At 38.1% G+C, this 228,161-nt stretch overlaps 2 protein-coding genes across 2 annotated transcripts; one reads left to right on the plus strand and one right to left on the minus strand.

Moving 5' to 3' along the window:
• The first annotated feature begins 29,815 nt into the window (after positions 1-29,815).
• PKN2 (protein kinase N2) lies at positions 29,816-205,870 on the plus strand. Its single transcript, XM_020988764.2, has 23 exons — positions 29,816-29,965; positions 88,339-88,388; positions 96,657-96,957; positions 115,058-115,212; positions 122,461-122,578; positions 123,143-123,288; positions 123,392-123,605; positions 138,115-138,300; positions 145,928-146,037; positions 160,797-160,940; positions 161,272-161,347; positions 161,655-161,829; positions 162,072-162,198; positions 162,937-163,067; positions 163,167-163,242; positions 163,389-163,480; positions 180,606-180,782; positions 182,717-182,779; positions 183,765-183,841; positions 189,088-189,230; positions 202,184-202,291; positions 203,030-203,110; positions 203,201-205,870. Exons 3-23 carry the CDS (start codon positions 96,726-96,728, stop codon positions 203,402-203,404), a joined length of 2,835 nt encoding a protein of 944 aa, XP_020844423.1. The 5' UTR covers positions 29,816-29,965; positions 88,339-88,388; positions 96,657-96,725; the 3' UTR covers positions 203,405-205,870.
• On the minus strand, positions 129,372-130,088 carry LOC144457846 (uncharacterized). The gene has a single exon (XM_078156556.1). It carries the CDS (start codon positions 130,086-130,088, stop codon positions 129,372-129,374), a length of 717 nt encoding a protein of 238 aa, XP_078012682.1.
• Positions 205,871-228,161: the final 22,291 nt, after the last annotated feature.

Here is a 228,161-nt window from a genome sequence, read left to right on the forward strand (position 1 = left end):
ATTTGTAGACTTTGCAATATATATTAAGATGTATATTTTACTTATCTAGTTCTAGATTGTTAGGAACATGAATTTTCACTAAATTACAAATTTAATTTTGGTTTTTGTAGATATCAAGAAACATTATTACAGCAGGAACAGTTGCAGTAATAGTAGAAATAATAATAAACTACAAGAAGTTTTTATGAGCAGACTCAATACAGAGAATTCTTTTTTTTAAATGTGTCTCTGGCCCAAATGACAGGAAAACTTATTTCTAAGGTGTATAATTCCAATGTAATCTTTACCAGAATGAGAAAATGAGATGTACAGAAAGGAAATACTTAAGAGAAGAAACAGGTTTGGTGACACTTACGAAGACAGTATTTGAAGCAAGAAGATATGGTAGGAAAATTTTAATGCAAAGCAGATAAAAACCATTTACTAGGATTAAGTTAAAAAAGACATCTTTAATTTATCTCTATCTGTGTAGCGACCAGTAGTGTGGCCTGTTTATTAAATACTCAGAAATGATCATGTTGATGATTTTCTCTCTCTCTTTTTTTTAATTTTAATTTAAATCAGTCCCAACTTTCCGTTCTTAACGTGGAAAGTATCTTTCTCTCCGCCAAGTGAAATCATGTGAAAATTCTTGAATAGCTTCTCCCCCTCCCCCCATTTCAAGTCAATAGATTAAGTGTCTACATTGTTTGGGACTAAGTCACAGCTGTCTAAATTGCTTCAGAAATGTGTAGCAGATCTCTTTATACCAGGATAACACAGTTCGAATCATAGTTTCTTGAATATATCTTGCTGAGAGCTTATCTCATTCAAATGATGAAGGCAGCTGAAGCATAGTATTTGAATCATCTACATTTTGCTCTAATAAAAGAGGACTTTAGGAAGCTGTATTTGAGATAGGGGGAAAAGAAATGAAGCAATTGAAATGCAGATCTGATATTTTCGACCACTCATTTGCTTGTGTGTATGAACACGTGCAAGTGAGTGCCGTGATAAGACACTTTAAAAATAAAATTTCATTTGGTGGGAACTCGTACTTAAACTGTGAAAGCAATACACAGATCATATGAATTACTAGCAATAAAAATAAAAATGCAAATGAATGTTAATAGTCCCTTCCAAAATAGTAACATTAATAGGAAGCCCTTCATAAGACTCTTTATAAAGTAACATGATTTTAACTAGATAGTTTTATATTTTGTAAGTACTTAAAACTAGCAGTGTTTATTTTCAACTAAAGGATATATGCTTCCCGAGTGTCTAGAGGAAGCTAGATGGTGCAGGGAAGTCAGGAAGACCTGAGATCAAATTCTGACTCCAACACTTATCAGCTGTGACCCTGGACAACTCACCTAAGCTCTATCTGCCTCAGTTTCTCACCTATAGAATGAGGATAATAATACAGAACCTACCTACCTGGGTCAACAAGCATTTCTTAAGTACCTACTATATATGGGGCATTGTGCTAAGTTTGGGGAGATAGAAAGGCAAAAAGCAGTCCCTGCTCTCGAGAAGCTTACCATCTATCAGGGAGACAACATGTAAACAGCTATGTACAATCAAGGTATAGACAGAATAAATGGGAGATAATCTCTAGGGTAAGGCTCCAAGACTTAAAGAGGATTGGGAAATACTTCTTACGGTTTATCTGAGACTTGAAGGAAGCCAGGGAGGGCAGCTAGGTGGTGCCATGGTGCACAGAGCACCAGGCCTGAAGTCCGCAAGACTGGTCTTCCTGAGTTCAAATCTGGCCTCAGACACTTACCGCGTTACCTTAGGCAAGTCACTGAATCCTTTTTGCCTCAGTTACTTATTTGTTTTGAAATGAGCTGGAGAGGGAAATGGCAACAACAGGGAGGGCAGAAGGTGGAGATGATAAGGAAGAGCATTACAGGCTTGGAGGACAGCCAGTGAAAATGCATAGTCTAAAGGTGGAGTGTCTTGTGCCAGGAAAAGCAAGGCTATTGTCACTGGATCAAAGAATATAGAGATAAGAGAAAGGTATAAGAAGAGTGGAAATGTAGGCAGGGGCTAGGTTGCAAAGGTCTATGAAAGTCAAATACAGAATTTTATATTTGGTCCCAAAGGTGATAGGGAGCCACTGAAGTTTATTAAAGAGGGTGGTGACATGATCAGACCTACACTTCAGAGACTGCAATTTGAAAGTTAATAGGAAGATGGACAGGAATGGAGAGAGACTTGAGGCAGGGAGGCTAACCGGAAGGCTTTTGCAATAGTTCTAGGCATGAGGGGATGAGAGCAAACTTCTTATCTCCACCTCCTATTTTCCCCCAAAACTTCTACATGGTCATGCCTTGATATCTCATCAATAGTCAAAACTGTTCTCTCTGAAATTTTCCCAAGACAAGACAACCTATCCCTAAATCACCTCTGCTTTTAGTCATTCCTACTAATGGAGAAGAGACAATAAATATTTATTAAGCATCTATTCTGTGCCAGGCACTATATTAAGTGCTGGGGATACAAAAAAAAGCTCAAAGAACTCACAGTAGAATGGGGAAGGCGAAAGATAAAAAAAAGCAAGTGGGGAGGTTACCAGCAGGGGAGTTATGACAACATCCTGCAGCTGAAATGACCTGAGGAAATGAGAGTTTCAGCATTCATTTCGTCTTGCAGAATGATGTTTCTAGAGATGATGAAATCCCGGAAAGCAGCCAATGTGAAAGGATGAAGAGAATTCCCTGGCTTCCCTCCATAAATGGCAAAGGATTTGAGAGGATCTTTCCAATGTTCAATCAGAGGGAGGAAGGAGCCCCAAGAGCAGGGGGTGCTGAGGAGGTGAGAGTTTCCAAGAAAATTTCAAAGAAATCAAAGAATCCCAGAGAAAGAAGGGATCTCAGAAGTTATTTAGTCCAACTCCTATTATTCTATGTGTTATACTCTGCTACACTTTCCTTTTCTTCTGTACCATGAATTGTAAGAGTAATTTACAAAATTAGCAATAACTGAACAAAAAAATCTACCCTGCGATATGTCTGAAAAGTTGTCTTTCAGCCTCCACTTGAAAACTCTCAATAAAAAAAAGAACCCACTCCCTCCTGAATCATCCCCTTTCACCTGTGGACAGCCTAAACTGTATGAAAGTTTTTCCTCCCCTCAAACTTAAATCTTCCTCTCTGCCTCTTCTACCCACCCCTTTTAGTTCTGCCCCATGGAGACAATTAGAACAAACATAATTCCTCTTCCACACTACAATTCTTCAAATACTTAAAGGCAGCTATCATATCTGTCTTAAATTTAGTCTTCTTGAGGTTAAATTTTCCAAATCCTTTAACAGACACTTACATGGCATGATCTAAAGGTCCCTCATTATCCTGGTTGCCCTCTCCTAGATGTGCCCCAGCTTTTCAATCCTCCCTAAAATGGGGCAGCTAGGTGGTGCAGTGAATAGAAATATATATATGGAAATATGTTTCACATGAGTATACATGTATAACCTTTATCAAATTGCTTACCTTCTCAATGAGGGGAAAGAGGAAGGAGGGTAGGAGAGAACTTGTAACTCAAAACTATTTTTTTAAAAAGGTGGAAAATTGTTTTTACGTGTAATTGGGGAAAAATAAATATTAAAACTTTTTAAAATATTTGTTATATTTAATGAAATGCTAAATGATTTGCTCAAATCTAGATATACTATGTCAATAGTATTTCTTGATCTACCAGTTTCTCAATCCTGACAAAAGAGGAAATGAGTTTAGTTTGGCATTGCTTTGTGAAGCTACCCCTGACCCATAAAGTGATCACCACTTTCCTCTCAAGATATGCATAAACCATCCCTTTAATAATACAACCTAGAATCTTGCCAGGAATAAAAGTTAGACTCACTAGCCTAAAGTTTGGAGAATGCGTTCATCCTCTTCCCCTTCAGAAATCAACTCATTTGGAGTCCTTTAGCACTCTCAATTTCCACAGGTTTTTGAAGATCAAGTCTTTTTTGTTTGGTTTTTTTAGGCAATTGGGGTAAGTGACTTGCCCATGGTCACACAGCAAGTAAATGCCAAGTGTTTGGTCTGAGGCCAGATTTGAACTCAGGTCCTCCTGGCTTCAGGGCCAGTACTGTATCCACTATACTGCCTAGCTGCCCCTCAAAGATCAACTCTACAAATACTTCCACCATTCTTTCAGGACCCTGGAGCCTGATGATTTGAACTCATTAAAGGTAGATAGGTGCTTTCTATCACTTTTTTTCTATCATTGATTTTATCTCTTCATTAATGATTTTTTAATCTACATTGAGTCAGAAGGTCATTTTCCTTGTTAGAGAAAAAGACTCAAAATAAGAGTTTGATGGGTCTTCCTTGAGTTTCACATCCTTCTTGGACTGATTTGCCCTGAAGAGAAAGATCCACATGCAGAAATTTAGATGATGTGAAAACAAAAGATATCAACAAAAATTTAAGTTTAAAAAAGATCTCCAGCTCATTTTATTACCCATACTTTTAACATTTATATGTAGATGACTGAGGTCATAGGTTTTATTTGTGGCTTTCCATGAATATTGTTTCCTCCTATAAATTAATGATTCTCCATACTGATATTTTTCTTCCTGTACTGTGGCTACTACTTTTTGTAGTGTCTGGTTTCATAGACAAGAGTGTCCTATTTTCTTCCTCCTTTTCAGTTTAAAGTCCTTTTGACAGATTTACAAGAATGCGTCCAAATATATTTTTCTGATCCTTATTACTTACAATTCAATTCTACTTTGGAAGCACTCATATTCTGAATAAATTCATACTAGCTATTTATAATTAATGCTAGATGTTCACCAAGCATAACCAGAAAGATCAGGTGCATCAATACCATCAATTATGGCAAGAATTTTTTATATATTTTAAATCATTTTTAAATAATTGTACTACAATGACTCTAATCTGTGCAAATACACTTAGATACAAATGATTACAAGGAGTTACTATAATTTTACTTTGAAATAAAGATTTTCACACCATAATTCCAGTATCCTTTGAGGTAGTCTTCAATTACAGTCTTCTTTATTTGCACTAGAATTTTCCTTGGAATCAAATTCAAGCTCATTAATCTATTTTTCTTTTGAAGAACCCGTTCTCTTTCCTCTTTTTGAAAACCAGGACATCATTTGTCCTTCTCCAACCTTGTGGTACCTTTCTTGTTTTCCCCAATCCTTCAAATATTCCTGATATTGAGCTCCTCAAACACATCTACTGGTTCTTTCAGTAACCAAAGGTGTATTTTATCGGGCCAAGTGGCTTAAATTCAACCAGGATAACTAGAAGTTTTTTAATATTCCCAAACATATTTGAATGGGGCAGCTAGGTGGCACAGTACAGAGTGTAGGACCTAGAGTCAAGAAGACCTGAGTTCAAATCCAGCCTTGGGTGCTTGATGTGTGACCTTGGGCAAGCAACTTAACTAGTTTGCCTCAATGTTCTCATCTGTAAAAATGGGTATAATGAAAACCCCTCCCAGGATTGTTGTGAGGATCAAATGAGATAATAACTATAAAGTGCTTAGCACAGTGCCTGGCACATAGTAAGCACAATATAAATGCTGGCTATTACTTTTATGTTTCCTTTCTCTCCCCACTTCCTTGGAACTCAATAAGCTGCTTTTTGGTGAGGCCATTGGAGTTAGGTGACTTGCCTAGAGTCACACAGCTAGTATTATGTGTCTGAAGCTGGATTTGAACTCAGGTCCTCCTGACTCCAGGGCTGGTGCTCTATCCACTGTGCCACCTACCTGCCCCCATGCTGCTCTTTTCTTAAAGAGTTCACCTGAACCCTTCTATGGCAATGATTCCTAACCTGGAGTCAGTAAATTTGTTGGGTTTTTTATTTAATACATTTTAATAACTGGATTTGTAGAGAATTGATTTCCTTTGTATTCCTGTGTATTTTACTTTATACATTTAAAAACATTATTCCAAGAAGGGGCCCCACACGCTTTATCAGAACTCCAAAAGGGTCTATGATGTTAATAAAGTTAAGAAGGTGATCAATAGGAAAGGTCACATATTGACTACAGTTACAAATACTCTACGTTACTTCTTTTTTCTTTCTCTTCTCTACTTTAAAATTCTTCCATTCTGCCAACTCCAGACGCAGGTTTGGATTTCTCTCTGCCTTTCCAGATTGTTTTTCATTTTTTTGTTTTTCCTTTGAAGCACTTCTTCCATCATTTCAAGGAACTATTCATTCTCTTTGATAACCTAGAGTGACACATTCCTCCAGGCCCTTTATTTAGAAGAGAGAACCACCTGAACTTTAAACATATATAGCTGTTATTCGTCCCTGGCAAAAACACAAAATTAGAACATTCTCTTCAGGCCTTTGTAAAATAATGTTTGCCCTCCATATTTGCTGAATGCAAGATTCTTTGTCTTTTTACATTCATATTGGTTGCCCTTGTGAGTAATTAACATGGCAAACTGTCATAGCGAACTGCCTGTTTGCTTCATTTGTTCATCCCACTGGGAGCCCAGTAGCTAATGGCTCTTCAGTAAGATCTCATTTATGGAAGACTTGCTGTCTTTTTTAAAAATATGATGCTAGCTTGCTCAACTGCCTTTGATCATTAATAATCAGACTCCAATTAAGGGTCTGATATAAAGAGAAGCTGCCTTTAGGGGCTGTCTGTAAGGAACTATAGCTTTCCAAACCCAGTTGGGAAATTATGAAAATTCGTTTATGCCTTTCAGGTTAGCTAACACACCTACAACCTTTACTATCTCTCAGCAACTGAATCTGATAACATGATCTAGGACTTCTGTGAACTTGGAAGATTCAATCAGTCTTTCATATTTCATCAATACATCAGTAAGTAGGTATATAAGCTCCTCCATGACTATTTTTTCAGGCTCTAGAGATACAAAGACAAAAAAGAACCTACCCTTAAGAAGCTTACATTCTATTAGTGGGAGACAATAAATGACCTTGAGGAACTGCTTGCCTGAAACAGTAGTGCCTGGGGCACTCACCCCTCTGTCCTTTTCCAGCCAGGTTTAGTCTTGGGAAGCCTAGCCTCTCGTGGTGGGAGAGGGGATGGTGCAGTTACCTTTTCTCAAGCCCATTGGTTGTAAAGTCCTCTACTCCAGAATCCTGGGGATTTTTTCAACTCTAGTAAGATTATGATTCACATAAAGGCTTGCCTCAAAAAGAAGCAGTAAAAAAAAAAAAGTATTCAAGTTAAAAAAAATGTTAAGTATGGGACAGGGAATTTATTCTTACGCATAATGCTAAATACCTTTTAAAAAAAATACATAACAAGCACATATTAATGAAACAAGATTTAGGAACTTAATTTATAACTACTGCTATAATCTTCTGAGACATTAATATTTAAATCTAATGAAATTTTTAAGCATAATGAAATTTTTGCAAAACTTCTAACCAGACATTTTACATTTTAGTCATTCTGTTAATAAATTAGCATTTATTAAGTTAATAAGGACAACTAGGTGGCATAATGGATAGAGCACTAACTAGGCCTGGAGTCAGGAGGAACTGAGTTCAAATCTGGTCTAAAATACTTACTAGCTCTGTGACCCTGGGAGAATAGACAGATTTCTTTTGTATATCCACTCAGCTCAATGGAAAAGAGTGTTGGACTTGGAATCAGGAGGGCCTGAGTTCAAATCTCAAATTAGAAACTGATAGCTGTGCAACAAGATAAGTTATTTAACATCTCTCAGCCTTAGTTTTCCCAATCCATAGAATAAGAATGATTATAATAGCACCTACCCCAAGGGTTTGTGAGGATCAATGAAACAAAATATGTACAGCACAAAGCAAAACTTAAAGCAGCTAGGTGGTGCAGTAGATAGAGTACTGGCCCTGGAGTCAGGAGGACCTGACTTCAAATCCAGCCTCAGACACTCACTAGCTGTGTGACTCTGGGCAAGTCACCTAACCATAATTGCCTCATAAAAAACAACAACCTTAAAGCATGACATAAGTGTCATTATAGTTATTAGCTCCTCTAGCTCAATAGTCAGAGAATTCTTCATCATTTAAGAGTGTGAACCCTGGATTACTAAGCCATACATGACTAGAAGTGATCCCCAAAGTTCCCAAAGGTCCCAGTTGGCCAGGACCAATAAGAATGACACTGATCATACTTTGGGCAGGGTACAAAGGGGGAATGAGCCCCACTACATAAAGATATGCAAAACATATAAAAAGTAAATATACAGGATTTTGGAGAAAGGAAGCTGGCAACTGGAATGATCAAGAAATGCCACATGGAGGAGGAGTATTTGAGCTGATCTTTTCAGGAAACTAGGGTTTCTCTAAGGTAGCAGTAAGGAGGGTACATACGTTAAGACAGGGACCAGTCATTGTAAAGGCACAGAGATGACAGATGGACAGCTCTGTATGAGAAACTATAGTGTAGCTAGTAAAGTGTAGAGTATGTGAAGCAGAGGAATGTGTAATAAGACTGGAAAGGTAAATCATTGTTAGCTTGTAAAGGGCTTTAAAAACCAAACAGAGCAGTCAGTATTTGATCCTAGAAGTAATAGGGAACCACTGGAGTTTATTGAGGAGAGTGGAGATACAGTTACACTTACATTTTAAGAATATCATTTTGGCAGCTGTGTGGATGATAGATGGGTGTGGGGAAAGATTGGAGGCAGGGAAAACCAACTTAGGAGGCTATTTCAATAGTCTGGGTTAGAGGTGATAAGGACTTGTACCAGGGTGGCATCCATGTGAACAGAAATAAGGAGGCAGTTGTAAAAGATATTGTAGAGGTCCACAAGACTTGGCAATTGAGTGCAATTTTGGAGGGGGAATGGGTTAATATGATTGCACATTATGAAGCTGGTTGGTGCTGCAAGGATGGTGGTGCCCTTGACAGAAATTGGGAAGTTCATGGGGCAGCTAGGTGGTGCAGTGGATAGAACATCGGCCCTGAAGTCAGGAGGACCTGAGTTCAAATCCGGTCTCAGACCAAACACTTGACACTTACTAGCTGTGTGACCCTGGGCAAGTCACTTAACCCCAATTGCCTCACCAAAAAAAAAAGGAAGAAAGAAAGAAAGAAAGAAAGAAAGAAAGAAAGAGAGAAAGAGAGAAAGAGAGAAAGAGAGAAAGAGAGAAAGAGAGAAAGAGAGAAAGAGAGAAAGAGAGAAAGAAAGAAAGAAAGAAAGAAAGAAAGAAAGAAAGAAAGAAAGAAAGAAAGAAAGAAAGAAAGAAAGAAAGAAAGAAAGAAAGAAAGAAAGAAATTGGGAAGTTCAGAAAAGGGGTAGACTTAGGGTGAGGACAGGTTCATGTTTTAGACTGTTGAGCTTACATTCTATGGGTTATCCATTTCCAAATGTCCAGTAGGCAGTTGGTAATATGGTCCTAGAACTCAGAAAGAGAATACAGCTGGTTATATGGATCTAGGAGTCTTTCCTACTTCACAGCAGTATATTCCCTTTAATTCTGATTGTGATGATAGAAACAACCCACTAATGGGTGGAGAGATCTAGAGACAAAAATGAAGAAAGAGAAATTGTGGATTGCTAATGGAAACAGAGGCAGTTGGGGCTATTTGGTTGATTGGAAAGGGGTAAGGCCTTAAAGAAGGCAGTTGGTATAATTTGATTTATTGACCCAGAAGACAGCCTAGGAGGCACCCATCCTGACCTGAAGTTTTTTCCAGAGGTATCCAGAAATCCCTTCAACCAACTCCAATAGAGGACAGAGATAAGAGTAGATCAAGCAATAAGGGAAGACCCTCAGCATCACAGCTAGAGATGGGTGCAGAGCCAGAGTTAAGCTTGGTCAGCACCATGCCTATGGAAAGCAATAGAACTAGGTATGTCTAAACTTCACTCTGAGCAGCTGAGAGATTTAGGCAGTAGAAAAGTAACCAGCCACAACTGTAAAATCTCTTAGCACATTTGGTTATTGGCAAAGCCAGAGAGCCAGGCAGGCTTCTAGGGCTCAGAAAAGGCATGGCTGCATTTTATTGACTCCACTAGAAACCTCTCCATTGTGGTTACGACTGAGTATATCTTCCCTAGCATTCTGAGACATAAAAAGCTGGCTGGAGGAACACTGTTTGGTGTATGTAATTTCCATCCCCCTTCAACATCTTATACATCATAAAGGTAGGTTGTGTTAGTTTTAGTTGTTTTTCAGTCATGTCTGGCTCTTCATGACCCCATTTGGGGATTTCTTGGTGAAGATATGGGAGTTTGCCATTTCCTTCTCCAGCTCATTTTATAGATAAGGAAACTGAGGCAAATGGGGTTAAGTGACTCACCCAGGGTCACACAGCTAGTAATTATCCAAGGATGGATTTGAACTCAGGTCTTCCATCAATGAGTTTATATTTGATCCTGGAGATAATAGGGAGCACTAGAGTATGGAGCAGGAAAGGTAACACTCCTGTGCTTTTTACTTTCCCTGGTGGCTGCAGGCCATAATGAAACAATGTAAACTGGGTTTCTGCTAAGGGCTTCTATGCTATAATTCTTGGGACGTGTGATTTTTTTTCATCAATCAATAAGCATTTATTAAGTGTCTACTATGTGCCAGTTACTGAAGTTACAGAGGAAAAAATGGAATATTTCCTGTCCTCAAGGAGCTTACATTCTAGCAGGGGAGAAAACTCATACACTTGTAAGTATATGTGAAAAAGAATCTAAAAGTTGGCACGGTATGGTGAATATCTTGGGGCATGTTTAAGAGCCCCATATGTAACAGAGAAGAGATTATATTTAGGAGTCATCACTTGCCAAGAGGCAATAATGGAAACTACCAGGACTGATTTCAGATTGCCAAGAGAAGTAGTGTTAAAAAATAGAAAAAAGCCAGGTACTCAGCCTTAGGGGCAGCCCACATTTGGAATGGGCCAGAGAGGTGGAAAGATAAGCTTATGGTCGTGAAGCCTATGAAGTTATAGAAGGAGAAACAGATTTAGGAGAATGAAAAGAATTCACTGTTATGGAATCCCAAGGAGGACAGAATATCAAAAAAGGAAGCAGTGGTTGACAATATCAAATGCAGCAGAAAAAAAGGAAAAGTCAAGGAGAATGAGGATTGAAAAAGGTGTTAAGGTGATAAGGAGAGAGCAACAAGCAACTTGGGGGTAAATCTATATCCAGCTTGGGGTGTGAGGGGTGTTCAGGGAGGACTGCACCTGTGGTATGAGAGCTTGCTGAGCCCTTTTCAGGGCTGCGCATCCTCCTTTGGGGTCCACCTGATTCATCCAACTCTCACCTGTGGTTCCAAGAAGTTATAGCATGAGCAGTGGCTAAATCACAATAAACCGTCTCGGCAGATGAGCTAAACCAGGACGAGGGTAATCGAGGGGCCTCATACTTGTCAGCGAGTTAGGAGGATGTCAACCCCAAGCATGTGAAGGCTTCCCCCGCCAGAATGCGCAGATGAGAACAATTTGTTCCGACAGCCACGAAGGCTCTTAAAGTTTGGTCAGGCATCAAAGATGCCAAAGTCATCTACTGCATCCTGGGCCATTTCCCAGTTGTCTTGACTTTGTCTTGCCACTATACTTCAATGACTCTGGAAGAGAGAGTGAGGCCAATGACTTTGTGCAACTCTGCCTCATTTAAATCCAATTCACACACAAATCAACATCACCCATGACTTCATTGATCCTCTTTGAAAATGAATGGCGAAGTCCCTGCTGCACCTCCTTCCGTATCTCTTGTGTGTGACCCATTTCCACACTCACAGTGCCGTTATTCTGCTTCAGACTCTTATGACTTCTCCTGTGCTACTATAATAGATGGCGAGCATTACTATAGCCCGTTGAAAGTTTGCAAAGGGCGCTGCATATGTTATCTCATTGGATCCTCACAACAACACTGGAAGCTAGGTGCTACCACCCCTATTTTACAGGTGGGGAAATTAAGGCAAACTGTGATTTGCCCAGGGTCACACAGGTAGTAAGTGCCCAAGGCAGGATTTAAACTTGAATCTTTGAGACTGCAAGTTCCATGCTCTATCTACTGTGGCATTTAGGCACCTAATTGCCTTTTGACTGATTTTTCTGCTTTTTAGACCCTCCCCTCTCAAGTCCATCATTTACACAGTCTGACCATGTCAGTCCAGTTGAATGAATGAATGAAAAGTGAAAAGTGCATTATTATGTACAAAGCATTGTGTTAGTCACTGAGGTTAAAAAATAGAAAAGTGAGACAGTTCTGGCTGTCAAGGAACTCACCCTCTAATAATGAGACAACACACATCGATACAGATTTTTTCTACGGTACCCACTGAAGGACAAAGCTGTTATATTTGGTCCCTCTCCCCATGGTTTCCCGGTACCCTGAGGAAATTGGGGGGTCCTCTCCTCTCTGCCATTGACTAGAAACCCACTGATTGGGTTTTCCCCTTTTCTCATTTTTATGAGGCATAGTGATTAGCAAACACAGATTGGCTTTTACAAAGAAATATCTATTTCAAAGTTGTAACAGAAGTAAACAAACATTTACTCCAGTACCTGAGTGCCATAATCCACATCTCCACCACAGGACTCTGGGGAGGGAAGGGGATTAGACTCACAGCTTAACTCATTTCCTATATAGCATTAGTCCCACCAAGTTCAAGTCCAAAGTCTCATTGAGCTGGCAGCCTCAATTATTGCTCCTCAAAGCTTCTCTGCTGACCTTGCTGCAACATCCAGCCTGAAATCCTAGCCTCCGTGATTCCCATATCTTTGAGATCAAGATACCAATCATTACTAAGAGGTTACTTTATAGAACTTGGTAAAATAATAACAAAATTCATTTGTAGGAGCAAACAATCTAGAATATCAAGGGAAATGAAGAAAAGAAGTAGAGATAGAAGGGGAATAGTATTTCTTGACTTCAAACTATATTATAAAGCAACAGTCATCAAAACTATCTGGTATTGGTGAAAAAAATAGATGGATTAATGGAACAGACTAGACAAGGAAGAATCAGAAATATTAGACTTCAATAATTCAATGTTTGATAAAGTAGAAAACATAAATTACCTGGGAAAACATTATTTGGCAAAAATTTCTGGGAAAACTGGAAAGCCATCTGGCAGAAATTAGGCTTAGACCAACAATTTATACCATACTTCATAACATATCCTAAAGGAATGTGTAACCTTAATGTTAATGATCATACTAAAAAAAAATTTGCAAGAGAAACAAATCATATACCTCTCATCACTGTATATAGAAGATATATTCTCAACCAAACAAGAGATAGAGGTAGTGACAGCAAGATAAAATAGACAACTTTGATTACTTGAAACTGAAAAACTTCTTCACAGAAAACATTAATGCATCTAGGATAAGAATAAAGTGCTTACAAGGGGAAAAATTTTGATGACAAATTTCTCTGATAAAGGTTTGGTATCCAGAGCCATTCTTCAATAAATAAGTGATCAAAGGATATGAACAAAAAGTTCTCAAATGAAAAATTGCAAAATATTCACACCACATAAAAAATGTTCCAAATCATTAAGAGAAATTCAAATTAAAAACAACCTTGACCTTTCACCTCACATCTTGAAAACTGGGAAAAATGACAAAAAATGGCAATAGTCAATGTTGGAGGCCTGGGGAATAATAGACACACTAATACATTGCTGGTGGAACTGTGACATGGTATCACCATTTTGGAAAGTAATTTGGAATTATGCAAAGAAAGTAACTAAAATGTCCAGATCCTTTGAACCAGAGACTCTATTCCCAGGGTTATGCCCCAAAGAAGCCAGTGCCCTAGTGCTTAATTTCCCTGTACAGTTTTACTAGTACCACACAAGTTGGCCATTAATTGCTTTCTTTCCATCTCCAGGTTTCAGGAGCCACACCCAAACTTCATTTCTGGGGATAGTATTGTCTCCCTCCACCCACCTAGCCCAGCAGAGATAATCTCTGGGCCCCCCTGACCCCCCTTACCAGAAATTCTATTTTCATTGACAATGGTTTTTAGCCAAGCCACGACTGTCTTTGCCTGCTGCTCAAATTTTGCCAATTGATCAGCCCATAGCTGTATGGTTATGTGGTACGGCAGACCCACAGCTAAAGTCTGAAGCTATTCAGGTGGGGCTCCACCTAGGAGTGGGGCTCCATCCAGAAAGTATGATTGAATTGCCCCCAAAACCGCCTGGGCTTAGCCTGTGGCAAGACTTGGGGGTAGGAGAAGGCAATAATCACATATCCAATCTATCAAACCCATTTGCTTTAGAAACTTTACCCCCTCTCTTGCAGATCCAACCTGTAAACTGGTTTCTAGAAGAGTACAAGGTAGAGTTTGAGTAACTCAGCCATCTAAAAAGGAGCAAAAGCATACCCACCCTGGAGGCTCTGACAAATTTAGATTGATCTGAAAAAGCTGGCTTTCAGAAAGTCACTCAGACTATGGAAGTCCAAAGCAGAAACCCCTCAGCATTGGTTCTTTTGTATCAAACTTTCAGAAGTCATTGGTCCAGGGACTCTTCTGGTTTCTTTTTGAACTTCTGCAACCATCTCAGCTCCTTGGTGAAAAGTGTCCACTCATGGCTTACTCCCTCTAGGCAGGGAGTTACCCCCCTCCTCCTGTGAAAAGTGGTAGGAGGAAGTCTAGGGACTTAATCCACACCTGCGGGAGTTCCCCGAGTCTCTGTCCCTAGTCTTCTCTCCTTCTCCAGTCTCTTGACTCCTATCTCAGCAGGAATCAGAACCTCTGAGTCAGAGATCATACTGTGTGTTTCTAGCTGCAGTCCTTTAATCTTTACCCCTAATAGAAGAAGTCTCATCATTTGCAGCTTCATCAGCAGTCCTTTGGTTTTTATTGTATGGTCCCTGAAAGTTAAGAACTCTTTCTCTAGCTGCTGAATATGCTGTTCCAGTTTTCTTTCAGTCTGACTATGATGGCAGCCAAATTTATGCAACACAGTCAACAGCAGGTGAGGAATTTTGGCCTCAGGGGCAGCCTCCCCCAGAACCAACGGAGCTATTCCGCCTGTCTGAGATGGAGGCCCATGCTTATGAGATGGTTCCCCCGTACAAGATCAGGAAGTTACTGTCAATACAGAGCCAGACAAAGTCTCACATGAGACTAGGTTAACCTCCTCTTCTGTATTTACAGAACTATCCCTCTAACTTAACCATGATGTGAGCCATAAGGTCATGTTGTCCCAGATTGCTGACTCTGCCAAATGTTATAGGCATGGCTTAGCTAGTACCTTTTAGGCTCGATATTGAGAAAAAATGAGGCACTTGCAATTCACCAAACATTTAACAACGGAAGTTTACTTTGCCCTTGAAGAGCAAAAACATGTGCTTAGTTTCTCTGGATGCAGCCCTCCTTGTCTTCATCTGGAAACACATCTGATCAGCAAGTTCTCAGGGTTTGGCGACTTGAGACACTGCCAATATGGGACTGGGACCTATGTCAGGAAAACCCTGGTCCTTCCACAAAAGGGGTCTAAGCACCAGAGCACAGCTGAAGTAACAATAGCTCAAAGATGCCAAAGTGGACAGGAGTTTTGAATCTCTCCACAGCTAATCAGAGAGCTTTGGTTCATCACATGGTCATCTGGTGAGAACCAATTACAGAATTTCATCTATACATGCTTCATAGCCTCACCAAAGCATTTACTTTTTATGTCATCCTGATTCTTTAGGAAGTGGCCACCCATCCTCTCCACAGGGAGAGACACCATCTGAGGCACCCTGAGCATGAGCTAGACCCCACTTCCCCCCATTACATATATATTACATAATCTTGCCCACAATTCTCCCACCTACACCAATAGAGGCCTTCCTCTTCTTGAAATGCACTACTTCCACATCTCTACCTATTGATAACTTTCTTCCTTCAATGTCCTTTTCAGATGCAACCTGTTCTGTGAAGCTTCCATAATTCTAACCATCTGAAAGTGATCTCCCCCTCTTCAAATTTTCCTATAGCACTTTGCCTTGATCTCTTCATCACCTTTATCACATTCTACCTTTATTACACTTGTTTAGTCTATAAGACTCTTTTTTGTTTTGTTTTGTTTTTTAGGCAATTGGGGTTAAGTAACTTGTCCAGGATCACACAGCTAGTGTTTGGTCTGAGGTCAGATTTGAACTCAGGTCCTCCTGACTTCAGGGCCTGTACTCTATCCACTAGTCTGTAAGACTCTTGAGGACAGGGGCCATTATTTTTCATTTTTGCTAGACACTTGCATAGTCCCTTGAGAATTTTTGTTGCTGTTGAGTACGACCAGTCATGTTTAACTCTCTGTGACTCCATTTGGGGTTTTCTTGGTGAAGATACTGGAGTGGTTTGCCATTTCCTTTTTCAGCTCATTTTACAGATAAGGAACTCAAGCAAACAGAGTTAAGTGACTTGCCCAGGGTCACATAGCTAGCAAGTATCTTCCGCTGGATTTAAACTCAAGTCTTCCTGACTCCGGGCCCGCTGCTTTATCTGCTGTGTCCCCTAGCTGCCCTGCTTGAGAATAGTAGATTCCTAAAGTTTGCTGAATGCTCATCTTGGTGTATCTCATAGCAAGTACCACTTGCCTCACATATAGAATGTAATTATGGTATCCTGGAGATATCTTCTTGTTGTCAAAATATAATACATGGACCTCGCCCTATAGTAGCTTACAAACCTAGTTAGAAAAACAAAAAGGAGAGACATAAAATATCAGCAAATTTTACAAGGTAGTACAGATTTAAGAGCTAAGTCATATAGTATGGATTCTAAGCTACAGAGGTAACTAGATAGCACAGTGCCAGGTCTGGAGTCAGGAAGACTTGAATTCAAATGTGGCCTCAGTTACCTACTGTCTGCCTCTGTTTCCTCATCTATAAAATGAGGAAATTGTACTACATGACACTGATATCCTCTCTATCTCTATGATTCCTTATCTATTGGAGAACGGCTATTAGTCAGATAACCACTTTCTAGGCCTCAATTCCATTACTTGTAAAATTATGGAGGTGGACCAGATGATCCTTCTTGCTCTAAATCTATGACCCAATGGCAAATGTTAAAAATAAAAACTGGGAAGGCATACAGAAGCCCAGGAGTCAAGTTTCCGCTATTCATGTCATAAAGCCTTACTAATTCAGAATACTCAGGGCAATATAAATTTATGAAAAGTCTGAATTATGGAAAATGTTTCTTCAACAAAGATTTATCATCAAAGAAGATACAATTAATGCATTGCCAAGCAGAGCTTCCTGCTGGATTTAACTTTCCTGTGATTTCATAATGGAGCTATGCCATCCCTCAAGGCAAATCACACTTTTTGTAGTTGCATTCATTAGTTGCAAGTGGCCAAAAAATTTCACCACTGGGTGGCCACCATTTCTGCTCTCTCAGCTCACAGTAACAGCATGATGTAGACTTTTTTTTTTATTTTTAGGCAATTGGGGTTAAGTGACTTGCCCCAGGGTCACACAGCTAGTAAGTGTTAAGTATTTGGTCCCGAGGCCAGATTTGGACTCAGGTCCTCCCAACTCCAAGGCTGGTGCTCTATCCACTGCACCACCTACCTGCCCCATGATGTAGACTTTTAAAAAAACATTGACCTTTGTTAGAAGACCTGGATGGCTACCTTTTCTAACATCTTGGATAACTCATTCACCTCTCTTAGTTTCCTCATTGGCAAAATAGGGATGACATAGTATTTGTACCACTCACCTCCAAGGACTGTAGTCTGAGGACTGTGCTTGAGAAATCTTTAAAATCTATATGAATTATTTATTAAGCAAATCACAGATTCCATACTTATTTCCAGCTTCATATGCCTACCAGACCTAGTATTCCGCTAGCCCAGCTCCAAAAGCTTAAGGTCAGGGCCAAAAGATGAATAAATCAGACATCAGAATAACTTTTAAGTACTATGCAAATAAATGAAAAGGCATTTGTTAAGAACCTACTACTACTACTACTACTACTACTACTACTACTACTACTACTACTACTGCAAAGCTAGGTGACGAGATAAAGTGCTGGGCCTGGAGTCTGGAAGACTCCTTTTCCTGAGTTTAAATCCAGCCTCAGATACTTACTAGCTGTGTGATCCTGATCAAGTCACTGAACCCTGTTTACCTCAGTTTCCTCATCTGTAAAATGATCTGGAGAAGGAAATGGCAAACCACTCTAGCATCTTTGCCATGAAAACCCAAATGGGGTCACGAGGAGTCGAACATGACCAAAATAACTGAACAACAACAACTGCTATCATCATCACCATCACCACGCACACTGGCTGTCCCAAAGGTTGTAATGTGGTTTTAAACTTTAATGATTTTTTTAAAAATAGCTTTGATACCTTGAAACTGCACTTCCATTTTCAGGACACCCTTTATAATGCTTTAAAGTTTGCAAAGTGTTTTGATGTGTTATCTCATTTTATTCTCACAGCAACCCTGGGAGGTAGTTGCTATGGTTATACTGAGGAAACTGGAGCTGAGAGAGGTTAATGACTTGCCCAGGATTACACAATACCTGAAGCAGGATTTGAACTCAGGTCTTCCTGACTGAAAGGCCAGCACTCTACTGTACCGTATCACTCAAAGTTCTGTGCTGAGCCCTGCAGATACAAATAGAAAAGTAATAAGGTCTTCCTCTAAAGGCACTTACAATTCTAGTGGAGGAGACACAACACACAGAAGTCTCAGCTGCAGGTCAAATGGAAGGGGACACTGGCAAAGCAAATATAATGCATCTTTTAAAACATAGTTTCCATGAATAAAACCACATCATCTGTGATACTAAACCATTTGCAGTGCTAAGAAATTTGGAGTAAAGAACAGACTTTTCTAGGTCTTTAGTAGCTGTGGCTCCTGAGGAGTTGGGAGTGGGAAGGGATGCTGCAGCATCTACAGAGGCAATGTCCAGCTCTCACCCCCATAGAAGGTTGCTTCCCAGGACTCCAGCTACGGAGGCCAGGCTGGGAGTGGATGCAGTGGTCCAAGAAGTGCTGCTGTTGCTGGGGATCTTGGCCTTACGTGCCTATCAGTGGCAGTTCATTGGAGGTTGGTGGTAGGGGAGATGGCCTACAGTTTATAAACAGCATATTTGTAAGGACTTTATGTAGAAACAGATGGGTTGAACAGAGTCACAGATTCTCAGATTTGGAAAAGATTTCAGAGGCCATCTAGTTCAATCTATATCTGTGTTCCATAGACAATCCCCTTGACAAATGGTTGTCCCAACCTCTGTGATTGTGTGAGTTTGGGCAACACATTTAACTTCTGTTTGCCTCAGTTTCCTCAATCTTAAAATGGAGAGAATAATAGCCTCTGCCTCCCAGGGTGGTTGTGAGGATCAAATGAGAATATTTGTACAGTTCTTAGCACAGTGCCTAGCACAGAGTAATGCACAAATGCAAGCTATTATTATTTTTTCACTTGATGACCTCCAATATAGAGGAGCCCACTACCTCCTGAGATAGCCCATTTGAATAGCTAACATTTCTATTGCCCTTACTATCGAGGCTAAACATCCCTATTTCCTTTAACTGACCACATTATATGGCATAGTCCACAATTCCCTCACTATCCTGGTTGCCTTGTTTTCCATATATATGCTCCAGTTTGTCAATGTTCTCTGTAAAATGCAACACATGGATCTTAACACGGATCTAAACAAGACAGACCATAATACACCTCAGCTTCTTAACATGGTCCCTTTCTGATAGTCCAAGATCAGATAACCTTTCAGTACACCATGTCCCACTATTGCCTCATGCCAAGTTTGTGGTGGACTCAGTTTCCTAGGTGCTTGTCTATGAAAACTGTCCTCTAGCCAAGGCTTCCACATTCCTGTCCAGTGGAAAGGGAAATTACCACCAAATGGAGTTAGTGTCCCAGTCATTTTCTCACTTACTGGTGATGAGACTCTCTCGTTCTATTCTATGAGCCTGGATCAAAGTTTCTGATACCTCTTCCAGCTTGGAATTCTGGTATTTATACTACTGGATTTAACACCCCGATTCTAACTTATTATATTTCCAATTTTGGCTTCATAACATAATTCTCAGGATCATTTTGGAAGCAGAAGAAGTGCAAAGCCTTTATAGTCCTACTCCTTTTCTAATTTTTTCTCATATGAACTTTTATGTCCCCCAGGGCCAAGGAATATTCCTCCTATATGCAATAGGCATTTAATAAATGTTCATGTTATTATTAGAGATGCTTTTTTGATAGAGATGGAAGGTAGAAAGAAATTGTGGCTGTGGGAGGGAAGGGGTGTCATTTTATCGAGAAACATGGCACTGGGTTTCTATCTTAGTGACTATCTCAATAGATGGGAGCCTGGGTTTAGAACAGTAGGTGCAATTTTCTAGGGATGGTCTGGCTAATTTCATCTTTTGCATTCCTGATGCTGGTCTCTTTCATTGACATCCTCTTCAAATGCCTCATCATGGCACAGAGATGATCCCAAGTTATCAAAGGCTTAGTCAATAGAATGTGAGCTTTAACTGGTCCTATGAAGCTGGAATGTGAGCCTTGGGTGTGAGCCTGGTGGCTGGCTAAGGATGAGCCTAGTTAAGTTCATAGAGGTTAATTACCACATGGTCTGTAATTGCTCTTAGATTCACTAGCAAGTTATAAGAGCTTGCACTGGTGAAATGACTCCCCTCCGCACCAGTGACATCACAGATACCTAAAATATTGAAGCCATGTTTCTGCATTTGGGCTTAGCAACCTGACTCTGCCTTCTCCTGCGTTGTTGGCCTTTCTCCCAATCTTTGCTGTCTTACCCTGATCTCATTGTTCCTATCTCAAGGCTGGTGAATAGGCTTGGATTATGGATTATTTCCTTTGCATGATGATTTTGTTCAGCATTCTGAACCCTTGACTGCACCCAAGTTCTGACTAGTTCTGTCATAGCAGTCCAGCAGGAAAAACTTGAGTCCCTTCTCTTGACAGTTGGCATGCAAATGATGCTGCCATTCATGTAAGGTATTATTACTGTCAATAATCATTTTTGATCATAATAATATTATGATGACCAAACTTTGACCTCTTATTAGATAAAATGTTTGGAAAAAATTTGACCTTTCATTAAGCTAAACCTTCCCTTTTGCACTCTTGTTTATGCTATTAATTTACTTAGAATTTTTTTCAGAAAGAAATATTGCCAAAACATAGCCCACAGACTTATCATCCTACATTCAGTTAGTGGGGGGGGGGACATCACAAACATGAATAAGTACATAGAAAACGTATGCAAAGTAAAGACAGAGTAGTTTCCAGGAAGAAGATATCTTTCAATAATCAAGAATTCTAAAGTAGAAATGTCCTAGTTGCTCCATAGTTATTGTATATGTGATTTCATCAAAACTTTCTCACACTTGAGAAAAAAAAATGCCCTGAGTACTACATTTTCAGTTATCTGAATATGGGTTAGTGTGGATTAGCTACACAAATATTAATCAGAGGTGGTTTTCACCCTGCCCCCTAGGCAACTCCTGGCTCACCTTCCAATGGAGTTGGGGGGAATATGTCAGCACTGGATTTGCCAGCTCGTTCCAATATTAATCTGCTGTCAAAAAATACATTATGCATGTCAAAGACAAAAAGGGATGTTTGTATTATTTGCCTGTCTGGTCCCCTTCATTTTGCAAATAATTAAAAAGGCAGCTCCAAGTTAAGCCCTATGAATATATTTTCCTGCAACTTTTAGTATTAGCCTGGGAAAAAAAATAAAAGCCTTCATTCATTACTGATTACAATCTAAGTAACTGCTCTGTTATTCACCTTTCCTGTCTCCTAAAAGTTTCCCCAATAGCCAGGAAAACAAGTTGATAAAGTCTAATCTTTTCAAGGTTTTTAGTCAATAAATCAGTCAATAAAAACTTGAAAATTATCTAATATGTGCCAGGCACTGTGCTGAGCTCTAAAGATACAAAAAAAGGGCAAAAGACAGTCTTTGCCCTCAAAGAACTTGCCTTCTTCAACTCCTAGAAGAATGACTCCTAGAAGAAACCTTGTAACTTTTGGAACTTGGTTGTGGATTCATCAAAGTTGGTAGTTAACACAACTAATCTAGGTGAACACAACATGGGTTTTCCTAGAAAGTTCTACAAGGATGCCTGGAACTGATAAGCATGCTCCACATCCTTCCTCTGCTAGTCACATTTTTCCCCCTAAACAGAGATGACAAGCAAGGTGGGGCTTTCACCTAAACTGTCTGGATTGTATGTTCAAAATACTCCGTATTTGCAGTTATTGCCTCTATATTACTTGGATTGTTAATATGGCTTTTGGACAATGCTTCATCTCAGCATCATTAGAATGATTTATCCATGATTATGTTTACAGTTATAAAACCTGGAAAGTTCTTTACTATTTTTATGTTTATGTATGACTTATGTTCATATGTGATGGCATGGAAAATAAAACTATCATAAAATTTGGTGGGATTTTGTGCTAGAAAGGACCTTAGAAATAATGTAACCTAGTCCCTTAATTTTACAGAAGAAATAACAGACGCAGAAAGGCTAAACAATCTCTCTAAGACATCACAGGAATTAGTGGCAAAGGTCAGTTTCAAACTCAGGTCCTGTGAGCTCAACACCAATAGCCTTCTGTATGTGCTGCGTAGTCTTGTTCTATGGGAGGCAAAAATATATGGAGAGACTATTACATTTGAAATGCAAATTAAATATTAATTGTTTTATAAATTGGTATGAGGCAGTAGGGGAAAGTGAAGAGGGAGTATAAGTTGGCACCATCACTAATTAGCTGTGTCCTCGGTCCATGTTTAACCTCTCTGGCATCATTTTCCTCCTCTAAATTGAGGGGTCGAACTGGATGGTTTTTAAGTTTCCTTCCAATAGTGAAATTTCTGGCCGTCTCCTGAGCCTGGAACTCTCTCCTCGTCTCCATCTCCTGGCTTCACTGGCTTCCTTTAAGTCGCAACTAAAATCTTGGCTTCTGCAATAAGCTTCGCCCCCCTCCCAAGTGGTAATGCCTTCCTTCCTTTTGCTGATAATCTCTCATTTCTCGTGTGTGTGTGTGTGTGTGTGTGTGTGTGTGTGTGTATCCTGTTTGTACATAGTTGTTTGCACATTGTCTCTTCCCACCCCCTCCCCAATTAAACTAAGAACTTGAGGGCAGGAACTGTCTTTTGCCTCTTTTTGTATCCCCAAGGCACAGTGCCTGGTACATAGTAAGTGCTTAACAAAGGTTTATTGATTGACTGGTACATAGAAGGCACTTAAATGTCAGTTGACTGACTACAATTCTAGAATCTATATATATTTCAAAATTTTAAGTCTATTTTTAAAAGATACCATCTCACCAAACATCTTCCTTGTATAATGGGGGACTAGGCCCAATGAGGGCCTAGTGTTTGGAGAATGCTTGGATTTACTCTTCTTGGTAGGTTTCACAGAGTATGCCTAGATATTCCAATTCCAATCCACGTGGAATTTTGGAAGCCACTTTCCAGCCATTAATGTCTCAGGGACTGGAATGGTGTGATGATGAAAAGTCTTTGGACAATTCCATCTCTGGAAATTCTTCTCTTTCATGGTGGGGAGGTAAGAACTTCTGTGTACTGATAGGATGGGATAAAGGCAACGGACCTTATTAACTATGAAAGGTCCGAAGAGCTACCTGAGGTCCTTAGGGGAACCTGATTCCGTAGCAGAATCCAATACTGGCTGAAATAGGAAAGCATCTGTAGGCCTCTAATTGTCATCGTGACTTGTGATTTCTCTGATGGAACTTCAGGATCTCCTAAACTTGCAAGTTTACTGCTTCATCTCAGGATGATCTTTATCCTAAGATCAAGAAAGAGTAAACAAAAGAGTGAACAAATATGCACTCACAGGTACATAGCGGACGGGTAGGACATGGAGTGGCCACCCTTTCCACCATCATGCAGCACCCACCAGTTCTTGACACACTCCAGACCAGAAAGAAGAAGAGACTAAGAGATCAACAGGTCATCCCTTTAGTATGAGAACTCAATTTTAACTAAGCACTTCGTGAGTCAATGAGAAGACTTCCTTATCACACCCTAGCAACTCATCAATCACTCATAGCTGGAAACCAGCTCCCAAAGTTCCACTTGTAAGATTGGATCCAGGCAGGGAATATCTCCATATGCTCTGTATAACCTACCAAGAAGGGCAAATGCATGTATATTCTACAGCCTGGGCCCTCATTGGCCAATTCCCCTTTGAACAAGAATGCATTCGCATTTGTGCAACATTAAAATGTTTTCACGTAAATTATCTCATTTGATCACCACAAAAGCCTTGTAATATAGGCAGAATAGGCATTATTGTTCCTATTTAACTGATGGGAAAAATGAGACAGTTAAATAATTTGCCCAGGGTCACAGTTGGTAATAACAATAATACTTATAATTGACATTTTATATAGTGTTTTAAAGTTTGCAAAGCACTTTAAATTCATAATCTAATTTGATTAGCAGCAAAGCCAGATCCCTGGTTTTCTACCTTCCAGTGGTAAACTCTGAAACTTATGGCAAACAAATTAGATAATACATTTTTCTCAGTGAATCTCTACTCAAATAGCATTTACTACCACTATCACAAATACCTTTCCTTAACAAATCAGACCTTTTTATTGTGCTGTCACCTAATTATAAATGCCTGTATTTATTCTACAGTAAAGTTACTAGCTGTGTGACTGTGGGCAAGTCACTTTAACGCTTTGCCTTAATCCACCAAAGGAGGAAATGACAAACCACTCCAGCATCTTTGCCAAGAAAACCCCAAGAGCAAGTATTGGCATGCTGTGGCTCATGGGATTATGAAGAGTAGGACACTATTGAACAACTCAACAACAACAACAAAAATTACCACTGCCTCCCACTAGCCTTTCATGTAAATAGCCTGGTGTAGTAGATAAAGATTTATATTCAAATGTTGCCTCTAACATATACCTAGTCAAGACGAATTTCTGTGTCCCAGGAAACTTTCTAGGATTGTAAATTGCAGACAAGTTGCTCTTTGTAGAGAAGATCTTTAAATTTGCTTTTATGATTTTGGGGGGTTTTTTCTATATCACTTTCATTTCCCAATATATCCCTTTTGTTGGGCAACCCAGAGAGCCATCCCTTGTAACAAACAAGTTTAAAGGGGGGTGGCAGTGGGGAAGGGAACAATTTTACAAAAATAGTGTTTCACATCCATCCACCCACTTCTGCAAAGAAGGCAGGGATCACCATTCTTTTATCTCTTCTTTGGGGCCAGGCTTCTTCATTACGATTACACATGGGTTCTGTTGATCTTTCCCTCTACATTGTTGTGTTCAGTGAGTATACTATTTCCAGTTCTGTTTATTTCATTTGGCATCAGCTCATGTCTTCCTATGCTTCTCTGTATTCTTGTTTTAAACTAAACCCATTAAAAGCACATATGCCATAGTTTCACCATGTCCTAATGGATGCATATTTTTGTTTCCAGTTCTTTGCTACTACAAAAATATTTCTACTTATGTGTGTGTGTGTGTGTGTGTGTGTGTGTGTAAAATCTTTGATCTTCTTGGGGTATGTGCCTAACAATGGAATTTCTAGGTCAAAGGGTATGCACATTTGTCACTTTCTTAGCATAATTCCAAATTCCTTCCTAAGGTGCTTGGACTAGTTCACAGATCCATCAAGAGCTCCCTTCCCAGTGAAATAATAGGTTCTGACTGAGGGGAAAAAAAAAAAAAGAATGCAAGCACTTTGTGAACAGTGACTTTTTCTCCTTTAGTTATTTTATTCCTGGTGCCTAGCAAAGTGGCTGGCCCATAGTAGAGACTTATTAATTAATTTACATGCTTATTGAACACACAATATATCACTGAAACAAAAGAATTAACTAAAGACTGACCAACAATGGGTAGTGGATTTAGCACCACAGGATATGGGTTCCAGTTTTGCCTGTTATTTTTGGGGGGAGCAGGGGAAGTCACTTTACCCCTATGGGCCTCAGTTTCCTCCTATATAGAATGTTCTAGTAAATCAGGGGTCAGCAAACTCTGCCCTAGGGCCAAATAGGGCCTGCCCCATTTGAGACAAGAATGGTTTTTACATGTTTAAATAAATGCAGGGGCAGCTAGGTGGTGCAGTGAATAGAGCTTTGGCCCAGGAGCCAGCAGGACCCAAGCTCAAATCCGGCCTCAGACACTTGGACACTTCCTAGCTGTGTGACTCCAGGCAAGTCACTTAATCCCAATTGCCTCACACACACACACACACACACACACACACACACACACACACACACACACACAAATGTAAACTGGCCCAGTATTAGATGACTTCTAAGATCCCCAAACTGAACGTGGAACCAAAGCAAATGAGTTTGAATCCTAGGGCATTGGGATTGATTCCCTGTGCGTCTTTGAGCAAGTCAGTTCATCTTTCTAAGACGTCAGTTTCCTCATCTGTAAAATGAAGGGGCTTTGACTAGATGGCCTATAAAAGTCTTAGTTCATAATCTATGATCCTATGAAAGCAAACTATCACTTTTAAATGTGAGAACTCATGACATTTAATTTGCTTTTTTTTTAAAAAAAGCTGTCAAATAGAAACTGTTTACAATTCAAAGAAAACTTGTTTTTCTGCTATTTGCCGTTTCTGACATCTTTTTCTTCTATAATTCAAAAACACAAAGGCAAGCAATTATTAAGTACTATGTGCAAGCAAAGACAAAAATGAAACCATCCCTGCTCTCAAGGAGCTTACGTTCTTTGATGGGGAGACGTGCAAACACCAAAAACAGTTATCATTTCTAGAGCGCTTTGCAAAGTTCTGCAAAGGTTTGCAAAGCACTTCACATGTTTATCTCAGTTGAGCTTTTCATCAACCCATCGAGGCAGGGGCTATTATTTTCTCCACTTTACAGATGAGGCTGACAGTGCTCAAAGAACTTGCTCAGAATTTGAACTTAAGGTTTCCTGACTCCAAATCCAGCACTTTACCCACTGTGCACCTGGCTGCCAAATACATAAACACACGCACCCCATAGAGGTGTCTCAAAAGTCCTAACAGTTTTAAACTGCATTAAGACTTCTGGAATATTATGTGTGTCTATCTGTGTATCAAATACATATACAAAATGAATATAAATATCATATATATGTATGCATGTATTTTAAATAGATCTATAAAATGAATATAAATGCCTTATATATGTACATGTATATATATGCCATATACATATAAAATAAACACAAATACCCTATATATGTTTACCAAATATATATAAATGAATAAAACACCTTATATATAAAATACCCTATATAAAACACATATAAATATATATGAGTACAAATACCTTGTTATGGATCCCATATTTTACAGTGTTATATATGTATATACATGCATAAAACACAAAATGAATACAAAGTAATACCACATATGCAGTGAACAAATACTCTATATTTACCAATTACATATACCAAATATGCAATGAATACAAAAATCCTGTCATAGATGCTATTTCATATAAACACAGTAGCATATATGCATATATGTACATGCATATAGAGAGCTATGTATAAAAATACAAAGTGAATACAAAGCAAAACCACATATACCAGAGCAAATATCCTATATATGCTATATATACACAGTCTGACATATACATATGTGTAATAAATATAAGTACCATCATATATGCTGTATTATATTTATATAAACATGATGCTATTCTGTGCATAAATGCATAGTTACATATAGCATGTATATGAAATATATAAAAATACTATATATACACACAATATATAGAGAGAACAAATATCCTGTGCATGTCACACATATTAAACATACATGCATGAATACAAACACCCTGTGTTATATATGCCATGTTTTATATACACAAAATGTTATATATATATATATATTTATGTATAAAAATACAAAATGCCTATAAATAGCATATATACAGAGTGAACAAATACACTATGTATGCCATACATAACATATAACAAATACCCTCTTGAATATGCCATTTTTCATTTTTGAAGACAATGTCATATTTGCATATATGTACATGAGTATAAAATATAAAACTAAGAAAAAGTAATGCCCTACATATACCACATGTATAAAGAAATACTCTATACACTACATATACAATGAATAAAATGCCACCATGTATGTCATTTCATAAACAAGATTTTACATATGCTTATGTGTATATGCCTATATACATATAGCTATATACAAAACACTAAATGAGCACCAAAGTAATAATACCACATATATGCCATATAGTGAACAAATACCCTATATATTCTAAACATATATGTATATGTGTCAACACATAGAAATGAATAAAATGTCCTGTCATGTATGCAATGTTTCATATATATAAACAAGATAGCCATATTTATATAGCCTTATTTGCACATGCATATATACATGATATGCATAAAAACAGAAAATGAATACAACGTAATACCACATATATACAAGCCATAGTGTTAACACATAACTTATATACCATATATAATAAATATAAACACCCCATTATATATGTCATGTTCCACACATATATAAACAAGATATATAGGTGTATAAACACACACACACATATACATATAGCTGGGTAAAAAATTAATAAATACCATATAATCCACTATACAGTGAACAAATAGCCTATACATACTGTGCATATATACACACATAATGAATACAAATACTCTGTCATATATGAATGATTCATATTTGTTGTTGGTCAGTCAGGTCTGACCCTTCATGATCCCATTTGGGAGTTTCTTGGCTGAGATACTGGAGTGGTTTGCCGTTTCTTCTCTGCCTCATTTTACAGACGAAGAAACTGAGGCAAACAGGGTGAAGGGACTTGCCCTGGGTCACACAGCTAGGAAGTGTCTGAGGCCACATCCGAACCTGGGTCTTCCAGACTCCAGGCCCTAAGCTCTATCCTAAACACAACGTTGCTTAGGCATACCTGTTAAGTACGTGCACATATACATATTACTTTGTATACAATCACAAAATGAATACAAAGTAACTTCGGCAGGCACCAGCAGCAGTAGTTAGGGGCGGGGGGCAAGGCCTCTAGCGGGCCGTGGACGTTCTTTGCTTTACGCCCCGGCATCCAGAGGCGGAGGGAGCGCCAGGGTCTGTACGCGCTCATAGGCCGCGCCAGGCTGGTGGCACGATCTCATCTGTAAAATGGGCCCAAGCGCAGGCTGTCCCGGAGAGGGTGACGCGGGTGAAGCGCTTCGCAGCCCTCTAAGCGCTACATGGACGCTAACTGCAGCCGCTGCGGGCTCTCTCCCGGCCCCGCCCTCGACCCTCCAGCTCCCCGGCTCGCCACGCTACAGGCCGTTAAAGGCGGAGACGAGGGGGGCGTGCCGTCCCCAGCCGTCTCTTCCTCCTCCCGCCTCCCTCCGGAAGCCCCGCCTTCTCGGTCCCGCCCCACTCTGCGTCCCGTCCCAGCCGGCCTGGAGGCTTCGGCCCCGCGGCCCCGTCACGTGCCCCAGCAGCCGCCAAGCGAGGGCGCTTTTGCGACGCGCTGACAGCCAAATGGTGCGACAGGAGGAGCGGCAGCCGCGGCCGTAGCGCCCCGCACCGAGAGACCTGAGGCGCCTCCTGCCTTCGCTCTGAGGAGGAGGAGGAGGAGGAGGAGGAGGAGGTGGTGGAGGTGGGGGAGCAGCAGCAGCAGCAATAGCAGCAGCAGCAATAGCAGCAGCAGCTGCTACAGGAGCGGCGGCGGCGGCGGGGCCGAGCCGAGCCCAGCTTCGGCAGCGGCCGCCACCCCGACTGAACCCCCCTCCCCCCAGCAGGCGCAGCCGCAGCCGCCGCCGGGCCCGTGGTGCCCGGCCGGGGCTGCCCCTCCGATGCAGCGGGCGGAATAAGCGCCTCGAGTCGGGGCCCCCCTCCATGAAGCCTTCCTCGCCTTAGCCCGCCGGCCGCCTCTCCTCGCCCTCCTCCCTCCGCGAGCGGCGGCGGCGGCGACGGCGGCGGCGACGGCGTCCGGGCCCCGAGCCGAGCGCCATGGCGTCCAACACGGAGCGGGGGGAGATCCTGCTCACCGAGCTGCAGGTAAGCGAGGCCGCGCCCGCCCGCCCCGGCCTCTGCTCGGCCCCGCTCCCCGCCCCCCGCCGGGCACAAAGGGCGCCCCCCGCCCTCGCAGCCCCGCGGGGGGCCGGAGGGGTGCCGCTCGTTTCTGGCGCCAGGCCCTCGGAGGACGTGCGATCCCAGCCCCACTGCCTGCTCTGGCGGGCGGGAGACGGCTCCGGAGCAGGAGGACAAGGAGGAAGAGGAGGATTGTTTTCCCTGAGCAACATCTTCCCATCCCCTCCGGCCCGGCCCGATCCGATCCGATCCGGAAGCTCGGGTGCTGGTGCTGGTGCTGCTCAGACTTTCGTTTTCCCTTGCGTTTGTCTGAGCCCTGGGGAGAAAGGGGGACACTCAGGGGCTGTTTACTAACCGGGAAGGGGGAACCCCCAGTCACTGCAAAGGGTGCGAGCAAAAGCTGGAGCCTGGCTCAGGAAGCCATTCCCAGATCCCACAATTTGTTCTCTCCATCGCTTGTTTGTCTGCTGTCTCCCACTGGAGACTGGGAGCTCCTCCAGGGCAGGAACAGTGTTTAGCCTTTCTTTGTGCACCCGTCTCTTAGCACCTAGTAGGCGCTCGATAAATGCTTATTGACTGAAAAAAGAAGTCAACAGGCCTTTATCCAACGTCTGCTTAAATCGGTCAATCAGCTAGCATGGATAAGCACCCTGGGTGTCAATCAACTGGCATTTATTAAAGCGCCTATTTTTTGTGTTTAAGTGTGCTGGGAAAGCATACCTGATTAAGCCCCGGTGTTCTTTCTCATTCCCAATTAACTAGTTGGTGGTGGAGGTGTGACTTTGGATTTTTAGACCTTATTAACAAGGGCTCCCCTTTTTCGTGTCCTGGTCCCCTTTGGCAGTCTGGTGAAGCCAATGGGATACCTTCTCAGGGTAATTAAATTCATTCATTTATTTGTTTTAAACATTCATATCTTATAATTTTGAGTTCCAAATTCTCTCACTCCCTACTGCTTCTCCCCTACCCGGTGAGAGGACAAGCAATATGATAGGATAATATTTTTAAATGCATAAAATAAAATACAGAAGATTATAAAGAAAACAAAACCTCTTGGCAGTCTGGTAAAACCAGTGGAACTCTTTCTCAGGATACTGTCTTTAAATTTATTTATTTTTAATGCTCATTTTAAAAAATTGAGTTCCAAATTCTCTCCCTTCAGCCCCTCCTGCCCCACCCATTGAGAAAGCAAGCAGTATGATAGGATCTTTTTAAATGCATAAAATAAAATACAGAAGATTATAAAGGAAAGTAAACCCTTTGGCAGTCTAGTGAAATCAATGGGACCACTTCTCAGGATAACTTCTTAAAAATCCATTCCTTATTTTTAGCATTCTTTTTTTTTTATTTTGAGTTCCAAATTCTCTCTCCTTTCACTCCCTCCCCCACCCCTTGAGAAAGCAAGCAGTATGATAGGATATTTTAAATTTCTTAAAATATAATACAGAGGATTATAAAAGAAACTAAACATTAGTGAAAGTAAAAATGCAATTTTTTTCTTCCTTCAAGTTCATGACCCCCTGATAACTCTCTTCAGTGGTATGTAAACCAAACTTCTGGGTTCACTTCTACATCGTTCCAGTGTTCTTAACTTGTTTGCATCTAGATTGAAAAGTATGTTGCGTTTTTGTTATAAGGTGACTCTTCATTTGAACCTCTCATTAGGTTACTCAGAGGATTGGGGGTGGGAATGTAGAGGAGAGAAAAGATGTGCAGCCTGTGTATAAGGTTAAATTTGTATACATAATCAATAACTGACTTAAGAAGCAAATAAGAAGTATTAACTATTTTGATGCTATTAGGATCTTACATTTTTAGAATTAAGAACTACAGAAGTGGGTATAAATTCTGACTAAGCTTAAACAAATGTGCTCTTTTCCACATTTCTCATATACCATGTACCAGGATGAAAACTTAAAAGATATTGATCTACTACTTGGATGCTTGCGTGCTCGCTCTCTCTCTCTCTCTCTCTCTCTCTCTCTCTCTCTCTCTCTCTCTCTCTCTCTCTTGCTCTCTCTCAACGACTGAAAGAGGAAATACAACAAAATACTTTAAGGCAATTTTGCTGTAGTTTAGACTTTGTAACTGATAATGTTTCTGCATGGTAAATATTGAGTTTTTAAAAGCTACCTCTTGTATATCTTGAGTGCATTCTGGCTACACTGAACTGATAGACATTCTTGCATATAAAATTCCATATAAAATAAAAAGAAATGGCAAATGCAGGAAATTTCAAAGATAGAAATGGGTTGAAGAATAAGCAGTGAAGAAGATATGGAATAAATGAGCTAATTTAGCATTAATGTTTAAAGTTTTGAAACCTTAAGAAAAGTTAATACTTTTCGGTGCTGAGTGAAAAAGGTATGAAAATATCATAGGAAAATATCTTTTATAAATAAGAGGACTAAAGTGTTTTTATTTTATTATTAGGAAAATGTCATGAATTTACGTTCATACACTACTGCTAATTAGAAAGTCTTTATAAATATAAAAAACTTGAAAAATGAAGCCAAAGGGAAAATCCAGTACTTTGTCTTGAAGTTTTATATACACAATATGTATGTGTGTATGTATATACATATGTATAAAATATGCATTGCACTTAATGTAATGCTCTTCTTTCTAATTAAACATTGTCTCCAAAAGAGACAAGATTGATGAATGGCATCGTTATTTTCTTGGTTGTGTCCGTGTGTATCAGGTATGCTTTTTATTGAATATTTTGCTTTAATACAGAATTGCAGTTTACTAGTCTTTATCAGAGTTAGAATGTGGGAACACTGATTTGGTGTTGTGTCTAAATTTGGTAGCAGTAAGATGTCTTAATTTTTACCAAAATTTTACCATGTCAGTAAGATGTTATAAATTTTACCACTTAATTTTACCATCCTCTTTTCATGTTTTTTTAAATTATTATTTGTTTACAAATTGTATTATAACTAGAAGTTTACTGGATTTTGTTCTACATCAAATTATTTTAATTTGTTCGATTAATTTTAATTGGAATTGGAAAAATTTTGATTTTTAAGGGACCCAGATACAAAATACTGAAGGAGACTGATGGGTTAGGTACCAGAGCAGTAATGTGAAGTTATACTGAAAAGGACATAGGATCGGACTGGACCAGTGGTTTCATTGGTGTAGGGAACTCCCAGATCAAGAAACTCCCTTTAGCAAGGCAAGTTAGCATCTTTTCTGCGTCTTAGAGTCATAGAGAGCTGCTTGGAGCACTCAGGGGTTCATTGGCTTGCCCAGTCACACAGCCCTGGTGTGTGTGTGGGGGGGGAAGGCAGGGTGTCAGAGACAGGACTTAACCTGGCACTTCCTGGCTCCAAGGTTAGCCCTACTGTCCACTGTGCCGTGATTCTTCTCATCATAACAATAGCTAATGTTTATAATCACACTTTAAAGTTTGAGAAATGTTTTATGTACATTCTTGGATTTGATATTCAAAGCAACCCTGATTTAGGATACTATATTATTAGTATTAGTATTAATTATTACATTATTAGTATTAGTCCCATTTTACTGCTATGGAAACTGAGGCACATAGTGGTTGCAACTCATACATCTAGCTAGTAAATGTTAAAAGTCAGGATTAAACTCAGGTCCATCATTTTTTTCTAATACAAGATGCTGCTGTTGTTATTATTTCTTTGCCATTTGGGAGGTAAATGTTTAATGCATAAGTTGCATGGCAAAGTTAAAAGCACTTTTTAAAAGACAAGATTTTTGTTACGTTAGGAAATGTGATTTACTCTTTGACATATCCCATCTCAAGTATACTTGGGTTCATCTGTATCACGTATGAAATAGCAAGTGTTGCTGTTACCTCATTTCAAAGTTAACATGTTTTATATTTAGAAACATTGAAGGTTTTTGTGGTTAGTAGCCTTCAAGATCAAACTATAAGTTTTTAGCTGTAGGAACCTAGTCATTCTTTAGTCTCTGAGTATGAATTGATTTTGTTAGAAAATGTAAGAATATGTTGGCATTGGTTATGGAAAGAAAGACTTGAGAAAATCTGTGATGGTAGTATTTCCTGTGTTACCAGTTGCAATCATAGACAGAATAAACCAATATATCTAACTTTGCTTGAAATACTGGAAACCTACTTAGCTGACCAGGAAGTAGGAATAAAGAAACAAATTCATTAGTTAATGATTCAGACTTTGAGGCAGAACCTTTGCTTCAGTAAAAAGGGTCATAATCAATTTTAGTCTATAAGATTAATTTCTTATTCATTGTACATTGCTCTTGTTTATGTAAAGTATGGTCATGACACTTGTTTGTAAGATCAGTGACATTAAGGATCATTTCTAGGTACACTGAATTGGTAAAAGTTGATGAATCATTAAATCAAAGTGTGTGCTGTTTGTAATTTTGTAGGCAAAGAGACTAAATATTGAACAGCTTGCTAACAAGGTTGTAGGTTTTGGTCACTGTAACTTTGTTTTCTATTCACATGCCTAATAAAGCCTTTGCCTTGTTATTGTTCAGTCATTCACTTGTGTTTAATTCTATGTGATCCCTTGGACTTTGTCCATGGGGTTTTCTTGGCAAAGAGACTGGAGTGGTTTGTCATTTCCTTCTTTATTGTGTCCCCATTTTATAGATGAAGAGCTGAAGCAAATGGGGGTTAAGTGGCTTGCCCAGCCAAGGGTCATGCAGTAAACGTACAGTCTGAGGTTGGATTTGAACTCAGATCTTGCTGAATCCAGGCCTGGTGCTCTATCCATCACACCTCCCAGTTGCCTCAAACTTTTGCCATAGAAGTCCTAATTTCAGTTTCCAGTCTAGTTTGCTTTGGGCAAGACTTCATGCAAAATCAAAGACTGATGCTGATTTCTTTCTTTCTTGAACTACAGAGATGATTCTTTAAGCTTCCCAAAATATGTGGACTGATAAATGATTTTTCACTATAGCCTCCATATTTTATAGAATATGTAAAATATCTTTCCCAAAAAGTTTAACCCTGAATTAAATAGTAATATACATATTAAAATGTATGTAATTCCTTGACAGAAATAAGTTTACAACAGATTATTGTCATAAGAAATGTTTCTAATTCTAGATTGTTAGCTGTGTTAACGGTGATTTGTTGCTCTGGTTATAGTGAACTTTTCTTAATGAAATAATCTAATACATCTAATACAATCTAATTTTTCTTCAGTCCTTGTCCATATTGGAGTTATTCCCACAAATGAAGGATGAAGAGTACCAATTCTGAAACCACTGGCTAAATCACTAAGAACTACAATGTTTCTTTAAAGCAGATTTGTAGACTAGTCTCCATTTAAAATAGAAAAACACTTATCAATACTCTTAGAGAGCTCTTGGGCTTACTCAGTATTGAAGAGCTACAATATTCTTTACTGTGTCTTTTCAGAAGATAGACTTCTTAGATCCTTCACATTGCATGTTTGCGTGATTTCTAGGGTTACTATTTTACTTTATTTTAAGCTTGTTTTAGGATTGTAATTCAAATATGACAAATACGTTACATTATTTCCCTCAATCTACACTATGCTTACTAGTTTCTTCCCCCCTTTACACTCCCAAATCCCCAAAGTTATCTTCTTTTTTTCACACTTTTCCAGAGTTTGCAATCATTACAAAATAACTCATTTAGTGTTTTGATCATTTGATTGGAAGTTGTTGGGGTGGCAAATAGAAGTGTCGAAAGGGTTTTTGGAATGTGATAGTAGGATAGGAGTTAGTTTTGGCAGTTTAGAATTATGTGAAGTCTCTTTGCCTCTCCCCTCTCCTCTTTCCTTCCCCACCCCACTCTCTTTCCCAAGGTGGAACTATCCATGGGTGAGGATGCTGGATCTTCAGGTAGTATTGGGTGAGTGGTCTCCTTTAGAACAGTAGTGTCAAACTCAGCGTAAAAGGGGATCCCTCTGGCCACTGTATATTGACTTTAAAAAACACACATTTACATTATATATGTTGTATTATGTTATCATTTATTTTATTAAACATTTGCCAATTATTGGTTGCACTTAGGAGTTTTACTGTGAGCTTACACAGTGGTAGTGAGTGGGTAAGGTGATATCTCTGTTCCATAACATTTGACTTTTCTGTACAGGATTTGTTGGGGGGTTTTTTTCCCTTTGGTAGTGGAACAATGGCTTGAGATGGTCAGAAATAAAATGAGAGTATAGTATATAAAATTACAAACCAAGCAGGCTGTTGCCTGGCAGTCAGAGCTTTTCATGACCTGCCTTCTCCTTCCCTGTCCATCCTTTCTCATTTCACTGCTCTCTGTAATTTACACCACAGCCAGACTGGACAACTGTGCGCTCTCGCATCTCCGCGCCCTTGATTGGTGTTGTGCAGTTGTGTCTGACTCTTTGTGACCCTATGGACCGTAACATACCAGGTTCTTCTTTCCTTGATTATCCTGTTCTTTATGTCTTAAAGTTTCTCCTTTCCCATCTATCTTTATTAGGCATTGTGAATGCAAAGATAAAAACAAAACTTTCTGTTGTCTAGGATCTTATTAATACCTGTTTCTCCAGGACGCTTGTCCTGTTTCTGCCTGGGTGGGAAAATCTTTTCCTTCTCCCCCTTACATTACCTGATATTTGTTTTGTTACATTGTGCTTCTCATAATGTAAATGCTTTTGATGGCAGAAGCTCATCTTTTATACGTTCTCTGGTACCTAAAAGTCCTCTGTGTACAGTAGGCATTTAATACATGTTTATGGATTGACAGTAATGCCAATAGTAAGTCTTTGGTACCCTTTTAACTGTGAGTACTTGATAATGTTATTCTGAAGTATGGTTGATTATTAAGATGGCTTATAAAATATATTTTATCAAACAAAAGCACATCAGTAAACACCATATTTTGAGTGCTTGTTATGTATGCTTTAACTCAGGGATTCTTAACTGTTTTTTGTAATGGGGATACCTTTGGTAGTCTAGTGAAGTTTACAGACCCATTTTCAGAATAATGCCTTTAAATGAATAAAATATATGAATATAAAGGAAATTGAAAGTTCATGAAAATAAAAATGTAAATTTCCCCCTCATTCAAGCCCATAGACCCCCCTGAAGTCTGTCGCTGGCCCTAGGGTCTCTAACCTAACTTTCCAAAAACTTGAATAGAAAAAGGAATAACTTTTTTTCCCCTATAACACTAAAAATGTTTCAGTCACAGTACTCCTGTTTCTGCCTTTCAGTCATGATAGCACAAGTCCAGGGAGTAGGGCAGGTAGGAGCTCCTTAGTGTCTACGTCAAGCGTTGGCATAGGATTCCTTGAAGCCTGCCTTGACTTTTTTTCTAATTTTCTTGGGATGATTTTTATACAGTGAATTGTAGAAATTACTTAGGCACAAAGATCATTGTAAAGATCAATGTCACATACAGTACGTTATTGTGGTAAGCATAAATGGCATTTGTTTATAGAGAATTAATGTTGCATCACTTCCTAGTAAAATGTACTGTCTCAAACAGTTGTCATATGTCTGGTCTTTTGCAAAAACATCTTTAATTCCACTACTGTATAACAGAACTATATGACACTTAATATAATTAACTTTAATTACACAATCGAATCCAAACCTGGCAGCAAAGTTAGAAGGCAGTAAATGCTACTCAAGTCTGTTCTTTAAAAAAAAAATAAACTTAAAAACTTTTTCAAATGAGAAAAGGTTATGCTGTTAAGAAAACCATGTTAATACTTTGAAAGCAGAACTATGTATCTTCATCTCACTAAAGTTGTAAGCTAATGAAACATCATTTGAAGTTAACTCAATTATATTGTTTTATAGTCTTCATAAAAATGAATGTGTACAAGATTATATATTAAGCATTTCATAGCTTAATATTTTTTAAAGAGAGTAATAAACAAGGACTTCTGAGAGCCTATTTGTTGAATATACCTTTGAAATTAAATGTTGCCTTTTTTCCATTGTAACAGTAGAGTTATTGGATGGGAAGTACTTAATAAATTTCATGTTTGTATTTTTAATGAAATGGCTTTCAATTAGCTGTCTAAAAAGCTCAAGATTTCTTCAAAATCTTGTTTATTTCTAAAACAATTTAATGGGCTGGAAAGTATTTTTTTTTAACTTTGGCCACATGCTTTTGGGAGATACAGGACTTAACTCAAATAGCACATTCTTCAGGAGGCTTTTCATGGTCCCTCTGGCTGCTAGCTCTTTTCCCTCTAAGGTTCACTTCCTTCAAATTTCTTGAGGGCAAGAACTATTTTTTGTTTTTCTTTGTATTCCCAGCACAGTGTCTGGTACAGAGTAGGTCCTTGTCAATGTATTTTTTCCTTAATTATATATCAATAAAATTTTTAGCATTCATTTTTTACAAGATTTTGAGTTCTAAATTTTTTTCTCTCTCCTCTTCTGAAAATGGTAGGCATTTTGATATAGTATTATACATGTGCTATCATGTAAACTTATTTCCATATTTGTTACAGTTATGGAAGAAGAAACAGATCAAATGAACAAAAAACCATGAGAATAAAGTGAGTCAAGAAAATATGCTTCTATCAGCATTCAGAGTCCATTAGTTCTTTATCTGGATGTGGATAGCATTTTCCTTTATGAGTCCTTTGTGTTTGTTGTAGATGATTGTGTCGCTGTAAAGAGCTGAGTCATTCATAGTTGATCATCACATAGTGAGCTGATACTGTGTATTATGTTTTCCTGGTTCTGTACTTTTCACTTTGTATCAGTTCATACAAATCTTTCCAGGTAAATCTGCCTGTTCAGTTCTTATTGCCCAATAGTATTCTGTTATATTCATATGCCACAGCTTGTTCAGTCATTCCCAAATTTCTAGTATTTTGCCACCACGAATGGGGCTGCTATAAATTGTGCGTGTAGGTCCTTTTTCCTTTTTTATGATCTCTTTGAGATAAAGACCTAGCAGTGGGTATGCACTGTTTGGTTGCCCTTTGGCCATAGTTGCAAATTGCTCTCCAGAATGGTTGGATCAGTTCACAACTCCACCAACAGTGCATTAGTGTCTCAATTTTTCCACATCCTTTCCAACATTTGTAATTTTCCTTTTTTGTCATATTAACCAATTTGATTGGTGTGAGGTGGTATTTCAGAGTTGTTTTAATTTGCATTTCTCTATTCAAATGATTTTGCGATTTGAAAACAAAATAAATCACATTCTTAAAATGTCACTTATTGGCCAGTTACCTATAGAAAGAGAAAGCTTCCTTCAGAGGTCACTTTTGCAGTGATCTAATCACTGATGATCAGATTTCTCCATTACTATTTTTCTGGACCTATTGCAATATATGATACTACTGACTTAACCTTTAATTAGGATTATTGATTCAGAGCTAGAAAGGACCTTAAGGGCCCTCTAATTACAGCAAAGGAAACTGGCCCCGGGGAGATTTAAGATTTGCTCAAGCTCACAAACGTGACAAATGGAAAAACAGAGATTTGAACCCAATTCCTTTAACTCTAGCCTTCTTTCTTTTTGCCTTTGACTTCTGTGGCACTGTACTGTGCTGAATCTCCTTAGTCTCCATTTGTTCTTTTTTAATATATTGCCTAAGAATAGACATCACTCAGATTTTTTTCCCCATAAATCTTTGTCTATGTGTTCACATTATCACCTTGATCTCATCTACTTTCACAGCTTCTACTATTATTTCTTTGCACATTACTCTCAAAATCCTTATTGGAAGCCCTAAATTTTATCCTGAGGTCCACTCCTGTATTTTCAACTACCCAATAGATTTCTATACTTGAATGTCTTGCTATTATCTCTAACTTAAACTATTTCTAAAACCAAGCTTATTATGATTCCTTCCCAAAGGAAAAAAGATCCTCTTTTTCCCGCTGAGTGACCTGTTTCAAGTAATATCACATTCTCTTAGATATTCAGCCTCAAAATATCAGTGATCTTTGACTCTTCTCCTCACAACCCCACCTCCAAACACAAATACAGTCAGTTGCCAGATCTTGTTAATTCTACTACTACTTCTACTTCTCTGTCCTCTCCCTTTATATTTAATATTACCCTAGTTTAGATCCTCATTATCTCTTTCTTTATTTGTTTTGTTAAAATGTTTTTATGTCTTTGTATCAATTTTTATGTACACCAGTCTAAACCCTCTTGTGATAAAGAAAAAGAATTATACAAATACATCTGATACAAAAACTTGGGCTGTGTATTTATATTAATCATATGTGATATTCTATCCTGGTAACCCTCTACCTCTCTCCTGTGAAAAAGTCCCGTTTCATTATCTTTTATCCAGAATGTTTATTCATTGATTTTTCCATTAGAGTTCAACTTCATTAATTATCTTTTAATTTACATTGTTTTAAGAATTATTTATGCTCTCTTGGCTTCTTATTTCACTCTGTCTACAGCTCATACAAACCTTCCTATGTTTTTTTGTATTCTTCATTTTTATTTCCCAATCAGTTATTTCATTTCTTATTTCTAACTCAACAACAATATTCTGTTGCATTTATGTATCATAGTTTTTTCAGCCATTCTTCATCAATGGGTGTTGCTCCCACAAAGAATGCTACTATGAAAATTTGTGTATTGGACCTTTATTTCTATATGTTAACTCCATTAAGTATATGCCTAGTAGCTGGATTGCAAGGTCAGTGGGTAGTTTTTTTTTTAATTCATAATTCCAAATTGAAATTCAATAATTAGACTACCTTGCATTTCCACATACCAGTATGCCTGTCTTCCCACAGCCCCTTTCATACTGATTGTTCTTATTTATTTTTCATCTTTGCCATTTTGCACAGAATGAGGTGAAAGCTGAATGAGGTTAGAGCTGTTTTCATTTGCATTTCTGGAGTATAATTTGGAGCAGATAGTCACTCATAGTTAATCTTATTTTAAAAGTCACTCTTATCCTTTGACCACTTAGCCATGAGAATGGCTTCTTGTTATATACTTGGTGTCAACTCTCTGTATGGTTTTATGATATTATACTGTAAATATTTCCTTCCATTTTACTATTTCTTCTCTAATTTCATCTTCATTGATTTTATTCGTGCAAAAGCTTTTTAATTTTATGTGTTTAAAATGTCTGTTTTATCTTTTATGATTTCCTCTTTTCCTTTGTAAGAATTCTTTCTTAGCCATAATTGTGAAAGGTTCCTGATCTTGTTATCTTCTGATTTTTTAATGATGATATTTGGCTCATCCATTTTTATTCTCTTTTGGTATTTGGTGTAAGAAATTGGTTTAACCTTAATTTCTGCCAAAAACATTTTCCCTAGCAGTTCTCGTCAGAAAAGGGTGTCTTTTCTCACTAATTTATGGTCTTGGGTTTATCCGGCAGTGGACCGTTGCTTCTTGTATCTCTAATTTGTTCCACTGGTCTACTTTAAAAAATTTTTTTAATCACTATCATATAGTTTTGATGCCTACTGCTTTATAATCTAGTTTGAGGTCTGTTAATGTTTTCCATCCTTAATTCATACTTTTATCTCATTATTTTCTTTGACATTGTAGATATTTTGTTCTTACAAATTTTGTTTCCTTGTTATTCTTTTAGTTCTAATTCCATAGATTAATTTAGATAGCAATATCATATTTATTATGATAGTACAGCCTATGAACAGGAGTGTGCACATAGGAATATATGTGTGTATATATTTAAGTATGTCTTTATTTCTATCAGGAGTGTTTTGTAATCGTATTTATATAAACCATGTCTGTGTCTTGCTTGGTTAACACATAGTTTGTAATATTTTGAATGGATTTTAATAGTTGTTTCCTCATTTATCTTTGTACTGTATGGAAATGCTGATAATTTTTTGTCAGTTTGTTTTGAATCATGCAACCTTGCTATTATCTTAACGAGTTTTTCCACTGATTCTCTGGGATTTTCTTTGTTCATCATTATGTTCTGAATGTACATCCCATGAAGATAGTGAGTGTTTTGTCTTTACTAATGTTTATGCTTTTGATTTTGTTCTCATCTTTAGGCTACAGCTAACATTTCTAGAACTATGCTAAATAATAGAGAGAAGTGGTGCATTCTTGATTTACTCTTGTTTATACTAGAGTACAAAACTTCTAATCTTTCTCCATTGCAAGCAATGCTAGCTATTAGTTTTAAATATACTTCTTATTATATCTTAAAAGAGCCTTTCCGTTGTCTATGGTATCTTTAATTCTTGCCTTAATTTTTACAATGGATTCCTAACTGGTTTTCCATTTCTGCTCTATCTTATGCAGCTGCTAGCAAAATCATGCCATGTGTAATCTAAAATAGTGGTGTCAAACTCAAATTGAAGGGGCCACTAAACCATACATTAGGATCCCTGTAGGGTTCCGTATTGACTTGGAAAACCGTGTAATAGCATGATCTCTGGACTGCTGTATTTTTATTCTGTTAAGTATTTACAAGTCACATTTTAATCTGTTTGGGCCTCAAGTGGCCATGTGTTTGTCACCTCATGGTCTAGACTATGTTATCCCTGTTCAAAACTTCAGTTGTTCTACCATTGCTTGATTAGTGAGGTCTTCAGTTGGTCATTCTATGCTCTTCGCAGTCTGGCTTCAAACTGTCTTTCCAGCTTTTACCTCTGTTTATTTCTCTTTATTATTATTGTTATTATTATTATTATTTTGGTCTCTACCTATCATTCCATAGACTTATATGGGTAAACTTCTACTACGGATCTGCTTAGGTACTGAAAATTCAAGTGACTTGCCAATTGCCACACATCTCCTATGTATCAGAGTCAGGACTTGAACCCAGGATTTCCTGATTTCAAAACTATCCCTCTGTCAACAAATGTTCTGCTGTTTCATTTATTTTAACTAAGGTACAAATTAGGACACATGAATTAACCCATAAAACAATGTTGTTGGGACTATGACCTGCTTCCCCCACCCCCAGCCTTTCTAGTCATTTTATGCCTTACACCTCTTCCACTCTCTTCAAGCTCCTCTGACATTGGCCTCCTTCCTTGTTCCTTGACCATAGCACACCATCTCTCAACTACAGGCATTTTCACTGCCCATCACTCAGACATGAAATGCTGTCCTTCCTCATTTTTGCTTCTTAGCTTCCTTGCATTTTTATTTACTTCATGAAATATTGCCAGTCCCAACTAATGTTTCATCTTCTACAGGAACCCTTTCACATTCCCTCTTTATTCTACTGCTTTCCCTCTGTTGATTATTTTCAATTTGTCCTTTATTTAATTTGTTCATCTATAGTTTTTTGCGTGTTCTCTTCCCTATTAGCTTGTGAACTCCTTGAGAATAGGAAATGTCTTTTACAAACTTTCTTTGTATCCTTAGCACTTAGCACAGTGCCTGCCTGGCACATAGAATATGTATACAAAGTAGAAGGAAAGTAATATGAGTGAGTAATATTCTGTTAGCTAGGAGTGTTGGGAGTCAAGGAAAAGCTTCCTGCAGAAAATGGGACTTGAGCTGAGAGTCTTAAAAGAAGCCATGAAAACCAAAAATGTATAGTGGTGCCATATATGAAATCTTGATATGACATTTTAGATTCTTCCCTCCCACCTCTCAACCAATTGGTTACCAAGTCCTTTTGGTTCTACCTTTGTAATATCTCACATACAACTTCTCTGTTCTCACTGTTACCTCCCTCATATGGAAGGTCACACCCATCCTCTTGACTTTGTTTTTAAAATTTTTTATTTTATTAATATATTTTTAGTTTTCAACATTCACTTCCATAAGCTTGTGAGTTTTAAAATCCCCCCCCCAAGAGGGCGTGCAATCTGAGATAGGCTCTACATATATGTTCCTATTAAATATTTTCACATTAGTCATGTTGTAAAGAAGAATTAGAACCAATAGGAGGAACCACAAGAAAGAATAAACAAAACAAAAGAAAAAAAAAGAGCAAATAGTATGCTTCGATATGCATTCAGACTCCATAGTTCTTTCTCTGGGTGTAGATAGCATTTTCCATCATGAGACTTCTGGAGATGTCTTAGATCCTTGCATCACTCCATACTAGTCTTTACAGGTTTTCCTGAAGTCTGCCTGCTCATCATTTCTTATGGCACAATAGTATTCCATTACATTCATATACCACAACTTTTTCAGCCATTCCCCAATTGATGGGCATCCCTTCAATTTCCAATTCTTGGCCACCACAGAAAGAACTGCTATAAATATTTTTGTACATGTGGGTCCTTTTCTCATTTTTATGATCTCTTTGGGATAGATCCCTAGAAGTGTTGTTGCTGGGTCAAAGGGTATGCATATTTTTATAGCCCTTTGGGCATAGTTCCACCTTGCTCTCCAAAATGGTTGGATCATTTCACAACTCGACCAACAATGCATTAATGTTCCAATTTTCCCACATCATCTCCAACATTTATCATTTTCCTTTTTTGTCATGTTAGCTCATCTGATAGGTGTGATGTGGTACCTCAAAGTTGTTTTGATTTGCATTTCTCTAATCAATAGTGATTTGGAGCATTTTTTTCATATGACTATAGATAGCTTTAATTTCTTCATCTGAAAATTGCCTGTTCCTATCCTTTCATCATTTATCAATTGGGGAATGACTTGTATTCTTATAAATTTGACTTAGCTCTCTATATATTTTAGAAATGAGGCCCTTATCGGAGACACTGGTTGTAAAAATTCTTTCCCACTTTTCTGCTTCCCTCTTAATCTTGGTTGCATTGGCTTTGTTTGTGTAAAAACTTTTCAATTTAATGTAGTCAGAATTTTGCATTTCATAATGTTCTCTATCTCTTGTTTGGCCATAAATCATCCTCCTGACTATTGTAAAAGCTTTCTAACAGCTGCTTCTTTTTTTACTGTCTCACTTCCAGTCTTTCTTCTCACCATCATAAGATTCATCTTATGTGGATGTCTTCCACTTTACTGCCTACTGCATAAAGATCAGTCCCTTTTGCCTGACATCCAGGGGACTCCACCATCTAATACCACGTACAGCCAGCAGCAGTGAGATATAATAAAAATATTTCTTGATTTAGAGTAGGGAGATTTTGGCTTGATTCCTGGTTGAGATATATGATCTGTGGGATCTTGGACAAGTCACTTGACTTCAGGCTCTATTCCCTATCTGTAAAATGGGAATGATGATTCATGTTGTAAGGAAAGCAAAGAGATAAATGAGTTTACATGGTTGATAAGGAATAATAAGTAAAATCACTCAGGTTCACAGCCTTTTCTCTCACACTAAGACTCTACCTATTGTCAATCAGTTGCCAAGTTTTGTTTGTTTTTATCTCAACATTTATTGAATTCATCCTTTTTCCTCTAATCACCCAGCCATCACCCCAGTTCGGTACTTCATCACTCCTCACCTAACCACAGATTCCCACTTGACTTCTCTACTTCCATTCTAGTCTCTCCTACCCCACCCCACTCCGACCCCCAACTCATCCTACATAGTTATGCCAAATTGATGTTCCTAAATGACAGGTCTAATCATGTCATCCTCCTACTCAAGAATTATCATTAATAGCAGTAATGGCTTGTCCACTCATCTTCATCTTTTGTAATTTTAAAAAATTTATAGTGTAGAGAGTGCTCTTCTATTTTCTCTACTTTCCTTGTCATTCCATATGTCTATTCATTCACCATTTTTAAAAGGGCGGCTAAGTGGTACAGTAGGTAGAGCAACTGGGCCTGGAGTTAGGAAGATGAAAGTTCAAACCTGACCACAGACGTTAGCTGTGTGACCCTGGACGAGTCACTTAACCCTGTTTACGTCAGTTCCCTCATCTGTAAAATGAACTAGAGAAGGAAATGGAAAACCACTCCAACATCTTTGCCAAGAAAATTCCAAATGGGGTCAAAAACTGTCAGGATTCACTGAACAACAACAAAAAAAGCTATTTTTAATGGCAAGGTGCTATTCTATTACATTGATATCACAGTTCAACTTTTCATTAACTGTTGAATATGTGATATGTTCATTTATATTACAAAATGTTGGGGGCGGGGAGCACGTGATCGAGCTTGGCTAACTTTAAGGAAAAATGTCCTAGCTGCTATCTAGAAGTAGAATGGGATGATACATAAGGAAGTATAGCTGTGGCGGGAAGTCTTAAAGTAGAGACTTTTGTGTTATGATTGTTATTGAAGAGACTAAAAGATATCAGAAGAGTGATCAAAATGAGCGCGCTAGTCAGTCAACATATGCTTCATATGTTTCACTAGTATCCTCAGGGTGTAGGAAAAAAATTAAAGAAGGGCCCCTATTATGTTGGGGCAAGCTCCTGTAGTGAACTTCAAGAAGGACTGGAGCAGAGATGGATGGCCCACAATCTGTCTTTAAAGAGAACATCCACATGAGTCAGTCAGTAAGGATTTATTAAGTGCTTACTCTGTGCCAGGCAAGGCACTGTGCTAAGGTAGCATCGCTGAAATCATCGCCTCTGGTGATTAAAGTACAATTTTTACATATTTTATGATTATATCAAGTTCTGTGAAATGACCCACAACTCTTAAGTTGATGTATAGAAGTATTGGTATTTATACTGTATTGGCTCATCCTTGTCATGTGTAGGATTTATAGTCCTCCAGCTGTTGCATCCCTTCTTTATTTCTGTATAATCTTTATGAAGGTTCACGTGTGTGTCAGGATATGTTCATGATTGGTGAACATTTCCATGATATCCATAACTAAGAGTTGTATATAGATTTTTAAAAACACATGTTAGAGTTGTGAGGTTTTTCTTGTTGTGCTACCTGCAATATGTATATATAATGTAATAAAAATATGTGCATTCTAATGAGATTTTGATTTTTAATCACTGTCAGTGTTCGGATTAATCTGCTTTAACAGTTTGTACTAGTTTTAAGTTTGATCAGTGGCACTTCACTTTTGTCTGGAGGCCTTTGGGCGCCTTACTAATGGGGTTAATGAATATGACTTGAAAAGACAAAATGAACAATGCATTTCCCTACTAGAGAAACAAATTTGTGGAAATGCACCACTTGAGAATTAATGAGCTAGAGCATTTATTAAGCAATTAATATATGCCAGGCCCTATACTAGGTGCTGGGAGTACAGAAACAAAAAAATAAGATGGTCGCTGTTCTGAAAGAGCCTTATTCTCTTGGGGGAAGATAATACATACAGGCGCTGGGGTGGAGAAAGTAATCAGGAAGTATCAAAGCAAGTGGTCTGCAGAGGTAGCTGGGTGATTAAAATATCACTGGCAAATTGTTTTACTCCTTTTTGATATAATAAGAATTACCTATTTTGTTGTCTTGGTAACTTTTTCTCTGAATTCCCTCTAAAAATCAGGAGAATAATCATTTTTACCATTGTGTTATATGTTATTTTGTATTTTGAATGTAGACTGTTATTGTGTTGAAAGTAAGTGTAGAACCAGTTTTAAATCTGTGCTGCATAAAAGCTCTCTTGTACCTTGTAAATCTGCATCTAATAGAGTTGCTTGTATGTGTGTTTGTATGTACACACAAAAGACAAGTTTGGTGATAAATTTCACTTTCCCAGAATGTCCTTAACTACCATGTATTATACGTAGTACAATATATTGAATTATTACATAGCCCTAATTTGAGGTCTTTTTGAAAGGGAAAAAAATAAGCCCTGATAAACCACATTCAGATTTATTCCAGATAAGTTAAGGTAGGGCAAGAGGTGTAATTTAACCTAATGTTTGGATTAATGTTATATGCAGTTTTTATCTGTGTCTTGTATAGAGTGGCATATACCTGTGTTTGCCACCTAACATCATATAACAACATACATTTAATGGATTTTAGACATTACACTAGTGACTAACAATAGAATTAATCCAACACTTCATGGAATAGTAGATAGCCTCTGTCACTGCACCTTTCAGTAGGAATTTTGTGCATCATCATTGTAACACTGTAGTGTTAGATAGGAGGTCCACTTTTTGGTTTATATCTCAAGGGAAAATGCTGCTGAAAAATGATAAATACAGTTAAGTCTCATTACCTATTTTTGGATTATTACATCATTAAAGGTCGTTCTTGCTTGGCTTGGGATCTATCTGCTGCCATTAAAGAGGAGGCAGTAGCCTTGTCCTAATAGTGACTCTCTGTATCCAGTTTTTTCCCCCTTCAATCCATTCTGCACACGGCTGTCAAATTGATATTCCTAAAGCATAGGCCTCACCAAGTAGCTCTCTTACTCAGATCTCTTCAGTGGTTCCTGATTGCCCCAGGATGAAACACAAACTCCTAAATCTTATGTTAAAACCCTCCACAAATTGACTCCCACCTGTTTTTATAGTATTTTTTGTATTACTCCTCTGTTGCCATGCATTCACCATGTGGGTGACACTGGCCTGCTAGCTATTTCCTGTAAATGAAATTCTATTCCCTCCCTCCCACCTATGAGAATGCCATCTCTCAACTTGCACAAGTGGTTCACCCCTGTTTAAAATTCACTCTTTCTTTATTTCTACAATGTAGAATCCTAGGCTTCTTTCAGAGCACAGCTCAAGTGCCACCTGCTGTGTGGAGGCCTCTTATCATTCTTCATTTTCCCCAGTTAATAACATTTTTTTAAAAAAATTAATTTATTTACTTTTAGTTTTCAGCATTCACTTCCATAAGATTTTGAATTTTAAATTTTCCCTCCCTCCCTAAGACAGTGTGCAATCTGATATAGGCTCTGTATAGCCATTCATATTTAACATTTTCACATGAGTCATGTTGTAAAGAAGAATTAGAACCAATGGAAGGAACCACGAGAAAGAAGAAACAAAACAAAACAACAGCAACAAAAAAGAGAGGGCAAATAGTATGCTTCCATCTGCATTCAGACTCCAGAGTTCTTTCTTTGGATGTGGATGTCATTTTCCATTAATAGCATTTTCTTCTTGAAATTCTCTGTGTTTATGCAGTTGGTATTTGTGTACACGTGTATTTCTCTTCTAGGTGCTTCAGCCCCCAGTAGAATTTAAAATCGTTGAGAGCAAGACATAGTAGACCTTTATTGTTTGGGTTGAATTGAATTGTTGAAGTTGATGCTCAGATAGTCTTGTGGGATTATTTTTGGCATAACTACTTTTCTTTGGAAGTAATTAATCCAGATTCCAGTCAAGAACTGACTACACTTTTTTAATTTATTCATTAACAATTCAAATGATTTGGCACTTGGAGGCCAAATTATGTTTTTTAAACTACTATGCTTATAGGGTGTTTTGTTTTGAATTTCTGAAGATATGGAAAATATATGAACTATTTTATTGGTAATTAAGTTGTTGATTTAAGTTAAGTGAAGGAAAAAGTTAAGATGAACTCTAAGTAAAAAGCTTATCTTTTTCACAGTATAATCTGTCATTGCTCAGTGAATGTTTAAAAAACATTTAGCTGTGTTACATAGCAAAATATTTTGTATATTCTGTGTGTGTGTGTATACATATATATGCCATATATACATAATGCATTTGACAGCAGTATACCATTATACTTGGAATAATTGTTCCCTAATTCCCAAAATATTTCAAGTTTGGCTTAAAAAGCATATTTTTGTATTTTTATAATAAGAAACACAGGAAGAACAGCTAAACTGGACCAAGTATGTGTAAAAGAAATCCAAGATGATGGCAAAACAAATTTTGAAAGCATTGTAGGATTGATTCTTTTTTTTGTCTTTTTATTCTAAACTTAATGAACAATAAATGAGTATTAAATAAAATTAGTATTTAAATATACACTGTGGATCATAAGGAGAGGATTATACATGAAACTATGAGTCTAATGTAGTTTGCTTTTCTTTTTAAGTAAAGTTCAAACATGTAATTTTCAAGGCTATGTTATTTGTGATTTCCTTCTTTTATCATATTTTGGGGGAAGGGGAACCCCCTACTACTTCATCTCCCGTTAAGAAGGGAAAAAAAAGGAAAATAAAACCCTTATAATAATGCAGGCAAACAAAACAGATTCCTATATTGACCATGCCAAAATGCATATGTCTTATTCTGCACCTTGATTCAATTGCTTCTGTCAGGTATTAAATAGCATGCTTCATCATTGGTCTTCTGGAATCATAGTTGATCATTTCATCAATCAGAGTTGAAGGACTGATTCTTGAAATGTCTAAAAGAGGTTTAAGATAATACCTGACTGTAAAAATCAGAGTTTAACTGCCCCCCCCGAAATTGAGACTATATCAATAAACTGTCAGTTTATATACCTACTTTCTCATCTCAGTAAAATCTTTGTTAGAATGAGCTTTGCATATATTATGATGACCTTAATGAAAATATGAGAAGAAAAAAGCAGGCATTTGTGAATTATTTTCTGTAATAGTCTGTATCTTAGTCACAAGGTTAATTGAAATGTATAAAACATACAACATCCAATGGTTTTAGTGTTGTGGTTATTTTTTTTTAAGTGGGCATTTTCTATGTCTGTGACAAACACTGTTAAATGAAGTGATTTCTTGTTGGTTTTATCAGGGGAAACTCTTGATTTTAACAGATATGTGTTGCAGGAGAACCTTTGTCTACTGAGTTAAAACTGTTTTAATATTCAGAATATCATCCCTGGGCACCCGTGGCAATTTATGGGAAAATTTGGATAAAGAGTTGGATGTGGATGGGTTTCAATGTATATTGGTAGAGGGAGCACCTATACGTTGATGAAATTGTGGACTGATTTCATTCTGGTTTGCTTTAGCAGAAAATGAGTAGAGAGGCACGTCTACTTTTATGTTGTATGAATATTTTCTTTCAGTTTGGGGATATGGGAAAGATGGGGAAAAAAACCAACATGTAATTTGGATGACTTGCTTTTTTAAAAGTATATAATAATTTTAACTTGTAACTTAAAAGGTTATCTTCTTGTCTTGATTCCCTAACCTCTAACTCATTAAAGTCTTCTTATTTTTTCCCCTCTACTTTGCTGTAATAATATGATTCCTATGTCTTCTTTGTATTGGGGAACCGTTAATGATTAAGTCAAGTATGACACTTTGTCTAAAGTTTGCTGATGCTTTGTAGACCTTGGACACATTCTTGCTTGTGAATCCATGATAATGAAAGACTATTAAAAAAATAGTACTATATATTAGTATTATAAAAAATAATTTAATCTTCAGTCCCTTCCACTCTTAATTCCCCAAACCCTTCAATTCCAAGGAATCTGTCTGTGGTAGAAGGAACTTCAGAGAACATTTACTTCAGCCCTTCTTGAATAAGAGTAAACCACTATGGTATTTTTAAAAAATGATCCAATAGCCTCTGCTTAAAAAATTGCAATGATGGGGAATCCACTTTTGAAGCAGCTCATTACACTTTTGGAAAATTCAACAAATATTTAAGGAGCAGGGGCTGGTAGGTGGCACAGTGGATGAAGCACCAGCCCTGGATTCAGGAAGACCTGAGTTCAAATCTGGCCTCAGACACTTGACACTTACTAGCTGTGTGACCCTGGCCAAGTCACTTAACCCCATTGCCTAGCCAAACACTACTCCTAGTTTTGTTCTCTGGAGCCAAGTAGAATAAATTTAAAATTGCTTTCATAGCTAATGTTGCAGCCCTCATACATTGTTCGCTAGAATGGCTTCTCTGGCATGGCTTTTTCTGTCTTAGCCACCAAGGAGTGATTGTTGCAATATGAAGCAGCTGTGATGGCAGTCTATTTCACATCAAAGGACCTGAGTTTCAATTCTAACTCCACTATTAATTAATTTTGAAAAGGCTGAAAATTCACCTAACCTTATAGTATTGGTCCTAGTCACAATGTTGTGTGAGGGTCATACGAAAAAGCATTTGGGGATGCTTTTTACTGCTGTCTGTAAAAATGTCAGTTATTGCCATTCTGGATGAATGCTCTCATTTGTTATGGAACATTCTATTAGGATTTCCAGTGCTTTTAGTAAAAGATGGCATGTTAAAAGTAGCACACTAATAAAGTTATGTCTGTAGGTAGTATTTCCAAACTTCACATCAAGTTTATAATGGCTTAAAATTAATATTTGAAATTGGTGTGAATGTTGATAGCTGATTTTTCTGATATTGGAGATGTTATAATCCTTTTGAGAATTATTCATGTCCAACATGTTATATACCATGCAAAAGTTGATTCTTAGTTATAGAGGCTGTTTTTACAATATTGTAGAATAGAAAACATTAATCTTGTAATAAAATCATTCTAAACCTAGCTTTTTTGTGTATTTCCAGTTTTCTCATCAGAATGCTGGCTATCAGGTGACAAATTTTTCTGACCATAGCAATTTATAAAGATATTTAATTAAGATGTGGAAGTGTTGTGATCTGTGTCTGTGCAAAGGAGTTACCCCACATCAGTTGATTGGATCTTTTGAATTATTAACGTATTTTGATTTTGGGGGGGAAGATAAATAACGTCTTGGCTTGCCTTAATGATAATTTTATCCTTCCAAAAGTGGAGGAACCAACAAGGGGAAATTTTATTCTGAATATAATTCTGAATAACAGGGAAGTACTGTAGGAAAGTGATTTTTTCCTAGTGTTCGTGATAGTGAAGGAGAAGAGATCTAAATAGTATAATGTACACCCTAGATTTGGGGTAAATAGATTTGAAAGGGTTCAAAAAAATGATAGGAAAGATCCCATGGAGTAAAACTTGAGGGTAACTTAGGGAGATGCTCAAAAATGAAACTTTGAAGAAACAATTGCAGTGGGGAGGAAAAAGGGGAATTGTCTGAGATGACAGTGGATTCATAACTAACTTAGATATTAAAAAAATGTATAGAAGATGAAGCAAGGACAAGTAGCAGAACAAACACACTAGTGTGGCATGATCCTATGAAAATAGTGTCAGAAATGCTAAAACTCAGAATAAATTGAGGCTGGCAAAGGAAGGGAAAGACAACAAAGAGAGCTTTGTTAGTTATATTGGTAGAAAAGGGAAGATCAAAGAAGAAATAGTACCTTTGTCAACTTGGGACAATAATTACTGACAGCAGAGAGAAGTCGAAGCTGTTCAGTTCTCTCTTTTTTTTCTGGAAAGGAAAACAACCTTTACATTGGAAGTGACAGAAAAAAGTAGTACCAACAGGGAGTTTGATATCCAAGATGTTTAAAGAGATAGTAAGAGAGCCCTAAGCTGCCCTTGAATTCAAATCACCTCGATGAAATAACTGGCGTGCTGTAGTCCTGAAAGAACTGGCAGATGGGATTGTAGGGCCATTGTCAAAGATATTTGAAAGATCATGGAAAATAGAGGCAGTACTACAAGAATGAAGAAGTGGAAATCTCCTGATTTTCGGAAAAGAAAACCGTCTGCTAACTGTAGCTAGTGAATCCGACTTTAATGATCTGTTCTAGAATTTTCCCAGGAATTGTATTGTTCTTGAATATTTTGTATGCCAAACTTAACCTCACTTATTTTTTGGAAGACTTACTAAGGGGCAGCTAGGTGGTGCAGTGGATAGAGCACCAGCCCTGGATTCAGGAGAACCTGAGTTCAAATTTGGCCTCAGACACATAACGCTTACTAGCTGTGTGACCCTGGCCAAGTCACTTAACCCCATTCCCTAACCAAAAACAAAACAAAGCAAAGAAAGACTTACTAAGCCAATAAATGAAGGGAATGCTATGGATGTAGTTTGTTTAGATTTTAGCAAAGCTTTTGATAAAATATCTCGTATGTTATTCTTGCGAAGAGAAAGGAGATATATGGATTAGATTAGAATTCAGTCAGGTGGCTTCAGAATTGGTTGGATGGGAGCCTTAAAGCTATTACTAGTTCATTGTCAGTGTTGCAGGAGGTCTTCAGTCTGGCTGGATTAAAAAATGCAGGAGAGGTAATAGTGACCACTGGGGCCAGGTTGTGAAAGGGCTTTAAAAGCTAAACAAGGAGGTTCCAGAGGAGCAAACCTGAGTTTGAATCCTAATACACTTATTGGCTGTTCGCCATTTAACCTCGCTGGGCCTCAGTTTTCCCAAGTGTAAAATGTGGATAATAACAGCACTTCTTTCACAGGGTTGTTGTGAGGATCAAATGAGACAAATATGTAAAGCATTTTGCAGAATTTTAAGGGCTGCATAACTGCTGCTATTATTATTATTGTTATCATTATTATTTACAATCTTCAACAAAACTGTACCACACAGCAAATGACTAAATGCTCTTAATAATATGATTATTTTCCTGAAATGTAATTTCAGACATCTCCTAATGAGACAAATTTTACTATATTGTGACAGATATTTTATTACTGGATGTCATAATACTAAGGAAAAAAGATATACATTATTACAAATTTTCTAAAAGCCATGATACTAAACAATGTTGTAACTAGCTTGTATAATGAAATGGCAACACAGCTGGCCTTGAATATATTACATATTGAGAAATTTGAAACAAGAAGCAAATGTATTCAGTTACAAGAAAAAGAGAAGGGTAACTGTTCAGTCTACTGGGAGGACTGAATCAAAGCGTAACTCTCAGGTTGCTAAATTATAGAACAAAGAAAAAAGGAGGAGAGTACAAGAACACTAAAACAAATGCTTGCAATGAAAGAGTGTCTACAGATGTAATGCAAAAGACAATGATTCTTCCTCACAAATTTGAAAATAAGATACATAAAGCTTTAATATACTCAACAATAGTTCAGTAAAATACTGCTTCGCAAAGTGTTAGATTTTTAAGATACAGAACAACTCTTTTAAAAAAGCTTAAAATAGGGGCAGCTAGTTGGCGCAGTGGATAGAATGGTGGCCCTGGAGTCAGGAGGACCTGAATTCAAATCCAGCCTCAGAGAGATGACACTTATTAGCTGTGTGACTTTGGGCAAGTCACTTAACCCAATTGCCTCATCCAAAAAAACCCCCCAAAACTTACAACACTGTAGATTCAGCATGCATTGACAATACTTAAAAACGTGAAAGAGTAAGCCATCACTCCAGAGGTAAAGATTTCCTGGAAAAAAGGTTAAATTTTAGAGTTGGAAAATATTTAAAATACATTTTATTCTGTTATTTTTATTAAAGCTCTGTCACTTTATTTTCACAGAATTTGAGAACTAGAAGGGAGCTCAGGGTTCATCTAGTCCAACCTGGACACAGAAAGAATTCCTCAACTATAACATATACCTGAAAAGTAGTAATCCAGCCTTTGTTTAAATACTTCCAAGGAAGGAAAATCGCCCCACGATCTCTCAGGTCAGCCCATCCCACTTTTGGACAGCTATAATTATTTGAAATTTTCTGCTGACACAAAACCTTTTTACAGCTTCTACTCATACTTCCATGTCCTGCCTTCTGGAGCCAAACAGAACACTTTAATCCCTCCTCCACTTGACAGGCTTTAAATACCTGAAGACAGTTATGTCCCCCCTAAGTCTTCTTTTCTCCAGGCTAAATATCCCTAGTTCCTTCAACTTAACCCTCTTTGCTTCAGTTTCTTCATCTGTAAAATGAGTTGGAAAAGGAGATAGCAAACCACTCTAATATCTTTGCCAAGAAAACCCCAAAACCTAATGGAGAGTCAGACATTACTGAAAAAAAGATTGAACAGCATAAATTACTTGGTAGCTCCATTTGGGAATTCTGTGGCCATTTTAAGAACATTAGAAGAATTGTGTGAATTTGAATACAGGCTTTTTGAAAATTATCATAGCTTGGAAGAAGGCTGGGTCAAAGGATCTTTCTGGCCAGTCATTTATTTGGGTTGTAAAGCAGTTACATGGTAGTACTAAGTGGCTTCTTTAAAGAATGTACTTGGCAATTAGTACTGAGAATTTTGTTCCAGCTTGGCAGTTGTTAACACTAGTTTGAATTTTGAAAATTCTTGATATTCAGAAAACTTGGAGGATGAGATGTGATAGGCATTTAGTGGAAGTTTAATGCAGGGAAAATACTACAGGCATACCTGGCTTTATTGTGCTTCACAGATAGTTTTTGCTTCCATTGTGTCTCTGTGTCACATTTTGGTAATTCTCAACATTATTTCAAACTTTTTCATTATTCTTATATTTATTGTGATCTGTGATCAGTGATCTTTGATGTTACTATTGTAATTTTTTGGGGTGCTGCCAACTGAAGGCAAACTTAATGTATGTGTTCTAAATCTCCACTGACATTCCCCCATCTCTTGCCCTCTCTTCAGGGCTCCCTTTTCCTTGAGACCCAACAGTATTGAAATGAGCCCAATTAATAACCCTGCAGTGGCTTCTAAGTGTTCAAGTGAAAGGAAGAATCAATTGATGGGGCAAACTTCATTCTTGTCATATTGTGTGAAATTGCTACAGCTACCCCAGTCTTTAGCAACCACCACCCCAGCATCCAGGCAAGACCCTTCCTCCAACAAAAAGATTACAACTTGCTGACGGCTCAGATGATGGTTAGCATTTCTTATTGGTAAAATATTTCTTAAAGTATGTATATATTTTTTAGACACAATGTTATATACTGAATAGACTATAATGTAAACATAACTTTTATATGCACTGGGAAACTGAAAAACTCACGTGACTTGCTTTATTGTGTCATTTGCTTTATTGTGGTGTTCTGGAACCAAAACTGCAGTATCTCCAAGGTATACTTGTATATCCCCTACCTTAACCAGTTCTTAGATCTCATTCTCTTCTGTGTACTCTGTGACCTGGTAACATTGGCCTCCTGTCTGTTTCTCATTTCCTTATGCTCTCCCTTTTTACTGGCTTTTCCCCATTTATGGAATGTTCTTGCTCTTCATCATTGTCTCCTGGTTTCTCTGGCTTCCTTCAGGACTCAGTTCAAATCCTGTCTTCTGCAAGAGGCTTTTCCCAGTTCACTGGTAGTACCTTCCTCTCTGAGAGGTACATGGTTGTTTGCATGTTGTTTCCCTCGTTAGAATGTGAGCTTGAGGACAGGGATAGTGTTTTTGTCTTTCTTTGTATCCCCAGTGCTTAGCCTGGCACCTAGTATTTAATACATACTTGGTGGTGGTGGTCATGATGAAGCGCTTAAAGATTAAGTTCCTTGTCTAGGCTTGCCATCTGTTTGGTGTCGGGTGAGATTTGAACCTGTTTTCTTGACACTACTCCCAGCAGTCTTTCCACTCTCGCTCTGCCTTTTATCTGTAAAGTGTTTTTAAAAAGTATTTTGGTGGCCTTTTGATTTTAAAGATACTTTTTCAATTAGCAAAAATTCACCTTCTTTCTTGCCTACTCTCCCTCTCAAATTGAGAAAGAAAAAAAGAAACAAAACCCTTGTTAAAAGCACATATAGTCAAGCAAAACATTTACTATCCAAAAAAAAAAAGGTTTTTTTACTCTGAATCTTTTACCTTTCTGTCAGGAGGTAGGCAGCATGTTTCATCATTATGGTTAATAATCATGTTGATCAGAATTCCCAAGTGTTTCGAAGTTGTTTGTGCAGTATTGTCTTGGTATAAATAGTTCTCCTCGTTCTGTTAACTTCATTGTGCTTCAGTTCATACAGGTCTTCAAGGTTTCTCTGAAACCACCACCTTCATCATTTCCTACAGCACAATAATGCTGTGTCACGTTTCTGTACCATAACTTGTTCAGCCATTTCTCAGCTGATGGGCACCCCCTCAGTTTCAAATTCCTCGTCACCGCAGAAAGACTGTAAACATTTTTGTACTTCAGTTTGTTTTACTTAGTGCTGATCCCTCCCTTAAAATGCCATTCCTCCCAGTCAGTGAACATTTATTAAATGCCTGCTATGTGCCATAGCCTGTGCTAAGAACTGTGGATACAAAGGTAAAAGATAATCCCTGCTCCCAAGGAGTTCACAGTCTAATGAGGAGTCAACATACAAACAACTATGTATAAATTGGGAATAATCAATAGAGAGAAGGCATTAGAATTAAGAGGGATTATGAAAGGCTTTCTGTGTAGGGTAGAATTTTAGATGGGGCTTGAAAAATTTTGTCAGAGAAACCAGGAGGTAGAGATGAGGAGGAAAAGTTATTCCACACGTAGGTGACAGTCAGTGAAAATACCTGGAGTTGGGAGATGGAAGTGTCTTCTTTGAGGAATAGCAGAGAAATTAATGTTTCTGGATTGAAGAGTACATGAGGGGTAAAGAGACCCGAAAATTGGGAGAGGGAAGTTACAAAGGGATTTGAACACCAAAGAGAGGATTTAGGAGGTAATAGAAAGCCACTGGAGTTCAAGTGGGGGGAGCAGGCAAATTGGTCAGACAGTCACTTTAGTAAGATCACTTTGACAGCTGAGGATGTACTGGAGCAGAGACAGACTTGGCAGTCAACAAGCTGTTGAAGTAATCCAGGTGTGAGGCATGAGGACTTGTACCAGGGTCAGAGGGGAGAAGGGGCATGTGTACCTGTTATATGCTAGGCACTGTCTGGTGCATTGGTGATACAAAAAAAAAAAAAAGATTGTCTCTGTCCTCATGGAGATGTTACAAAGGCAAAATCAACCGAAGTTGGCTGTACTCCCCCATCTGGCTCTGCCTCTATTTCCAGATAATCTTCTGCCACTCTCATTGAGTACTGCCTTCCAGAAAAACAATGTAGTAGCTCTGTCTTGGGAGATATTGTATAATGATATTGTTTTATAGGTTTTTATAATTTATTAAATATTTATCCTTATGCCCAAGAATTATAATGGATGCGTCTTTTTTTTATTTATGAGGTTATATGAATTCTTCAAGAATGATTTCTGTGCAATGGTTTTGTATTCTTGTTAGTAGTATGTATTTCATTGTGTTATACTACATTGAGATCCATTAGAACAAAGACTAAAATTTCTTTGTTTCCTCTGCAGTACATACATAAGTGCTGTATAAATGTTTGAACAATTGTGGTAGAATTCTTTACCACAGGCTATGTAAGTCCTATAGTTCAAGATGTATAGGTTTATTTTATGTGTTGTTTTTTTTCCCCCTAGGGGAAGAGGGCAGTTTTGTTCCTTACCTATATCCTTCTACTTGGATACTTGAATGACCCTTGATCTCATCACCTCCACTTCACTTTGCAATCCTTTCCCACCATGCATTTTATATTCATGAGATTATGGAGCTGGAATTTAGAAGTCATCTAATCTAGTCCCCTCATTTTGGAGATGAGATAACTGAGGCCCAGATAAGTAATATAACTAGCAGCACAGGTCCTCTGAATCAAAATGAGGTGTTTTTTCATATTACTATGTTGCCTCTCCCACCTCCTTATTTTACTGTTCCGGAACCTGAGACCCCATGGAAGGGCAGCAGCATGCTGAAGGTTATAGAGCAAATTAATGACAAAGTGGGGACTAAATTGAGGTCTCTGAACTCTCAGGCTAGAGCTTTTTCCATGATACCACCCAATCTCTCTATTACACCTACTATCAGACATAGGAGGAGGAGGTACAAAGCGGAAAGGATGATCTGTATATACATATATACTGAGGTGAGAGGACCTTAGAGAGTCCACCCAAAATACTGGAGTCCTTCCTCTGGACTCTAATATCTTAGGGATGCTGCTTAACATTCCAGCTTTAAGTCTTTTATCTCTTGTTCTCATTTGGGAAAAACGTGTGTGTGTGTGTGTGTGTGTGTGTGTGTGTGTGTGTGTGTGTGTGTGTGTGTTGTAATTAAATAAGCACCTACACACAAATGTAATGCATAACAGTAAGTTTAAGAAAACTCAGGAGGAATGTAAGGGAATTAAGAATGTTAAACATAGGAAGTTGGAGTTGGAGGAAACTAAGGAAGAGGCAAAACCTAGGTTGTTCCCTCATTTAAATTCCATTTCTCTACTTTCTTCGTTTTCTAAAGAGAATAGGTTCAGACCTGGAAAGGGGCCTTATAAGGCATCTAGTCCAGCCAACCCTTCTATTTCTAAGGAAACCGAGTCTCAGAGAAGTCATATGACTCACCCTTGGTCACACAGTAAGCCAGGTAGTATCCAGGTCCTCTGACTCCAGATCTATTGTGCTTTCTGTTGTAGCAAACCACCTCTCAAGGATAACCCTTCATCCATTCTTCACTTACAGAACTGTAAATCCTACCTCTCTGTGGGATGCACCACACCCATATCCCTTGCCACAGACTTTTATGTACAATGATACTGACTTTGAGGATCCTTTATGGACAAATTGGACACAGAGCAGAATAGAAATCTTAACAAGTACAAATTCCTGCTCACTTGACCCTTGACATTCCTTTACCCCTATTCACTCATAATGATATTCTCTAGCCTTGGGATGAGCAGCAGGGAGGCTTTCATTCTGTACTGAAAGCCAATGAGAAAACTGCTGTTTGGAAGACTTGGAAAACTTAAGCTAAGGACAAAATGTGTAGGCTGAGATTTTACATATGTGAAATTTAATGGGGAAAATATGACCTGAATTCAGATCAATACAATTCAGAAACAGATTAAAGTTGAAAGTGAAGTTCTTCCAAGTGTATATTGATTCTGAAAAATTCCATAATGATGAACAATAATTTAGTAAAAGTGAGTAAGAAGGAAATTGTTCTGATAATTGTTTGATTAGTGTAAATAAAACATACAGTAAGTAACACATTTAGTTTAAGGGAAAGTCACCAAATAAAAATTTTAGGATTCATTGTTGATATCATCTATAAGAACAAAATTTTTCTTTTCTGTGTAGCAGTGCAGTCAGACCTTAAACATAGAGAAACTGACTAAAAATTGGTGAACAAGCATTTATTAAGCCCCTAGTACGTGTCAGACCCAAACCAGACACTGAAGCTTGCCAAACTCAGACCAGGAGGGTGGCAGTCAGGTTTCACTGTAAATGATACCATTTGGGCATGCAGTACAAGTTTGCAGGTGCTTGTCCTGAACCACTAGCAGAACCCCAGATAGTACAGATCAGGACCAAACAAGATTGATTCTTCCTCCAGAGGCACAAAGGCTTAATTCAGGTTGTATGGCTGGAAAAATGTATAAACAACAAAAAAAGTGACAGAGATGATAGAATCAGGGATGCCCAAGATACAAATCCAGAAGTAGGGGAAATACTCCCCAACATCTGTAAGAAAAGTCTTGAACAAAAAGATTTTGCCCACAAATTGAACTAGAATTTCAGAGCACGGATGGAGGGGAAATTAAGCAAGAATTTTTAAAAGATATCATTAGGGTCAGGTATGGAGGTACAAACCTGTGATCCTTGTTAATGGAAAGGCTAAAAGACAGAGACTCCCAAAGTCTCTGAAATAAAGCGTGCAGCAAAATCTGCATACTTAAAAGCAGAGTTATGACAGTGGAATCACAAAAATAGACTTGGTCAAAAAAAAAACAGGGAGACTACATTTTGTTGAAAGGTGTCAAGAGTTAACATATGTCTACCAAGTGACATAGCATTTAAACACTTACAGGAAAAGTTAAACAAATTAAAGGCAGAAGTACCTTAACGTTGAGAACCTCAGTATATTCCCTTTTAAACATAGACAAGTATAATGAAAAATGAACTAGAAAGAAGTTGAAGATTTGAATAAAATTTTTAAAAAGTTATAGGCAACAGATATCTGATGATTACTGAATCTTAGTGGAAAGGAGTTTCTAACCACTGTGGCACCTCTACAAAAAATGACTATGTAAAGCAGAAAATTAAACACATCCCTTTATTGATGATGATGACAGAATTAAAAATTAACTAAAGATGCTTAAGCAGTCAGTCAATTTATCAGTCAATAAACATTAAGCATCTACTGTGTGCCAAGAATTGTTCTAAGCACTGGGGATACAAAAAGGGACAGAAGACAATCCCATCCTCAAGGAGCTTACAACCTAAGGGGAAAATGGCATACACACACACACACACACACACACACACACACACATATATACATATATATGTATATATATAAAGCAAGATATATACAAGGTAAATAGGAAGTAATTAACAGAGGGAAGGCACTAGAATTGAGAGGTTGAAGAAGCCTTCCAGTAAAAGAAAAGATTTTAATTGAGATTTAGAGGAAGCCAGGGAGATCAGTAGTTAGAGCAGAGAAGGGAGAGCATGTTCCAGGTGTAGAAGGCTACCAGAGAAAATGGAGTGGAGAGATAGTGTCTTATTCATGGAACAGCCAGGAGGCCAGTGTCACTGAATCAAAGAATAGGTATCTAGGAGTAAGGTGTAAGAAGACTGGAAAGCTAGGAGAGGGCTAGGTTATTAGGGGCTTTTAATGCCAAGAAGGACATTTTGTATTTGCTCCTAGAGGCAATAAGTAGCTACAGGAGGTTAGTGACTGACATGATCAGATCTGTGCTTTAGGAAAATCACTTTAGTGGCTGAATGGAGGATGGATTGGAGTGGAGAAAAGACTGAAAGCAGGTAGATCCACCATCAGGTAATAGCACTAGAGTTGTGGCAGTGTCAGCAGAGAGAAGGAGGAATGTTCAAGAGAAGTTGCAAAGAATTATCTCAGTAGAAATAATGGGGGGGAGGGAGAAGGAAGGGGGTCTAACAGTACTAGATATCAAACTATACAACAAAGATATAGCCATAATGATTTAGTATTAGTTAAGAGGTTGGTCAATGAAACAAATTAAGCATACAATGTACAATAGCACTCAAACCTATTATTGTAGTGTTCAGTATTTCAGAGACCCAGACTGTGAGGTGAGGGCATGGAGTCATATCATAAACATATTAGGGAGCGTAGAACAAATTGCTTTTCAGATCTGTGGATAGGGAAAGAGTTCATGACCAAATAAAATAAAAAGGGTAACAGAAGATAAAATGGGCCGTTTTGATCATATAAAATTAAAATCAGTACAACTAAGATTAGAATGGAAAGAATTCACTGGGAAAAATATTTGCAGCTTATTTCTCTGACAAAGATCTCATATCCAAGATATATGAAGAATTAATCCATATGTATTAGAACAAAAGCCATTTCCCAACAATCAAATGGTCCAAGGACCAAACAGGCTCTTCTTGAAGGAAGAAATCTAAACTATCCACAATCATGTGAAAAAATGTTCTGAATAGAGAAATGCACTTAATAAAGTAGTTCTGAAATTCTACCTCACACCCATCAGATTTTGCAAAATTGACCAAAAAAGGAAAAGAAGACATGAATTGGGCCAAGGCTTCTAAAAAGCAATTTGAACTATGCTCATCATTTCATTAAACTATATATTCCCATTGGTGTAGCAATATGACTTCCGGGTCCGTACCCCAAAGACATTAATGAAAGAGGAAAAACAGCCATATCAATCAATTAGTAAATATTTATTCAGCATCTACTACATGCCAGGCACTGTGCTAAGTCACGAGGATGCAAAGATAGACATGACATTCACTCCCCTCAAGGAACTCACAGTCTAATATGGTTAAAACAACACAGCTTTTTATAAAAGCAAAAGAGATGGAAGGAGAATAATGAAGTTCTGTAGACTCTTGGTAAGTGATGAGATGGCTGCTCTGGGCTCTCTCCTTTGGAACCCTGATGTTTACCCTTCACCCTCTCCAGTTAGAGGGAGGGGGATGCTGAGGTATGAATTTCAGAGTTGATGTGATTGACCTTGAACGACGATGAGTTTCTGGAGACACTGATGAAGTCCAGGTGAACAGTGATGATATATACATATGTATATCAAAAATGTTCTTACCTAGTTAAGATATCCTGGCTAAAATGAGGTGGTTTCAATTCCACCCTTAAATGTACAAATATATTCATAATATTTCCTTTTGTAGTGGCAAAGAACTGGAAACTGGAAATTAATGGAGTGTCCATTAATTGGGGAATAGCTAAACAAATAGGCCATATTAATGTAATGGAATATTATTGTGTTGAAGAAATAATGAAGGTAGTGGTTTCAAAGTTTCAAATGGGAAACTTACATGTGCTGATACTGAGAAAAGTGAGAACTAGAATAATTTTTATAATACAATAATGTAAAGATAAACAATTTTTAAAAAAACTTTAAAAAGCTGGTCAGTGAAATGACTAGTCACTGTTGTAGAGTACTGACCATGAAGCATCCTTCCCCCCCCCCCACCAAAGAAGCGGTGGACTTATGATACAGAACGAAACAATCATTTTTGGACATGGCCAGTGTGGAGTTGTGGGGGGTTTTTATTGTTGTTTGTTTTTTCTCCTTGATGGTGTATATTTGTTACAATATATACATACACACACACACACACACACACACACACACACACACACACACATATTTTAATCATAGTTGACTGGGAAAGTAGGCAAAGATGGACTGAAAACAGGAGAAGGAAGATAGTCCAGAAGGACTTTTAGGCAGGATAGCTTCTAACATTATATGTTAAATTTGTTATGTACTTAAAAATGCAAGCAAGCTCTATGTAAGAGAATTTTGGTTTCATGTATAATCCTCTCCTATTCTCTAGTGTACATAAAAATACTAATTTTATTTTGTCCTTAGTTCAAAATAAAAAATACAATTGAAAAATAAAGTGGAGGGAAGGGGGACCATGCCACATGGCTCTGAAGCTTGTATATTTTTTCCCCTGATTCTGCCTCTTGAGATCCAAGGAAAATGATTATTCCCTCTTCTCCAAGAGAATTTTCAAATACTTAAAGACAATTACTCTATCTTTATTTCTCCAGGTTAAACATTCCTAGTTCCTTCAGCCACATCCTCATAGGAACATTAAGGCCTTTCACCACCCTAGTTGCCTTCCTCTGGACAATTTCCATTTTATCAGAATCCTTCCTAAAATTTGGCTTTTAGAACTGCACATAAGACTTATGATAGGGTGATGGGGATTCTCTCAGTCACCTAATTCTGTAAGGCTCGAAGTTATCCTTGATTCTTCCTTCACTAGTATTATCCTAATAATCTAATCAGTTGCCAAGGGGGTTCAGCTCCACATCTTTGATCTGTTCCTTTTCTTTCTTTGTTACAGTGTCACAGCCTGATTATCAAGTCTCTCATCACCTCCCAAATAGACTGTAATCATAATTCGTTTGAGTCTCCCTGCCTGTTGTTTCTGTAATCTGCCCTCCATAGGTGCCTAAGTAACCCTTATAGCAGAAGTCAATCACATCAGCCCCCATTTAAAAACTTTCAGTAGCTCACTACTAGATCATAGGGCAGTAGAGTTAGGGTTGGAAGGGACATCACAGGACGTCTAGTTAGAGTTCTTCATTTTTCAGATGAGCAGACTGAGTCCCAGAGAGGTTAAGAGACTTATCTGAGATTACTCAAGTAGCCAGAGCCAGGATTCAAACTCAGATCTGAATAAAAATCTACTCACTTCTACTTGCCACACTGCCTCTAAGGGGCGAGGGTTGGATGAAGCAGCTCCTTAGCTTTACATTCAAGGTCTTCCATAATCTGGTATTTATCTACATTTCTAACTTTATTTTACATTATTTATCTTTATACACTCCCAGTAGTGGCCGCTTGGATTACCGTTTCCTGAAATTTTCATTCTGTCTTGTCTCAGTGCATTTATACATACTTATACCCTTTGCCTCTAATGCATTCCTTCATCTTCACTTCTCACAATGTTATTTTACTTAAATGTTACCTCTGGTGCCACTTGTAAAGTCTCCCCAGTTGCTAATGTTCTGTGCCTCCTTAAATTACCTGCCCTTATTCTTGGCTATATTTGGATTGTATTCTCCAGTAGAATATAAGCTATTTGAGGGCAGGTACTATTTCCTTTTTTTTTAAAATCTTTTTTGCCCTGTCTATTGTTATATTATCAAATGAGATAATATTTGTAAAGCACTTGGGGCAGTGCCTGGTACATAGTAAGCACTTATTTTGCTTGTTTCCTTCCTGCCTACTGCCTTGTAAGTGCTATAGGTGCTTATTCATTTGTTTTTCTTTTGTCTTTATTGAACTTGAAGAGTTTGGAAGATCTGGGAAACTTTTTCTTATTCACCTTGGATTTCTTCCTACTAAAAGCTATTCTATGAATTATTTAGCACTGTAGGAGATAAGAACAAAGATTGTTTAATATTCAATAGTTTCTTAGTACCTAAGGAAAGAGTTTGCTATTAACCAGTTGTGGTTTTTTTTTTTTACAGTAACATTTTATTTTTTAGGTTTTATTGATATCTTTTGTTTTCTACCATTTACTTCCTGACATAACCCTCTTTTCCCCACCCACATAGAAGTCTTACTTGGAACCCACCATTTGCCTGACTGTGCAACAGTACATCCACTAAGTTATCAGTTTAGACTTAATAGCATGACTAACATTTTTCCCCTAGTATGGCAGATAGCATTAAAGTTAAATTGTTTTTTATTAATTGCCCCTCTCATAAAAGGTGTCTTAGTGATAGTTTATTGAACAGCAACTGCAAAACACATGTTGTCCTCTAACTAGTTTAGTTGAACCAGAAGAACCAGTAGTTGCTGTTATGTGAATAGAACAAAGGTACCTAGTTATAGGTATTAACTGATTCTTTGTTGGATTTTCTTCTAACCCTGACCTTCTTGTGGATATTTCATTTTATAAATTTCATTTTGCTTAGCCTATGTTATCTTAAGTTTTTGAATGCATTATAAGTATTACTTCAGGATTTTTTTTTACATTGACTGAAGTTGGCTTATATGAACTGATAGGTTTCAGTAAAAATGACCTTTTCTTAAATCTATGTGCAAAGTTATTTTTTTACTTTTTTTTTTATCACTGAATATGCAGTGGTATTATAATATTTAATTCTTGGGGCGTGAGATGTCTTTTGTCCATAAATTATCCAAATAAACTGATGGCTAGCCTACCTTTTTAAATACTAACTTTTAAAAACCTTTTTAAAAAAAATTGAAATCTTTAAATATGTATTGCTGCTTTACTGCTTATATAATTTAGCTTTTTTTCTTGATTTATCAACATTATACACCAAATGACCCAGAGTAATAACAATAATAGTAGCTAATACTTACATAATGCTTTAAGGTTTGCAAAGCACTTTACATATATTAATTTGATCTGTTGTCCTCTGTGTGTATTATTATGTAATATACTCAATATTTTTATGCATCTGACTTATCTCTGAGATGGTTCCTTCATTATGCAAAAATAGTGCTATTTGCTTATTTTAGAGATATAAATATTAGAATTTGTTGTACCGATTTCTGAGTGATTGAATTTCACAGTCTACTATCCCAGTCTACCTCTGAAAAGAACAAATCTGTAGTACTGATCTTATGGAATGTAATCTGTCTTGCAATATGGCATTTCACAAACTAACCTGAGTACTTGTTATTTGAGACGCTTACAGCTTTAGACAAATTTGTCTATGGAAGGGATGTAGAGAGCACCAGTATATGTTGATATATCATGGCAGTTTTTTGAATAGTGAATTTCCATATTATAGTTTGAAGCTCCAAACTGCTGTTGAAATGGTAAGCCATTCTAGTGTCTTTGCCAAGAAAATCCCAAATGGGATCACATAGAGTCCAACAGGACTGAAAATGCCTTAACAGCAACAAGTATTTTGTGACACTTATCTCTTCTGCTTCTGTCTGAAGCATCTTTCTCAGTTTTATTCACTTGTTCTTCATCCAGGACACATCCACTAACTATGGATGTTTCCCAAGGTTTTATCATGGACACTAATCACTTTTTGCACTATGCTATCTTAGTGGTCTCATCAGTTCCTTTGGATTCAGTTATGTCTATGTAAATGATTCCTAAATCTCTCACTCCTAACCTTTTCCCTGAGCTTCAGTCCTATATCATCTGAACATTTTGAATTGGATATCCCTTAGACATCTCAGATTCAGTGTGTCTAAACTATAATTTTTGGGCAGCTAGGTGGCACAGTGAATAGAGTGCTGGACTTAGAGTCAGGAAGACTCATCTTTTTGAATTCAAATCTGGCCTCAGATACTCACTATCTGTGTGACCCTGGGCAAGCCACTTGACCCTGTTTATCTCAGTTCCTCATCTGTAATATGAACTGGAAAAGGAAACCACTCTAGTATCTTTGCCAAGAAAGTCCCAAATGAGGTCATGAAGAATTGGACACAATTGAACAACAAAAATAACTCATTGTCTTTCATCACAAATTCTCCTATTAAAGAGCTCTTGCAAGATCCCTTCACTGTTTAAGGATGCCACCCAGAGGCTTCCCCTCACCATTTCCTACTCAGATACTTTCCTAGACTTCATCATCTCCAGAAATTCATCCTTTTACAAGATGAAATCAATTCAGAAACATACCTCCCAGCTCTCCCTGCCTTTTGGGTCCTTCTCTCCAATTAGAGGAGGTGGAGCATGGTCATTGGAGAGTTTCTCTCAGATCCTGCACTATTTAACAAGAGCACCCAGGAAATTCCCATGATCATTTCCCACCTGGCTGCTTTCCTAGATTTCATCATCTGCAGAAACTGATCATTCTTCGAGATGAAAGCAGCTCAGAAAACTCACACTTCTCATATCATCTTCCACCTGGGTTACATGACTCCATCATTCTCCCTTCACCCCCCTGCTTTTTGGCTTCTTTTAATGTATTGTCTTCCCCATTAGGTTATGAGCTCTTTGAGGGCAGGGGATATCTTAGGCCTTACTTTGCATGCAGTCCCTGGAACGTAGACACTTAATAAATGTTTATTAACTCTGATTCTGACTCTCTTCTAAACTTCATTACTAAAGTGGGCACCCCCATCCTTCCAGCCACCTAGGCTTGCAACCTTGGTGTCATATCACCCTTGACTCTTCATTCCCAGCCTATATGTCCAATCCATTGCCAAAATTTTGTCATTTCTGTCTTCATAGAATTTATCACATACTAACATGGTTTGAAGAGAGGAGAGATTTGAGACAGAATGACCACTGAGTAGGCTGTTGCAGTAGTCTCAGTGATGAGGTCCCAACTAGGGCAGTGTCCCTTATGTGGAGAAGAAGGATGTGTGTGTGAAAGATGCTGTGGAGTTGGAATCAAGAAGAGAGCAGCTCTTTTACCCAAACTTCATACTAGATGTATGCACACAGTCTTCTATTTACAGTAGGCATTTAGTAAATATATTGAATTTGCTTATATTGTTGAATTTCTACCAAGGAGTTGTTAAAGATAATAGCAGATATAAAGATTATGTTAATCTCACTGTGAAATTTTTATTTTATTATGATAATTTCAGTTCCTTTTTATTCATGGATTAGTTTTTAGTAAAATGTGATTTTATAAAACATTTGCAAACATAGGTAGAATATTATGCTAGTTTATAAAAAAAAAAGAGATGTAAAATTTGGAAGTTTTGAAGAGGTGGAAAGCCAGTTTGCAGGGGGAAGAATTTCATTTCTTTGCAAATTTGTAATACTTTTATGCCCCTACTCATAATTTTTGGTTTAGTTAAATGCAGAGTTCAAGAAAATAGTTTTTGCTTCTTCCTACTACCTCTTTTTTTTGCTCTTTGGAAAACCAAAAAATTCTTGGAAAAAGAACCCCCCCTCCTTCACCTATGAGCTTCTGTGGTCCCTGGCCCTTCTAACATCGAACGATTTGATTTTGTTTGTGCAGTAGCTTTTCAGTTTCAGGTAATCAAAATTACCTATTTTATCTTTTGTAATTTCCTCCATCTCCTGTTTGGTTAAGAATACATCTCCTACCCAGAACTGTAAGACATATGTGATCTACTTTTCTTCTGTTGTTGTTGTTGTTTTGTTGTTTGTTTGTTTTTTATAGTGTGGGCTTTGATATTAAGGTTGTATATCCATTTAAATATATTCTGGAATGTTATGTAAAGTTTAGTGTAAGCCTAATTTTTGCCACACTGCTTTCCAGTTTTCCTACCAGTTTTTATGAAATAAGTGGTGTTTTCTACTTTATCAGACATTGAATTACTGAGTTCCATTGTTTCTGATTCACCCTTGTCTAGTTTGTGCCATTGACCTATCTCTATATTTTTTAAATCAACAATCACTTCCATATACTTTTGAGTTTAAAGTTTTTCTCTCCCTTCCTTCTGACCACCCTCCCCAAGATGGCACACAGTCTGATATAGGTTATACATATACATTCCTATTAAACATATTTTCACACTAGTGATGTTGTAAGTAAGAATTAGAACCAATAGGAGGAACCACCAGCAAGAGAAAACAAAACTCAACAGGAGAAAAAAAAATAGCAAATAGTATGCTTCTATCTGCATTCAAACTCCATAGTTATTTCTTTGGACGTGGATAGCCTTTGGAGATGTCTTAGATCCTTGTATTGCTGGGAAGGGTTAAGTTTATCAATATTAGTCATCGAACATCGTGGCTGTTATTATGTACAATATTCACTTGGTTCTGCTCACTTCACTCAGCATCAGATCATACAAGTCTTTCCAGGTTTTTGTAAGTCATCCAGTTCATCATTTCTTACAGCACAATAGTATTCCATTACATTTATATACCACAACTTGTTCAGCCATTCCCCAGTTGATGGGCATCCTCTCAATTTCCAATTCTTTGCCACCACAAAAAGAGCTACTGTAAATATTTTTGTACATGTGGGTCCTTTTCCCATTTGTATGATCTCTCTGGGATACAGACCTAGAAGTGCTATTGCTGGGTCAAAGGGTATGCACATTTTTATAGCCCTTTGGGCATAGTTCCAAATTGCTTTCCAAAATGGTTGGTTGATTTCACAACTCCACCAACACTGCATTAGTGTTCCAGTTTTCCCACATCTTCTCCAACATTTATCGTTTTCTTATTTTGTCATCTTGGCCAATTTGATAGGTGTGATGTGATACCTCAGACTTGTTTTGATTTGCATTTCTCTAATCAATACTAATTTAGAGTATTTTTTTTCATATGACTATAGATGGCTTTAATTTCTTCATCTGAGAACTTCCTGTTCATATCCTTTATCTCTCTATTTTTTTAACCAGTTTTTATCAGAATATTGCAGCCTGTCCCACAGTTAGACACGTGTTCTCACTGTCCTTCAACTTAAAGATAGAGAGTAGGACTTTCTTATCCTTGACATAAAGATGTTTTTGCATTTTTGTACTTTTCTTTAATCTATCATACATTTTGAGCACAGCATTTTCAAGTTAGAATAGTTTGTATATGTGAGCCTTTCATGTGAGGGAGGAGCCAGGATATGTGTAAATACTTACATGTAGAGAAATGAAGATTATTTGTTAAGTGACTTTGAAGAGATCATTAGCTTCCTTCAGCAACTCAATCCAATACGTTTCCTGCTCTCTAGGGAATTACTTTTCCCTGAATTACTTGAGCTATACTTATAGCAATGGAGAATATCTGGTTGCGTATTTGGCATAATCTGTCATGCCACATAACATTAACTACTATTTCTCTAGTGTTTTAGGGTTTATAAAGTACTTTCCTCAATAGCTTTGTTAGGTAAATAGTACAAGAATTGCCATTCTCACTTTATAGATAAAGAATGTCCAAATGCAAATACCAAATATCAGAACTGGGACTTGCACAGTTTTCTTGATTTCTTGTCCAGCCCTCTTTCCTCTATCAGAATGCTTTTCATATAGAATATTAGACCATAGCCCTTAGAGGGTTGGAATGGAAAAGGATTCCAGAACTCATTTTAGTTCAATCTTTATCTCCTCACTTGACAGAAAAGAAAGCTAAGACTCACTTGAGTATTGCATCATAGTATCCAGTAAAATCTTAAGTTCTTTGGTGAAACATTCCCCAGCCATGTGGTGCTTGTCCTTGACACTTGAGTGTTCTGCTGATAAAAGAGCCCCTTGCTAATCAGCTTTTAATAATGGTATTAGTAGGGCCACTCACAATTGAGAAAACCAAGGCAGAGATGAAGTAATTGGCTTGTCCTTTGCTACATAAGCTTATATATGTCAGAGGTGGAACTTAACCTACAGAATCACAAAAATTTGAGTGTTGAATCCCAGCAACCCTAGAATCCAACTGTGGACGAAAGAGTCCATACATATTGTGATACTCCATAAGTGGTCACACAACATTCTTTAGAAGACCCATTCCACTTTTGGACAGCTCCTATTAGGAAGTTTTTTCCTAACATCAAGGCTATCTTGGATTCTTTGCAGCTTCCACCCCGTTCTTCTTTTGGGGCCCTCTGGGGCTAAACAGAACAAGTCTCATCTCTCCTTCACATGACACACCTTTAGATACTTGATCATAGCTATCGAGTCCCCCCTTAGTCTTTTCTTCTCTAGGCTGAACATGTTCAAGTCCTTCAGCTGATGATTCTCATAGTTCATAAACTCCCGTTTCCTGATCTTGTGGTACTTCTCCCATTCAACTTGACATTAATGTGGCTAAGTGTAAAGTGCTTATTAGCACAGTGCCTAGCACATGCTATATACATGTTAGCTGCTATTATGATTATTATTATTATTTCTCTTACTTTTCAGACTCAAAGATAGAATTCCTTTCTTACAAATTTTGCCATGTTTGGGGCTGCTGCTAGTTGTCTTCAGTGATGGAAGTTTCAGTTTGATAAGAGTAGTTAAAGTGTAGAAAAATTATTAACCATGTCCTGGGTTCAATTAATGGAGCCATCTGGGAATCAAAGTAAAGGTACCTTTCTAGGATAAAGTGGTCAGTGCACCAATGAGATCTCTGCTCTTATGCCCTACTCTAATATTCCTGGCATTTATTAGAATAAGCAGAAACATTATATCTTGTGTTTTAAAATGTAAAGGGGGGAAAACTATACCTTTTTTGTCATTGTTCTGGGAATATGGCCTGCTGTGGAATAAATATATTTTTCTGTTTCTAAGTAAAGAATATGGGCTCTAGTAACAAGCTATTGTCCATACTTTAAAAAAAAATCTGTTATCAGTCATTTTTTCTTTTTTTCTTAACTTCACTATGAATTTGTTAGAAGTATATTAGGAATAGTATGGCTGTAATCTCTTAGAAAATGTTAATAATGGTTGCACTAGAAATTAGTTTTCATTTGGGAATTAGATGATTTCTTCATAAGATAGAAATGGTAATTTCATCATGTACATATTAACACATTGATATATTCAGAATATTTGGCTGCCAAACATAGTGGTTTAATTAGAGTGGAATGTGTATTCTCATATCTTTCAGTAAAATTTGCTTGGCTAAAAATAGGTTAGTTAGATAGCAAAAGTATTGTAGCCCACAAATGATGTCATTTTAAAACTTTTACATTTGCCAGAATTAAAATTGAGCTCTAATGTGCTTTTAATAGTCATACATGTTGCTTTTCTTCTTCAAAGTACAGATTTAACAAACACCTACAATGTGCAAAGTACTAGGGATTCAAAGGTAAAAAGAATTCTTGCCCTTAAGGAGCTTAGAAAATTATTCTGTTCTTAAGTTGAGAAAATCAAGTGCTACTATGCTTTGCTGTTTTTATCAGATTTTTAACCAGCACGAATTTAGGGTGTGTTTGACTTTAATGTGGCATCAGTCTTTGGATATATTGTGACATTTACGTTGTAGAAGCTCAGTCATTTGAAAGAATCATGAGATTTGATATAAATAAGACTGATAGTTTTTCTAAAATTCTTGCCTTGGCAGTGGGTGGATTTGAACTGTTAAATGATCATACCTCTTTAGAACAGGGATTGTTATTCTTCACCATTTTTTAGTGACATAACACCATTTGGGAGTCTCTTGAATGAATCCCGTCAGCCCTTTCCTGGATAATTTTTTTAGATGCATAGAATAAAATACATAGGATTACAAAGGAAACCAAGGGATAGTAAAAATAAAAATGCAGTTTTTCCCTATACAAGTTCACAGACTCCTAGAATCCAGGTTAGGAACCCTTGCTTTAGAGAAAATGGCGATCTATACCCAATTTTTAAACATGAAAAAAAGGAAATTTTAAGGACTCAGTATAGGTCTAAAAATCTGAACTTCCCATCTAAACTTTTTGTTGTGATTTTTATTTTAAAAAGCTTTTTTTTATCCTTTTTTTCTCTTATCCCACTGACTCCTCTTCCCCTTCCACACCAAAGAAACCCCCTTTTAATAAAATCTAGCAAAACAAGTCAACACATTAGTAATGAATACCTCATTCCACACCCTACTTTACCATTTCTCTACAGAGTGGTGGGAGGCATGCCTCACTCTCCATCTTCTGAAGTCATGATTCCCCACCTAAACTTCTTTTCCCCTTGGCTAAGTTATTTCTGCCAATGGTACCACTGTATCACCTTGTCTTCTGTGGTTTTTAGCCTTAGGCTTCTTACTTGACTTTTTTCCTCCCTAACTGCTCATATACAATCAATTCCTGTCTGTTTCACCTCTTTGATATTGTTCTCTTTTTTGTTTCCAAAGCCTCATGATCCTGGTATAGGTCCTACTGAAATCTAATGATATATGACATTTGTATAGCTCTTTAAAGTACATTTGAGCTTCTAACAGGTCTCTTCCCTTACATTCTTTACTACTGCCAAAATAAGCTTCTTTTGTCTGTGATCTGGTGATGATCACTCTTCAGAATCTTCTGTAGTTTCCTGTTGAATACATTAAGTAAAGTTTAAACTCCTTTGCCTGGCATTCAGAACTCTACACAGTCTGTTGCTATCCTTTTCTTATATTGCTTACACGTCTTTTGTGCCCTAACCGAACTATACTGGTAGTGTGCATTGTAAACACAGCCAATCCTTTGTTCACACTTTTCAGGTTTGAACAGTTTCTCTAGAAACTCATCATTCTTTAAGATCACATCAGCTCTGAAACTCACTCCCACTCTTTGGACCCCTCCCTCCCTCTGATCAGAGGTGGTGGAAAGTGGACATTCATTGGGAACTCGTAGATTTTCTGTTTAAGGAGGGGATCTAGGGCAGTCACCTCTTCATTTCCCACCTGGCTGTAGGACTCTGGCATTGAGTATACTTCCTCTCCCCCTCCCCTTTTCCTTATATGAATCCATACCAAGAAGTAGGTAAACCTCTTCCCTTTTGTGCAATGGGATATATACATAAGAAGGAAGCTGCTTTCCAGTAAAAAGAGCACAGTAGGCCATGGAAAGCAGAGACAGATGGGAACCAGAGCAAAATGGAGATGCCAAGTTAAATGTGGACATGGAGGGAGGCCTACATTGCTGGATTTCTCAGGCCCCTAGAGGAAAGAAATTTATGCCATATGGGGACACTGAAACAGCAGGAAGATGGAGAGCTGATACTGAAAGAAACACATCAGGGAACTGAGGAGCAAGTGGCATAAAGCTGTGATATGAAAGAGCAAACCCAGATGTTGACGTTCTCTAATACTTCAAGCCATGAGAGCTCTGATTGGTCCAAGACAGGGTTGAAGTGGAGTCTGTGGTTAGCAACGTGAGAAAGGGCAGCGCTCTGGGAACTCCAAACTTCATAAGTAATAAACACTACAAGCTAGAAGGATTCTAAGGATCCTGTAGGAAGTATGAGAGGATTTTTTTCCCGTTGACTGGCTGTAGACTCGACTCTGAATCCTTTCTGTATTTTTATTGTGTAACTTAAATGTTTACTATATTTAATGCTCATATTAGCCTGAATGTTTGCAGGGTAACTGAAGGCATTTGGAAGGAAGCAAAATGAGCTAGATACTAAAGTTCCTAGGATTTCCTCAGTGGGGGCATAATAGGCACCCAGAAAATGATTCTCATGTCAAGAGGAATAGTCTGATATTAGAGTTATAACCTGAAATTTTTTCTCTCTCTACCTAATTTTGAATTCCTAGTTCTAATGTCATCTCTTTTCATAAAAACCTTCCCTGTTTGGTAATGATTTAAATCCTCAATTTTCACAGTGCTATTTTGCAACTCTCTAATGAATTTATTATATATTGTGTATTATAGTTAACTGTATTTATCTCATTTTACTACTAGACCATAGATTCTGTGAAAAGGGACTGAATATTAAGGAAAAATTTTTACCTCCTCCTGCATCCAGCTTAGTGTGACACCGGCCTCCGTACTGTTCCTTCCACATGACATTGCATATCTTAACCCTGAAAATTTTAAGGTGACTGCGACTCTCTTCCTCTTCATCTCTACATTCTAGTTTGCCTGGCTTCATTCAAGTCTCAGCTAATGCCCCACCTTCAGCAAGAAGCCTTCTTAGTCATTCTTACTCTGAGTACTTTCCTCTCCAAGACTACTTCCAGTTTATTCTTTATATATCTTGCTTGCACATATTTTGCATGTTGTGTCCTGCATTAGACAGTGATCTCCATGAGGGCAGAGACTTTATTTTACCTTTCTTCGTATGCTCAGTGCTTCACACAATGCCTGGCACATAGTAATGCTTAGTAAATGTTAGTTGACTAACTTAATAAATGTTTGAATGAGTGGATGTTGCCTAGGCTCTGGAAGGTCAGCTTTGAAATTCTTTCCTGAAACTGAAAGAAAATTCTACCAGTCTTTTGGGGTCATCGCTGTTATCCATTGTGTCAAATATCACATCTTTGTGTCATCTGCAAATTTTGATAAATATACTATTCCATACTTTTATCTAGGTCATTGACAGAAAATATGTGCAGATTGCCAGAGGCACTCCGCTAGAGATATTCTTTAGTAAGGTGACCTTGAACCAGTATAGTCTGTATTTCTCCCATCTTTTCCAAAAAGATAGAATGAGAGACATTAAAAAAAAGGTTTTGTTAAAATCTATGTAAATAATACCTACATTTTCGTTAGCTACTAGTTTAGTAACCCTGGGGGAGGAGGGAGAAATGGAAATGAGATTGATCTGGCAAAGCTGTGCTAGTGCTTCACAATCATTTCCTTTTCTAGATGTTCACTAGTGATGTCTTTTTTTTTTTGCAAAAAGTGTTTAGTTTTAATATTCTTTTGAAATTTTTAGTTCCAAATTCTCTCACCCTTCCACTCCTCCCCCCTCACTGAGAAGGCAAACAATATGATATCAGTTATATTTGTGAAATCAGACAAAACGTTTCTATATTAGCCATATCACCAAAATAAAAAAAGAAAGCAAGAAAATTATACTTCAGTTTACACTCAGAGTTCATCATTCCTCTCTCTGTGGAGGTGGATGGCATTTTTTCATCATGAGTCCTTTGGAATTGTCTTAAATCATTGTATTGATCAGAGTAACCATATCTTTCACAGTTGATCATCACAACATTGCTGCTACAGTATGATCTCCTGGTTTTTCTTCGCGTAGGATGAGTTCATATGTCTTGCCATGTTTTTCTGAAAGTACCTCACTTGTCATTTCTTATAGCACATGGTACTCCATTACACTCACAGGACACAACTTTGTGAGCCGTTTCTCAATTGATGAGCATCACCTCAATTTCCAGTTCTTTGCCATGACAAAAAGAGCTGTTATAAATATTTTTGTACATATAGGTCTTTTTTCTTTGATCTCTTTGGGGTACAGATCTAATAGTGGTGTTGCTGGGCCAAGAGGTATGCACAGTTTTATAGCCCTTTGGGCATAGTTCCAAATTGTTGTCCAGAATGGTTGGACCAGTTCACAACCCCACTTACAGTTTATTAGTGTACCTGTTTTCCCTCATCCCCCTCCATCATTTGTCATTTCTGATAAGTGTGAGGTGGTACCTCAGAGTTGATTTAATTTTCATTTCTTTAATTAATAATGATTTAGAGCATTTTTTCATATGGCTTTAGGTAGCTTTGATTGCTTCTTCTGAAAATTGCCTGTTTATATCCTTTGACCATTAATCAATGTGGAATGGCTTATTTTTATAAATTTTACTTCATTCCTTGTATAAGAAATGAGACCTTTGATAGAGAAACTTGGCGTAAAATTTGTTGGTAATTACTTCATTGTCTATGGTGCCTTTTTTTTTTAAAGCAAAATGTAGTTTCTCTGATTATGTCTTTTAATTAGGTTTGTTTTTGCTTTTGCTTTGTCTGAGATCGTGATTGCTGCCCTTGCCTTTTTTACTTCGGCTGAAGCATATTAGATTCTGCCCCAGCCCTTTATTTTAACTGTGTGTGTGTGTGTGTGTGTGTGTGTGTGTGTGTGTGTGTGTGTGTGTGTGTGTGTCTTTGTAAACAACATGTTGTTGGATTCTGGTTTCTAATCCATTCTGCTGTCTGCTTCTAGTTTATGGGTATTCATGCCATTCACATTTACAGTTATGATTACTAATGTATTTCCCTCTATCCTGTTTTCTTCTGTTTATCATTTTCTCTCTCTTTATCCTGTTCCTCTTCAAAAGTCTGTTTTACTTTTGATCACTTCCTCTCTTAAGCCACCCTCCCTTTTATTCCCCCCATATCTTTATACCCGAGTGTGTTTATATATATATATTCTTCCCTTTTTTGAATCATTTTCTATGACAATGAAGTTCAAGCATTGCCTGTCACCCCTACCCACTCATTTTCTCCTCCACTATAAAAGCTCTTCCTTATCTGTCTCTTTCGGTGAGAAATTTCCCCCTACTATCTCTCCCTTCCCCTTCTCCCAGTGGATCCCTCTTTCTGACTTTATTTATTTTTTTTTTGGAGATTGTCCCAACATAATTCACACTTATGCCCTCTGTATAGGCTTCTAACTGCCTTAGTGATGAAAAAGTTCTTAGGAGTTATCTGTATCATCTTCCCATAGTAAGAATGTAAATAGTTTAACTTTATTGAGTCCCTTATGATTACTCTTTCTTGTTTACCTTTTTGTGCTTCTCTCAAGTCTTCTGTTGGAATGTCAGATTTTCTATTCAGGTCTAGTCTTTTCATCAGGAATGCTTGAAAGTCCTCTATTTCATTAAATGTCTGTTTTTCCAGCTGAAGGAATACAATCAGTTTTGCTGCTTAGGTTTGTTTGTTTGTTTTGTTTTGTTTTTTCTTTTGCTTTTTGGTGAGGCAGTCCGGGTTAAGTGACTTGCCCAGGGTCACACAGCTAGTATGTGTCAAGTGTCTGAGGCCAGATTTGAATTCAGGTTCTCCTGAGTCCAAGACCAATGCTCCATCCTCTGCGCTTAGGTTATTTTTGCTCATAATCCTAACTCTTTTGCCTTCTGGAATATCATATTCGAAGCCCTCTGCTTCTTTCATGTGGAAGCTGCTAAATCTTGTGTGATCCTGACTGTAGCTTCATGATATTTGAATTTTTTCTTTCTGGATACTTGAGAACTCTGGAATTTGGCTATAATATTCCTGGAGCTTTTCATTTGGAGATCTCTTTTCAGGAGTTGAACAGTGGATTTAAAAAAAATTTTCTGTTTTATCTTCTGAATCAAAGATTGGATCATAGTTTTCCTTGATAATTTCTTGAAATGATACCTATTCTCCTTTTTTGGTAATGGCTTTCAGGTAGACCAATAAATCTTAAATTATCGCTCCTTGATCTGTTTTCCAGGTCAATTGTTTTTCCAATGAGATAACTCAATTTTCTGGGTTTTTTTTTCATTCTTTTGACTTTGTTTTATTGTTTCTTGAAGTCTCATGGAGTCATTAGCTTCCACTTGCCCAATTTTAATTTTTAAGGAATTATTTTCTTCAGTGAGCTTTTATACTTCTTTTTCTGATTGGCCAATTCAGCTTTTTAAGGAGTTCTTTTCTTCAGTGAATTTTTGTGCCTCCTTTTCCTTTTGGCCAATTGTATTTTTTAAGGATTTGTTTTCTTCAGTCAGTTTTTGTCCTTCCTTTTCCAAACTGTTGAAATATAGTTTTTTACAACATAACTATTATGGAAGTGTTTTGCATGACTACACGTGTATAACCTATCTCGAATTGCTTGCTCTCTTAATGAAGGTGGGTGGGGAGGGAGAGAATTTGGAACTCAAAGTTTTAAAAACAAATGTTGGAAGTTGTTTTTGCATGCAACTGGGAAATAAGATACACAGGCAATGGGGTATAGAAATCTATCTTACCCTATAGGAAAATAGAAGGAGAAGGGGATGGGGGGAGGGTGATAGAAGGGAGAGCAGATTGGGGGAAGGGGTAATCAGAATGCTTGCTGTCGTGGGGAGGGGAGAGATGGAGAGAAAATTTGGAACTCAAACTCTTGTGGAAGTGAATGTTTAAAACTAAAAATAAATAAATTGGGAAAATGAAAAAAAAAAAAAGAAAGAAAATTGAGGATGAACAAGAACTAGGTGCCAGACTCTAGAATAAATGTTTGAAAATTTTTTTTTAAAAAAGGACATAGATAAATTGGAGCTTGTCCAAAAAGAGCAGGTCTGGTAAGAAGACTGTAGATAATGTCGTGAAAAGATTGTTTGAAGGAATTGGAGATACTGATTAACTCATTCAAGAGAAGAGGCCTGGACTGAAGGGAGTATAATAAATGCCATCAAGTATTTGACACACTGTCATATAGAAGAGGAATCAGACTAATTCTTGCTTCCATTGGGTAGACCTCATGAACAGTGGGGGGGGGGGTTGAAGAGAAGCAGAATAGGCTTTTTCTTTAGAACTTCTTAAAAATTAGAGATTTCCAAAAGTAGAATGTCGTGCTTCATATAGTGATAGGTTTCCCATCATTGGAAGTCTTCAAGCAGAAGTTAAATATCATGTCAGTGATATTGCAGAACTTGGTTAGAATTGTTTGGACTTGATCTCTCAGGGTCCTTTCCACCTCTCAGAGTCTTTGATTTTTCTGAAACATTTAAAGATTGCATGACAGAGTAATTTGTTAGTTAGGTGCTAAATAGGAATTTCTGAAGATATAATTTGTAATGTTTCCTGTGCCTAGAATTCTGCTTACATTCAAATGTTAATAGAGATCTTAAAGAAAACTGTAGTCTATTATACTGATAGATGTTGTTGTATGATTTTTTAAAATTGTAGGGTTTAGATTAAGTCTCTCCTAATGCATCTTAGTTTTAAACTGTTCTTTTACCATGAAGAAGTTTAGCTGAGGGAAATATGTGTGAGAAATATGCAAATTTACAAGTTCGGTAGTCCATTTGTTTTGTAGAAACTAGAAGCATTTTGAATAAGGTTGACAAGTCAAAGCATATTATTTTGTTGTTCAGTCGTTTCAGTTGTGTCTGACTCTTCATGACCCCATTTGGGGTTTTCTTGGCAAAGATACTGGAGTGGTTTGTTATTTCCTTCTCTAGTTCATTTTACAGGTGAGGAGACTGAGGCAAACTGGGTTAAGTGACTTGCCCAGGGACACACATCTAAGAAGTGTCTGAGACTGAGTTTGATCTCAGGTTTTCCTGACTTCAGGCCCAGCACTCTGTCCACTGTACCACCTAGCTGCCTGGTACCTTTTATTGATGATACTTTAATGGAGGGCCAAAACATCCATTTGGCAGAGAATGCCCCTTGAATCACGAGCAATAATAATAGCATTTATATGGTTCTTCAGGGTTTGCATAGTGCTTTACAAATATCTCATTAAGGTGGTACAGTGGATTGAGCTCTGGCCTTGGAGTCAGGAGAACGTGACTTCAAATCTGGCCTCAGACACATAACACTTACTAGCTATGTGACCCTGGGCAAGTCACTTAACCCCAATTGCCCATCAAAAAAAAAAAACAAACAAAAAAACCCTCAAATCTCACAACAATCCTGGGAAATATTGTCTGTTATCCCCATTTTACAAAGGGGAAAACCGAGGTAGACAAAATTAAATAACTTGCTCAGAGTCACACAGATGGTAAGAGTCTCAGCTCAAGTTTTCTTGACTCCATGTCCAGTACTCTATCCAAAGATACCCAGGAAATCTTACACCTAAACCCACTATCTCTACTTTTATAAAAGAAAAATGATACCAGATTAAGCTGATATTACAGGCCTTTTCAAGAAATCAAATTTTGAGGGCATTGATAAGATATCTTGTTTCACATTATTCCACACTTCCATGGATTGCCAGACCTGTATCTACAAGCCCTTAATTTTCCTTGAGCTCCAGCCTTGAAATTTTAGCTACGTGATGGGTACTTGCATCTAAATTTTTTATTAATCTCTCAGATTCAGCATGCCCTGCCTTTTCTCATTAAGAAGCTTTAAATGATGAGTCTTCTTGTGTGTCAAAACTGTTTTGTAGATTGTTCTTGAACTTTTAAAGTAGGTGAGTTTATTTATGGAAAGGGTTATATAGTATGTTTTATGTCCTTTAATTACTCCTCCCCCAAAGTTAATGACTGTAAACAGTCAATTGGGGAGCTCATGGAAATTGATTTATCATTTAATTTCTCCTAAGTAAATTTATCCACATAAAATGTAGTGCATTGTAATTTGCTGTAATGTGATTCATTTTGTGTTATGACTGAACTTAATTTCTTAATTTACTATTTGTGGTTTCCATTTTTCTACATGTCATCATGAGTAACTGTTTTTACTTTGGCTCTTTTTTTTTTCTTTATGTCAGGAAGGAAATAGAGTAAATCAGAAATTATTTTAATTTCCTAAGTGGCTTTGGGGACAGTTTATGATGATAGGAGCTCATCAGGTCAGGAAAGAGGAGCAGGCTGGAAGTCAGAGCTATGTTATTTGTTAAACACCAGTTTAACATTTTTGCTTTCAACAAGGTGGGAATGAGATCAAATTTTTAGCAGTTTCATCTACTTCTGTAGGTTCATCATCTTCTATATAGGTAAATAGTAAATTGGAGGAAGAGAAGGGAAGGAAATAAGCAATTTATGAAGCACCTACTATGTATCAGCCTTTAGCTATGTCCTTTATAAACTTAATAGTAGCTAAAATTTATGTAATGCCTACTATGTGCTGGGCACTGTGCTAAGTGCTTTACAGTTATCTCATTTGATCCTCATAACAATCGTATGAAGTAGATGCTGTTATTATCCCCATTTTACTATTTAGGAAACTGAGGCAGATAGAAGGTAAGTGACTTGCCCAGGGTCACACAGCAAATAAGTGCCTGTGGCTGTGTTTGAACTCAATTCTTCTTAACCCCAGATCCAATATGTTAGCCTCTGTGCCACTTAGCTAAAGAGTCAACAAATAAATATAAATATGGGTAGGGCACTAGTGTGCTGGACTGCACCTAAGGAAATGTTAGCATGTAGGAGAACCTTGCTCTCAAGGAAGAGATAGTTCTGTTAGCAGTATGAGACACAAACATGCTAAAAAAATAGTTCATTAGAAGCTAGAATTACCTATTTTAATTTGTTCTCAGTTTGGATTTTGTTTGGCAGCTGAAAAGTAGCTATGTGCTTTGAAGCAAGTAGAGTATCTTCAACAGGTTTATTTTACCTTGCTCCGTGAATTTACTGCATACAGGGCACTGACAGAGTTATAATTACACTTTGGGGTTGGCTGTAGATTCTGTAGTCAGTACTCTAGTAGTGCTTTCATTGTTAATTAGCAGGCACTTATTAAGCATCATCATGTTCTAGGCACTAGGGATGTAAAGGAAAAAACCCCAGCTTCCCAAGGGATTCTCCTCAGGGCTTCCCTGTTTCCTGAGACACAACAGTATTGAGATGAGGCCGGTTGGTAACCCTATGATGGACTCTTAAGTGTTTAAGTGAAAGGAAGAGTCAGTGGATGGGACAAACTTGTTGTCTTATTTTAAGAAATTGCTACAGCCACCCCCAACCTTCAACAACCACCATCCTGATTAGTCAGCAGCCATCAACCTCGAGGCAAGCCCCTCTGCCAGCAAAAAGATTCCAACTCACTGAAGGCTCAGGTGATGATGATTTGCGTTTTTTGGCAATAAAGTCTTTTTAAATTAAGATATGTACTTTTTTTTAGGTATAATGCTGTTATACACTTTAGACTACAGTATAGAGTAAACATAACTTTTGTATACATAGGGAAACAAAAAAATTTGTGTGACTGGCTTTACTGCAATGTTTGCTTTATTGTGATCTAGAACCAAACCCACAATATCTTTGAGGGGAGAGTGTGTGTGTGTGTGTGTGTGTGTGTGTGTGTGTGTGTGTGTTGTGTGTGTGTGTGTGTGAGAGAGAGAGAGAGAGAGAAGAGAGAGAGAGAGAGAGAGAGAGAGAGAGAGAGAGAATGCAAGTGCAATTGACTGTGGGTTGGGGTAACAGGGAATTCACAGCTGTGAAAGGCCCTTGGTAGTGTGTGTTGGATTTGAGCTCAACCTTGAAAGAAACTAAATATTGTTAAATGTCAGAGGTGAGGAGGGAGTACATTTCTGGTGTGGGGATATCCTGTTCAGGGGCATAGATGGTGGTGATGAAGGGATTTTGTGAGAATCAGCGAGAAGGCCGTGTTGGTTGAATTGTAAGTGATTTGAGGACAATAATGTATAAAACTGTAAATTCATTGGAATGGTAATGCCCCATAGCCCACTGTCCCTGTTTCCAACTCAACCCCTCAAAATATAGTTGATCACTGTTGAGAATGGGCCTCATGGTGGTTCTCACCACCACCAACACCATCTGTCACAGACAAGGAGGTAAGTACAAAAGTCCTAAAAGTAGTAGTGCCCCAAACCACTGGTCTTGCTTTCATCCCAGTGCTGGCAGTTATCATCAGGAATGCAATTTATATGGACAAAGGACCAATCATTCCAACCATCTGCTAACCAGTTGGCTACATATGAGGCAGCAAGTCAACCCAATTGAAGCAGCAGATTGTGCTGAAGGAGAGATAGGATTCCAACCCTGAAGCCATCATTGACAGAGAAGGGGCTTACCTTCCTCCCCACCACCAAAACCCACACTGCCTCCAAGGGGCGTTGATAGTACCTCCTGTCCTGCTTTCATCCTAGACGTCATCCAGGGAAACAACTCTGTTGTGGAGATACAGCCTGGCTACTGTTTCAGCAAGTTTTATGCCGCAGACACTGAAGACCTGTGAAAAGAAGTTTTAGCCACTAAAGTCCTTGGCACTGTCAAATGGTTCAGCATCAGAAATAAATATTGTAGGCAGCTAGGTGGTGCAGTAGATAGAGCATCAGCCCTGAAGTCAGGAGTACCTGAATTCAAATGCAGCCTCAGACCAAACACTTGATACTTACTAGCTGTGTGAACCTGGGCAAGTCACTTAACCCCAATTGCCTAAAAAAAAAATACACACACACACACACACACACACACACACATTGTTTTGTGAATGGAAATGACATTAAAGAGGAGACTGTACCCTGTGCTCAGCCACTGCATCCTAAAGACCATTTAACCTTTTCATCTGAAACTTTTTGTCTTCCTGATTAGAATGTGAGCAGGGATATCTTTTCTATTTGTTATCTCTAGCATTTGGAACAGTGCTTTGCACCAACTAAGTATTTAACAAATGCTTTGTCATTCATTCATACATACTCTTGTCAGTAGGCAGTAACAGCTTCACAAAACTTAAATGAAAAACTAGGGTTAAAGCTGTGGTTTATAATTGTAATGGAATATTATTGTGTTATAAGACGTGACAAGCAGGATGATTTCAGAAAAACCTGGAAAGACTTAAATGAAATGATGTGTAATGTGGTGAACAGAACCAGGAGAACATTGTACACAGTAACAGTGATATCGTTAAATGAGCTGTGAGTAACTTTTAGCTATTCTCAGTGATACAATGATCCAAGACAGTCTCAAAGGACTAATGGTGAAGCATACTGTCCACCTCCAGAGAAAGAACTGGTATTGTTTGAATACAAACTGAAGCATGCTGTTATTTACTTTCTTTCACTTTTTCCTTTTATTTGTATCTTCTTGTACAAAATGACAAATATGGAAATGTTTTACAAAATTGCAAAAATATTGTTAATTTTTTTACATGTAAGTGGGAAATGTTTAACAAAAGAAAATATATTTTAAAAGAAAAAAAAACTAGGTTTATTATTAGAGAAATGAACATGCTTGTGGAACTCTACTGAAGCGCAAAGAGTTCACAATCCAAAGGCAACCTTGCATATTTATGAAATTGGAACAAAAAGAGGAGGGGAAACAGAAATACCCACCTAAATGGGAGTGTCAGGGGAAAGCTTGATTTCCAGATGACTTAGCTAGAAGTGGTAGTAAACTGGACAGCAACATTTTTAAAATAAGTTCTTATTGATTTTTTCAGTTTTTCACATCATTGTTATGTATTTCCCTCCCTTTAGCATTACTATAGAGCCATTCCATGACAGATTATATTTTTTTAGAGAGGAAAAAGGTAGCACAAGTGATCAATACATGCAGAAAGTCCAAAAACACTTTTTATAGCAGCAGAAAAATGCTGCTTTACATATTTTGGAGTAGATGGGCACTTTTTTCCCTGCATTGATGGCTTCCTTGGGAAATAAACCAAGTAATGGAGCCTCTGACTTAAAGGATGTGGACATTTTAGTCTTTATTTGCATAATTCCAAATTTTTTTCCAAAATAGTTGTACCATTTCATTCATGGCTCTACCAACAATGTATTAGCATGCCTTTCTTTCCACAATCCCTCCAATATTTACTGTTGCCATTTTTTGCCATTTTAGCTAATTTGCAGGGTGTGAGGTGAAACTTCAAGATTGTTTTGCTCTGTATTTCTCTTATTGGTAGTGATTGGGAGCATTTTTTTTCGTGTGGTAGTGTGAATACTTTGTAATTCTTTTGAGAGTTGTTTGGTTTTTATCTTTTGCCCATTTATATATTGAGGAATGGCTGTTAGGGGGTGGGGTGTGTGTGTGTGTGTGTGTGTGTTGAGCCTTTCCTTATCTTAGATGCATTAATGTTTGTGAAGAAGCCTTTCAATTAAAAGTAATCAAAGTTACCTGTTTTATCTTTAGTAATTGCCTCTGTCAAGTATTTGGTTAAGAATACATCTCCTACCCATAATTCTGAGAGGTATATGATCTGGTTGTTGCCTTTTTTTTTCTAAAATTTTTTATATTATGCCCTCAGGTCACATATTTGTTTAGAATATATTGTGGGAAATGGTATAAGGTGTTAGTCCAGACCTACTTTCTTTCAGACTGTGTTCCAGTTTTCCTAGCAGTTTTTATCAAATGGGGAGTTTTTCCCTAGGTAATTTATGTTTTCTACTTTATCAAACACTGAGTTATTGAGTTCTCTATTTCTCATCTCTCTAGCAGAGTCTGTTCCATTATCTGTCTCTCTATTTTTTTTTAACTAATACCAGATGGTTTTGATGTCTTCTGCTTTGTGATATAGTTGATGCCTGGAAATGCTGCTTCCCCTTCATCATCTTTTTATCATTTCCATTGACATTCTAGATCTTTTGTTTTTTTTAAATGAATGTTATTTTATCCCCTTGGTATTTTGACTGGTATAAGATTAAAAATGTTAGTTGATTTTGGTAGTATCGTTTTTTTTATATTGGCATGGCCTAGCTAACCACATAAGCACTGACTATTCCTCCCAGCATTTTGTAATTGAATCTATAGAAGTCTTTTGTGTGCTTTGGGAGGTGGATCCCAGATATTTTATGTACTTTGTAGTTAATTGGGGTGGGATTTCCCTATTGCTGTTACTTGTGTTTTGTTATCATTATATAGAAATGCTGTTGATTTTTGAGAATTTATTTTGTAACCTGCATCTTTGCTGAAGCTGTTGGCTTAATTAGTATCTTTGTTGATTCCCTAAGGTTTTCCAAGTAAACCATCACAGCAGCAGCAGAGATGGTTTTATCTCTTCTTTAGCTATCTTTTTCTTTAATTAATTTCTCTTGTTTTATTGATATTGCCATTATTTCCAGAAGTGTATTAAATAATACTAGGGAGAGTGGGCATACTTACTTTACTCTCATATTTATTGGGAGAGTTCTAGTGTATTTCCATTGCATATAATGCTTGATTTTGATTTTTGATAGATGCATTTTATATTCTAGACCTTCTGTGTCTATACTTTCTGGGTTTTTAGCATAGGAGTGTGTTGTACCTTGTTAAGGGCTTTTTCTGCATCTATCATGACGATCCTGTGGCTTTGGATGTTTTCATTTTTAATATGATTAATTATGTTGATTGTTTTCCTAATGTTGGATCATTTTTGCATCCCTGGTATAAATCCCACTTGATCATAATAAATGATTTCTTGTTTAAATTGTGATAGTCTATATGATATGATTTTGTTTAAAATGTTTTGAGTCAGTGTTCATTAATGATATTAGTCTATAGTTTTCTTTCTGTGTTTTATCTTCCCTTGGTTGAGATGATAGGACCATATTTGTCTCATAAAAGGATTCTAGTAGGATGCTCTCTTTCTCAGTTTCTGAGAATAATTTGTGAAGTATGGGTATTAATTGTTCTGTAAAAGTTCGATGGAATTCTCCTGGGAATCCATCAGGACCATGACTTTTTTTTTCCTTTGTTAATTCCTTTACAGCTAGATTTAGTTCCTTTTGTGAGACTGAGTTATTTAAGATCTCTGTTTAGTCTTCTGATAGTTTGGGTATTTTATGTTTTTGAAGATATTCCTCTTTTTTTTCAGTTTTATTTGCATATACCTATGCATAATATATTCTGATTGTTCTTTTTATTTCTTCTGGTTTTGCTGCATTTTACTTTATTTGCCATTTTATTGATATGATTTTCTCTTCTCTTTTTATTCAGATTAGCTAAGGGTTTTTCAAAGAACTGGCTTTTGGTTTTCTGTGGGTTTTTTGAGTTCTGCTTAATCTGTTTCTCCTAATTTTTTATATTTCTTTTGTGCTTATTTTAGGTTTATTTGTTTATTTTTCTAAGTTTTAAAAATGCATGTTCAGTTTATTAATCCTCTCTTTTTCTATTTTGTTAATGTGTGTTTGTAAGGATATGATTTACCCCCTGAGGACTGGTTTAGCTGCATCCCAGAAATTTTGGTATGTTGTTTCATCATTATCATTTTCTTTTACATAGTTATTGTGATTTTTTGTCGTTGACCCACTCCTTATTTAAGATTTTATTAGTATAGTAAGTCTTCATTTGGACTATCTTTTGTTTGTGGTCCATGAACTTTTTTTTAAAATTTAATTATGGTCTATAAAAGATATTAACTGTTTCTGCCTTTTTACATTTGTTTGCTGTAGGACATGGTCATTTTAAAAAAAATTTTGGCAAAAGTTTCATGTGTTGTACAGAAATATGTATATTCTTTTGCTGTCTCATTTAGAAGACACTATGAGTCATTTAACTCTTAATTTCTCCAGAAATTTGTTCAGTGTTTTTCATTTTGTTTATCTATTAGACTTATCCAGAACTAATAGTGATATTGAAGTCTTCTGTCACTATTGTGTTCATGTCTGTGTCTTTTTGAAGTTCAGATGTTTCCTTTATGAATTTGGATGGTAAGGGAGTTTAATACTGATATTGGTTTGTTGTATATGGTTCCTTTCAACATAATTTGGTTTCCTTGTTTGTCCCTTTTTATTTTTGAATGTTTGTTTTCTGATTTGCCCGAACAATGGCACTACTGCTTTTTTGGATTCCCTTGATGCATAATATATTTTTCCTGTGGATGTCTTTTAAGATATGTTTCTTGTAAGCAACAGATTGTAAGGTTTTATTTTCTTAACTAGTCTATCACATTTTCGTTTTATTGGATTGTTTAATCCATTCACATTTAGAGTATTGAAGAGTAGATTTATATTTCCTCCGTGTGTCTATGTTTCTGCTGGTTCTCTTCTCTTCATTCCTGATGCACTCTTCTCATTTCTTAACCCTTTCCCTTTTAGGTTTGTTTATTAGTTCCTTTTTCTCTCCTGCTTTTATGTGGTTATATATTTCTTCCCCCTCTTTCTCTCAGTTAACCAAGTAGATTCCACCTTCTTCTCCACCCCTTCAGCTAATCTTGTTCATCAGTTTAAAATTCCATTTTTTGTGTTTTATTTTCCAAACAGAATTTCTCTCGTTCTCTTCCTTATCTATCCTCTCTGTCTACTCTACACTCTCACTCAATCATGACTCTTCTCTGTATTCTCCATGCAATCAAAACTTTCAAGTATCTGTTCTAAATAACTCTCTCTCTCTCTGGGGACTTTCTGCCACTGCCTTGTAGGGCTTGTTGTAGGGATTCTTTTCCCATTGTGCCTCACTCCCAGAACAATGCCAATTATTGCAGGTGTCAAAAGAAGACCCTGCCCCATGGCAGAGCCATTCCAGTATTCTGTCCCTAATTATTTAGTCTACCACTAATCTATCCCCTCCCCTTTTATTTTCCACATTTACCTCAAAATGTCCTTTGTGTCCATGCTTTCTCACTCTTTCACATGCCAGCTGCCCCCAGGGATTCTGCCTACCCTCCCTTCCAATGTAGTCTAAGTAGACTTTTCAAACTGCCATACCCCATCGAGTGTAAGGACCTCATCTCTCTTCACCATTAAGAACATTTTCAATGGAACCCCCTCCCCTCTTCAAAGTAAGGCTTCCATCCCCTCCTTTTTTGCCTCCCACCCTTTCCTTACCCACCCCAGGCTCTTTTCTTTCTGAGGCCACAGAGGTCAGCTTCCCCTCATTGCTAGCCGTTGATTTGACCCCAGTGCATCCCACGTTTCTCTCTTTCCCTACTCCCTACCCCTTTTGTGTACGTCCCATGTGGTAATGTAGTCTCACAAAAAAGCATTGATTCACCTGTAGACAGGTTGTCACCAGTTTCTGTCCTTAATGTTCCATCTGCTCCTTTACTTTTCACTCCATCAGATTTCTACTTTTATCCTTCTCTTTGTGTATATTTAGAAAGAAGGCTTTTACTGATTTTTCTCTTGTCATCCTGTTGCTGTTTGCCTGCTGCGTTTATTAATTCTTCCTACATTTCTTTAGTTTAGAGTGTTTGAGAAGCAAATAATCTCTTCAGTTCTGGTGTTCTTTCACCACTAAACACTGAAAATGTTTCAAATTCATTTTTGTTGAATGTCCATCTTTTTTCCTGATTAAGCTCAGATTTATAGGAAAGGTCACCCTGGGCAGTATCATGAGTTCCATTGCTCGTCCAAACACATTAATTACATTCCTTCCTATGCTTTCTCACATTATTCAAAAATCCTTTCTGTTATATTTGAAGGTCTTTCTTCTGATGGCTTGTAGAACTTCTTGTGTCTGAACTGAATTGTTAAATTTAACCACTATGTGTCCTGGAGTTTGCAGCATTAGGTGTTTTTCTGGAGGTTATCTGTGAATTCTTTTGATTAGACTTTAATTTTCTACATTTAGAAGTTTTGGGACATTCTCTTCTATTATTTCTTTCATTATGGTGTTAATTTTTTTTGTCGTCATGTTCTCCTAGCAGACTTATAACTTGTCCTTAGGTTCAAGACAAATATGTTTTGCTTGTGTATTGAGCATATTTTCTTGGAATGTTACTGTTTTTTGCTTTTGTTCTTCCAGATTGTCCTTCACTTCTGTGTATTTATTTGCAGCTGTTGTTCTCTTTTTGATTTCTTTGGTGATGCTTGTCTTTGGATATTCCAGTTTTTCTATTTTGCTTATCATTTTTGCTCTACAGTACATAAATTCTGCTTATCATTCTCATTTCTCTTTTAAGCCTCTCAGGAATAGTGTGTTCTGGTTCCATGTTCTCCTAAAATTCTCAAGGGTCTTTCGTCTTGTCAAGTGTTGGATCATTTTCCTGTTTCGCAGTATTTCTTGAACTCATTTACTAGATCTGGAAGCCATATTTCTTTCCATTGTTACTGTTTTTCCTGTTGATCTGCTTATGTTCAGGGTCTTTGAAGAAAATTCAATTTCTCCCCTTTACCCCTCCCTCATTTTCCCTATCATTTTCTTTCTGACTCCCTCCCTCCTAATTGTGGTTTCCTTGTGGGTGATGGGCAATTCACAATCACCCACCTAGATCTCTCCTTCTCCGACTGATTTCTGTGTGGTCAGATCTGATCCCAGCTGGATGCTGTGCTCTTTCCCTCAGGTTTAATGGGGTGCTACATTCCCACCACCCATACTCTGCCTTTGTGACTTGTCCCAGTCCCTCGGTTCCTCAGTTTTCTGGCCCAATACCAGTAGTTCAGATCGTACACACACACACACACACACACACAACACACACACACACACACACACACACACACACACACACACACCACACACACACACACACACGTACATACAGTTCAAGACTTTGCAGTACTGGTGCTGTGAGGTTGCAGACACTGGCATGCTTTTGTGTCTGTGTGGTGAAGCTGGTTGTTGTGGCCAGCACAAATTTTCCCAAACTGGAACCAGGATCTCCTTAAGCACTAAAAAGAGGGAAACAAGATGGAGTGTTGGAGTGGGTTTTGTTTTAAGGCTGTATTGTCTCTGCTTAGTGCGGGCAGGGTGCTTAGTGAGCTCAGTGTCAGTAAGCCTCAGTTCCTGTGTTTGAGGGTTGGGTTTTTGTTTTTGTTTTTTTAAACCTTTTGGATTCTGGGCAACCTAGACTTTGGAGACAGCTGAATTTGCTTTATCTTTAGCACATGATTTCTATTCTGGCAAAGTTTGAGAGTTCATGAGGATTAAAGAAAATGTCTAGTTCTCCATCTTGTTGCTCATGTGACCTGAAAGTCAACAATAATTATTTTAAAAGATCTTGACATGTTAAAGTATTGGGATGAATCTAAGAAGATGAAATTTAATTGAAGATATAAAGTCTTACATTTGGGTTTAAACAGTTAATTTTGTAATATGTGATGGCAGGTATGGTTAGAAAGCAGTTTGAAAAAGGGGTGTGTGTGTGTGTGTGTGTGTGTACAGGGTCATAGATTAAAAGTTGGAAGGGATCTAAGAGGTCTTTTAGTGTAACCCCATTATTTTACAGATAAGGAATCTGAGGTCAAGAGAGTGATATAATTTACCTGAAGTTGAATGAACACAGATGAAAATGGCAGAGCTGGTAGTACTGCCTCCTAAGTCACAAAACTGAGCTGATTAGGTGCATTACAATATGTTATAGAATTTCAGTCGGCCTCACTGCAGTCAGATAATCCTTTGATTCCTCCCTAATTGGTTTCTTCTTTCACTCCCCACAAAAGCTATACTAAAAATTTCCTCCTTAAGCCTCTCACAGTTTCCCCACCACTTGCTCAGCTGAGGACCTTGCGTCTTGATTTACTGAGGAAAATCAAAGCCACTAGCTAAGCTCTGCCTTTCTTCATCTTAAAACCCTTAGACATAAATAACCCCCTTCTCTACTTCTCCATTCCTCCAGTGTCAGATAAAAAGACGGGTCTTTTCACTAAAGCCAACTCTTCTCCCTGTGGCCTTTGATTCCATCTCTTCCTATTCTAGCAGCTTGTCCACTCAGTCATGTAAAGATCAGTTGCAGGAACTCTGTTCTTATCCTGGAGAAGACTTAGGAGTGGGCATGATAGTTGTTTTAAATATTTGTAGGACTCTCTTGGGGAAATTTTAATAGATTTATTCTTCTTAATCCCGAGAGCAGAAGTAGAAGTAGTTGGTGAATTTTTAGAGGAATGGTTTAGATTTGAGGTAAGGAAAACCTTCCTTAAAATTGAGAGTTGCTAAAAAGTCACTTGGGTTTCCTGCAGTGGTAGTTGGAATGTTCTTAAGCAGGTAGTCCTTATGTAGTATGATGTAAATAGGATTCCTGTTTTAATACAGTTTGGACTGTATAGTCTTAGACATTTCTTCCCACTCTGAAATCCTTTGAACACGTCTCAAACACTTACTAATATGATTCTGATCAAGTCATTTATCATAATTCTCTGAGCTTCAGTTTCCTTATCTGTAAAATAAGGACAGTACTTGTACTGTCTGCCCCACAGGGTTGTTGGATTATAAACTTTAAAGTATTACATAAATGTTAATCATTGTTAACAATAATAATTAAAATTACCTCCAAAAAGAGCTCCCTGTGACTATTAAAGTGAATAATTAATAATAATCAAAAGTGTTCTCTTAGAGTAAGTGATTTTTTTGATCGTTGTCTCTGAGGAGGTATGGAATGTGAATCTGACCATCTGGAATTGCAAGACATAGGAAAACAGAAAGGCGGCGTGGCATATAAATGTACTGCTGAATTTGGTATCAGAAATACCTGGGTTTGAACCTTGGTCCTGCCATTTACCGTGAGACAGCAGTCATAAAAATGTGTGAGTTGTGAAGAAGCAAACAGTAGGTTTGTTGACTAGAATGGAGGGAATAATCAAGATTAAGAAGACTTGAAGCTTGTGAACTGTTGGGTGTAGGGTTGTGTACATGATGGAGGATGCTGAATATTATGAGTTTGGGGTTATAGAATCATATGTTTAGAGCTAGAAGCAACCTTAGAGATCATCTAGTCTAACCTTTTTATTTTACAGGTCTGTAAGTGAGGCCTGCAGAAGTTAAATGGCTTGGTCAGCATCACGTGGCTGATGACACTCAGGACCCAAAGAGAGACCATCTGATTCCAAATGCATTATTCTCTTTTAAGTTGGGGGCAATTCACTCTGACAGTGGGAATTAGTCTGGGTGATATTTGGGGATGGGTAGGTAAGGGGAGTGTGTGTTTAGGTACTCTCATTTTAGACTGATGACTGATTTTGAAAGTTGAAGAGTTAAAGCATCATGTAGTCTCTGTTTTGTTGTTAACTTCGTGATTAAAAGTTGACTGTAGGCTACACTCTTTTCCTCTGCCTAAGAGCCAGAAACAGTAACAGTAAATTAAAGTTTTAAACTTGTAACCATATTACCAGTATGGCTTTTAGAAACTACTCAGGGTTAGGAAATCCTCACTGTCCGTGATAAAACATTGTGAAACAGAGAAGCACTTACTAAGGATTATTATTATTATTTTAATTGATGGTCTTTTTTTAGGAGAAAAACATTATCTCTAATAGTTTAACTCAGATATTTAGATGAGGCTGTCAGTAATTGGTCAGGTTTTTTTTATTGATCTTTTATTTTTATATGTCATTTTTTGATATAGACCCTACCAATTCCCAGTGAGCATCCTCCTTAAAGAAAAAAACAGTAAGCAGAAGCAATCAATACAGCAACCACATCTGATAATGTTTGTAACATTTCTGACCTACAGTACCTACATGTTTATTGACCAGAGGGCGTTCGGTTTCATAATAATAATGGCAGCTAGCATTTATAAAGTTTGCAAAACACATTACATATACATTATCTCTTGATTCTGCAACCTCCCTGGAAGGTAGTTGGTATTATTATACTCCCTTTTACAAATGAAAAAACTGAGCCTGAGGGAAGGCAAGTTGACAACCAGGATCATACAGCTAAGTAAATGTCTGAGACAGAATTTGAACACATGCCATATTGGTACCAGATACAGCACTAGCTACCTGGTGTGGTGTTCTCCAGGGCCAAGATGGATACATTACAATCACTTGGAGTTTGGCTTTGTTTCAGTATTGTTTTCCTGTGTGTTATTGTAGTTATTGTGGCAATTGTGTGTTCTTCTAATTTTATCCTCCTTCAGTTTATATGACTTTTTCGGCATTTCTCTGAATTTCTGATTGGTAATTTATTTTACAATGCAATGATATTCATATACCAGTTTGATTTTAACCATTCCACATGATAAGCACCCACTTTATTTCCAGTTTTTTTTTTCACTACCACAGAAAATTCCACTTTATTCTGATACATCTGTGGCCTTTCTTTTTGTCTTTAAACTCATTAGTGTACAGCAAGTAGTATGATATCTGGGTCAAATATTTTCCCCCCTTTGGTTTAATGACTATTCTTGCTTATTTCTAACATACTTCCTAAAATAATTAGCTACCAGTAGTCTAGTAGTGTGCCTGTCTTCCAGCAGCACATCCAACATTGATTATTTCTCTCCTCAGTCATATCTGAAGGGGCTTTTTGAGGGGTGGGAGGATGAGGTAAAACTCAGTAGCTACTCAAAAATTTTTCATATTGTTGAAAATATGCCATTCTCCTTTTGAAAACTTTTTTTATATCCTCTGACCTCTTGTCTTTTGGAGAAAGCCTACCTGCTTCATGTTTCTGTCAGTTGCCTACATATCTTTAATACTAGGCTTTTATTAGAGACAATTTCTGCAAATATTTTTCCCTATTTAACCATCCCTTAGTTGTTTTATCAGTTTTGTTTGTGTAAAAGCTTTTAATATTTTATATCATCAGAACTCTATTTTCTCTTTATGGTATCCCTTGGTTTGGATAAAAATTCTCTCTCAGCTATAGTTCTAAGAGGTATATCTTACCATTTGTTTTTCTTTTTAAGATTATCTTTTATATATTCATTTGGAACTCATTGTAGTATATGAGATAGGATGCTGGCCTAAATGTGTCATTGTTGAATAGAGTCCTTCCCCTTTTAAGTTGTTGATAAACTTATAAAACACTGGCCTACTATGTTTGATTGTTTCTGGTTCTTGCCTATCCTGCAACATTAATATACTTTTAAAAAATATTAATGAATAAATGAAAAAACATTAAGTGCATACTGTGTGCCAGGAGCTGTGCTAAGTATTGAGGATATGGCTATAAATAAAAGCAAGCAAGTCAGTTCCTTTCCTCAGGGACTTACATTCTTGTGAGGTAAGACAGCAGATAAAGGGGAGTTACTAGTGGGGGATTGAGGCCAGGTACTTAAACAGTGGCATGTTTTGGAAATGGCCAGGAAATGGTATGGGAGGCTGGTTCTAGGTAAAATCTATCAAAAGCTGCCTTTTCAGAACTCTAGATACAGATTGAATTCCAGAGGGAAGAGGATGACCAGAGTCTCTGTAGGCCTTCTTTAGAAATGTCCAGGAGATAACCATTTAACCTGTTGATAGGTTTAATGAATTTATTGTTCATTAAAACCTTCCTGTGGATGTGTTTACCGTTAAGTCCCTGAAAAGTATGCATGCACCTTAGCCCAAAGGTTTATAATTGGAAGGCCTAAAATCCACTACCTCCCCCCAAATACTACATTTAATTCACTTACCTAAAACATAAGAGTGGTGATAAAAGAATGTCACTAATTTCTAGAACAATTTTTTCTTTGGTAAATAATAAATTCTATGAATATTGGGTTTTGCTTAGGCATAATATAGGGAAATAAATGTAAATATCTTATTATCTTTAATTTAGGACTAATCTGGGTGAATGCCAGGTATTATAAATGCTCCATATTATGCTGAGCAGTTAGCTGAAACTTCTGTTTTGTTTTGTTTTTCCTGTAGGGGGATGCTCGAAGCCTTCTACTTCCTGAGAATGTGAGCACTGGCCAAAAATTAGACTTTTCAGACACAATGGTGCAACAGAAACTGGATGATATCAAGGATCGTATCAAACGAGAAATAAGGAAAGAACTGAAAATAAAGGAAGGAGCTGAAAATCTCAGGAAGGTCACAACGGACAAAAAAAATTTGGCGTATGTGGACAACATTTTGAAAAAATCAAATAAAAAATTAGAAGAGTTGCATCATAAACTACAAGAATTAAATGCCCATATTGTTGTAACAGATCCAGAAGATCTTACAGGTATTGCACATAACTTGAAATATTTCCTAAATGTATATCAGATAAATTTTACCTGAGAAAGTTAGTAATCATTAATTTGTAATTTATAGCTACATAGTAATGAAATTGTGGTAGATAAATTTTGCTTTCAGATAGTCAACAGGCATTTAGAGTTACTAGTGTTAGGGAGCTGTGCTATGTGCTGAAGATACAAAAATTAAATAAAATACACTCTTGCTGTCAAATGGTTATAATTTAATAGTAATCTAATTGTTTAAATCCCTTTTTTAAACGTACAGTGAGCTAAGATGTGAGATGTTTTCTTTTTGTTGTGTAACTGAGGTTGGAGCTTTTGAGTTAATATTTATATTGCATTGAAAGTGCCTCCTACATCTTTTGCACATTTGGAGGGGCCGGGGTTTTATGAAAGAGGCAATAAGTTAATAAGAATCTTTTTAATCTCTGAAATAAAGTTTGGGCCTTACAACAAACCTAATAACATTGCAAAGCTCAGCTTTTTTTTTTTAATTTCAAAGCTACTGAAAAAGCTTTCAATATTCAGTATCCCTTGTAAGGTTTGTTTTCAGTATGTTTTTTGTGTTTAAATTTTGAAAATTGTTTTTAGGATTGCAACTTGTAAGAATAATGGAATTTTAAACCTCTATAGGACTTTTGAGATCACCTCATCTGTTTTCATTTTACAGGTGAGAAATCAGATTCAGAGAGGTTATGAATTACCTGAGATCACACTGCTCATTAGTGGCAGACCTGGGTCCAGAGGCAAAGCCTTTTGTTTTCCTAGTCCAGTGTTTTCACTACATTTGCAGTAATTGACATTACAGATAAAAATTTGTGTTGTGAAAATGCTATTTTTAACAACATATAAACTTAGAAAATAGTTTAATCAGTTCACTTTCTTTTTCTTTTTTCTTTTTTTTGGGGGGGAGAGCAAAAGAGGGAGAGTTGAAGTGTGGCAGTCACATTTCTCAGGAGAGACAGGATGGGAGCAGTAGATAGAAAGAGCCAGGGTGACTTGGGTTCAAGTCCCATTTTAGGCAGGTCTTTTAACTTCTCAGTATCCCAAGTAACTCTAGAACTTCTGGGGAATGGTTACCAAAGCTGAATGGATTAACTCTGCCATGGTTTGTCTCTGAAAGTCCAGTCCAGAAGGTCATTATTACTGATGGAGAGAAGAGATACAGCACTAGGGTAGATGGTTAGATGGGATAGAGTGTTTATAACATTAAAGCCATGTCACATGAGACTTCACAAACCGTATGTTTTCAGTTTCTCCTAGTAGTAGTCCATGCAAATTGTGAAGCATTACTGTATGCATGAGATACCGTCTTTTCTTTAAATAGTTCTTATTGTGCGGATAGAAAATCATAGAATTTTAAATCTGCAAAGGACATTAGAGAATTAGAACTTAATCTCCCCTTTTACAGAAGAAAATACTGAAGTGTGGAATGGTGAAATGATTTTGCCCTTATTTCATGGTAAAGCTGGGACCAGAACCCACGTATCCTTAGGCCCTTCCCAGAGCATTTGAGTAATCCCACATAGAAGCTGCCAAGATAATTATGACTGACCACACTTCCTGTTTCTATCTATCTTAGCCGCTGATGACATCTGAGACATCTAAAGGAAATATGTTGAGAAATACTAATACCATAAACCTTATTTCCAAAGCATATCAGCTCAGAAAATGAGGCTGAGAATGCACTTGATGTGTTCTGTCAATGTTTCCCTCGTAATAGAGATCAATATTAATTTAAGTTGAATTCATTCCTTGCTCCTTCTTCTTTCCCAAACCCCACAACAATTTGAATTAATGTCATACCCTTTAGATTAGTCTCTGACAATAAAATCAAATGTAACTCTGAGAATTAGGAAGTTAATGACCCAGCATAATGCTGCTAACAAGTGTTCCCTCACTTAAGCTGCCTTCATTGTGCTGATTTTTCCTTCACTGCTTTTTTTTTAAATCCTGCTTTATAAAACTGAGATGACAGTTAATGCCTTCCAGTTGTCTTGTTCATGATTATCACAGAAATCTTAAAATTTATAGGTAGCATAAAATTTTGGTTTTAGATTTTTGCTTCTTAGTGTTCTGTGTAGTTTGTTAATATTTAACAATTCAGTATACACGGCCTCTAGGTGTTTGTGACAACTGCTCTGTCGGTACTCCTCCAACCTGTCTGATCAGTCCTCCTCATTTTCCTTTGCTGTATCTTAATTCAGTCCTCTTTCACTAACTGTGAGTGCCCTTAGTCCTCTTCTGTTCTCTTTCATGATTTCATCAGCTATCATGGATTCAGTTGTCATCTTCATGCAGATGTTTTCTAGATATATTGCTCGATCCTCAACCTCTCTTCTGACCTCCCACTTCTCCACCTGTCTTTTGGATATCTCAAACTGGCTATGTCACAAACATCTTAAAATCAACATGATCTAAATTAAACTCTGTCCCCTCTTCTGAATTTCTCTATTATTGTTGTTGAGGGCACCATCATCCTCTTAGCTCCTCAGCTTCACAATCTAGACGTTATCCTCAACTCGCTTGCACTCATGCCAGATATTGAATCTTCTGCCAAGTCCTGTTGTTTCAACCTTTGCAACATCTCTCATCGTGTCCCATTTTCTGTACACACAATTGCTACCCTGGTATAGGCCTTCATCACTCAAGTCTGGATTATTCCAGTAGCCTTCTTGTTGGTTTCCCCATCTCCAGTTTCTTCCCACTCCAGGGCATCTTCCACTCAACTGCCAAAGTGACTTTCAAGTTCAGGTTTGACCATATCATTCCCCCCCCCCATCTCAGTAAACTCCAAGGATTCCCTGTTACTTTCACAATCAAATATAAAGTCTTCTGTTTGCCATTTAAAGCCTTTCAGGTAGGTCCCTTCCTACTATTCCAGTGTTCTTTTTTTTTTTTAATTTACTTTTAGTTTTCACCATTCACTTCCACAAGATTTTGAGTTCCAAATTTTCTCGCCATCTCATCCCTCCCCCCACTCCAAGATAGCATGCATTCTTTATACCCCTTCCCCTAATCTGCCCTCCCTTCTATCTCACCCCCTCCCCCCTTATCCCTTTTCCTTTCTATTTTCCTGTAAGGCAGGATAGATTTCTATATCCCATTTCCTGTATTTCTTATTTCCGAGTTGCATGTGAAAAACATTTTTTTTAAAAAATGTGTTTTTAAAACTTTGGGTTCCAAATTTTCTCCCTTCTTCCCTCCCTACCCACCCTCATTGAAAAGGCAAGCAACTCGATACAGGTTATACATGGGTAGTCATGCAGAACACTTCCATAGTAGTCATGTTGTGAAAAACTAAGTATATTTCGCTTCATCCTATTCCACCCCCCATTTATTCTGTTCTCTCTTTTGACACTGTCCCTTCCCAGAAGTGTTTGCTTCTGATTACCCCCTCCCCCCTCTATCATCCCCCTACTCTCTTGTCCCCTTTCCCCTATTTTCCTGTAGGGTAAGATAGATTCCCATACCCAGTTGAGTGTGTATGTTACTCCCTTCTTAAGCCACATCAGATGAGAATAAGATTCACTCATTCCCTCTCACCTTTCCCTGTTTCCCCTCCACTGTAAAAGCATTTTCTTGTCTGTTTTATGTGAGATAATTTACCCCATTCTACCTCTCCCTTTTTACTTCTCCTAGTATAATCCTCTCTCACCTGTTAATTTTATTCTCCAGATATCACCCCTTCATCTTCAACTCACCCTGTGCCATCTCTCTATCTATCTATCTATACACACACACACACACACACACACACACACACACACACACAGAGTTTTTTCCCTCCAACTACCTTAATACTGACAAAGGTCTCATGAGTTACAAATAGCATCTTTCCATGCAGGAATGTAAACAGTTCAACCTTAATAAGTCTCTTATGATTTCTCTTTCCTGTTTACCTCTTCCATGTTTTACTTGAGTCTTGTATTTGAAAGTCAGATTTTCTGTTCAGCTCTGGTCTTTTCATCAAGAATGTTTGAAAGTACCCTATTTCACTGAATGACCATTTTTTCCCCAGAAGGATTATACTGAGTTTTGCTGGGTAGGTGATTCTTGGTTGTAATCCTATTTCCTTTGCCCTCTGGAATATTATATTCCATGCCCTGAGGTCCCTTAATGTAGAAGCTGCTAAATCTTGCTTTATCCTGATTGTGTTTCCACAATACTTGAATTGTTTCTTTCTGGCTGCTTGCTGTATTTTCTCCTTGACCTGGGAACTCTGGAATTTAGCTGTAATTTTCCTGGGAGTTTTCCTTTGGGGATCTCTTTCAGGAGGTGAGTGGTGGATTCTTTCAATTTCTGTTTTGCCCTCTGGTTCTAAAATATCAGTGCAGTTTTCCTTGATAATTTCTTGAAAGATGATGTCTAGGCTCTATTTTTGATCATGGCTTCCAGATAGTCCAATAATTTTAAAATTCTCTCTCCTGGATCTATTTTTCCAGGTCAGTTGTTTTTTCAGTGAGCTATTTCACATTGTTTTCTATTTTTTCATTCTTTTGGATTTGTTTTACAGTGTCTTGATTTGTCATAAAGTCACTAGGTTCCAATTGCTCCATTCTAATTTTTAAGGAAGTAATTTATTCAGTAATGTTTTGGACTTCCTTTTCCATTTTTCCAATTTTTCTTTTTAGGGCATTCTTCTCCTTATTGGGTTTTTGGACCTCTTCTGCCATTTGGGTTAGGTAATTTTTCAAGGTGTTATTTTCCTCAGTATTTTTTTTGGGGGGGGGTCTCCTTTAGCAGGCTGTTGGCTTGTTTTTCATGATTTTCTTGCATCACTCTCAGTTTTTTCTCTACTTCTCTTACTTGCTTCTCAAAATACTTTTTGAGTTCTTCCGTGGCTTGGAGACCAATTCATATTTTTCTTGGAGGCTTTGGATGTAGGAGCTTTGACTTTGTTGTCTTCTTCTGGTTGTATGTTTTGATATTCTTTGTCACCAAAGTAAGATTCTGTGGTCTGACTCTTTTTGCGCTGCTTGCTCATGATCTCAGCCAATTGCTTGAGTTATAAACTCTTTGTTAAGGTAGGGGTCTGCTTCCAGTGTGGAGAATATACTGTCCCAAGCTTCAGGGGTTTTGTGCAGCTGTTTTCAGAGATACTTCTAAGGACCGGTAAATTTTCACTTCTTCCAAGGTGCTATGATCAAGGGTGGGGTGTTTACTCCTTTCTTGGCCTGTGCTCTGGTCTAAGAGTAACCACAAGCACTCTTTTCTGCTTTGGAACTGTGAGGAGGATTTACTCTGCACGGTTACTACAAGCTCCACCAGGCCAGCACTCCTTCTCACCCCAGGACCACCCCCCAGAACTGTGACCCAGATCCAAGCACAGGCAAAGCAAGAGAATCCTGCACCAGCAGAGAGATCCCTGCATTCCCCCTCTCATCAGCCACTGGATTCCCCCTGAGTCTGTGGGCTGGAAGCTCTGGAAGCAGCAGCTGCCCTGCAGCTGAGTTCAGGGACTGAGACCGGGCTTGCATACACAGACTTTTCCCACTGACCTTCTAAATTGTTTTTGGCTTTCGTGGGTTGAAAAGTCTGGAAACTGCCACAGCTGCCTGCAATTCAGTCTTCTGAGGCTTGCTGCAGGCTCGCTGAGGCCTGCCTTACTTGCGTGCCCATGCTGAGCTGCGCTCTTCTCCGTGCTTGGTGTGATATACTTTTCTGATCAACCATCCAGGCTGTCATGAGCTGTAAATTTGCTTCACTCTGTCTTTTTGTGGGTTCTGCTGCTTTAGAATTTGTTTAGAGCCATTTTTTACAGGTGTTTGGAAGGGTTTGGGGGGAAAGCTCAAGCAAGTCACTGCTTTTCCTCTGTCATCTTGGCTCCCTCTTCCAGTGTTCTTATAGTTTACTCCCTCCAGATACTCTAAATCTAGTGACACTTGCCTTGCTATTCCTTCTATACAACATTCTATCTCCCACCTCCGTACTTTTTCAAAACTGGAATTTTTGCCATCATCTCTACTTCCTGGCTTAATTCAAAATTCAGCTTAAATCCCTCCTTCTGCAAGAGGCCCTCCCCAGTTTCCCCCACTGCTAATGACTTCACTTGGAGATCGCTGTATCTGTCTTGTATATTCATAGTTGCTTGTGTGTTGTCTTTTTCATGAAAAGATGAGTACCTTGAGATCAGGGGCTGTTTTGTCTTCCTTTATATCACCCATTCTCACTTATCACTGTGGCTGGCATGCAGCAAGAGCTTAATAAATGCTTGTTGTTTTGAGTAACTGCATAGATAGATACAGGATATTATTAAGCTCTTAAACATGTATCTTGCCTTTGACTATATGACAGCCCATTCTCTCACCTCCAAAAAAGTTAACTATAATCAGCATACTTAATAGTACCTATATTTATAGAATTATTAAGTAGAAGTTAAAGTGAAGTCTAAGTAGTGTATTCATTCAATAAATATTAAGTGCTTGCTATGTGTATGGTACTGTTGCAGAATATTTAACCATTATGGCTTTACTGGTGTGGTGACTGACAAAAAGATCATATTAGAGTTTTAAAGGATTGACTCTTAATGAAAATCTGAAAGGGTACTATAAAAGGTAAATTTCTTTTTTCCTCTTAAAAAAGTTTTTAAAATTATTATTAATAAGAGGAGTATATAGAATATTTGTAAATCTGCTAATGTTCCAGGGAAGGCAAGGTTAGGACATATACACAGAAAAGATATATAAAAAGAAAGAAAGGGAGATCGATGAGAGATGTAGATCAGTAGTATTTGGTGCCTCACGATAAATATGAGCATAGAATTTGGCATTGAGTTATTTGATCCCTTACAAATCTCCAGTCATCAGCAGGCGGCTTTGCTACATGATCTGCGCAGTACTAAAACAACAGAGGCAGGTGGCACCATAGTGTATTGGAAAGAGCTGGTTTGGGAGCCAGGCTGGGTGACCTTGGGCAGATCCCTATATCTGGATCTCAGTTTCTTCATAGGTAAAAATGAAAGAGGGTAAATGACCTTGGAGGTGCAATCAGGTATGTTGATATCCCAGCACCTCTAGTCGCACTACATTTCCCAAGAGGAAAATCACTTGGTTTGAAATGACAGAGGCCATAAATGACTCTTTTTTTTTAAGCTTGGGATATCACAGAAAGCCTTAGGACAAAAGTCATTTAGTAAGTCACATCCCATACCCATTAAAAACAAAGAAATGGGAGCCAAATTGCACCTACAGAGGGAACAGAAGAGCTGGGCCATCTGGCCCCTGCACTCCTCCATCATCCTCAAACAACACTTGATCATGGAAGCTAATATTTGGCTATACACTTTAAAAAAAGACCAGAACTCCCTTGCATGTTTTGCTCCCAGAGCTAATTACATGACATCTGAGGGGAAAAAATGTCCTTGCTATCTCCATGGTGTGGCAACATTCTATGAGAACATGAGTTACCTAGTAAGTATTATGCTTACTTTGTACAGGAATGTAGAAATATTATCAAGCAAGTAATTGTTGTTAAGGATGAACTTCCCTTCTTCCACTTGAAAATCTGTTCCCAATGGAAAGATGTTAGATCTTGAAAGAGTTCTGTACTATTCCTACTAAAGAAATCATTCTTGGTGCTTTCAGTCCATGATTCCTAAGAACTTTACTGAAGCCAGTGATATGTGATATCTCTGGGTTTATGTGGAGGCAAATGATTGTGGACACAAGACTGAGTCAAAGTGATATTCCTTGGCATTGCTGAATGTTCCTGGGAATAGGTCTTACTGGGCTTTAGTGAATTTGGTGCATTTGGGGGATGTATCCTGTTGTAAATAGCAGGAGTTAGCTTTACCACCTTATTTAATTTTGTTGTATTATCTGTAATGCTTGTGGCTGACCAGAATGAGCTAAATTGGCTAGATGTGATCAGGTGGAGATCCTTAAGGCAGCCACTAACTGATGGTTGCTGTTCAGGAGGATGGCCATAGGTTAGGAATTGCAGTATACAAGTGTGGCAGCAGGAGCTAATATTTGCAGGTCTTGAGGAGGCATTTGGTCTGGCAGCTAGAAGAAGGTGAGGGTTGGGTGGGATATGTCTGATCTGGTAATGTAACAAGTGAAGCAGAGCTTCTCATTGGGATGAACCAAGTTGTTGAATGAGAACAAATAGAGGCTTGATTAGTCAACCAAATTATGATCAGATACAGGAAGAATGACAGGGCAGGGCTGTACTGATGCATTGGAAGCTATCAGCAAAAGCATGAAATGTCTAAAAGAATCTTTCTTTGTAAAGGACAGCTAAAAGGATGTCTGTGTGCTTGTAAACTGAAACCATCCCTGGAATGAATAATTTAACCCAGCCTTAAGGGACCCTATCTACTGAGGTTATTCAGGCTTATCTACGGTGGAATTTTAGCCTTCTTATTCCATAGGTCTCCTCAGTTTAGTAGCAGGAATCCATATTTGAGTGTTAGGGCTCAGGAGCTAGACCATAATGTACACTGTCATCCTCATCCTTAGGATTCACATTATTCAGTTTGCTTGCTTTAGGGGTGCTGTGGGGGATAAGTTGACATACTAGTAATTGTATATGGGATAACTCAATTAGTGATCATGGTGGTAACAACTCACAATTGTATAGCACTTTAAAACTTAGAAAGGAAACTATAATATACCACTGAGTGTAATTATTATAAGAAATCTTATCTGGACAGATTCCATAGTCTGTCTTTCAAGAATTGGGAGGCATCATTCAAGAGCCTTGATAGAGCTATTCACTTTTAAAACATAGTGTTCACAGCCCAACATGCAGTGTCTGGAATAGTACTGAAGTTTTTTTAAGAAACTACTTATTCTTACGTGAAAGGAAGATAATTTTTTTCCTCCTCTAACAGTGGCCCTTTCGGCTCCATTCTTTTCCCTGCAGATACCATTCCCATCTTAGCCTGGGGTCCCTGGTACAACTCTTGGAGGTCTCTGTCCCAGGTTTCACATTCTCTTTCATTCTAGCATATCAAAAGACACTCACACAACTTGAACCACTACTATGATAGAGGAGATTCTCTGGCTAGAATCAAAGCCAGGGTCATTAATTTGACTAAGCTGAGGTGGAAAATTAAGAGATCTCTTCATTAAATGTTTATAGTTATATATAGCATAATCACCCACTGCCATGTTAATTCTCAAGCCTACTAGCACCCCTGCCTTGTCATACCAAGGCCAGATTTTCCTTCTTACTATACGGGGTAAAAATTTAAAAATTATGATATCCATGATGCTCCAAGTATGTATTTTACTTGAAGGTCTATAGATCCTCTAAAAGATTTCAAGGACCACATTTAGCAATAAAGTTGCTTAAACTGTTTCCCCAGTTTCGTCAATGGTGTCTCCAAGTCCAGTTCAAATTGCATGGTAAAAGTAGTAAGTGCTTAGGAGTTGAGAGCAGGAAAAGAACATGTCTGATTAGGATGATAAGGAAGAGTTTCACACAAAAAAATTATACTTAAAGTAATTTGCTTAGCTTCTGGGATAAGAACTCACTGTTTGACAAAACTGCTGGGAAAACTGGAAAATAGTGTGGCAGAAACTGGGGATACACCAACATCTTACACCACATATACCAAAGTAAAATCAAAATGGGTACACAATTTAGATATAAAAGCTGATACTGTAAGCAAACTGGGAGAGCATGGAATAGTTTACCTGTCAGATTTATGGAGAATGGAAGAATTTATGACCAAAAAAGAGATAGAAAACATTATAAAATGCAAAAATGGAAAATTTTGATTACATTAAATTGAACAGTTTTTGCACAGACAAAGCCAATGCAACCAAGATTAAGAGGGAAGCAGAAAATTGGGAAAGAATTTTTACAACCAGTGTCTCTGATAGAGGCCTCATTTCTACAATATATAGAGAACTGAATCAAATTTATAAGAATACAAGTCATTCCCCAATTGATAAATAGTCAAAAGATATGAATAGGCAGTTTTCAGATGAAGAAATTAAAGCTATCTATAATCATATGAAAAAATGCTCTAAATCACTATTGATTACAGAAATGTAAATCAAAACAACTCTTTGGTACCACATTATACCTATTAGATTGGCTAACATGACAAAACAGGAAAATTATAAATGCTGGAGAAAATGTGGGAAAATTGGAACACTAATGCATTGTTGGTGGAGTTGTGAAATGATCCAATCATTCTGGAGAACAATTTGGAACTATGCCCAAAGGGCTATAAAAATGTGCATACCCTCTGACCCAGCAATACCACTTCTAGGGGTATATCCCAAAGAGATCATAGAAATGGGAAAAGAACCCACATATACAAAAATATTTATACCAACTCTTTCTGTGATGGCAAAGAATTGGAGGTTGAGGGGATGCCCATCAATTGGGGAATGGCTGAACAAGTTGTGGTATATGAATATGATGGGATACTATTGTTCCGTAAGAAATTATGAGCAGGTGGACTTCAGAAAAACCTGGAAAGATTTATATGAACTGATGCTGAGCAACATGAGCAGAACGAGGAGAACATTGTACACAGTAACAGCCACAATGTGCAATGACTAACTTGGAAAGACTTAACTCTTCTCAGCAATACAAGGATCTAAGACAATTCCAAAAGACTCATGGTGGAAAATGCTGTCCACATCCAGAGAAAGAACCATGGAGCCTGAATGCAGATTGAAGCATACTATTTGCTCGTGCGCTCGTGCTCGCTCTCTCTCTCTCTCTCTCTCTCTCTTTTGTTTTGTTTCTTCTTTCTCATGGTTCCTTCTCTTTGGTTCTAATTCTTCTTTACAAATGATTAATGTGAAAATATTTTAATAAGAATGTATATGTAGAGCCTATATCAGATTGCAAGCCGTTTTGGGGAGGGGAAAGGGAGGGAGACAGAAAATTTGAAACTCAAAAGCTTACAGAAATGAATGTTGAAAACTAAAAATAAATAAATCGAATTTAAAAATTAAAAAAAAGAAAAGCAGTTTGGATTTGGTTAAGTGAAAATGAAGGAGAGCATTCCAGATTACTGGAATGGTATGGACACAAGGATGCAGGTAGGAGAGTACAAAATAAATTCAGGTAGGAAGTCACAAATGAACAATTTGACTGGAGCACAGGATCTGTGTAGGCAGCAGATAGGTAGAGGTGAGCTTCTAAAGGTCCTTGAATGTCAGGCTAAGGAGATTTAATTTTGTTCTGTGTGAAATGGGGAGCCATTGATATTTTTTAACCCATGGAATAATGCAATAAAATTGATAGTTCAGGAAAATTGGTCTGTTAGCAGAGGTTCTTAGCACTGGAGTCTGAACTTTATGTTTTTATAAATATATTTCACTATAATTGCTTTCCTTTGTAGTCTTAATGTATTTTATTTCTTTAAAAAGCAATTTTTAGAAGGGGTCAATAGGTCAAGGCTGGTAACTCATTCAAGCACAAAAAAGGTCAAGAAAACTTGTGCTGTTGTTATACTGATTAAACCATAAGGAGAAGAGAATAGAAGCAGAGAGGCTAACTACAACACCAATATAATAATTCAGATGTGTTATAGATGGATATTACAGAATCGAATAAAAGATCACACTGCAGAGGCAGCATCAGTAGGACTTGCTGATTGATTGGATGTCAGGAGTAAAGGAGAAGTCAAAAATTGCTCTTTAAAATTTAGAGTCACCATGAGTCAAAATGATGGAGCCATCAACAAGAAGGAAAATCGAGGAAAAGATTTTCTTGTGGGAGGGAAAAACTGATGTTTGGCTTTAAACATTTTGAATTTGAAGTAATAGTGGCACATTCAGGAGGAAATATACAGTAAGAAGTTGAAAATGTGACATTGGAAGTCGAATAAGAGGCTAGACTCAGGTTAACTTCATTGAGGTAGTATTTGAATAATAAAAGTGGATGAGCTCTCCAGTGAAAAAGTAAATGTGGAGAGAGAAAAAGAGGGGGATGAGAGGGATATTTGCTGCCACCAACTTCCTACAAAACAAACACATTCTGTGGAACTTAAAAAAAAAAAAGAATAGCTAGTCGGACCTATTAGGAGTATTTTATTAATACCTGGAAATGATGGCTTCCAAGTTTCATTCCCCTCCCCAGCATCATCCCTTAGCTAATAGTCATTTCTGCTATAATGCTTATTTCAAAAATGTGAATTTGTTTCAACACGATTGCTATATGAGAGAACATTTTGAACATAACTCCAGTTTTGGTTTGCAAGTGCACAATTTCCTCAGCGAGAAATAGTGAGAATGCAGAAAACTATACCACTTCATAATAACTGACAGGCTCCAAACCATCTGATACCTACTTCCACAAACAACCTTTAGGTCTTTTTTAAGGTAAAGTGCCACATATATTATGTATTTTCTGGTATAGTAGTGGTTGTGGACAGAGGAAAGCTAGTCCAAACTCCCCCTCATCACCACCTTTCCCCATGGGCTTTTGAAGGGCCATTTGTCAGGCCAGGTTGCAAGTGAAGGCCTCAGGGCTGCCACTATTTTTTGTAGCATTTATGTATTTCTTAACCGTTTAACATGTGTAAAACTGTACCATTTTTGTTGGGCTCCTATCTTTTTTATGTCACTGATGAAGTTTTGGAGCATTGTACCCTAGCCCCATTTTTCTCATAAGCCCTTTGGCTTTTATTGTGTGATTTTTTGATTAGTAAAGTTCCTTTTGGAAATGGATATGTTGAATTACGCTGCCCTTTAATACCAGCAGGCTGATGTCTCTAGGATGACTAGGCTTTAGCCCTTAGAAGTTTGGAATAGCACCCCAGAGTGGACATTTAGCTACATATGCCTGCTGTAAATAGCATTCCATTCTCCAGCCCTGTACCTTTGTACAAGTGATTCCCCATGTCTAGAATTCACGCCTTCCTCTTTTCCATCTGGTAAAATCCCTAGGTTCCTTCTAAGTGCAGGTTGGGTGCCACCCTCCTTCAGTCAGTCAGTCAACAAGCTTTAATTAAATGCTTGCTATGGGCCAGGCACTGTGCTGAGCCCTGGGGATATTAAAAAAAAAAAGGCAAAAATATAGTACCTGTCTTCAAAGGGTTTACATTTTAATGAGGATTGCTATATGCAAACAAACATGTAAATACAAGCCAGACAAAGAATACCTGAAAGGTAATCTCTGAGAAAAGGAACTAGGAATGGGGTCCAGGAAAGGCCCTGTGTGCAAGGTAGTATTTGAGGTGAATCTTGAAACTAGTAGGGAGAGGGGAGGAAGGAGAAGATTCCAGGCATCAGGGATAGCGCTATCACTGAAAGGCATGAAGCGGGGAGATGTGCAAGGAACAGCGGGCAGGCCAGTGTTGCTGGGCCGGACAGTGCTTGGAGGGGAATAAGTGTAAGAAGACTCAAAAAGGAGGTGGAAGGGGCCAGGTCTGGAAAGTGGGAAGGGAAATATGTGTGACATCCTTGGTTAGCACGCGATATATTCTCCTCTTAGGAATACTGTTATAAATGGTGGCTGTTCATTGACAATATTGTACAAGTTATTTATTCTTATGTTTCTTTAGGAGCAAAGACCCTACAACATATATCTTCCATCCTGTTTAATAGAAATAGAATTATAGAAAAGTGACATTTTCTGTAACATTCCTGGTAGCTTCCCAGTGAAGACTTCCTGTGACAGGAGATTTACATTTTTTCTATGCAACTCTTTAGATTGTTGGGATAGCAAAGGACAGTTAAAGAGTTCTTTTGTTAAACTGAAATATGCTTCACCATGGCTTCTTCCCTTTTGTCTATGTTTTGCCTACTATAGCAACCTAAATTGAGTTAACAGCCCTTCCAGGATTAATGCTGGAGTCTGGTTATAGTGTTGCTTAATATGTGTGTTTTGCAGGATTACATTTTATGGCTTTTGCAGACTGGCTTCAGAACCTCAGTTACTGTTAGAGCATTATTTCCATGGGAAAGTCTGTTCAGAATCCAAAATGACTTAAGGATTTGCTTTTGGAAAACGACCCTGTTCCATAAGTTGAAGATTGTGTGCATATGTGATCTTCAGAGCTTTCTGGATTGGCTTTCCTCTTATGCAGCACTGGCTGATCAACACCTGTTGATCATTACTCTTGATTGCTAATGTGCTGATTTCTAATGGTGGTGTGAAGCATGTCCGGAAAGGCATAGGCAGCAATAGGCATCCATTTTTCTGCTTTAGTTCCTTACCTTGCATTTGTACAATAGTCTACTCTCAGTTGCAGTTTATAGGAATTCATTATGTTTAAACTGCAGGCCCTCCTGTCTTTTAAAAGAGAAAGAGAACAAGACAGTATAAAAATACAAAGAAATATGTTCTTTAAGCGGCAGTAAGTATAACTTTTAATCCAGAGAGATTTTTTTTTCAGGCTAGGGTAGTGGGAATGAAACTTGTTTCAAGGTTATACCACATTTTCTTTCATTGTTCTTGCATTCCTTTATGAACTCTTGAAATATTTCAGACTGTAGGCAGTGTCTCTATGAGCACCTCATAGTAAGATTTATACAACAGTTTTTCTTGGAAGAGTTGAGAATGCTCACACATCTTGAACTTTAGACTATTTTCTGTGGCTTCAGAATTTAAAATAATAGAAATGGCCAGTGTTATTGAGTAACAGATAAAATACCAGCAATATAGTTTAGATAATTAGAAAGTCATATAATGAGAGTACTGGATTGGTTGTCAGAGGAGTTGGGTTCCAGTCTTGATCTTGGTCTAGTTTCATAACTTCCTTGGGTTTTTGTTTCTTCATCTTTACAATAAGGGATTTGGACTGAATAACTTGTGGTCCTTCTGCCTCTAAATCTGTGATCCTTTATGAATAGATGCATCATACATTCTAATTGAAAATTACAGACTTCTTTTCCTAGAAAAAAATCTGCTTTGGTGTTTCCGTATTTCATGCTGTGCTGTCTAAAATTAAATAAGGTGTTTTGTTGCTGTGTTGTTGAGGGAAATGTACTTGTGTCCTCTTTGAAGGCTTGATGAGCTATTGCTAGGAACAAAGGAGTAAAGAAAACATGTTATGGTCCTAATTTTTCTTTTTAGGAATGGTAGGAAATGAGCTAAATAGAAATAAATAATTTTTTAAAAGTCAAAATTAACTTGTCAAAGAAGGGTGCTTGCTGGTAATTGAATAACTAAAGACAATATTATGTATCCCTTGGAAACCACAAGAATCCGACCTAGATTTTCCTGTATTCTACTAAGCCTATTGAAAAGATAATATATTAACACCTAAAGATATATAGCTGTACCACAGTTTCAAAAGCAACTGAATCCTTTTTGTGCTAATTTATTTTAGGGAGTGGGGAGGAAGACCTGTGGTTTCATTAATATAGGGGTTCCTGGTGAATTTCTCCCACCATTAATGCAGATCTCTTAACTGTTCTGCAATTTATACCCTTAGAGTTTCTTGGAAGTATTGAGAGATTAAATGACTTGCCCAGAGTCACATAGCCAGTATGTATAAGAGAACTCAGCTATTCCTGACTCTTACTATTTCTGTTCACCATTCTATACTGCCTCTTAGTTCCCTGGCCTCATTGGGAATTAGATACATTTTTAAACATTACTTATGTAACTGCTTTTGTTATTTAATCTAGGTATCCCCACGAAAAAAGAAACACATTTTTGATCCCAACATATAATGGAAATTATACTTAGGAAGTCATAACATTCATTTGGATGATTGTTCTTTTTTTATTATTATTATTATTATTATTATTTAAGGTGGGGTTATGCCATCCTATTAAAAAAACCTTCTGTTTTATACATATTTTTCTTATTGGCAGTACTCAGTAGGCTTATACTAAAGCTTCTGTACCTCTAGTACACGCAAGAGTCTGTTTTCATTGGCAAGTTATACTGGGATAGTGTTGAACAGGTATTGAGATTTCAGAAAACTTAGGGCTGAAAAGGATCTTAGAAATCATTTAGACTTAATCATTTCTTACAGGGAAGCAGAGAGAGGTTATGGCTGATTTTAAGGATCACATAGCTAGTTAGTGGGAGAACCAGAATTTGAACTCAGTTCTTTTGATCCTCAGGTTTAGGCTAAATAATATAACTTGACAATAATAATAATAGCTTTTACTTAGCACTTAGTGTTTACAAAGCATTTTACAAATATTATCTCAATAAGGAATCTCTTACAGTTCATCCTAGATTCTCAAAAAGGACGAGTAACATCATGAGGGTAATGTCTTGACTTATGAATGAGATTGTGCAGACAGAGGTTAAGTGACTTGTTCAGGGTCACACAGCTAGTAAGAGTCTGAAGCTGGATTAAATTCAGGTCGGGTCTTCCTGACTACAGGTCCAGATCTCTGTCCATTACACCACCTCAATGCCTAATGGCACCTGCTGAAGAATAAACAAAAATTGAACTTTGACAGTTGTTTTCTGCAGTTAATTTTTGTCCTTCCTTTTCCAAGCTATTGACTCTCTCTTGCATACCTTTCGTTTCTTTTCCCAAGTTTTCTTCTACCTCTTTCATTTGACTTTTAAAATCCTTCTTCAGCTCTTCTGAGAAGGCTTTTTGGGCTTCAGACCAGTTCATATTCCCTTTTGAGGTTCCAGTTGTGTGTTTGTTGACAATGTTGTCCTCTTCAGAATTTCTGCCTTGATCTTCACTGTTTCCATAATAAGAATCTATTGTACGTTTCTTTTTGCTCATGGCGTTTGCTTATTTCCTGTCTTTTAAAGAGACTGTGCTCTCCTGCCGGAGGGTAGGGGGCACTGAACCAAGCTTCTTGTGTTGGGAGCCCAGGGCCTGGTCACTGGTATTGTGTGCTGGGGCCTCTGATGCTGGCAGCTGGAGGCTGTAGGGTTCTGGCAGCTTAAACTCTAGGGGTAAGATTGGATAGTCTGGTCCCTGGAGGTTGCCTGCTCACCTGGGCCTTTCCTTCACTTTCTTCAGCTCCTTTCAGATGAATGTTGCAGGATGTTTATCCTCCTGGGGCCCCTTGGAGTGCTTCCCAGGGTTTTGCTGAGGACCTGGGAGTCCCAGTTGCTGTAGAATGCCAAGGCACCTGGTGGTTTTTCGGAGCTGATTTCCACCGATTCCCCCCACCCTCACTGAGGCACTCAGGGGTCTTGGTGTTGGTATTTGCCTGCTTCACCACCTGGGTTTTAGGATCTCCTCCTGGTATGCTGAGGTGGGGCGTTCCACTAGCTTGCTGGGACACCTCCTGTTCTGTATTGCTCTCCTTCCCCCAGGGCAAGAGAGGCCTTTCTCATTAATCCTCCAAGCTACCTGGGCTCCCATGCTACTGTACCACATCTTTCTTCTGGTTCAGCTGTTCCAGGGTTTTTCCTGGGGCAATATTTTCTGGGCTTTCAGAGGTTAATAAGGGACGGTAAGAGTGACTTACTTCTTATTCTGCCATCTTGGCTTCCAGAAGTGGAAGTCAAACCTTGGCAGTTGTTAAAGATTTGTTAGCCATAATACTGAATTTGTCAAGTTTTTTCAACAAGATATCAAGAAAGAACTGAGAATCTTTTTTAAAATAAGGACCTCAAAGGTGTACCTCAAAATGGATCCTCCAAACCCCCCCCCAATTTTTTTTTCAATATTGGGACTGCTCTACATAGCAGCACCATTCACCCTGAAAGAAATTTTTGTAGGTAGACCTTTCTGTGACAGAAATTAAATTAAAAAGCCTTTGGATGCCTAAAACTTAAGCTCCTCACAAGTACTATATTATTTATACTTATGTGACTTCTAGTCACAAAGTGACATTCGCATTGGTTTATCTAGCATTTAGTTGTGATCTCTATGGAATCAGATAAGGAGCATGGTACTAGGCCAATATTATTCTTAGCAATAAAGGTACTCTAGTGGCTTTCCAGCTTTTTTATTTTTGATGTATTGCAGAGCCTTGCAAATAATAGGTGTTTAATAAATGCTTGTTGAATTGGATTTGAGGTTTCAGTGAATACAACAATTCTTTTTGTAACATCACTGATAAATAATCATCCAGGAATTCATCTGCTTCAGACTGTGTATAGTTATAGAACTGTTACAAGGCACAGAGATACATTTAAACAACTATGATTTTGTATCCTTTAAAAATGTTAATCTTACAACATAAGATCATTAGTTTCTGAGTAAATATATACATTTCATTTAATTTGCAGACTGCCCAAGGACCCCAGATACTCCAAATAGTGATCCTCGTAGTTCTACTAGCAATAACAGATTGATGGCCTTAAAAAAACAGTTGGACATAGAACTGAAGGTAAAGCAGGGAGCTGAGAATATGATACAGATGTATTCAAATGGCTCTTCAAAGGTAAGCTTATTAAATAGTATATGAAGTACTCTAATGTAGAACTGTCACTGTAAGATATAGATCTAACAGACCTAGCATCTTATTTCAATATCCTAAAAACAATTGAATAAATTGGTAAATAATGTATTTATAAAATACTATATTCTCTATAATTGCTTGAAATAAATCAAGAGTATTCACAAAACTCACTTTAGCTTTTCAATTCCATACTCGGGTGGTACAAACAATATTTTAAGATCAGTGTATTTAAATCTAAAACATAAAATATCTTTGATCATGCTTCATTCACTTTATGAATTGAACTGTGGCATTCTTTAGTAGTAACAGCCAGTTCTTTCTGATGCCTTTATTTTGAGTATATGCAAATAGATGGACAAGACTTTGTGTTAGGTTCCACAGAGAAGGGTTGGGATAGGATAGTGGAAAAGGAAACCATCTGAACAAAGAAGGCCAGTCCTGCATAGAAATATCTAATACTAGTGGGGAAAGTGGAGGGGTGGGGAAGGAGGACTCAACTCAAGAGTGTTGGATAACTTTACTGAATAAGCGTTAGAGGGTATTCCCATATCAGAAATGGTGTACTTGAAAATTGTTTTTACTCATCATACCTAAGCATTGAATAAATGATTCTGTTCACTTTTGAAAAAAGGGAAATTCAGAAGTATTTGAGTTATCTCAGACAAGTGGATCTAGAAAGCCTTAATTAGAATGGTTAAGTCTGTAGAAAATTATGGTTGTTGATTTCATGATCTTATGCAAACAGCATGCTTCAGTGAATAGAGAAATAAATTGAAAATTGGGAGATGAATTCTTAACTTGCCTATTAGTTCATTTTGTGATCATAGGCAAGTTGTAACTTGTGCCTCCCTTTGAAGGTAAAATAGTCTTCCACTTACAAATATAGATGAAATAATTAATCTTATGTTTCTAATTTCTGAAGTTGGAGTTCAAGAACTTCTGATAACTATCCATTAGAAATTCTGACAGAGTAGAATGTTGAAAGGCAATCTTTATCCTTATGGTTCTGTTTTAAAATATGAAATATGTGTTCAGGCCAGTTCTAGATTCATGAGGATCTACCTAGCCCAGTATGGAAAGGCTCACGACCAATAAGTTGGTCTCCTGGTGATGAATTTATTGGACGTGGTAAGCCATGAAACAAAGAAAAATACAAAAGAGTCCCTTCTGTACCACTTTGTGGGCAGAAAAAAAGCCTTATAATTACAGTTTTTAGACTGCTGATAAATTAACTGTTGATACTCATAACTGTAACTTGTCCAGTGGCCAAAAAGTGGACATACTCTGAGGTGCAGAATCCTATCCATCTTATTTTTCCTGTAAATAAAGCCAGAAGAAAAAAAGGAAATTGCAGCTAAATGTAAGGATTGCTTACAGAGAGATTCTGTACTTAGCAAGGAAAGGAGTTGGTGGAGTGGGTTTGATTATATATCCAGAGGCAAAAAGAAACATCATTTAATGTGACATTTGGTCACCTCATTGTAGTACTCATAATAAATATTTGTAAACATATTACCGTGGAAGAAATTGTGACTTTTGCACCAACGTTAGTTGCAGATTATAAAGAAGCAGAAAATTTTTACAAAGAACTCAATTCTAGAAAAACACTTGTTAAGACCCTCCAAATTAAATCAGTATGTAAAAGAGGCAGGTAGGAGTCTTAAATATAAGGCTGGTTAAGACTAGCATTGTGCTAGAAAGGGCATTATACTTACAAAAGGTGTTAAGCACTGTTATGGACCCTGTTCTGGATTTCTTCCAAATTAAAGAGGAATTCCCTCAGGATGGGAGATCTTACTCTGATGCTTCTCTTCAAATGACTTCATGCTTGTGGCATCAAGTCCCAGAAGATTGAAGAGCCTCCAGAAGAGATCTATAACCTGACCATCCATAGAGGGAAGACCAAGTGAAGGAAGAAAGTCAGTTGGAGAAACAGCCTATATCACATAGATTGTCTGTCATTTTTTATCTGGGATAGACACAGTACAAATGAACAGTGAGTGGGGTACAGAATTAAATGAAGGAGAGTGGGCTGGGTTGCCTTCAGGAAATTAGAAACCTCCTTGAAGAACCTGTAATTTCCCTCAGATGCAAAGGCCCATGTATTCTGGCAGTATTGTATAATTGTGAGATGTCGAACACAGCACTTTCCAAAGAATTTTAAAATAATAATTGCATAAAGGGAACATCAAGCTGGTGAGACCAGAGGTCTATCTTTTGAGTAATAATGTTTGTACTAAAGGTAATCCAGAAAACATTTTACCTTCAATTGAGTTTTAGCCACCCCCATTACCTGTTTGAGCTCTTCTGTTCATCTTTCTAATTCATTGGTTCTTATTTGGCTATCTTAAGGTATGCTGGGATTTCAGATATTTCCCCAAACCAGTCATTGTGCCAGTCTTCAATGAAATGGCTGTAACCCCTACTTACCCTTACTTTTTATGTGTGCATTTGTCCCTCAGGTCTTCAGTTTCTTCTTCATAAGTAAAATAAAAGGTTGGACAGGACCATTCTAGACCATTCCCTTTTTTAAGTCCCCTTTAAATCAAATGAGGTTCTGTTCTCCTTCTGTTCTTATCTTCTGCTCCATTATCTTTATGAAAATGCTTAACAATTTTATCTCATAAGGCGTAGACATAGGAAATACTTAATAGAGCTTGCTGATTGAGAAGTGTATATGAAATATATGCAGACTAAGTAAAAAGCAGGGGAATGGGGATGGGGAAGGGGGGAGGGATGAGGAAAGACACAAAAACTATTCCTGTAGGAAGTGACGTCCAAACTATGTCTTGAAGGAAACAGGATTCTCTAAAGGTGTTAGTGAGAATGAGAGCATTCCAGGCACAGAGAATGGGTTGTGCAAAGCTTACTAATGCAGTGGCACAGAGATGGCAGATAATGGAATGCCACATTTGAGGAAAAGCAAGTAACTCTATCAAGCTGAAATATAATGAGAATCGGCACAGGTAAGGTGGAGCCAAATTTTGAAAGGCTTTAAATACCAAACAAGCAGAGCATGTATTTTATTCTAGAGATAATAAGGAAGCCTCCTCTTGTGGGAGGAAAGTGTCAGTTCTGTACTTTAGGGATAGGAATTGTGCAGCTGTGTGGAGAGTAGATTGGACAAGGAGACTGGAGGCTGGATGAGTGTATGAATTATGTTCAGTAATCATTGCAGGAGCTGGTGAGGGACTGAATTTGAATGATTTCTGTGTTAATGAAGAGATTGGGTATGGGTAAGTGATATAAATAAACATCTACCACATTTGCTTTTCGTATGAGGTGTGAAAGAAAGGACAACTACCAAGATTGTGAATCAAAGTGACCAGAAGGATGGTGGTACCTTTCACAGAAATGAGGAAAGGGCTGGGTTCTGATGGAGGAAGAAAGAATGCGTTCTGTGGAGTTAGATACCTTTGGGATATCTTGGTGGAGATGTCTAGCAGGTTGTTGTTATTATTCAGTCATTTCAGTTGTGTCCAACTCTTGGTGACCCCATTTGGGGTTTTCTTGGCAGAGATAGTAGAGTGGTTTGCCATTTCCTTCTCCAGCTCATTTTAAAGATGAGGAATTGAGGCAAACAGAGGTTAAGTGACTTGTCCAGGATCACAAAGCTAGTAAGTGTACACAGCCAGATTATACTTGGGTCATCTTGTCTCCAGGGCCTGCACTCTATCCAGAATTGCTATTTGGAAGACACATGATTAGATATGTAGAATCGGGACTCATCTCCATAGAGGTGATCATTTTTAAAAATTGAATTCTATATTTTCCTTTGAAAATCCACCTTCTTTCCCTGTGTGCTTTCCTTCCCCACTGACTTGAAAAAGCAAGAAAAGCAAAACTCTTATTGTAAATATGTATAATCAAGCAAGATAAATTTCCTCTGTTGGCTGTGTCCAGAAAAATATGTCATTCTGTACTCTGAGTCTTTCCCCTCCCTATCAGGAAGTATCAGGCTTGTTTCATTATGAATCCTTTGGAGTCATGGTGTTCATCAGAGTTCCTGAGTTCTTCAGAATTGTTTGTCTTTACAATATTGTTATTCTATAATATTGTATTGTACAACATATATTATATTATATTTTTATTGTATACATTATTCTCCTTCTACTCTGCATCAGTTCATACAAGTCTTCCTAGGTTTCTCCAATAACATCCCCTTCATCATTTTTTATAGCATAGTAGTATTCTATCACATTCATATACCGTAACTTGTTCAGCCATTCATCAATTGACGTGCGCTTCCTCTTCAGTTTCCAATTTTTTGATACCCTAAAAAGAGATGCTATAAATATTTTTGGACATATCAGTCTTTTTCCTCTTTTTTTGATTTCTTAGAGGAATAGACCCAGTAGCAGCGTCACTGTATCAAAGGGTACTAGCTTTGGGGGCATAGTCCGAAATTGCTTTTCAGAATTGCTGACCCAGTTCACAACTCCACCAACAGTGTTTTAAACAGTTGTTTTCCCTAGCCCTTCCTGCATTCATCATAGTCCATTTTTGTCAGCTTTGCCGATATGATGAGTGTAGTATGGATCCTTAGTTATTTTAATTTACATCTCTCCAATTAAGTTACATTAGTGATATAGAGCATCTTTTCATATGGCTGTTGATAGCTTAAATTTCTTATTCTGAGAACTGTTTGTGACCTTTGACCATTTATCAGTTGGGGAATGCTTTTCATTCTTATACATTTGAATCAGCTTCCTATAGATCTTAAAAAGGAAGCCTTAATCAGAGAGTCTTGCTGCAAGATTTTCCCCTATTTACCTGCTTCAATAGAGGTGATAATTAAGACTATGTGAGTTTGAGGTTACCAGGAAAGACTACAAATAAAAGCACAGCTCATGAATTCAGTGGGCATTAACCTAAGTTTGGTATTTAGTTATTACACTTTTGATGGCTTTCTCTTTCTTGCCATAATGGGATTGTACTTTAAAAATTGATTGTCACATTGATGTAGGCTGACTTTATTGAAAATGGTATAGTGGTATTATCTAATACTCTTTCTAATTCAACAGGCATTCATTGAATTTTCTAGTCTTACTTTAAAAACGAGGTTTATTAGATGCTGCTCTTTTCAAGGTGGCATCAGCTACTTTGGGAAATAATAGAGGTACCTGGAGAATGAGCAGTTTTTGTGTGCTGTCTTGTGGCTTTCATTCTAACTTGCTACAAGGATTTCTTAATCTTAATCCTATAATTACCAGGGTTCTCATCCTTCCGGACCTGAATTCATCATCCATTACTATTAAGTATATAGTGATAGTTTCTTTTATTTTGCCCTCTAGTTTGAAAAACTGTTGTTTCAAGTGTTTCTTTTACCTTCTGAAATCTCCAGTTTGTATGGCTTTCCTGGGTAGACCTCTCAATCATTTTTCTGCAGTGTGTCAGGATAGAATTTTTTCTTTTCAGTGGCTCACCCAATATGGTATCTTCTGAATTCAAAGCCTCTCAGGATATCCTAAGACAGATCAACACAACTTTGTCAAGTTTTGCAGAAAGGGCTTCTGTTTATGGGCCTATTCAATTTGGGACAGCTAGGTTGCTCAATGGATAGAGTACCAGGCTTGAAGTCAGGAAGACTCATCTTCCTGAGTTCAAATGTGACCTCAGAAGCTTACTAGCTGTATGATCCTGGGCAAGTCACTTTAACCCTGTTTTATCTCAGTTTCCTCATCTGTAAAATGAGCTGGAGAAGGAAATGGCAAACCACTCCAGTATTTTTGCCAAGAAAACACCCCAAAAGGGATCACCAAGAGTCAGACACAATTAAACAAGTTATTTTTGCCTTCAAAGTTTTTCTTAGCTCCTACAATTTCAGATGCCACATGTTATGGTTATCTTCCTTAGATTTAATAATATGAAGGGAAATAAGTAGAAATGTCCAGATACTCTCAGTAACATTCTGAGTTACTCTTCAAATGTACCTCTTCATTAAAATTTGACTTCAAAACAGTGTTGGAGGGACTTTGGAGGGACAGGCACACTAAAAGTTGGTGAAGTTATGAATCGGTCCCACCATCCTGGAATGTAGCTGGAATTGTGCAAAGTATTTAAAATGTTAATACCATTTAACCAAGAAATTCCACTGCTAGGCATAAGCCCCAAGGAATAATGACAAAAAGGAGAGCCCCTTATACACCAAAATATTCATACAGAACTTTTTGTGGTAACAAAGACTTGTCCATCAATTGAATGTAAATGAAAACACCGCCAAAACAATTAACACTGGGTACTACAAACTTAGGATGAACAAGCTTGGCATCAAAGAAGGGCTATGAGAAAACACCTCCCTTGATTCTTTGCAGAGATGGGGAACCATGGGTGTGAAATACTTCATATAATATCAGACTTCAAAAATAATTTGGTTTTGTGGACCTTTTTTTCTTATTTTCTTCTTTAGTATAAGAGAGATCCAGTGGAAAGTGTAGATTACATTTTGAAAAGAATATTAATAAAAATAAATTTTTAAATTGACCTAAAGGTGATAGGGGAAAAAAAACTTTTCTTAATCTCAGAGTACTTTGGCATATGTTACTTTATATGATTGCATTTGACTTTTAAACTTCTGATCCCTCTTGATCATGGAAAAGAAAAAATGAAGTAGATTTTATACAAATTAAGGACAAGGGAAGTAACTTCACATTTTAGAAGACTTTTAGTTTTTTGAAATGAGATGTGTGGTATTGAAAATAACACGCTTGAGGTTGGGTTCATATGCTAGTCCTTATTAGTTGTGTAACTCTCAACAGGTAACCCAGCCTATCTGAATCTAGAGTTCCTCTTTTGTAAAATGGAAATTAAATAATGCTTGTACTTCCTATGTCACATGATTATTATGAATGAAGTAGTTTGTAAAAGTTCGTGTTATACAGGTGATAGTTACTGTGTTTGGGCTTTTTAATAATAAGAATCACTTGGTTCTCCTTAAATTTTCCTCATTATTCACTTTCAACAAAGTAGAAATGTTTCCCCCCCGCAGTTTTGTTCTTTTTGTAACGAAATCTGTAGTGTTGTACAATTAAGATTCTCATGATTTCGCTTTTACTTCTCTGTTTTTGCTACCGCTTTTTGAATTTATTCAGAAGAATTAAATTTTCTTTTTGCCTTTCTTTTTGTATTCCCAGTGCTTAGCATAGTGCCTGGCTCATAGTAGTAAATGCTTATTGATGATGGCGATGATGCTCCTTTGTCGGCTTACATTTTGAAACTCCTTTTCAATAGGATCGAAAACTCCTTGCCACAGCTCAACAGCTGCTTCAGGACAGCAAGACAAAAATAGAAGTCATCAGGATGCAGATTCTTCAGGCAGTCCAGACCAATGAACTGGCTTTTGATAATGGTGATGGAGTAGAGATGAACTATTAATCTTCTTACTAATGTCAAAGCCTTAGCTAGGGATATGCCAGTATGGACATGGAGTGATTTTTTTTAAAGTGCTATTTGGCTTTTTAAACTTTTCATTTAAAATCTATTTAGAAATGGTATGTTTATAATACATAGATTTCATTTTTTCCGAAATAAAGACTTACCCAAATTTTAGATTGAATGCATTATTTCCTATTTTTCTTGCCAGGGGAAATTTTTCGACTAAATGATAAAAGCAAAGGTGGAAACTATTGTGATCTAGGAATGTTACACAGCATGTGGACATACTGGCTTATCCTTAGTTCTAAAAAAATTTTTCAGCCTTAGAGTTTAAATGAAATGTGTAGTATAGCTCAAATATAAAGACCTACATTTTACTTTAGTATCTAATTAGTATAACTATTTCTTACCACTTAAATAACTACCTTCTGACTTAATCTCATCAGAATTCATTTGCTTTTTAAAATTCTTCTACACCCTCTTAGATAATCCAAATAGTTGATTCTGTTAAGTTTACTTAAATTTTTTTTTCTTCTAGCAAAACCTGTGATAAGTCCTCTTGAACTTCGGATGGAAGAATTACGGCATCACTTTAGGATAGAGTTTGCAGTAGCAGAAGGTGCAAAGAATGTGATGAAATTACTTGGATCGGGAAAAGTAACAGACAGAAAAGCACTTTCAGAAGTAATTTTTCAAGTTAAATGTTTTAACTTAATATAGTAATTTAAAGAATGTAATTATTCAAATGAAAGCATTTTAAAATGAAACTTCTTCTTTTCTGTTCAAGGCCCAAGCGAGATTTAATGAGTCCAGTCAAAAGTTGGATCTTTTAAAGTATTCATTAGAACAAAGACTGAATGAACTTCCAAAAAATCATCCCAAAAGCAGTATTATTATTGAGGAGTTATCTCTTGTTGCATCACCAACACTAAGTCCACGGCAGAGCGTAATATCTACACAAAACCAGTATAGTACACTATCCAAACCAGCAGCACTAACAGGTATGTGGGTGGGTTAGCCATGCTTTGAGAATGTTGTGGGGGTTTTTTTTCAATCCATTTTTATACTGTTTTAGTAACTTATATATTATGTATTTATATTTAGATTACCAAAATTGTCTGTGACAAAGCCATTTTCAAATATGTCAATTCAGAGTCTTGGAAGTAACTGTTGCTCCTGTCTTCATCTGAAAATGATTCTGCAAAAGGAGAAGTTGTTTTTTAAGAATAATTACTTACTAGAATACTTATTTAAAATATTATTCAGGTTATTAGAGTTCACAAAACAAGCTATGGAAGCCTATATAATTTGCTGTTACTGCTAGGGTTATTTGAGCTGCCGTTGTTCCATTTTATCATATGTCAGGTTTTCTGATTAAAAACTTGAAGAACCCAACACCCTGACTTTTAGCTGCCTCTAATCAGAGTAAGGGCAGCTAGGTGATGCAGCGGATCTAGCACTGGCCCTGGAGTCAAGACGACCTGAGTTCAAATCAGGCCTCAGATACTCACTGTGTGACTCTAGGCAGGCCACTTAACTCTGCCTCAGTTTCCTCGTCTGCAAAATGAGCTGGAGAAGGAAATGGCAAACTATTCCAGTATCTTTGCCAAGAAAACCCTAAATGGTGTTACAGAAAATTGTCTCTGAAAAATGACTGAAATCAGAGTAAATATTGGGAAGCAGATTTACCAAGAAATGAAACTTCATTCTGTCTCAGGAAAATATTTTGTCTTTCCCATGTGCTGTGTTTTTGCCCTCGCTACCTTTTTCTCTGTTCTGGAAAGCCTTCTATTAAATTTTATGCCTATTCCAGATTTATTAAAGGAGGTGGGGTTGTACATAAATGGGTGGAGCATTAGATTTGGAGTTAGAGGACCTGAGCTCTGTCCCAGCTCTGCCTTTTACAGTTTGTGTGACCTTGGACAAACCAGCTACCCTCTTTGGACTTCACTTCTCTCTAAAGTGGGTTGTAGTTAACGTTGTTTGCAAATGTTATCATCATTCTGTCTGTAGCTTCAGTGATGCAATTAAAATGTTGAGAAAATCAGGACCAAGGACAGGTTGCTTGGGCTGTCCTCGAGAGGCTGATTTTCAGGATGGCCCTGGTCCTAGTTGTTCAGTCAGAAGTCCGGCCGCTTTCGTCTTTGATGTTGTCTTCCCATCTTGTCCACAAGAATAGTTTGAAAGATTTTAACACCTGGCATCCTGAAACCTAGATATAGTATGTCTATGCCATACTTTTCTTGCTTAAGATTAGAAAATTACTTCTTCCTTTCCTAAATGCTCACAAAACCCATCCCTTTATTATATTCTAGAGTTTTTCCAGGAATTAAAGTTAGGTTCATTGATTTATGACTTAAAAGAACTTCCTTTTTCGTTTGTCAATTGGACACTGTTTGCCCATCTTTACTCCTTTGGTACATCTAATTTCCATATTTCTTTATAGTTACTGACAGTGGTTTGGTAGTCATCCATATATCATGTACTCTAACATAGAATTTCCTGGGCCTGACAACTTGAAGTTATTGAGGATAACTAGGGGTTCTCTTACCAACTCCTAACTTACCCCATTTTCAGCTCCCTATTAGCCATGTTTGTTTTTCCCATTCCAGTAATTGTGTCCCTTAATAGATAAAGCTGAAGCAAAAATTAGAGTTCAGCAGTTGAGCCATCTCTTAATTTTATCCTCTTGTCCACCCTGAACTATTGGCCTTAATCTCTTTTAAATCTTCCTTTACAGCATAGCTATGAAATTCACTTATTGTCTCTAGCATTTGTTTCCAATCTCAGTTTCCTCTGAATTTTAGTGCTCCCTGACACTTTTCTTATATGACCATAGCACTCTTAATCATTCATTTTCGGCTATCTGCTCTTTCATCAATCTCCACTACATGTTTTTTGTGGTTGTTGGTTTTTCTTTCGTTTCTTTTATTTTTTAAATTACTTGTTTTACATCAATAAAAAAATCCATGCTTTCTTTCCCTCCAACCCTTCCCACTGCACTCTCGTTTGAGAAAGAAAAACAAAATCCTTGCTACAGACGTGTGGTCAAAACAAATTTCCCCATTGTCTCTACAAAAGTAAATAAAGTGGATAGCAGGCTTCATCATTAGTCTTCTGGAATCATGGTTGGTCACTGCATTGATCAGAGTTCTACAGTCTTTCAAAACGGTTTGTCTTTACAGTATTATTATTGTTATTGTGTGAATTGTTCTCTTGCTTCTGCTTACTTCAGTCTGTATCAGTTCAAGTATCCCCAGATTTCTCTGATACCATCTTCTTCATCATTAATTACAGCATGATAGTATTCCATTATATTCATGTGTGTGATTTATTCAGTCATTATATATCCTTGGGTTCATTTCTTTACCACTGCAATAAAAAGCTGCTAAAATTAATTTTGCATATGTGGGCTCTTTTCCTCCTCCTTTGAGTATGACAGTACTTTGAATAGAAAGGAAGTCTGGAAAAGGGATAGATTTGGAATGAAGCATAATGAATTCTGTTTTAGGCATTTTGATCATTTGCATAAAAATAATTGGACCCATGTGATTGGGTGGGACCACCAAGAAAGACCAGACCAAATAGCACTAGACTCTTGGTTCTGCTAGTTTCATTCTGTATTAGTTCATACAAGTCTTCCCAAGTTTCTTTGAAACTATCCCCTTTTGTCATTTATTATAGCACAGTAGTATTCCATCATATTCATACACTATAATTTATTCAGCCATTTCCCAGTTAATGGGCACCTTCTCAGTTTCCAGTTCTTTGACATCATAAAAAGAGATGCTATAAATATTTTTAAACATATCAGTCCTTTTCTTCTTTTTTTGATTTCTTAGGAGAACAGACCCAGTAGCAGTTTCACTGTGTCAAAGAGTATGCATAGTTTACTAAATTTAAGGGCATGGTTTCAAAATGCTTTCCAGAATAGTTGAACCAGTTCACAGCTCCATCAACAGTGCATTAACGTACCTGTTTTCCTCAGGCCCTCCAGAATTCGTTTTCCTTTTTTTGCCAGCTTTGCCAATCTGATGGGCTTAAGATGGTCCTTAGGGTTGTTTTCATTTAAATCCCTCTCATTACCAATGATTTAGAGGACCTTTTCATATGGTTGTTGATAGTTGGGTTTCTTGGGAGAACTTTCTCTTTGTGGCCTTTGACCTTTTGTCAATTGGAGAATGGTTCTTACTCTTATAAATTTGAATCAGCTCCCTATGTATCTTAGAAATGAGACCTTAATTAGAGAGACTTGTTGCAAAGATTCTCTCCCCCCACCATTTATCTGCTTTTCTTCTACTTTTAGCTGAATTAAGAGTTTTTTGTGCAGTCAAAATTGTTTTTCCTCCTGTATTCCTCGCTGTATTTTGTGTAGTCATGAACTCTTTGCCTTTCCATAGATCTAACAGGTAATTTCTTCCTTGCTCCTTTAATTTGTTTATGATGTTCCATTCATGTTAAGTCACCTACTCATTTGGAACTTATTTTAGTAGATGATATGACAGTACATGTTTTTTCGGTCTAAGTTGTCAGTAAGTCTTTTTGGATACCCATATCAGTATCTTTAAGTGTGTTGCCCCTTTTCTTCCGTACCTTATTTTCAGTTTGTGTCTTCAGGATTTTATTCTCAAGAGCATCCAGTTTCTGTAAAGTGTTAGTCCATGCCATCCTACAATCTTTTCTCAGGAGTCTTTGAAGTATATGTCCTTGCAGCACATCAGTCTGTGCTCAGCTTTCTAACTAATTCAGTCTTTGGCAGTATGAGTTATGTGTATAGAATAATATATTCTTCCCCTATTGAACCATTCCTTCACCACCATTCTTCTATTCTTTTTTTTTTAAATTAATTTATTTTTAGTTTTCAACATTCACTTCTATAAACTTTCGAGTTTTAAATTTTCTCCCCTCCCTCCTCTCCTCCCTCCCTAAGACAGCTTGCAATCTGATATAGGCTCTACATATACATTCCTATTAAAAACATTTTCACATTAGTCATGTTGTAAAGAAGAATTAGAACCAATAGGAGGAACCACTAGAAAGAAGAAACAAAAAAAATAAAATAGAAGAGCAAATAGTACGCTTCAATGTGCATTCGGACTCCATAGTTCTTTTTCTGGATGTGGATATCATTTTCTATTGTGAGTCTTTTGGAGTTGTCTTAGATCCTTGCATTGCTGAGAAGAGCTAAACCTATCAAAGTTAGTCATTGCACAATGTGGCTGTTACTGTGTAACAGTTCTCTTGTTTCCGCTTGCTCCACTCAGCATCAGTCCATACGAGCCTTTCCAGGTTTTTCTGAAGGCTGCTTGCTCATCATTTCTTATGGCACAATAGTATTCCATCACATTCACATACCACAGCTTGCTCAGACATTCCCCAATTGATGGGCATCCCCTCAATTTCCAATTCTTTGCCACCACAGAAAGAGCTGCTATAAATATTTTTGTACATGTGGGTCCTTTTCCCATTTTGGATACATCCCTAGAAATGGTATTGCTGGGTCAGAGTATGCACATTTTTATAGCCCTTTGGGCATAGTTCCAAATTGCTCTCCAAAATAGTTGGATCAGTTCACAACTCCACCAACAATGCATTAATGTTCCAGTGTTCCCACATCTTCTCCAACATTTATCGTTTTCCTGTTTTGTCACATTAGCATATCCTTTCTGCTATCTAGCCATGCCTTCTTAGCCATGTGTCTTTTCTCCTCCTTTGTATTACACTTAGCTTTCTTCTACTCATTGTGACCCTCTTCCCCTTTATCATCCCTTTCATCCCACTCTATATTGCCTTTACTTTTTTGTATCTAGTTTGGTTTGATGCTTTAATACTTCCCTCATTAGCTGTACCACCATAGAATCCCTTGTTTCTCCTCACTTTCTGTCATTTTCTTTTCCATTATTTAACTGTATTACTGTTAACTCCATTTTTACACTTATATGTAATTTCAGTGCATCCATTGTACATTTTGTTGGGTTTTTCCTTGTTTTTTTGTGTATTTTTTTCATTTTCCAATGAGTGGTGTGTTGGTGTCTGTGACACAGAATGGAAGAGATACTGGAACTGCAGTGAACACAGACTTTTATTTTCATTTCCACTGACCAATAAACAGAACTACAGGTGCACCCAACCATGGACGTGCATTAACTTGTCATGAGCATTCTAGGTAGGCTAAGTAGAATGAAAATGTTTGTTACTCCAAAAAATATCTAGAGAGGAAGAGTGGAAGATTGGCATTGAGGAAAAATGTGGACAGCTAAGTGGATAACTGTCTGAAAGTTAATATTCATCCATGGCATTAAAAAATATCAAAATAAGAAAGGCTGTAAATTAAGAAATAAAAACACAAAATATTGCTTCCATAAAGATCTGATTGCCTTGGCACAGGCCCTGTGGGCAGAATCAAATACATCACCCCCAAACTGTATTACAGAAGAAAAGAGAGTTTGACATATCAGTGGAGTGCATCTAACAGCAATTCAGGTACAAAAGGTGTACTGTACTTTGAGACATCATCTTTAAAATCCAGAACTTATTTGTAAAGTTGACTGAAGGTATATATTAGATATTTCCCCACAAAAAATACTATTTGGATTCTCTCCCCAACTTCTCCCTCCCTCCCTTGATGAGATATCCTTTTTTGGGGGCAATACATGTCATTATTTCAGATTTGAAACAGATTAGTATAGCTGGGGGAGGAGAGAGAGACACACAGGTTGTTTTTAAGTGATAATTATCATTATTATTATTTTTTTCAATAGGCCATGTTACTCTTCTGCTGTTATGGTTTGATCCGAATTAGCGGTCAAAACCTGAGAAGGTTTAACCTCTTCTTCTGGGGCTGCAGGTTCCTGGGCCTTAGGTGTAGACCTAGGGGCTTCTGCTGCTGCTGGGGTCTCTTTGGAAGAAGACCCAGCTTCGCCGCTGCTAGTTTTTGAGTCTGAAGCTGGAGCCACTTCACTTTTAGTTTCTTGGGTGACAGGAACTATGGAAGCCTCAGTCTTTTTGGTTTCCCCTTCCTCTTTGCTCTTGTCATCTACTTTACTAGTTGCTGTGGCGTCTGAAGACTGGGAGACCTTTACCTCAGTGCTAGGCACTGAAGTCTTAGAAGCATCACTGGCTGCTGGGGCAGAGGCAGGAGCCTGCTCTAGCTCAGTTTCCTTCTGCGACTCCACCTTTACATCAGGGACAGCCTCTGGTTTCTTAGGCTCTGATTTCGGAACCTCTTCTTTGTCATCTTCTGCATCCTTCTCTGCTTCTTTATCTTCAGTCTTGTTAGCAGTGACCTGGGAATCTTTGTCAGTCTTCTCTTCTTTGTTGTTTTCCTTCACATCTGTGGTCTCTGCCACTGTCTGGGTCTCATCATTCTCCTGGGGAGTTTCTTCTTCCTCGGCACCAGCTCCTTCAGCCTTCTTGTCTTTATCCTTGGCTTCCTCATCGTTTACTTTGTACACCTTCTTCTTCTTGCTAAGCTTGCCTCCCATCTTTGGAGTTCTAGATTTGTTCTCTTTTCCACCCCCGTGGTGTGTGCGATGCGCCCAGGTGTCATCAAGAGAGCCGAGGGTCCACTCGGCTGGGGCTGGATGGCACGATGTCTCTCCCAGGATTGAAAGCATGGACTGGAGTGAGGGGAGCCTATTGGAGCAATGCCAGCACTGCTTCTATTTTCTATCATTTTCATCTTAATTCCTGCATAACTCCTAATATTTAGTTCATTGCTGCTCCAAGACTACTGATTATTGGTGGAGAAAAGTCATAAACAGTAAATTTATTTCATACTTTATAATTCATGGTAAGAGGTGGCTGGACCATCATAGCTACTTAATAATCCTATCCTGATTGATTCCTCATTTTCCACAGTGACAGTTACAGCTTTTTCTTCTTACTTCTCACCACCAACTTTACCCCACCATTATAGCAGATGACCTAGCTGACTGCTTGACTCAGAATATTTAAGTAATACAAAGAGAACTGCCTTAACTGTCCTTGTTAATTCCTCATAACTTAGCAGCAACATTGCCTTTTCCCCCCTTCCTTCACTCGGGTCTCAAAAGAAATAGTAATTCTTCTCTTTGTGTTGCCACTTCCATTTTCTCTCACCTCTAGGACCTTCCTTGCCTGATTAGTTCTTCTTTCATACATTTTTAATCTCCCTCCACTGGCTCCTTCCTAGAAGTCCAAAAAAGGTTTTTCCATGATGAAGAGGTCTAGAGGTTTAGGATGCTGGAACCCCAAGATCGCAACGTGTGTCCTCTCTGAATGAATTCAACCCAAATCTTCTTCCAGCCAGAGAAAAAGTTTATTATACATAAATCATGTAGGCCAGGAGATGCTCGTTAGGAGGAGTGGACATGAGACAGTCTCAGCCTTTTGGGTATGAGAGAGTCTCAGCATTTGAATGGGGGCCAGGGTGGAACTTATATATACTAAAGTAACTTTGGGTGGCCAGAGGAGGGGGCTGGGAAAAGGGTCTTGATAAGAATTCTGATTGGAAGGTCTGAGAGATTGAATAGACAATGGGAATAGATAACGAAGGGAAGTGGAAGGCATCTGCATAAGATCAAAAGGTGGGGCTAGGGCTTTCAAAGGGAGATAAGGGGAGTAGATAAAGAACCTTTTGAGACCTGAGAAAAGTTTAAGGGTTTTCTGGGGCCCATAGACAAAAGGGAGCCAAATTCTTTTTGGAGCAAAGAGCAAAGGTCTCAGCTTGGGCCCACACCCCATCAATGACCCATTAGATAGACCATAAAACTACCATCCTATCCCTCTTCTCTAGCACTAAACTTGAAAAATTCGTTACTTTGAACCATGTTTTCAGTAGCTTCTTTCTCTTTTCTCATTAATTTGTAAGCCATCTTCTGGTAGTCTTCTAGTGAAATTGCTGTCCCTGGGAGCTTATTTGCAACCTTAATCATCCTATCCTTAGTTGCCTTTTCCCCCTAATCCTCAATTTCTTTGATTTCCCTGAAGCTTTTAATACTATTGACCACCTTTTGCTGATTATCCCCCTTCTCTTACCTTAAGAATACCATAATCTCCCAGTTCTCTTCTCTAACCATTCTTTGTCTGGTTTCTCATCCTCTTCTGAACCCCTTAATATGGTTCTTTCCCAGAGTCTGCCCTTATCTCTCTTTTCTTTACTCATCCTTTCCATCTGTAATCTTCTCCACTCGGTGCATATCACCTCTGTGTAGTTGTTCCTCAAATCTTGATTTCCAGTCTTGACTTCTCTTCTGAGCTTCAGACTTGTGTCTCCAACTACCTGTTGGACATCGCCTAATTGCTTCGCTGTCACTTCAAACTCAACATGTTTGAAACCAAGTTCATTTTTTTTTCCATCCTAAGCTTGCTTGTTCCTCCTCCTGGCTTCATTATTGATATCTGTGACATCATCATTCACCTAATCTCCTGTGTTCATTAGGGTCTTTTTCTTATCCATTATTCCTTCAGGTGTTGTGGCTTCTATCTCTACAACATCTTTCATATCATTTGCCTCGTCTCTAATTACATTGCTACCACTGTAGTATTGGTCCCCATTACCTAACTGGATTGGTATAGTAGCTTCTACCTCTGTGTACACTCCCTTTTTCAATCTGTCCTTCCTAATGCTGTCAATTAATTTTTCTCCTTTAGGCCTGTTCATGTCACTCTTCTGATAAAACATATTCTTTGGTTCTCTATAGCTTCTGATGTAAAGTTCAGGCTCTATGACATGCCCCTACTTGTCTTAGCTTCATTACCCTTCACGTACTCTGTATTCAGTGCAAAGTGGACATTATGTATAGTCCTCTGACACTGACCTGCCTTTGTTTGAACTGTTCTCAATTCCTTCCTCAGCTGTAAAGTTCCTATCTATTTTAAATGTTGTTCCTCTCCTGATTTTCCCTCTCTTCCTCTAAATCAATAAATCTTCCTTGATTAGACCTGACAAAACTTTTTGCATAGAACTCTCTAATGAGTGTAATGTTGTGGTGTTTTAGTTATCTTTGTATCTTATCTCTCTGACCTAGACCATATCCACTTGACATAGTTTCTGGAGGTCAGTACTTAACTGTCTTGGCCAAATTTTTTGTCTTTTCTGGTGCTTAATGAAATATTCTGCACGCAGTAAATGCTTAATAATTGTATTTGTAAGAGATATAGCCCCACAGTACTCAGACTATACTTTAAATACTATTGATTTAAATTTAATAAATATTTTTGAGCCACTCCTATATATAATACATTATTATATCCTAAAGATACAAAAACAAAATGAGGCACAGATCCTGATGTCAGAGAGCTTATAATCTAACACGAGAGGGGGATAAGAAATGTAACATATTACTGAATAAAGACAGAGTGTGATACAGGTAAGAAAGACTTCCAAAGTACTATGAGAAATTTGAGGAGACAGCTATTATATAGTGTTGAAAGGAAACTGAAGTGGAGAAGGTGAAATGGATGGGGGACATAAGCAAAGACTTTACATACTTTATCAGACACTGACAAACTGGAGCTCATATGTTATATGGTAACCAGATGATGAGGCATCTTGGAACCATGAGTTGTGGGAAATAGTTGAATAAACTCATGGTATTTAGCATAGAAAAGAGAAAACCCAGAGAGAGGAAGGGGAACAAGATGATAGCAATATTGTGGAATAAATCAGACTTATTTTGTGTGGCTTCAGAGATTAGATCTCAGACCAGCTCTTGAAAACTGTAGACTTGGTTTTGCCACTAATTATTTGACCTTGGGCAAGTTACATTCTCTGGCCCTCAGTTTGCTCTTCTGTAAAACAGTGATATCAGAATAAATCTAAGGTTCCATCCAGTACTAAAATTTTTTGAATCTGTTATAAAAAGTAAAGTTTTGTCTTGCTGTAAAGGGAGTGGGGAAGGGAATAAGCATTTATATAATGCTTACTATATGCCAGGCATGGTGCTAAATGCCCTCTTTTAAAAAGAAAAAAACAAACACTAACTTATTTTATCCTCATAACAACCCTGGAAGGTAGGTGCTATTATATGTTTTTTAGAGTTGAGGAAACTGAGACAGACACGTTAAATGACTTGCCTAGGTAACACAGCTAGGTGTCTGAGACTGGATTTGAATTCAGGACTTCCTGACTCCAGGAGTAGTAGTAAAAAAAAAAAATCCACTGCACCACCAGCTGCACCTAGAAAAGAATTTATTATCCATGAATAGACTAGGCTCTCTTGTGGAGTATTCATTGTTAGAAAGTTGTTTTTTTTTTTTTAATGTCAGTCTGATTTCTGTCTCCCTATAACTTCCTAGCTTTTGTGAAAAACTTCCATCCCTTAGTTTCTTTACATTTTCAAACCGAGACTAAATAACTACTTCCCAAGGTATTTTAGGAGGGTAGAAATGGTAGGAGGGTAGGGTATGGGTTAGAAAGTTGGATTATGTGACCTTCCAATTCTATATCTTTTCAACAAATATCTACTAAATGCTTACTGGATTTACAGCCCTATTCGCTGTGGTTTGTCCTTCTCCTTCACTTCCCACATCCAATTAGTCTCTAAGGCTTGTCAATGCTATCTATGTAGTATTTATCAATATATCCCGTTTTAACACTTACCCCCATACTAGTCTAAGCTCCTATTACCAATCACCTAGACTATTGAAATAGCCTCCTGAGAAGCCTTCTCACTTCTCTTCTCTCTTTTTTCCCAATGTATCTTTTATATCACTTCTATAATAGTGCCTTAACATTTGGAAAGCACTTTTATAAATATTAACTCATGTTATCCCCACACTAATCCTTGAAGGTAGGTATTATTATCCCCATTTTACAGATAAGGAAACTGAGACAAATAGAAGCCATGTGACTTGACTATTTGAACTTGAATCCAGCCATTGAGTACGGATTTGAATTCAGATCTTCCTGACTCCATTCCATCCACTGTGCTGCCTCACCTTGACAAAGAACATGTCTTGTGTAAACTTCATATTGCCCCTAAAATATGCTGTGCATTCTGTAGACACAGATGTATGAACATGTTAAATGTGTATATATTCCTTCATAAACATATGAATGGTTGATGTGAAAGTGAGAAACATTTGTCTCTGCTCTCAAGGAGCTTGCAGTTCAATGGGAGAAGACATAAATATAAATAACTATAAAAACATTTGAGTGTGATAATTACATAGGAGTCATCCAGCAGAAAGGGAATGAGAAATTAAAGAGGGATCATTTTTCCCTGAGGCTGTCAGGAATGGCATTATGGAAGAAGTGGCTCATGAATTGAGCCTGCAGACAGGGAAAGGGCTTTGCCTCTCAAATCGGTCAAATCCCTCCTGGTTACTTTCTCTCTGACGTTGGGCAAGTCTGTTGATGCCCTTCACCTGTTTACTCATCTGTAAAATAAGGGTTTGGGGCAAGAAGGCTTCTGAGGTCCTTCCAACTCTAGATCAGTGATGTGAGTCCATTGCAGGGATGGAGGTAGGAAAAGACAGAACAAAGTCTACAAATAGCTGCCGTGTCAGTTTGACTGGGAAGCAGCTTGCGTGGAGGGGTGAGTGTTGTGAAGAGACCCAAGGAAGTCTGGGGATGCTGACACGTGCAAGGAGGCTACAGTGTTCTGCCGGGCTGTACAATGCCAGACAAGAGCAGAGCAGGGAATTGTAGAGGCAGATTTGGGCTTGTTCAAAATGGGAACTGCCCACAGTTAAGAGCCCGCAGAGCAGGTGCATCTGTCTCCAGTGGGTGACCCTTGTTGTTGGGCAGCACAATAAGCAGTCTTCTTTGAAGCTGAAAATGTTGTTACTCAACCGTACCAAGATATTAAAAAAAAATCAAACTCTGATACCCACCAGACCCAATAAAAGGTAAACAGCACAGCTATTTCCTCGTGCTAGTAGCTCTTCTAGCTGCTGCTCATGAACACTCACTTTTAAGGTTGCATTGTTGTTAAAAATTAATGTTGTAAGTTGTGAACGTTAGGTGTAAAGTAGGGATACTCTTCCGTTGGGATATTCTCACTTCTTAAATTTCAGAAACTCTGGAATGTTTAATGAAGACCTTAAAGCCCCTTAAATTTTTTTTTCCTAAATGAAAGCAGGTGTTGAACATTATCATGTTCTGATACATCAAAATTACTAAAATATTTAATAAGCTACTAGACTTGAAGTAGTCACCAGATGTCTTTTTGTTTCCCTAGGATGACTTCTACATAATCAGCTGAGCATTTGCAGTGGGAATGATTTGAACTTGCCAGTGTCATTCTCCCCGCCACAAAAAAAAAACCACACACACACACACAAACACACAAGATGTTCATTTTATTTTAAATTAAACCAATTTTATATTTTCAGTAATTTTACTTAGGACTTGTCATTTCCTCATAATCCTTTTCCTGTACAGTAAAGTGAGGGAATTGGACTGAATGCTTTCTGTAGTCCCTTCCAGCTCTAAGTCTGTGGCCCCTCACCCAAAATGTAGCATGAAGCTTAAGCAATTCTCTGGGTAATTAGGCTGTCAAAACCCACTCTTTGCATTTCTTAAAAACTTTGACATACTTCCCAAAATCTCCCACTTACCCACAAATCCAGCTCTCTGTCCACTGCGCCACCTAGCTGTCTCTATTGTCTGTACGCTCATTATTTTCAGATCTATATTTCTAGCCTTTATCTCTCTCATGAATTCCAGTCGGATATCAGCTGCCTAGTGAATACTCACTAGGTGTCCCACAAGTGCCTCAGACCCACACATCTAAAACTCATATTTTGCTCCACTGCCCTTCCCAATTTTCCTTATCTCTCTGTAGGATACTTACTGTCCGAGTCAGGAGGCTTGCAACCTCTGACCTCATCAGTAGACAAGTTTTGTGGATTCTCTCTCCACAGCATCTCTCAAATATATTTCCTTCTCTCCACCACATAGCCACAATCCTTGTTTAGGCCCTCATCACCTATTACCTGGATTACTGTAATAACCTCCCAGTCGGTCTCCTTGCCTCAGTAAACCCTGGTGAATTTTCCTTAGTTCTGGGATCAAGTAGAAACTCTTCTGTTTGCCATTTAAAGCTTTTAACAGATTATCCCCAACCTACTTTTCCCCCTGTCTTACACATAACACCTCTTCATATGTTCTCCAGTCCTTCCTCACACACAGTCTCCCATCACTATTCCTTTGTAGAGGCTGCCCCACACACCTGGAATGATGCACTTCTTCCTTCTTCATTTCTGCCTCTTAGAATCCTTAGTTTCTACATTAGGCCCTTTGTCATTTCTCCCAACTCCTAGTACCTTCCTAAAAATATTGCTTTGTGTTTATTTTGTCTACTGCAGGATCTCTTCTCCAACCAATGTAAGCTTCTTGAGAGAAGGGACTTGTTCATTTCTTGTCTTTCTGTCCCTAGAGCGTGGCACCAAGTAGACTCTTAATCGGTGCCTTGGATAGATTTATAATGGGCTATTCAGGCAAATGCTGGCATATATCTTCTGAGGTTTCTCATTTTAACTCAGTTTACTCCAAAGTATTAAATGGCTTCTGTGTCCAAATTTCTCTTCTGAGCACTGTGAATACAAAGAGAAGTCTTTATCCTGTAAGAGCATACAGAGAAACGAATTCAAATAAACACGCACTAAGTACAAAGCAGAATATCCAAGCAAAATGGTAGAAGAACATCTGAAGAAAGATAGGGAAAGAGGGTGGAGAGGTGTCTCCTTCATGGAGGTAGTAATGAAAGTGAATATTTTAAAAAGGCAAACTTTTTAACAGGGAGTCTAGTCCATTTTGGGGGAGATAGTATGAGATGTAGAGAAAAGCAGAATAAAATATGTGAAGGGGGTGCCTAGAGTAAGGTGGGAAATATAATTAAAGACAATTAATAGAGAGGCTTTGGATGCCAGAATAAAGTTTTAAAGTTTATTCGGTATGTCATAAGGAACTGCTGAAAATTTTTGAATGAAGGAATCCCATGCAATGATAAGATTATACAGACACTGATATGGAGAGTGCTGAGAATAAAGACAGAGAGCCTAGTTAAGAGGTTATTACGGTAGTCTGGGCCAGGAGATAAAAGCCTTAAGTAAAATAGTGACAAAGTAAGTTACAGACGTGAGGTACCAGAGCAGAGAATTAATGCGTCTTTGTCAGCTGATTGAATAGGGGGGAGAAAGAAAGTCAAGCCAAGAGCAGAGTTTTATGTTTCAAGCCTTAGTGATTAGGAGTTTTGGTGATAACAGTAGAAAAAAAGTTAGAAGGAGGGAAAGGTTTTGGGGAAAAGATAATTTGTACATAGTAGGAGTTTAATAAAAGCTTATTTGAATGTATGTCACTGAGGTGTGGTAGGATATGGTAAAGATATAAATCCCACATGTCTGCTTCCTTCATTTCATTGAATTACCAGTGGCCTCCACTTTAATAAGTTATTATTAAGAAAGATGACAATTGATTCATAAAAATCCTTGTTTTAAATACTCATATTTTTATTATAACTTTTTTTTGCATTTCCATTGCTGATTGAGGTTCTTATCAAATATATATGTTCATGTTAACAGGTACTTTGGAAGTTCGGCTCATGGGCTGCCAAGATATACTAGAGAATGTCCCTGGACGTTCAAAAGCAACATCGGTTACACTACCTGGCTGGAGTCCAAGTGAAACAAGATCATCCTTCATGAGCAGAACAAGCAAAAGTAAAAGTGGGAGTAGTCGAAACCTGCTAAAAACAGATGACTTGTCCAGTTCAGTAACTAATTTTCTTAATTTCCTAAAAATTAAAAAGGCATGAACAAGGGGCTTAATTGAGGGAATACAAAGAAGTGGGCAGATTCAAAGGCTCTGCAGGAAAAAAAAATTAAAAGTATAAAGTGACTTGTATGCTGATTATAAAAAAAATATAAACCATATTAAAACCTTCCTGTTCAAAATCTGGCAGCTAGATCTCAAACATTAATTTCCTGCTCTGTTACCCTCTTACTAATATCAGAAGAAGAATGACATGTAACAGAGTTTAGGATTTCCTGGTAGGAGGAATTGGCAGAAATGATTGCTGCTGCACAGGAGGGAAGAAGGAATCGGTGAAGTTGTCTTGATTTCTCCGTGCACAAAACAGCACAATTCAACACAAATTTTAATTTTAAAAATTGGCTTAATGTGTTTAACATGTTCTGGCAAAACTTTTTTTTTCAAAACTACTTCAGAGGCAAGAACCAGAAAGTATGGTATGCTCATAAGACAATGTGTTCAGCACCCTTTCCAGACTCTTCCTGGTGCACCCTGAGCATTAAAATCCCAAATAGGATTATTCAGTCACTTAGGGCACTGTTAAACAGTCCCCTTGTCTCTTTATGACTGATCAACCATCGTCTTTTAGTTAACTTGTATAGGACTTCCATGAATTACTTTGTTAAGTAAGTGCTTGAAATTTTTTGTGTGTGTTGATTTATAGTAAGCCAATTTCCTTTGAAAAATGGAATGCATGGCCGGAATGGAGTCAAGATGGTGATTGTAGTATTATAGTATTGAACTAAAAATATAAAACTGCACTCTCTTGGTAAATATGTTTAGTGGATGGAAGACATTTAAAGGCAGTTGTTACATTGCACTTTCATTTGAAAAATAATGGAAAGTAGATAGCCATTGGAGTGAGGAAAAAGATGGCAAAGTCAAAGTGATGAGACTGAGAATGCAAGTAGGCTGGAATTTGGGAGACAAAAAGGTTTCCAAGCATAATATTCTCTGAACTTGGACTGGGGCTTTGGCAGTGGGGATTCAGTAGAGTGAGCAGATTCAGTTAGTATTTTCAGTGGAAAAGGAAAGACTATGAAAAGGGAAGGGATTGAATAACTACATGAAAAGTGTTAGTTTTTCTCGTGGAAGATAAATGCTAAGTGTGACTTCAGAGCCGGCATTATTAACTTTTTGTGCGTGTCAAGGATGCCTTTGGCAGTCTGGTAAAACTTGTGAACTCTTTCTCAGAATGATATTTTTAAATGCATAAAATAAAATACATAGGACTACTAAGGAAATCAGTTATATTGAAATGCAGTTATCAGTTTTTTAAAAACACAGATTCACAGGCCCCAATTTAAGAACACATTTTAATGCATCAAATTTTGTTTCAAATTGAAATTGTTTAGTCATGTAAGCTAATGTGAATTTATATGAATGTGACTCTTGAATAGTTTCCTGTAACCTACAAGATGTTCTTAATTTAGAATAAAAAAATAGGATCACTGATAAGGTCCTTCTGCAGAATATCATCAAATCCTGATCAGCAGCAGGGGACGCTGCTAGATTAACCCATTATGTTGGAAGAATAGGCAAGGACGAGCACTGTGAGCTACTAAAGCAGTGATAGACATAAGATGGGCCAAAGAAACTCTTTAAGGACATATTAAGACACAGCTTTTAACCATTTGAACTTAAGGAGAATGAGAGATTTCCCATCACAGTCAATAGCATTTAGAAGAGGGATGTTTGTGGTAAAGTTTCTTGAGGTTGAGGGGTGCAGGGGAAGTCTAGACAGATTCTCTTTCAGCAGATGTGACTGCTTCTCACATTAATAGCTGCAGATGTAAACCAAAAGGTGATTTTTACTTGCACATTTTAAGAAAAAAACCTACTGAAACATATCATTTTATGTTAACATGAAAACATTTGTGGTTAGTGGATACAAAGGGCAAATTTCTATTTTTGTATCTCGTTGTGCTCTCCACTACTTTTCCTGAACTGAAACATCTCTTTCTTCAATGATGCTGCTTCCTTTACCACTTTTCTCTTTCTTTTTAGCTGATGTTCATATGTTTCAATGTTAGCAAAACACTTTACATTTTTATTTATTCCTTACAACAGCCTCATGAGGTAGCTGAAAGATTAGCCTCATTTTACAGGTGAGGAAATTGACTCAAAGAGGTCATGCAATTTACCCAACGTCACAGTTAGTGAACGTCAGAGGTGAGGTTCAAATCCGGGTTTCCCCCAAATAGGATGTAAGTTCCTTGAGAACAGGAACTGGTTTTTGTTTGTTTCCAGCACATAGCATATTAACTGACATATAGTGGGTACTTAATGACTGCATATTGAATTTGTCTCTGTCTATACCTTTTCCTGGATTTTCTTGTTTCCTAATTGTTATCATTCACCAACATTCTGTACCCCTGCCCTCTTTTCTCTATATATGTATGTTCTCTTGTCAGTCTCAACTATTCCTAAGGCTCCAATCAATAAGTAAGTTTATTCACTCTGTCTCTAACACCAATTTCTCTACTGAGCTCTAGGACCCACTTTCCGACTCTGTCCAAGATTATATGCTTCTCGCATGTATCTGAAAATCAAAATGCCCCAAACTAAGCTCAGTGGATTCTTCCAAAACCCACTTTTGTCGTGAATTTAAGCTATTTCTTATACTGACAATTACTATTTTCTGTCAACTGTGCTGAATATCTCTGGGGTCTCCTTCATACATCACACATGTAGCCTCCCAATAAATGTTATGTATTTGTTATTCCTGCCTCTTTCTTACCTCCCATATCCTGTCTGTCACTAAGTACTATTATTTCTACTTCTTCAGTATCCCCTTCTCTCCATTATCATCACCACCGTTCTATCTCAGGCATTAATTTCCTCTTGTGTGAACTCTTATAATTAGCTTTCTTGCCTCTAGTGTTATTCTCTCTCCATATACATACATGCATGCATACATACAAATGCATATGTATATAAACACACATACATACATACATATATACACACACGTAATTGTCAGATTACTCTTCCTCTCAAAAACCATCACCTTTTTTCTCAAAAAATTATATTCCAGCCAAACTGAAATAACTCATTTTCACAAACAGGGGGCATGCCTTCCCACTTCAGTACATTTGATCCTTCTACCTCGAGTGGCTTCTCCCAAAAGCCACTTGTACAATTCCTGCTTTATCAGGGTCCAGTTCAAATGCCATGGCCTTTTGGAAGCCTGCCCTAACTCCCCCATCACCACCACCACGTTTCCCTCCTCTAAATCCCTATAATACTTTCTGTATTTCTTCTTTGCTCTTTTATGGTATATCTTATATTGTAATTAATTCTCTACACTTACAATAATTAAAATTACTATAGGGCTTTAAGGTTTACAAAGTTATTTACTCACAGTAATCCTGTGACTTAGGTGGTACAAATATTATCGCCATTTTAATTTTTTTTAATATAAATTTATTTATTTTTAGTTTTCAATATTTACTTCCACAAGATTTTGAGTTCCAAATTTTCACCCCATCTCACCCCTCCCCCCACCCAAAGATGGCATGCATTCTGAATATCCCTTCCCCTAGTCTGTCCTCTCTTCTATCTCTTTCTCCCTTCTCTTATCTCCTTCCCCTTCTATTTTCCTGTAGGGCAGGATAGACTTCTGTACCCCATTTCCTGTATTTCTTATTTCCTAGTAGCATGTGAAAACATGTTTTTTTAAACATATGTTTTTAAAACTTTAGGTTTCAAATTTTCTCCCTTCCTCCCTCCCCGTCTACCCTAATTGAAAAGGCAAGCAACTCAGTATAGGTTATACGTATGCAGTTGTGCAAAACACTTCCATAGTAGACATGTTGTAAAAAACTAACTCTATTTCCCTTAATCCTATCCTGCCCTCCCATTTATTCTGTTTATTCTATTCTTTCTTTTGACCCTGTCCCTCCTCAGAAGTATTTACTTCTGATTACCCCCTTTCCCAACCTTCCCTCCTCTCTATCATCCCCCTGCTCTCTTGTCCCCTTCTCCGCCTATTTTCCTGTAGGGTTTAGACAGAGTTCCATACCCAATTGAATGTGTATGTTATTCCCTCCATAAGCCAAATCCTATGAGAATAAGATTCACTCATTCCCTCTCACTTTCCCCTGTTTCCCCTCCACTGTAAGAGCCTTTTCTTTTCTGTTTTTTTTGTGAGATAATTTACCCCATTCTACCTCTCCCTTTCTTCTTCTCCTAGTATAATCCTCTTTCATCCCTTAATTTTATTCTCCAGATATGACCCCTTAATCTTCAACTCACCCTGTGCCCTCTATCTATCTGTCTATCTATCTATCTATCTATCTATCTATCTATCTATCTGTCTATCTATCTACATATAATTTTTTTCCTCCAGCTACCCTAATACTGACAAAGGTCTCATGAGTTATAAATATCATCTTTCCATGTAGGAATGTAAACAGTTCAACCTTAAACAGTCTCTTATGATTTCTCTTTCCCATTTACCTCTTCATGTTCCACTTGAGTCTTGTATTTGAAAGTCAGATTTTCTATTCAGCTCTGGTCTTTTCATCAAGAATGCTTGAAAGTCCTCTATTTCACTGAATGACCATTTTTTTCCCCTGAAGGTTATACTCAGTTTTTCTGGGTAGGTGATTCTTGGATGTAATCCTATCTCCTTTGCCCTCCAGAATATTACATTCCATGCCCTGCGGTCCTTTAATGTAGAAGCTGCTAAATCTTGTGTTATCCTGATTGTGTTTCCATAGTATTTGAATTGTTTCTTTCTGGCAGCTTGTAAAATTTTCTCCTTGACCTGGGAACTCTGGAATTTGGCTATAATATTCCTGGGAGTTTTCCTTTGGGGATCTCTTTCAGGAGGAGATTGGTGGATTCTTTCAGTTTCTATTTTGCCGTCTGGTTCTAATGATGTCAGGGCAGTTTTCCTTGGTAATTTTTTGAAAGATGATGTCTAGGCTTTTTTTTTTTTCTGATCATGGCTTTTGATAGTCCAATAATTTTTAAATTCTCTCCCCTGGATTTATTCTAGGTCAGTTGTTTTTCCAGTGAGATATTTCACATTGTCTTCTATTTTTTCATTCTTTTGGATTTGTTTTACAGTGTCTTGATTTGTCATAAAGTCACTAGCTTCCAATTGCTCTATTCTAATTTTTAAGGAAGTATTTTCTTCAGCAATCTTTTGGACTTCCTTTTCCATTTGGCCAATTTTTCTTTTTAGGGCATTCTTCTCCTCATTGGCTTTTTGGACCTCTTTTGCCATTTGGGTTAGGCTATTTTTTAAGGTGTTATTTTCTTTAGTATTTTTTTGGGTCTCCTTTAGCAAACTGTTGACTTGTTTTTCATGATTTTCTTGCATCACTCTCATTTCTATCCCCATTTTTAAAAGCTGGAAACCAAGACTCAAAAGGGTCCAGTGACTTCCTCATGGTTACACACTTATTAAATGTTCTTACATTTCCCTCATTGATTTCTATGAAGGCAGAGACAGTATTCTCATGTCTACATAGTTCCATGCACATAGCATCCACCATTCAGTACTTAAAGAAGCCTAAATATATCCATTTTGCAACTTTCACTTACTGCTTCTGGTTCTGTCCTTGGGGCCCTAACAGAATAAGGGAATCCTTCTTTTAAGTAATCAAAGAATAAAATCACATCCCCACATAGTCTTCTCTTCTCCAAGCTAAACATCTCAAATTCCTTCAGCTGGTCCTTATGTAACCTGTTCTCAAGGCCTTTTACATCCTAGATGTTCTCTGGCTTATCAGAATCCTTCTGCAACTCTTACTCCTGGAAAGGAACCTAGCTTTCCAGGTGATGTAGTGCTGGGGAAGAGTCCAATGGCACTGTCGCCTCCTGTTTCCTAGAAGCCATGCCTCTCTGATTTTGATTACCACATCACATCTGTGACTCAGCCTGAGTTCTCAGTTCACCAGAAGCCCCCAGACTGAGAGGCAGCATGGCCTAATAAGAAGAGCACCAACTGGAGCCCAAAGGGTGTAGATCAAGACCTGCCTCAGACATATAGGGTCTTCATGACCTTGGGCAAGTCTCTGAATCTCCCTGGGCCCTAGTTTTCTCATCTGTAGAATGGCCTGGTAGGTCCCTTCCTAGGTCTATGATCTTATTATCTTTTTTCAGAATCATTACTGTCTGATCACACCTCCCTCACAATGTACTTTTGAAGTTGATTTTTTTTAGCCCAAATATAGGCTAAGTGTAAATGTAGACGTTTGTCCCTTTTTCATTTCATCATAGTAGGTTCAGCCTAATGCTCTACAGTCTGTGAAGATCCTTTTGGATCCTGACTCTATGACCCAGTGTGCTAGCTGTCCCTCCAAACTCTGCATTGTCTTCAGATTTTATGAGCTTGCCATCTATGCCTTTATTCAAGTTATTGATGGAACATTAAATAGCACAGGGCCAAGCACAGATTTCTGGAGTACTCCACTGGAGGCTTCCTGCCACATTGACATCAAGTCATTAATAATGACACTTTGAAGCCAGCCATCCAGTGAGTTTGGAGTCAGTATAAGTATATTCTTGTCTAATCCATAGCTCCATCTTTACAAAGTATTATGAGAAACTTTGCCAAAAGCTTTGCTGAAATCTTGGTAAACTGTATCTACAACTTTCTCCTTGTCTATTGAGTAATACTATGAAAAATATGGGTAAAAACATGGGTTTAGTCTGCCATGTTCTATGTTTGCCCATGCTGGCTCTTTATAATCATCATTTCCCTTTCCACATGTTCAGTAACCATTGCTTTAATGATCTTCTCTAGAATTTTCACAGGAAGTAAAAGCAAAACTCATTAGCCTGTAATTTGCAGGTTCTGTTCTTATCTCTTTTTTCAAACTTGGGACAGGATTTGCCTTTCTTCAGTCCAGTGGGACTTGTCCTGTTTTCCATCATTTTTCAAATAATTACAGTGATAACAATCACCAAAGATCTAGATTTTACTCCTGGCTACATATTTCCTCCTTATTTGAGCTCAGGAAAGTTCACTTCATTACCTCTTTCTATGAACCATGGTGTTTTGATCTGAAAAATGAAATAGAGGGACTAGATGATCTCTAAATCCCTTCAGTTCTAAATGTTGTGATCCTGCAGTACAATTCACCAAGCATTCAATACCTGCTATGTGGAAAACACTGCTAGATCCTGAAGAGGAATAGATGAAAAATAGCATAGCTTACATTCTTGAAGTAACCAGGTTGGTGAAACATATATGCAAGTAATGATTATAAAAATTTTAAATTCAGTACATAAAAGTTTAGCATGATGATGCAAAACTTGAGGAAGGAAAGATTAATTCTAACTCAGCATCCAAGATAGCCTCCCAGAAGAGGTGGTGATATCTAAACTAGACTTGAAGGAACAAGAAGAATTCTTGACAGTGGACGTGTTTTCATATTTATCTTTGGAATGAGTGAATATTTTAAAATGTGCTGTTTAAGATTTGAAGTTCCAACTAACTCAACCTTGCTTGTAAAAATAGCATTTTCAAAGAGCTATAATAGTTTTGTATCTGCAGAATAGTGCTGCTTTACTGCTGGAGTCAATCATTTTATCTTTTTAAACTGAGTTTTTGAAATTTACTTACAGATGACATCTGTGCAGTTTTGAAGCTGGACAATACCGTGGTTGGTCAAACTAGCTGGAAACCCATTTCTAATCAGTCTTGGGACCAGAAGTTTACACTGGAACTAGATAGGGTAAGATGATAGGATTTTTACTGTCACATCTATTAACTATGTCTTTATATTCTTTTTATATATGTAGGTTCTATTTCTAAGTCTTACGCTTATTAACCTTTGAGAATTTTGGTTTTCAGTCTACCCCCTGAAAGTTCATATCTGGTAAATTGGGCATAAATCTACCTTAAAATACAAGAGCATCAGCTAATTGGTTAACATTTTGCTGTAATGTAATTTGTATTAAATCGAGTGATTGCCAAGTGGCATCAAATAGTTAAATGAATAATTTACTGTCCATTTACAAAGATGAAGCTACTGATCATCTGTAGGATGTATACTTTCAGTTCTTCTTCTGGTCAGTTATGGATTTGAAGTTTATCCGTCACACTTTACCATATGGTCCCCCATTCTGCTTAGTGGTATACATATATAAGGGGGGAAGTCTGTGGCCATGAAATAATAACAAAACTAACTGACCTACCCAGGAATCTGACTCATGCTTTTGATCACAATAGAATTATTTCCATTAAATTACTCCAACAAAATCTTTCTTTCTCTGTCTCTTTGATATTCAAGCTAAGAGTTTTGAATAAAATTGCGTAGGTGAAGTTGCATATTGTCTTACTGTTTAGTAATTTTAGTGATACTATTAGATCATATTTCATTCAGGTTTAAAGATCACAACATCTTGCAAATACCATAGCCAACCTTTCTGACCAAAGCTACCTGTTAAAGTTTCACATTTATGTACACATTTTCTTCTCTCTTGCTTAATCTGTCACATTTCTTTCATCTTCCTTTTTGCCCTCCTTCCCCATACATATAAGACTTGAAGGTGTTGGGGGATTTTTAAGCTTTGAAATGTTTACCAGCAAAGGTTTCTCCAAGCAGAACTGTTTTGCCCCTACCAGGAGAGATGAAATTAAGTTTAAAAGTAGCTAGCTTTTTGTTACTGGCTGATGTAGAAGCGAACACACTAGGTGTCCCACAGCAGTTAAGATTTACCCATCTCTGACACGTCCGCGTGTATCTGGACTGAGAATGTAGATCTTTTTGCACCCTGCAGTATGCGTCCATACTTGAGCTTAGGGATTCCGTAACTGCCTGTTATCTAAACCTTATCTGAAGTCTGTCCTGTGAGTCACAGATGTTTAAGTCCTAAACCTATAATTTGGAAGCTATTTGCCAATGCCCACTTCACTGCCTTTCTGTCGTAATAGAGCCAGCCTTGCTTAAAGTATTTTCTCTAAGCCTGAGGGATTTCTGGCAGACAGAAGAGATGTTGGGAGAGAAATAGATTCCAATTAACTTTGCCACTTAGCTTTGATTGCTCTGTAATTCTGGGTGAGTCACCAATATTTAGTAAATAAAGATGAGAATCCCAAAGATTAATGAAGCTCTGAAAAATGGATCTAAGACCCAATTGCTCAACTAATTCTGTCCAATAATTATACTCTCTCCACCCCTTCCCTACCCTACAACCCATGAAAACATTGGAAGAAATGCAGTAAAGAAAGTTACATAAGTAAATGTAGCCCTGCTTTTTCAGTGAATATAATCCTGCTTCACAACCCTGAGTTTGTGAAGACTGCACCAGCAGATCACAAGCTCTGGAAGGTTCTCCAAGTCTGGAAATCTTTAGAGGAAGGAAAGTCTCAGCAACACACTGTGACAGTTTTCCAAGGATCAGCCTTACTCAGCACAGAAACAGTGGACTGACTACTTGGTAATGAATTCTTTGGCTGTGGCAACCCATGAGAGAAAGAAAAATATAAAGTGACTTTTCAGTCCTATGCACCCCTTTATTGCTTTTCACTAAGTATCAGGAAAAGGATGGACAGAGCATGTTAAAAATCACATCATTATGAAATGGTTTTATTAGGTTGATTGTTGACACTATCAATTATGAGTTCCTTGTCCAATGGACATAGTACTGGAGCAGTTGAAAAGCATTAATGTTTACATTCTTGCTGTACATGTAAAGTAGAAAACAAAAGGAAATTGCAGGTAAATTGAAATACAGCTTATGGCTAACCTCACAGAGGGAGAGAAGTTTGTTTTTATTGTGCTTCCAAGAGCAACAATAAACATCATTTCGTGAAGCATTAGATCATCTCATAGTGCTCATGGTGATTGCTTGTAAAAAGACCACCATGTAAATAATGCAGCTTATGTACCAACATTTGCTGCAGAGGATGACAAAGTAGAGAAATTCAACAAAGAATCTGATAAAATTCTCCAAAGCAAATCACACATTGTTGGAAAATGTGGCCTTAGGAGTAAGGAATGAGAGAGGCCAAAGACTTATGGGTAATACTTCATGCCTCTATATCATGAATACTTTCTTCAAGAAAAAATAATCAAAAATTTAATTTGATAATATTCCAGGACAGGAAATTACTTACTACTAGTGTGAGAGTCACTACTGAATCGGCTCTTTATGTCTGGTTGGACCACTAACTTGTTAAATCAGAGATCAAAATTAATATAAAGCAAGAAGTAAGAATAAAATATGGAAAAAGAGATAATACATATAATCTAACTGAAGCATAATGTATTTAAACAAGTTATTGTTACTAAAGCATGGGAAATTATGGACAAAAGAAACATTGACACAGAATATACAATTTCATATGGAAGGTCAACTAAGTTGACAAGGGCCTGAAAACATCAGGCTCAAGTTAGTGGTCCAGCCGTACATAAAGAGCTCATTCAGTAATGACTCTCATCTACCTCACATGGTTGTTATGAGGATCAAATGAGATAATATTTGCAAAACACTTAGCATAGTCTCTGGCATATATTAAGTGCGATGTTACTGTTACTGTTGATGTTATTCCAAGAGAAGACTATTATTTCCTCCTAACCCCTGTCCCCCCAAAAAAAGAAGTTACCAAGGGAATAGTAATACTGATGATGCATGTGTTATTTTCCATCTATTTAGAATTTTTATAAGAACAGTCCATGTTGGAAAAAAACAGGTTGTGTTTAGCAAGTAATATTCCACCCCACTTTTTTTTTTACCATTTTATATAATTTATTGACAAATGTGGAGAATACAAATCTCACTCTTTTTATTGTTTATTGATTATAAAGAAGCACTTGATTTGGTAAAGTGAAACATGACCTTAAAAGCTGTTTTTCAACAAGGCATTTCCCACAAATATGTCAAATGCATGTGTAAAATTCTCTGAAACCTAAAAACATCACCCTTGTTCAATCCACTAATCCTTAATATTAAATATGGCATAAAACATTGATAAGCACGCAGACCAAACTGAATGGGGATTTCCTAGAGATAGTGAGGTCCTCTAGATCAATGCTTCTTAAACTGTGGGTGGCGACCTTATATGGGGTTGCAAAAAATTTGGCAACAGTAAAACGTTTCTGAACACGCAACCAAAAATTAATTAAAAATCAAACACATAATGAATCCGAGGTGTTTCTGGCAGCGCTTGCCCGTGTTGCCTGGCACAACTTCACTACAACCTTGGTTCTAAACACATGACATGTGCACTTTGCATTGTGCATGCCATCATGCCCACACGGAGCCTATGAATACTGCTGAAACATGAAAAGAGTTGCAAGAGGAAAAAGTTTAAGAAGCCCTGCTCTAGATGCTTCTGTTTGTTAGTGATATCGTGCTAATTGCACAGTATCAAGCCCTGGAATGTTTTAGAGCCTCTTAAGTGAGATCTATAATTATTCAGAATTTGGGCCAGTAATCTAAATAGGAAAAACCAAATGGATGGAAATGCCCATTGTTCAGACTATGTTAAACAGTTAGATGGACATCTACCTATCAAGATTCTCAGTGGATATATATTTCTTAGACAGATATTGTAAGAGAACATTGAGTTAGTCCATAATCGAACAGGAGAAAAGTGATCAGGATTCCCTTTGGCAGATTGCAAAGTACTTTTAAGCTTCTCACTGAAACAGAAGCCCATTAAGGGTACTTGTTAATTGTGTTGTGTTGATGTGCTAGTTTCTTTTTGGTCCAGACCTGTGATTTCATCAGTTTAGAGAGTTCCCCACATAGAAACTCCTTGCATACGTGTAGATGAACACGTCATTTCTAGTCCTAGAGAGTTGCTCTAGCACCAGCTGGTTAAGCCACACATGGTCGCATGTGCCTGAGTAAGGACTTGAACCTAGGTCCTCTTGACTCTGAGGCCAGCTCTCTAGTCACTAACCCAAGCCTTTCCAACATTTTGTTATTCAGTTGTTTTCAGTTGTCTGATTCTTCATGACCATATTTGGGGTTTTCTTGGCAAAGATACTAGAGTGGTTTGCCATTTCCTTCTCCAGTTCATTTTATAGATGAGGAAACTGAAGCAAACAGAGTTAAATTATTTGTCCAGGGTCACACAGCTAGTAAGTGTCTGAGGACAGATTGAACTCAGGTCTTCCTGACTCCAGTCTTAATACTCTATCCACCACACCACTTAGCTACTCAGGTATGAAAGAGAAGAGATGTCAAATTCAAATAGAAGCGTATTCTTATGGGCTGAATACTGACTTAAAAGCAACAAATTGATATCTGTGTTGTAATTTCATTTTTACTTATTTTGTTAAGCAATTTCCAGTTACATTTAATCTGGTTTGGACTGCAACAAGTTTGACATCTCTGAAAAGCATGTCATCGAAGTATATGAACAGAAAAAGATGTGGACTGCTCACATAGCAAAGTTGGACAGTCATGTGATCTATTAGTCTCTCTCAATGTCAGGAGATACTGGGGAAAGCCCCTAGCATATTGGATCGACTCCAAGTTGCAGCCTTTTTGTGAAGAATGGATAAGAGTCCCAAAGAATAGACAGGCATTGATGGATTGCAGTCTGTATTATTGAAGAGGTTACTCATATCAGTGAGATCATGGATCCATTGGAATATGTGGAATTTAAATAAATGTTTCAAGTTTTGCTTTTCTCCCAATAATTCAGTAACAAGCAAGCAGTTTTTAAGAGGATGCTGTGTGTAAGGCATTGTGTTAGATACTGGAAATATAATGCCTACCTTCATATTTTAATTGGAAAAGATACACTGTGTTCACAAATAAGCCTAATACAAAATAAGGAGTGATGGGGGCCTAAGAGAGAGGGGAAAAGGTGTTCTAGGAAGATTAGATTTGGGAGAGAATGCCTTTAACTTGAGTAGCATCAGGGGTAAGGGGTGGTGAACAGGAATCAAGAAAAAAACCTTCTAAGCAGAAAACCTGAAAATTATCTTTGACTCATTTTCCTTCTCAATTTTTATCCAACATTTTATCGGACATCTTTGAGATGTCTTTCACATGTGACCCACCATCCATATCCAGGCCATTTTCTCATTCTGGACTACTATCACCTCTTATAATGTTCTCTTATGTGCAGTCTCTCCTTCATCATGTATCCTGCATATCAGGCTAATCCTCACAAAATGTTCCTTTCATCATGATCCAAGAACGTATAGCAGTCAATCAGATTTGAGTCGGGTGGGCTCTTTTGCATATTTCAGATCCTTATAAGGGGTACCCAGCCTTATTCCCCATTGTCCTCAGACACTTGTTAGCATTGCGCTGGGCAAGTCACTTAACCTCTGCCTTAGTTTTCTTGACTGTAAAATGGGTGTAACAGTAGCATCTATTTCCTAGAGTATATAATTGTCCTTCATTCCAGCCAGGCCTGATATTCTACCCATAGATACAGCATGTACATATATAAATAACAAGGTAATTTGCAGAATTTGAGACAAAAGGGACTAGAGAAAATAGTCAGTTCATGTTTATTAAGTGCATATATGGGCCAGGTGCTAAGTGCTAGGGAGACAGAGAAAGTAATAAGACAGTCTCTTCCTTCATGGAGCTCACAATCTAATGGGGAAGACAACACATGAAAAAGCAGGGTGGGGATAGGAGAGAGTTAAAGGAGTCATGATGAAGTCTGCAGCCAAGAGTGGGAAATAATTAGGAGGTATTGAGTTTCAAAGTTGATTCATCTTGTAGAATTATGAGTTTCTGGAAATGAAGTCCAGGAAAACAGCCAGGTGGTAAATGATCAGATGAATTCTCTGAGTGCTCTCCTTAAGCACTGGAGGGTCAGGGAAGAAATTAAATGGGACTACTCTAGCAGTTCAGACGAGGCAGTGAGGGCCTCAACCTAGGTGAGAGTGGTGGATTTGTGAATGCAGAAAAGTGGGAAAAGGTGAATGTAAAAAAATGTTTTGGAGGAAGAATCAACAAGATTTGGCAACTAATTGGAACGGAGAAGGTTGCAAACCTGAGTTAACTGGAAGAATGCTTGTGCTCTTGACAGAAACAAAGAAGTTCAGGAGAGATGGAATGGGAAATACTGTATTCTGCTTTGGACATGTTGAATTTGAGATGCTTTTGGAATATCAAGTTCAGAATGTTCATTAGGTGATTGATAATGTGGGACTGGAGCTCAGGAGAGAGTCTGGAGTTAGATTTGTAGATCTGGGGGAATCATCAACACAGAAATGATAATTGAACTCATGAGTAAAAACAGAAGAGAAAAGGAGCCAGGAGAGGCTTGGAGTACTCCTCAGGTTGAGAGGTGTGACATGGATGACAGTCCAGCTAAGGAGACTTAAGACTGGTGAAAGGAAGGCTAGGAGAGAAGAGAAGGTCAAAAACCTAGAGAGGGGAAAGTATCCAGGAGGAAAGGATAGCCAATAGTTTGAAATGCTTCAGAGAAGTCAAGATGGATGAGCAGTTAAAAAAAAAGCCATTTGATTGAACATTTAGAGATCATTGATTATTTTGAAGAGAACAATTTCAGTAGAATGAGGTAGGAAATCAGAATGCAGAGAGTTGAGAGAGAGAAAGGGAAGTAGAGGCAATGATTTCTAGGTGTTTGACTATAAAAGAGAGGAGAGTTATCAGACAATTTCTTTTTTTTAATTGATTTATTTTAGTTTTAGTTTTCAACATTCACTTCCACAAGATTTTGAGTTCCAAGATTTTCTCTCTATCTCTCCCCTTCCCCTACCCCATGACGGCAAGCATTCTGATTATCCCTTCCCCTAATCTGCCCTCTCTTCTGTCAACCTCTCTCCCTCCCCCCCCACTTCTCTTATCTCCTTCCCCTTCTATTTTCATGTAGGGCAGGATAGATTTCTATACCCCTTTGCCTATATATCTTATTTCCCAGTTGCATGTAAAAATAGTTTTTTAACATTTGTTTTTAAAACTTTTTTTTCTTTTAAAGTTATTTTTATTTATAATCTGGTTGTTATTGTATAAATTGTTCTTCTGGTTCTGCTCACTTTGGTCAGCATCAATCCATAAAAGTCTTCCCAGGGTACCTTGAAATTCTCTTTTTCATTATTTCTTGCATTACGTTCATATATGTTGGTTAGGCTCTGGGCTTACTGCCACTGCACTGGCCCCAAAGTTCTGCTGGCTGCTTCTCCTTTCAAAGCTCTGGAGTTAACAGTGAGGGACAGGGAGGGGGCTTTTCTAATACTATATTGCTCCTGAATCTCCATCACGTGTGCTCCTTCCAATGTCAATCAAACAGTTAACATCTCCCCATAACATTTAGCAGATTAATATGAATTATTTTTAACAGAGGGATAGTACCAGATAGATATAGCAGGGACAGAAGTGGAACTATTCTCCCCCCACTCCCAAAAGTTTCCTGATTTTAGGGAACACTCTCCCACTTGAGAAAAGTGGACTCGAATTTAAGGTATTGTCTACCACACGCTCTCCCCTACCAAATTCACCTCTGAGTGTGGCATAGCCAATGGAAGAGTCACTTCCTTGCTTGCAAGACACACCGTCTGGGCTCCTGGGTCAGTTCACTGCTGAACTGGGTCAATCAGGTTAATCTTCAGAGCTGGCTCCTTACTGAGTTAGATGGCTATGATTATGAATAGACTGACCCATGGGATCTAGTTGCTGGAGCCTCTGATGGTTCTTCATATCTTTCAAAGTTTACAAGCCCATAACCTGGTCCAGCCTTTTTCCAGCACTTTTTCATCTCAGCTCTGTGTTGTCCAAACAGTTCCCTATAGGATAGAGATTTTTGGTAAGCCAGGTCAGGAAGGTAAGCTTATCTTCTAGCCAAGTCGTCATCTTTTTCAATAAAAGCTGGCATAGTTTTAGAATAATCCTCCCACTGTCCTTTAGCTTTGACTAAGGGATACAGGATCTCTGAGTATCTGTCTCAAATTTACAAATGTCCGGCTCAGGATTGCTTTTCAGTCACCTGATGAGGTCTAATTTTGGGCTTGTTCCCAGATTCTCCCCTTCTCCTTAGTGGTACAACAGGTGGAGAAGAAGATATGCAAATCACCCCAAGAAAGCTCGAATGGTAAGGACATTTCCCTAAAGCCTTCCATAAACATACTGGGATCTTCTGAGTATTGCTCCAGTTTCTCTTTAACCTGAATGAGGTCTTCCAGTCTTGGCTGGAGAAAAGTTTGGGATTAGACAGTTCTTTCCAGGTGGCAGGGAACTATATGATGAGGTCTAGAGGTTTAGGAGTGCTGGGACCCCAAAATCCCAACACACAGGTCCTGCCCGAATGAATTTGACCCAATCCTTTTTTCAGCCAGAGGCAAGGTTTATTAAAGATCTGCCATATTGGCCAGACTCATAAGGAATCTGAACATTAGTGAGCTATTGGCTAGGTTCTTAAGGAATCTGAGCCTGTTTTTAAAACTTTGGGTTCCAAATTCTTTCCCTTCCTCCCTCCCCACCCCCTCATCGAGAAGGCAGGCAACTTGATACAGGTTGTTCATGTGTCGTCATGCAAAATACTTCCATAGTAGTCATGCTGTGGAAAACTAAGTATATTTCCTTTCATCCTATCCCACCCCTCGTTTTTTCTGTTCTCTCCTTTGACCCTGCCCCTCCTCAAAAATGTTGGCTTCTGATTACCCCCTACCCCAATCTGCCCTCCCTTTTATAATCACCCTCCTCTCTCCATGCCCTCCCCTTATCCCTTTCTCCCTATTTTTATGTATGGTAAGATAGATTTCCATACCCAATTGAGTGTTATTCCCTCTTTAAGCCAAATCCAATGAGAATAAGATTCACTCATTCCCTCTTACCACCCTCCTCTTCCCCTCTGCTATTAAAAGCACTTTTTTTGCCTCTTTTATGTGAGGTAATTTACCCCATTCTACCTCTTCCTTTCTCCTTCTACCAGTACAATCCTCTCTTACCCTTTAATTTTATTTTTTAGATAGCATCCCTTTGTATTCAATTCACCCTGTGCCCTCTGTCTGTCTATCTACATATAGTATAGATATAGATATAGATTTCTCAAACTACCCTAATACTGAGAAAGGTCTCATGAGTTACAAATATCTTTCTGTGTAGGAATGTAAATAGTTCAACTTTAATAAGTCCCTTATGATTTCTCTTTCCTGTTTACCTTTTCATGCTTCTCTTGAGTCTTATATTTGAAAGTCAGATTTTCTATTCAGCTCTGGTCTTTTCATGAAGAATGCTTGCAAGTCCTCTATTTCATTGAATGTCCATTTTCCTCCCTGAAGGATTATACTCAGTTTTGCTGGGTAGATGATTCTTGGTTGTAATCCTAGCTCCTTTGACCTCTGGAATGTCATATTCCAAGCCCTCCAACATCAGACAATTTCTTGAGCATGTGGTAGTGTTAAGAAATGCATTTATTTGCTTTTTTTAGGATAGGGGGACCCTGGGCACGTCTGCAGAAAACCCTGAAGCAACAAGGAGATAGGAAGGAATGAAGAAATTGGGAGAAGGAGGTTGAGATGATTGGAAGATAGTCCTCAAGTTAACAGGAGTCATTCCACAATAATCACAGCTAACATTTATTTAACACTTTTGGGGTTACAATGCCCTTTCCTCATATTATCTGACCGTACCTTCACAACAACCCTGTGAAGTAGGTACTACAAGCATTTTTGTCCCCATTTAATGTATGAGGAATTTGAGCTTCGCAGAAAGACTAGTCCCTTGTCGCATAGCTAGTAAGCGATTAAAGTTAGATTCTAATTCATGATTCTCCTGATTCAAATCCATAGCTCTTCCACTCTACCATGCTGCCAATCAGAATATTGGTAAACAACATGTATTGGAGAACTGAATGGACCAATTCAGGATAGAATGTTCATGTAGGGCAAAAGTGAGTTAGAGATCAGTGATAAAATAGGCGGATTCATAAACATGACAACAGGTTTCCCATTTACTTCTCCAAATACCTTAGATATAAGCTCTATGCACTTTCCCTGTCATCTTCCACTATAATTTCTTTGCTCTGTGTTATAAGACTAAATCTGTAGAATTTGACTGGGAATATGTGATTCATGGACAACAGACGTGTGATAATCCACCTTCTTATCCTGGGTTCCGTATCCATGTAGAAAATTTCTTCATAATACTTCAGCCTAAAGAAGCAACCTCCTAACTGAGGGGAAACATCCCCTTCCTATCTGTCTTTCCGTACATCGTGGGAGATAGTCCTAGTTGCTACAGTGGATAGAAGGATTGGAATAATCAGAGCACTAGGACTTAATACCCTGATTATTCTCTTGCTTATCAATAGTTAATCAGCTTTCACTAAGCACCCTTTGTACACAGCACAACTGGTCTAGGTCCTGTGGGAAGTATCATGAGATAAGAAATATTTAAACGCTTAGAAAAAGTAGTGCACTCTATGAATGCACAGTGCTCTTGTTATGAAGCAACTGGTAGAGGCATGATCCTCTCCCAGTAAGAAACTTGGCAATGTTGTGGCTAGAAGAAAGCGACCCCCTTGCATTATGTAGAGCATGGTTAGTTTGGTTTTTGTTTTTTATCTCTTCAAGTCTTTCTCCGGTGCTGTATTGTGATGTGGAGGTGGCTCTAGATTGACAAGGCAGTGGCAATTAAAGTGCCAACTTACACAGGTCCTATCATACTGAAAAGGTTTCAGGTACAGGCATGGTGATAAAGTGTGTCTGGTGACTGATGACTAGCTTAGCTAAATTTGGGTAAAGGTCTCTTATCAAACTGTTTAATTTTTTGGCCTAGGGAACTCTCAAAGATTGTCTGCCAAGGTGTAAAGAGGATATTATCAGTCAGGGAAATACCTACATCACTGAAATCATAGCTTCTTGAAATATTTAAGTGAATATACATTTGAACATGTATGTACATTTTATGCATGTTTACATATCTGTATTTAATGTGAAATTATACCAGGGTGAAGTATTGGTTGTGACTGTTAGAGCACTCCTAGAATGACAAGAAGGTTTTAATGTTGGCGTTGGATCCGAGGGCCTCTACAACAATAGATGGCTAAATGACTTTTTAAAAATTGTTTTGTGCTAATGCTTAGCCTTTATTATTTGAAATAAGAATTTTATCATCAGCAAAACTTAATTCCCAAGTGTAGGGCACTGTGAAAACCATTGAAAATGCACAAGAAGTAGATAATATTGTCTCTACCTTCCAGAGGCTTATACTGTATATAAAGAAGATATTTACAAAAAAAGGATAAATAGTAATAATAGCTCATGTCATTCTATCATATCTTTAGGGTGAAAGAGGGCTTTAGAGGCTACCTAGTCCAACCCCCATCTTTTTGTACTAGAGGAGTAGGGGCCAGTGGGTAAGTGACTTACCCAAGGTCTTGCAGTTGGTAAGTTGCAGGGTCTTTGCTTCAAGCCCAGTGCCTAAACATGGTGCAAAAATCAAATGCTATGGGAATGCAAGTGTTGTGGTCATGGAAGGCTGAGACAGGCACCAGTAGGGATGCTTAGAGCATTTTGGGAGACTAAGGGATAAAACAGTTTGGCTAAATTAGAAAGTCCTATAAAAAGTGGGACGTAAGTAACACTCTGACTGAAGAGGATGTTGAGATTTGGAATTATCCAGTCTTATCCCAGCTTCTAGCACAGTTGTAGATAGTCGTATCAAACATTGGGAACTCACTAAACATTGCTGGTTTTATTGAGGGGGGAGGGGAATTGGACGTAGCACTTGGAGAATACTGCTCTACCAGCATTTGAGGAGAATGGATTGGAAATGGAAGACAATCAATAGAGAAGCCAGTCAGGAGACTCTTGCAGATAATATTTGTGTGCTATGATTAAGGCCCTGGACTTTTATTCCCTAGGAGAGGGAATAAAGAGGAAGGAGTATTTCTAAGCGATCTGGCAATAGAAGAAGCAATAGAACTGTTTTAGGTGCAGGAGGACAGATCCAAAGCCTTTGGTTGTCCCGTCCTTGCCTTCGTGAAGCTTGTGATAGTCTAGCAGGGGGATGTGATATACACAAGTAACTATGACTACAGTACAAAGAAGAGATGCAAGCAGATTGTTAACATAGGGTCCACGTGAGGGGTCATCACCCCCTGCGAAGATTCAAAGAATTCCAGGAATAAAGAACAGCGTGATAGCAAAGGATGAAGCCCCCAAAAGTACAGGTATAGGAGTATTGTAAAGTAGTAACCTCAGCTAAAATGCAGAGTAACTAAGAAGAAGTAATATAAAAATGGCTTGAAATGGTGGGGGGAGGGGGCCCAGTGGTGGCCGCCAAATTATGAAAGGCTTTAAGATGGCAGGCTAAGGTATTGAACTTTGTTGTTATGTTGAATGGCTTTGAGCAGAGAAGTGACCAAGATCATTGCATAAGGAAGATAAAAATAATAGTAATAATGATAACAGCTAGTATTCACATTGTGTTATAAAATTTTCAGAGTGCTTTACAAACATTATTGCATTTGATCTTCACAACAACCCTGGGAGGTAGGTGCTATTATTATCCACATCTTACAGATGAGAAAGAATTTTTTTTTTTAATTTGGTTAGGCAGTGGGGTTAAGTGACTTGCCCAGGGTCACACAGCTAGTAAGTGTTATGTGTCTGAGGCTAGATTTGAACTCAGGTCTTCCTGAATCCAGGGCCAGTACTCTATCCACTGTGCCACCTAGCTGCCCCCAGACGAGAGAATTAAGGAAGAAGATAAATGACTTGCCCAAGGTCACTTAATAACTGTCTTGGGGAAGATTTAAATTCAGTTCTTACTTATTTCAAGTGCAGGGCACTACTAATACTGCTACCTGCCTGATAAGTTCAGCAGTAATGTGCAAGGTGGAAATATGTAGGAAGATTTGTGAGGATGAGGGTCTTGGGCAGAAAGGGTTTGGTGGTTTGACAGCATTGATGGCGGGGCAAGGAACAAAGAGACAGAGGGGTCAAAGATAACTTCTAAGATTTCAGACCTTGGTGACTAGAAAATATATGATTGTCAGTTTTAGGGAGCTGGTTTAGGGAGAAAAATGAGTTTGTTTTTTAGATCTCTTGAGTTGTTGGGATGAGTTTGTATTTTAGTGGGAAAATTCTGAACTAGAAATCAATGAGGCCTTCAGGGGAGTTCTTTAATCTCTGAGTACATAAAGAAAAGGTGCCAAACACCTTGATCCTCGGGGTTCTCTCTGAGTCTAAGGGGTATAATTCCATGGCTATGGTTCGTAAGTGTACATTTATCATGATGAATTTGCAGTTTTCCATTAGTTTTGGAGAGGTTTTAATCTTCAGTTTGGATTTTTCTTCTCAAAATGCTTTTACAACTGAATAGAATAGTTGAAATACTGTTCCTCCATCTGTTCTGCTGAGTAATAATTGAAAAGAATAATGTATCTTATAATGTCTAACTTGTCTAACATTTCCTTTTCTTTACAATGTATTTCTGAAAACGTGTTTCTAGGCTATTCCATTAATTTGTTGCAGTACATAGATGACTTGTTAAAGCATCTGAATCTGCCCCCCTTTAGCCTGACCTTGAAAACTCCTTCATGTCCTGCTTTTCATGCTTGTAGTAGTAATTAGTTATGTTTATTAATGAAGGCTGGTGACCATGGACCTACCACCATCTCTTCAACTAAATTTCACCTTTGGGGTAACCATTAAGTGCCTGTTGACACATGGTGATATAAACATATCTACCTAACAAGGTTGTGAGTACCAAATTAAATAACATGCAAGGGGCTTGTAAAATCTTCAAGAATGATACAAATGAAGGGGCAGCTAGGTGATGCAGTGCATAGAGCTCTGGCCCTGGAGTCTGAGTTCAAATCTGGCCTCAGACACATAATATTTACTAGCTGTGTGACGCTGGGCAAGTCACTTAACCCCGATTGTCTCGCCAAAAACAAACAAACAAAAAAAAAGGATGATATAAATGCTAGTTATTATGATGGAGCTAGGTGTTCTTTTCCTTTTCTGTTTTAGCTAAGTGTTCTTTTCTTTTTCTGTTTTCAGGTCTTTGCATATTTGTCTGTATATATGTGTGTGTGTGTGTGTGTGTGTCCCTGATCCAGTTGTATTGAACATTTCCCTTATTTTTTCTGTTCAAAATAGATTTTATATAGTGTAAAGTATGGATTTCTAAATTAAGGGTTGAAGATTATGGAATTATATGATATATAGCTTCATAAATTGAAAATTGCTATAGAGTAATTTATTACTTGCAGAGCCTAAAGGAAAAAACATTTATCTGTTTTTGTAGATACTTTGCAAAATTCTGTAAAGCAAAATAATTGGAAGAGCCTGATACTTACAATTGATTTGTACATATAATACATTATATTATTGTTGGGCCCAGTATAAACCCAAATTCTCCTTTTGAGTTAAATATGAAAGAGGTGCATAGCTTTGTTCAGTTGTACATTTTCTGTTATAAACTTTGATCTTTTGAATAAAAGTATTTTAATTTTATGGTGTTTAATTCAAGTGTGTACCAATGATGTATGCATGTTTTGTTTTTTGCTTTTTGTTTTGTTTTTTTGCTGTCCTAGTCACGTGAACTGGAAATTTCAGTTTATTGGCGTGATTGGCGATCTCTCTGTGCAGTAAAATTTCTAAGGTTAGAAGATTTTTTAGACAACCAGCGACATGGCATGTGTCTCTATCTGGAACCCCAGGGTACTTTATTTGCAGAGGTAATAAACTTTTGATTGTTTCTTTTTAAAAACATAACCATAGATTTAACTATATAAGTAAAACATTTAAGAATTAAGATATGGTGGCATAGAAGAAAGAATCTGGACCCTGGTACTGGCTCAAGTGTCATAGGTTTGTGGTCTGGTCCTGTGTACATCTCCCCCTGACTTTGACCTTACCTTCCTGTGCTTCCCCTCATCTCTAAAATGAGCATACTTAACTGAGGGATCGCTAGGGCCCCATCTAAGCCTCCAAGTAGAGGTTTCCAGTTGATTTCATAGAATGGAAACCATATGGACTCTCTAAATTTACTACACTTTCTTTCTGCAGGTTACCTTTTTTAATCCAGTTATTGAAAGAAGACCAAAGCTTCAAAGACAAAAGAAAATTTTTTCAAAACAACAAGGTAACTATTCCCCCCCCCAAAAAAAATTAACATTTCTGTGTGGTGAGATATTAAAGTGCTTCATAATAAAATCTAAATGGGGTTCAAAAAAATGAGAGCAAGGCTTTTCTGTATTCATCTTCAAACTACAGTTGATATGATGCAGAAAAATCTAGTAATGGATAGTTTAAAACTGCTAAAAAGGTGGCAAATTCAGTTTATTCTTCATAAATTATAAACACATGAATATGATTTTTTTTAATTATGGCTTTTGGTAATATATAAAGAAATTACTTGCACTCTGTCTTTTTATTCACAATATCCACAGGCAAAACATTTCTCAGAGCTCCTCAAATGAATATTAATATTGCCACTTGGGGAAGGCTGGTGAGAAGAGCAATTCCTACGGTAAATCATTCTGGCACCTTTAGCCCTCAGGCTCCTGGGCCTGCAACAGTGCCTGTGGTTGATGTGCGAATTCCAGAACTAACACCACCAGCAAGGTATATGTCTTAGATTTTTCAGGAGGGTTTACATAAAACAGTAATTAGAGAATTTTTATATATGTTGAACCCAGTGAATTAGTTAAAATTCTTATTCTTCCTTTAAGTAGGAATATGATGTTAGTATTTCCATATTCTTTAAGAGAATCTCAAGCTGACATTTAAAAAGAAAAATCTAAAGACATTTTTAAATAAGTACCTTCAGTTTACTAATTTTGATAAATGATTTTCTCTTCTACAAGTGACCCTACAGTAACCAAATTGGACTTTGAACTTGAACCAGATGCACCTCCAGCCCCACCACATGCATCTTCCTTTGGAGAAATACATGAACTTTCGGAATTAAGAGTTTTGGATGTACCAAGACAGGCAAGACTTTTTGTAAATATATAATTTGTTTTTGCCAAACAAATTAAAATTATAACTATACAAGGAGAAATTTTGCGATAAATTTCTAAACTTATTTAAATAGTATTGTTTAAATATTGTACCTACAGATTATGTATATCTGTGTACGAAATTATTCCAACTAGATATAGTAAATAAGAGCCAACATCTTAATCTTTAAGAGTTATTGAAATTAACAATTTGATGTTCCAGTGATGAATTTCAGATGAAAATTTCCCATGAGCCAGAAAGATATTAATTTCTGTTATGTGTCCCCTTGTCTAAAACACACAACTCAATTTACCATCTGACTATGCATTGTTTTTCATTGTAGCCTACATTACAGTTATCTGTCTAATTTCACCTCCCTTCCCATTAGACTGTAAACCCCATGAGTTCATTTACACTGTCTCTTATACAAACTTTATGTCTGTCTCAAAGAATAGTATATTACTCAGAGCACAATTGATACCTAATAAATGTTTATGGAATTGAATATATTCCATGAGCTACCAGGGGACCATTCCTGTATGAGAACAAAGTGTTCCACCTGGTTAGATCACACGTACTTGTTTGTTATTTCAACCTCATTAGACTACATTCACATTTTGTTTAGCAGACTGTGTTGCCTCTCAAATTATTTAACTTCACCCTTACCTACCCGTGGGTGTGTTGTCATATTTTTAAAGGCTAATTGATGTTTTTCTTAATATTTCATAGGATTCAGAAACAGTTTTTAATTTTGAAAATGACAGAAATAGTATTGCTTCAAAAAAACAAACTGAGTATGAGCCTCCTATCCCTCAGTCAGGCCTAGAATACGGAGGTGTTCAAGAACCTGAGGAGAGAAGGTAATATAAACTATGATAAATATGAAACTGACTGAATAGATTTTCATTTGCAATTTGTAATTTATTCTAACATTTGTATTGATAATTACTCTTTTTCAGATCTCCACAGAGATTTCAGTTTAGTCTTCAAGACTTTAGGTGTTGTGCTGTATTGGGTAGAGGGCACTTTGGAAAGGTATGTGTTTAAAAAATTTTTTCTTGACAAATTCTAAAAATAAATTATACTGTTTTAACTTAGAAGCAGTCTCACCATTTTTGCAAAAAGGTGAAATACAAAGTGTAAGTAAGTAACTTGCCCATAAAATTTCTATATTATTGCAGGTGCTTTTGGCTGAATACAAAAATACAAATGAGATGTTTGCCATAAAAGCTTTAAAGAAAGGAGATATTGTTGCTCGAGATGAAGTGGACAGGTTAGTTTAAAGAAAGCAAACTAAAATTATCTGATGTTCATTTTTAAGGAGTGAGTTATTTTATGTACTGAAGTGTGAGTCTTTCTCCATACCTTGTATAGTATTTTCTTTCTACATTTCATTTTCTTTTTGAAAGAATATAACTGGTTAATGAATTAAAATAAAACATAATGAAATTCAGAAATTAATAATAGCTACAACATTTTTGCTCTGGACATTCAGAATGATATTATTAAAAGTAGGAGAGTTCTCTAAATGTTGTAAAAAGAAGACATAACTAATTTTATGAAACTGTCCTCTCACCATCTTTCTTAAATGTCACTTAATTGATGGTCACACATCAGTATGGCAGGTAAGATCCAGCATCCTTTAAAAAAAAGAAAGAAACCAACTCACTTAGTCCAGTCATCCCCAACTAGTAAGTATCCTTTATCTCTCCTTCCCTTCAAGGCCAAAATTATTGAGAAAGTCATCTGCACTCAGTGCCTCCATTTCCTTTCCCCTTACTCATTCCTAAACCATTTATAATATTCTTCTCATCTCATCATTTAACTGAAGCTATTCTCTCCAAAATAAAAGTGATGTATTAATTGCCAAATCTATGGTTTTTTCTCAGTCTGCATCCTCCTTCATCTCTTTGTGGCCTTTGATGCTATTCGTCACCCTTCTCTTTTGGATATTTTCTGACACTGCTCTCTGGTGGTTCTTCTTCCTCCTACTCTTCACCTTCTCTTTCTCCTTTGCTGAGTCTTCACTGAGGCTGTAGATCCATAGACCATACTTTTTCCCAAGGCCCTGTCCTAACACTTTCTCTTCCCCCCCCCATACTATTTTGCTCAGTGATCTAATCAGCTCCCATGGGTTCAGTTACTTCTGTACAAGTGATCCCTAGAGCTCTGTATTTATTCCTAGCTCTTTCTTGATCTCCAATCTCATATTACTAACTGCCTCATAGACATCTTAAACTAGATGCCCCATAGATCTCTCAAAATTACCATGTCCAAAACAGAGCTCATTATCTTTCTCCCCAGAGTTTCTTCTTTTCCAGACCCCCCATTTGGTTTTCCTCATGGAGTCAACATTTAATTTAATTAAGCTTCTTTTTGATCAGTTCCAAATTTCAGGGAATTTTCTTTTTTTGGGTATCATTTTGTACTTCTTATTCCAAACTGTTAATTCTCTTTCCAAATCATTCCTCCTTAGCTGCATTTCTTTTTTCCATTTTTTCCTCTTGTGCTTTGATTTGGATTTTTTAAATCTTTTTTTTTTTTGAGGGGGAGGGTAAACCTCTTCCTGAAATTCTAGTTGAACTTGTGTCCAAGCTGTGTTTTTCTTTGAGGCTTTGCTTATAGTTTTTGAGTCATTCTTTTTTTCTTGGTTTGTATCTGTGGTTCCTGCCACTGTGGTAGCTATTTGTGGTGGATTCTTGTTTGTTTGTTCATTCTTCAGCCTTCTTCCTGACTTTGGGTTTGTGTTATGGCCAGTCTTTGCTCACTTTACTGGGGAATGTCTGAGTTGAGTTTTGTCGTCTTGGATCTGTCTGCTGCTTTCTTGGTGTATTGAATATTGTGTTATTCTAGAATCTCACCAGCCTGCAAGTTTTCAGTGCTCCCAAAAAGCCCTGCATGTTCCTGATCAGGATTTGCGTGTACACTACCCTCCTGTTGAAGGTTCTAGTAGACTGTTGCTGGACTCAGACCCTTTGGATCAGCTAGGAAGCTGCACTGGAGAGGGACAGAAGTGCTGGCTCCCTTTGGTCTGGGATTCTTGTCGTGGCTATTCTACTGCAGGATTCAGACTCGGCGGGAGCCTGGGACCAATTAGAATCCCCTCAGCTCCTAGGGTCAGCCACACAGCTGCTGCTTGTTTCTGGACTTGTTCCCAGCTCATTTCACAGTCTTGGGCCCACAACCACCCCTCACCCTGGACCACCACCCCAGTGTAAAATCTTGAATCTGTGACCCAGAACTGGGTAGGGAATGACAGTGTCGCCATTTGGAAACCTGTTCTCATACCCTGCATAAGATCAGGCTCTTTTTTGGGGGACCTCTCCTTGCCCTGGTGCACAGCTTTAGTCCTCTTTCAGTTCCTGTGTACTCATGAGCCACATGGTGCCCCTCTGGCCAGACCTAATCCCAAGGTCCATAGACTGCTTTCTTTTCTGCTTGTCTCCTTATGCCAACCTGGGCTAGGAAAATGACTTACTGTGATTTTTTCCTAGTTTCCCAATCAGGACTTCATCTGGTATGTTTCATAGATCTTTGTGGAGGAGCTGGGCTATGTATCAGTTCTGCTCTTCCAGCGTCTTGGCTCTGCCTCACCACATCTCTGACTTTTTAGGGCACCACCATCCTCCCACTCACTCGGGTCTACTACATTGATCTTATTCTCACATTCACCCCATGTATACAATCTGTTGCCAAGTCAGTTAACTGATCAGTAAACATTTATTCAGCACCTACTAGGTGCCAGGCACTGTGGTAAGCTGGGGATACAAAAAGAGGCAAAAGACAGTCCCTGCCCTCGAGGAGCTGACAATCTAACGGACCAAGTCTTGTTTCTACCTGCATAACATCTTTTGTATACATCCATTTTCTTCCACTCATACAGCCACCACCATGATAGGCATGCCTTCTTCACCCCTATACCTGGGCAGTTGCAAGTAGCCTTCTGGTTCACCTCCTTGTCTCAGGTCTCTGCCCATCTCAGTCCATCACACACTCACCTACCAAAGTGATCTTCCTAGAGGGCAGGTTGGATTATGTTGCCTCTTTACCCCATTCCCCCAGTAAATCCAGATTCTGCCTGTTATCTCCAGGATCAAGTAACACATGCTCTGACATATAAAGCCCTTCCCACTATTCTCGTCTGTAGGCTTTCCTTCCCCTTCATACAGTCCAGTGGCACTAGCTTACTGGATGTTCTCCAAACAGAAGACTCCCATCTCATGACTATTCTTTGGTAATAGCTGTCCTGGCTTCCTGCAAGACTCAGATCAAGCCTCATATTTTTTGAGAGACCTTTCCCCATCCTCTATTCCCTTCACCCTCAGAGGAAGGAGATTACTTTCCACATACACTGTATATGTCTAGTTACATGTTGCCTCCCACATGAGAATGTGAGTTCATTGAGGCAGGAGCCCTGTTTTTGCCTTTCTTTTTATCCTCAGGGCTTGACCCCTTGCCTAGCTACAGAGTAGGTACTTAAGTAGTCTTTGAAGTGTTTGGCATCTTGGTATACTAGAAAAAGCCAATAGACTCGAGTCTGAGATCTAAGTTCACATACTCACTCTGACTTTCATTAACTGTATGTCCTTGACAAAGTCATTTAATATATCTGTCTTAGCCTCCTCATTTATAAAATGGAATTAGCATTATTTGTATATTGTTGTGAGGAAATTTCTAAATTGTAAAGTACTGTATAAATCCATTCTTCATTCTAGGTAAGAATTCATGTAACATTAAAGACAAAATTATTTTGGACCCCTTAAAAGAATGATTTAATGAACAGAAGAGTAGTATCGGTGTGATTATATTGACATCAATTAATGTGAATTACCTGCTTTCATACAAGCAGCCAATGGTTAAACTCAAACATTTCAGTAGATAACATCTTGTTTTACTCTTTATAGTTTTCTACCTTTGAGAATGATCTGTTTCATATAGGTTCATATCCATCTTCCCACAACCTTCTTTTCCTGTATTTTTATTTTCTTGAAATATTTTAATTATGTTTTACCTATAAGAGCTTATTGAATGTAAATTGTATAACTACATTTTTATATGCTTATTCTGAATTGCAGTGGCTATATCAGTAAATAATAAAATTAGGCAGTTTGGTTTAGTGGATAGAAGGCTGCGTTAAGACTCTGTAAAATCTGGGTTCAGACCCACCTCTGACACATACTGGCTCTGACGCAGGTCTCTTAACCTCTCAGTGCCCCAGGCACCTGTGTAAGACTCTAAGGTAAAGGACAGTTAGTGATCTTTTGTGGCAGAAGGAATTACCTATCCTAGTCAGTTACTTGATAAACATATATTAAGCACCTACTATGTGCAGGCACTGTGTTAAGCCTAGGGATACAAAAAGCGGTCAAAAACAGTCGCTTCCGTCAAGAAGCTTACATGATAAGGGAGACAACAAGCAAACACGTGTACATACAAAGCAGTCTGTCTACAGAATAGATAGGAAATAATAGAGGGAAGGCATTAAAATTAAGAGGATTTGGGAAAGGGTTCCTGCAGAAGATGGAATGTTGGTTGAGACTTGAAGGAAGCCAGAGAGGTCAGTAGTTGGAGTGGAAGAGGGCATGAAGGACAACCAGAGAAAAGCCCAAAGCCAAAAGATGAAGTGTCTTGTTTGGAACGTCCCAGAGGCCAGTGTCATTGGACATGAAGTATGAGGGGGGAAATAAAGTATAAGAAGACGGGGGGGGAGGGGTAGATTATAGGGCTGTGAATGCCAAACAGCATTTTGTATTTGATTTCAGAGATAATAGGGAGCCGTTGGAGTTTATTGAGTAGGTGGGGCTGACGTGATTTTACCCTTTAGGAAAATCACATTAGTGCCTGAATAGAGGATGGATTGGAGTGGGGAGAGACTTGAGGTGGGCAGATCCATCAGCAGCTATTGCAGCAGTCAAAGTGTGAGGTGAAGAGGCTCTGTACCTAGGAGGGGAGCAGAGTCAGAGGAGAGAAGGGGGCATATTCAAGAGATGTTACAAAGGTGAAATTTGCAGACCTTGACAACAGTTTGGATATGGAAGGTGGGAAAAAGGGAGAAATCAGGATGCGAGCCTGAGGAACTGGGAGGTGTTGCCCTCTGCTGTAATACCAATGAAATTACAGATCCAGAACAAAAAAAAAAAAGGAAAGAATGTGCTAAAAGAGTTGAACAGCAACAGAGTGGCTTAGTTCATTCGTTGTATAACAAGGAGCAGTATAATTTATTGTAAGAAACATGAGGTCATGAGATCACCTTTCAATATTTGGAAGGAATCTGTATCTCATTAGAGTAACATCTATTACTGTTCATGGGAAGCTGTGTGATGCAGTAGAAACTGAAATCTTCTGGCTTCAAAATCTGTTTTTCCCTGCACTACCTCAATAGATAGGTAGATATGTCTGAATAGATATAGTACAAGGAAGAACGTGTGTGTGTGTGTGTGTGTGTGTGTGTGTGTGTGTAAAACAGACATGTGACCTTGGATATGTCATTTGACTTTTCTGATACTCTTTATCATCTTAAATAGTAAATGATGCCTTTCTAGCCCCTACCTCACAAGGTTGTTAAATTCAGAAAATGTGCATTTGTTAAAAAACCCAAAACATTTTAAATTGTAAAATACCATATAATAGGTAATAGTAATAAAAAATATATTTCCAGCATGCTTAGAAAGTAATCAGAGAAAGCATATTTAAGAATTTGGTATATCAGTGCTGTGGTCCAAGTTGAATACATCCACTTAGATTTTCTTTGTTTACTTTTATTCTCTTCTTTTTTCTGCTACCTGAAATCACACAGAAGTTTTTGTGTATGTTTCCAGGATTCACAGGAGACCACATTCCTTGCTTGGCAGCATTTGAAAAGTCATCCAGTTAAATTCTCCCATTGCATTATTTGCCTCTTTATTTGTAATGTGGAGAGTCAGCCTGGCAGAAAGCAGGAAAACTGGGTTCCTGTCCCACCTCTAACCCAGGCTGACTCTGTGTCCCTGGGCAAGTCACCTCACTAAGCAGTGTCCCCCCAGCTCTCTAGTTACAGATCTGCCATGGCAAAGGGCATTTTCTTATCTCGAGTTCCTAATAGCCAAGAAAATCCTAAGTCCAAACCAGAAAAAAAGATTGAAATGTTGATCATTTGGCATGGTAGAAGCAAATCTTTTTCTTCCCTGGAAAAATTTGACTTTATTTCAGAGGAAGAAAGTAGAAGACCTATCTGTATAAAATGATATTATGGAAAACTAGTGCTGACCTCTGCAATAATCCTTTTCTTTTTAAATATCTTTCAGCTACACAGTGCACTACTCAAGCCACTTCTCGGTAGGATACACTTTTTAATTAAGTAAAATCAAAATATTGTTCATAATTGAATAAAAAAGAAAATATTAGGATGACTTCAACACAAAACTCAGGTTGCTATTCCCCCTAATGGAGATAAATTCAGAATCAGAAAATGTGGTTGATAATCCTCTATCTTCAGCTTAATCTGTTTCCTTTTACCACTTAGTAACATGGACAGCTAGGTAGTGAAGTGGATAGAGTGCCAGACATGGAATCAGGAAGAATAGCTGTGTGACCCTGGACAAGTCACTTAACCCTATTTGCCTCAGTTTCCTCATCTGCAAAATGAGCTGGAGAAGGAAAAGGCAAACCACTCCAGTATCTTTGCCAAGAAAACCCCAGATGGGGTCATGAAGAGTCAGACATTACTGAAAACAATAACAACAAAAAACATGACATTAATATAAATGTTATTAAATATCACACAAGGAATATATGATTCAAATATTTTTGGTGTAATTGAAAGGAAAGCCCATTGTAATTATAGTTGTCTGGTACCAGTATTAATTCAGTGAGTATTTGAATACCTACAGTGGACCTGGTAGTGTGCTGAGCACCACGGGAAGAACCAAAAGGAACCTGGTCCCATCAGCCATGCTCTACCATGCTTCTCCAAGCTGGGGAGGTGGGACAGATGTGTAGGAAACTGTTTTGGAGGAGAAACAGGAATGGTAGGAAGCAACAGTTCCCCCCTGTCATTGGACCCTGTATTACCAGACACAGTTGACCGAGACTTTCCTTGTCATCCCTTGAGATCATGAGGATTGCCCCTCATAGGGTCAAGTGGCTGCCGTTTAGCATGGTGTGGAGGACAAAAAGAAAAACAAGGTAGGTTGGTTGATACTCATCTCATTAGGTAATAAGCTAGCAGAAAAGAGAAAGGAAGGGGAGAATAGGGTAAAGTTAGATGCCATAAGGGTAACAAAAAAAAAAAAAACCTAATAGCTCACCTACATAGCCCTGCTATGAAGTTCTGTTTACATGTATTATTGGGGTTGGAAAAAGCCCAGAAGAAAGATCCAGCTCTTTGTGATATAAAGTAGCAGGACTTAAGTGCCTGAGTAATTCAGAGCTTCACTGGGTCTTAGTGTCCATTTTCTTCTAGAGGAGCCAGACTTTGAACACACAGAATAATGGGGGTGTATAGAGAGGTCATTTTTAGAGGAGAGAAAATGCTCTCAGTTCCTTCTGTGGGACTCCTACCTACTTTGACAACTCTCACTTGGAAGTACCTTTGGTAGGGTAAGGGAGAGTGCCAGGAGTAAGAAAAGTCACCTCAACTGGAAAAATTCATGGATAAGTGAAGTTATGTAGAATAAAGCAAAATATAAGATAGACTAGTTAATTCAGTGTAAGTCAGTAGCAGCAAAATAAGTAATACACATAATGAGAATTTGGAATAAAACCACTTCAAGATTTGGAGGGTTTAGAGAAGGCCTCGAAAAGAAAGTGATTTGAGCTCCACTTCAAAAGACAAGGCAGATGCAGAGGAGAAACCACATGAGAATGTACTTGAGAATTAACATGGCCTTGAAGGATAAGGCTCACCCAAGCTAAAACAGAATATTGAGAATTGGTGGAAAATTAGGGACAAATCATGTTGATCTTACTCTGCTTTTTGTTGAATGTTTAAAAGTTATTGATTAGAAAAATATTAATGATTTATAAAATAAGTCTGTGACGATCAGTGTGTATAAGAGCCTCTCCTTCACTGGTATCTGTGTTCCAAAGCTTCTTAGGTTAATAGTCACCAAACATTTCTGAAGCATTTTCTCTGTGCTAGTCACTGGGCTAATTGCTGGCGATATAAAGAAAGACAAAAATAGGTTATATGCCTTCAAGAAGTTCATTCTAATAGGAGATATGTATATATTTGTAAATAGAAAGTAATCTCATAAAGCAAGAGCAGTGGGACCAAGAGGTCGTCCCACCTTCTACCTAGAGTGGGATTTGAGCTAAGTATTCAAGGAATGCAGGTGAAGCTAGGAGGCAGAGGTGAGGGGGAGCACATTTGAAGCATAGGGGACAGGCACACAAAGGCAGAGTTGGGAGCATAAGGAGCAATGAGCGGCCGACATCACTCCCTCAGAGAGTCCATGAAGGGGAGGAAAGTACAGAAAGAGGTGGATGGTAGGAAAGAACCAAGTTGCAAAGAACTTTAAATTCCGGAGGATTTCTCACATTGGATTCTGGAGATATTAAGGAGCCACTGGGGCCAGTGATCTTTTGTTGAGCAGCAAAGATGCTACTATAACCTTGAACAAGATACACTCACGTTATTTAATGGTGGGCTTTTGTTTCAAATCATGTGCAAAACAATAGAAAAATCAGTTTTTAGGTGATTATAGACCACCTTAAATATAGAATCTAGCCATTATTTTAGATCCTCATTTACATTAGAACAAAACATCTTCTCAAGTCAGTCACATTTCCTCAGGATGCTTTATATCTCCCTATAATCTAGATTTGCTAAATTTAAAAAAATGATTTGACTAAGTGTTTCAGTATTCATGTAGAAATTCCTTAGGATCCTACATCTGGAGCTAAAAAGAAACCTTAAGGTCATTTAGTCTAACACCTTCATTTTAATAAGATTTAAATGCTATTTTCACTTCCTTTGATCTTGATGGGGCTATGAATCTCATATTAACATTTTCTTTACAATTTTCTAGCATTAAGTGTCTGTTGGGATTTTTAAGTGAATGCACACATAAGCTTAAAGCTTTAAAAAAAACAGACTGGCTTTTCAATTTTGTGTTCACAATTAAAAAAAGATTGTAATATGTTGGGAATAAGAATTCATCTGCAGAAGCTATTAAATGGAGTCTAGGCAATAGTTCATAATAGCTACATTTACTGTCACTATTTAAAACTGAACAGGTGTCTTATATAATCTAGATGACAGCTGTATTAATATAGCATTTAAAATACCATGCTGCTTATAACACAGCAGGTAGACTTTTAAACATTGTTATAATTATATTTAATTTTTAAAAACCTATTAGCCATGAGATCCAGGTCCCTGTATAAATACTTATCTTTACAATTAATTTCATTTTTCAAAATGAGTTCACGTTAAGTTTCAAAACACTTAGAGTGAAATTAAGGATGATGGGCCTACATCTTGGCACATTGTGATTTGCAGTTTCGTGTTCTAGAGTACATTGAAAAATCTAATCAGAACCCTTTTTTGTATAAAGCATTGCTTTTTTCTTTCGTTTTTCTTTTAAGGGAAGTATGCCTACCTGCTTTCTAATAAGAGCAGATATGTTGTGTCCTGGGTGTTCATTGAGAACATAATTATAAAATATGTAGTTACTGTAGAATTCTAAAGGGCATATTTTGATCAGGGAGTCAAGTAAGTAAAGTGTCAGGGTTAAATTAGATTCTGAGAATATTTTGAATTGATTTTGTTTTGGTTTAATAGAATTAGAAAATGTATAGATTCAGTTCTACATTTAATATGTCGCCACTTTTATGTAAAAATAAAATTTTGTTTAGTTAAAAAAATGAATTTTGGGATTCTGTTCAAATTACTATAGTTTGTTTCAGTTTTTAGTTCAAGCTTCTTGACCTTATCATCTCTTTTCCTTTATTTTATCATCTTTTTTTGCTTAAAACAAAGTTTTACATTAGGTCTATCCTAGGTAGCTTTGCTTCCTAATCCCAACCATCTTAAATATATGTTGGTGACCACAAATATGAGTGTGGTTAAATCAAAACAGTTCTTTCCTGATTCCTGGAAAAAACATAGCATGTGTGTTAACACTACCATCCATAAAGAAGTGTGGTATAATCATATTTTAAATGCAACATTAAGTTAATAGGTATAAGATTATCAAATATTGCTTTATTTCTGAATTCTTATTTAGAGTTAATCCTATAAACTTCTTGTTTTCAATATTTATATCTTGTGCATTTTACTGCTTTTTTGCTGTCTAGAAAGAAATTGTTAAAACTACTGGTAATCAAGCACGTGCAGATTATGAATTCATATCTATGTGTACATACACACACACACACACTAAAAGTGTGAACCTACTCAGGGTTTTTTCCAGCCAAATGTTTAGTGCCCTTTCCCAGGCTTTCCATTCTCTGTAGCAGATAATCATCATTTTCAGTTGGGAAAAGTATAAGCATATTATCACTGTGCAGTCTCCTGCAACATTATGAAAAGAGTGTCACTCACAGGATCATGGCATCAGAGCTCCAGAACAACTCAGAGGTCATTTCATCTGGCTTCGTTTATGGTGAGGAAACTGAGGCCTTAAAGAGGTCTTAAGGTCCACAGTCACACAGGTAGGTAAGCACTAGAGGCAGAATTTGAATCCAGTACTCATTCTGTTGTACCCCTAGTATCATCCTTCAAAAATTCTATTAAATTCTCAGAATTGGCACTTTGTTTGAGAGCCAGGCTTCTAAATCAGGATCTTTACAAAACACTGTTTGTGGCTGATAAATTATCAGTGCATATGATGACTTCAGTTATGAACTTTATTTCAGCCATTTCTTTTCACTTCCTAGTACTAATCAGTAATCAACCCCTACCCTAATACCTTTTTTTATTATCTGTAATCAGAAGTAGTAGTCATAGAGGAATTCTATGGAGAATTTGACCACATTATCAAAAGCAAGTCAGTATTTATACCTCGATGCTCAGTGGCTTAAATGCAAAGGTGAGCACTAAAGGAAGACTGCAGAAAATAGAGTTTAGGCTTAAGAAATGAAAAAAAACAGAAACTTCACTATTGCTCAGATACTTCACACCTATATAGCATGTTATTCTCTTCAAGACGTAGATACTGAATGTGGCAGGGTATGAACAACAACACAAAAAATGAAACTGACAGCAAACAGGAAATTATTTCTCTGGGAGTCGTTTCCTGTCTGCTGGTGATATGGAAGTCACCAACTGTGGGATTATGTTTAGTCCAACTAGGTAGAGCAAAGGTCAGAATGAACTAGAAGAAAGAATAAAGAGTAGGATATGTAACTTGCAGTTACAACTGTTTAACACAACCTATTTAAACTAGGTCTTGACTGAAAAATGCTTAAAAATAAAGACACTGACTATCACCATTTCATAGAGATATCTCACCAATAGAATCACCACAAAGGCCAAAAAAGCCCAGAAATTGCTTCATCCAGCAAAAACATCACCTCTTTGCCAAATGAAGACCCCACGCAGCCAGTGGCAACACTGGTTTAGAGCACAGGTCTGTCTGTATGCAGAGCATTTGTGTGGAGGACAGCAAAAGAGACCAGACATAGTCTCATGATTCTGATCATCCTCAGGAACATTTATAGATAAAATAGCAAATAGATAATGAAAACACCACATTCATATTCATAGTATCTCATTATTTTATGTCCTCTGTAAGGTCATGAGAATGGCACTATAGACTAAGGGATTTGTAGCTAGAAGTAGACACACAGAGGAAATTTGTGCTGGAGTTGATGTGAGTGAATGAATGAATGAATGAAGCATTCATTAAGGGCTAATTTTGTGCAAAACACTAAGTGCTGGGAATATAAAGAGAAAATTAAGATAGTCCCAGCTCACAGTCTAATAGGAAAAACAATCCATAGGGAAGGTCATTGGTTTTTTAATTCACTTGGGCATTAATTACCAAAATAGCTCAAAGAAGAGAGACATTAAAAGAATGGAAAAAATCAAGGACACTATTATAAGAAAAGAAAAATAAGAAGACATTAATAGCAGCTTGACCTAGCATAACATCACTTTACTATCTTGTCACATTCATATCCCACAACCCGTTCAGCCATTTCCCAATTGATGGATGTCCTTCAGTTTCAAATTCTTTGCCGCCACAAAAAAAATAAAATAAAATGCTGCTATGAATATTTGTACCTATGGGTCCTTACAACAGCCCTGTTAGGTAGACACTTACAATATTAACCCAGTTTACAGGTAAGGAGACTGAGGTTTAGAAATGCTAAGTGACTTAACCTTAGTCACATAGGTAGTCAGATTTGAACCAAGGTTTCACCTGATTCCAAGTCCATTATTGTTTGCTCTAATTTTTTTTCAGTTGTCTGATCTGTTCACATGAGTTCAATTATCTTTGTGCAGATGACTCCCAAATCCATATGTGTAGCCCTGATATATACTCTTTGACTCCAGTCTTGTATTACCAGCTGGGGGGGGCGTATCATATCTCATCGGCATCTCAAAGTGAGCATGCACCAAACAGAGCTCATTGTACTTAACCCCAAACCCACACCTCTTCTGAACTTTTCTTTGGAAAGCAGTGTCATGCTAAAGGAGGAATACGACACATGGATACCATGAGCAGCTTTTTTGTGTGATGACAGAGAACTAGAAACTGATGGGTGCCTATCATTTGGGAAATGGCTGAATAGGTTATGGCATATGAATATGATGAAATACTAAAGCACTGTAAGGAATAATGAAGGCAAAGAGAAACATGTCAGAGAAACCTGGGAATATTTTTATGAACTGATATAGAGTGAAGTGAGCAGAATCAAGAAAACAACGTATACAATAACAACAGTATTGTAAGGATTTAAGAACTCAGATCAATGTAACAATCAGCTAAGGTTCCAGAGGACTCATAATGAAATGTACTGCCCACCTCCTGATAGAGAGGTGATAAACTCAGGATGCAGAAGGGGGGCGGGGGGAGGGAGAGTGTATGTGTGTATGTCTGTACATACACACACACGTTTTGTTTGGCTTGACTCTTCCTATTGTTAAAAGGAAAAAAAGGTGTCATCCTTCCAGCTGTCGAGTTCATAATCTCAGGTTTTTCTCCCCAAGTAGCCCTCCCAAATGTAATCAGTTGCCCAGTCACATCAAATCTACTTCCACATCTCTTACATCCAATTCAGTCCCTTATAACCTCTTACCTAAATTATTATAATCATTATAATAGCCTCGTTATTGGTCCCCTTCAGATTCCTCCTCCTCTCCAATACATCTCTCTGTTGCCAAATTAATATTTTTAAGTCACAGATCTGACCGTGTCACTTCTCTACCCAAAAATTTTAAAATGTGTCATTATTATCTCTAAGACAAATTATAAATTTCTTAGCCTAGAATTTAAAGCCGCCACAATCTGACTGCACTTAGCTTTCTAGGCTTATTTTATATTATTCTGTGACATGCTAGCTCCTATTCCCATTACTAGGATGGTGCTAGATTCCTTCAAGGTCCAGCTCAGGTGCTCTTTCCTACAAGATGCCTTTTCTGATCTCTTTAGTAGTTAATAATGCTCCCTCCCTACTGAAAGGACATCTTTATATTTACTTCTCTGGGTATATGTTCTATTTCCCCAGTCAATTATAGGCTCTTTCGGGGCAGGAACTCTTGTGATTTTGTCTTGGTATCTTTAGCACCAGTGCTTTATAGGTAGTAGGCACTTAAATATGTGTTTGAATGCATTAAACCTCTTCTATAATGAACCAGACAGGATTGTAAGTTTAGTGCTGGAAGCAAGCTTAGAAGCCATTTATCCAACACCTTCAACTTAGAAATACAGTCACTAAGGTCCAGAGAGGGGCAGGAGCCTGTCTGAGCTCGTATCATCACAAGAAGAGCCAGAATTTGAATCTTCTAAGATCGTCTCCCCTTTATCTAGCGTATATTTTATTTGTGCATATCCCTGTGGTCTCCATGTTGGACTGTGAGTGCTTTGAGGGCAGGGACTGGGCTTCTGCCTTTCTTTGTATCCCCAGTGTTTAGTATAAAGCCTAGCACGTAGTAGGAATTTATGAAATGTTTGTTGCCTTGATCCAGGTCTTCTACACCACAGTCACATGAGCAACTAAAAGGTTAAAAGAATATAAGATTCCACTGGATTTATTATTTCGTGATTACAAAAAAACATGTGACTTAGAGCCTTATCCTCTGCCTTCCGCTGAGGTGCCACTGGGGCTAGAAGAACACCACCCATTAGCCTTTCCACTACCCCATGACCATGGTTCTTAACAAGGGTCACAACACATCTAAGAAAACATGATGAAGCATAGTAAGCAGTGGACCAAATATACCAATTTTATGAGAGACATATCTGATAGATATGTGGCTTGAGCCCCTTATAAGAGGCAAGGCATGGAATTGTTCAAGGTCTCTAAGGATGAAGAGGGTTCGGATTTAATCTCTTTTTTTTTTAATTCACATTTGGTTCAAGAGTGAGAGTGAGGAGCTTGGCAATGTCCTGGCATTGTGGGGAAAGTTGCTGCCAAAAATGATTAAATTCCCACCAAGGTACCTAATAAACAGTTGACAAAGGACAAAAAAAAATCTGTCTTCCAATAAGTTGTCTCCCATGTAAATGCTAAAAATCTTGAGGTTTGATAAATGTAACAGTAGCAGTAGCTTTGTTCAATAATCTTCTGATTACCTCTGATAAATGAACTGTATAGCAACAATATACAAGGTGTCATTAAAACGTTTGGGACACCATAGGTGTGTATTCACCATTGAAGATGTCTTGTACTGATTTTGAATGGAAGAGGAATTGGATTCACTGGAGAGCCAGGGTCCTTCTTAACCTTCTCTGTGTCATGCACCCATTTGACAGTCTGGTAAAGCCTGTGTACCTGTTCTCAGAAGAAATGCTTTTTTTTCCCAAAATTCTTAGTTGTAGGAAGTACTAGATTTCAGTCACTGGTTAGTAAAAGTAAATTTTTTCCCAACCAAATTAACAAACCTCCTGAAATCTGTCCAGTATGCTACATTATTAATCCCTGCCACAGATGTTAAGGAGTACTGAGTGTTCCTTTTTGATCGTGACATAGTTCTGGTTGCTTCAGGATCCAGAATACTGGATTGGCACAGCAGATGCGCAGTAATCTAGAAAAAGGAAACAGGTCGCTTTGCATTTAGGAGATTGAATAGCACTTTAGTGTCACCAGTATTCCTCCTGACACATGTGCATCTTAACACCAATATTCTTATACTACTGTATGCTTAAGAATCACAGATACCACGAATGTAGAAAGAATTAAAGCTGTAGGTGATCCAGAGGGCCAAGGGGGAGAAGAATGATAGACTGCTTCATGTTATCAAAAAATGAGTTGTATGCAAATGACGTAAAAGCAATCTGTACTCGCACAAGGAGATGGGCAGACCATCTACGGAGGATTTATAGGGAGTTGCAAAGAAGAACCACACAAAATAATTAGGTGTGAATTAGTAGTGAACTACATTGACGGAAGGAGTACCCACATAGTAACTTCTGTCAACTACTCATATCATTGCATGAAGGAAAGATGCAGTTATTCTGCCTGCATATCTCACCAGCTCCCTGTAAATAATATTCAGAAGAAAACCCTCTCTCTTTTTTGAAATAATATTTTATTCTCCAATTACATATAAAAATAATTTTTTAAATTTTTTTTAAATTTTGAGTTCCAATTTATACCCCTCTTTCCCTTCCCTCCCCCTTCCGTGAGATGGTAAGCAATCTGATATAGGTTATACATGTGCAGTCATGTAAAATATATTTCCATATTAGTCGTTTTGTGGAAGAAAACTTGAACTAAAAAAAAGTAGGAAAGTGAAAAAATAGTATACTTCTCACTGTATTCAGACACCATCAGTTCTTTCTCTGGAGGCAGATAGCATTTTTCATCATGAGTCCTTTGGGATTAATAGTATTGCTGAGAATAGCTAAGTCCTTCACGGTTGTTCATTGTACAATATTGTTGTTACTATGTGCAATCTTCTGGTTCTGCTCACTTCACTCTACATTGGTTCATGTACGTCTTTCCAGGTTTTTCTGAAATCATCCTGCTCATCATTTCTTATAGCTCAGTAGTTTTCCACTACAATCATATACTACAGCTTGTTCAGCCATTCCCCAACTGCTTGGCATCCCAGACCCTCTCTTTTGTAATGGGTATAGATATTTCATTTCAGCTCCAGTCCATACCAGGATGCTTCCTCTGAAACAGCTTCTTGCACTGTGGCATATTTGACTTCAGACAGAAGTGTGTTTAGGAACACAAGTTCATCTGACCCATCCTCAGGCTCCCCCTTCTCATCTCAAAACCCCTTGACATCATCCCATACTCTCACCTCCTTTCCTCCAGTTTCTGATAACAAGGTGGCCCTTGCCAAGGTCAACTGCTCTGTCATTTTCTCCCGCAGACTGCCCACGATAATCCCTTTTCTCTCTAGTATTTAGCCTCTTCATACTTATTGGTTCCTTTCCTACTACTACCACCAGCCGTACCCAAAGGCTCCTCCTTCCTTAGCCTTCACTATACCCTGCCATTTCCTCACCATATTGTTCTGTTATTCAGCCAAGCTCTCTTAGCCTCATAATTCCCATGAATTTAATCGCCATCTTTATGTAGATGCCTCATATCTGTATATTCAATCCCAGGCTCTTCCCTGATCTTTAGTTCCATATCAGCATTGAGTGATGCCTGTTGGACATTTCAGACTGAATACTCCAGAGGCATCTAAAACTCATCTTGTCTAAAACAGAACTTGGCATCTTTGTTGTCAGACTCGGCCTTCTTCCAAACTTCCCTACTTCTGTCAAAAGCTCCATCCCTCTTCCAATCTCCCGAGTGCATAAATTTGCTATGACCCTCTCCTTGTCCCATATCCATTTGGTTGCCAAATCTTATTGTTTATACCTTTATAACATCTGTTGCATTTTATCCCTTCTTCTGGCTCACCCAATCTTCTGTCAGGCTTTTATCACCTAGGTTATTGCAACAGCTTCCCTATCTCCATCGTCTCCCCACTCTGAAAGCCTGTTGGCTTCTTGTTTCTCTAGAATAAATTATAAACACTTCTATTTGGCTTTTAAAGCCCCTCGCAATTTGTCCCAGACTCTCCTTTTTTCCTGCATATAGCTTGTTTTTTACATAGTTGTTTGCATGTCTCCCTTGTTAGACTGAGAGCTGCATGTGGGTAGGGACTTTTTTGCCCTTCATCGTATCCCCAGCACTTTGCATAGTGCCAGACACATAATAAGTGCTAGTTTGCTGACAGACTGCTATTCATCCATTGTAATTTAAATGTCCAATTAATGAATTGCCATTTTAATGCTCTTTTGCAGCCTCATGTGTGAAAAACGAATTTTTGAAACTGTGAATAGTGTAAGGCATCCCTTTTTGGTGAACCTTTTTGCTTGTTTCCAAACCAAAGAGCACGTTTGCTTTGTGATGGAATATGCTGCCGGTGGGGACCTAATGATGCACATTCATACTGATGTCTTTTCTGAACCCAGAGCTGTGTAAGTATGCTTTTAGACTTTCTGTGCTTTATATAAGTGTTTTTCTTCCAAAAACATGAACATTAAACTATGATTTCTTCCTGAAGGGTAGATCTAGTAGTTAATAATAAAGCTGTTCTCCTTATTCTTTACCTAAGCTAATATCCCTCTGTTCATGCACTTCTTATTCTGTTATTCATAGTAATAAGAAAGTACTAGCATGAATTACCCCAAATAACAAATGACATTTTTGCCTGACTTTGCTTATTGATTTATGTAGCTCAAACAAATTAGCCTTACAGGATTTCATTTCCTGCCTGTCCAGTGAAAAACTGCTGGTTTGTAGTCGTAAGATCTAGGTTTGAATTCTGGGTCTGATATCTTTGGTGACATTAGACAAATCACTTTCTCAGTGTCCACCACACACCCCTGATCATTCATTTTTTTCTCCCATCTTCTATCACCATTAAAGGTCACTTCTTCCTCTAAATTACCATGATTTGTATATGTAATTCTGTTTTCCAGTGGAAGTACTAATGGCAATGAGAAAGCTGCCTTCTGAGTGGGAGTGCCAGTCCTTTATTTACTGAGTAAAAGTACCAGTCCTTTATTTCAATTTAGCGAGTTCATACTGTATGATTGGTACTTGGCGAGGTGCTGTGGGCTGTAGAAAAGAAAACAGTGCAGGCCCTGTACCCCCAAGGAGTTAATAACCTTGTTAGGAAGACAGATGTGTATAATTGAAATCAAGAAAAACATAAATATGTGATAAAGTATTAAACTGTTGAAGCTGCATGTTAGTTTATGGAGTGGTGGACTTGGAAGTCAGAAGGAAATGGTTCAAATCCCACTTCTGACACAGAAATAATTAGAATGCTCTAAGGTTTGCAAAGTACTTCACAAATGTTATTTTCTCGGGTCATCATAACAACCCTGAAAGGTAGGTGCTACTATTATGTGCATTTTATAGGTGAGGAATAGAGAGGTTAAGTGACTTGCTGAGGGTCACACAGCTAGTGTCTGAGAGCAGATTTGAACTCAGGACTGCCCGAATCTAGGTCCAGTAATATGAGCAAGTCAGATACCCTCTCTGAGCCTCAAGCAGCTCTATAAATACATTATACAGGGGTTTTTATTTCCATACCAGGAGTTACCACACCAACAAAATCATTGGTCCTTGACCCTGATGTTGTTGTTGTTCGGTCTTTTTCCAGTCACGTCTGATGCTCCATGACCGCATTTGAGATTTTTTGGGAAAGATACTGGGGTGGTTTGCCATTTCATTCTCCAGCTTATTTTACAGATGAGGAAACAGGTGAACAAGGTTAAGTGACTTGCTCAGGGTCATATAGCTGTCTGAATATCTGAGGCTAGATTTGAACTCAGGTCTTCCTGACTCCAGGCCCACGCTGTATGCACTGCACCCCCTAGCTTTCATTATGTATGAGCCTGATGTAATTGCACTGTAAAACCCACAAGGGCAATATCTTGTTTTGCATTTCCCCCAACTTCTAGCACAATGCTGTGCACACAGACACTGAATATTTAGTCATTGAATTGAAGGTAATTTGGTTACATAGAACTGGCGAAAAATGTCAAGAGATTTCAAAAATTGTATTAGAAAAAGCCTTTCTAAATCCTCAAAATGGTAAGTTAACAAAGAGATTAAAGTTAAAATGTCTTCAAACCCTACAGCTTTTCATCTGTCTTCTGGAGTTTCCTGTTTTCTTGAACTTCTGCCATTTCATTTAAAGCTTTGCCAGGTAGCCATATAAAATCTAGTCTGAATATAAAGTATATAAAAATACATTTTGAAAATTCTCCAGTCTGTCTATCAGTTGTCTGCTCTTCACTGAAAGCTAAAAGATTTAGTGTCTTCAAAGCAGAATGTTATGAATCAAAACAAAAAATCAGTGAAATGTATTAAATCTGTTTTGCTTTAATTCTTTAAACAGGTTTTATGCTGCATGTGTAGTTCTTGGATTGCAATATTTACATGAGCACAAAATTGTTTATAGGTAAGTAAATTTTTTGCTCCCATGATGGGTTTGAACAAGAAATTAAAGCTAGGTAGACTTTTCATATTTTTATGTTATTTAGCATATGATTTATAAAAATGTATATGTTAGCCCTTCCAAGTAGCTAATACAGCACTTCAAAAGGAAGATGGCGAGTTTTTCTTGAAAATAACATTTTTTTCCCCTGATCTTTTTCTTTCTCCCTAATTAAAAGAGCTCAGGATAGTTCAACCCAGACTGTCACAAATGTAGATTGTACTTGATATTTCCCTTTCAAATAAGGTATTAAAGTAAACTTGCCTAGACCAAGGTAGAGAAAGACCAATAAAATTTATGGAGTAGCTCATACACATTAAAAATCTCACTACTTTCAAATAAATCCATAATTCAAACTAAGTGCCAAAGAGGTATTCCTAAATAGTGAGTCTGGACCTAGACAAGAATTGGTTTTTGATTAGCATCAATAAAAGGACTGTGGTAATAGTCTTGTAAAACATATGTTCTCTCAAGTAGCTAAAATACACTCTCCACACCTTAGACTACTTATTAACTTGGCAAATCCTTCCTTCCTGCATAATGCAAAGTTAAATTTTGCTCAGGTTGAAGTCACAAATTCTAAATGAAAGAAGGCAGATTTTGATGAGGTTTTATGGCATTGGGGTTCCTTATTTTAATTTTGTTTTCTTAAGTGATAAAACACTCCTTCGTTGAGTGTGCTCTTTTTTTTCTACCATAACAGGAAAAACTGAATTGTCATTTATCATATTTGCAAGCAGAGCAGTAAGTATTGCCAAAAGGAGATGAAAAAAATAAAAATCTTCAGTAGAGGATTTAAACCCTAAATCAGAACTTGGAAAACCTATGCTTGATAAAGAGGATATTTGGCCATTTATTACTGAAGGAATTTATTTTTTAAACCAGATTATATATTCATTTCATTACATTAATTTTAATTTCTTTTCCATTTCTTTTTTTCCCCACATAGAGATTTGAAGTTAGATAACTTGTTGCTAGATACAGAGGGCTTTGTGAAAATTGCTGATTTTGGTCTTTGCAAAGAAGGTAATTTACTTTTATTGAAGTTATTTTTCAAAGCCTCATTGTTCCTTTGTATTTTGGTAGTTACCAATATTGCTTGTGAAAGGGAAGGTACGTTTCAAGTACTTACTTTTTTCTCTATTAAAAATCCTTTGGGTTGTCCACATATTTTAATTATCATATTATTATCAATTTCATAAAAGTTCAGAGATGAAAGGGACTTGAAGGGTAATCAGATCCACCCCTCCACATTTGGATACTGGAAGATTTGGAAAGAGGTTGAATGATTTGCTCAGTGTTATAGGGGCCAAGCCTTATCTGGAATACAGGTTTCTTATTCCTATTTCAGTATTCCTTCAGCTCTATGATGACTCCTTAATGTCTCACATTGACATGATTGAACACCTGAATTTGCTGGATATCATCATGGGAGACAAGCATTCTCTTCATACAATAATTGTCTTTATAGAAAAGCACCAATAAGCTTATTGAGCCTGTGTCCCTGTTAAGCATTGTACAAAAAAGAATTATGAAGGCTCAGTGTCTTACTTTGAGGTACATAAAAATCAGTTTCTTCTTAATTCACTAATTCAGTGAATTTCTGATGTTATCAATGTGGGTACTGCTTCTTATTAGTGTCATTTGCAATCTCTTCATGCTTTCTCATTCCTTTTGTGTTTTTGTGTTTTCCACAGATTTTCTTCAGTGTCCACTTAACATACAAGGATCCTTCCTTTAAATCTTTGTACATTTTATGGATACAAGTAGAAAACTAGCTGTTCATCTGATGTCTCTTGTTTTTGCCACATGACTAGCCTTTTTCCTTTTCCTATCATCGATTTCCTCAATGTTATCTCTTCCTTATGAACTTATATGGTCATCTTTGGAAACACACCATAGCCTATTTGTCCCCATTATGTATCTCTCCATAGTACTTTGCTTTACACAAAGTTTGATTCTTCCATGATTGAGCATTCCTGAATTTTTTACACAAACATATGACATTGTCAGGAAAGCATTTCTGTTGAAAAAAAAATGGGCCTTTGTGCTAGGAAGTAGCCTGGGGTTGTTAAAGCTAGATTGATAGAGAGCTACATAGAGAAATCGTTTATGAAATGTTTCCTGTGTGCTAGGCACTGGCAGTAAGCACTGAGGATACAAATATAAGCAAACACGACATTCTCTGCCCTTAAGACACTTCTAATTGAGGAAAACATTACATAAACAGGAGTTGAAAAGTGGGGATTTAGGGGTGCAGGAATGTTGTGGGAATGGCCAGGAAGTGGTGTGTAGAGGCCTGGTTCTAGGTGCAGAAATTAGTTCTAAATGCAAGGTGAAAGTTACTTTACAGAGCCTAGCATCAAAGGAGATAATATATGTAAAGTACTTTATAAACTTTCAAGTTCCCTATATAAATGTTAGCTGTTTGCTACTATGCAGTTTTTCCAGATGCTATCCATTTCCTTCTTCCTCTTCAATTCTGGGCACTGCTCATTAGTCACCTGCAACGTCTGTCCCAGATATATGTATTAATATGTTCACTCAGGGGAATGGTCTTCCAGCTATACATAATAGTCTGAACGACAGGTATTTTTCATTCATTTAGTTCTCCCTGTATGGATTGTTAAAGCAGTCTCTTTTGAGTGTGGCCCTCTTAACATTCTGGGTCTTGATGCAGTCAGCTTACTATCATCCATAAACAGAAGCATTGGAGCAGTCTGGCCAGCACTTGGTAATAATATCTGGTCCATTTGGACCTTACTGTTCTCCAGCATAGTGTCAGATACCTTCCCTTGTTTGATGTCAATAATCACTTATTCACTTGTTCATATTAATAGACAGATGTGTCTGTTACTTGCATTTATTAAAGCTCTTGTGTGATCTTAACATAAACATGAATGATGCCTTGTTTAAAAAAAAAAACACACCCAAAGCTGAAGGTTTGTTTTTATTCTTTGCAGAAGATGCTATTTTTTGTGCTTGGAAAAACAGTGGGATCTTAAATTCTTTGTACCTTTCAGTCAGCTCTGACTATAAAGATGTGGCCTGCTAGTAGAGGTGTTTATGACAGCCTTTCTATTTCCATTTCTTATTTTTCACCAGTGATATCATTGACTTTTAAGCTGTTCTCATAAAGGTAAGAAAGTATCTCTGTAGAATGGTGGGTAGTGAAGGTTTTTCATTTGCTTTTTTTTTTCCCCAATAGTAACACGGCCTGCAGCCTTTTGTATCCTTTCTGGATTCTTGGATGCTCTGAGATAGTATGTAACTACTTTCACTGCCCAGAGTGGTTCTCCCCGCTTTGAGGCATTCTGGTCCCCTCATCCTGCCTGGCTCATGCCAGTGAGATACTAAAAAGAGATCCATATACAGACACTGACAGAGTCTACCAGTTTGGTCTGATGACGCTCCCTCGGATCTCACTCCAAACCTTGATTTCATTCAGTTTTCCACCATCCTCCTTGTGATGTTTTCACGTGGATTGGTCTTCCAAACCATTGCTGCTGCCTTTCTCTGCCATATCCCTCTGCTTGGCAGAGAATCCTAGGTGCATAGACTTAGAGGTAGAGATGGCATCGAAGCCATCAAGCCCAACCTCTCCATTCTACAGATGAAGAAATTGAGGCCAGACAAGCGAGGCATGTTGCCCAAGGCCACACAGAGTAGTAGAGATGGGAGTCACACCCAGTTCTTCTGAAGTTGAATCCAGTTTTCTTTCTGTTGCATCATGCTCTTTGCTAGCTAAAGCATTTTAGGGGTTTTGCACTTCTCATTGCTTGTTGTGTCCAGCATTAATTGACTCTCTTCTACCTATGTAAGAATGGGACAAGTTAGTTAGCCTTTCAGTGCCCCAAGTGACTCTTGGGATTATAAATTGCTGAATAGGTCTGAGATTTATAAGCAGTCTGCAGTCCTTTAACCTCCTCGGTTTCTCGGACCTGAGCCACAGTTTCCACTGTGCTTGTCACCATCTTCCCCTATGCCCACCTTCATAGTTAAGGTGCCGAGTGTCAGAATTGTTGACTTTTTTGGAAGAGCTTGTCAAATTCTTCATGTAGCATTTTCCTACCTTTTTATCCTCTCCAACAGATGCTGGATTGTAAGCTGCAGTTATCTGATGATGATCTTACTGATTATTATCACTGCAGGAGACAGTGATCAGAAAATCTATACGCTGGGATCTCTTCTTGCCTTTGGCTGTTTGAGAACAGTTCTGCCTACTCTTTGATTACCTCACTGTGAACATGCCTTCTTTTTGTTTCACATTCCTTTTTTCTTCTGTTTTTGTTTTTTATTTCAAGAAGATACATCTTGATTTGATTTAGTTGTTCTAATAATATGTCAGTTCATTGGCCATCTTGCCAGAGAGCTCCCACTTAGATAAAAGTGCTCAGGTTTAAGTTAATATTGACCCAGAACTATTTGTTAATTAATTCAGTCCTTCCTCTTCTGCCATACCACCATAATTCCTTTCCAAGGGGGAAGGGCCTGTCTAGCACTGGTCTGGTTTTTTTCTTTTGTTTCTGACTTTGATTTTTTAATTTCTTTGATCTTGATCTAGAGATTTCACTGGCATAAGGGAGGTCCCTTTATAAGTGAAGGTCGGTAACTTCTTGGCAAATTTACAGCCTTAGAGAGCTGCTTGAGGCCCTGAGAGGCCCAAATGACTTGCCCAGGGTCTTACAGCCAGGATGTGTGAGAAGTGGGCCTGGGACCCAGATTTTCTGGATTCTTCTGTGCTCCTCTATCTCTTAATGGTTTTTCTTTAATGGTGATAGCCAGCATTTACATTGTACTTTAAGGTTTACAAAGCATTTTGCAAATAGCATCTCAGTAGTCAAAGTAGTCATCACCTACTGGCCCCTCTACTCATTGTAAAGGAAAATATCAAGGGTGAGGTTTTTTTATTTAATATATTTGGGGTCAGAGATGCAGTTTGAATGTAATCAATGGAAATAATGGCTACTGGGTATGGACACATCGAATATATTTTCTCACCCGTGGCCTTGACAAGGGACATAGAAGATAAGATTTAAAATACTTCCAAGTTAAGTGAGTTGTCCTTCAGCTTCTTTTGGATGAGTGAACTACAATACCTGTGCTCTGACAAAATATACATGGACAACATACAAAAGGAAAGCTAGCTGTGGGATAAGAGATGCATGGCCTGCCTCTCTGGGCACCACCGCAAGTCCCCTATTAGACTTTCTGAAAATTAGGAGCTGCCGAGTCACGTGCTGATCTGCACTGAGAGCACATTATTCTGTTGAGACTACACGTGCACGTACTCTCCACCCTCCCCCTGCCTTCAAAAAAAAAATTTATAAAAATGTAGGCACAATTTTTACTGTTGGTGAAAATAGTCAAAACAAAATTAATATGTAAAAATTTGTTGTAGTAGTGAACAGGACGTCAGAATAAGAAGCAGGAGACCTAATTTTTTTCCCCTGTTCTATTAAATGACTTCCTGATTTTTGGCAGGTTACTGGAAGCATTAAATGCATATGGAGAGTTTATTTGTCAAATGTAAATGTTTCCCTATGCCCTATTTAACGATTTAAGAGATTCATGAAGTTTTATTTGTTTTTTAAAAATAATAATATAAGAGGTTTTCAGTCTTTTGGAAATATCTATTCGTAATAAATGCTTGTTCACTTAATAACATCACTAACTTGTGTAACATACATTTGATGATTACATGTGTAAATTAAAGGAAGGCACATTGAAAATTAATTGGACTAAATGATATTCTTGTATTACATGACAAATTTGTATTTATAACCTTGGTCAACACTTGATTATCTAGAAACTTACTATCTAGATTGTAGGTTTTTACTCTTATTAACTTCTGTGGAATTTTTTCCGTCTAGTTTTCTAGTCACATTATACATTATATAATCATCCTAGAAGAAGGAAGAAAAAGTAATAGTCCATTATGAAATTGTATGAAAGAATACTGAAAGTAGAAAATAATTTTTAACAGCTAAAATTATTTTGTATTGAATTTATTTATTTAATTTATTTTGGATTGAGTTGGCTATTATATATTTAGCCAAATCACCACTCTATGCACTTTTACTACTCATGAGAAAATGATGAGGCAGGGGTATGCTGGGAGAAGGGCCAAAGTAATATATGAGTTTTGCATTTCCTCATGTATTTTTTATTTAGGAAGATGCCAGTCTTCCTAGTTTTTATATTAGCTCTAGAGGGGAAAAAAAGAACATATGAGGTACCTAAGGAATGATTTGGTTTTTTCTGTTTTTCAGGAATGGGCTTCGGAGACAGAACAAGCACATTTTGTGGCACTCCAGAATTTCTGGCTCCAGAAGTTTTGACTGAAACATCTTATACAAGAGCTGTGGACTGGTGGGGGCTTGGTGTACTTATATATGAGATGCTGGTTGGAGAGGTAAGCAGTGGTCAAGAATGTGTCCTGGGTAGAAAAAGAGAGCGCAACCAAAAAACTTAGGTGCTTCAGGAAAAAATGAGAACTTAGCTTCCATACCTATTCAGAGCTCACCACAATTACCTCTAATGCTTTTGATGCCTGCCATGGTCTTTGCACAGGGCACTAAGAATACAGCAAGCAAGGCCTGGCAGCAGATAGGCAGCAGAACTAATTGAAAAGCCATTATCAAAAATTAATACTAGCTGTCCTCCAAATTAGAAAGTCAACCTTAAGACAGAAAAACTCACTAAGTAATTCTTTTCTGTCTTTTATAGATTTTACATTTCTTAAAATTTCAAGTAAACTTTCTGGAGAAAACAAATATACACATAAACACTCTTGCTATTTCTAAGTGCAAGATGTCTGAAATTTGTAAAACTATAAAATCCCAAAACATTATCATGTCATAAATTTTTATTTTAAAGTTGGTTAGGTGAAATTTTCTGTAATGGTTCTTTAGTTCTTATCAGTGGGGGTTGAAGTAATTTTTAAAAATTGATCAGTTCCTGAAATGCAGTCTAGCCCTTTTCTCTCCTAATCAATTCTGGGTTTAATTCATTTGTCTGTTCCTGTGTACTAGTAAACCATCTCTATGGCTCTACAGCCTACTACTTATCATAGTCCAGACAGCAGTCATTCTTCATTCACTTAGTATTAAGTATGGTTAGTCAATCGATAAACATTTATTAAATGTCTGCTGTGTGGCAGGCACTGTGCTAAGCAATGGGGACACAAAAAAAGGCAAGACAGTCCCTGCCCTCAGGGAACTCCTAACCTAATGGAGGAGACAATAAATATATACAGACAAGCTATATGCAAAGTAAATAGGAAATAATTAAGAGAGAGAAGGCACTGGAATTGAGGGGGATTGGGAAAGGCTTCTTATAGAAGATAGGATTATAGGTGGAATTTATAGGAAGCCAGGGGTGGCAGTAGTAGGAACTGAGGAGGGAAAGCATTCCAGGCCTGGGGGACAGTCAGAGAAAATGCCCAGAGCCAAGAGATGGAGGGTCTTGTTCAACATCCAGGAGGCCAGTGTCACTGGATTGAAAAGGACGCCTCAGGAGTAAGATATAAGACTGGACAGGTAGGAAGGAGCCAGGTGATGGAGGGCTTTGAATCCCAAACAGAGCATTTTATATGTGATCGTGGGGACCCAGTGGAGTTTATTGAAGAGAGGAGGAGTTGACTATGGTCAGACCTTCGTTTTTAGTAAAATCACTTCAGTGGCCGAATAGAGGATAGGTTAGAGTGGGAAGAGACTAGACAGGCGGTGATGAGGGCCTGCACCCAGGGGGGTGGCAGCGTCAGAGCTGAGAAGGAGGTGTATTCGAGAGATATTGCAGAGTTGAAATTGACAGGACTTGGCAACAGCTTGGACCTGGGGTGAGAGATAGGGAGGAGTTGGTGTTGACTCCTAGGTTGTGAGACTGAGGGATTGGGTGGATGGTGAAGCTACAGTAATAGGCGGGGCAGCTCACCCTGGGCAAGTCACTTAACCCCATTGCCCCATTAAAAAAAACAAAACAAAAATACAGTAATAGGGAATGTTGGGGGTGGAGGAAGATTTTAGGGGGATGTCTACTGGACATCCAGTTCACAGTGTTTGAAAAGCAGCTGGAGATGTGAGAGTGTAGATTTGAGAACTGTCAGCATAGAATTCTTTAGTGATTATATATCTCATTTAGGAGGCTCTATTCATGTTCCAGGGCTTACTTAAATTAAGTAAATATTTATTTCTACTATGTACAAGGTCAGAAAATCTAAACTTCCTGCATTCTACTAAGGAGATACATTTTCATAAGTAAATAAAGTACAATTATTTTCTAAAGTAAATAGAACATAACTTATATAGACGATAATTTTAAAAGGGAGAGACTGCTAATCACTGCAGGGAAGCAGGGGCAGGAAGGTGTAAGGGAAGGCCTTTTGTAGGAGGTGGCACTTCCTTTGTAGGATTTGCTTGGAAAGACGCTAGGGACTTTGCAAAGGGGAACTGAAAAGTACATTTGAGACCTGAAAAGGCAGTGTGCCTTGTACAAAGGCACAGGGAGGGGAGGGAGGTAACGTCGTCCATGGAGAATAGCTGTAGTAGTGGGCCACTTCAAACAGAATGGAGAGTATGTAAAAGGAAGTAATAAGAAATAATGATGGAAAGATAAATGGACTCAGACTATAGACAGCTTTAAATTTACCAGGCTGAGAATTTTGTGTTTCATCCGACAGGTCATTAGGGATGGGTGACATAGCAATATCAACTTGGAATTTGAGTATAGGATGGATTCAAGAGGTGGGAACAGTAATCCAGACAAAAAGTAATAAGGTGTTGGGTTTTTTTTTTTAATTTTTAGGCAACTGGGGTTAAGTGACTTGCCCAGAGTCACATAGCTAGTAAGTGTCAAGTGTTTGGTCTGATGCCGGATTTTAACTCAGGCCCTCCTGACTTCAGGGCTGGTGCTCCATCCACTGTGCCACTTAGCTGCCCCGACAAGAAGTAATAAGGGCCTAAACTTAGGAGAGGGAAAAGTGCAAAAGATGTCATGGATATTCAGCACACTTCAGCAGCTGATTAGATGTAAGGGTTAAGGAAGAGGGAAGAGTCACAGGGTGATTCCAAGGTTGCAACCTTGAGTGACTAGAAAAATGCTGGCTAGTATCATCAGCAAGATAGAATGAGTGATCCTGTACCTGGTCCTCCCTTCACTTGACTTTGCAAGAAAATTAGTTATGTCTTAGACATGTAGAGTTTGTGAACTGCCTGTGTGACATTCTCATAGAGGTATCCAATAGACAGTGATACAGGACTGGAATCCTAGAGAGAGAGATTTGGGAGTGATGTGCATAGGGATGCTGATAGAACCCGTAAGAGCTAATGAACTCACCAAGACAGGCTCCCTTTAGTAGACAGAGGAAGGATGAGCCAACAGAGAGAATGAAACAGAGTATAGAGCCACATGGAAGAACAAAGAGAGAGTATGAGCACAATGTCGTGGTAGCCAAGAGAGGAACAAATAATCAGCAGTGTCGATAACTGTGGCAAAAAACAAGCAAAATGAGGCCTGACAAAAGGCTGTTGGGCTCAGCAGTTCAGATTGTTGATTACCTTGGAGAGAGAAATTTCATTCAAGGGGTAGGGCCAGAAGCCAGATTTAAAGGAACTGAGAAGCGAGTAGGAAGTTAGGAAACCTTTGGGCAGCAAAAGAGGGCAAGAATAGTGACCTGGCATAATAGCGAAGACAAGTGAGTTTGTTACGATCTAAGAAGAACTAGCATGGGCCTAAAGCTTTTGGAAAGGGACCTCAAAGGTCGTCTTGTCTAGGCAGTGCACACGTACACATTATGTTCCTGTTCTAGGCACTGTACTAAGTGAAGAGAGGTCAAGAAAGATTCAGATTGAGAAGAGACCATTAGTTTGGGCAGCTGAAATTGCTTTTAACTATGGAGAGTATAGTTTCGTTGAGTGAGATTGGAATACTGCCAGCAGACAGCAGCAGAGAAAGCAAATGGAGACTCTGAATGTAGATGGCATCCAGGAGCTTGTTGAATAAGAAAGGGAGAAGAGATGCAAGAGGGATGAGAATCCCAAGAGCTAATGAGCTTTTAAGGATAGAGGAGAATCAGGCATATTTATAGGTAACAAGGAAAGAACTAATAGATAAGGAGAGGCTGAAGATTAGAGAGAGGTGAGATGATACTGGGGGCAGTGTGTCTGTTGGGAAGGCAGAAGGGATGGAATGAAGGGTATGTGTATTAGAAAGCCTCTCTCTTCCCCAGAAACTGGAGTTGAGATAGGAATAGGGGAGTAGCTAGGGAGGAGGAGGGAAGAGGAAGCCCAGAGCAAATGACTTTTCTAATCAAAATCAGTGTCTTCAGCTGAGAGAAGGGTGAGAGATTGCTGTGGAGGCTTGAGAAGAGGAGACAGTTTGAGACAGATATTAGGGTAAGCGGGAGAGAGACTCAAGTAAGGAGGCGGCAAAGGATTCTCTTGTTGCATGGAGGACCCACTTGAGGTGGAAGAACGTAAGTGTGTCATGGAGCCAGTCAGCACAGTTGTATGATTTCTTATGTCTCTGTTCAGCAGCATATGTTTTGAAGCAGAAAACATGGTTGATGAGAATATGGGGTGACCAAGCATGACCAGTGATAGGACAAAAAAGCAAGAGATTTGAGAGGATAAGATAGAGAGTTGGGAGACAAACTGTCGTACATGAAGGAGTTGAAATTAGGAAGAAAGGAAAATATAGCCAGAGCAGGGACGTTAGGCTGGCAAATAACCGAGTAGTAGAGGGAATGGAAGTCATATTGAAGATATTTTTTTAAAAAAAGTTTTAGGGGAGGAATAAGGTAGAGAGAACAATAGGAGATCATAATCATATAAAGACATTTCATGGAAGTCGAGCACTTGTGGGTGGTGACAAGATCATTGGTGTTACCATCCTCCTGACTACCCCTGAAATGGCATGGAAGAGGTCATCATAGCTGAATAGATTGGAAAAACTGGGAGGTGAGGGTATTTGAAGGCACATAATAGAGAGGTCAGAAGTTAGAATAGCAAGGGAGGTTGGTGAGCCGGAAAGGGAGTTCCCTGAAAAAGTAGGAATAGATGGTGTCTGAATACAGACCAAAGCATACTATTTTTCACTATCTTTTTTTTTCTTGGTGTTTCTTTTTTTTAGTTCAAGTTTTCTTCCACAGACTGAGCAATATGGAAGTATCTTTTTCATGCTACACATGTGTAACATGTGTCAGATTGCTTACCATCTCAGGGAGGGGGGAAAAAAGGGGGAGAGAGAGAGAATTTGAAACTCAAAACCTTAAAAAATGTTAAAAAAAAATGCGTGTATTGGGGGGGGGGCATATTACCCAAGAAAAGAAAAGGGAGGAATACCGTCCTATTGATTTTGTAGATAGATCACCAGAATCTGGAACAAGTGAATAGTCTGGATAAAGTGAACCTCAAAGAAGAAAGGTTACTGAGCGATAGAGGTAGATAGAAAGTCTGAAAGTGGCCATGAAGAGCAAGAAGTACTCCAGTTCCTTCATTTTACAGAGGAGCAAACTGTAGCCAGGGCAGGGAAGGAGAATGAAGAGAGATGGAAGATGGGAGGGGAAAAAAAGTGATCATATTGGGGGAAGAGCAAGCTCCCAAGAAGACAGGAGGGCATAGGCACAAGAGTCCTTGGAAGAGGATATCAAGGAAATTAGTGGGGGGAGAAGGTGGGAGGGAAGGAGGCCTGGCTGTGCCAGATCCCAAACTCTGCTACAGAACCAAAATCAGCACAACAGTGCGGTCCTAGAAGAAGCAGAGAGGTTGGTCAGTAGAGCAGATACGGTGCACAGTGCACAGAAGCAAGCGAGCACAGCAGCCAGTGCTTGAAAGACCCAAAGATTCCAACTGTTAAGGCAAGAGCTTACTATTCAGGGGCAGCGAGGTGGTGCAATGGATAGAGCACCAGCCCTGGAGTCAGGAGGACCTGAGTTCAGATGTGGCCTCAGAACAAACACTTGACACTTACTTTGACCCCTGGGCAAGTCACTGAACCCCAATTGCCTAAAAAATAAAAACAAAAACAAAAGAACTTACCATTTAGTAAAAACTGTTGTGAAAACTGGAACGCAGTATGGCAGAAAGTAGCTATTGACCTACACCTCACACCATGTACAGAGACAAGCTCCATGTGGATACATGATTTAGACATAAAAGGGGAGAGCACAAACAAATTAGAGGAACATGGAGAAGTTGCCTGTGGATGGGGAAGAGCTCATGACCAAACAAGATAGGAAGGTTCACAGGAGGTAGAATGGACAGTTCTGATCGCATAAGATTTACAGAAAGTTGGCAGAGACAAAACCAGTGCAGCTAATGTTAGAAGTAGGAAATTGAGGGAAAATCTTTGCAACAAGTTTCTCTGATAAAGCTTTCATATATAGGGAACTGATTCAGATTTTTAAGAGTAAGACCCATCCCCCCATTGGTCAGAGGATATACATAGGCAGTTTTCAGAAGAAGAAATCCAAGTTGTCAGTAGCCATCAAGGAAGAAATGTTCTAAATCCTAATAATTAGAGAAATGCAAATTAAAACAACTCTGGAGGTACCACCCCCCACACACATCAGATTGGCAACGTTGACAAAAAAGGAAAATAATAAATGCTGGAGGAGATATGAGAAAACACATATTTTAATGTACTCTTGATAGAGTGTGAATTAGTCTAGAAATCACTTTAGAACTATATTCAAAAAACTTTTAAACTGTGCCACATGACATAGCAATACTACTAAGTCTATACCCCAAAGAGATTAAAGGAAGAGAAAAAGGACTCATGTATACAAAATTATTTATAGAGTTCTTTTTTTGGTGGCAAAAAATTGGAAACTGAGAGGATGCCCATCAGTTGGGGAATGGCTGAACAGTTATAGGTATGTGTTGGGATGCTATTGTTTTGTATGAAATTATGAAGGGGGGTAGCTGTAAAAAAACCTGGGAAGACTTGTATTAATGAATGCTTAGTGAAATGAGCAGAATCAGAACAATTTTAATAATAATTTATACAATTTAATAACTGTAAAGTAAATGTAACTGTAAAGACAACTGTGAAAATAACTGTAAAGATAAAAATTTTGAAAGACTTAGGAACTCTGATCAACACAAACCACAGTTCCAGAGATCTCATGATGAGCATGCTGTCCACCTCCAGAAAAAGAGCTAATAGACTCGCTTATAGGTTGAAGGTTTTTTCTTTTTTTTGAACGTGGCTAATGAGGAAATTTTGTTTTGCTCAGCTACATATTTGTAACAGGCTTGTTTAATGAAACTTAATAAGTGTCTTCTATGTGCCAGGCACTTTATAAATGTCTCATTTGATCTTCACAATATCCTTGGAAGGTAGGTGCTAATATTATCCCCATTTTACAATTGAGGAAACTGAGGCAAACAGGATTAGTGACTTGCCCAGCTGTCACACAGCTAGTAAATGTCTAAGGCCAGATTTGAACTCAAGTCTTCCTCACTCCAGGCCCACTTGCCACCTAGCAAGGTGGAAAGGAGAGAATTTGGAACCGAATATTAAATTGAATTTTTTTTAAAGAATACCCATGGAAAGATTACTTTAGAAAGGATAAAGCTTTTTCATTGAGACAGGGACAAAAAGAAGAGAGAATGGAGAATGAAGAGGGATTCTGAGGTGTGAAGGAGGGAAGTTGCAATGCAGGGCCTCTATTTTCTCAATTATGGAGTCAGTCAAGAAGCATTTGTTAAGTAGTCACCATATGCCAGGCATTGTGCTAAGCAGTGAGGGCCATGAGAAAGGTAAGAAATGGTGCCAGCTCTCAAAGAGCTCACATGTGGTTGGGAGACATGTAAATAACTGGATGGAGGTTGTGTAGAGTAGATGGATGCCCTCATCTGAAGAGCAGCAAAAGAACCTGGAAGGACCCCCTGCAAAAGGTGGGATTCGAGCAGAGTGTTGAAGGAAGCCAAGAAACCAGAGAGATGGAGAGATCAAAGAGGGTTCCAGGCTTGGGGCAAAGTACTAAGGCAGAGGATCGGGAGATACATCAAACAGAGGACTTTGGATTTGATCCTGGGGTAAATAGGGAGCCATTGAAGTTTGAGTGGAGGTCACATGGTCACAGCTGCCCTTTAGGCCTTTGGCAGCTTTGTGGAGGATGCAAAATCCTCGGTAGAGAAAGGTCAGAGTTTAGAATAGCTTCTGCTGAGGATGTAATGGAAAATTGATCAGAGAAGAATAAAGGATCACTGTAGAGCAGTGAGGGCCCAGTAAAATTGGATAAAAGAGTTGTGTATTGAACCCAGTTGACATGGTTGTGTGACCATCTAGAGGGCCTACAGTCAAGAAGACCCGAGTCCAAATCCAGCCTTTGTGAAAGTGTTTTTCTCTCCTAACTGCATGAATATTTTTTTTATAGCATGCAGTAAGTACAGTAAGTTTTTGTATTTTCTGATACTTTTCAGTAAATTTTCTAACTGTAAAGGTATAATCTGTAAAAGCTGCTGTTGTTAAACCTTCATCAAAGATGCCCTGGATATGTTTGTGAATTTATTCTAAAGATTGTTTAGAAATAAGAAAGTAAATATGTGGCTCATTAGTTTTTTACATTTTCTCAGTCACTTTTTTTAATAAGGTATGTGGATTTTTTAAATATATTTTTTCAGTCAACAAAAATCTATCTACCTTTTTTTTCTACCCACTTCTCACCACCCCCATTGAGAAAGAAAGAAAAAGGAAACCTCTGTTACAGATATGTGTGTGTGTGTGTCTGTCTGTGTGTGTCTGTGTGTCTGCATTCTGAGTTCATCACCTCTTAATCAGGACCTGGTGGGTAAAATTCTTTCATCATGAGTCCTGGAATCCTTGCACTGATCAGAGTTCCTAAATCTTTCAAGGTTGTTTCTCTTCACAATATTGTTGTCATTATGTAAGTTCTTATTCTGATCTTTCAAATCATATAAGTATTTTTAGGTTTCTCTGAAACTGTCCTTTCATTTCTTAAAGCATGTCATTTCATCACCTTTATATATACTTTCATATATATACTTTATATATGTGTGTGTGTGTGTGTGTGTGTGTGTGTGTATATATATATATATTTTTTTATACCATCACTTGTTCAACCATTCCCAAATTGACGAACACCCCCTTTCTAGTTCTTTGCAACCACAAGAAGAGCTACTATAAATAATCTTGTACATCCCTAGTTAAAGTTTGTTTTGCATAAGACTAATCCCTTCTCTGTCTTCCCTCTTTTGACTGGTTCAGATGAGAGTGAGGTTCAGGTGTCACCCACTGCCCCCCATCCCTTCTTTTTTGTTTATGTAGACTTTTATTTGTGTACCCTGATTTGATATAATTTTCCCCATCCTTCATCTCTCTTTTTACTCCCTAGTGTATCCTCTTCCCTGCCATTTCAACTCTAATTTTTAGATCATCAAAACCTGACAGAATCACTTCCAGGTCCTGTGTTTAATTAGATTCTGTGATCTCTGGTGCTGCTAGGGTTGACGGGGAAAATGATATATATTATCTCCCCATATTAAAATGTAAAAATTTATCTTTGTTTAGTCTGTTATAATTGTGCATTTATGTTTACCTTTTCATGTTTCTTATAACTCCTGTTTACACTTTAAAGTTTCTATGCAGCTCTGATCTTTTCATCAGGAATGCTTAGAAATCCTTTATTTCATTAAAGGTCACTTCTTTTCCCCCAAAGGATTATAGTCCATTTTGTTGGCTAAGTTATTTTTGGTTGAAATCCTATATCCTTTGCTATACAGACTAGCATATTCTAAGCTCTTCTTTATAGTGATGGGTGCTAAATTTTGTCCCGTCTTGACTGTCGCTCCTTATCACATGAATTCTTTCTTTCTCTCTGTTTGCATCATTGTTTCTGACTTAGAAACTCTGAATTTGCATTATACTGTTCCTAGGAGTTTTCATTTTTTTTTTCAGGAAGTTACTGTTGTATTCTTTCTATTTCCACTTTGTCCTCTAGTTCTAAGAAATCTGGACAGTTTTCTTTTAAGATTTCTTGAAATAAGATGTCTGAGTTCTTTTTTTTTTTTTTGGTCATAGTGTTCAGATAATCCAATGATTCTTAAATTTTTTTCCCTTGATCTGTATTCCAGGTCAGTTGTTTTTCCTGTGAGATAAATTATATATTTTTTTAGTCTTTTGACTTTGTTTTAATATTTTTTTGTTATTTCATGGAGTCAGTAGTTTTCATTTGGTCCATTCTAGTTTTCAAGGAGTTTGTTTCTTGGGTCAAGTATTATACTTCTTGTGTCAAGCTAGTAATTCCTTTTCTAATTCTTTCTTTTCATAATTCTTATTTCTTTTTCAGTTTTTTTCTTTAGCATTTTGATGTATCATAAAACATTTTAAATCTTTTTTTTTAATTCTTCATCTCTTCTAGAAATTCTAGTTCAGCTTGTGCCCATGTTGTGTATTCCTTTGAGGTTTACCTTATAAAGTATTTGGAATCCTTCTAGATTTGTATCTTGAGGGTCCTTGTCACCTTAATAACTTTTTATGATGAGATTCTTTTGTTGTTCATTTTTCTAGCCCACTTCCTATTGTTAGATTTTATGTTAAGACCAGCTTGCACACTTCTTGAGTGAATGTCTAGGGTAGTCCTAATATAGCTTTCTTGTGGTATTGAGTATTGTGTTATTTTAAGATCTCAGGGACAGCTCAGGCTGGGGATCTGCAAGCTTTCAGTGCTCCCAAAATGGTCTGATCCAGGGCAAAATCTCATCTCTTTCCTCCTGGTCTCAGCTCTACAAGTTCTTGACCTGGATTTGGGTCTGAGCAACACACCTGTGGGCTTGCTGTGGTTGGAGTTCCAATGGGCTGCAACTGGACTCAGTCCCTGTTAGCCAGCTGGGACCATGTCTGCTGGTTCAGAGGGACAGAAGTATTCCTGCCCTGGTTATTCTCCTGCAGTCTGCAGAACTGCATGCACAGCAGCTATACCCCAGTAAAGCCATCTCAGTAAGCAGGCCTTAAGCCCATTGATGAGTTAGGGGAGTGTCGAGCCCAAGCACGTGAAGACTTCTCCAGGTAGAATGGACAGATGACAAGAGTTGTTTCCAGTGGCCACAAAGGTGGCTGAAGCAGGCATCGTGGAGCACTCAGAGCTTGGTCAGACATCAAATATGCCAAGGTCTCACCCACTGCCTCCTGGGCCATTGTCAGTCATGCTGACTTTTCTTCTTGCCACTGGAAGAGAGAGCGAGGCTGATGACTTTTGTGCAGCTCTGCCTCACTTAAATCCAGTTCACAGGCAAGTTGAGACATCACCCTGTGATGTCATTGGTCCTCTTCAAAAATGAAGGACAAACAACAACTATTCCCGAATGACTCCAGGGCCTGGTTGGGGCCCGGCTGGACAGTAACTGCTGGAAGCAGATGCCTCTAAGCAACTGAGTTATACACCTAGCTCTTGACTGCTTATGAACTGACTTTTTTTCCATTTTGTTACTCATTAATACCTAGAAGATGGTACTGAAGGAAAAAATATCTGAAGAGAAAATTAAATTGTCCTGTTTTATTATATCATAGCAGTCACTGAAAAAAAAATCATGGTCAAGTTTTTTTTTTTGTAGTTCTGGTGAAAAAATGAAGGTTGAACCTATTTATTAAAATGAACTTGCAGCATTCAATGTATGTTTACTATCCTTACCCCACCCCACAGCCGTCATACAAATAATTAATATCTGACCAAATTTGGCATATGCATATTTTTTATATACTTCCACCAATTTTGGAATTGGCAGAATTCTAGCAGTAGATAAAAAGGTACCAGCTCTTTCTTTTCCTCATGCCAAATGAGCATGAAGTTACCAGACTGGCAGTTGTTTCCTGATTAAACTGAGCAATTAGCCCTAAATCAGAGAATCTAAGAGTTGGAAAGGACCTTAATGGCCATCTAGTCTAAACCATATCTGAAAGAAATCCCACTATAACATAATCAACAAGTGAGTATTTCACCTTCACCTGAAGGCCTAAGGAAGGGGAAAACCTGGCCACTTCTCAAGGCCTCTCGTTCACTTTGAAACATTTCTGATGGTTACCTAAATTCCTACCCCCTGCTCTGGAGCCAAGAAGATCTAATTCTCCTTGCACATGACATTTTGTCTCATCTGAGGCTTTTCTTCTCCAGTCTAAATATCCCCAGTCTCTAAGCCAACCCTTGTGTGGAGTGAACTCCAAGCCCTTCATTATCCTGGTTGCCCTTCTGTGGGCACACTCTAGTTTATTACTCTCCTTCTTAAGCTGTAGTGGCCAGAATGGGACACAAATACACTAGATCAGGTCTGACAAGGGTAGGGTACAGTGGGACTATTACCTTCCTTCCTTGATGCTGTCTCATCTGCACCCAGGGCCTCCTTGGCTTAGATAGAACATCCAGCTTCCCCCTGGGGCCTTGTCAGCATGGAATGACTCTTTGTAAGATCTGTGACCTCCTTCTTCTTCTCCACCTCCTCCTCCTCCTCTTGAGGAGTTGCTCCTGGAGCCTCCATTTTGTAGAAGAACCCCGTCTAGCCTTTATTCCACTCCTGTCCCTGTTCCTAGCCTGCGGACTTCAAAACCAAATTCTGTTATCTTGAACTCTTAAGGACACTTGTGAATACTTGAGTTCTTATCTCTCTGAACTCTAAAACTTTTTTTTTAATTTGACCTTCTTTGATGAATATCTTTCTAAATCAATTACAAAGTTCTCTGCCTTTTTGGAGAGTGAAGGTGTAGATAGAACAAATCTGTTATTTCATTGACATAGGGAATTCTTGATGAGGAAACTCCCTCCACCAATGCAGATTGGCATCTGCCCTTCCAACTTAGAGTATTAGAGAGTTTTCTGAGGGCATTGAGAAATTAAACCCAATGACTAGTAAATGTCAGGACTCAAACCCAGGTGTTTCCCTGCCCACCACACCATTGTGCCCCACTCCCCGCAGTCTTAAAAAGAATGTACTGAACAAAGCTAACCTTTCTGAAGTTGTGAATATCTGTTCTTGTTCCTCTCCCTGATGCAGTAAATCACCAGCAGCAACTGTGACTTGTGTTTTCAGGCCTGCTTTTCAGAGTTTTGCCTGTCATCTGTAATTTGTCATGTGAATAGAGCAGCTTCCCCCTAATTTGCTATTTTGAATCTGCATAAACTTAGAAACAAGATAACCAAGCTTATTAGAATTGTATATAAAGTAAGATTAAATTGGCTTTGAATGTGAAAACATTAGTGGATCTTTATCATTGCCTTTTTTCTTATTTCCTGGTTGTGTCCCTCTTAGGTGTGGCTATAAGGAAGCCAAGCTTCAAGTAATGGCAGAACTCGTAGTCCTTGAAGTCATTATAACTTACCAAAAGCTCTTCTTTTCTTTTTTTTTTTTTAAGTCTCCCTTTCCTGGTGATGATGAAGAAGAGGTTTTCGACAGTATTGTAAATGATGAAGTAAGGTATCCACGATTCTTGTCTACAGAAGCCATTTCCATAATGAGAAGGGTAAGAGTCAAACGGTATTCAGTAAGTCTCTTAAAACAGATTTGTTTTTAAACTGTTGCAGCATTTAATTTATTTATGCTGTCCTTATCCCCTATAACACATACATGCATCATTACAAATGATTAATATCAGACCAAATTTAGCATAAACAGATTTTATAGATACTTCCACCAGTTCTTGGTTATTATCGGAACTCCAAGAGTGGATAAAAAGTTACCAGACTGGGAATTTTGTGCAGATTAAACTAAGCAGCTTGCCCTAAATCATAGAAGTTGAGAGTTGGAAGGGACCTTGACAGCCATCTAATTCAACCCCAGAGTATCCACTAGTTCAAGAAATCACAAATGTACCTTATCAGATATGATATAGTATTCTTACTAAAAAGGAATTGAGTGAAAATATATCTGCATTTCTGACTTAATAGAGAGACAGTGATAATGCTATCAAGAGACCTCTACTTCTGTGACAGAAAAATCATCTGGTGGTCCCCTTTTCAGGTTACCTACACATACACTTAACATGCATGCATGGCCTTGTATATGGTTAGAATTTAGCATTGTCTAAAGAAAGGTTATATTCAGGAAAGAGTTGGCTTCATCATGCTGTCTGCTGTCAGACTAGACTCTTGAGAAGGGAGGGTCCTTTTTAGAAGGAAGGAGAGCTAGAGACAGTCTCAGGGAATCGTTATCAGTGAAGTTAGCTAGTTTTAACTTGACAGCGCTGCCTTTGTCCTGTTAGCTGCTGAGAAGAAACCCAGAACGGCGCCTGGGAGCTGGTGAGAAAGACGCCGAGGATGTCAAAAAACACCCATTTTTCCGGGTAAGTAGCAAATTAAGGGGCTGTTAATCCCATTTAGCCAGTCACAGTAGGAAAGTCAAGGTGTCTGTTGTTCTTTGTTCTGTGAAACAGCTAATTGATTGGAATGCTTTGCTGGCCAAGAAAGTAAAGCCACCATTTGTTCCGACCATCAGAGGACGTGAGGACGTGAGTAATTTTGATGATGAATTTACCTCAGAAGCACCTATTCTGACCCCACCTCGGGAACCAAGGATACTTTCAGAAGAGGAGCAAGAAATGTTTCGAGATTTTGACTACATTGCTGATTGGTGTTAAGTTCCAAGACACTGTGAAACTAGCAGAATGACTCTGGAGACGACAGACCTCTTTAGCCGAGTAGCAGCCCTCCACTTGCTGTCTGTGCCACCAGTAGCTTCTGATATTTTGAAGTCACATGAAGATTTGTTTTAAAATACTAGTCTGATATCTTTCTTGAAGAGTGGCCTCTTGCGATGTATTTCCATTTTTAATCTGTGCACTGGAAGCAGTTTTATGGGGTTTAAGCTGAATACAGGCCACATAAACATCCTTCACAGGTGGACACATTTGGATCCATGTTGTCTTTTTTTTTTCTTCCTCTTCTACAGTGGATACATTTGTCATATGCTTGCCTTAAGTGGAAGGAAGACCAGCTTGGGATCTAGGAAGGATAACCAGTTTACTTCATTCCACTGTATTTTAAGAATAAAAGCTTGGGATGCTAGTGATACTCAACCTTAACAAGATTCTATCTGAATAAGGCAAATGCTGTTATTTTTTAAAGGAATTACTGTAACATTATCCAGAAGTGTCGTTTGCACCTTGTGCACATTGTGGGTGTTAAGTTTGAAAATAACGGAATGAATTGATGCTTTCTTTTGTAAATTTTCTATATTTATTAGGAGAAAATGTTTTTAATGCCTTATCTTTACCAACCATGTAAGTGCTTCCATAATCATATGGACAAGTTGCCAAACAGCATTTTGTTTGTTAAGCATTGCTGAAACAAACAGAACACCAGCATTTATTAAGAAAGTAAAGAAAGGAGTGCTTCTGGTCAGTCTGGATTGAGATACTGTGTTTACTGCATGCATTCCCAAAGCCTAGATCCTCATGGATTTTCAGTCATGACTTCCCAAAATCAGTGAACAGACGACCTTTTTAAAAAAGACCCACCCTTGATTTAGCATCCTAGTTCTCTTGTATCTGCTGTATTAAGGTAAACGTATCATTTTTACACCACGGGGATTGTCATGTATACATGCCATGAACATGTGTATGTGCAAGTTGTAATCTATTCAATATTCTAGGCTTGTTATTTAATTGTACCACTTTGTTACTTTGGCATAGTGGCCACGAAGACGCCTCTGACTCCAGCATTTACGTGAAGTACATTTGTATACATTTTAGGCCACTGAATCCAGATTTTATATTGGCAGTTACTGAGGGTAAGAAGCAATATGTTGTAACAGAATGTATAAATATTTTTGATAAAACAGTGTATGTATATTTTATAAACCTATTATAACACTAAAAAACTGTACCTCAAAAGTCTCAAAAAGTAATTTGACCAAATATTTTTATATAACACTTGAGATGAGAGGGCCTGTTTTAGGTTATCTTAGTGTTGCTACAGGAAAGTCACTTTGCCAACTAAGAGTTTCTACTTGCCTAGAGCCTTTTTCCTTGTCTGTGACTGATATTTTTTCCCCTAATTAGGATCTAGAATATAGACCTGTCTATATATACATATAGATATCTCATGATCCTGGCTGAGCTGCATAGAATCATCATACCTCACCAACAGCAAGCTGTCGGCTAACCTGGACCGAATTAACCATGTAATCGGCAATAAGCAAGCTCCCCTCTGAAAGAGAATTCATGTTTAAATCCTATAGGGAAAAATGAAAGCACACCGAGTTACAAAGAACTGAGCTAAAGATATCTGTGTTTCGAGAACCTTACAGCTATCCACTGTCACTTCTGGTTTGTCCTCTTCAGAGTAGTGTAATCCCTAAGATGCTGGACGTTGCCATTCATGCCCTTTGACGCTAACAAAGTGATGGTTCTGTAAAGCTCATGAGACCACACAAAGAAGAGGGCCAACCAGGGCGTGTGTTGGGTTTGTTCCTCAGAGGTCCAAATGCTTTCTCACTAGAGAGAGAAACACACTTTCTGAAGGTATTTTATGTTGCCACTCACGATCTTTGGCAGGGGACAGAGGGGGAGCTTAGCTCAGGGCTCTGGGTTCCATTGAAACTATGTTGTACAAAATAAGACGTGAAATACTTTTGAGGTACAGTCTGCTTACCCTTTCTGGTTCTCAGATACACCCAGAGAGCCATGTCTGAAAAGGCTTTTAGCATTAAACACTGAAGTAGCCTTTTGTAACTACACATTGTACAGAAATCTTTTTTTTTAAATTGAAGTAAATCACTAAAAAAAATTAGAGGGCAGGGTATGTTCACACAATTAAGCTAAAGAAAGCACTAATTTTCTCTGTAGTTTTTTAAAGTTTATTTTTAGTCAGATTTAAAATTTTAAACTCTAGATTGTAAATATATTTTGCTATACTGTATCTGTAAGTGGCTGCTCAGAGCACTTTGTAAGGAAATTAGGATATTTTAGAATGGTACACTATGCATTCATTAAAATGAGACGTGCCTTTTAACAATGTCATTCTAAAAAAAAAACTTGAGTGTTTTGCAGTCATTAATTATCACAAATGCACAAATTAAAGTTTAAATAGATTGTACTTTGTAACATTGGTTTTAAGTATGATTTTCTTTTAAAGATTTCCTGTGGCTTAGAACATAACACTGAGGCCAGGTTGCAGGTTTAAGTTTATTTTGGGACCACTTTATGTCTCAAGGCTGTAGATGAACTACAGCCCCTAACCCTGTCCAGCCATATTGCAAATGCTCACTCTTGATCACAAGGGGGATGGGGGTGGGGTGCAGCTTCTGTGATGCAGACCACCCCCAATATTGGAGAGTAAAAAGTAACACCACCACATCAAAGCTGATGTCACCAATGATAAATCAGTTACCTTGTCACAAATGAGGGGTGGTACAGTATTATGATTCATAACGTAGGCCCTTATTATATGTGATTCTTTCCCTTGGAGGTCAAAGTGTTTCATTACAAGAACTAAATTTGAGCCTTGGTGAATAGGCAGGTGAGTATAAAAGGTCCTTTTAGAGTTCCATGATCATCTCCAGAAATGTAAACCAAATTTTTACATGTCTACATTCATAGTTAGTACGTGGGGTGAAATATTACCAATTCATCGTGGTTCCTGAGCTAGTCTCTGGAACACCATGGGACCCCTGACTGAATATGAAACTGATATTGGACAGGCCAAAATCAATCAAAATGGAGTTTGGTAATGGAAAAATCTGGGATCTTCTCAAAGAAAGAATCAGGTGATCTTAAAACCGGCATTAGGCACTAACACCTGGCAGTCTGAATTCACAGCCTGATCTCTATTTCAACCAAGTTCTAATAAACTCAAAAGAATAAAGAAGTCAGGGGACAGAAGGTTGCCAGGGTGATATTTGTGTTCTCTAGGCTTGCAGGCCAGGTGGATGCCATATTAATGAACAGGAACTGATGGGTTCTGGCTTATAAAAACACCTCCCCTATCTTCTCCCTCCCACCCCCCTTTACATGTGTGCTCTTTTTGGGGAAATTGTTTTGCTTCTCTCCTCGAGCTACTTTCAGCCAAGTGAAAATCTAAATTGCTAGCATTTATATAGCACTTTGGGGGTTTACAAAGCACTTCACAAATATCTCACTTTATCCTCACAACAATTCTGGGAAGGTAAGTGCTGTTATTTGCAGATAGGGGAATTGAAGCCAACAAGTCGCTGCTCAGGGTCACCCAGATAGTAAGTGTCTGGGGCTGGGTTTGAAGGTCCAATGCTGTGTGCACTATAGCGTTACCTCTTTGTCCCCATCATAGTGCTTGCTTCAAAGCCATAGTGATTATTTGTAAAGTGATTTTAGGGTTTTCATAGGGTACTAAATTTGAAATGCAACCAACTCGTTATGATTCTGTAATTGCCCAGTTTAAGGATTTTTCAGACCTCTTGCCTCTCCAGTTTGCTGACTGCACTTTAATCATTCTACAAACATTTCTACCAGAGGTGGTTAGGACACCAAAAAAAGTTTTATGATAAGGAACAGATACATGTTGACTGAAATGAGATTTTTGGATTATCTTTAATTACCCACACTATATATGTCACCTCCTTCCTACCTGCCAACTCTATTTGAGGCCATTTGCTATGAACACAATTTTGGAATCAAATGCATAACCCCCACAACAAGGATTCAGGAGCCCTGGGTTCTAGCATTGGATACACTCTTAAGGTACATGCTCTTGATTGAGATCTTCTGGTCTGAGTCACCTCATCTGTAACATTAAGGTATTGGACTAGATGCCATCTTCTGTCCCAGCTATGAAAATGTATGGGCCCTTGACAGATGGAGAGATTCTCAGCCACAAATAAATTTTTACCCTGTTTAGGGATGTAAGAGAGATTTGTTGACTTTACCATTAATCCTCTCAGGTTTAAAACAATATCCAAATTTCAAAGTGTGCTACACATTTACAGCTTTCCGCTGATGGGAAAAATTGTCTACTTAGAGCAATAAAGCTGAGTGAGTTGAGAATTAAAATGATTGAAAGGTTTTTCATGAAAGAAAGTTTTAACTAGATGTAAACTATCTTACTCGCTCTAACTTAGCTGTATGAAGAAGCCCAGACTCTTTCAGTGGCAAAAGCAAAAGAGATGTAGTTTGGGTTTTGAATATTAAAATGACTCTTGGCTTTATTGGCCCTAGAGAAGGTTTCATGATCTGGTAATCTTTGATAGTCATTGGAAGCTACTTTTAAGAGTGATTTATATTTTCACTGTGTCCTCTCAAGCTGTATTGAGAAATAATGTCAGAAAAATTTCCACAAGTCTCCCAGTTATCTCATTGGATTTTGCTGTGGCTGCAGTAAAGACCTTGCCTAACAAGAGAGGAAGACTGTTCCTGATTGTTGAAAAAAAGGTCTTTCCTTTCCCTCAGTAGCTAGCCTTGCCAAAATAAAAATATAAAGCCACGTCAACAGCATAAATCCCTCTGATGCCTCAAGGACTGTTTTAGGGACATTCCAGTGGATTGCCTTCTAATTAGGTAATTTTAAAAATTATTTTATAATACAATTTTATAATGACACTGTAGTTCACCATACACTAAGGAAAACATGATTTTTAACCAGGACACAAGTAACCCTTCCATTGTTTTTCCATATAGAGAATCACCTGGGTGGGATGGTGGGGAGGGGGAGAAGGAGATCGCCAGGAATTTGGACAGGAGTCATGGTGAAGAAAGTTGCCTGAAAAATTGGAAGCCATTCACCAAGATCTCCCTCTTCCTCCTTTATCTCACATAATTCAAATTCTTTCCCCCACTGTATCCACCACCCCTTTCACATAAAGAGGTGGCTCTTCTTGCCACGGCAAACCCCTCTACCCCATCTTCTCTAGCAAGTTGCTCCTCCTTATCTTCTCTTTCTCACTTCAGTCTCTTCCTCTGTACTAGCTACTTCTCTGCTCTCTACAAACTACACATCTCCCCAATCCTCAAAAAACTTTGAATTCAGCCCCTCATCCTGTTAGCTTTCAACCTATTTTGTGGGGGGGGGTTCTATTTTTTTTTTATTGTGGGCTTTTCCTATTTTATTTTCAACCCATTTGTGGCCAGACTCCTTGAGAAGGCCATCTACAATTGGTGTCTCCATTTCCTGTCCTGTCTCTTAGACTCACTGCAGTCTGGCTTCCAACTTCATGATTCAAATGAAACTTTTCCAGAATTACCAATGGTCTCTCTTCTTTTTAAATAGGCAATTTAGGTTAAATGACTTGCCTAGGGTCACACAACTAGTAGGTATCTGAGGCCAGATTTGAACTCAGGTCCTCCTGACTCCAGGGCTGGTGCTCTATCCACTGGTCCACTTAGCTGCCCCTCGATGGTCTCTTAATCACTAAATCCAGTGGCCTTTTCTTCATCTTCATCCTTCTGGAGCTCTGTGTACTCTTCCTGCGTTTTTGCAATACTACTTGCACTTTCCTGGCTCTCCTACCTGTATGATGGCATCTTCCCAGTCTCCTTTGTTGGATCTTCATTCAGGTCATGCCCACCAATGCTCTGACCTAAGCCATCCTCCTCTCCCTCTAAACGAGGGGTCAACTATGCACATGATTCCCAGATCTATTTATCCAACCCCAGCCTCCATTCTCACTTCCGCAGCTTCCTACTGATCATCTCAAACTGAATGACCTATAAATATCTTAAATTCATTCTGTCCAAAACCAAACTCATTTCCCCCATTGTGGGGGGGGGGGTGAATACTTATACATATACATATATATACACACATACATACTTTTCCTTTTTTCTAATCTTCCTATTACTCTAGAGGATACCAACCCTAATCACACAGCCTCCCAACCTCTATATCATCCTCAACACCTCACTTTACCTCAGCCAAATTCAATCTACTGTCAATTCCTGTGGATTCTAACAGCTCTCATCTCCTTTCTCTCTGACTACCACTGCTACGGTGCAGGCCCTTATCACCTCACACCTGGACTATTACAACAGCTTGCCGGTTAGCTTCCCTGCCTCAAGTCTCTAGTGACTCCAGCCCATCCACTCAGCTGTCAAAGTGATCTTCCTAAAGCCAAAGGCTGACCATGTGGCTCCCCGCTGCCTCCAGGATGAAGTTTACGATTGTCTCTTCTTGCTTCTAAGGCCAACTCTTTATCCACTCGCTATGCACAGCTGCCTCTCCTGCAAGTAGTGGATGCTTACCATTGACAGCGGGCACTGTTTTATCCCTTTCTTGGTTTTTGTAGTGCTTAGCATGATAGCTGGCACATAGTAATAGCTTAGTAAATACTTGTTGATTGTATAACAAGTTGGTGCCCAGACTTAGAGGTTGGGGATAAGAAAATAAACTAATAAAGGAGCCCAAGAGCAATCATCGGGGCAAGAAAATCAAGCAAGAGCAGCCATTAAGGCCAAGAGAGGAGAGATGAGGGAGGAGACCATGGTCAACACTGTCAAGTGCTACAGAGCAATCACTGAACATGAAAACTGGAAGGAAAGTCATTGAATTTGACAATTGGCCATTGACAACTAACCACAGTAAGCATTTACCATGTCCTAAGAGACCTTGGAGAAAGCACAGCTTCTGTAGAGTAGTGGGGTCAGAAATTAAATTGCAAGTGGTTAAGGGAGAGGCAGTGAGGAAGTGGACACAATGAGCCAGAGAAGAGGACTCCAGATGGCAAGCCAAGGACATAAATGTAATTGGGAAATGTTGAGAAATAGAAATGTAATATAACATGTTCATTTGTAGTTTTCTAAGTCAATATTTGGCCTGTAGGGATCCATTTTATTTGAGTTTGACACTACTGAGCTAGAGTATTTCATAGATGTCTAGCAATGAAAGGGAGGAAAAGGCATCTTAATTTGGAGCGTTAGGGAACGGCAGGCTCCAGGGAAGTCTTTTTGGTTAGGAGGAGGGAACATGTTTGTAAGCAGTAGGAAAGGGTTCAACAGAAAGGGAGAGGATGAAGGTAGGAGGTCAGACCTGGCGAAGGGGAGGTGAACGAATAAACATTGGTAAGCACCTGCTATACACCAGGCCCTCTGCTTAACACTTTGCAGATATCTCACTGGATCCTCACAACAACCCTGAGAGGTAATAACAACAGTAATAATACCCAGCGCTTATAGAGCGCTTACTGTGTGCTAGGCACTGTGCTAAGTGCTTTACAATTACCTCATTTGGTCTTCACAACGATCCTGGGAAGTAGGGCTATTTTTATCCCCTTTTTACAAATGAGGAAACTGAGACAAACAGGTTAAGTAATTTTCCCAGGGTTTCATAGCTAGGAAGTATTGTGAGGCTGGATTTGAACTGAGGCCTTCCTGACTCCAGGCTCGGTGCTGTATCCATTACACCATCTAGCTGGAGAAAATGGGAAGGTATGGGATAGAGAAAGAAAATGTCAAGCAAATGTTTCTTGGCAAGAAGTACTGGCCTATCTTCTGAAATTGAAACCAAGGAGGAAGAGGATGGAGATACGGAAGAAGAGACATGAGACAACTCTACAAAGAGGTCCTAATCTTTTCCTGAATTAATCAAAGTTCAAGGATTCAGAGGGGTTTTGCATTTGATCTTGGAAGTCATAAGGAGCCATTGGAGTTTATTGAATTAGAGTGGTGATTTGTACTTTAGGAAGATCAGTTTGATAGCTGAGTGGAGGATGGAGGGAAGTGGGGCGAGATGAAACCAGACGGCCCGCCCGTAGGCTATGTCAGTAGTCCAGGTGTAAGGTGATGAGGACCTAAACCAAGGTCGTGGCAGTGTTAGAGGAGAGAAGGAGGTTATTTATGAAGGTAAAATTGGCAGGCCTTGGCAATAGATTGGATATGAGGGTGGAAAGACTGAAGAGCTCAGGGTGACATCTAGGTTTTGAGCCTGGGGCACGGGGAGGATGGTGGGGCATTTGATGGTAATGAGGAAGTTTAGAAGGTTGGAGTTCTTAGGAAGAAAGATCATAAATTTTGGACATATTGACGTTAAGATGTATATGGAATATCCAGTTCCAAATGTCCAAAGGCAATTGGGGAGGTTGGGACTGGAGATCAACAGAGAGATTAGGGCTGGATGTGACAATCAGCAACATAGAGACAGTAATTGAATTAAGAGATCATCAAATAAAATAGACTAGAAGGAGGAGAGGGCCCATGACAGAACTTTGGGAGACACACAGTTTAGCAGGTGTCACCTGTGAAAAGGCTGGTCAGAGAGGTAGGAGGAGAACCAGCGTCATGAAAACCTAGAGAGAAGAGAATGTCAAGGTGAAGAGGGTGGCCGAATGTCAGGGGCTGTAGAGAGGTCAAGAAGGATGAAAACTGAGAAAAGGCCAACAGATTTGGCAATTAAGAGATTGTTGGTAACTGGAGAGAGCAGTTTCAAAGGAATAATAAGACCAGAAGTCAAATTAGACAGTTAAGAAGCAAGTGAAAAGAAAGGAAATGGTGGTACCAAGTGCAGACAGCTGTCTCAAAGGGTTAAAGGGGAGACAAGGGATGATACTGGGCATGGATGGCTCCAAGAAAGGTTTTTTGAGAATGAGGGAGACACGGGCATGTTTGCAGGTAGTAGGGAAGCATCCAGTAGACAAGGAGAGAGTGAATGAAAACTGGTGAAAAAATGCGGGGAAGAGAGGGACAATCTGAAGGAGATAGAATGAGATCACCTATGCATGTAGAGGGGTTTACCTTGGCAAGGACAGGGGCCACCTTTTCATGTGAGACAAGAGTGAAAAGGGGAACAGTGACAGGAAGACAGAAGAAAAGGAAACTCTCAGTAAATGGCCTCCATTTGTTCTCAGTGAAATAAGAGGCAAGATTCTCAACTTAGAGGAAGGGAGGAACCAAGAAAAGCTTGAAGAGGATTGGAAAGGCTTGGAAATGAGTGGAGTGGGATAGTGGGTCAGTGAGGCAGCTGTGAAAGGACTCCCTTGCAGCAGTGAGGGCCCAGTTGAAGTTATGTAAAATTAATTTGTAGTAGATCCAATCAGCATAATTGTATGAATTTCGGAAGTTTTAGGTGGTGGACATAATGCAGGGCGGGATCAATGAGAGGATAAAATAAGAGATTCAAAAGAAGAAGGCAGTGTAGAGCTGAACTGGTTCACTAAGTGGTCAACATGAGGAAGGGAGAAGAGTGTAGCCAGAACAGGGCTGATGGCCTGACAAAGAATTAGGTCAAAGGATTGAAAGTCACGGTGAGGACAAAGAGCAGGGTTTGAAGTTGCAAGGCAAAGGCAGAAAGAACAACAGATGATCAGCTAAGGGAATTTCATGGGTAGCTAGGCGGCCCAGTGAATAGGGTGCGGGGCCTGGAGTCAGGAAGACTCATCTTCAAATCTGGCTTCAGACACTACTATGTGACACTGGACAAGTCACTTATCACTGTTTGCCTCAGTTTCCTCATCTATAAGATGAAATGGAGAATGCAAATCACTTGAGTATCTATGCCAAGAGACCCAAATGGGGTCCCAAAGAGTTGGACACAACTGAAAAATGGCTAAACAACAACAACAAGGACAAGGGAATTTCAGAGTTCATAAACATGGAAGTGGACCAAGGATACGGTTCTCTCTGTGTGTGGCACATCACTGGGGCGCACAGGGAGAATTCCAGAGAAACAAGGAGGAAGGGGTGGGTAGCATTTGAACCTCACTCTTGTCTAAACCTGTCAAAGAAGGGACATACACACACATATAATTAGGTACAGAAATATATTTCACTAAATAGAGAAGCGGAAGGTTAAAGAGAGAAGAAGAATGAGAGGGAGAGTGGATTATGGAAGGGATTAATCCTACGCAAAGCAAACTCTAAGTATGCAGAAGCATCTTTATAGTAACTCCTTTTGTGGTGGCAAAAAAAATTGGCAACTGTGGGGGGTGTTCCCATCAATAAGGAAATAGCTAAACAAATTATGGCATGTGAATGTGGTGGGATACAATTACGCTGTAAGAAATTATTAAGGGTATGGCTTCCAAGAAACCTGGAAAGATTTTTATGAATTGATGCAGACGGAAGTGAACAGAACCAGAAGAACAATTTATACGATGATATCAATATTGTAAAAACAAAAAACTCTTAAAGAATTAGGGACTCTGATCAACATAATGACCAACCGTTGTTCCAGGGACACATGATGAAATATACCGCCCCGCTCCTGACAGAGAACTGAAGCCTTCAGAATGCAGAATGAAACATTTTTTTGGCCATGGCCAATGTGGAAGTTTCTCTTGCTTACCTATACATATTTGTAACAGGGGTTTTATTTTTCTTTCTTTCTCAATTTGGACAGGGGAAAGCAAATGGAAGAGATAGAGGCAGATTTTTGCTGATAAAAACATTTTTTTCTTTAAAAATTTTTAAAAGGAAGATCATGGAAGACAGGAGAGGTGCCTCAAGATTGGAGAAGGGAAAGTGCTGTTTTAATTTTCAAAATAGAAAAGCAAATAAAATCTGAAAGCTAGAGGCTAATAAATTTGACTTCAATTCCTATGATATTTCTGGAAAAGATTATTAAAGCGAATATGATGAAGATCCAGAAATCGAAGCCACGATGACAAAGAGCTATAATGCGTCAACAACAATGGGTCCTGTCATATTAATCTCTTTTTGGCTAGGACTGCAAAAGTAATAAAAGAGGGGGATGCTATATATGTCATTTACCTTGATTTTTAGCAAAGCTTTTGATAAAGTATCTGACACTATGCTTGGAGAGACAATGGAAGACATAGGAATTGGATGAAACTCGAGTCAGATTCAGAACTAGTTGGATGGCTGGACTCAAAGACAGGTGGTTAATGGTTCAATGTCAGCTTGGCAGGAGATCTCCAGATCCAAGGGATTTGTATTTGACCCTGTGATAATTAAACATTGTTATCAGTGACTTGGATAAAAGCATAGATAGAATGTTCATCAAATTTGCAGATGACACAATGCTGTGAGGGATAGGTAACTCATTGGATGATGGAGTTAGTAGCTAAAAGGTGGCAGAATGGATAGAGTACTGGGCCTGGAGACGGGTCCAAATACAGTCTCAGATACTTAACTAGCTGTGTGATCCTGGGCAAGTTACTTAACCTCTGTCTGCCTTAGTTGCCTCAGCTGTAAAATGGGGATAATAATAGCCCCTACCTTGCAGGTTGTTGTAAGGATCAAATGAGATATTTGTATAGCATTCAGCACAGAGCCTGGCACATGGTACGTGTTTAATATATGCTTATTTCCTTCCCTTCTTCCTCCCCATAAAAAAGCCTTGACAGAGGAGATCACTGGACCAAATGTAACAAGATGCAATTCATCATGAATAAATTGAATGTCTTCAACTCGGGTTTGCTGTTCAGTCGTTTCAGTCCTGTCTGACCCTTCCTGACCCCATTTGGGGTTTTCTTGGCAAAGATACTGGAGTGGTTTGCCATTTTCTTCTCCAGCTTATTTTACAGATGAGGAAACTAAGGCAAACAGGGTTAAGTGACTTGCCCAGGGGTCACATAGCTAGTAAGTATCTGAGGCCAGATTTGAACTCATGAAGATGAGTCTTCCTGACTCCATGCCCAGTCTCCTATCCATTGAGCTACCTAGCTTCCAAATCACCTCATTGAGCACATGATAGGATAGCCATGGATGAGCAGCAGTTCTAGAAAAAATCTGGGGGTTTCAGTGAACTGCAAACTCAGCATGTTGCCAGTATAATGCTATAGCCGCCCAAAAGTAAATGTGAATGTGTAGTTCATTCAGAGATGACAGATGTTATTTTGCCCTTGTCAAACTTCATCTGGAGAACTATGGCAGTGAGCACCACAGCTTTAAGTACACTGATCATCAGGAGCGTCCATAGGAGGGCAACCAGAATGGTGAAGGACCTTGAGTCTATGTTAATTGAGAAGGAGCAGCGCCTGGAGAAGAGCAGACTCAAGGAGCACATGATAGCCGTGCTTCAGTACTTGAAGCATTAGGATTATTTCATTTAGCCCTTGAAGGCAGAACCAGGAGCAAGAGTTTTAAGTTACAAACTGGCAAATTGGGGCTTGATGTCAGGAAAACCCTCCAGCCAATGAGAGCTGACCAAGGGTGGAATGGGCGACCCAAGTCGACGATGCCTTCCCCACCTTGCAGGTCTTTGAGCAGAGGCGGGAGAACCGCTCAACTGTTATGTTAGTATAGGGATTCCTTTTGTGCTTGAGATGGACTTGATGGCAACCTTGATCCTCTCCAACTCTCTGTCCAGTGTGGCCACGCTGCTCATCTCCAATCCTCCACTGATGGAGGAAGCCATGAAGATGATTCCAATTAGGTCTATGATGAGAAGCCCTCTGGGATAGTGGAAAGAACACTGGTTTGTGGAGTCAAGAGACCTGGATTTCCGTCCCAGTTTTGGCATTCATTAGCTCTGTGATTTTGGGTTAGATCAGTTAACATCTCTCAGCCTCAGTTTCCTCTCTTTGAGGAATAATAATGTCTACACTGCTTCACCAGGGCTGTTGTATGAGGCTAGATAGTGCCTACAAAATACTTTGTCAACTCAAAGTGCTGAGCAATCAGCCATTATTGTTGCCTGGTGCCTAGTGTCGCCAGAAGCCTAGGTCCTCTGACGATACCACCTGCCATTAGTCTAACATTTTACAATTTGTGAAGTAAATTTACACAAAGTATATTGCTTGATCTTCACAACCACCCTATGAGATAGGTTGGGGAAGTATTATTTTATAGAGGAGGAAACTGAGACTCAGAGAGATTCAGTCACACAATTATTAAATATAAGAGTTAGGAACCCAATGGTCTTTTGACCATTAATTAATTAATTGATGCCACTTCAAAACAACCCTGGGAGGTAGGCAGGACCCGTTTAAAGAAGACATTGAGGCTGAGACCATTGAAGTACACTGCCTAAGGTCATTCGGCTAGTTCAGTGTTGGAGCTGGGATCTGGACCTCCTATCTGCCGACTCCAATTTTCTTTATGACATGATGTATATGTACCATGTTGGACTTGGTGTCCCGTTCCTTTTCTTACTGGGTCGGTTTCCACAACTATAAAATGGGGATGATGTTTCCATCCTGTAGCATGTTACAAGATGCTCCAATGAGAAGGTTCGTGAGATAGTTTGCAAACCTTCTCAAAATGTCAGTTATGTCCAATGTAACAGCTTCAAATGGGAAAGACTGAGAGAAGGCTCTGAAGAGAAAGTTAATGCCACAATAAGAGTCCCACAGTCACTCCCATCCCCCCCCCGAAAAACTGAAGACCCTAAAATATCAACTTGAAGCACTTGGAGCCAGAGGATTGCCAATAGACCTGTAGTAATAAGGATGACAATATCTAACATGCCATCTTGGCTCATGCATGCTTTAAATGTCTGGAGGCCAGCAAGCCAGGGAAGAGCTATGATACTGACAAGAGAGAAAAGGATGTGTGTGTCCATCTGACTATCTGTCCATGTGTCCATCTGTCTGTCTGTCTGTAAGGGCCAAGGAGTCTGAGGATATGGCATTTCAATGGTCCCACAATTGGCAGATGAAATTCAAACTCTAGCAGGAGGAAAAGCCAGGGCCACTGACGGTATAGCAGCCGCTTCGCTGGATTAGGACTAGATGAGTAGTAGGCTGGTCCCCCTCCGCTGGTGGTTGGAATAATTAAAGTAAATCTTGCACCTGTGGTACAAGATGAGCTCGGAAACCTGAGAAGACTGTGGGCAGAGAGCGCCGGCTGAGGAGAACACAAAGGTTTGCTGTCAGGAGGCTTCCAGTTGGAGAAGCAATTGGTTTAGTGGAAGGGCAAGAGACTGACCTCTGGCTTTTAACTCATTGTTATGTTGGCAGATTGAAAATGAGACATGACTTAATAAAATGCAGGGAAAGGACTTAACTAAGTCTCATTGGGTACAGTGAACAGATTGGTTTTTTTAATCATTAGAAACAAGTTTTGATTATGACCACCAAATCTGGCCAAAGGGGAAGACCATTTTAATGGTGCTGCCAACAGCAAAGACAGTGTCAAAAGCAAGGGCTTGAAAAGAGTTATGAGACACACATCCTCTGCCCCTGTGCAGAGATGGGAGGTCTATGAGTGTGGAATGCTCCATGTGTATTCAGATATTTCCCATGTATTGATCTTTTTTTTTTAATTCTTTTCCCCCATCTTTTCCTTTTTTTTCCCTTTAAATAATATTCTTTGTTATATGAGATGGCTCTCTGGGAAAGCAGAGAAATATGGGAAAATTTTATTTTATATTTATTTTATTATTATTTATTTATTATTATTTATTATATGGTACTATTACTTATTATATTATTAAATTATATTTAAACATATTGATAACCATTTTGTTTTAAAGCAAGGACTTGGATTCCAAATTTCAATCTGCCACCAATTGGTTTCATGACTTTGGGTGAGACCTTTTCACTATTCTGGACATCCCTAAAATGTAGAGATGGAAATAAATCAAGCTCAGCACTCAGAAGCAGAAAGCCATTTTTTGTAATATTGTTGGAGTGTGAATTATGGAAGAACCGTATTATCCCCAGACAGCTTTCTAAGATTATAAGTTGCAGATTAGTTCTCAATCTAAACTGGCAGAGGGAGCCCATCATACTGGGAATTCTCTGCAGGAAGGAAAGAAAGAAGGAAACAGATGTTCATTAAGCATCTACTATGTGCTAAGCTTTTCAAATTAACTTTATTTACTTGTCACAACAACCCTGAGAGACACATGGTATTATTAATCCCCATTTTACAGTTAAGGAAACTGAGACAAAAAGAGGTTAAGTGCCTTGCCCAGGGACAAGGCACTTAAGTGTCTGAGGCTGGATTTGAACCAGGCCCAGTGTTCAATCCACTGCACCTTAGCTGCTTCTTTTGCCTGCCTGCAGAGATGAAATCACAGGTCCAGATTGCTCTCATCTCTACCTACCTGGCATCAATCATCTATCTATACACATAGACACACACACAGATCAATGCCATAAAAATGTTACAGCCATCACTATGCATCTTTACACATGTTTATTATTTTATCTAACTTAGAAGCAATGTGGAATAATAGAAGGAACCCTGGACTTGAGAGTAGATTTGGGTCTGAATCCCACCTTAGACACTAACTAGCTGGGTAACCTTGGGTAAATCACCTTCCCTTTCTTGGTCTCTCTCTTTCTTCATCTGTAAAAATATGGAGTGGAAAGCACATAGTTGGTGGATTGGACTTGGAGTCCAGAAGACATGAATGTGAATCCTACCTCAGATACATCTCCCAGCTGTGTGAGTTTAGGGAAGTCACTTCAACTCTTTCAGCTTTAGCTCGGGACACCTTCAGGGCTGTTCAGGGATCATGCCACCTATTATTAACCCAAAATAATGGGGTGGGCCAGATGACCAGGTAATTATACAACTGGAAGAGACAGCAGCCATTTGGTTCAATTCATGGCCAGACCCTCACGTGGCCATTCAGCCTTTGTTTGAATGCTTCCAATAAGCAGACCATTCCGCTTTAGGACAGCTGAATAGGTAGGAAGTTTTCCCTTATTTATCAAGCCTAAATTTGCTTCTTTGCTACTTTTACACACAGCTCCTTGGCTCTGCCCTCTGAGACTAAACAGAATACATCTAACCCCCTTCCATGTGATAGTTCTTAAAACAGGGAATCTGTGCTTGAGCCTGCTTTTTTTTTTCTTAAGCAATAATATTCTTATCAAATTTAAAGATGACCCATAGCTGTAAGATGTAATTAGCACATCAGATAGAGTCAGGAACCAAATAAATCTTAATAGGCAACAAAACTGAGTTGAATCTAATAAGATAAAATTAAAGGAATTGGGGGTGGGGAGGCATAGCCAAGATGGCAGAGAAAAGGCAGAAACTCACCTGAGCTCTCCCAAATTCCTCTCCAAACAACTTTAAAGTAACACATCAAAATTAATTCTGGAGTGGCAGAATCCACAAAATGATGGGGTGAAACAATTTTCCAGACTAAGATAACTTAGGTTAGCAGAAAAGGTCTGTTGCACTAGGGTAAGAGTGAACCAGAGTTGGAGTTGAGCTCAGTCCAGCAGCAGCAATGCCCTAGAAGCCAGCAGTAGACCTTGGAGACAACTGAATCACCAGTAGTGGCTTCCAGAGCTCTCAGTTCACAGAACGTAAGGTAGGGGGAGGGGTCAAACAACTGGTCAGAAGGAGATTACAGGGGTCCCTTTGCTGGCACTGGGGGCAGGACTCAGTTGCATTGCATACATAGTTTTAGGTCACTGACCTGGGTCACAATCCCAGAGTGAGGAGTACTAGCATACCAGAGCTAGTGGCTGCAGGAGAGCAGGGGCCCTCGTCACAATTTAAGGCAGAAAAGAGTGCTTGTGGTTGCTCACAGATCAGAGCACAGCACAGGAGAGTAGTAAACACATCTCTGCTTAGATCATGCCACCCTGGAAGAACTGAAAACTTACACACAACCAGAAATAGCTCCGAAAACAGCTACACAAAAATCTGAAGCTTGGGACAGTGCTCTCTCCAGGAGCAGAGACCAACTTTAACATAAAATTAAAAGTCAAGTGAAAAAATAAGAAAAAAAAAATATGACCATAGGAAGTTCTACGGTAACAGGGAAAATCAAAACACAAACTCAAAAGAAGATAACAAAGTCAAAACTGCTATATCAACAGCCTCAAAGGAAAATGTGAATTAGTCTCAGGCCCAAAAACAAATTCCTGGAAGAGCTCAAAAAGGATTTTTTAAAAATTAAATAAGATAGGTAGAGGAAAAATGGGGAAAAGAAATGAGAGTGATACAAGAAAATCATGAAAAAAAGTCAACAGTTTGCAAAGGAGGCATAAAAAATACTGAAGAAAATAAAGCCTTAAAAACTAGAATAGGCCAAATGGAAAAAGATGTACAAAAATTAACTGAAGAAAAGAACTTAAAAAGTAGAATTTGCCAAATGGAAAAGGAGGTACAAAAGCTCACCAAAGAAAATAATTCCTTAAAAATTAGAATGGGGTAAGTAAAAGCTAATGACTCCATGAGACATGAAGAAACAATAAAACAATCAAAAGGATGAAAAAAAAAACAAAATAGAAGAAAATGTGAAATTTCTCATTAGGAAAACAACTGACCTAGAAAATAGAAAGAGAGAAAGAAAGAAAGAAAGAAAGAAAGAAAGAAAGAAAGAAAGAAAAGAAAGAAGAAAGAAAGAAAGAAAGAAAGAAAGAAAGAAAGAAAGAAAGAAAGAAAGAAAGGAAAGAAAAGAAAAAAGATCAAGATAGTTTAAAAGTTATTGAACTACCTGAAAGTCATGATCAAAAAAAGAGCCTAGGCATCATTTTTCAAGAAATTATCAAGGAAAACTGCTCTGATCTTCTGGAACCAGAGGGTAAAATATAAATTGAAAGAAAGAGTCTACTGATCACCTCCTGAAAGAGATCACAAAACAAAAGCTTCTAGGAATATTATAGCCAAATCCCAGAGCAGCAAGCAGCCAGAAAGAAACAATTAAAATATCATGGAGCCATAATCAAAATAACACAATATTGACAGCTTCTACATTAAAGGGCTGGAGAGCTTAGAATATGATACTCCAGAGGCCAAAGGGGCTAGGATTATGATCACAAATCACTTACCCAACAAAACCAAGGTGGGGGGCAGAACAGGAAGAGGAGAGAATTTAACTGTTTTCAAATACTTGAAACCCAGTCATGTGAAAGAAGAATTAGACTTATTCTTCTAGGCCCCAGAAGACAAAATTAGGAACAATGGGTAGAAATTGCAAAAATGTAGATTTAGGCTCTATGAAAGGAAGAACTTCCTAACAATCAGAATTAGCCCAAAGTGGAAGCAGCTCCCATGAAATGTTTCTCCCTCGTTGGAAGTCTTTAAGAAAAAAATGGATCACCACTTCTCAGTGATGTTGTAACAGAGAATACTACATATGGTATTATGTACAGAGTCTTTTTCTTTTTTTCCTTTTATCTATTTTTTTTTTGGTGAGGCAATCGGGGTTAAGTGACTTGCCTAGGGTAACGCTGCCAGTGAATATCATGCATCTGAGGCCAAATTTGAACTCAGCTTCTCCTACTTCAGGGCTGGTGCTCTATCCACTGCACCACCTAGCTGCCCTTCCTTTTATCTATTTTTAACATTAATTTTTTTTATTTCCAAATTCTCTCTCCTGCCCCTCCTCCATCCATTGAGAAGGCAAGAACTATGTCAATTATACGTGTGAAGTCATGCAAACACATTTCCATATTAGCCATGTTGCAAAAAAATAAAATAAAAAGCAAGAAACCAAGAAAGTGAAAAAATATGCTTCAATCTGTATTCAGACTTAATCAGTGCTTGGGAGGCAAATAGTATTATTCACCATGAGTCCTTTGGAATTGTCACGGATCATTGTATAAATCTGAGTAGTTGAGTCTTTCACAGTTGATCATTGTACAATATTGCTGTTGCTATGTACAATCTTTTTCCTGGTTCTTCTCACTTCACTTTGCATCAGTTAAGTCTTCCCAGGTTTTTCTGAAACAACCCAACTTGTCATTTCTTATAGCACAATAGGATATGGAGTCTTTTTTTGCAGTATGGATTGGACTAAATGACTGCTGAGAAGCATTCTAAAAGTCTACCACACTTGTTGAATGGGATGGCTAAAAATATTAACCCATAGCTAAGCACAGATCCCTGGGGCACTTCACCGGGGACCTAATGCCAAGTTGATACTGCCCAGATCAACATCATTCTTTGAGTCTAAAAATTCAGACAGATCTGAATTCATCTAGTTGCACCTGTGTCTAAACTCACATTTTTCCATCTTGTCCGCAAAAAAAGCATAAGAAACTGACTCTATTTCAGTAAAGGAAATGACAATTTCCCTGATCTATTAGTTTAATAACTGTCAAAAAGGAAATGAGATTACTCTTGGTGTATGTTCCCTCTGAAGCCATGCTGACTCTTTGTAATCACTATTTTCCTTTCTGGATTGTTCATTAACCATCTCTTTAACAATATAGTCCAGCATTTTCACAGGAGTCAAAACCAAGTTTACTGATCTAGTCAGCAAAACCCTTATAGTTATTTGGTTCTAACTATCCGTCCCCTTCTGGGCATCTTAGCCTTTCTTAGAGATATAACTCCTCTATCTCACTGACTCCTCCTTTATCCTGCTCTTTAAAGTAGGTGGTTTCCAAGGTTCTTCTGTCCCAAGGCAATTCTTCCATGGGCTCCAAATACCACATTTCTGTAGATGACTCCCAAATCTCTTTAGTATTGATTCCTTTGTCCCTTCGGAGCTCTAGACCCACAGGACATCGCTACTTGGATGTCCTAACAGCAATTCAAACCAAACATGTCCAAAGTGGAATTCACCTTTTCCCCCAAAACCTTCTTCATTTCCTTGTAAACACCATTTCCCCCCCAGTGGGATCATCTAGTCCCATGTTTGAAATTATCTTTGTATTATATTAATAACCAATTATTAAATTAAGATCAAGTTTTTTCTCCTCTGTTTCTTCATTGAGGCCCAGCTCCCAATGGAAGGTCAGCCTCTGAAGGACATGGCTGACTGAAATTACCCCTAACCCTCGGAGAACATGTTCTTCTATCTTGGGCCAGACCCCACTCAATTAGAAGACCTTACTTACTGTTTAGAGTGTAAACAGAAACCAGTCTGGATTAATTCTTATCCGGAGGAAAAGAGGCCCTGTCCTTATAATCCTTCCATTAGAGTTTAGGGTGACCCAGCTCATGAAGGAGAAAACCAACCAAAGTTGGTCTGGATGGTGATGGATTCCTCTGCCCAGATTGCTGGAGACAGCTGAGTCTCACGATCGAGCCACATTCTCAACAGGAGGAGCTGAAGACTTCTAGCCCACCTCCTCATTAAACGTCTACCAATCAGGATTGAGTTTCAGTTGTCAAGGGAAACTCCTTTCCAGGATTATTTAAAGCTTTCAGGCTCTCCATGTCTTTGGTTATTGAAAGAAACCACTGACCATCAATTTATTATTAGCTGGCCTAATTGATAAAATATTAATTACCCAGAAACTCTGTCTCTTGGGTTTCTTCTTCGACATATGTTCAAAATAATAGCTTACATTTATATATGTATTATTAAGGTTTGTAAAGTGCTTTACAAATATATCATTTTATCACAACCACCACTGGGGATAAGTGCTATTATTATCTCCATTTTACAGTTGAAGAAATGGAGGCAGAAGCAAAATGACTTGCCCAGAGTCACAGCCCTGGTAGTATCTGAGGCCTTATTTGAACTCAGATCTTACTGATACCAGTACCCACTATGCCCCCTAGCAACCTCTAAAATGTTGCTGTTGTTTTCTTATTCTTTTTCTCCCCTCTCCCTTCCCATACAATTTCCTACTTCTCACCTCTCTACTCATTCCATGGTCCAGACACGCTGGGGTCTTCTTACTTTTTCTTACACATGATATTTCATCTCCCATATCTTGCCCCTATGCCTAGAATGGGTGTTATTTGACCTTTGCCTCTTCCTGGTTTCCTAACAACTCAACTTCAAGCACCACCTTCATGAAGGTGGCATTAAGCCTTTCCTGGTACTCCCACATTACTAGTGCTTTTCTCCCCCCAATATTATCTTGGAACTACTTTATAACTATTTTTGTGCATGTCATCCACCCTCCACCCCAACCTTCATTATAACACAAGCTTAAGAGCAGGCACAGGGCCTGGCCTGGCATTTATGGGCTAGGCCCCCAATAAATACTTGTTGATCAATTCTCCACACAATGAACCCCAAATTCCCAACCCCCTGGACTATTAACAGCCTCCTACCTTGCCTCCCCCTCCCTGCTCATCACCTCTAACTTTCAAACCATCCTCTTCACTGCTTCTGTTTTTGTGGCTTCCTTTAGCCTAAGGAAATTACATTTCTTTGCCTGAAATTTAAGGCTCTCTCAAGGTCTCGCTCTACCCAACATTCGCCCATAATCTCTATGCCAAACTGCATTATTTGTAGAAGTCCTCAAACTCTTCCAAGGTAGGCAGGTACTTTTCCACCCTCACTTTTGTGTATGACTAAGTGCTCTTGATTCTACCCCCTCTAGGCTGTTGCTTCCTTAATTTTTTAATTTTTCACTTGGTACCTTCCCTCTCTGCTTATAAACTTGCTCAGGTCTCCCTAGCCTAAAAGCTTGTCGTTATCATCCTACCAGTCTCCTCCCTTGAACCGTGTGTATATTTCTTCTTCCTCACACCGTAAATCCTTGCAATCAGGCTTCTGGTCTTACGTGCTATTGAAATCCCTCACCTGACAATGAAACACTGAATTGACCCATCTTCTTAGTAATCTCCCCTCAACTCCAACTTTGACCTTGCTGAGAAACTGAATTGCCAACTCTCCTCCATGCCAGCCCCTTTGACAAAACTATCTCCTTAGCTTGTGACATTAGACTGCTTATTACGCTTCACGTACTTCCAACTCCTTTTCATTTTTTCTCCTTTTAAATGGTTCTATATCCTCAGTTCTCTTTTAGTGATCTGATTGCATCAATCACTACCTCTTATGAAGATGCTATGCAACTCTTTAGCTATGCCTCTTCTAAGCTGCTTTTCTCACCATTCACTCTAATTTATGATATCCCAAAGATCTAGCTTTCCTTCTAAAACCAGGGTTGGATTAGACATCCCCAAAGGCCCTTTGCTGCTCTAAAATTATCGTTCTACCCCTCCCCCCACTTATACCTAGCACTTCCCTAACAAGCATCCTAATGGTGCCGTGCAAATTGAGCTTATTCTCCAAATGCATCCTTTCCTCTTACACTTCCAACCACGATAACCTGCTCCACTGATCAAAATCCTATGCATTTTTAAACATCTTATTTAATATTTTATTTTTCCCAATTACATGTAAAAACAGTTGTAATTCTTTTTTTCAAATTTTGAGTTCCAAAATCTTTCCTCCCCCCCCATTGAGAAGGCAAGCAATTTAACATAGGTTATACACATGTAGTCACGCAAAATACATGTCCATGTAAATCATTCTGTGAAAGAAAACAGACCCAAGAAACCTGAAGAAAAAGAAAGTAAAGTATCTTTGATGTGATTTCAGGATCTTCCAGTTCTTTCTCTGGACATGGACAGCACCTTTCATTATATGTCTTACAGAACTGTCTTGGATCATTGTATTGCTGAAAATAGATAAGTTATTCATACTAGATCATCATACAATATTGCTGTTACTGTGTACAATGTTCTCCTGGTTCTATTTATTTCACTTTGCATCAGTTCATGTAAGTCTTTCCATGTTTTTCTGAGAGTATCCTTGTACATCACTTCTTAAAGCACAATAGTATTTAATCACAATCATCTACCACTTGATCAACCATTCCCCAACTGATGGACATCCCCTCAATTTCCAATTCTTTGCCACGACTAAAAGAGCTGCTATAAATATTTTTGTACCCGTAGGTCCTTTTCCTTTTTGTTTTTAATCTCTTTGTGATACAGACCTAGTAGTAGTATTGAATGGTTTACAGCCCTCCAAGCATAGTTCTGAAGTGCCCTCCAGAATGGCTGAATTTAGTTTACAACTTCACCAACAGTACATATGTGTTTTAATTTTCCCACATCCCCTCCAATACTTGTCATCTTCCTTTTCTGTCATATTAGCCAATCTGACAGGTGTGAGGTAGTAGCTCAGTTGTTTTAATTTGCATTTCTCTCATCAATAGTGATTTAGAGCATTTTTTTATATGACTATAAATAGCTTTCATTACTTTGTCTGAAAACTGCCTGTTCATATCCTTTGACTACATATCAATTAAGGAATGGCTCTTATTTCTATAAATTTGACTCCATTTTCTATATATTTGAGAAATGAAGTCTTTATCAGAGGAACTCAATGTAAATTTTTTTTCAGAGTAATAATTAGCAACTATGTGTTTCCCTCCATCCTATTTTCCCCATTTATTCTACTTTTTCTTTCCTTTTACCCTGATCATTCTCAAAAGTGTTTTGCTTCTGCCTTTTACCTCCCACAAACTTCCCTCCCTTCTATCACCTCCTCCCTCAACCCCCCTGCCCTATCCCCTTCCCTTCCTACTTTCCTGTATGGTAAGATAGATTTCTACACCCAACTGAGTGTGTGTATTATTCCCTCTTTGAGCCAATTACAATGAGGATAAGATTCATGTGCTCCCCTCTCTGCTTCCCCCATTTTCCTGTCCACTGTAAAATCTTTCAGAACTTTCATGCCAGATAATTTATCCCATTCTATCTCTCCCTTTCCTCTTCTCCCAGTGCATTCTCCTTTCTCATCTCTTATTTTTTTCAAGATAATCATACCATCACATTCAACTCACACTTCTGCTTTCTATGTATAATCCTAACTGCCCTGAAAATGAGAAAGTTTTTAGGAGTTATAAATATTATTTTCCATGTTATCAAATAAATCTCTTACGACTTCTCTTTCCTGTTTACCTTTTTATGCTTCTTTTGCATCTTGTATCTGAAAGCCAAATTTTCTATTCAGCTCTTTTTTATCACGAATGCTTGAAAGTCCTGTTTCATTGAACATCCATTTTTTTCTCCTAAAGGATTATACTGTTTTGCTAGATAGGCAACTCTTGGTTGTAATCCTGCCATTTGGAATATCATATTCTAAGCCCTCCAATCCTTTAATGTAGAAGCCTCTGAATCTTGCATTATCCTGACTGTGGCTCCATGATATCTGAATTGTTTCTTTCTGGCTGCTTGAAGTATTTCCTCCTTGATCTGGGAGGTCTGAAATTTGGCTATAATATTCCTGGGAATTTTCATTTTGGGATCTCTTTCAGGAGGTGATCAGTAGATTCTTTTGATTTCTATTTTACCCTCAGGTTCCGAAAGATCAGAACAATTTTCATTGATAATTTCTTGAAAGACAATGTCTAGGATCTTTTTTTGGTCATGACTTCCAGGTAGTCCAATAATTCTTAGGTTATCTCTCCTGAATCTATTTTCCAGGTCAATTGTTTTTTCACTGAGATATTTCACATTTCTATTTTTTCATTCTTTTGATTTTGTTTCTTGATATCTCATAAAGTAATTACCTTCCACTTGCCCAATTCTAACTTTTAAGGAATTATTTTCTTCAGTGAGTTTTTGTACCTTTTTTTCCATTTGGCCAATTCGGTTTTTCAAGTTCTGCTCTTCAGTGAATTTTTGTTCCTCTTTTTCCAATTGGCCTAGTTTGTTTTTTAAGGTGTTATTTTCTTCAGTACTTTCTGTGCCTCCTTTACCAAACTCTTCATTTTTTTATGATTTTCTTGCATCACTCTTATTTCTCTTCCCAATTTTTCCTCTATATCTCTTATTTGATTTTTAAAACCCTTTTTCAGCTCTTCTAAGGCCTCAGACCAATTCATAATTTTCTTTGAGGCTTTGGATACAAGAATTTTGA

The sequence above is a fragment of the Phascolarctos cinereus genome, unplaced genomic scaffold (genome assembly GCF_003287225.1).
Source record: "Phascolarctos cinereus isolate Bilbo 61053 unplaced genomic scaffold, phaCin_HiC Scaffold_5;HRSCAF=322, whole genome shotgun sequence".
NCBI classification, from domain to species: domain Eukaryota; kingdom Metazoa; phylum Chordata; class Mammalia; order Diprotodontia; family Phascolarctidae; genus Phascolarctos; species Phascolarctos cinereus.

Coding starts and splice junctions, on each gene's coding strand:
- LOC144457846 (XM_078156556.1), bottom strand. CDS start 130,088: ATGGGAGGCAAGCTTAGCAAGAAGAAGAAGGTGTACAAAGTAAACGAT.
- PKN2 (XM_020988764.2), top strand. CDS start 96,726: ATGGTGCAACAGAAACTGGATGATATCAAGGATCGTATCAAACGAGAA. Junction 122,579..123,142: donor TGAACTGGCTTTTGATAATG/GTGATGGAGTAG, acceptor TTTTTCTTCTAG/CAAAACCTGTGATAAGTCCT. Junction 123,289..123,391: donor ACAGAAAAGCACTTTCAGAA/GTAATTTTTCAA, acceptor TTTCTGTTCAAG/GCCCAAGCGAGATTTAATGA.